The 231,859-nt window shown below is 47.4% G+C and overlaps 8 protein-coding genes and 1 long non-coding RNA gene across 11 annotated transcripts in view; 3 read left to right on the forward strand and 6 right to left on the reverse strand.

Moving 5' to 3' along the window:
- Positions 1-34,553: 34,553 nt before the first annotated feature.
- Positions 34,554-38,136, reverse strand: LOC149335165 (uncharacterized). Its single transcript, XM_089553758.1, has 3 exons — positions 37,600-38,136; positions 36,822-36,932; positions 34,554-34,796 (listed from the first exon to the last, which is right to left on the reverse strand). Exons 1-3 carry the CDS (start codon positions 37,756-37,758, stop codon positions 34,554-34,556), a joined length of 513 nt encoding a protein of 170 aa, XP_089409884.1. The 5' UTR covers positions 37,759-38,136.
- A 6,994-nt stretch (positions 38,137-45,130) lies between these two features.
- LOC149335166 (ubiquitin carboxyl-terminal hydrolase 19-like) lies at positions 45,131-93,398 on the reverse strand. Of its 2 annotated transcripts, none has more exons than XM_089551832.1 (25): positions 91,856-93,398; positions 91,355-91,483; positions 90,861-90,991; positions 89,551-89,655; positions 88,416-88,522; positions 87,073-87,147; positions 86,272-86,396; positions 85,211-85,380; positions 84,508-84,664; positions 83,289-83,515; positions 81,504-81,569; positions 80,215-80,325; positions 78,290-78,400; positions 76,203-76,286; positions 75,503-75,597; positions 73,935-73,995; positions 67,168-67,283; positions 64,785-64,928; positions 62,591-62,714; positions 60,989-61,100; positions 60,357-60,457; positions 59,648-59,690; positions 55,844-56,072; positions 53,828-53,994; positions 45,131-51,320 (listed from the first exon to the last, which is right to left on the reverse strand). In XM_089551832.1, the coding sequence occupies exons 1-25, from the start codon at positions 91,938-91,940 to the stop codon at positions 51,007-51,009; spliced, it is 3,189 nt and encodes a 1,062-aa protein (XP_089407958.1). In that variant the 5' UTR covers positions 91,941-93,398; the 3' UTR covers positions 45,131-51,006. The 2 variants fall into 2 exon arrangements, with proteins under 2 accessions (XP_089407958.1, XP_089407956.1); XM_089551830.1 differs by having other exon boundaries at positions 85,211-85,383.
- On the forward strand, positions 93,268-101,805 carry LOC149335167 (uncharacterized). 2 transcript variants are annotated; one of them, XM_089551833.1, is made up of 7 exons: positions 93,268-93,417; positions 93,825-93,992; positions 94,671-94,801; positions 95,526-95,612; positions 97,902-97,963; positions 100,035-100,161; positions 100,783-101,805. In XM_089551833.1, the coding sequence occupies exons 1-7, from the start codon at positions 93,405-93,407 to the stop codon at positions 101,767-101,769; spliced, it is 1,575 nt and encodes a 524-aa protein (XP_089407959.1). In that variant the 5' UTR covers positions 93,268-93,404; the 3' UTR covers positions 101,770-101,805. The 2 variants fall into 2 exon arrangements, with proteins under 2 accessions (XP_089407959.1, XP_089407960.1); XM_089551834.1 differs by lacking the exons at positions 93,268-93,417; positions 93,825-93,992 and adding an exon at positions 94,229-94,413.
- Positions 101,806-109,646: 7,841 nt separating this feature from the next.
- Slob (Slowpoke binding protein) lies at positions 109,647-139,135 on the reverse strand. The gene is made up of 14 exons (XM_089551835.1): positions 138,781-139,135; positions 137,464-137,534; positions 135,454-135,551; positions 133,960-134,037; positions 130,921-131,114; positions 130,724-130,801; positions 129,832-130,013; positions 127,829-127,935; positions 123,927-124,027; positions 122,867-122,920; positions 121,432-121,494; positions 120,498-120,574; positions 119,070-119,141; positions 109,647-118,453 (listed from the first exon to the last, which is right to left on the reverse strand). Exons 1-14 carry the CDS (start codon positions 138,820-138,822, stop codon positions 117,925-117,927), a joined length of 1,746 nt encoding a protein of 581 aa, XP_089407961.1. The 5' UTR covers positions 138,823-139,135; the 3' UTR covers positions 109,647-117,924.
- A 1,342-nt stretch (positions 139,136-140,477) lies between these two features.
- On the forward strand, positions 140,478-143,728 carry LOC149335169 (uncharacterized). Its single transcript, XM_089553759.1, has 2 exons — positions 140,478-142,437; positions 143,461-143,728. Exons 1-2 carry the CDS (start codon positions 140,496-140,498, stop codon positions 143,634-143,636), a joined length of 2,118 nt encoding a protein of 705 aa, XP_089409885.1. The 5' UTR covers positions 140,478-140,495; the 3' UTR covers positions 143,637-143,728.
- Positions 143,729-144,400: 672 nt separating this feature from the next.
- On the reverse strand, positions 144,401-157,202 carry LOC149335170 (serine/threonine-protein kinase haspin-like). The gene is made up of 9 exons (XM_089553892.1): positions 157,071-157,202; positions 153,026-153,192; positions 152,272-152,424; positions 150,765-150,830; positions 149,824-149,930; positions 148,763-148,836; positions 147,219-147,450; positions 146,700-146,799; positions 144,401-145,263 (listed from the first exon to the last, which is right to left on the reverse strand). The coding sequence occupies exons 1-9, from the start codon at positions 157,200-157,202 to the stop codon at positions 144,957-144,959; spliced, it is 1,338 nt and encodes a 445-aa protein (XP_089410018.1). The 3' UTR covers positions 144,401-144,956.
- Positions 157,203-172,988: 15,786 nt separating this feature from the next.
- LOC149335171 (uncharacterized) lies at positions 172,989-176,714 on the forward strand. Its single transcript, XR_016284016.1, has 3 exons — positions 172,989-173,139; positions 175,344-175,447; positions 175,803-176,714. It is a non-coding gene; the product is annotated as an uncharacterized LOC149335171 (long non-coding RNA).
- A 21,215-nt stretch (positions 176,715-197,929) lies between these two features.
- LOC149335172 (uncharacterized) lies at positions 197,930-214,076 on the reverse strand. Its single transcript, XM_089551836.1, has 4 exons — positions 213,771-214,076; positions 212,618-213,027; positions 201,008-201,149; positions 197,930-198,620 (listed from the first exon to the last, which is right to left on the reverse strand). Exons 2-4 carry the CDS (start codon positions 212,726-212,728, stop codon positions 198,220-198,222), a joined length of 654 nt encoding a protein of 217 aa, XP_089407962.1. The 5' UTR covers positions 212,729-213,027; positions 213,771-214,076; the 3' UTR covers positions 197,930-198,219.
- Positions 214,077-227,313: 13,237 nt separating this feature from the next.
- The window catches only part of LOC149335173 (actin nucleation-promoting factor WASL-like), a 58,999-nt gene continuing 54,453 nt past the window's right edge, over positions 227,314-231,859 (reverse strand). Inside the window, exons 9-11 of the mRNA XM_089551857.1 lie at positions 229,494-229,889; positions 227,973-228,074; positions 227,314-227,357 (exon numbers count right to left, since the gene is read on the reverse strand). Coding sequence (XP_089407983.1) covers positions 228,067-228,074; positions 229,494-229,889 — 404 coding nt within the window. The 3' untranslated portion in view covers positions 227,314-227,357; positions 227,973-228,066. The remainder of the gene's footprint in view (positions 227,358-227,972; positions 228,075-229,493; positions 229,890-231,859) is intronic.

The following is a 231,859-nucleotide window of genomic DNA, read 5'->3' on the forward strand; positions in this document are numbered from 1 at the left end:
CAATCTTGGGTATGCCGTCGCCGTAGCTCAACGGCAGAGCACTGGACGCGTAATTCGGAGGTCGTGGGTTCGGATCCCACCGGCGGTATGTGGTTGTTTTTTCTTCTGCTTTTCTAATCAATTAGCTTTAAGCGATAACATATTCAGTAATATTCTAAATCGAACAACAGCACAAAATAAATAAATTAATTAGTTAAAAATCCCCTGCGTCCCTTGGTTTCTGTGGCTGTTGGCTTCTCTCATCGGGTATGCTAACGCATTTAAACGATCCATCCAGGATCTCCGCCGCGGATCACGCACGAGTATTATTTATTTGCCTCCAAGGCGTAATGCTCGAGATATAATGACGTGTCCTCGAGATTTATACACTACGGCACCCTCACAATCGCAATTCGGCTGCATATATATATATATATATATATATATATATATATATATATATATATATATATATATATATATATATATATATATTCTAGGATGCATGAAAAGAAGGGGATGAAATGATTATTATTATTATGCTTGCTAATATATTTTTCTCTGCATGAGTATGTATACGGCATGGAACATACGTATCATGAATTCCAATCGCAGAATCGGAGCACTTTTCCATCAACTTTTTCTGGTATTTTCACAGCAAAGCTTTTTCCAAAGGCAGCTCGAGATGGGGGTCATTTCCTCGAATGGCAGATTAGAAGCGGTCGCCGAGCCAAGATGGCTCCGTGGAGCAGTTGAAGTGCACGTCGAAATCGGCGGATTCGACCGGAAGTCCGCGCAGGCGCTCCGCAAGTGCTCCAAAAGTTTTGGAACACTGCCGGATTCAGGCGCTCTGGAGCTGAGCGTGCGAACTGATCCGGATGTGCGATTGTAACTCAGTATGAGACATCTGCCATGCTATATATAACAATTATCGACGATGCGAAGTTCTTACCCATCCAGAACGCTCCTGTAATCATGGCTGAATAGAGCGCGGCCGAAAGTGGCGTCCGTTCAGCTGCCACGATTGTCAAAAGCGCCTGCCCCATCGCCGCCAACCAGTAACTTTGCTTCGTTGTGGTCACGCGTTCACCAAATAAACAGAGCGTCACCGAATGCTTTGGTTGTCATGCCTGCATATATACCTGTGGTGTGAGCAATGAGCCAATGATCACTAAGTAATGAGTGATAAGCACATTTTGTCCTTTCTTTTAACTAGTTTTCCGCTCTAGATGTAATAACTATAAGTCACTTTCAATTTCATCACACAAACACAGAATTCGTTCTTACGTGGAAACTAGTTGTTATCTTGCATATTGGAGCTGTAAACTAGGTACAGTCCTCTGGCGAAAAGTCTCAGGGCCACAGGGCTCCGTTGTGAGTCGCGCGGTCGGAAGCTTATGGCACCCCTAAAGCCTTAAATTGGACGGAAAGGTATATATATATATACAAGTCACTTGCTTCCTTCCTTTCGAGCGCAAATTTCTGCATGGTGAGGGCCAGAAAATAGCTTTATATATGTTAATTTAATTTCGCACATGCCTCGCGAAGGTCCGGGACCCGGGCGTGTATATAACTCGTGACGTCATCATCACCATCACCCCAACTATGTGCAGCGCGCGTTAACGACCTGCCCCATTTGTCTCCAATTAGCCCTTTGCTAGCCGTGTCAGATGCAGCCGTCATATATCCCAGAGAATAACTCCATGTGACCCTTTGTTTCTCTTCTACGTATATTCATTTCTTCTCTTGGAATCCGTGCACTGTGTTGCCTTTAACATACCATCGCTTATCTGGTCTTCTCTCGGCTACAACTCGGGCAGGGAGGAGCAAAAGACGGCGGTGTATCGCCGGCTATTCTCCCACAGCTAGCTATATCAACACCCTCAATTGCACACCCACTTGAACATCAACTACAACCTAATCCCACGATCGGGTGAAAGACATGCAGGTGTTTAGGTAAACAGTAAAGTGCTCGGAGCCTGTATACATGAAATGAACTGCGAAACCTCGACGTTTCGATCCGTCCCTTCTTTTAAAGCGCACGCGTTCGCGCAAACCTCGCGCCGTCTGGTGACTCGAGCGAGGACCGCCGATGAGTCGACTTAGAGCGAACTGCACCCCCCCCCCCCCCCTTCCCTTCATCCCAGCAGCGCCGCCGCCGGCTCCGGACCTCCGTCATCTGCCCGCGCTCTTCCTTCGTGAATAATAAATTTCGATCCCGGGTCCCCGCCTTTCTTGGGACGTAGAGCGCTCGAGCCCACGGCTACAGCCGGGGAGGAGACCCGACCCCTCGCGTCGCCTTTTTTTTTATTCGTTCTTTATTTATCAGCTTGTCCCCGTCGCAGGACTCCATTGGACACCCCCGACGGGGCAGTTCCCCGGCACCATTGTCATGTCGTCACCCATCCAGAAGAGAGCGCTGCCGCGGCAACGCCTGCTATGGGCTCCCTTAACATCATTTCTTTCGCTGTCGCTGTAACCGCGACAGCACTATTTAATAGGCTTTCCGAAGTTAGCCATCGTCGTCATGTGTAGTATAGCGGTTGTGTTATAGTCTGATGCTACTAAAGAACGAAGCCGCACATGCCCGTCAAGAAAGGTCTTCTGGTCAATGGTATCTGGTATCGACCGATTGTCATGACACCGCGGTTAATTCGATTAAGCTGTGGTCCACACCCTTTCATTCGCTATCCCCTGCGATATGTATTAAAATATAGCGACTCCATTGACTGGAGCGCCTCTTGTGAAGGGCATTTTGCCGCTTCGTTCTTGAGTTCTATCCGACTGTAGCTGTAACAATTGTTTATATAGATTTAACGGTTTTCTTCACCAATGGGAAAAACATCAGCCATGCTCACATGCAGTTCTGTAAGCCGAAGTGAAAGAGTAGGGAATAGAGGTGTTGTAAACGTTTAGGGCCCGTTTTGGGAAGAATGGAGCACCTGGCGATGTTTGTCCCAAATCTCCGTAGAAGCCAGATCAAACAGCATACAGGCGGTGCAGCTTTTTATTTACTTATTTCAGAACACCCGAAGGGCCCAGCTGGACATCGCACAGGTGGGACCGATAAAAAAAAATAATCATTTGAGATTTCGCTCTCATCGAGCGGTTAAGACTGTCAAAGAAAACCGCGGAAAAGCTCTATACGAGACCGCCTAAACAATGCTTGCTCCTTTCGCATAGGCTGCGTGTTAACGGCGCTAAGACTGATACGACAAACTTCATCGCAGGCTGCCTGTTGGAGAGCGACTGCGTCTTTTGTTTTTATTTTTAACACAGCATCTTTTACTGCCGGTTCTGCACTTCAAAGCGCATGAGTAGACGATGGACAACACACTGTAAACATAAACGAGTAAAAAGGGAATAAGCTCTCCTCGAACGCCACCCTTCTTTTATATAGAGAGTGTGCTAGAGGACAAGTTACTTCCTTTTACTCCCATACAGGCGTACTGCAGCTGTGGGTTTATTCGGAAGCGTCTGTTCGTAAACAACAGCACCTGTGTACTCGCAGTAGCATCAACTCGAGCCTAACATGCACAGTCGCGAAAATAACAAAGTACAAGAATACAAAAGCATGAAACTCTGTGTATTCATGGTCGTGGATATACATGCACTGAAAGGGTATGCCAGATAAGCCACTCTGTGCATAATGAATACACTGTAGCGTTTTTTTTCTTTCCGGCACAGGTGCTGCTCTGACGCACTTGTATACCTGAAAAATGATATGGCTTTAGAGGTTTAACGTCCCAATGATGTACTACACGGGCTGTGAGAGACGCCACAGTGTTGTGCTCCGGGTATAGTTTCGACCACACTCTAAGCCCGAGTACTCCAGTGAATAGAGAGTAAGATATCCACTAGCGCATTCTCTTTTATAAAACGCAGTGCACTAGAGGATATCCTAATCCTTTTTCACTCCTTTATGTTTAGAGTGCAGCTGATGGGGTTCTTCAACGCGCACTGACACGGTGTACAACACACGGGCGTCTTTTGCACCTCGACTCCACCGAAATGCGCGACCGCCGATGTCGGGATTGGATCGCCCTTCCTTGTGCTATACGATCGGACGCCGCGACCGGAACCTGATAAATGCAATTGTGACGTGCAATGTCCTCATTTCCCACAAGCGCACTAGCATTCTCGACTTTCCAATTACGACATATGACAACGAAGCCGAAGCCGGTTACCCCTACGGAACGCTATAGTTATAAAAGGCCCCCAAGGGTGTTCTCCTGATGGACACCGGGCACTCCACATTACATGTCATGCCGCCGCGGTGGCTCAGCGGTTATGGTGCTCGGCTGCTGACCCGAAAGACGCGGGTTAGATGCCGGCCGCGGCGGCTGAATTTCTATGGAGGCGAAATTCTAGTGGCCCGCGTACTGTGCGATGTCAGAGCGCGTTAAAGAACCCCAGGTGGTCGAAATTTCCAGAGCTCTTCACTACAGCGTCGCTCATAGCCTGAGCTGCTTTGGGACGTTAAACCCCATAAACCAAACTAAACCATAAACCAATATATAATATAAGCAACGTGCCTATACAAAGATACAACGAAACAGTCAATCTTGATTTTCCTCCTTTGGTCAATGGAAATTTTCCCAGCTAACAAGGCCTGTATGCTATGCAGAAAGCAATAAAGGCTTATAGACGTACAGAGATGAACGTTTTCGGGACTACAGCTGCGTTTCCGCATCCCTTGGTCAGAGAGGTATACCATTACTCCTTTGGATACCACACTGCAAAGGACGTTAGCCACACTAGCTTTTCACAGACTTAAATATCTTTGTGATCAGCAAGTTCTGCAGTTCGTCCCAATTCAACCATTTTGGCTTAGAGTGTATGCCAGAACCATTTCCGCAACTTTACGTGACACTATACGGTTTCACGAGGAACACACACATGTACGACACCGCTGAGCGCCCACAGCGCAGCGGTCGTATGGGTTACCCGCTAGAGCGCCGCAGTTTTTCTGACTGGCGGAAGCCCCCTCCAAGCGGAATTAATCTGCGCGCACACAAACGACAGCAGCGAAACCCAGGCTGGATGGCATGCCGAGTTGTCCCGACTGAATGAAGCCCGTGCTCGGACGGGGCACGTATATGCGGCACGACATTGCCTTTGCTGCGGAAGACGTGGCTCTGTGCAGGTCGTGTGCAGCCATACGCAGGACGCCGAATGTCTTTGCCGCCACCATTTGTAAAGCGATAACGTTAGGGACAGAATTCCAAGAGAAGGCAATCATGCCGCCGCGGTGGCTCAGTGGTTATGGTGCTCGGCTGCTGACCCAAAAGACGCGGGTTCGATCCCGGCCGCGGCGGCTGGAATTTCTTTGGAGAAGAAATTCTAGAGGTCCGTGTACTGTGCGATGTCAGTGCACGTTAAAGAACCCCAGGTGGTCGAAATTTCCGGAGCCCTCCACTACGGCGTCTCTCATAGCCTTAGTCGCTTTGAGACGATAAACCCCATAAACTAACTAAACTAAACTAGGATGGCTGCAGCTGACAGAGGACAGGGCTAATTGGACAGATGTGGCAGAGGCATGTGCCCTGCAGTGGGTGGAGTAAGGCTGATGATGATGATAATGAGCGTTAAGAAGCTCGTGTCACAGAAAAGCCGGCGTAGTTGACCGCGAGCCGCCTAAAAATCAGCGGAGAAGCAACCTAGGCGGCAAGTGGGCCACCTGGGTCACGTGACCTTGTGGCGTCATCACAACCTGCCCACCGTGGCAGGTGGAAGTTAATGATTGTACTCGAGAGGCTGCTCGGGAAGAGCAACCTGGTTCGGACAATCCCCAGCGCTGGGAGCACCTGCCATCGCAGGGCAGTGGCGCATCGCTTGACCGCTGCACCACTGCGCCAGGAGGGGTAAGAGGATATATCCAGCGACCTATGAATATAAAGTACAGAATGACCAAATCCGCATATATGGGCATCAGCCCATTATCGCTAACCGAACAACTTCCATCTGTGAACAAGGATCCGAACAACGGAACCGAAGTGAAAACCGAAGGCCTATAGCGCACCTAATTCGCATTTGGCCTGACTACACAAATCGACCGTCATTTTTTTTTTTTTTTCGCCAGTAGCTGAGTTGAAGTGTTCCAGCCATTTCCGGTTACTGCTGTGGTGCGCCGGGCACAGTTCCAGTTACTCGGCCTCAAGAGGCAGCGGAGCTATACGAATAAGGGAGATGCATTTGTTCGCCGCCTTGAAAAAACTACAGAGAATGTTTACTACATTCGAATTGGAGCGAAAGCCCGGATTTGTGCTGCGTAGAAGACGGCGGTGAGCAGGCAGTGCCGCGGGAGGGAGCAGATGGAAGTTGATGAAGACGACGCTCTCCAATGCACAGGGCGAGAGTCTGGTGCAGTTTAACACGAGGCGTGTTGGCTGGTGATCTCGCTGAGCGGCTCTCAAAGAAGGTCTGTTCGCGCAGCCGCGGGGAAGACTCCTATAGTCATGGATATTGAATTACTTTCTTTTTCTCTTTCTCATCGTTTGACCTCTAACTCAACTGAAGGTCAAAACTAGGCACCCGGCGATCGAAGCAGTAAGTCCATCAGTGAAACTTTTGCTTCAAAAATGAAAGGGTGCTATCCCCCCCCCCCTCCCCCGCACCCCGCCTCCCCTCGGCAGACTTGAAACTTAGCGCCTATGAGTCGAAGCATCGAATCCAGCCCATGTTATGGGTGTTTGATGTTATGTGAGCACCACGTGATCGGAATTCCGGAGGCGTCGACTACGGTGCTCTCCATTCCCTAACTTCAGGCATCAAACTGCTTCAGTTCCATTCTAACTTAGCCAAGCGCTTTTCTTGAACGGGCAGTGCGAGTGGATGCAACCACCCAATCCAAGTGCTTTCAATAGCAAGGAAGACCTTCTGTCGACCTTTCGGAATAATTGCTACATAGGCTTAAGAATCCTCGGCATTCGAGTAAAATGCGAAGTCCCCCCCCCCCCCCCCCCCCAACAAAAAAAAACTACTGAAAAATTAAGTTCCCAGACTTTAGTATGTCTTAAAGCGAGGAGCCAGTTCTGAAGTCCCCCATTTGGTCTTCGTATGTGCGCGCGTCAATAGATGGAACACTTCGACCTCATGGTTACCGTACTCCCATCACAGAAAACTTAAAAGTCGGTAATAATAACGGAGGGAGATCGCCGACACGGCGTTGATTTCACTGTAGCGTGCGGTACAGCGGCGTCATTTATTCATTCCTCCAGCACGCCAACACCCGCCTCCGCTCCCCACATCCTCTCCTCCCAGTGGAGACACCCTCCGTTAATCCCTCTTTCCGGCACTACCCCCCTCCCCCATACTCTCTACCCTGATGCACATCGTTGTTCTTCACCCTTCCGTCTCCCCCGCCATATATATGAGCGGGAGGACGGCCGAGCGTAAATTACTGCGTTCCTGCTTGCCAGCTGTGCCCTGTACGAAGCGTGTGGGATGTGGCGCCGGCCCTTCCGAACCCCACCGCCCGTATTGCGCCACAGCGCTAGACCCTCACTGGCGACCAATCGATGCCTACGGGAGGGGACCCGACGCATCGCGGGTCGGGAGAGCCGGCTCGAAATGAAAGATGGATCGCCGGTAGGGGGAGCCAGCGACGCCAGAAAGGCAGCAGGGGCGCCACCACGCGCCTTTCGACGCAGTACAAGGCGAAACAGAGAGTAGCTGATTGATTCACTGACTGATTTGATAGCTGCACCACTTTTTTTTGTGTTTATTAGGAGAGGTGGCGCCGCAGGCGCCAGGCAGGTACAGGCAGGCGCTGAACGAGATCAGGAGCGGTAACAGGAGTTATGGTCTGCGATAAGGATGTGTCTCAGATCTCAACGATTCTTGATAAGGGCGTCAGTGGGAGTGAGTGGTATTTCCCCGGCCTGCACCACCGATGAAAGGGGGTTGGGAAAGAAATCGAGAACGCACTCGCGCGTTGCACTGAAAGTACGCGTTACTTTCGATCGGTTGACGCCATAAGATAGCTCAGACGTGGTCGATGTGGTAAAATGGATTAAATGGATCGCCGGCTCGGGAGAGAAAGCGGGAATCAAAATGGAGAAGAGGGACCGGATGTTTGTGAACGAAAGAGCAAATGAAGAAAACAAAAAGAAATAAGTACACCCAGGCGTCTATATGCGTGCACTTCGATTACTCATTGATTTCCTTGGTACGATCAGATAGCTGCGCCGTGGTGCCCCGGGAAAATATATATAAGCGGCACCGCAGTTGGACGCGCAGGTCGAGGATCGGTTGAATGGAATAACACGAGATTCAGTGAGGGATAAGCATAAGCCCCTGACATCAAACGTTTAGATTATGCCAGAGGAGTCCGCGATAAGAGCCGACTTTACAAAGGCGTGAACACCATCATATGAAATCAAATTTATTGAACACGCATAAAGAGAAACATACACAGTGATGTAAAGAATAGGGTCCCATAGTCTGTAGACTGCACCGCGGCATCACAAACGAGTAATTTACACGAAATACAGCAAAACGTTCACTAATGGTGCAAGGAATATCAAGATAGCTAAATCGTAAAGAATAAACGAAAGAATGCAAAAAAAAAAGACAAAGGCTGCAAAAACTGTTACATTTCAAAAATAAAACATTATAGTAAGTGTTTTAATTTAAGAAAGGACGGACATAATTGCATTTATAGTGACAAGGTATTTCAAAATTCAGTGGCGCAAAATAAAACGTCATTTGTCCGCAATTGCTATATGAACCTTGAGTAGTTTAATATGGCTATTTGTCGCAAGCACAGTGGCATTATGAGCCTTTAGTAGGTTGTGATCACAATACGAAAGGTAATTGATCGCTTGACGATATGAAAAGCATAACACCAAGAAGCTGAAGAAATAAATGATGAATATATAATACGTTATTTTCACGAAGAAGAAAACTGATTCTATAGAGTTCAAATGGGCGTTTTTTCATGATACCGCGATAGCTTGTTTTTGTTTGTGCTGGATAGAAGATATGTGGCAATGATAAGTATTACCCCAGGCAAGAATACCATATATGTGAGATGACTATGGTCTAAGGCGAGGTAGAGAGATAGAAATGGGGAGATTTTTCCGAAATTGTACCAGTGAGTGAAAGATCAATAAAAGAAGAGAGATGTGTATTTGGTTAGCTTGAATAGAGTTGCATGGTTAGCTTCGTTTCATATTTTCTTTTTGTGAGGGGAGCCGGGTAGGGGAAGACTTTCAGTTGAGAGTTTTTGGTCAGCGCTTTTCGCGCTTTTTAACCATACTCCCTTAAAGGTGCCCTAAAGAGGAAGCTGAACTCGTCTTTTTACCGCGGGAACTCCATCTACACGTCCCGAGCATTCTTAAAAACGTCGAATTATTGTTCTGAGCGGCCGATTTCCCCAATTTAAACAGGATTAGACGCCTCGGCTCCCGCCTTCTGAACTCACCGCTGACGGTAGGAGTAGTCAACTAACCTTACAGCCAGTCTCGTGGCGGCTTGCCGCTCTGCCATCGGCGGAGTGATACGTAGTGACCGGCGAAACCAAAGAGTTCACGCGTATTTTTATTTCCGTCGGCCTAACTTGCAGCTATGTAGCCTCTGAATGGCCCTATTTATTCAAGGAAACCTAAAAAAAAAAAAGATGCCCAGACTTAGCTTGGTTAAACCAAGAATGCGTTGCATATTGCGCGGTCTTTTTGCGCGAGGTATTGCTTGGCGGCACTCGATTTTCTCAGCAGCTTTTCCTCCGTGACGTATGGATGGATGGATGGATGGATGGATGGATAGGAGCGCCCCCTTTGAAACGGGGCGGTGGCAACCGCCACCATGCTCAGCCGTTCTTTTTATTATTTTTCTTTCCTGTTTTTTTTTTTACTTTTTTCACGTGGTTTGAAGACGTCACGTCACCAAACCACGTGACGTCGCGTCACGTGGTTTGGTGGCTGCCCGGTCGCGCCCAAGGGCTGAACTGAATGATTGCAATATGCTACGCATAAAACAAAATAAAAGCGAAACCGAAGCCGCCACGCGACTGTCTGAAAGGCACTAGTTGGCTCCTGCTACCTTCAGCGGTGAGTTTAAAAAAAGGCGGAAGTCGTGACGTTTAATCCTATTTAAATTAGGGAAATCGGCCGCACAGGAGAATAATTCAAAGTTGGTAAGAATGCTCGGAACGTGTAGATCGATTTCCCACGGTGAAAAGACGAGTTCAGATTATTCTTTAGTGCACCTTTAATGCACCAACGCTAGATCTATAATGTGTACACACCGATCGATTAATGGCACAGGCCAGACATCGGACAGCGAAATGGGATGAAATGACTCGTGAATCGCCCTGTAGAGGGCCAAAGCAAACATAATGCGCCGGCGAACTGGAGTGCGCACATTACTGGCGCGGAAACACGGGGAGCAGATTCTCAGCAAAGGCCCCCGCGTGCGTTTCGCTATTTCTTGCAGTGAAGTAGAAGTTACGAGCACAAGGCGCTGGCTCGGAGGGGCATTGAAGACAAAAATGAAGTCGGCCGGTATAAAAACGACGCTCTAATGACACAGACGCCCCGTTCACTGTAAATGGAGCTTTCCTAAGCTTAAAAAATGGTACAAAAAACGAAGTACAGGTGTCGCCACTACCGGTCGTATTCAAAAGCAAACTGCATCAGGAGTTTGAATGGAATAGCGGAAACATGCTTAAACGTAGTTTACGCGGCGAAAAATGCGTCTTTGACTGCCGGACAAAAATGACACTTCTAGGAAAATCCACGGAATCAATTGTTACAAAGAAACAAAGAATAAAAGGTGGATGAAGTTCTCCTCAGCAGTGCCCCCTTATATGTTGTCTCATGAGTGCATGCGAACAGAAGACTTGTAGAACATGTCGCGATCGTTTATAATATAGCTTCCAACAAATTTCAAGAAGCTTCGAGATGGAGGTCTCGCAGTGGACTGGAATCGATTCGAGCGATCCCCAAATGGCTTTCACTCAACTTTCACACGCAGTATTTGAACAGTATACTAGTCTTGAACTTATTCTCACTTTTGTCGTCGAAAAGAAAAAAAGAGGCGGGGGAGGGGGGGGGGGGGAGGGAAGCCGGTAAAAAGGCGGCCGTAATATATTCTCCTTTTGTGTTTTGCAGTAGCAATCAACGCCCCTTCACGTGTCAAGCAGAACACATAACAAGGCCACGACTCCATCTACAAGCGGCTTTGAAACCAAAGAAAAAGACAAACACAGACGACCCGCAAAAAAGAGCAGGTGATATCGCGCACACACCTCAGCAGCAGTGCGGCTCTCTCGCGACGTATGACCGTGCAGGAGGGATGCGCCGGGAATCCACGCGACTAGGCGAGAGCCAAACTTCGAAAAACAAAAAGGGCATCGCCAAAAGAAAAAAAAAATGGCGTCGGCGTATAGGCCGAAAGCAGATGGTCGTCTGCCTTTTTGGCCGCAGTCTGCCCCACGCCGCCTGCATGCATGCAGGCAACTCTGTAGCAGACGACCCGCGTGGTAAAAAAGCAGGCGGCTGCGGGCGAACGTCGTCTGCTGCGCATCGAATTAGCCGCTTGGGGCTTTGTTTCTGTTCCGTTTTTGTCTCTACTTCCTCCAAACTCCACTCTGCACGCGATGTTGCGTTGATACGGCAGCATTAAACTGGAAGACCGCACACGCGTGTGGTATGTGGAGGCAGCTGGGAGCTGCGTTACATACAGGCAGCAGCACGGACGGGGAAAAACGCAACATCTGCGCCGGCGACGAAAACCATTCGTCGCGGCACATAGCATTCCGGTTGTATGGGTGCTTGACTGTATACGCACGGGACAGCGGTTCGACTACCTGGCTCTCTGCCCTTATAAAAATGGTCTATAGACAGTCTATAGACTTCTTATAGACACTATTGCCTTCCTATAACTATTTCCTGTTGTCTATACATAGTCTATAGACAGTCTATAGATAAAAGTCTACTGAAAGTGTATGGTCATAAATCTATATAGACTGTCTATAGACTGTCTATAGCATTTGTATTGCGTATAGACTGTTCTCTAGGATTTTTCTATAGAGAGTCTATAGACTTTATAGACAGAAGTCTGTGGACAGTCTATAGACTGTCTAAAAAAATTTTATAAGGATGTGTACACATGCATGTGCGCCCAAAAATCACCATGCGTCTATCATCTTCTTCGTGCACTTACAGTCTGCTACAATATAAAAGGGAACGCCCATGGCGTCCAATAAAAGCATCTTGAAGTTAACAGGGCAGTCTGGACAAAGAACTGTCCACTCTGGGGGAAGCATAGTCATTGTGTTGCTTTGTCCTGAGCATTTGGTTTTGTTGTTGCAGTTTCTTTTCTTGACATGGGCGCTCTGAGTCATTTTCCCGTCATCTGCGTATTTATACCCGATGTCGTGGAAATAAATCGGAAATAAATAAGTCGGTGCACGTCCTCATTCTTCATCCTCTCTGTGTGTGTTTCAATAAAAGGTACATAAATGTCCTATCACAACGTCGGTCTCTGATAAGCTCTGTTGTTCTTCAAAATCTGCGCTCCGGACCACGCACTACGGTTTGAGAACCACCCGAAACCAGCGTGCATCGCTATTAATGGCTCATTTAACCGAGAAGCTTCTGTCTCTGTCTAATATAGCAAAACGAGTATAAGAACTAGAACAGCTCAATAGTTATCTCGTCTGTTGAACGTCAATTACGCGTAACTAGTCGCACTTCATGCACGTAGAGCCCTGGTGTACAGCGGCGCGAAACTAAACGGTGATCTTCGAAACAGCCCCCATAAGCCATGAGCTCCAATTTCGGCCCCGCGGGCCGCGCTAATTAGTATGCGACCGAAGCGAAGCCAAAACCGCGCGTGGCTCGTATACCAAGAGCCTCGGGGTAACCATTCCGAACGCACCACGAGAGCAATACAGATCTCCGTATACGGAGTTGTACTGTTCACGCGGTCAGTCAGGCCACCGCAAGGGGGCGTTGGACGCGCGCGCACCACGATGAGTGGCGGCGACCATGCGATGAGAGTTGAGAAGCGCGCGCGCGCGCGCATATACATGGGAGCTGGCGCTCGCGAGAGAGACCGCGATTGCGGCCAATTACGCTGATCGAGCTCATTAGGAAGGAGGAGTGGCTCCACGCGCGAAGCCCTGTTCGTACAAGGACGCCGCTGTGAGCTGCTGCTGCTGTTTGCCGGTGGCGCAGCGGTGCTCGGCGGTTGGTCGCTTGTCGAGTGCGATAACACCGTGCGTCGGGGTAAAATTGAAAAACGAGACACGCAGCGATTCGGATTCGGAGTAAGTTCGGTGAAGGAATAAGAAGGCGTACGAGCGTACACTTTAAACACGAATAGGCCTATACGGGAGTTAAAAGGGAGTAAGCTTTGCACAACTTTGTTTGTTTAATAAACTATACTATCATTTTCCTCATCGACCAAACTCTCTCTTACCGCCGTCACTACGAACTTCTCGACGCCATTTTAATTCAATGAATGTTCAGCGTCTGCATGGTCACACTGATGCTTTCAACAGCTCCTTTTTTCCCGGATATTCAAAATTCCGCAAGTGAGCTTTCACACATAACTATGTTGCCAAAAACAAGATGGCCGACTTTGCTATAAAGCAACAACGTGGGCTACAGGACAGGCGCTAAAGGTGTGGATAGAATGTAAGAAACGTATTTTGGAAGAATCGAATAAAAACTAGTCTTTCTTGCTTTGTTTCAGCTGCAAACGCATGGTGAGCCATCTTCTTTTGGGCAACATTGTTATGCGGGAAAGCGCACTTGCGGAATTTTGAATATCCCCTATTGCAGCATGGAATGAACTACCCGAATCAATAGCATCCGAGCACGACGCACTTAAATTTAGTACTAAATTTGCTGCCCATCTCAACAAATAACTACGTCTGTTTGATTTTTTGCGTGATTTTTATTGTTTCGAGTTCATGTGATTGTGGTCCGTGTTGCGTTTTTTTTTATATAATATTGCACTTATACTGCTTATAGTCTGTTTTCGGAGTTTTTTAATTTTGCTTTGTTAAAATTTACGGTATCCTTGTATTGTTATTGTATTACTGTATTGTAGTGCCTGTTCTCGTTTTTCTATTGCTGACCATTGATACATACGTCATCGATCTCAGAAAGCAGGTAAAACTACAGGCGAACATGCATAATTTACGATGTTGTCAATGGTGAATGCAAAAAGTTAAGCCAAAAATTATTACCGGAAAATGAGAGAGTGAGTGACGAACTGAACGGAAAAAGCAACTGCTCTAATCGGTGGTCTTATACTTGGGCATCTTCAGTAGCAATCTTTCTCGAGCCGTCTCCTGCATTTGAGGATCCGAACTGCTCAAGGTCATCATCAATGACATGAGAGTCGTACAGCGTGCTTCAAATATATGCAAGTGAAAGGAAACAACTCGTCACGAACGAACCAAGCAAGAAGGTCTATCCAAGTGGTTTGGTTTGATTTACGGGGTTTAACGTCCCAAAGCGACTCAGGCTATATGAGAGACGCCGTAGTGAAGGGCTCCGGAAATTTCGACCACCTGAGGTTCTTTAACGTGCACTGACATCGCACAGCACACGGGCCTCTAGAATTTCGCCTCCATCGCAATTCGACCGCCGTGGCCCGAATCGAACCCGCGGCTTTCGGGTCAGCAGCCGAGCACCATAACCACTAAGCCACCGCCGCGGCCCCCAAGTGTTTATATTCACCTCAGTAATACGTTTCGAAAGCACTTACAGAGCGCACATTTCATTCAATTTTCCAATCGCTTAAGGCTTCTAAAAAAAAAAAAATTCAAGACAGCAAAGCGAAGTGCACATCATGTTAAACGGGAGACTTTTTTTTTTTCATTGAAGTACGTCATCGTGTATAGACCGGCGTAGATACCAATATATGGGCGAATGGAAGTGTTCTTAATTAAACACTCGGCCAAGCGCGAATCGAAATGAGCTGAAAGTGTTCATTAATCCCAAGAAAGAGCACGTATTGAACCGCTTTGACTGCGACAAGAGATAAAACAAAAACAAGAAAAAGCTAAGGACAGAAGAGGAAAAAGTCGTACAAGAGGTGCCCTGCGGTCGGGGAAACACTTCGCCTGGAAACCGAAAAAGAAGGGAAGACCGCGCGCGGAGGAGAGAGGGAGAGACCCTTTGAGGACGACTCGTTCCGCGGTGGCCACCCACTGCGCGCGCGGTAATTATCCCGACAAGCCACACCTGTGCGGCGCGTGGCGAAGCCACTCCTCTCCTATTCGGCGCTGCGTCTGGCTCCCGATCTCATCGCGCGTTTGTCAGCCCCGATCCTCTCTCCGTCGTCTCCGAACCCTTTATGACTCCGCTTTACAGCGCGACTGCTGTATATCACGGATGTTCTCCTATAGTTAGCAGCATTTAACAGTTAACAGTTGAAGTATTGCTCTGACATAGTAGTAGCAGCAGGAGTAGCACTATTCGTAGTAGTAGCAGCAATATTATTCATAATAGCTGTAGAAGCAACTGTACCAGACGCAGTGGGAGTACGTAGGAGCAGCAGTCGGCATTATCATCATCAGCAGCATGAGTATACGCCCACTGCTGAGCAAAGGCTTCTCCCATATCCTTCCAATTAAGTCTTGTCTGTGCCAGTTGCGGCCACCGTATCCCCGCAAACTTATACCTCCCCCACCCCCCCCACCCGAGAGGCATGGGAGACTGCCCTCCTCAACTGCTCCACACTGGAGTCCCAAAGGGCTCTAGTAAAGCGGGCGCGAGACGGGGCCTCGTCGTGCGGTGTCCCGGACTAAGGATACCGACCATGCAGCGGGGTTTTCTGACCCTCAAACTCTCTTTGAGTATTAAAAAAGTTTTTCACCACCACCGCAAACTTATTAACCTCATCCGCCCACCTAACTTTCTGCCGCCCCCTGCTACGCTTGCCTTCTCTTGGAATCCACTCCGTCACCCTTAAGGACCGGCGGTTATCTTGCCTTATTCGCAATGCATGCCCTGCCCCAGCACATTTGTTCCTGTTGATTTCGACCAGGATGTCATTAACCCGCGCTTGTTCCCTCACCCACTCCGCCCGCTTCCGATCTCTTAACGTTACACCTATCATTTTTCTTTACATAGCTCGCTGCGTTGTCCTTAACTTGAGCTGAACCCTCTTTGTTAGCCTCCACGTTTCTGCCCCATAGGTGAGTACCGATAAGAGCAGCAGCAGAAGACAAAATAGTGACAGTGTCATTATAGTGACAAATTTAATAACTGTAGCAGCAGCAGTAACATCAGCGGTAGTAGAAGCAGTAGGAGCCGTAAAGTGAAATGTTACCAGTAATATCAACCACTGCCGGGTTAACCAGCTGCCCAACAAAAAAGTGTCATCGAAGCCTGATATATGTGAGGCCGTTTCATGGGTAACGCTCCGAGGAGAAAGGTTGGGGTGGGCGGTAAGTTTGCACACTATGGACCTAACGTTCTTCGCAGAAACAAAAAGGGGAAAGGAGCAATGGCGTTTTCCTCACAAAAAAATGGCTCTCTCAGAGGTTGAAGTGCGGGCTTTTCAAAAGCCCCTTAAAATTCGCTCATGAGCAAATCTGCGGTCTTCAGGTGTTGGGGGTGCAGTACAACGCTGTTAGTTCTTCGCCACCGCCTAACTCCGGTGAAATCTAAGTTCTCTTCTTTCTCCTCTCTGAATCCCTCTCCACCTTCAATCGCGCCTAGAAACAGAACTGGCCGACCCTGTCGCCCTGCCCTTGGGTACAATAAGGTCTGCTGCAGTTGCGCTTTCCATCGGACGAAGTATCCAGAGCAAAATTGGCGACTTCTCTTATTCAATATCGAACTGCAGCGGTGGCCTAGTCGTTTGAGCATCCGCCCCGCAAGCGGGAGGTGCGGGGTTCGATCCCCAGTGCCGCCGACTACCCCCCGGTGATACAATGGGTACAACCTTTCCCCTGCCTGGCGCTCGGCTTCTCCTCTAGGATAAATCGGTCTCCGATCCCACTTTCAGTAGAAGAAAAAAAACCTTGTGCCATGTCGCTCTTTGGCCACGATGCCCTTGCGTCATTAAAATTAATCATAATCTCATTAAATATATCGTGAATCCCCGTTAAAGAACAGTAAATGCGGAGCGCGACCTTTACTACGAAGTGACCTGTATAACGAAGGATCTTGGAGGTCCCGAACGCTTCGTTCCAAAGGCGCTCGACTGTATACGGTAAGCCGAGGAACCATTGCACTTCTATTTCAGACTGAGCGCGGTTACACCGCTTCCTGTGCTTCAGCCAATGAGTGAGCACATCGAGCACCCCGAGGGGGTCGATGGTAGAACACTGGCTCGAGATGAAATTCTTTACGAAATTAACTTTACGAAATTAACTACTGTGGTGTCACAACAGCATTTGCACCTAAATGGAGAAAGCGGGATGTCACTGCATAAAAAGATGCTCGGAATTCCAACAGTCCTTCGCCCAATGAAGCTAGCTGCTGCCTGCCGATTGACCAACCCGCTACACGACGCGACAACATCACCTGCAACAACCTATAGTTCTGTGTCCTGCAGCAGCCCAGAACTCGTTCGGCAGTAGCGCCGTTCCCACCGACTCCCGTTTGCCGACCTCTGTTGATGCGTTCGCTATGACCAAGCCGCGTACGCACAGTTGCTGCACCGCAGCAGTCGTTCGCCTCTCCTTCCGCTCTCCCTTGCCGAAACGTCCGCTCTGTCGCACAGTGCTCGCTGGCGCAAGCGCGGCGGAGGAGAACGCTGCGGCCAGAATCACACGAGAAAAACCGGCCGACAAGGCGGCGTACAGCGCGTTCCCTTCGGATATGCCCGGTGCCAGGTCGGGACACGCGGCCGCCGAGAAACGGAAGCCGGTGCCGCGGGGCACCACGGACCGATAAGTCAGGCCCCGAGGAGAGGGAAAACACGCACGGCGCCGGGCAGCCCGCTTCGGAGCCAGGTGAAAAAGCCCACCGCGGGGGGAAACGCATGCACGACAAGAAAGAACGAAAAGAACGACGCCCTTTCGAAAGAAGGAAGTGCGGCAGAACCCTGACGTACGCCCGCGTACGCGCATAAACAACTAAGGCAAAAACAAGCGCCTGTATATGAGTGTGTGTACCGCCGTGAAACAGCGAGACCCCAGATGGGGGGAGGCCTCGAAAGAGCTGCTGCTGAACAGCATAGCAAGAAGGGGGGGGGGGGGGGGGGGGGGGGGGGGGGCAGATTCGACGCCAGTGCGGCAAAACAACAACGCGCAGGAGACGAAAGTAAGGAAGAAGCAACACGCAAGCAAACATTCAAAATTGCCGTACGAAACGTCAACCACGCCCTCCCGCCGAAAGGTGGCGGCAGCAGAGCTCATCGTGACGCAACTTCGTGACGTCACCGCTTGCTAAGGTTGCGTAGTGCCCTCTGTTGGAGAGATTGACAAGCTTGAGCCGCCTGCTCTTAGGACTCGGCAACGTGTCGTCTGCTTCTTTCGGGCACCGCTTGCGCGGTGCCGTCTGCGCAAATGTAGCAGACGAACTGACACTTGCCGCTTCTGCTCCTGTGAGGCTCGGCGCAGAAGGCGCTTGGCGACTCATGATGTCGCGACAATCGACGGGCGCGGGTTCACACATGCGTCTCGTCCATCGAGCCATTAGAGGTTGATGTTGTGTAGGAAACGTTGCCACCACTGGGAAACAAGCGCGTCGAGTGTAGGGACGAGGGTATGAGAAAACAAAGATAGCGTACAGGAATCAAACGAAGCACGTGTAGAAAAGAAGGAAAGTACACAATAAGAAAACAAAAAAAAAGCAAGCGGCCCGCAGGGAGCGGGCGTCAAGAGGGCGAGCGCGCGTTCCGTTCTGTTTGACTGGTTCGTCTGCTTTTGATGAGGGCCGCCATTGTTGTGGGGTTGCAGGAGAGCGTGCCGCTGCCGCGCTCTAGCGTTTCTTCTTTTTTTTTTTTTCGCGCACGCATGTGTGTGTGAATGTTTCTTATTTTTCCTGGTCGCCTGCCTGCCTGCCACGGGTACTTTCCCGTCGTTGCTCCAACAACCGGCCGCATAGCGAGAGGCGGCCTGCATAGCGCTTGCGCCCTCTCCGTAGGCGCGCACGGTTCCGCAGCCACGTCACGATACACACACACGCACGCACGCTCGATTGTTATTACGGCCTGCCGTACATACGCCTCGGCTCAGACTTCTCAACCGGATAGGGGGAAAATTACGCTTACGAAAAAGAAAAAAAAAACAGAAAGGAATAAGTGCCGAGAGGAGAAAGAAAAAAAGGAATCCCCGTCTAGGACGGCATTCTGCAGGATTCGAAATATCACGAGCATGCAGTCGCACGGCGGGTCGAGCAACTTTCGCGGATCGCGGACGTACGTATATAAAAAAAAAGAACAGAAAGTTGCCTAAAGCACCTAAATGGGGGCAGCCCGCAAGAATAAGAACAAGAAGGAGCAGCAGACGACAAGTCCTAAAAAGTGTACGCGCCTGTGCACGAAACAGACGACAATAAGCATAAGAAAACGGCGTCAGCACCACCACGCGGGCGCTCTCGGGAGCAGACGAAAAAGAAATGCCGCGCGCTTGGGAATCACACGGATATCCGCGGAGACGTGGAAAACACGAAAAAAAAATAGAAAGCGGGCTCAAAAAATGGCGGCCGCTGCAGCAGCCAAGGAGGACCGGCATAAAGAGAGAGAACGCCGAAGTACTCAGCCGCGAGTCAGTCTGCTGATGCGATTTTGATTGCAGACGGCCACCACGAGAAGAACGCCTTTCTTTCCTCCACGACTTGCCGCTTGCTGGCAGCGCTGGCACAATGAGCAAGTATACACAAACAAAAGGATAAAAAAAGAGAACGAGAACGGTGCGAGCGAGCTTCGGAGGGTGAAGGAAAGCGAGGGACGCAAGCTCTTGGGTTAGTATTATACGAGGCAAAGAAACGGAAAACGAAGAAAACCGGTTAATAAGGGTGTGCTGCGAGCAGGCAGTGGCTTTGAAAGCCACCCTCGAGGCGGCAGTCACACACACGGCCAGCGCGCGCGCTTATATTGTTGACTGAAGAGACGGGACTTATATCCGCTGCTCTATCTGCCTGATCGTGCCGAAAGCTCGAGAAAAGCGTTTTTCGCCCTTTCTCGGCTTACTTAACGTTGACTATTCGTTAGCAGGCCGTGCGTTTACAGCTGGAACGCCGCAACCTGCGCGAACCTTAGAGCGAATTCCATGCAGCTAAACATGCATGCTGACAAAGCTCGACTTAAAAAACTGAGTTCACTCCTTTCTAAATGAACAGGCCAATGGGCCTTTCTGATCGTAGATGCTTCCATAGCGTGGCTGAGTCGTTAAGATTTCGATAGAGGCGAAATTGAAAAACGCCTGTACGCTGTGCAATGTTAGTGCACATTAAAGAACCCCAGATGGTCTAAACTAATCCGGAGACCTCCACTACGGCGCCCTTCATTGCCTACGTACCGCTACCTGGCGTTAAACCCCGCATCACCAAATACTTCAAATTTGGATTTAAAATTTAGTACATTCCTCAAGTGTGTATATCAGTAAGGAAACGCTGCATTAAAAACAGCACTAGTGCCTCATATACGGGATATAACCGTGACATCACAGCAGTGGCTAACCGGCCCAGAGGTGGTTGTGACAGTGACCACATTTCGCGGAGTCGTGCGGGCAAGCGGGCTTTGGCGAACGATACGGCACGCAGAGGAAATAGAGTGTAGGAGAAAGGGGGAAAAGCATTACGATGGCCAATGTCGACGCGTTCCTGTAATGGCCGGCTATACACGAGGGGGGTCGCTGACACATCCATTACGCTTTCATGACTGCCGCCGCGGTCCGACCCCCCTTTCCCACCGAAAAAGACGGAGGGAAGGGGGAGGGCTGCAGCCGAGAAGTGTGTTACCTGCGCTGCCTTTGCATTTTTTGTTTGTTTGTTTGTTTGGTTTTTCGGCGTCGACACATTATCTTCAGGCCCGCGTCACGCTGCAGCGCTCGCGCAATCCGCTTTGTACACGCTTCCGCTACGCTCGCAACGACGTCGCCGCGTAAAAGCAGCGCTCTCGGGGACGAGAGAGAACGACACAAAAGGAAAAAAAATGGAGGAAGTAAATAAATAAAAGAAGGAAACGCGAAAAAAACAAAAGCGGGCGGCGCTCTCTCAACCGCCAAAGGCGTCACTGATGCGAAACGTCTGCAATGGCTGTCGTCTGCACCGCGCCGCGCCGTGTGCCACTGTCGCACAGCGGGCCGCGGCAACAGCAAGCGAGCAGACGACTAACTGCCCGCCGAACAACTCGGCGCTCCAAAAACCAGGTGGCGTGGAAAGAGGCGGCCGGCCGGACATCCGGGCAATTTTACTCGCTTTATCGGGCATTTTGCTTGCTTTATTACCCTCCCTCTGTTTCTTTAATTGAACGTCGCCCACTGCTTTCACTTCCCGCGATAGCCTCCTCAGTCGCATGCAGACGGCGCGCATAAAACATGAGCCAGCAGCTGACTTCGCGCGGTGGCGGCGACTCTATGCAACCGTCCCGCGACGACGGCTAATGAACGCGTAACACGATGTGTGCCGCATCGAAATTAAGAGGAACGAGAGGAGAAGGGGGCCCAGGTGCAAGGGCGCGCGGATACGAGCGAAGCGATCGACTACACCTATGGGCCACGATCTCTGAGTAGTTGTCTGCTACGGTCGGCTTACCTGAAAAGCGAAGTCAGGAGTGAAGTAGCCCCGTAAGTGTGCTCCTCTTGGCCGGTGAGTCACGATGGCTGCAAGCGCAACTTTTGCAGACGACAGCAGCGACGTCGAAGGGGCGGGGTGGGACACCGGCAAAGCGAAGTGCTAGCGAGAAAACTACCTGGCCGCCGCGCGCGCTTGGCGTCGAGCTAGCCTTCACCGTCCCGCCCACTCTAGACGATGTGCCGGCGGCGACGGGATTATTGCACAGATACCGGAAGACGGCCCGCGGAGAAACTCTCAAGTCCGGCGGCTTCCTGTAACACCATCACGTATACTGCGCATTCGAAACCAAAATCTCCAATGACTCGCGCGCGCGCCGCGCACCGGCGCCGCTCTGCGTGCCGCGCGCAATACAAGTACACCTACTTCCACGTGCAGCGCGCGGGACAGCAACTCTCACACGAGGTGCCGCGAAGCGGCGCTAGCATCGCGAGTCGCAATTGGTTCTCCTTTAGAGAGAGAAAGCCGTTGCGTCACGACGCCCGCGCAACGCGTCTCCCGGGGCGACCGGTTTCGCGGCCCCTCATTGGTCACAGTTTGAGGCGTCGTTGTCAAGTCAGAGCCGCTGGCAGGAAGGCAGGGCGGCAATTTTTGCTTCCGACAACGGGGGCGCGAACGGGCTAAGCAGTTAGCGATACCATAGTCCTTCAACGGTGAGACGAACGCGACGAGTTAACTGTGGTCCGGTGCTATGAAGTTGTGCGCCAATCTGGCAGGCGCGCGACTCCATAGCACCGCCGACGAGAGTGAAGCGATCGAATTAGGGCGCTGTGCCGGGCACAGAGAGAGAGTAGTAGAGTGATGGACGTGCCTTGATGGACGCAAGCGCGACGTGAATGCCAAGGCGGACAAAAAAAAAAAAAAAACACGACCAGTTCTCCCCTTTCAAGCCTTAGCATCCCTCCGAAGCGCGGAGAGGATGGGTTGCAGAAGCGGTCGGCCGAAGCGATCAATTTGACGCAGACGTGAGCTGGCGCCCGCGACAGCGCGTTGCCGCACATTTCGCGAGCGACATGGCCGCGAACACACAAACCTGGTCGCCTAGCAACCGTGCCCACTGTTTTGACTCATGGCGGGCCGTCGACCCGCTTTAGGGCAAGCGCGCTTCCAGAATTCGCGCCAGCCATGGTGGAAATAAAGAACTAAAAGAAGCGAAAAGTAATACGAGACTAGAAAGTGAAGAAGTGTTTCTGCCTGAATCGATGATGCCGGCCCTCGGGACGGTCGCATCGGTGTAACAGCATACAAATGCGATGGATATGGGCGCCCCGGGCAGAAGCGGCGAGGAATTACATTAGCCTCGCTGTGAGTGCCTATAAACAGCACTTGGGAGACAATGAGGTCTCGTAGCATACAGCATTCACTTAGAGGGCGCCAGCTTTCGTACCTGCTTGGCTGTGCACTGACATCAGCTGAATCAGAGACATTCGATGTACGTCGTAGTGCAAAGCCGAAGCAGAGGAAACTAGGGAGAGTCCTACAGGAAGCTAGCGTTAACTTAATTTCTCAGGTACATGAACGAAAGCGACCAGAGCGACGACGGAAGTTTTTCTACGTTTCAGCGAGTCGAGAGCCTATACATGCACACTGCTGCAAATCTTGAGACGCAGAATGTCAGGACAATCCCCACTCAAATCAGCTAAAAAAATGCCTCATTTGAGCACATTTCTGCGATAAAAATGGCAAAGGAGTGAAAAAGCCAGAGGACTGTATGCAGTGTGCAATGTGCATCATCCTAAAATATTATGGTTTTTTCTATGGCGGGGTTTAACGTCCCAAAGCGACTCAGGCTATGAGGGACGCCTTAGTGAAGGGCGCCGGAAATTTCGACCACCTGGTGTTCTTTAACCTGCACTGACATCGCACAGTACACGTGCCTGTAGAATTTCGCCTCCATCGAAATTCGACCGCCGCGGCCGAGATCGAACCCGCTTCTTTAGGGTCAGCAGCCGAGCACCATAACCAGAGCCACCGCGGCGGCTCATCCCCCCCAAAATTAGGTCAAACTGCTGTATGCCGGGGGATATTTAGGAGCCTCCCCAGAATTTTATTTTAAGAACACTGGGGGTCATGTCGGTGCGGTCTCCACATTTGGATTATACAGCGAGGACGACATCATGCACGGGTTAGAGATCAACTAAAAGACGAATGATTAACTAAAATATCTAATAAAACTATGTAATCAACATCTATCAATCAATATCTAGTCAATGTCAGAGGGGAGCCCAGATTTGAAATTTTCTGATTCGGCATGGTGGTTCAAAACATCGAAAGTGAAAACCGTCTTTGAAAGTTCGTTTAGTTGGCTTTGCCGCGTTGCACATTTTTAAAATGGCGCCGTTTGCATTTCTAATGCAGAAAATGCAGACAAATTTTGTGTATTTTGGAATGTAGAAGAAGAAAAACGTGACTTTGGCGACAATACTACGCGCAGCGACGCCTTTTGTAAATGTGCTATGCGGGAGTGTCAACTCAACGCGCTTACAAAAGCGTATTTTTGACGCTCAATATTTCGAATCTAAATTCCAATTTAGGAAAAAAAAAACTGTGCTCGCCTGCGAAGTTGACGACGTTCAATTGCGCGATACAAACTTGCGCCTTAAAGACAAAAATTAGAATGCTGATTAGTTAATTTTAACTAATTAATTGAATTTAGTTTAGCTTCATCACGTATACATAAAGTTCCCGCTTTGCTGTAAAATCCACCAGCAGAGACCGCACCGACGAACCTCTCACTATTTTTAAAATAAAAATCTGTAAACGTAAAAAAATATCACCCTGTATATGCAACGTATATCTAATGAACATATCCACGGAGTCCATAACGGCCTCTGGATTTCCAGCACAGAGGGTAGGTGTAGTTGGCAGCGAGCGGATGTGCAGGTACTCCTTGTTGGACGCAGTTGGTGAACGAGTAGAGGACACGGGGGCTAGTTTGACATGCAGTCCACCACACCCAGTAATGTGGTGTAATGAGCGTAAAAGATCGAAAAAAGTTCAGGGGCACTTTGACTGTCTAAAGTGCGTAGAGGCGAAAGCGCTTTCCGAACCACTTTCGCTGCTTCTGTGGCACTGGTGGCGTTACATATAATTGAGTACTAATTACTAAGTGATGACAAATCACTAATTAATCGTTAATTACTGATTAATGCCTGAATACTAATTAACTGCTAATTAATGACGCTTAGGCTTCGCCTTTAGGAGTGGAACGCGACAGCGTGTTGTAGCGCTGCCAGGGAGTCCATGGAACGCCACCACCCGTTCGGCGCGATGCCTTGCCCTTTGAACGCAACGCTTATTGAGGAAAGGAAATGGCGCAGTAATTCTCTGTCATCTCGGTGGACACCTGAACCGCACCGTAGAGGAAGGGAGGAGGTGGGAGTGAAAGAAGACAGAGAGGGCCCGTAATGAAGGAAATGAAAATTGTATTTGTGGAAAGGAAATTACGCAGTAACTGTCTCACATATCTCGGTGAACACCTGTCAAAATTCAGGGGGGCACTTGTTTTACCTAAAGTGTGGTCACTGATGTGTGGTTAAGATGTTAAGCTTCGCCTCTAAGAGTGGGACGCGACAGCATCTTGCAACGCTGCCAGGGAGTCCATAGAACGCCATTGCCCATCGGTTCTACGCCTCGCTCATCGGTAAATTGGTTTTTGAGGAAAGGAAATGTATCTGTCTCTCATATCTCGGTGGACACCTAAACCTCTCCGGAAGGGAAGGGAGGAGGATGAGAGTGAACGAAGACACCGTATTCACTACACGCGCCTTTGTTCATTCCAAACCATCGAGCTGGCATGGCGGACAATAAAGACAAAAAAAAAAGCTGGCATGGCGGAATGGATAGCATGCTCGTCTCGCACGCCGAAGACCGGGGTTCGATTCCCGAGCTCGACCAATTTCCTACTCGTTTTTATTTATTTATATGGCCTGAGTAGAGAAGTTAATTAGACTAATTCGGCAATTAAGCGATTAACTAAGCTCAGTCTCACTTACTTGGAGCATCACTATACGATCCCTTCAATTGGTTGCATGGTTACTAGGCAAAGTACAATTGGCCGGTTTGAAATTCGCGCACTGTGACGTCACGGCCGTTTCGACCAATTGAAAAGCGTGACATTTTCTGTCGACAACTGCTGCTTACAACGATGAGGCATTAAAGGCTTTCGCCTTAAAAGAAAAGTTAGATTAGAAGGTCGTCTGGAAAGAGATGGGATGGATGGATGGAAACAACTTTATTACACCAAAAAAAAAAAAATCTTCCAGGGTGGTCCCCTACTGGTCCAGGAGTCCACGGGCTTGCGCTTCACGTAAAGCCCGATCCACCAGCCATTTCTGGCCGGCGAGCTGTGCGGTCCGTAAAGCAGCCTCCCAGGAAGAATGAGTGGGATTGGGGATGGGGGGTACTGCCTTTGGGGAAGGACATTCCCAAAGGTAGTGGAAAAGTGTAGATCTAGGCACGCCACAGGTGGTACAATCAGGAGGAAAGGTGGGGTGAAAGCATGAGACACGGTGGGGGGAAATAAAACAGCCTGTCTGTAATTGTCGCCATGTGGCGCTGGATAAGGGCGACAAGGTACTGTGGGGTGGTGGCAGTGTCATGCGGCTGAGTTTGTAGAATGTTGTAATTTGATGATATGTATACAGGACCGATGTAGCCTCTTTCGCAGGGTTGGGTGCCTGATCATCCGGGGTCCGGGAGGAGAGTTCTCGGGCCAGCGCATGAACGCGCTCATTACCGGGGATCGAGGCATGCCCAGGGACCCACGACAGAGTAACCATTCGGTCGAGAGAGGTGACTGTGGCAAGAATACGATGTGTTGCCGGCGTCGCCATCCCTACCCCCTATCCCGAACCCCACCCGAGAGGACTGGGAGGCGACCCTGTCCGGTTGCTGCACCCTCGAGGCCTAAAGAGCCTTAACGCAGCGCGCACGGGCTGCGGCATACGCCAATGGTGTGCCTGACTAGGCATCCCACCTAGTGGTTGTAAGGGCGTGACCCTTCAGGTCACGACCCCCAACACCTCTCTCTATGATTAATAAATGTTTTCGCCACCACCACCCACGCCCTTTAGGTAGTGGCGGTACGCCGCCTGGGAATCTGTGCAAATTTCGGTTACGTTTTTGTCAATGGTGGAGTGGGCCAGAGCAAGTGCGATGGCGGCTCCTTCCGCTTCTGCAGGTGAATTAGTCCGGATAGTGGCGGCGGCCCCCACTGTGCCGTCTTCATAGGCTGCGACTGCCGTGAAATATCCTGGTTTCGAATTTTGTGCCGCGTCGACATAAAGGATATCGGAGCGGTTGCTGCATGTTTTCGTGTAATAGCTCGCTCGTGCCTGCCGCCTACCCTGATGGAGACTAGCGCTCATATTGCGCGATAAATTGGGGCAACGCTGGTCATTCAACAAGTGAGTAGCGTGTCTGCAATGCATACTCGCAGAGCATAGCCTAAAAATTTCCCCAACAGACATCGAGTGCTTTTTCTAAAATGCTTATTCCTTGGACCGTAGACAGACCAACGCTATCTCAACAGTATTAGTAAAGCCAACCTCTGCTTTTCGTATACCAGAGGCATTTCCTCGCCGCAATCGCTATAACGTTCAGGAGCAGAGGATACCGGGCGATTTTTTGTTTTAAACATACAGATTTCAGAGCGTTAGCTCTACTGGTCGCGTTTCGAGCGTCCGAGTTATGCTGATCCCACAGATACAGGCCAAGATGGCGGCCTCCAAAGCAACGGCATTCTATCCCAGTGGTTATCATGGTAACTGAGGTGGTTATGTAATAAAACAAAAGAGTGTTGTTGTTTTTTTATGGCGCAAGGCCATCTGCGACCAAAGAGCACCATATCACAAGGTATTTTCGTTTTCTCAAGACGGGGTCAGAGACCCATTTCCCAAGCATTTCACCCTGATTAAGCCGAATACCAGGTCAGGGGAAGCTTGTACCCGTTTTATCACCGGTGGGTACCAGCTGCGGCACTGGGGATCGAACCCGCACCTCCCGCAAATGGAATAAAATAAAAAACAGGCGGCAGCGTGATGCTCACGCACCACAACAAGCAACTAAACTATGCCGATCCGGTATATATACCCTTATCTGGCAGGCGTCGAAGTCGGGTCCTTTAGTCCCAACATTAGTGCAAAATTTGTAGGCCAACCGTTGGCCTCAGAATGTTCCGTGTCACACGATTCAGGGTTTCGTGCAGCATAGACTTGCTAGTTAAGTTAGAGCCTAGCCGGCGGCAGGGATTTGAACCGGTGTGTTAACGCTCGATATTCGATCGCCGCCTCAGCGTCCGCTCATTTTTTTTTTATTATTGTGAAACCTGCGCGAGATGCACTGGAACACTCTGTACAGAGAGAGAGACTAATGAATAATGGAGAGGCCTGACTCTGCACAGGTGGATTGTACAGCAAGGTGGACAATGTGTTCGTGACAGAGCTCAATAATTACACGATTAATTAACTAATAAACTTTTTCGTTTCCGATTTTAGGCAGTAAGGTTATATTGCAAAATTGAAGGCCGTCAGCATTGAAAGTGAGCCCAGTCTTTAAATATTCTTAATTGGAAATGTGGTTCCAAATATCAAACGTAAAAAATACCATTTGAAAGCTCGTTGAGTTAGCTTTCCCGCATTACATAGAGGAAATTTATTTCTGCAGCCAACCCCGGTCACAGGAGATATGGATAAGGATAAAACTGAACACTGAGAGTGGAAACTGTAGTGAATTAGAATTCAAAGAAACTTGACACAAATTTGAAAGGAACTCGATGTTAAGTGCTGCGCGGTGATTCACCCTATTGCATTTTGTTGTCCCCTTACGTCGTCGGCGATGCGAGGTATTTTTCAAATAAACTTCCAAAAACACTACAGACTGTCCCGTACATCCGGGGAAAGAACTACCAAGGGTACAAGGACAACTACGACACGGCAAGTGCGGGGACCGGATCACGTCCGATACCCGCATGCATCTTGCTTATGTCGGATGTTTATCATCAGGGTGGCGGACTAGACTGCAGTGCATATCTACGCAAATAAATCTGTTGTGAAAAAGAAAAGGGAGTAATGGCGTCACTTTTTAACTGAATACAGTATAAGCAAATTTATTTGCCACGTAGTACAGACAATACATGCATACATGGTAAAGTAAAACCCTACCTTGAATTGGAGACGTCCAAGCTTGATTCCGGCACCAGCATTGTTTTTCCTCTACTTTACTACCCAGTGAAGGACGACGTGCTGGGGCCGAAAGCACAAGACGATTCGGTTTGGAACCGGCCCGCGGAGAAGCCAGCCGATTTCAAGCCGAACCGCCTGGCCTGGTGTTTTCGGCCTTCGCTTGATGTCCTCAGCTGAAAGTTTCATTGAGCGAGAGCTTGGCTGGCTCCGCACATGATACTGTGCGCTTAATGTGCAACGTTGTCATGGACGATCACGTTGATTTCTTCAAGGTGTGTGTCCCGTATACCACGATGCCCAAATCCTTTTTTTTTTCTGGACCAGCCAGGTGTTGCGTATCTTTTGATAGAAATTTCCACCTTGTTCCCCGTTGTTGTTGTTGTTGTTAGTGGCTATTTATTAATAAAAATAAAAAAATGAAGGAACAGATGTTGCTAGCCGCGGCATCTGCCATCGAAACCTGAAGCGCCTGAGCTGCGGCTACCGGGAATAAAATGAGACGGAGAGGAGAGGAAGGAGGAAAGAAAGAGAGAAAGAGAGGAATGATAGGAAGAAAGGATAGGGGTAAGGCGACAATATATATACTATGTACAAACACAGGATCCCTTTTACATTTTCTTGCGCCTGCCTTCATGTTACCAAACCAAGTTAAGACCAATTTTCTTTCTTGCCCAATTGCTTTTCTTTCTTCAGAAGCAGTACATAATAGCAGTGGAATTACGTCACGACCTTGTAGACCAATGAGGAATTGTGCAGTGACGTCAATACTGTTGTAATGCGTGATCGTTGTGGGGTGTTTGAATTACCCGCGCGAGGTCATGCAGTTGTGACGTCACGACCTTTTCGACCAATCCGAATTTTCTTGACACGCCAACGTTAATTACGTTAAATTCTACAAGAGGGTACGGGTCCGGAAGTCAACTAGAAGTCAACGTAACCGACCGTATTCCACGAATACAGTCGACGCGCTGCGACAGTGAACATGCACATGGAATGAAAGACCCGGGAGAGAAGGCCAGAATGTTGTTTATCGATTCACTCTTTGCTTTCGAGCTCGGCCTCCGTGGCGTCTTTGGCTTTCGCTTTGCCCTTGTTTTTCCCCGACTTTTTACTTTTGGTTGCCGGCGACGAGCCATCTTGGCTGTCCGATTTCATCTGCGAATAGAAGAGATATGACGTTATCTTAGCGCAGACACTTGCGATCCAAGCAAGAAAGCCCTCACTGATTCCCTCCACCGACCACTACACATCCAGCACCAGTCGGAATCAATATTAAGGAGATCACATGGAAGTGCCCTCCGCAGTTCTTATTGCCAAGAAAACCGAACAAAAAAAAAAAACACACGGGCGATCGAAGCTATTGAGGCCGTATAGAGTATGCGTTAGCGCCAGTGTTCCTCCGGATGGAGCAGCCGCTGCGACTGACGGGTTCAGACCATGCGAGCGGGTGGTGTGATCCAGTCCGTCAATTACCACGCGACACCCTGTACACCCTCTCCACTTCCCGATCTGGTGTCGTCTGCGTAACGTTGTACTCAGCAGCGGCACACCACAGCATCTAAGTAACTGTGTCGGCGAGTAGCTGTGCCGCTGGATATCACCACTATACTATAGTCCATTGCACGACAAAACTCTCTCCCAATGGTCTTCAGTTACCACTGCCCTGCCCCATTGCGGCCATCCTGTCAAGCCCAGGTAATGTGGACAAGCGTTTCTAGTTCGCACGGCTGCCACCACGTGCCGAGCGGCGCTTAAGCATCAAAATCACCGCGGAAACTAAGTTCAGTATATCCCATTGATTTTCCATGACCGTCGGAAGTAGGTGGCGTGAACGCGAGGTCAAGATTTTCCAGCGATGAGGAAGTAGGCCATGACAGGCACCATGTTTGCGCAGAATCTCTCATGCGTCTAAGGTTTTCTCCGAGTTACAAATATAAAATGTCCTCATTGCGTTACGTGGTGTTCGCTACTGGAGGCCAACAGATGACGCTAGTTGCTAATGCCCAATAATGTCCAATAGGGTGCCTCTATGCGCGCGCCCTCTATGGAGCGGCGGGGGAACGGGCGCACTGAGGCACCCTAATGCGCATGAAAGCTTGGCATGAGCATAGTAATAAAATTTGTTCAGTTCTCAGATGGGCATACAGCTAAGCCCCTGGGTGCAGCTACAGTCCGGGCCCATTGGAGAGAGAGAGAGAGAGAAAGGAGAAACCCTTTAACGGAAAACAGAGAATTTAGCCGGCGTTTAAAAATCACTGACATGCTACACTGCATGGGGAAAGGAATTTGGGAAAAAAAGACGGAAGGAGAGCAGTGCAGAAAAGATAAAGTAAACAAAAAGGGGAGAAGATGAAATGCGACCATTAAATGCGTATTATGGTGCATCCCATCGGCGAGTGAAGATGTAATGTATGTAATGATGAAGTGCATAGTCCGAAAATTGGGCTAACAAAGTTCACTGCGTGAAGATTGAGTGAGGGTAACATGAGAGGTGAAATTAGAGCTTTTCTATATGTCCAATGTTATTTAGACATGCAAACAAAAAGTTCATTGCATGTCTTTGTTGCCTAAGACAGGCTTAGGGACCTAAGGCACTGTTCATTGTTAGAGGCACTGGGGAGAGCTCCTCCATGCAATGTTCATAGCGCGCACGCTCGTCCTATTCCCGAAATTTACCTCATCTCATCAATGACCGCTCTCCGCCATCTCTTGCTCCGGGTTCATTTCCGTGGAATTCACATCGCTGTCCTAATAGGTTCTCCACATTACGTGTCCCGCCCATGTCAATTTCCCCATCTGGATTTCCGCCACGATATCGATAGCTCGTGCTCATTCCCCCACGCCCTCTGCTTCTTCTTGACACTGAGTACATATCGAAGTTGACCTGTATCCATTCAAATCACCGCACTCTAGAGATAAATGATCCACTTTCATTGAAAACGCAGTGTATACAAGAGAGAAAAGGGGGGAAAATTGGACTGACGCGCAGGTGGCCAGATGCGATGCACTGGGAAAGCAGAATGCGCTTTTAGGATGAAGCTTTTACATTGCATTCTTTCCTAGTCGATGCTTTTTCCCTTTCGCCGCATCCCATTGCCTGAAAGTCGCGCCAAGTAATTGCCCCTTACTATGCCTTGCTTTTATGGATTGCTAATGTTTGTTGTTTACGTTTTTACATTTGTTATGTTATACACATTTCGGCTCGCTTGGCGCGCCGCGCTGTATCAACAGCTGATGGGCGCTCGCTTTCGGCGCCGCGCTTCATCATCATCATCTTCAAAACGTTTATTTCCACCGAAATGAGACTCCTTTTTGGACCCCCCGGCACGCAGGCCTAAGGGAGCCCTACTTAGGAGCCTCGCAAACTAAGGTCTGGTGAAGACACATTGTCTCGCTTTCCCTCTCTCCGCACTCGTCACTCGTCAAGGAGGAAGAGGCGGTTTTCGCGCTCGGCTCGCGGCAGGCGCCGAAGGCTCCAAAAAGATCACCATCATCATCATCAACATCAGCCTGACTACGCCCACTGCAGGGCACAGGCCCCTCCATGTCTCTCCAATTAACCCTGTCCTTTGCCAGCTGAGGCTACCGTATCCCCGCAAGCTTCTTAATCTCGTCCGCCCACCTAACTTTGTGCCGCCCCCTGCTACGTTTGCCTTCTCTTGGAATTCAGTCGACTATTCTTATGGACCAGCGGTTATCTTGCCTTCGCATTACATGACCTGCCCAAGCCCATTTCTTCCTCTTGATATCGACTAGCATGCGATTAGCCCGCGTTTGCTCCCTGACCCACTCTGCCCTCTCCCTGTCTCTTAAAGGGCCACTGGCCAGGGTCCGGACATTTTTGAAAAACAAGCCCACTGTATAGATGAGGCATCGAAGATAACCTCTGAAATATTAGAGCCACGCGCACCCCGAAAAGCTGCGAAAATTCAAATCAAAGCCCGCTCGTTCTTTCCTTCAACAAAAATGTCCCCGCCCCACTACTCTGAACCCTGTTGACGTCATGGGAGTTACTTTCGCTAAAGGCATTCCATTGGTGCATCGTTCTGACTGACGGGAGAAGGTTGGGCGTAGCCTTGGCGTCGCGTCGTCTGCACAACGCTTTCCGCAGCGCCTTCTGTCTTGGCACAAGCCTACAAACCCGCATGAAGGAACAACAGCAAAAAAACTGCGGAGGGAGCGTACGGTGACAGCCTTGAACCATAGCCATAAAAAGTAAAAAATAGTAAAACTGAGTGAGTCGGTTCTGCCCCATAGGTGAGTGCCGGCAAGATACAGCTGTCGTATAATTTTCTCTTGAGGGATATTGGTAAACTGCCATTAATGATCTGGGAGAACCTGCCAAATGCGCTTCACCCCATTCTTATTCTACTAGATGTTACAATATATCGTAAGCCGGATCTGCGGTCACTGCCTGCCCGAAGTAGACGTATTCCCTTACCTCTTCCTGCACCTCGCTACTAATTGTAAACTGCTCTTCTCTTCCGAGACTGTTGAGCATTACTTTGGTTTTCTGCATATTAATGTTTGGCCCCACGTTCTGCTCTGCCTAACTAATTAATCATTCTTTGTAGTTCATGTCCTGAGTGGCTTAGTAAGACAATGCCATCAGCGAATCGCAGATTACTTAGGTATTCTCCATTAACTAAATGCAATGTTCTCGGCAATGAATGCGTTTTTTCCTGCCCGATAAACACCCACTTAGCGAAGCCACAGAAAACCATAGAATCACTGTTTACAAAGAGCAGAAATTACATGCTATTGTAGGTGGTGTCGCTTTAAAGTTGCCCAATCAGTTTTCTTTTCAAACAGCTCACTGCGCTTTCATCAGTTTAATTTCAAGCCTTTTGAAGCGAAAGCTTCACTACGGGACCTCGTGCTTCGATTGCCGGGTGCCTATTTTTGACCTTCAGCTGAGTTAGAAATCAAACCATGAAAAAGAAAGAACGGAATTGAATCACTATTCATGACTGGTAGTCGAACCCACGGCTGTGCGAAGAGATCTCCTTTAAGGGTCACTCAGCGAGACCACTAGGCTATCGCCACAGCCAACACGCCTCGTGTTACTCTCGCGCTGTGCATTGGACAGCATCGTCTTCATCAACTTCCATCTGCTCCCTCCGGCGGCACTGCCTGCTCATCGTAGTCTTCTACGTAGCACAAATCCATGCCTTCACTCCGATTCGAATGTAGTAAACATTATCTGCAGTTTTTTTTGTTGCGAAAGCAACGCAACGCCAGCCAACTCGGCTCGTCGCGTGGTCGCGTGGTCGCAATTCAGCCGTATGCCGTGGCCCACGAACGACCTTGAGCCACCGTTGCCTAGCAACGCTGCAGCCGCGCTCCAACAGATGGCGCCGCCATCGACGCCGCTGCCGTCGCCGCTCGCTCCACCAGATGTGTTCCGCTGGGGTAGAGGGAGAGGAGGTGTCGCCTCGCGGGGGGTATATATATATGCGCTTTGTTTCAGCGGATTCTAGTCGTTTTTGAGAGCGCGAAAGAGAGGCAACAACGAAAGAACGAAGCGAGGAAGAGACAACGCGCTCAGTTGCTTTCGCAATTCAACTATGGTTAACCAGAGCTACACCACAGCCAATTTTTTTTAGCCCCCGCGGCTGGCACGGTTAAGCAACTATACCGGCCAACGCAACCTTCTGCCTGTATAGCGACGGTGTTACCTGATCAGATATCGTGCCGGTGCCAGGGAGGGGGGTCGCCTGTTCCACGGGGCCGTCAGCTGCGGCGCCCTGAGCGTCTCGCTCAGCCGCATCGTGTGCAGCAGCGGCACGAAGGACTGGCACACGCCGGCGTCCCGAGCGTACTCGCGGTAGTAGCAGCTAAGCAGCGGACCCCGGTACAGGCCACCGGCCGCTCCCTGGCCTCGACACTGGTGGCAGAGCAGGGCGCCCGGCACGGCCTGGGCAGACCCACGTCCCCACAGTGCCCTATAGAGCAAGTTTGCTTTTGGCACAATCTACATGATCCCTACGGGAAGTCCCGGCCGCTGTGGTCAAATTTCAATGGAGGCGAAATTCTAGAGGCTCGTGTACTGTGCGATGTCAATGCACGTTGAAGAACCTCAGGTGGTCGATATTTCCGGAGCCCTCGACTACGGCGTCTCTCATAGCCTTAGTCGCTTTGGGACGTTAAACCCCCATAAACCAAACCAAACCCTAAGGGAAGTCCATATAATGACTTAGAGGATACAGAAACCCATCAAAAACTCACGGAAGGTTTTTATGGTTTATGTCGGTTTAACGTCCCAAAGCGACTCAGGCTATGAGGGACGCCTTAGTGAAGGGATCCGGAAATTTCGACCACCTGGGGTTCTTTAACGTGCACTGGCATCGCACAGCACACGGGCCTCTAGAATTTCGCCTCCGTCGAAATTCGATTGCCGCGGTTGGGATCGAACCCGCGTCTTTCGGGTCAGCAGCCGAGCACCGTAATCACTAGGCCACCGCGGCGGACCGGAAGGTTTTTGCTTTGCGCTGTCTCAAGTCCAGGGATCTTGGATACAAATTTTAATAATGAGGCAGCTGTGGAATTTTGTAAGGTACTCTTATGGAAATATTAAAGGCAATGGTTCATTTTTCCAGCGCGTAGAAAAATCTGTCTTTTAAATTTTGTCCATCACTCGCATCGAGTCGTTAAGACTGCTATTGAAAATCAATGAACAATGTTTTTGACAATAGCAGAAACGTTAATAACAAAAGAATGGAAGCCTACCAAGGGAGATCTGCAAGTATATTGACTGTTGTTGTGGATACTTGCGATATACGATAAAACTGCGTTCATAAACAACTTTCCGTTGAAAATTTCCCTTGTCCAGAATTTCTGGGTATGGGTTTCTAAAATTCTGTCAGCGCAGGACACCCGGCACGGCCTGGGCAGGCGCCGACAATGCCCTCAAAGAAGTTTGCTTTTGACACATTGAACAGGCTTCGTTCAGAAAGTCCATAATGGGCACGGAGAGAATGCGACACCGTTTATTTGCTGCGGTGGCTTCTGGTCCGGACGCCAGAAGCTTCTCGGATCCGACAAGACAGCTTTAAACAGAGGCAGGTATGTGCCACCCGCGAGGTGTCCAGCCAGTCATGCACCTCATTGTATTGCGTCTAATTTCACTGAGGAGATATTCGTAAAAGCCCTCAAGTACACAAGAAAACCAACTACTTGTGAGCTTCATTTTCAATGACGGAAAGAAAACCGTCCTAGCGCAGCAGATAGCCCGTGATTGAAAGCAACGGAGAAGAGAGCCGACATGAGTGCTAGTGCCCTTTTCAAAAGGATCCCGGCCGCGGCGGCTAGAATTTCTTTGGAGGAGAAATTCTAGAGGCCCGTGTACTGTGCGATGTCAGTGCACGTTAAAGAACCCCAGGTGGTCGAAATTTCCGGAGCCCTCCACTACGGCGTCTCTCATAGCCTTTGTCGCTTTGGGACGTTAAACCCCATAAACCAACCAACCAACCTTTGCAAAAGAATGATTAAAGGAAACGGGAATAGTTCGTATGTACAGAGTTCTTTCGGTTTAATGCAATAAAACTGGACTGCAGTATAAGCGGTTTATGATAGCATGCAAAAGTTTTACGTAATACCTATAGAAATACAAACAAAAACGGACAGGGAATCGAGTCTCAGTGCGGGCTCCACTCCCGGTACCATTTCGAAGTGCGCATGCTCAGATGCTCCAAAGTGGCCTCTGCCTGCGTATATATGGCCCCGATACCGTACCGGGGTCCCGACTGAAACCATGTTCCCGGTCTTCGGCAGCTTTCTAATATATGACCGCTTCACATTCACGATAAAAGTAGCTATACAATAGTGCTCTCTAGTGCAGCGTTCGTGACAACCGGTTACTTCGGCTTAATTGTATGGTCGCATCATCAATCAACAAGTTATATTGACTTCCATTACAGAAAAGTCGTGGAGTTTCACATACGCTGCTCTTCGATTTCTCCTTGTGCGGCAAGCCCGATGGTCCGCTGCCGTCCTTGGCGTAACGGGCCCGGCCTCTCTTCAGTTTCTGGCATTTGTCAGCTTCCTCAGTGACCTGGGGATTCCATAAAAGAGAGCTTTAGCACAGCGTAGACGTACTAGCATAGATGTATACCGGATAACCGAACGCCTTCTGCGCATGCGCAGTGGCAGGGGCGACGCCAGGTGGAGCCACTGCGCGCGCATGCGCAGCCGACCGACGTTGAAGTCCATAATCTTTTGGCGGCGGGCGCGTGCTAAAACTTGACACGTACACAGGGAGACAGACATGTACGAGCCGCGTGGCACTGAACACGCAAAATAACAGCAGGAATTTCAAATTTTCAGTTATAATTTTCTAATTTTCGGTAATTTTTGACGGTCGAAAATAGTTCGTATGAGCGTAGGAAACATTTTATGGGTCAGATTTTGCAGCGAGTAGGGACAGTCGGTCATGATAGTTACCATGTTAGCGCAGGATATTTCGGAACTCTCCAGTTTTCTCAGAACCAGAATTTTAAAATATCCCTATTGAGTAACGCGGCGTTCGCTACCGGCAGCCGACAGATGGCTCTAGTTGCTGAATGTCCAGGAAAGGTGGACATGTTTACTGAGACAGCATCTGCCCTCCGATTGTTCAGCCACGCTGCTGTACAACACATCCATGGGGTCACGTGCTCACGCGTTTACTGCCATAGCAGACTGAACCCAAGCGTGTTCATAAAGTTGGCAACATGGCTCACCTTTTGAAACCAATCGGGCATCACTCGGTCCCTGTACTCCTTGACAGACTGCTTGATGCAGACGGGGCCCTCCGGCAGACTCGGAATATGCGGCACCTGTTCCGTATTCGGCTGCCGAATGTCGTTGTACGCGGTCTTCTCACGGCGTGGGAGCGGCATGTTGCTGGCTTTGTCCGACGCACCGCCGCGCAGCACTTTTGGCCAGTCCGATGGCGGGTTTCCCTCGCTGCGAGCTTGAAGAATGAAAGAAGCACTACCGAGCAGCGGTCTGTCCCGTAGGACGTCGAGTAGATGACACACGGTCGGATAATGCGATAGGCCGCGCCACTACGTTGAAGGGATCAGACGTTCGGCACAATTTTTACCCGCTAGGACGTCCTCACTACAGGAGCTTCACGGGCGAAGTCTCATTGTTGACGTGCCACGGAGGCCGGGCATGAATTTTGAGAACAAGGTGCGGCTGAAGCTCTGGAGGCTTCCTTAGCCTTTCTTCTTCGTCACTTCTGGCACTGGCACGAGCCAGTGGATGGACATGGGCATGGCTTCAGATTGTTGTTGTTGTTGTCCTCAAGGAGTTAATGGCGCGTACCCACTGACAGGGATTGGCCAAGACCTGTAGGCGGCGACTGACAGATGTTCATATTGCCTGTGGAGTAGTTGAAAGAGTGCAGGACCTCAATACGACATGGATTAAGGGATGACCGTGTTTATACCTAGGTTTTAAATTGCCTGCCGCTTTTTTTTTGCCCTAGTTCATTTATAAATGCGTTAATTAGCATTAAAGGTGCACTGAAGAGGAATCTGAACTTGTCTTTTTGCCGCGGGAACTCGATCTACACGTTCCGAGCTTTCTTAGAAACTGCGATTTACTGCCCTGTGTGGCCGATTTCCCCAATTAAATCGAATTAACGTCCGGCTCTCGCCTTTTTTGAATTCTGCCTCGTACGGTGGGCGGAGTCGACCAACGCGTGGAGCGCCTTTCACCCAGTCCCGTGGCGGCTTTCCGCTCTGCCATCGGCGGAGTAATACGTAGTAGTCCGTAGTAGCAAATAGTCCGGGCGTATTTTTATTTCTTCGGGCTTATTTTGCGGCTATATTATCTGCGAATGAAACTATTTATTCATGGAAACCTAAAAAACAAAATAAAGCGAAAGCAAAGCCTCCACGGGACTGGGTGAAAGGCGCTCCACGCGTTGGTCGACTCCGCCCACCGTACGAGGCAGAATTTAAAAAAAAGGCGGGAGCCGGACGTTAATTCGTTTTAATTGGGGAAATCGGCCACACAGGGCAATAAGTCACTGTTTCTAAGAATGTTAGGAACGTGTGGATCGAGTTCCCGCGGCAAAAAGACATGTTCAGAATCCTCTTCAGTGCACCTTTAAAGGGGTCAGCGCGAGCGGAAATTGGGACCAGCGTTTGTCAGTAGAAAGTGTCAACCTGCCCATCGGGCTATGAATGTAGTATTCTAGCTATACGAACTTAGATCTATACTACATCGGATGTAGCGAACCTTAGTACGTCGCCTAGGATATAACGAGCTTCAGATTGTTAACCTCGGATATATTGTGACGAAGACGAAGCTGGCAGTGGCGCGGGACGGAGCGCCCGCGCTAGGCCAGCGGCCATTAAATCATCTCATAGCCATAGTTCACCACGTCTCATTCTTCGGCTGGCCGCCGCGTAACATTTGGTGTGAGGTGCTGGGGTCCCTTCATCGCCATCCTGGTCACGGAGCTTCGGCAGCCTGGGCCTGCCGTGGACGTCGGCCGTGAGTATCTGGTCAGCGCCGCTCGGCCGTGCCCCAGCCCGCCCGACCTGAACCGACCTCGACGCTCACCCCAGCCCCGTCCCCCGCCCGAACCACGCTACACGACGACCCAAGACCCGACGGACCCAAGACCCCACCGACCCAAGGCCCCACTGACCCAGCCGTGAAGACACCGTCCCCCTGCCTCTGCCGTTCAGTGCGTCCAGAGACCTCGGCCGTCAGCTCCTGGCACCCTACGGCGCGGATGCTTCGTGGACCGGGACTCATTCTCTCATCTTTCTCATCGTGGCGGCCAGCACTGCACCATCTTCTACATATTGTTCGATCCTTCACTCAAGTCCATCGCCATTTCACCGTCTGTTCGTCACCGATCGGGACGATCGCTCGGAGGCCCCGGGTAGTGTGACGAAGACGAAGCTGGCAGTGGCGCGGGACGGAGCGCCCGCGCTAGGCCAGCGGCCATTAAATCATCTCATAGCCATAGTTCACCACGTCTCATTCTTCGGCTGGCCGCCGCGTAACATTATGTAACGAAAAGGCGCCCGAGTTCTGTGCGATGTCAAGTGCGCGTTAAAGATCTCCAGGTGGTCGCAATTATTCCGGAGCCCTCCACTACGGCACCTTTCATTCTCCTTTCCCTTTCACTCCCCTCCCTTCCCCACTCGGAGAAGTTGAGTCGTCCGCCTATGCTCCTTGGTTTCGGTGACTGTTGGCTTCCGTCATGTTTGTCATAACGAGCCCCTCTTTTCCCCTTCCCTTGTCTGCTCGAATGCGTAAAGCCTGTTTCACATGCAAGCGAAAATGCTAGCGAATCAGGTTGCCGCGGCGGAAAAACCTGTTTTGAGTCGTCGCTGCGATGAGCGGCGAGGTTTCAACAAGTTGGAAATTTTCGCTGCGACGCGCCGCTCAATCGCTGTCGCTTGCATGTGAACCGGCCTTAACGAGGGCCTCGAATCTGGCAGTCTTGATGCCATAGGTAGCATATAAGAGGGTTCTCGCACAGCTTCCGCACTCACGGTTCGATCACGTTCCTACGTGGCACAGGATTTACTACGTCCGCAGCTATGGATGAGGGTGGCGCTGGTGAACACTCTCATGTTCAGTTGATTGTACAGCCGCGTCGCCGTCGCTCAGTTGTTAGAGCGTCAGACGCGAAATTCAGAGGTCGTGGGTTCGGATTATACAGGCGACATGTGGTTGTTTTTCCTTCTGCTTCCTCATCAATTACTTTTAAGCCATGGAAAAATTGGCAGAGGCTCAGCTTGGTTAAACCCGGAAATCGCGAAAGCAACTTCATCCGTTTCTTCAGCCCGCATCCTCCGTGTCTACCGCCGCTCTGCGTAGACGGCTGTTGTTTTTGCACCTGAGAGAAGGATGAATAGCTCGCTGCTGCCTCTTACGCGCATTGCGACGAGCTTCCCTAGCGGTGGGCGGCATCTTCGCGAAGCAATGTTAAGCCGCTGGTGGTTGGCACAACTACTGCTTACTAGCGACGTGAGTTGAGCCTAATCTCTTCGGCGTAACGCCACAATTGCGCTCCTAGCGGAGAGCGCAGGAGTTAGGCGCCGGTGAAGCACCGCCGCTTCCTCCGACGGCACGAGATGGTCGCCCAGCTCTTCGGCGTGACGTCATAACACCTGTTGCGCTCCTAGCGGAGAGCGCAGGAGTTAGGCGCAGGTGAAGGCACCGCCGCTTCCTCCGACGGCGCGAGATGGTCGCCCAGCGTGACGTCACAACATCTGTTGCGCTCCTAGCGGAGAGCGCGGGAGTTAGGCGCCGGTGAAGGCACCGCCGCTTCCTCCGACGGCGCGAGATGGTCGCCCAGCTTAGAGTTACTGTATATGCTAGCCCAGCTCTTCGGCGTTACGTCACGCATGACGTCACACGGGGTTCATGGCACCGCCGCGTCACGGCAAAGGCTTGAAAGTGCAAGCAGTATTGCTTTCGCAATAAAAACGTTAGAGATCACTGCGGCGATCCGCATTGGGAGAATGCGAAAGCATTGATGACTGCTCGGCACTCGTCGCCTCTTATTGCTTCACTCTACATTGTGTTCTCTTTTTTGTGTTTGCTTCTCTTTTTTCTTCTTTTTCTCTCTTTTGACTGTATGCCTCTTTTTTACTTCTTCCAATTTTGACGTCTACCGCTATTTTCACGTATTCGCACTATATGCACATCCGGGGCTATTTTTACGTCTAGATGACTTTTTTGCCTCCAATTAATTTATTTCTCCAGATCAATCTAACTTGGCGTACAACGACATTTTTTCATCCTCTGTCACGTGGTTGCGTTTTTCTCCCGCAATATTGACGTCTAGAACTGTTTTCATGCCCTCGCACTATATCGGCGTCTGATACATTTGACGTCTAATTGGCATTTTTTGCTCTAAATAATTGACCAATTACTCCACATCGACCAAAATTTGACGTGCGTCATCCCCTATCACATACAATCATTCTTTTTCGCTTAGCTCTGACACGAACGGAGAAATCGCTACCGACACGTTTTGCGGACACGAAATCGTCGACATAGTAAAGTAATGCTTTCGCATTAATAATAGCACTTTATTGCCAAGTAATCAACACCACAAATGGAAAAAAAAAATGGAGGGGACATTTAAGTTTTGCCTTAATGACGCGAGAGTTAATGCCTATATATGCGGAATTGGTCATTCTCAACTTTACATTCTCGGTCCCTGGGAGTCCTCATAGCACTCCTTGCTCAAAGGTGCAGCAGTTAAGGGATGCACCACTGTTCTGCAATGGCAGGTGCTGCCACCGGTGGGGCTTGTGCGACCGAGGTCTCTCTCGCGACCAACCATTAAACTGCCACCTGCCACGGTGGTCAGTTTGCTCACAATCCGATGGGCAGGTTGCGATGACGCCACAAGGTCACGTGACATTGGCCGGATATTACGCTGATTATAGCAAAATCAGCAGCACACATTTGCGACAATTAAGAGGCCCACAATCTTTGCGCAAGGAATCACCTCTCTTGGGCAAGGCAGGGCGTCGTTTTTCATGAAAATTAACGGTGTTTTAGCTTTGTTTGAACCGAGTGAGACGCGGTAGCTTCACGATGGTTTAGCCTAGAAAATACCAAAGAAACGCTGGACTTCGTGCGTAGGCGCGCCGCCGCTCAGGCGCCTAGCACGTGAACACCACATGTGGAATTCGTGCGAAGGCGCGCCGCTGCTGCAGACTCTGACGGCGTACGGCCTAGCACATGAACTCGTGTGCACGTCGTGCCAAGCGCGCCGGTGCTACTTCCGTTATGTACTCAGTTTAGGAGGCTGTGACGGCACGGCCTGGCACGTACGTGGACACCGCAAGCCGACTTATTCCTGCCGGCGCTCCTTCCATCATGTACTCGGTTAAAGATGGCGTCACGTCACTCCCTATCACGATCACGTGGCAAAATTGTGGTTGACCTTGACATGACCTTGACGTCCCCGGCTTGACCTTGACTTGACCTGTCCATGCTGTTTGACCACTGGCCATCTACCGGTTCTCTAAACTTATAAACTGAAGGTGCGCTTAAATTTCATTTCAATATAAGCTATGCACCATCTAGCCCAAACAGAAGTTTTGTTAAAGAAGGTCCTTGGCTTAGCCTCCTGGTCATCGGCAACGCACGGCAACCTCAGCCCGATACCTCTTGTAGTGAAGCTATATACCGCTTCAAAACACTCCAATGTGTGCCGCCTGAAACGGCGGGGCTGCTGGGGTATCTGCCTGCTTCCGCAGTCCCTTTTTCGAAGATGGTCGCTGTGCACGTTCTACACATGACGGCTATCTGTTGCACAACAGCCGGCGCCAACTCGACGCAACCCCTCTCGCCTCCCCCGCCGTACTTTCCTCCTCCACTATCCACCTCACAACTTTCTTCCACCACTACACCGCTCTCCGCCTTTTCATTCTCGCTGTGCCTTCGTTACTTCGCCGTGCTCTTCGCTTTGCTACAGCCATGAAGGAAGAAAATGGCTACAGCTATGCCGGTTACGCCGACGACGACGCGAGAGCCATGGAGTGGAGAGCTGAACAGCCCGAGGACATCATCATCATCATCAACAGCTGCGCTCCATGTGCGCTCTAAACAGAAATGCAGGCGTCGCCATCCCCGGTCGCTTCAGCAAGTAAAAAGCATGCGTCGGCACCCCTCTCCAAGGTCGGCACCGTTTTTGGGGCGCAGATCCAAGAGGGGAGGGAATCGAGTAGCGCGAAAATGTTTAAATTTAATTTTCTCAGCCATAAGTGCATCTTTTGCTGATGGACAAACGTCGTCAGCATACCAAGAAAGAGCCAGAGAATCCACTTTTAACGAGCAGAAAAATTCAGCAGAGATACTTAAGACTACTTACATGTGGGAATGCGAAAGCGCATTCCCACATGGACACACAACGTAGACGTTTGGTTGTGATTTGCTGTGTTTATTTCAGGCTTTCAAAGTGCGACACCACCCACGCACACATGGGCATGTATGACACCACCTGACACGCTGTACGAAGAGAGGCTGTATCACAACTTTGATACGGAAGTCTCGGAAGGCACACAATTGAAGATGCATATGTTGTCAGTTTGAATTCCTGTTGCAAGCTAGCCTCCAACTTGACTAGCACATGTAAGCTACATGCAAAGAGAAACCATAGGACACCAACCGGAACGATGTACGACAAGCAGTTGCATCACAATTTTGGTACAAATGTTACCACATGATTGGCATTCTGAAGTGGCGGTGTTCGGCTTGCTCTGTGCGCCATACAGCCGCTTGATGATGTCATCCTTTTTGGTTGCCGTCGCTGGGTTCGCGCAGCGCCTAGGGGTTGTTTCGAGTTGACGTATGCCATGAATCGGCAGACGAACCATCAACTAGCACATACATGGGCGACTACGGGGCCATTTGTGGAGTCCACGTCATGGGAACAGGCACGCCCTGCACCAAATGTGACCCTCTCTAAACGAAGACGAGTCCTTTGTGGTTTTAGTGTTCCTTTGAACCAATGAGACACGAAAGTTGCCATGTGTTTTCGCAGAGAGCAACAAACACAAGACGCCACAGCCGGGCAATGGTTGCACCGCACCCCTCTACACCACTGAGGAGCATTCATTCAGTGCAATAGCTTAGAAGCTTTTTACTGCAAAGCGGCCATGCTTCGCATTGTACTGTAAAGGGTAGCTTAAGCGTCATCTAAGTTTTTGGCCTCAACACATAGCAAAATTGAGTTGGGCTCAAATTTCATATTAGGAAGTACCGTTATTGTCGGTCACACTTTTCATGTTTCGCACCCTCACGTTACAATCATGGTCGCGTTCCATTTGTGTAAAACACAGCACACAGTTTTCAAAATGCCTCTTGTGAACCTGTTTTGTGCACCAGAAGTAACCTAAATATTCGCTTCGAACCAAAAAGTATTTCCCCAACCCTATTCAGCTACCATTCACGCGCTATGAAGACTGCAACTCGTGGCAATGCTCGCCGCCAGATTTTAGTCTATTTTAAGCTTGATAATAGTCTACTTGAGGTTTCTGTTTTGAACCCAGATTGTCAAGGTGGGTGGTATATAAGTTCCACAAGTGCTAAGTTTGGCAATATTTTTTACTAAAACACTATTACCGTGCATGACAGTGCAAAGTGACTGATCTGAGTAATCTGACAACAGCCAGCTCTCTATCATAGAGACTACAATGATACAGTGATCAATTTCAGATAAGGCAGCACAGACAAAAAACGCCCACGATGAAAAAGGCACACAAGAAGTCAATCTAATGCTCATTTGCCAGGTTTTATTGATAAAACAACAAATCAGACCACTGAGGTAAAAATATATACAGCTTTGGTACAAGGCAGACATGCGCACACAACACGTACGTTGAGTTGAAGATTGAACACTCCACCCTACATCAACAACTAAACAAAATAAACAACACTGTTGTTGTAGAAAGACAACACTGTTGAACGAAAAACAAACACTGAGAAAAAAACAATACGTCAGCATCTGAGCCATCACGTCAGGTGAAAAGTACTGCCCACAGTCTGTGACTGCCCAGTTAACTACAGCCTAACATGTTATGTTGATGAAATCAAACCGCACAGAGATTAGGATATTCAGGATGTTGATTTGGGAAATGTCACAAAAAGGCCTACATGAAATTAAAAACACGCAAAGGGCGATGCAATCGGTGCACACTTGCAAATGTGTTATATGAATTGGCTAGCAATTCGAGTCACTATCCCCTAAGTGTGGATGGTTTAGGTCACAGGATGTCACAGCATTTAAATGTGCGTTAAAGTACAGGTGCCACTGAAAGTCACAACAGACTCTTATGTTCTTGGCACAAGTTTACATAAATAAAAGCTAGCTTTTTCAAACACTACGACGCCTTCCGATTTCTCTAAGCTTCACGAAAATCTCAGAGCATACCCTGGCATCATGCATGCAGTGATGTGGACAGTGTCCGAGCATCAGTACACTGATGGGTAGTTAACTGGAAAACTCCTGTTTCAAGTAATAATTGTGCTCATGTAGCTGTGTTGCTATTTTTACCTAAAGTTTCAAACTGGCAATGACTTAAAATAATTTGTGCGTTTGAATCAAGCAACATGTGAATGACTCCACACCATCTTGGCACGCATGTGGAAAGATGGTGTGGTACATGTGGTTTGTGCACTGTTTTCTTTCATCAGAGTAAGACAGCGGCTACACTAGGCATGAAATGAAAACAATAAGGAAGCAATAAGTTAAGCTAGACATCTTCTAAGTTAACCTTACAAAACCCTAACAATTTTCTTGACAAGGAAAGATGACTGTTGCTGTGAATCACAAATGAAGTCCCCAATTCCGTTGAACATTTACTACTACCCCATGCAACCAATGGGATTGCATGAAAAATCCTGCGTGAACGCGGTGAATCAGAACAGCAGAGCTCCAAAGCAACTACAAAAGCAGAAAATCACTGGCGACTTTGATGCCAGGACTTTCCAGGCAAAATGGGCACTGTGAAACTAGGACACTACGAAACGAGCCAACGATGAAATTAGAGCGAAAACCAAGCTACACTTCAGCAATAAATTCTGTAGAGTGTGAAAGCTCGTGCCCCTGAGGTTGTTGCGTACGCCAGCTCCTCATTAGCGGGGAGAATGCAAAGCCAGCCAGCGAAGCCTCAAAATCGGCATAGCATGAAAACCGTGAGCTTAGCGGGAGTTGATGAAATCGGTGTAGAGCTGCAAATGCACCTCACAAGTAGAGAGCGGTACTTGCTACGTGTGAGGAGAAAAGAAAACATTAAAATGGAAACAACTACTGATTTGTGAGCACGTGTGGCCTGATGAAAGCGGACGGTTTATTGCGTTGAACAGAAATGAAACTGCTTGACTTGCCAACCAATGAGAACCCCACAGTTTAATGTCCCCCACCTCTCGAGATGCTTAATTCTTGAAGTCTCAGCATATGATCGGTTCCCGTGTGTCAGCTACCAAATACTGCATTACAGGCAAATTTGACTATCGAATCATGACCAGCAAACAACGTAGATGGCTAAGCATGGTCAAAATTCACTCAACAGCACTGCTACATGTCTCACTTTTGTGAGACATGTAGCATCACTTTTGTGTAATTTTCTAGCTAGTCAAAGCTCTTTTCTCGGTGAAAATAATACATATCCTGTTTCGAAACGTTGATCTATCACTCTCAGTTGACTTGGCCTTCCTCTGTAGTGTGCCTTTCATTCCATGATGAAAGCTACTCCCAACATTAAAATCTAATACTCGCAAAAAATATTCAGTACCAAGCACCTGTGGATTAACCTCTATGTTATAAAACTGTGCTGATAAGACAATGCATACATGATAAGCCATGGACTACAAATTGCTTAAGAGTCATGAGAACAGGCAAGAGGAGAGCTCGACCGAACTGCAATAAAATAATAAAATTTTTCCTACTCATTAAGGAAGATTGCAAGGCAAGGCTGAGGAGAGCTGCAAACCAGTTTACCTACTCACAGTACCATATTTTCCGGTGTATAAGACGCACCCGCCAAATATGAAGGCTCTCATTGAAAAAGTTGGTATATAAGACGCATCCGTGTATAAGACGCACCCCAATTTACCCACTTAGTCTAGTGAGGGTTAATTAAACACGCTTGCTCGACCATCGCGAAATGAACCATGGATGGACTCATCTGATCGCATAAAAGCTCCGTAGCTCCGTAGGCCCGCAGCCCGATTTCCGTTTTCGGTAGCACACTCGACCGCAGATAATGTGAACTTTGCGGTGTAGCTCTTGCGCAACTTCGGTGGCATACTGTAGTAAGACCGAGCATGACAGGTGTAGGTAGTGGAAAACACACGCCGAAGTCACCAACACAGACATAATACATACACGGTTGCGAAGTTGCAAAGAATGACTAAAAAAGAACGCCGGCTTGGCTTGTTTTGACAATGGCGAGAAGCGCGACTGTCGCCATCTTTTGGAATTTCACATTACTTTTGCTTGCGCCTCCGAAACGATCGCGTGTTTGCGATTCTGGAAGTCGTCATCCCCGCCGTTTCATGATAAAGTTCACCTAAAAAAAGTTGCGCACGGCGGTCCCCGTATTGAAGTATTAACCGTGTTACTACCGCATCATTGGTAGTGATATTTTTTCGGTGAAAAAAGCTTGAGCATGAACCTGAGTAATTTCTGAACTCGCAAAAAAAAACGAAAAATTCGCATATAAGACGCACCCTTGTATAGGACGCACCAGCAAGATTTTTGACAAAAAACCGCGTCTTATACACCGGAAAATACGGTAAATGACTGGTAGCCCTCTAAGCTTTCGTAAGGAAGACAAATGCTCTTGCTGCTGACACGCCACGTAAGTACCTTAGTGTGTTGGAGAATTTCACTTGAAATATGTTTCGTGCATGCTATACCGCTAGCCATTAGGTCACATTCAAAGCTCAGCGCAAAGCATGGGCAGATAAACAGAACGAGAGCACCTAACATTTTTGTGTGCTGCTGGATTAAGCGGCTCTGCCACAGACTGCATTCCATGCTCTAGACTAGCAACCAAGCCACAAAGGCATTGCTGCTTGTTAACATGTATGGAATTAGCAGCCTAGCAACAGCAGAGCAGCATTGCTAAAATAAGAATCATTTACATCACTCAGTTTCTGCCTGCCTTAAGATACTTACACGGGCCACTTATGAACCAGTAACATGTACAGACATCTCGCAAATTTTCACCCCTTGGTAGGCAGTTGTTTGATGAGTACAACTAAAAAGGTATTGAACATGAGTTGCAATGTGGGCTTGTGTTTGGAAGGCCTAAGCAAAATCACAAAAGGTGGGCACATGAGTCAGTTCAGCCGTTCAATATGAAACTGCAACGACAAAAGAAGCTACAGTCGCTTGAGATGAATAATGAAACGAACAGTGGCAGCTTTGCTAATGCAGCCACGACACAGCCCACAGATGAACACAACATGTGCACGGCCAATATGCTGCCGGGATTTTCAACGCATTCGACATTAGGATGCACAAATTAGAGACTGCTGTAGTTGCACTCACATGCAGCAGAGACTGGACAGAGATAAATTAACCCGCATGGCTACAGCAAGCACAGGCTTAGCACGAACGGTAACCCTGATTTCGTTCCTCTACTCTAAGCAACATAAACAACTTAAAGTGCAAGAGCAGGTCAACGAGATTTCTCCCGAAGTGAGCAACGGTTGAAATGGCTGCCTTTTATCACATGACCGAGGGTGACTTCACCGATCAAATTCTTCAGACAAATTGGAGTCGGGTTCATAACTAGAGCAGAAAATCTGGAGCATAAATTGAGCTATGTCCAATCCTATGTCACAGGAGCTGTTTGTTTTCGATAATGCACCTAAACAAGCAAATGCACCGCAGGTGTCTTTCTTGGGGATAACCTAGACTTGCCGTTTACTTTTGCGTCTAAATTACGCAAGACGAATGAGAACCGCAGTTTTTAAACCATTGCTAGCATAATGTTCACTGAAGAGGCAGACATTAAACTCTTGTAGCTAATGGACAAATCACGGCAAAACTGCTCAGTTGCCGTTTTCAAACCATTGTTAGCATAATGTGAAGAGGCAGACATTAAACTCTTGTAGCTAATGGACAAATCACGGCAAAACTGCTCAGTTGCCGTTTTTAAACCATTGCTAGCATAATGTGAAGAGGCAGACATTAAACTCTTGTAGCTAATGGACAAATCACGGCAAAACTGCTCAGTTGCAGTTTTCAAACCATTGTTAGCATAATGTGAAGAGGCAGACATTAAACTCTTGTAGCTAATGGACAAATCACGGCAAAACTGCTCAGTTGCCGTTTTCAAACCATTGTTAGCATAATGTGAAGAGGCAGACATTAAACTCTTGTAGCTAATGGACAAATCACGGCAAAACTGCTCAGTTGCCGTTTTCAAACCATTGTTAGCATAATGTGAAGAGGCAGACATTAAACTCTTGTAGCTAATGGACAAATCACGGCAAAACTGCTCAGTTGCCCATATACCTTAAAACAGTGAACATGGCAAGAAAATGAAATCGTGAAAGTCATTTGTGCCGACTTGATGCAATGACTTCTCACAAGTATGAGTGCACCTAAGAGGTTCTCCCACCTGCCTTCCAGAACCCAAAAACAATTCGCATGCATTTAAGGCTGTTCTCTGCACGACCCAAGTGACCCTTTTTGTCCAGCCATTGCTTTTAGCAACCACGAGCAAACATAAGACTTCTTTTAGGGGTGAGACTGCCTAACGACACTGATTAGACGGCAATCTGAGTGTTGCAGAACACTGACTATACTTCCAACCACCTCTCGATAAATGTGCATTGTGCTACCTACAACCTCAACAGGATATAGCAAGGCTGTCCGTTTGTTCTGAACATCCCTTGTCCGAAATAAGAGCCACAAGTATTGTCTAGGCTTTCAGACATAAAATTAAGGTACTATGCAGATAGGGAAGCAGACATTGCTCAGATAAAAAAAAAAAAAAGCAAAACACACAGGTGATTTTTTTCAGAAATTTAAAGTGTCAACCAGCTGCTCTTTCATTTAAGCTAAACAGCAAAAACTGACAATTTCAAAGATGCACAGCAGTGTGTAATGCTTTGAAAAAGACAGATACAGTTGTGCGATCTCTCTGAAGTGCCTGGTAGTCACCAATGACCTTCAGGGCCTGAAATTGGATGCAGTAGTGTGCGCCTGAATAAATATACTAGAGCTACGTCGATCCTGATCGTCGAGGTTTGTGCAATGAGCAAACAGCCATTCTCAGAAATGGAAACAGCTGCTCACAGAACCACAGATGCCTTACAAAGAAACAAATGTTAAGAAGAAAGTAATTTAAACACCACACAGGACACAGACTCCCAAGCCTTAGAGTCAGTCATGGACAATTTACACCATCTTGCATGTGGATGAACGTTCCAGGACCAGAGCTGCCCTAACCCGACTGTCCGCACGTCTGCAGCAGGCAACAAGCAAAAGGTTGCTCGCCAAAACCACAATGCAAAGGACGACGTTTAAAAAACAAAAACAAGAGCTCCGCACGCAAAACGGAAAAGTAACAATTTCAAAACCACCGAGGCTGTTGCCGTTGCAGATTGTTAATCCTCCAGTCCCACTGTTGTCAGTCAGGGCCGTTCATGTCGTCCTCATCATCTTCCATCGTCGAACCGTCGGAACTGTCGCAGGTGGCATGCCGGTTGTTGTTGCTGTCGTTCAGGCATGCCAGCTCCTGGTCAAGCAGGTTCTCCTGGTCCTTGACGAGCTTCTGCGATTGCACGGGCACGAGTCTCGCGGCAGACGGAGCGGGGCGCGGCACCAAGGCAGGAAGCTCGAAGGGGGTGCCTCGGCGCCGGTAGAACAGCATGTAAGCCGACGACGTCACGACCTGAGTGTCTGAGACGTCGATGACGCGGCTGTCGTCGAACAGCCGCCAGCCTGCCCGAGAAAAAGGGCAGAACATAAAACAATTTTCGTACACTGCTCCTAATCTTGTCCGTCGTTTCAGTCTCCTTAGCCTGTTTCTCTACTGTGTGCTTTGGACAACCTCGCTTGTACGAACTTTGCGACAACATAAAACAACTGTGCCGACTTTGAGCAGGAAACAAAGTATGCACAAGCAAACACTGAAAGAAAAGAAGACAGGATGAGTGGGCACTAGCAAATGGAAGTTCAATAAGAAGAACACACAGAAATGCGGACAAGGAAAAATTTCAGAACACACCACGCCAGAGAGAGAGAGAGAGAAAACAGGACATAAATGCATGCCCATCCACAAATGAGCATTTGAATTTATGTGCCCTGGTGAGCCAAGTACTGTGTTGGAGCAGAGGGGGGGGGGGGGGGGGGGGGGGGGGCAGTTCAGGTGTCCACCAAGATGAGAGACAGATACTGTGCCATTTCCTTTCCTCAAAAACCAATTTTTTTTGCACCAAAAGTTTAGTATAGGTCACATGAGGCATAAGTAAACTGCAACTGCTGCTTCAGCAATTGTGTCATACAGGCTGGCTTAAGCATTTTAGTCAATGGAAACAATGAAGCAGTGATTATATCCCAGTTTTGTCATGTACCACGTGATCTAGAACCCCCTGTTACATACTGCGGAAAAAAAACTTACCAGCCAGGAAATGTAGTAGCCAGGAAGTGAGTGAAAAAAAAAATATGCATACAGTTGTCTGCCGCTTCTTTTTAAAGCTCAGCTCTTAAGCACCCATTCGTGGGCTGAGACGCATTGCCGCCACCAGCAAACCCAGCGAACAAGAGTGCCGCCACTCGCTCATAGATGGCGCCAGAGTGGTGCGTGCTGTAGTCCATCACCACTGCATGAGTGGAGGTAGGGTGGCTAGGGGAGGGGAGGTCGGTCTGTCTGTGGCTGCACGCCCCCACGCGCTGCCTCCTTGCAGTCGCGCTCCGTTGGCAGGCAGTGCTGTGAAATGCGCTGCACGCGATAAGATTGTCTGCGTCGGCTATGCCACTCACAGCGTTGTATTCCTAGTGTAAACCGTCTGCTTATATAATACAATACAAAATAATCTCAGCCAGTTCTTCATGAAACATGAGCAACGCAACCGGTGGAAATGCTTCATCTGCCGCTGCTGCTAAACGAGCTGCTTGAGCAGCGACTCAGCGCCATCGAAGCCAGAATCCAGAGGTGCGCTCTGCTGGAATGGCAGCTCAGCACCGCCAGAGAGAATGCTGCTCCCCTGCCATTTGCATCGCTGCAGCAGACAAAGCTGCACTCAAGCTTTGCATTGAGGAGTATTGAAATCCTTTTTAGAATTTTTTCCTCTGGAATCCTCTGGAATTTTCGAGGCTTTGCAGCTCTTGCGATCGTTTGCATGCGCAGAAAATCACAAACACCCTGCAACAGCTCTCCATCTGCCTGAGCAGCTGTTGATGGCTGGGAGGAAGCAGCGAAGACGGCAGGCGCACAGAGTGGGCAGAGTTTGGGTACGCGTGCATGCCGCTGTGCAATTTTCACGGCAGCTGCTTTAATTGTACACAATTCTCGTGTGCTCCAATCAAGAAATTGCATTTTTAAGCTGCAGGCGATGAGGAAAATGCAAATGAAAAAAAACATGCATCAAAGCCAACCCGCACATCAGTTTCATGCAGCACTGCCCGCGTGGAGTTTGATGTAAGCAGCATAGTTTCGTTTTCGCGCCCTCTGTCTCATTCACACTCGCGCCGCAGCAGCAATAGCCACAACAAAGTTCACACCACCCTCAGGTGTGTTCTGCGTCGATGTGGGTGTAACATGCCGAAAGCCGCTGATCAATGTAGTGGCCTGGCGCCGACAGAATATATTTCCCCTTCGGCCAGTATAGCATCGCTGCTCCACGTGCGCTAAATGTTGGCCATCAAAATTCCGGAACAGGGTAAACCACTACCGCAAAGTGACACTCGCGACAAAGCATGGGGGTATGCTGCCACAATTGCGATGTAATAACCAAGTTTGTATTGCACGTGTTTCTGCGGGAGCCTGGTCAGGAATGGGCCACAAAAACTTTACAACCGAGAAAATGCAGCACCCAGGAGCGTAATAGGGGGATTCTACTGTATTTACTGGTCATGGGCAAATATCGCATGGTGATCCATGTGATATTTGGAGTGAACAAGCAAGCGCATGGCCGCGCTCTTCAGAGGGCAACTGTGTCCGAAAAGCGGCACATCGAAGCGAAGTGACACATGATGCTAAGCACCACTTTCAGGTTTATCTTCACCGGCATTTCAATACATGGACAGATTGGACGCAGTTGTCCAGTGAAGAGCATGGCCATCTACTCGCGTGTTCACTGCAGGTAAACCCTGTACACTAATGTGTTATGCACTGTTACAAAGAAAAAGAACAAAAATTTGGTGTCTATACTTTTTAACAATCCTGCAATGAATATGCACGACAAGCAGTGCACTGACTGAAGCCCCATTCCAGTTTCGTAGCTCACCAATTTCACTCAGGCGCGAGTCCACAGGATCGACGCAGCGTCCAAATGCAGTGTAGTGGCCGCCCAGCATGCCGCCATGGTGGTTGGTGACGGCGAACAGGTCGTAGATGGGAGGAGGTCCTTCGCCGCTCTCGGGGCCAGAGTAGTAGGGGCTCATGTCGAGGCCACTGCAGACAGACAGCGAAGGCGGGTTGCAAAGCACGGCCTGTTTGCAAAAAAGCAGATAAACTAGACATTTGCACAGATGACAGTCGGATGCCAGAAAACATACCAATACATCCAGAAAACAGACAAATTTCCACAAACACTATACTATAGTTGGATACAGCTCAAAGATGAAGAAGCAAATGTCCCTCACAGGAGACCTTACAGCCAAAGGCGCGGCCCAATTTTCCAACACTTTATCCACCCACACACGATTCTCCACCATCCCCTGCTCATTTATGCTTTTTTGATCCCTAGTGTCCCATGTTAAGGGGGGATGTGGGGATCAGATCGCAAAAATCGTGAAAAAAGTCGATTTTTGAAAAGTACACTTTTTGACATCTCCAACACTGTTTCTACATTGTACTGAAATATTTCACCTAAGATTAAACTTTAAGCGCACCAAATAAATATACTTGTTGGCATTTACATATAGACAGTGTGTGCTAGCTCAAAACTTTCAGGCTTGCTTTCTGGAAAGTTTGTTTTCAGCTTAATACCTTGCTCCTGGGAAGTGTAGCACAGCAATGGGTGCATGGATTTTTACCCCATTTATTTTGTTGTGATCAGTGAAATGTGGTCTGCGCCGAGACAGTCTCAGATTTACCATTTAGGCTCACATGTTTTTATTACATGGTAATTAGAGCATGATACGTTCTAGACATAAAAAAAAAAAGGTACATATTGTGTCCTTTCAAAAAAGAGCAGAGAAATTAAAAAAAAAAAATCAGGAGAGAGTTGATTTACACCACACTTCTCAGTAAATATTAAAAGCGTTTACAGACCTGCAGCCTGTTTCTTTTCCATGCTAGGCTTTCCACAGGCAAGCAACATGGGGACAACATATAAACAATGATAAAAGAGAACCTACTGAAGCTGTCATTGTGACACTTTATATCTGATTGTTTGATGCTGTTTTAAGCCAGTCTGCCAAATTTCATCACTCTCAAGTTGAAAAATAGAAAAGTTGCTTTCGATCCCCTCATCCTCCTTTAAGTAAACAAAAATTGCGCCTCTCCCGTAACCGAGAGTAGAGTAAGCATGAAATGTTTACGGGCATAACACAGGCTCCATTGCTCGGCTTAAGCAGCTGTGACGGTGGCGGCATTGAAATCCAGGACGATGCAGAAGCGCACGCGGACACGACGAGACGCAGGCCTGACAAGAATGTATATGCAGCGCATTCGAATACTCTGCGAGCGTGTATACATCTGCCTGCCAGAGGGGGAAAGGGCTTGAAGGGGCCAAGTGGCCAGTCTTTTACATGCGTGAGTGTGGGACCGCAGCGCCATCCTTGGGGAGGGAGCGAAAGTTTTCCGCCGAAAGCCTTTCTCGCCCTCTTTCTCTAAGCGGCCTTCTCTCAAAGCCCCTAAGAGATCACGTATGACAACAAAGTGTATTGTGGCATGTATGTGCTTTTTCCACGCGTTATTAGAAATCCGAAATTATAATTCCGTGCATTATCAAATGCACAGCTCGACTGATATCTTGATGAACATTGAGAAGACACTGGCAGCAGTTATTTTTTGTGACCCGTTTGGAGAGCAACCAGCGCTTGTATGCCGGTCCCGTAGGAGGGCTTAGTCTCCTTGAATCTCGTTATGTCTCGTACGGTGCCCGGATGTTCTCGCTTCAGAGCCCGGATGAGTGGAATTCAGTGCCCGGATGAGTGGATTTCAGTGCCCGGATGAGTGGATTTCAGTGCCCGGATGGTGGCTCTCGGTCTCGGCGTGACGTCACCACAATGCCGACAACGGGAGCTAAAAGCATTTCATGCTTAAAACCGTCGCAGTCCCCCTTCCCAACACTCACTAGACGGGGAAGTCGACCATCTTGTCGATCTTATCGCGGAAGATGGAGCGGGTGAAGGAGAAGCGCTTCAGCTGGATGACCAGCACGACGGGCAGGCGCCACAGGGAGAACTCCTTGGTGGCCTGGCGGTGCTCGCGGCAGCCGGGACAGTACCAGGCCTCCTGCGGGTCCAGCACCTCGGGCTCCGTGAACAGCCGCAGGCACTGGTCCAGCGTGATGCCGTCCTCCTCTGCGAGAACCCCCACAGGAGGGCATTCTCCCAGGTCCATCTATGGCAGTAGCATACACACTGCCTAAAGAAACACTAAACTGACGCCCTCATAAGCTGACTCTGTGTCTGATTTAAAGCGAGTGGTGCCCATTCAAAGCATTTCTTTGGTTTGCCGACAGATGGCAGCACGGATAATAAATGATGATTATAGTACCATTAAAAAAATAACGACAATTAGTGGGTTAAGGAGGTTACGAGGTACTAAAAGAAATGTTTTTTAATGAAGTCACAGCCATGAAATTGCCAGGGAACATGCGTTTTTGTGCGTCAATTCAAAATATATCCTTTAACTGTATGTAAAACAATTCCTAGCGTACTTATGTAATATGTTATGGAAGTTTTTTTTGCCAAGGGCTTTACAGAAACTTCATTAACTCTTTCGCTACCGCAGAAAAATGGACGATTTGGAGTGTACGGAAAGAAAAATTTTTTTCACAAGAACTAATACACCCAGCACATATTGCAATGCATGAAATTGTAGCTTATTAGTTACACTTCTGAATGACACAAACAGAAGAGTTGTGTGTGCGAAAGTAAATGAACATTTATTAGTGAAATTTGCTAAAAACACAAAAAAAGTATATAGCAAAAACAAAAATTACCGGCTGCACTAAGCCAGAACTTGATTAGAGGAAAACTGGAATATACAAACTGTTGCACATGTTTATAGCTGTCATTATGCACAGTTTCAGCTATGAGAAAAATTTACTGCACTTTCCATGGCCTGTCAAGTCAGGGGTCATGACTGTGGTGCCACTGTGAAGAGCAATCAGGGGTGAAGATGTGAAGCAGAGGTAGACTGACAGGTGCTTCACATAAGGTTTTATCTCTGTTCCTCCCTTGTTCTCTGATAGCCGAGCTTGCAGTTTCTTCTTTTTTTAATTTTTTTCGGTTGGTGTTGAATGGATTCTATGGGAGGATTGGGGGCGTGGACTTCATTTCCCTCATCATACCCGAAGATTTCTTGAATGAGCTGCTCCCTGAAAGCCAGCTGATAAAATTTGGCATTTTAGGCAAGCTCTAAAACACCACAATCAATGAAATAAGTTTTAGCGATGTGGTTCGAAAGCCAGGACACTTTCAAAGTCTTGCCAATAGATGCTGCTGCCACTGAATCATCCGGGTCCGTTACGTGCAAAAAAAAACAACAAAAAAAGCGAAAAACCAATTTTTAGAAATGATTTTTGATGGCAGAGGGCCAGAATAGACTATTCTGGTATTTCAGTAGAAATAAAGTCGCGGCAGGTCAACAATTCCAATGTATATGATGATTCCAATGAACATCAGCATCTCCAACAGATTTACATCTTCCCATGAGCCGTCACACCGAACTTGCTGAAAATCTTCATCCATGCATACTTATTAGTGTTTCCGCACACGGTCTTCATCATTTCCGCCGTGAAGAGCATCAAAAAAAAGTCAAGAAGTCGGGCTAATCTCCGCGCGCCGCTCCGCAGCGATGTGCCGATATGGACACCTAGCTGTCGTCTTGGTTGAAAAACGCGACGCGACCTTGAGCATTTGGCAAACTGCCTTCGCCATACGTTGTCAAGACCCTGAAGCACAAAAATAAACCACTCTCATCAATTACAAACCGTATGAACCGCAGAAAACCCACAGCGAACGAAAACAAAACTTGTATGTAAGTACGCGCTGACGTACCAGGCTCCCGAGGCGAAGTCTGGCTGTCGAAACCGAAATCCAACGTTTGTACATTGTTGCCCAACTAATAACCACTGCTTTCGTCGCAAAAAACAAAACCGAAACCGGCCGACGTACTCGGTGTCAGCTTTCGTTTTCGAGGAGCGCGCGGCGACGCGGACGCCATTTTCTCCGGCGGACGCTGCTGCGGCCGTTCAAAGTTTTATTTTTCACGGCGCCCCCTCATGTCAAAACACTGAAACCAAGGCTGCAATCGAAAGAGCAGTTGTTGAGCTCGCTAGCTAGATGGCGGAGCACGTACACGACTCTCCAAAATGAGCTTTTTTGCGCGGGCGATTTGAATCGATCATATGCGATCGGTGGCCTATGGCGCGGTAGCGAAAGAGTTAAATTGCGTCCCGTTACTTTCTCTTCACATCAAGGAATGCAATAACGGCAAAATTACTGTAGCTTGCCTATCACAAAACTTCAAAGTTGCTACTTCAACAATGAGAAGAAAAGTTGTTACAGTAAAAAGCTCATTAATTCGTATTTCAAAGAACCGAAAAAAATGTTTGAATTAACCTCAGTTCGAATTCTCAATGGCTGAAAAAAAAAAAAAAAATTGACAACAGCCACTTGCACCGCGACAAAATTTGATGACAGATTGGGCAAGGTAGCCTAATTTCATGATGGGAACAGTGTGACAACCACTAATTTTTTTGCAGTTCCATCAATGCGCATGCACACTGTCAAGCATTGAAGCAGAAATTCTCTAAATGGTAAGGACCTTCCCGGTGTGCTTTATAGAGTGACACCGCAGCGGCAGACCCTGCTCAGAGGCGGCCACATTGTGGGTGAAGAGACTTCATCGTGCAAACAGCAAGCGGCACGTGTCAAGCGTGCAGCTTTGATACAATGGAAGAACCACACAGATGGAAGCGAGGAAAATGCACAGCAGTGCCAATCAGTGTCTGAAATAGCGCACAGCTGGGCTCAGTTGCCTGGCTGACATTCGGCTGATAGCCGTCATCACCGCGTGCTGATGCAAAGCTCAGAAAACCGAAACTATGCATTCGGGCTACTCTCGGGCACAGATCCATCCATTTGTCCTCATGCCTGCTATTGCGTGAACGTCAAGAGGTGCGCGGGCAACTCTACAACACATGATTCAGGTTTGAGCAGCGCTATTTTGACGACTGCTTGCCAAGACGAGGCCGCCCTTCAGAGGCGCATTCAAATAAGCAGTGCAAGACATGCTGCGTTTGAATTAGCGTTTTACACCATAGACTGACATGAGCATGGGCTGAGACCACGCCTGCAGTTCGCATTATCTGGATTTCCGAATTATTAATGGAGGTCGAATTAACGAGTTTTTACTGTATTCCCATTTCTGAAGTGGTAATTTCAAAGCCCTGCAACTCATGTTCTATGATAGGCGGGATAGTAATTTGACCCTTAATGCATTCCTTCATGTCACACGAAACCAATACGATGCAATTTAGCAAGTTTCGTGCAACAAGGTTTGTTAAAAGCTCTTGGCAAAAAACCAGTATAACACATGACACAGGTGTGCAAGGTTTTGTTTCACATAAAGTTGAAGGACATATTTGGAATCAGCACACAAAAACACGCTTCCTGAAAATTTCATAGCTGCGGCTTAATAAACTCCACTGCCCCTCCCTCCCCCTCTATTTCACACGGTGACCGGAAGAGCTACTTCCCGGAATGGGGTTCTTGGTGATGATGGGTGGAAAGGGGAACGCTAATAAACTTTTTTCTTTTCAGGACCCTCTTCCCCCCTAAGAACATGAAGGGGGGCAATCAACAACACCCGTCAGCTACTCCTCCGCCCAGGGGCAATCTGCACAGCAACCAAGTGAAAAACTCACCGTAAATGGACATGTTGCGGTCATCATCGGACATTGCATATTCCTGAAAAAAAAAAAAAAAAAGAATGAAAGTTATGAAGAATGCCACTGAGGCCACCTTTTGAAAACAATTGGCTCCAGGAACAGCCTGCTTGCAATTCACCAGCCACTATATGCAGCTGTGCGGCTCTTAAAAATTTTGCAAAAGAATCCTGCAGAGACCGCTTTAGAAGCAATGCAAACGGTCTCAGCTGCTTACAGAGACATAATTTAGAGACCAGCAATTGCAATCTGAACATCCTCAATTTTATCACTCTAATTTACTCCGTAAAAATATCACCAACACATGAGACATTAATGGGGGCAAGTATAATACATTTTTCCTAGATCAGTACATAATAATTTCATTCAAAGCAAGGGCGACAATTCATAGGGGGTCTCTGGCCAATGCCGAGATAGATGATGGTAGCTGTTTGGGTCGCTTACAATAAGTCGAAATATGCTGTTCTCTGCAAGCAGGAGACTGCGTGGCCAAATGTGGCAGCGCGAAATTTCACCATTAAATGCCCCATCTGTATGAAATTTGAGTCAAAGGAAAGATACACCTAAGGCTGTCTCTGTTACGTTTGTAACTATCAGCACAAGCTGCATGGGGCCAGTGGTTCTCAAAGAACACTGGTTAGAACCAGGCGCAGAACAGAGAGAGAGAGACCCATCATGTGCCACCTACCACTTCCTTGGACTCGACAAGCACGTAGTTCTCCTGGCGCTGGTCATTCTTCCAGTCCATCGCCAAGCGGACCACTCCGTTCAAGTTCAAGGGTTCGTTCCCTGACCACACACACACAAAAGAAAAACAGTGAACACATTGGTACCATGTCTCAGCTGTCAAGTTCACCACAGCATCGCAGGTTCTTACTGGCACAATAGTGTGTGTAATGACGCAATTCCCCAACAGGATTGTTTTTTTGTACCGTGAACCTTCTTCAGAAGCCACCACCTAGCAAAACCCTATGCTAGCCAATTTGACCAAGAAGCTAATGCATATACAAAATCAACCCAAAGCAAGTTGAAATTTCAACTTTGTAGACTTTCATACTTCACTTTCACGTCTTTTCTTCTTACCTCATTTATTTTTTCTTGTCTGAAAATGGCACACCTCACAGAAAAGTGTCTCAAGTGGTAAACGTTTTCACAGGCTGGTTAAAGGCAATGTCCTGAACCCATATATGCTTAACATCTTACGTGTAGGGCACTTTCTTTTTTTGCGCAGCAACTCTAAAAGCTTACTACGTGACAAAAGCAACCAACCTCCGTTCATTTTGCAGGCAGTAATGACATGAGAAATGTTGCGACCCTCACCTTCATCTTCAAGAACAAAGTCAGACTTGCAGGTTGCGGTCTCCGTACTTATGCTTGTAACCATGAACATGGCTCCATTGCCATCTCCACTGCCTTGGTTCGTACAGTCACCCTGGGTCAGTGCATACACATTACCACTGTCAGCCACCCACGTGAGCACACTACACAAACGTATCTCCTAACTCCATCGCTTTGCTGTCTTGACTACATTTTGCTTCCAATGCTAGCTGCTTTCCACTCTAGACCGATTAGTTCTGCCACTTATCACCACATGCAGGCCAATTGTACCTCTTCCTTTTAATTTCGATCAATATGAAGTCTATTTGTTGGACTTCCGCTGTACTGTGTTTATGCACACAATGGGGAGCCACACAGAGGTGATCACAGTCCCGACCATAGAAACCGTGCACCAAGAACCACAGGAAGCAAACCACTGCTAGTCTGATGTAGTTTCTCGCAGAGATTTCAAATTTGTGATCGCATTTACAAAAGGTAACTGCAGTTATTTTCATTCATGACAACTATAGAAGAACTACGCCATAAAAAAGTCGTTGATGGCACACAAAATCTAACTCCTATAAAGAGAGAGAGAGAGAGGGAAAGGCAGGGATGTTAACCAGAAAGGCCTATAAAGAGTTTAAAAAAGAATGCAATGCTAGATGGAATTGCTTAAGGGGGGACACTGGTCTTGAAAAAAAAAATTTTATTAATGAAGTCACAGTTAAGAAATCTTCACGGAATATGTATTTTTGTGTGCTGATTCTAAATATGTTATTTAATTTCATGTAAAACAATTTCCTGAGCACTTATGCACTTTTTATGCTAGTATTTTGCGGAGAGTTTTGAAGAAAATTTGCTGCGGGAAACTCGCTGAAATGTAGGCCATTGGGTTCTCTTCATACCAAGGAATACAATAAGGGTGAAATTGTCTTCCTGCCTATCACAGAACTTAAGTTATAGAGTTTTGAAGTTGTCGCTTCAGAAATGAGAAGGAAAGTGTGTATTCCTGTTTCTGAAGTGGCAGCTTCAGTACCCTATTACTCAAGTTCTATGAGAGCCAGGATGATAATTTTACCCTTATTGTATTCCTTGGTGTCAAGAGAACCCAATGGCATACATTTCATCGAGTTTCCTGCAGCAAATTTTTTTCAAAACTCTCCACAAAATACTTGCATAAAAAGTGCATAAGTGCTCAAGAAATTGTTTGACATGAAATTAAATGGCATATCTAGAATCAGCGCACAAAAATACATGTGCCCTGAAAATTTCATAACTATGACTAAATTAATAACATTTTCTTTTCAAGACCAGTGTCCCCCCTTAATAAGACAATCTATCCACGACTTAACAAAGCAAAGCAGCTATCCTGTGGCCTAATCAAGGCAAGTTTTTTTGTTTTTAAATTCGAGTGTCATTACTGTACTGTCACGGAGGTGAAATGCACAGATGCTCATGCAAACGAGGTCAGAGTGAAGATCAAAGAACAACAAGTGGCAAGAATTCACAGTGCTTCATTACAGCAGGCCTCACGGCCAGAATAACGATCCAGGAGGTTAAAAGCATACACGAAATGAACAAAAAGCAACTCAAGCTAACACTGACATGAATCTCCACGTCCTGCTGGTTGGCATCAGCCACTTCATTGTTGCAAGTGGTAGTAGCCCCTGGAGCTGCATCCAGAGATCGCTTAGACTCCACAGGTGGCTGGAAGACATTCACAGAATGCCTGAAACGATATTACACAAACGCACTATAAGCATCTGAAAACAGTGTCCAAAGTGGATGCCAAAGCACAGTTCTATCCACACAGCTATCTCATCAAAACTCACAGATTTAAAAAGACTAATACAATTGGTTTGGTTTGGTTTATGGGGTTTAACGTCCCAAAGCGACTGAGGCTATGAGAGATGCCGTAGTGGAGGGCTCCGGAAATCTCGACCACCTGGGGTTCTTTAACGTGCATTGACATCGCACAGTACACGGGCCTCTAGAATTTCTCCTCCAAAGAAATTCTAGCCTCCGCGGCCGGGATCGAACCCGCGTCTTTTGGGTCAGCAGCCGAGCACCATAACCGCTGAGCCACCGCGGCGGCACTAATACAATTGCATTTCATAAGATCTCATATATGAAAAGTTAATTTGCAAACAGTTTCACTGCATTAGCAGTACATTCCACTTTCAGCAAAAGCGCCATGGTTTGTCTATCTCTGTGTACTGTACCACGCTCCCTCGCCCTGCCAGCGGTGAGTGTGCACCCCCCCCCCGCTCCCTAGACAATGCCACGATGATGCAGCACTACACCGACCACTTAAGGAAGGGTAGATTCCAAAGTTTGTGAGTAACCAATTGCTCCTCAATGGGCAATACAGTAGCTGACCGATTTTTATATCTCTAGTAATTTGGACTTGTGCGATATTTTGGACTTCACTGAGGAACCGTTGCGCACCTCATAGGAACGTGTACATTTTCATGATATTTCAGGCTTTGTGGAGTCTAAAAGATCGAACTAAAATAGATGCCAACAATACTGTGGAGACTGTTTTTCAATCAAATGTTTATTATTTCGGCCTAATATAGACGTGAACAGGCATCGTTGTCACATCCAACCCATCCTCCGCCGCCGTGAAAGGCACCATCTTGGCCTTAAACAGAACCGGAAATGAACCCGAATCGGAACCATGAACGGACCCGTTTTTCAGAGAATTTCCAGCCTAAAACTCGGCCCAAAGGGATCTTCATGACTATTCAGGTAATCTCGAGACTCGAATTAGCAGAAAAATGCCGAAATTTTTCTTTGTGCACATTTCTTTCGCACTTTGGTGTTTGTTAATCCCGACGAACAGCAAGGATTAATAAAAATGCTACAAAATTAGGGAGGAAAAAATTCAGCAATTTTTTTTAAACTGCTGCAGGAAAAACAATCCCCACAACAAGGACTTTCTCGGCCTAATAGGGAAATGTTTGGTTACCACACGGAACATCTCTGCTTGCAGCAGTATTCACTTGTTGAACTTAGCAAAGCGCAATTAAAAGACAGGGACCTAGAAGAAGAACAAGCACACAGGACAAACGCTTGACATCAACTAGTTCTTTACTCTGGAAAAAACACATATATACAGATACATAGAGGGCGGAAACAGATTATAAACCAAGCAATGAATCGGCTTTATCACAAGTGTGTCAAGCGTGAACAGGCATCAAGGTAAGCAATTTCCTTGCGTGATAAGGTCAGGGAAGGAGTGCTGGTACATTTTTCAGCTTTCTTTCCAATGCAATAAGCCTCTATAATTTCTTTGTCAAGCCTCTTTTTTCCTTTACCGCACGTGCGTGTGGCATTGAACTGCGGCTCATTTGCTTTACATTTTTGACATGACTTGCAGTGTTCCGCTAGGTGCCCATCCATTGCTACAGCTTGCACAGCATGACGGTGTTCCCTCAACCTAGCGTTCAGGCACCTGCCTGTCTGGTCAATGTACGACTTCTTACCTTGATGCCTGTTCACGCTTAACACACTTGTGATAAAGCCGATTCATTGCTTGGTTTATAATCTTTTTCCGCCCTCTATGTATCTGTATATATGTGTTTTTTCCCGAGTAAAGAACTAGTTGATGTCAAGCGTTTGTCCTGTGTGCTTCTTCTTTTAGGTCCCTGTCTTTTAATTGCGCTTTGCTAAGTTCAACATGTATTACCAACTCGCCCAACTTTCTGCATTGCTTGAAGTAATCACTTGCATGGCTTTTCAAAGGGGGGGGGGGGGGGGGGGTGTCGCTGAAGGGCGAGGCATCATGGGACATTACCTGGAGTGGGCCTCCATGAGGCGGCAGAGATTCTGGTAGGTTGCCTGGGACGCAGGCAAGCTCAGCACGAATGGCAGGCCCACCAACTCCGGGGAGAACCTGCAGGCACTCTTGTGCTGCTGCCAGTGGTTGCTCTGGCAGGTGCTGAAAAAACAGCGCACAGTGCACGCTGACCAAACATGACAGCTGGAGAACGGGGGGGGGGGAAGGCCCAACAATACGAAAAGTGAGGCACATCCTCCAAGTGGCAAGATCACCCAAGGACGACACATTTTATCTCACATCGTACAGAACAGTTAGTTAGTTAGTTAGTTATATGGGGTTTTATGGTGCATAAGCAACTAGGGCTATCATGCGCCAAACACAAGGTTAGATGATATGTCGAGTGTACAGAGGTTACATTATAATAGATTTAAAACATTGGCTTTCTTTAGAAACTTACAAACAAGTGGAAACTCGACAAGTGTTTGCTCGCCTAAAAGCAATGCGGGATGAAATGGAATGTGTTCATTGTAAAATACCGCAAAAAATTTTTTTCTAAGTTCTTCGAGATGCGAACAAGAAATTAAAATGTGATTTACTGTGAGCTCCTCACCACACATTTCACACAGAGGTTTGTCTTTTTTTGTTAATAAGAAGTTATGGGTGATGTGTGTGTGACCTATGCGTAAACGACATAAAATTACTTCGAATAAACGCTCTTTATGGCGGCATGATTTCCATTCTTTTAAAATCGTACAGAACAGTTCAGTAGAACCTAGCTGTTACGCTATTCATGGAGGTAACACGAACATGCCAGGGAACGTAGTAACAAACACAGCGTATGAAAACAAAATGTCCATTGCTGTCTGCCACTGTTTGTTTCTTGTGAGCAGAGCATGCTTCTCTGGAATGTCCGCACGCACAGAATGTCCAAAGTGCCCTGCGATGGCTCTCCATCTGCCTGAGCAGCTGTTGGTAGGAGGAGGGCAGCAGCGAAAAGGGACTGCACACGAAGTGGGTGTACTTGCAGTATGCATGCGCTGCGGCCGCTTGAATCCTACACGATCGCCTACTTAAATCTTAGAAATTTCACCTTTTAAGCTGCATGTGACAAGAAAAAGCGGAAGAAAACAAAAGCCTCACAGCCGCTGTAAGGTGCGCACTGTCTGCCACGGCATAGTTCTTATGAGGGGGCGCTTCAAAACTGGGTTCACGACCAAAGAAGTAGGAGCCTTAGTGTTTGCTACGAAGACATTGAAGCGAAGGCAGGCACTGTCGTAGAATGAGGCAGTGTTGACGTATATTCAAAGTCAAACCCCCCCCCCCCTTGAGGTGGTGGTGGTAAAGACTCTTGGTAAAGGGTGAGGCCCTGAAGGGTCTCACTACACAGAGTGGCGTCCTTAGTCCAGGAAGGACCTCACTGGTTGAGGCTACTACCCAGGCCCGCCTGACTAAAGCTCTCTGTTGCTCCAGTCCAGAGCTGCTAAGTAGGGTTGCCTCCCAGTCCTCCTGAAAGCGCTTAGGAATGGGTCCTAACGTCGAATTCTATTGATATGATAAATGTTGATGTGATAAATTCTGTTGATGTGATAAATGACTGCCACCTCATCACAGCGTTTGCACCGTCCACTCAATTTAGGGTCGAAATGCTTGGCTACCACTGGGCAGAGCAGCGTGTTAGTTTGAAGGCAGCAGAGAGTGTGCTCTTCCACTGTAGATAATCAGCTGCGTCAACAGCCTCGTTCCCCCTCAAGCCCTGATGGCCTGGGGCCCATATGATTCGTTTTGGGGTCGCCGCGCTGAACCAGGGGGGGGGGGGGGAGGGGGGGGGGGGGGGGCAGCTGGAGGGTCGATTATAATCTGCAATATAAGGTAAGGGGGTTCAGTTATATTAAAGTACTTGCTATATCGAACAAAAATCTAGTTAATCATGCTGTTCATCATAACTAGGTTTGACTGTACAGTGGTGAGCAGCCTTGTCTAGAGCGCTTGAGTAGTGCGCACTTGGTAACAAAAACCGAGATTAGAGAGCAGCCCCTCATTACAGGGCAAAGTTTTCGTGCCTGCTTTGTTTACGAGGCTATCTGGCGCTACTTCCGTGCAAGCGTTGCAGCTGGACCCTAGAGGCTGCCACAAAATCTGGATTTGTTTGCAAGGAAGTGCACCGCCCGAGCGCTCTAGACAAGGCTGTTCACCACTGTACCTGCCTGTGGTGTCCAGCTCCACTGCAACACTAAAGACGCACGAAATACTCATCTATTCGCATTTATTTCAGTGGCTTATGCTGTGACAGCACAATGGGCAGGGCACTGCGATTTTTCATTCTTCTAACCCCAGCCCAGCCTAACAAATGAGAGTGCAGACCAAACCCCACACGTGGGGACCAAGGGGGGGACCTCACCGGTTGCAGTATCCCACGCGGAGGCAGCGGGTGCAGCGCTTGAGCTTGTCGTGCTCCGCCACACACTCCTTGCCGCACGAGGAGCACGTGTTCGCCAGGCCAGGCATCAAGGCCCGCTAAGAGAGAGGGGGGGGGGGGCAGCCTTGTTACTGCATGGCTGGAGCATGAACAAGCTGTGGGAATCCTGGCTTTGCGCCGTCGCCTTTGCGCGGCTGTGCCGGCCGCCCGCGTTGTTTCTCCTCTTTCCCTTGCTCCCGCCTCAGGCGGTGGAGAGGCGGCTGGGTGACTAATCACTGTCATTTAGCCACAGCTCCGCCCCGGCTCCCCAAGGGCCCTTGCCATTGGAGCCTTTTGGCGGGAATTCGGGGCCCCGCTTTGGGCGGCCGCGCGCCGCGCGACCGTCCGGGCGGGGCCCAGAGAGAGAGATCCCTTCGAGACAGCGTAAGGTGCGTACGTTACTGTTTTGTCCGTGCCGGCCTTTGCCGCTCGGACCAGTGCATATACTCGAGCTCGCCCGCACGTGTCCTCTGACCTGCAGCGGCTCGAGCCTGTCCAGCGGGGTCCAGCGACCTCCGACAGGCGTACCTTGCGTTGAATGCCCACTCCCTCTCGCAACCGGCCCAACGGTCGACACGAGAGAGAGATCACAGCACTGCCGCGGGGACATTCTCCTGCAGCGGCGTGCTAGCGGTGCGCATTACTCGAGTCGCTTCGTGCGCGCAGCGGAGCCTTGCTCCTCGCGCGCCCCCGGGACGGGGTGACTATTGAGTGTGTGTGTATCAGCTGGAGGACGATGTGAATAAACGTCTCCTTTGTGAACTTGGAGGCCTATTTCTTTGCGGCGAATCGCTCTCCTCCCAGCGGAGGTTGAGTGCGCTGCAGCGGTGTCCCAGTGTGTGTGTGGTGACGGCTGATCGGGGCCCTTGGCTCGCGCGAAGCTCGAACCCGCGGTGGGTGGTGGCCTGTGTCCACGTAGGAACCCATAACTGGCGCCCAACGTGCTAAGTCATTGGCGCTTACGCCTTTGATGGCACTTTAGCCGAGCAGGTCGCCTTGACGATCACGCTTGCGCACCGTGTCTACCACCCCCAGCTCGGCACTCGGCAGCTACATGTCGGCTCCCTACGGAGTTGTAGCGTCGTTTGATCCGCTGGCTGCTGTTCCTTCGAATAGCTAGACACCGTGGTTGGCCGCGGCCCCCATTGGGGTTTACGGTGACACAACCCAAAATGTTGACCACGTGGCTCCCATTGGAGCTGTATCGGAAGCACCCTGCGGTGCATCCGCTGGTCACATGCCTCAGCTGTGCACGCTTTCCGCCCAGTGCGAAAGCAGTTCGTGTCACGCTGCCGCAACCGGCAGTTTCGAACAGCAGCAGCCGTGCCCCGCGAGCAGTCATTTCTGCTCTGGGAACGGCGAGGCGCTGGCCCGGTTCCCTGCGGAAACCGCGCCGCTCATCGAACTAGGAGCCTTGCCTCCCTCGTTCGTGCAGCCCGCCCAAGCCTCCACTGAGGCAGGGGTGCAGTGCGCTCAGTTGGCTGATGCGGCTCCGCGAGCCTGCGGGTCGGCTGGCGCGCTGGGCTCTCCTGATACAGCATTACGACTTTTCCGTGCAGTATCGAAAGGGGAGCACAAACGTGGTAGCTGACGCGCTATCCCGTGCCCCACTCGCCAGCGGCGCCTTGACGCCTGTAGGCGGAGGGGGCGAAACAGCGGACGAGCCGCCGGGCGGCAAGGAGGGGGAACCCGCTAACGGGTTAACCCATTCCGCTAACCAGGCGAGCAGCGCTTCGCAAAGCGGACGAGAGGCAAAGCTCTTCGTGAGCGCCTCGGAGGTGCCGACGCGAACGGAAATTTTGGCTGCAAACCTGAGTGGGGACGAGACCATGCTCCCCTCTGGGATGACTGGAATCTTTTTCAGCCGTAAGAGCTACTGAAAGCCCAGCAAAATGACCCCTTTTGTCGCGAGGTGAGCGACAGTCTCAGGGAGACGGAGCGCCGTGACGCTACTTGTATTGTAGCGGGCGCAGGGGGGCAGAAGCCAGCGTGTGTCGCGGCGAACCCCGGGGAGTCGTATTTGCTGGACCATGACGGGCTCGTGCTGAAGTACATAGCCACCGATGACGAGTCCATCGACCCGTTCTAGGTGGTTATCCCCAAAAGTCTGAGAGGCGCACTTTTGCGATTCTCTCATGACGAACCACTGGCCGGTCATCTGAGTGGCTCCAAAGTTTTTGCAAAACTGAGTCATTCGGTGACGTGGCCTGGCATGAAGCGTGACATTTTCCGCTATTGCCGTTCCTGCCATGTCTGTCAAGCGGTGAAGTCACGGGGCGGCAAGCCGCCTGGAATGATGAAACCGTTTGACAGTGTGCGTCCGTGGCAGATGGCCACCTGCGATTTGATGGGGCCTTTCCCCAGGAGCAAGCAGGGGTTCAATGACCTGAAGGCCTAAGCGTCACGGTCTGACGAGCTTGCGCCGGTACCCATTGGTATCAAAGGCAAGCGCAAAGGCACAACTGGTGCTGCGGAACGCAAGCGTACGGAGCACCGGTACAATCTGAGGCGACGGTCACCGGTGTGATTGATGCCGGACGGCGGACTTTTCCGCAACCGAAGGCACGCAGCCTCAGCTAGCTGGCGAGCTTTCTCGTCAGGCCCTACCTAGGCGAAGCACGGTGTGTTATTTTTTTTTTGTTGTTGTTTTTGCAGCATGCTCAGTTCCAGCCTTGTGTGTTTTTCAGTTTATTTATTTGTTTGCTTGAGTCAGTTTCTAGCCACTTTCGTTTCCTGCTTGCTCGTCTGTTTTTGTTCTAACGTACCCAGATGTACATAGGCAAACTTCAGCCCGCTCGTGCTTGCTCTTATCTTCTAGAAGGAATAGATTGGATTAGGTGTCGTTTGTACAGCGCGCCTTTTCTCATTTCCGGCCCGACTGTGGGTGGTTGGCTCGTTAAGGAGCCGTGTGTTGCGGTGCGAGTTTTGTGCGGCCCGCATGGAGGGGAAGTTGGCGGGGCGTTTGGGGCGATGGGGGGGCGGAAAGTGCACCCTTTGACCCTCGCCGCGGCGCCTCTGGACGCTTCTGATGGGGGGGTCGTTGTCGCCGACCAACGTCCGCGCACTTGCCGGTGTATGCGTGGCTGTGGCTGTGACTGTGTGCGCGCGTAACCATGAGCCAAGGCGACGCCTGTGAGTTGTGCTGTTGTGTGCTTCTGCGTGAGCGCGAGGATGAGAAAGACCCCTCGCTGTGGCCAAGGTTACACATCAGGACCCCGCCGAACGTCCTCGCCCGTTTCAGCCGGCGTGAAAGGGGTGCACTAACTTTCTTGTGCCCGAACGTGATGTCGTGTCCAAGGGCGCGAGGTCAGTGCTCTGCCGCGGCCCCGTCGTCATCAACGCACCCTACATCAACGGAAAGAAGACCGCCATCAGTCGTCGGCCCTCCCAACCTGTTCAACTTGAAGTCTGCGAGCGGTGAGTCGCCGACAGGCCCACTGGGCCGCGCCACCGAACTTTGAGGCTGGCATCCACCTGTAACATAGTTGTACAGTTGTATTCACATCTTCTTGTGTACCGTGTATATAATCTGCAAGCTGTTTTGATTTACTGAAGCGTATGCAAGTGTTGTTTGCCTTGTTTTTCCTTTGTTTTTTTTACATTGTTCTGGCTGGAACTGAAGTGTAGCTAGTTTTTTTTTTGTGTATTCATTTCTTTATTTTGGAACTGAAGTGTAGTTTTTTTGTGTATTGATTTCTTTATTTTTGGCCGCGTGCTTTGCCGATGGGTAGGAGGGCATTTAAGGAGAGGGGGATGTGGGAATCCTGGCTTTGCGCCGTCGCCTTTGCGCGGCTGTGCCGGCCGCCCGCGTTGTTTCTCCTCTTTCCCTTGCTCCCGCCTCAGGCGGTGGAGAGGCGGCTGGGTGACTAATCACTGTCATTTAGCCACAGCTCCGCCCCGGCTCCCCAAGGGCCTTTGCCATTGGCGCCTTTTGGCGGGAATTCGGGACCCCGCTTTGGGCGGCCGCGCGCCGCGCGACCGTCCGGGCGGGGCCCAGAGAGAGAGATCCCTTCGAGACAGCGTAAGGTGCGTACGTTACTGTTTTGTCCGTGCCGGCCTTTGCCGCTCGGACCAGTGCATATACTCGAGCTCGCCCGCACGTGTCCTCTGACCTGCAGCGGCTCGAGCCTGTCCAGCGGGGTCCAGCGACCTCCGACAGGCGTACCTTGCGTTGAATGCCCACTCCCTCTCGCAACCGGCCCAACGGTCGACACGAGAGAGAGATCACAGCACTGCCGCGGGGACATTCTCCTGCAGCGGCGTGCTAGCGGTGCGCATTACTCGAGTCGCTTCGTGCGCGCAGCGGAGCCTTGCTCCTCGCGCGCCCCCGGGACGGGGTGACTATTGAGTGTGTGTGTATCAGCTGGAGGACGATGTGAATAAACGTCTCCTTTGTGAACTTGGAGGCCTATTTCTTTGCGGCGAATCGCTCTCCTCCCAGCGGAGGTTGAGTGCGCTGCAGCGGTGTCCCAGTGTGTGTGTGGTGACGGCTGATCAGGGCCCTTGGCTCGCGCGAAGCTCGAACCCGCGGTGGGTGGTGGCCTGTGTCCACTTAGAAACCCACAAAGCAAAGCTCAACTTCGTGAACGCAGTCGGTCGGCGCTGTACACTATTAAGGGGGGATGTTGGCAAGAATAAAAGCGCAACAAGACGACACAAAGAAGGAGGAAAAACGACAGGACAGGCGCTAACTTGCAACACTTCACTGTCTTCATAAACCACCGCACATATATCAACCACAAGGGGGGGGGGGGGGGGGGGGGGTAAAGACAGATAGGGGGGAACACAGTTGAAGGCAGGTGCAAAGAGACTCGAATATGACAAAACAAGAACAGGTGAATCCGCAGAACTATGGCATATCTGCGGATTCACCTGTTCTTGTTTTGTCATATTCGAGTCTCTTCGCACCTGCCTTCAACTGTGTTCCCCCCTATCTGTCTTTACCCCCCCCCTTGTGGTTGATATATGTGCGGTGGTTTATGAAGACAGTAGTGTTGCAAGTTAGCGCCTGTCCTGTCGTTTTTCCTCCTCCTTTGTGTCGTCTTGTTGCGCTTTTATTCTTGCCAGCTATGTGCCAACATGCCCCGGAGAGTGTTTTACTGAAGGGGGGATGTGGGGATCAGATCACAAAAATCGCGAAAAAAGTAGATTTTTGAAAAGTACACATTTTGGGACCTCCTACACTCTTTCTATGTTGTACTGGAATATTGCACCCAAAAATAAACTTTAAGCGCTCCAAATAAATATACTTGTCGGCATCTACACATAGACAGTGTGTGCTAGCTTACAACTTTCAGGCTTGTTTTCTCGAAAGTTTGTTTTGAGCTTAATAGTACCTTGCTCGTGGAAAGCATAGCACAGCAATGGTTGCATGAATTTTACCCCGTTTGTTTTGTTGTGATTACTGAAGTGTGATCTGCGTCAAGACAGTCTCAGATTTACCATTTAGGCTCATTTGTTTTTATTACATGGTAATTAGAGCATGATACATTCTAAACACAAAAGAAGGTGCATATAGTGTCCTCTAAAAAAAAAAAAGAGCAGAGAAACTTAAAAAGAAAATTAAGATAATCTTGATTTACATCACACATCTTAGTAAATATAAAAGCATTTACAGACCTGTAGCCTGTTTTTCTGTCACGCTAGGCTTTCCACAAGCAAGCAACATGAGGACAACATATAAACAATGATAAAAAAGAACCTACTGAAGCTGTCATTGTGAAACTTTATATCTGATTGTTTGATGCTGTTTTAAGCCAGTCTGCCAAATTTCATCACTCTAAGTCGAAAAATAGAGAAGTTGCCTTCGATCCCCTCATCCCCCCTTAAAAGCACCAAAAAGCTACAATTTTCCACTACATTTTGTTTTTCACCAAGGCAGAGAAGTTTCAAATAAGATCACACATCATACACCAAAACTATCTCGAAAAAATTACACTCACAAGAAACAGTGCACAAGGGCACGATTTCAATCGTGCAGCATCTGCGAAGCTAGGAAACAGGCAGAGCGACAAAGCTCGTCAAAAGCTGAGGAGGCCCAGTGACTACAGGCAAACAGAGGAAGGGCGATCAGTTGAACTCTTAAAGGTGCACTGAAGAGGAATCTGAACTTGTCTTTTTGCCGCGGGAACTCAATCTACACGTTCCTAGCATTCTTAGAAACTGCGACTTATTGCCCGGTGTGGCCGATTTCCCTAATTAAATCTAATTAACGTCCGGCTCCCGCCTTTATTTTTTTAATTCTGCCTCGTACGATGGGCGGAGTCAACCGACGCGGGGAGTGCCTTTCACCCAGTCCCGTGGCGGCTTGCCGCCCTGCCATCGGCGGAGTAATACGTAGTAGTCCGTAGAAGCAAATAGTCCGCACGTATTTTTATTTCTGCGGGCTTATTTTGCGGTTATATTATCTGCAAATGAAACTATTTATTCACGGAAACCTAAAAAACAAAATGAAGCGAAAGCAAAGCCTCCACGGAGCTGGCTGAAAGGCACTCCCTGCGTCGGTCGACTCCGCCCACCGTACGAGGCAGAATGAAAAAAAAAAGGCGGGAGCCAGACGTTAATTCCATTTAATTAGGGAAATCGGCCACACAGGGCAATAAGTCGCAGTTTCTAAGAATGCTCAGAACGTGTAGATCGAGTTCCCGCGGCAAAAAGACGAGTTCAGATTCCTCTTCAGTGCACCTTTAAGCCACAAGAGAAACACTTGCCTGGACAACAGCCACTTCCACCACCTTTTCCCTTACAGAGTCTTTGTCTAGAACCTCAAACCTGCAAGGAGGAAACCACACCACACGTCAGGGAAATGCACACGCCCTGCAAACACTGCATTGCACCGGCATTTTTGCCGACAACACAAACACCAAACTCTCCCCGAACTGCATACAGGCGAAATCTCTTTCTCTCTTTCTTTCTTTTCGGGTCACATCCACAGGCGAACTGTCAATGTGAGTAGCTGGTCATACATCTTTCCAGCCGTGCCAATCCAGCAAACCTTCATTCGAGTATGGACTCAGGTAGCACGTGTAAACCGTTCGTTTTTGTTGTGCCAAACGACTTTCACTTTTGGATGACTGCTTTTTGTTTTTATGCTCACTTAAAAAAGCCTTCTTTACCCCCTAATGACCACCATGGCAAGAAGAATACCTGTATAGATAATTTATTTCCAGTTTCTACTTTCAAGATGCGCAAAGTTCAAAAGAACCTTCCTCAGAAAAATGTCATAACCACCACTCTATACACCTATGTATACATCTAGCTAGGCATGACTGGTTTGGTTTGGTTTGTGGGGTCTAACGTCCCAAAGCGACTAAGGCTATGAGAGACGCCGTAGTGGAGGGCTCCGGAAATTTCGACCACCTGGGGTTCTTTAACGTGCACTGACATCGCACAGTACACGGGCCTCTAGAATTTCTCCTCCAAAGAAATTCTAGCCACCGCGGCCGGGATCGAACCCGCGTCTTTTGTTTCAGCAGCCGAGCACCATAACCGCTGAGCCACCGCGGCGGCTGCTAGGCATGACTGGTAAGAGTCATAAGCGTGGATGTTTCACTGCACACGTCATTCCGAATAGCGATAACACTTGCATGAAAATCACCATGAAAACAACCAACGTCCTGTACAGCAGTGTGGAAAAGACCCAACCAGCATTCCAAGAAAAGATGAAGGATCATGATTCCTGAGGGTTATCGCTCACTCCCTCATTCAAAAAAGATTTTTTTTCTTCTCATATCTAAGACGAAAATGAGGGTCCCGAACCAGAAAATGCAGAAAAAATTTTTCCGGTACCATTTGTTTGAAGCAAAGTCACAAGAACCTAGTAAGAACCTTCATAAGAACCTTCGAGGTCAATTTCTTCCAAATCTCATGCACCCTGTTCCAAGCTGAACCACCAAAAACATTTTAAAAATGGCCCAAGGTTGCAACTAAACAGCAAAAAAAAATTGCCATCTCTCACAGTAACTAAAGTAATTATGGTAGTTTCAGTAAAGTCTAGAACTGCAATGGGTGCACACATTTCTATTCCAATGGGCTAGGCCAGGTGTTCTCAGTTTTTATATAGCCTGGAGGAGCCTCGAACAGTTTCTTTATAGGTTTATAGGTTTTTATAGGCTTTTTATAGAAAACCCACGTCTCAACTTCTTCCTCTTCCTGCTTAAGATGCATGTAAATAAGCACGTTTAGGTGCTTGAGGAACCCAGAACGCCCTCTAAGGAACCCAAGGGTTATACAGAACCCAGTACGATAACCCCTGAGCCACACTACAGGCTACACTCACGCAAAGAGCTGGTCCTTGGGAGTCACTCCAACAAGGCTCTCCTCCTTGCCGTACACCTTGTAAATCCTCCGGTTGTAGACCTCAAGCACATGCAGCTGAAAGCAACAATCGGAGGACATAGTAAACCTGTGCTCAAGTACGCACACATTGAAAGTTGAGATTCAAACATGCATATACTACATTGTACTTCAGGCTGGCTACACTTTTAGATAAAAGTGTTGACAGCTCTAAACCAACTCGCTCTATCCATTCCTAACAGAATCCTCCAAGACGGCTAAATTACTTGCAACTTAACTGAATGAGCTTGGTTAATGAGGTTTTTATTACTCTGCTGACCAAATGACGTGATGTCACAGTGCGTAGGCAGTATAAATTCCCAGAGGCAAACTAGAACCATTTTTGATTAAAAAGAAAAAGGTTTGGTTTGGTTTATGGGGTTTAACGTCCCAAAGCGACTCAGGCTATGAGAGACGCCGTAGTGAAGGGCTGCGGAAATTTCGACCACCTGGGGTTCTTTAATGTGCACTGACACCGCACAGTACACGGGCCTCTAGAATTTCCCCTTCATAGAAATTCAACCACCACGGCCGGGATCGATTAAAAAGAAAAAGGGACAAGGATTTGTCAGCTTTGTGGTCATACATGTCATCAACAAGCAGTGGAAAAACAGCCGTAAGTGTTGATGCGAAAAAGAACATACATTCTTGGGAGAGACGTTCGTCTTCTTGAAGATTTCTTCTTTGAGGTCCTGGACTTTAGCATCGTGGTTGAGCCTGACCCGTAGCTGGAAAGGGATAAACAAGGAACATGAAGCAAATAAGGAATAAAAATGCTTGTGAACAACCCATAGCACAATTTCAATGGCTTCAAATGCAGACAGGTTTCTGAGCTCCATATAGACATTTGCTTTAAGAAGTCACCGAGGGGAAACTGAAGTATGCCCGCTTTGATAGATTACCATGTTCTAATGATAAAGAGGCTAATTTACTGAGAACAGAGCTTATATAAGCTTAAAAAAGGCGTAAAATTGGAATACAGTCTTCTCCACGATCAGCTGCTTTCACAAGCAAACTGAGGTAACAATACAGATTTTTAATGCACAATCTCCGAAGTTAGGCCACATCACTGTACACTTCCAAACAGTGATTGCGGAGTTCTGTTATACTGCAGTCACAAGCTTAACCCTTTGAAGGTTTTTGCCGTATATGTACGGCGGCGGTTTTCTGTCCCGCAAGGTCTTTGCCGTACGGGTACGGTTTCGATCTTCCGTTTGAAATTTTGCGCCAAAAGAACAATGCGTGCTCACTGGGGGTGCTGCCACCTATTAGGACTTACAAGAAGTGTTTGAATTTTGTGCTGCCTTCTTACGGAGATAAGCAGAACTTATGTCTAGCTTTAGCGCGGCGGCACAGACTGCGGCAACATCCCTTTTGTAGTTTTGGTTTCGCCGCGTGATCGCAACGGAGTCGCGCGAAATTTGAGTTTTCTTTTTGTCAGCACTATCTTGCAGGGGCTGCCGAAGTTGATTTCTATCTTTATTGGCGCTGCTCTTAGCTTGCTTATCACCGTTGCTCGCGAGGTATTCTCGCCCTCTGTGGCAACGTGCCTACGCGGTTTTGATTCCGCCGCGGGATCGCAACGGAGTCGCGCGAAACGTGTTTTCTCTTTGTGGGCACTGTTTTGCAGAGGCGGCGAAAGTTGATTTCTATCTTTATTGGTGCTGCTCTTGGCTTGCTTATCACCGTTGCTATTCTATTCTATTGAACATTTTCCAGTTGTGAGTGATGCTGTCACCAAAGTACTGTTCCTATTTTTTTTTACTATTTATTCTCGATTATATACATTTTGTAGATTCAAGATCCGCAATAAAGTAATTTGACCACCTGGGAAAGTTTTCTTCAAAATAATTCGACCCTCAAAGGGTTAAATGCTTAAATCGAGAGGCAGTAAAAAAGAAAGTCTCATGTTTTTCCCCCAGTGTCCCCCTTAAAGGTGCACTGAAGAGGAATCTGAGCTCGTCTTTTTGCCGCGGGAACTCAATCTACACGTTCCGAGCATTCTTAGAAACTTCGATTTATTGCCCTGTGTGGCTCATTTTCGTAATTAAATCGAATTAACGTCCGGCTCCCGCCTTTCTTTTTAATTCTCCTTCGTACGGTGGGCGGAGTCGACCAACGTATGGAGCGCCTTGCAGACAGCTCCGTGGAGGCTTTGCTTTAGCTTTATTTTGTTTTTTAGGTTTCTGTGAATAAACAGTTTCATTCGCAGATAATATAGCCGCAAAATAAGCCCGCAGAAATAAAAATACGCGCGGACTATTTGCTTCTACGGACTACTGCGTATTACTCCGCCGATGGCAGAGCGGCAAGCCGCCGCGGGACTGGCTGAAAGGCGCTCCACGCGTTGGTCGACTCCGCCCACCGTACGAGGGAGAATTAAAAAGAAAAGGTGGGAGCCGGACGTTAATTCGATTTAATTAGGAAAATTAGGGGGACGAGGGGCACGTCAAGCCAACTTTCTGGCTTTTTTCCCTCGGCCCTCACCATGTGTACATGGGAAAATAAATTGAAATTGAAATTGAAAATCGGCCACGCAGGGCAATAAATCGAAGTTTCTAAGAATGTTCGGAACGTGTAGAACGAGTTCCCGCGGCAAAAAGACGAGTTCAGATTCCTCTTCAGTGCACCTTTAAGAGTTCTTGAAGACTGGAGGAACACTGCCTTGGTGGTCAAAAGTGCGGCCCCAATTCCCGAACTGAGGTCGGTCTTCAAGGGCTGGCACACAGACCTTGACGGGCATGGACTGTGGGTCGAGGGAGAAGAAGCGCACCACAAACACCCTCTGTCTCTTTGGCAGGGGCACCGTCAGGTACAGGAAGGGGTCGAAGCTGATGGAGACCTGCGGGGAAGATGGACCATTCAACAGCGAGCGTCGCCACACGAGGTTGGTGAAACATGGCTCAGAAAGCCACTTAGCCAGGCAGTTACCGGGAAAGTACATTGCTGCTTTCATGGACCACGACAGCACAGTTTGTAAAGAAGGGCACTTGCGTGAACAAAATAAGAGGAGAAAAGAGCGGTTATTTAGAACATCACGCCTTCCTTGCCAAAAAAAAGTAAACTCTAACACATGCAGCCTGCTTTGTTAAAAAGATAGTAAAACTTCTGCCACAATCTTCTCCAATATTTTGTAATCAGAACCAAATTCAACGCAAACAAGACAATTCAAATGTAGACAGTAAAGCAACATCTCAGTTGAGGGACACTGGATAATAGGGCAGTTAATATTCACGATTAGAAGGTGCAAAGACTACTCTTTGGATTAATGGAGCCAGCCTGTGTTCTCTCCCCCAGAAGCTAATTACAGTAAAAGCTCGTTAATTCGAACTTCACGGGACCGGGAAAAACATTCGAATTATCCGATGTTCGAATTATCGAATGGCCGTGAAAAAACCGACAAGAACCATTTGCATTACGGTGTATGTAGGATATTTACTCGCGTAACGAACCCACTCACATAATGAACCCGCCCACCCCCGATTTTTGCCTAAGAATCTGAAAAAAAAAAAAAAAAAAAGCGTCAGTCGTTAACGCTTCCCTCCGTTTGGCACCGTCACGGCCCATAACGCATTTCTTGGCGGCGCACCAAGATGCTGCGCAGCGATAACATCACTTTTGACGTTAGCTCCAGCAAGGGGGAAGTGAACTTTGGCAGAGTGCCAGCGCTTGTTCGGTTGTGCAAGCCTCGTTTTCAGTATGTTCGCCTTATGTGCCATGGGCGATTGGGGCGGATGCCGTCTACTGCCACTCAAAAGCCGGCGTCTTGTTCGCGGCTGAGCGCGTGCTTCCGTTGGCGACCGACCGATGGGTGGAAGCATGGACGACACTCGCAAAGAAAAAAAGTTTTTCGCTCGTAATTTGTAGCGCCCGTCTGAAGTCATAGCCTTCATGGGCATTGGCTGGGACCGCGCTGACAGTGCTTATCCGTATTTTCGAATTAACAGGGCTCGAATTAACGAGTATTTAGTTGCGAGTTCCGGAGGTTGCGCGGAAAAGAGGGTAGGCAGCCGCCAGCGCGGTCGCCAACCCCTACCCTCCGGTGCCGCTGGCCACCGTGCCAGTGATGGTGCCATTTAAGCTTAACCCACTCTTCCAAGGTTTTATCTAGTTCCATCTTCTGTCCCCGTTTAGGACCTACGCAGCCTCTAACTATGAGGAGGAGGTGCTTTTTTTTTTGGCCACATGCTGCGTGCCAAGCCGCATAGATGCGGTGGCGCGTAGTTCGAATTATCCGTAACGGAACCGACTCGCTTTCTAATTAACGGGCTTTTTTATACACAGATCTCTATGAAGCTTGGCCGGACCAAGTAGTGTAGTTCGAATTATCCGAAAATTCGAATTATCGAGTTTTGAATTAACGAGCTTTCACTATTGCCTTCGTGACTGTGTTTGCATTCCAGTTGTGATGCTCATGTTTCATTCAGAGCCGATTTGTTGACATGCACTGCACTTTTTTCACTCGTAAATTTCCAAAGTAACATCGCAGATGGAGTACCCTGTCACTTGCCAGATGGAGTACCCCACCACTTCAGCATTTGCAGAGGTCTGCATGTCTTTCTTCAGTGGAAGACAGTTGTTCATTCAAACTGACACAGTAGCGGCCTACAAAGGCCGCTGCAATCATGCGATGCAATCATAGAGCAGAACACCCACCTTGTGGCATTTTGGGCAGATGACGGTGGACTTGTACTGGCCCTGAAAAAGGTCCACCACGATGGAGTCATTGCGAAGCTTGTAGTTGCTCCAGGATTCATCAGCGACAACCTGGAAGACAGCACTCAGGTGAGAAACAGGGGACGAAGCAACACCTCAGTTTTGCCAGTAGACAAGTGACTGGAACTCATCTTAGGATCCGTCAAAAAACTCCAAGCCTAACAAACAACGACATCAATTTTAAGCTGTACTGATAGACCAAATGCTGCTAATGAACACGTGAGCTATGCACACAGATAGACCGAAAGTTTATTTGATGACAAGTGGCTAACCAAAAAACTAGCGCTGTCAAAGGCAGCAGTAGTTGTTGGTCAACCACGGGTGTTCAGCCTTAAAGGGACCATGCAAAGAATTAAAAGCCGCTTGTAAAAGTTAGAAGTGATGCTCAGAAGCACTGACACCAAGCATGAGTCTTCGGAACTGAGCCCGCAATTTATTATGGATTTTTAAAAGTCGTGTTTTTTAAAATTCACGGGCCGTTCGGTGTCTTCGCAGGGAGCCATTTTGGAACCAAAATCGGGAAAACAGACGTCACTAGTCCCCATGACGTCGGCAGGCCACCACACGCTGTCATTCGCTCGAGCCGCGGCAGCTACAACGTCACGGGCACACTTCCGGTAGCGGTGAAAATCGTCTGCTCGAGCCGCCGCGCAACCCCCTCGGGCAAACGCGAGCCAGGGCGTTGCCTTCGCGCATATGTTTTCAATTTACCTCTGCCGCCTCTTTCTGTCGCGAGTTCGGGAGCCAAGAAAGCGCAGAGACCGGAGAGATGCTGCCGACGCACGCTGCTCCTCGGGAGTGCGACAACCGGAAGTCGTAAACCGAATGTCAGCGAATGACGTATTCATGGGCGGAGCCCAGTCCCGGAGCTGTTTTCTTTATTTTTTTATGGTGCCCCGTGCGTACGAGTTGAGGGGGGAGAGGAGGAGCGTGATTTTTAATCGTCTATAACTTCATTGTTATTGATGTTAGCTCAAAAATTCTTGCGCTGGGGTGACGAGTAATGGATTGCCTATCTTTATGTAATCTCAATAAATTTATTTCATAGTCCCTTTAATTAATTTCACCTTCCCTTTGGCCATCCTTTGAAGTCACTTTGAAATTATGTGCATGGCACAGCACTCAGCATTTTGGAGGAGAAACTTTCATAGCAAAAGGAGCCACAAAAAATTATATGCATGACAGCCTGGAAAGCTGATATGCCTTCAAGAGTGCTAAAATTTACTCACGCTGTCCGGACGGCCGGCAGACTCCACCCTCTCCACATAGGGCTTGTTGTGGATGCGGTTGAGATCCTAGAAACAATGAAGAGAGACTCTGTTCTCAATTTCTCAAAAAAAATTAAAAATTCGCACTAGGACAGGAAAATAACGAATACACAATATGACGAACAATGTCACCTCCATCAACAATGTAACATTTAGATGTTGGCAAGTTTCTCATTCCAGCTCACGCTGCCTCTTTTTTAACAACCAAGCTTGTATGCAGTCAGCAACCATAAGCAAACTCATCTCAAAACAGCCCACGAAACTCTGGCAGAACTTTAACCCACTTGCAGTGAAAAAGCGACCCCGCCAATATGAACTTAGTGTCGTAGAGGCTCGTAAAAATGTAGCCAATGACTTGACTCGGTCATTTGTCTGTCTGGGCAGTCTTTTTGACGAACCGTATTTGGGAAACAGTACTAACTACAGTAAAAAACCAACTGTTACAAAGCTATGGCAGCCACAAATTACCACGGAAAAGTTCAGAAAAATCTGCAGAGACTGAAAACAATGTGCCACTAACAGGAAATCAAAGCCGCCATCGAATAAGAAAACTGCGTTCCCCAAAACCTGTTTTTACCTGGTTGCTCATGCGTGAAGTGACCATTAGCCCTCTGCTCCAAGTGCCGCATTTCCAAAGAATGCCACTTGCATTGTGTTCATTGGTCCTTCCTGCTGTTGTGCACATGCAGTGTTATTGTACTTTTATGCACATTATCAGACTGTTCATTTGCCACGATTATGGGCATAATCATCATCATTAGCCGTTTGACGACAGCCACAGGATAAATTGGTGAGACTGGATGGTGACACATATTAGGAGAGCCAGAAAAGGAAAAATAACTAATAACAACAACACCCTGCCCATACCACATGTGCATCACCTGTTGGCACAACAGGCTACTGGACAGTATATGCTGAGGGGAAAAAAAAAAAATAAGCGGTTAGCGTTTGCTAAACAACTGCAATGAATGCCATACTGACACAAATCTACAATGGCACCTTACAAATACTACAGGGTTGATGTCAGGAGCGGCACTCCTTTGCGAACTGTAACACTGTAGCCAAAAGGGCGAGTTGGTGGTACATATTGAATGCCAACAGCGCAAACGACGCAGACAAAGTAGAAGAAAACACAGGACAAGCGCTGACTCACAACTGAAATTTTATTCAAGGAAAGTAGTACATTTTATAGAAAAAGTGGCCAACTTATCAGCTAGTAAACACAACCCAGTAGTGAGTCAGCGCTTGTCCTGTGTTTTCTTCTACTTTGTCTGCGTCGTTTGCGCTGTTGGCATTCAATGTGAACTGTAAGTTGTGCACATCAATGTCCCTACTATATCAGCTAACTTTCTTTGGTGGAGATGAGCTTCTCATCTCCATCTCATCAACTGAGGAACAATGCAGTCGCAACAATCTTAAAACCCCTCAAACTGCTCCCCTTGTTCAACCAGGGCTCAGGCCAACTGCCTCATGAAATTTCACTCCCTGATTCACCCTCCCGCTAATTCATTCCTCCCGACCCCCATTCATCCTCCGATTCACTCACTCACCTACATTAATTATTTCATTCGTTTTCTATGGCGGGTACATGCTTTCGCAATGAACGGCTTGCTTCCAGACGCTTCGATCACGCCACTCGTACGAGTGCAGATAATGCATCATGAAAGCACCCTGTGTGACACCTCACGAGCCAAACTGTGAGCTCTGCACGAGTCCGTCCAGCCCAGATGTGCCGCAGCCACCCACCTCGTGCAGCCCATCCAGCAGAAATGCCATGAACTCCTGGGCGTCGTGCTGGGCGAAGCCCGTGAACTGGGGCGCCTTGATGCTGATGAGGCTCTTGAGGCGGGCGGGTGCAAACGACCGCTGCTTGCCCGACCAGAGCCACGAGGCGAGCACGGCAAACGCCACCGCCAGCTCACCATGCATGCCCAGTGGGTTCTCGCGGTTCAGCTCCCCTTGGAAGGTGGCACCTGAGGACGAGAAAATTCACGCATGAAATCTACCAAGAATCAATTCCCGACGCTGAGATTAGAACGACTGATTTCACCTTAATTTTCATGGGGCCATTGCTGACACAGAGGCAGGCAACCGCGTTTCAAACTAGAAAACGCTTGATTTAGAAACAGAAAGATTCCCCAATGCGGTCTCTTTAGCACAATCATTAGCACCAACAAAACAAGAGTGGCTTCTCCAAAGCAACATGCAATAAGAAAAGCAGCAATAGGCAACCTTTTAAAGAACTGTGCATTCTCTCCTATGACTACTTTCTGGCGCCTTTGATGAAGTGCAAAATTTGCCTCCACCTGCCCTTAGCTCGCCTTCAAGAAATACAGAACCTCTGAAACACCTCTGATATGACTGATTTCCCCTTCGTGCCTCTTACAACGTTCTAACCCAGCTTTCCTTTCGCTCAACACTCAATTTGGGGGACCATTCAATTCAGCACAACCCGAGTCCATTATCCTATCTATGGAGAGCCTGGTCTCCCCACCCATGCTCGTGGCAGCTAAGCTCGAGCCAATCTGAAAACACCTGCAACAGCTGCAGCTGCATTACAAATGCTTCTTCATCTGCTAGAGAGCTGCTCTGCCCTGAGTGGTACAGTCAAAAAGTACCAGACTGACATCACCCCTATCCAACTTACTGATTGTATAAAGCAATAAACCAGGAGGTTTTCGTATTTCTGTAGACTATACTGCGGCAGAAAAGGAAGGCAGTTTGCCGACCCAGCTGAAATCGCGAAAAATAAAGATAAATGACCTTTCAGCTTTTACACGGGAGCCTCGTTCCCAATCAAGTGGCTTTGTGGACAGGGCTTCTCTGCGGGAGTTACAATGGTTCTCAATTTCAGCTAAGCAATTTCAATGTCGCCAACACACTGTGGCCCGGGAAAGCAGCATTCTGTCATAACCTCGACTTCATATCCTCAACCGCGCCAGCTGGGAATGGTGGCAGCACTCACTGAGGAAGTAGTCGCGGAACTCGCGCGTGTTAGCCAGGCACTGCAGCACCGCATTCATGAAGCAGGTGTTGCCCAGGTTGTCCAGGCCGGTGTAGCCACGCGCCACCACGGCCGGCGGAGCAGGGGGCGGTCGCGGCTGGACAGCTGGCAACGCCTTCTGCATAGTGCAGGCAGGGCACAGAATGAAACAAAACGAAGAAAAATTCAAGCAGTACTAAGCTTCGCTGCTCAGCGCAGAAATTTACGACGAAAGCCGGTCTACTGCACACCACGCTGTTTTGCTTTCTTTGTTTACATGGCACAGAGCAGTTACAGTATAAACAGGTTTGCTATGCTACGCCACGTACGTAGAGTAAAGCCAGGGGATATTTTGCAGTTACTTTCTTTACCTTACTGCTTCCACGCACAACAGGGTCCTCTCTACAGTGATGATGACTTTCAGGTTGTTGAGCGCTGTGGCGAGGGCTTCCTTCTGGACCATCGCACTAGCTGAACTATAGCTGGTATGCATGCACGGCTCAACCAACTGCCCATCTTAGCTCTAAACGACCATATCTTAGGCCGGGCAATGGCTAAGCCTAAAGCCTAAGCCTAAAGCCTAAGCCTAAAGCCTTGGCATCACACTAAGTCTGGCTCCCACCACCTGCCTCCTATCAGTTCTACCCCGATGAGAAACAAGCTTTCTCTTTTCCCCACTCCTCACCTTGGGTAGTGGGCTGTCGGGTACAGCTACGGTGTCTCCAGCACACGGGTCTGGGATGGGTGGTTGGACAGCAGCCATCTGGTGCACGGGCGCCACGTTGCTCAGCGGCGTCCTCCCCGGCACGCTCCTCTGCACAGGCACCCACGTGTTGCTGGGTGCCGGCACAGGCTCTGCTGGTAAAACGACACAGAAACACAGTCGGCACGTGCATCAAAAATGGGGCAGGAGGAAAAGAAGAGTATCTTAACAGGTCTAAAGCAGGTAATCGGCCCAATACTGGAAATGTATTGCAAAATTTGAGCCCAGCTCTGTAGGTGTTTTATGCATGTACGGTTACAAAGCACTCTTATTGCCCACGAACGCTCTTCAAGTAACGCTCCTCTCCCAGCCTCTGATTGTCATGAAGGTGGTTTTGCGGTAGAAGAAATGGATGACGATATGTTACACCTGCTGCACCAAGGCCTGGTTCATAAGCAGAAAGTTTATCCTAGAAAGACAACCCTGCGAGTGGCGTGGCCGACGTGAACAATCTATAGCGTGCAGAACATTTCACAGCACCGCCCGCCAATGAAGCAAAGCACGGCGTTACTGTGAGGAGGTGATGCGTGGGTGCTCGTGTCGCTGCAGACAAACCTTTCCTCCACTAGGCACCCTACCTCTGCACATGTAGTAGTAATGGACAACGTTCGTTCACTCAGCACAACTGGTCTCAAGGGGAGCGTGCTCATGCTCCCCTCACTGTCCTCTCCTCTCCTCACTACCCTCGTGCTCGGTTACACCGACGGCAACAGCGACGGCCAGTCTGGTGAAGCCTAGCCCAGACTGCCCACTGATGTCACTGGGTGAGGGGACGCACAGTGAGGTGTCACCCTGATTGGTTGCGAGCTACTGTGGACAGTGATTTTTAAAAATTATTTCTAAATTATAGGGTCCACGCAGAGCTTTCAGATTTGACTCCAATACCCATAAAGACCACCCCTAGAGATGTGTTGCACTAGAATATACCCATCGAAATCAATTCAGGGTCCCTTTAATTTCATTATACAAACTAATGCTCTCACCAATCTTCTTGGGCTCGGGGGCAAGCTCGAGCGAGGACCACCGTGAGGCCACTTGCTTCTTGAGAATCAGCTCCAGCTTGCACGGGCTGAGCCGGTACCGGCAATCCTCCGGTCGGATGGCTTCCCTGCAGTGCACCCCCACAAATGTTCAGGACCATGCAACTACGATAAAAAGTACAGGGATCCCCTACCAGAGCGCTTTCAAAGTGATTTGATTACAACAATAAAATCCTTCGAACTGAAGGGTGATTGGAAACGAACCAGCACTAAGAGGCTGGAGAAGGCTATTCCACAGGAGGGGACAAAGGCCTCAACAGAGGTGAGGATGCATGCATGAGCAATGTTCTGTGCGTAGCAGCTCAGGAAAACAAACCACACTGCCACTACACGCTACGTACACTCTCAGTGCTACATCGTTTTACTTCAACCCCACATTTATGCAAAGTACCTGAACTAGACAGAACTACTACACCCAAACACTCAGGTACAGCAACCGCCTATGTTCAATGACGTCCTCAGCAATCACTAGGACAATGTGGTAAGGATTCCACTAGGGCAAAAAATTTCCTAGGGGCATGCGCCTCTCAAAATGAAATGCAAACAGGTGTTTCTGGCAATCACCCAGAGCACTTGCATCACAGCAGGCAATGCATGTAAAACACTACATTGCCCCAAAATGCAGACAAAACACTACATTCATTAATAACAGCTTGCGTATCCAGTGAACCGAAAACAAGTGCAAGTCATGTGGGCGACGCTCAGCATAAAGGTGTTCACAGAAGGAAGCGCATGCGAGCTTACTTGACGTTGACATGCCATGTAAACGTTGTTTCTTCTGAGGCACTGTGCTGCTCCAGAAACTCAGAGTTCGTGTTCCTGGGACAAAGAAACAGGCACACTTTGTAGTCAAAGTGTGTGAATATTCGAAACTTCAAATAGTTTGCAAACTGTGTTTACTATTCGATTTGATTCCTGCCTGTGCTGCCTGCGTGCCACACATTTTTTGGTTTTTGATAGTGAGAAGCACAGCAAGCAGGCAACGAATGATCGCCGCAACCTGCCTGTCGTCCCAAATGTTCACAAGCTCGCTCACAGCCTGAATAACATGGGATCAAGAATTGCCACAAAAGCTGTTTTCTCTGTGTTTGCCAAGCTGGGTGAAATTTGAGCCATGGGCTGGGAGAAAGGCAGAAATGGGCACCAAAGGGACCAATAAAGGTGCTCAAAAAGCAAGCACTGTGAAGCGTGAACATCCAGTGTGCATTGGGAGTAGTTTACTGCATTCCATTATCCTGCAACATCTGTTATATCAACCCGACAAGGAGATGACTCAATACGCAATTAAGGCAGCGCTGGCGGTCTTTTGATAGGAAGCCGTTCGTGCACTTAGTAGTGCACTAAGTCTCATGTGATGAATGTTATCCCAATTTTAAGAATACTACTACCCCGGCCCACTAACAGCATCAGTAGACCTGTGAAGTAGCGGAGGCACATCATGTTGAAAAATGTAAAGACGTGTGTGTTAGCAAGTCATCTTAGTCAATGGACATAAAAGAGCATGGTTTCATTGATCGCTTTGTGCATTACATCTTACCTCTCCTGTATTTCCTGTTACTGTTGCGGTTTCTAGTGGCGTGAATGATCAACTGTGCTTATTCCATTTCTCTTTCCATTAAAGTTCTAGTTCAGTGCAGTGCTATGTCATCTATTTTGCGTTCTTTCATCTTTATTCTTTGAGCAATGTTTATCCACCAGAAGGTAATGCTAGGCCTTGGGTGAAATCAATATGCTGACGGTCATCGAGAGCACTATGGCCGCTGTGAACTCACAGGTCAGAAAATGAGTGCCACGCCACGTGGAATGTCACTACGATGTGCCACGATGCAGTCTACAATTGGCTGTGAAGCAGACATGCAATCTACAGGGTAAGCAACCAGAGGTTACTTGGCTCATTACCCACAATGAAACCAAAAGCCAATTGGGAACGCTACTAATTATACAGCGATCATTTATAGCAGACCACCTGATCCTTGTCGAATGCTCCACAGGACGCTCCTTGTGTGTATCAATTAAAAATTGATCACTCTGATAAACGCAGATAAGGCACAAGCAAATGCTATGTAAAAAAAGCATGTGACCCATACTTAGTACGAAACTTCACCAAGAAGCTCCTCTCATCAAAGTCCACAACCAAGGCCTCCTTGGAGATACTTTTGACAAACAAAGTGACCGTGACCGTGTCCCCGTTCACCTGTAAAGGAGTCAATCGTGCGAGTCAACTATGAGTGTTCAAGAGATACCAGTTCTACGCCATGTGTATGTTAGAACATAAGACTCGCCGTTAATGTATCCAATCTTCTGTTCAAAGCATCCATCTAAAAAACATCGACCGTTATGAACACCTATCAAGCTCTGCTATAATGAAGCCTCCTAGCGGCCCTCTTTGTAGAATGAGCAATGGATTTAAACAACTCGCATTACCCAAGCATAGATTTATTCCAATGGCAAATTACTGAAACGATTCAATACCTGTACCATGACAGCAGTAACCAAAAAATTTTCATAAATTATTAGAAATATTTACAGAACTGCATCACCCAAGATGCATCTTGTGCGGTGATGCTGTTTTTGCACTTGCCCCAGTGAAAACACATTGCTAAAAGACCTATGAATAGAACATACAAAATTGGTTAACTGGCATTTTAGGAAGCAAACAAGCATTTGTTACAACAAACATGTTGAAGGCAAACTTTTAATGCATAATGTAAAAGCAAGTAAAAATAGCATCGCCACACAGTTCTATTCCTTCAAAAAAAAAATTGATACCAGCTCATTTCAAATTCCCACGGCGCACTAGAAAATCCCATAAGGCAGAGACTGTATTTGTAAAACTGAAAACGGAGATAAAAAGACGAATTCTGGATGTACCTATTAAGAGTATAGAAGCCTATTTTTGGTGGCATGTTTCCTCCTGTACAAAGATGTGAAAGACACTACTATGTCACGTAACCTGATGATGTCATAACTGTCTCGGCCATTCAGAGAATTTTATGACAGACTGCAACGCCGTGTATTTGTCCCAAATTTCCATTCCGAGGCTTCTTCCAAATTTCCGTCACAAGGCAGCAGGTGGCACATCATGTGACCTATGATGTCACAACTGTCTTTGCCAATCAATAAATTCTATGACAAACCACAACGACGGATTTTTTCCGTGATAAGGCTTTTTAATGCTAACACATTAATTCCTGCACGTCAGGTAGAGAAACTCAAACGTACCCCACTCTCGTAGTAGTCGTATTTCGGGTTGACGAGTTCCACAGTGGGATGTTCTTCCTTGGGCTCTTCATCCGACACAGGTAGAGATTGTGTCTCCTCAAGTTTCTGCCAAACAATCAAAGAAGTGACTGAAGTCAACCATGTGCTTGAAAAAAAAACCTACACTGCCGTCAGCACATTGCTCAGTTAAAGCAGTAGGGTGCTATTCTGCAAGTACAAGTGAATACGTGCTGCTAGCGCTTTGCACTAGAGGTTGCTTGCCTACCAAAGTGTAAAAGAGTTAAAGGTGCACTGAAGAGGAATTTTAACTTGTCTTTTTGCCGCGGGAACTCGATCTACACGTTTTGAGCTTTCTTAGAAACTGCGATTTACTGCCCTGTGTGGCCAATTTCCCCAATTAAATCGAATTAACGTCCGGCTCCCGCCTTTTTTTTAAAATTCTGCCTCGTACGGTGGGCGGAGTCGACCAACGCGTGGAGCGCCTTTCACCCAGTCCCGTGGCGGCTTTCCGCTCTGCCATCGGCGGAGTAATACGTAGTAGTCCGTAGTAGCAAATAGTCCGCGCGCATTTTTATTTCTTCGGGCTTATTTTGTGGCTATATTATCTGCGAATGAAACTATTTATTCATGGAAACCTAAAAAACAAAATAAAGCAAAAGCAAAGCCTCCACGGGACTGGGTGAAAGGCGCTCCACGCGTTGGTCGACTCCACCCACCGTACGAGGCAGAATTAAAAAAAAAGGCGGGAGCCGGATGTTAATTTGTTTTAATTGGGGAAATCGGCCACACAGGGCAATAAGTCACTGTTTCTAAGAATGCTAGGAACGTGTGGATCGAGTTCCCGCGGCAAAAAGACATGTTCAGAATCCTCTTCAGTGCACCTTTAACTGATCCTTACTGAAGAGCTTGTCGGGGACATTTTCACTTGCTATAACCACAACTGGAACACACTTTCTTGCGCCATTGACTGAAGTAAACAATACAAGTGTTTTCCACCAGCACAGTTGTCATGTGCTGGTTGCCATTCTTTTTCTAAGGCAACCAGTGATATCACGGTGGCCGAACACTCCTCACAGCAAAACGAAAGACTCCTCAGCAACAAAAAATTTATTTGGCACATGCTCGGACAATAAGAGTTTTATATCATGGCTACCAGACCTACAACTGTTCAGTGAGCCAAAAAATTAAAGAATTTCATGCTGCTATCCCATACGATTGTCTTTCTGCAAATGTCCATGCTCCACACATGTCCCCGGTCTCACTATCAGACACGCGCAAATGAGAAACATGCTAGCAAGCTAATATCTTACCTCAAGTTGTTGCCAGTCAATGCTGGGGTCCTGCTTGACCATCTTGACGACAACCTTTTTGGACTTGTGCACTAGGCTGGTGCATTCGGCCACCACAGGAGCATACAGTTCACACTGCCACTGGCGACCATCTGCACGAGATTTCACCGTGAAAATTTAGCAAGCAACTTGATCAATACATTGAAGTTTTCACTTCTTTCTGATCTGTCCCCAGACCTGACGGAATTTTGTTGAACCCTTGACTAGTCATCTTTTCCATTGGACCAATTATGACCAACTTAGACTCCACACTTGCTATGATATTCATAACCAAAAGCTTTGAATGATCAGCATTGCTTCAACAGTCCTTCAGCAGTTTACGGACGCCTTAGAGTTAAAAGCAGTGGCTGCTCCTAAATACTGTTTAATACTGCACCAGCACCAGCACCGTACTAAACGGTACCCACCGTACCATTTCGTACCCCGCGCTTTACAGAGCCAAAGTGCTGACTCACCTGGCAGCGTGACGGAGCACTGGCAGTCGGTGCATTCGAGAGTAACCTGGTTGGAATCGACGGGGAAGCCAACATCGAGCGTAGCACTCACTTCAGAATGCGTCTGGCTCCAGTCGTGTTTCAGGATCCCTTGAACGAGTAACGCACAAACGCATTTTAGAGCAAGCCGTTCCTCTGCTCACCATTTTCCGCGAGAACCGCAGCTACACTAACGCAGACACACGGGAAGTCTGTTATCGACAAAGAGTTGTAATCATTCATTCATTGAGCACAGCTGGCTGGGAAAAAATATGAACGCAGTTCCAACAATGACAGGTGCGTCTTCTAAAGCGACACTGCTAGTGCGCAAGTGAGGTTGCATAGTAGTACGGAAGCAGCCAAAAACGTGTGTCAACACAGGCCGCACGCCGTCCGCGTTGCGAGAGCTACGCACAAAGAAAGGAAGGCCACCGTCGCGCTCGCACCTAGTTTCTGGTAGCAGCAACACGATTGAAAACTCACGCTTCTTTTCGGCTCGGCTGTCGGCTTCCTTGCTGGAGTTTTCTTTCTCCTTGCGCCGCTTGTTCTCATGTCGTTTCTCTTCCATGTTGCATCGGGTCCTCTTGAAACGCCTCTGCAACGTTTTCCTATCGCTTGCACTGCAGTGGTCCGCAACGACCGAGACTGCAAGAGGAAGACCTAAACGCGCGAATAAAGTCACCTGTGCGAATCGACGAGCCGAGCGATGGCTCGTTCCCTCGTCAGCCCGATGCCTGGCGGTGTACGACCGTGCAGCGCTCGCGGGCAAAACACAACAAGCAATTTTTTTCTTTTCTTTTGCAGTCCGAACTTCGAGGCGAGCACACAACGCCGCCGCACCTGGCCGCGCCGCCGCACAACCGACCAGATGATTCTACGATTGATTAGTGTAGCGGTAATCCACTTGTACCTGACAGCGCGAGTGAGGGAAGCGCGAGCTCGAAATTGGTGATGATGATACTGAAAGAACAGGATTAATGAGGTCTCCGAGCTTCGCAACCGCTAGCGCCGGTGCTTAAAAAAAAATCAAATATTAGTAAATATGAGCTTTGAAGTCCAGCGTGTTCAGAAAGCCATTACATATCGAATAATTTCTCAAGTATCATTCAACGTCAGAGGCAAAGAGAAAAAAATGCGAAAAACAAACTGAAAGCAACAGAGAACCTAAGCCACCTAAGCTCTGCTCTCTTTGATACAATGTTATGCCGAGAACTAAGCATTGAAATCAAATTAATTACAGTAAAGTAAACCAAATGTAAACAACGAGGGTATATAATCTCGATTAGCCGGTGGTAACTCACTACTACAGTGTCCTAGAAGGCATGGCCTTCTAGAACACTGTACCACAACACTGTACTCACTAGGGCCATTTTTTTTAGCAAATGTATCAGAAATTAGGTTACACTGGCTACACTAGTGTAGGTAAAAATAATGGCACTTACTACCTTGGCATGAGGATATTAACTTTTGTTTGTTTGTTTATGGGGTTTAACGTCCCAAAGCGGCTATGAGAGACGCCGTAGTGGAGGGCTCCGGAAATTTCGACTGTATGGAATGAGGGTAATGATAGTAAATATAGGACCCTTTACTAGTGCAACGGTTTGTGCTCTTCAAAAGTCGCCAACTTCGTTATCTTGACTCCCCCAAAACCGCACGGAATTGTTGTTGAAAAGCAGGGATGGTGAAAGTCATTGCGTCTACAAATACACCAATGGGCCGCGGCGAAACCTACGCGCTGCTGCGTTCTGTGCAAGGAGTGAACATCACAAACACAGAGGGGATATGTCCAAGCACAGCGCATCCTGCTTCTGTAACATTAACATTCTGCAGCTCTGTGATTGCAAATCTGCGGCTCAAAATGTGTAGCTAAATAATTGGACTGGCCACGAAAAACAAATGTAAAAAAAACGCTTAAAACATAAAAACAATTAACTCATGTGACCATTATTAGCCAATGAAAACGGCGGTTTTAACTACGTTTACTATGGTCCAATGAAATCGTCGCTCTCACAGCGTCTGTGACCGGGACAAGATGGCGGACACAGGTACACAAACAGCCAACATGTGCCGAAATTGCTTGTTTCTTTGCTGTTTTTGCATCATCTATTTACAGACGACGGTATTATAGGACGTTCCAAGCAGTCTGTGGCCTTGCCTGCTTTTTATGCGTAATATTTCTCAACGACTAACTGGGATACCACTTTTGGACGTACTCACAGTGCCTACCGGATAACTGCGACTTCATATTTCCACAGACCATTGCGAACTTACTGCTCTCTTACGTGAACAGCAGCTGTCAAAACAAAGCGCTTTCTTTCCCAAGTCTCCGCCCCGAGTGTTGCGTTTTGTCCTGGGGACGTAGCCGCTGGCAACACCTGCGAGAGAGTCGATCGGCCGCCGTGCGCCTTGTAACCGACCGGCGCTCTTTCTGCCGCGGTTTGGTCGATTTCAGCCACGACGGCCAAGAAGGCGGGCAAAGCCAAGGGCCGCGGGCGCGGTCGCAAGAGCGCGCGAGGCCGCAAGGCAGCCACCGCGGGCAAGAAGACCACCGCCGCCATCGAAGAAGAGGAAGAAGAGCATCTGTCGGCCGCCGAGGATGACGCCGAGGCCAATGCAAAAGGCAAGCACGTTCCCTGCCTGCCGACCGAGCTGCTACTGCTTTGAACCTGCCCCGATTGTTAGTACGCACGCGTTACGTGAGCGCGTTTGTCTGGCGCCCGACTTCCCGCCGAGTTCCCGAACGCCTGCGTTCCGAGCATCGGCCCGCGTTCGTGCCCGATCTGCGCGTGCCGCGTGGTGCGTTTCCAGTGCATCCGTATTGGCATCACACTCGTGAGCGTGCTGTTTTATTCATCACGTTTTCTTTGTTTTTCTCTGATGATGCCTCGCGTCGACTTTCGAACGCTTCGTCGAGCGATCTGGTATCCGTAGAGCTCCGTTTCTGGCCGGGAATGTTGGGCGCATTGGGTACAGAGCGAAAATGAATTATATGTATCGTATCCCGCCGCCTCGTCGGTTCTTTAACCGGCCTTACCTGCGAGGTCAGTTTCTGTTTGTGTGCGCGTATGTGCGACGTTAATCAGTTGGCTGACTTGCACAGTCTCGCAAATGGCGATGCGCACCCATTTGCCCCTTTACGTGTTCAGCATGATCTTGCGGTTACTTCAACTGTTTCGGAACGCCCTTTTGTGCGAGTCTGGGGAAAACGCCTTGGTAGCGCGGTAGTTAACGCAGCGTTCCCATCGTCTAAACGCAATCGGTGTTGAAAGTAGTGTTTTCAGTGCAACTATTTCTGCAGAGTTCGAGGACGAAGATGAGGAACGGACCTTGCTGACCGACACTTTAGAGCCGCCGACCTTCTCGCCACTGGGTCGGACAGGTCCTCCGGAGCCACTGCATCAGAACAAGAAGCTGAGATGGGACCACAAGGTTCGTTCGTTCTGTTCGTTAATAAGTCACAGCCACAAGTCATGTTTTTGAGTCAAAGCAGCCCTTAGTTATAAAAGCCTACGGCACTTTTTCTCTCCTCATTCCATTGCTTGAGCATGGGAAGTTACTGTCGAAAGCCTAACGCAATGCCTTACGGCCCTCCTAATACTTGGCCATCTATATGTCATCTAAGCACTTTTGCAGCGACAGCTGTTACAAGCACATTTCATGGTTCTGCAGCATTGGTGTAACATCATGCCTTGCTAATTGGCCGGCCTGCAGTGGTGTCACTCATGATGTCACTGCAATGTGCCACGCTGAGTGGTTCATGCAGAGTGACATCATATGCGCCTTACCAAAGAAGGCAAATAATAACAAATAAGCAATAGCATATTCACCGCTGCAAACAACTATCGCTGCGCCTTGTGTTATATAGGGCTAACCATGCTGAATTTTTCTTTTCTTAATCTTAATTTCTGGTGACGTGCTCGTGCTCTTGTGCTGTTCTGTCTCGTGGAAAGCGGTCACTAGCAGCATTTTTTTTTTTTTTTTTTGGGAAGTAGAAGACACCTGATAACAGAGCCCACGTGGGAGTGAGAGATTGAAAAAAAAAAGACTGGGAAAGAAGATTGTGGATGTGTGTTTTTAGGCTTCTTGGATTGTGCCTTAATATCTCCTGGAGGTAGTGCTGCATCTCGTGTGTGTGACTTTGGCTCCCTTGCAGGTGAACCTGATTGGGGAGAAGCTGATCAATCCCATGATCCACTGCTGCGACAAGTGCAGCCTGCCCATCTTGACTTATGGCAGAATGGTGAGTGCGTCTCTGACGATTTCCTGCGAGCATGTACAGTACGGTCCACTGTTAAAGGGAACACACGATCGCGTGGCCTCCATGCTTTGCGGAGCGCTGCCGCCGAGAACTTGAGGGAATTGTCGGCACAAGACGCATGCGCAGTAAGCATAACAGCTAGTCATTCCGCGCATGCACTTGATGCCGCCTATTCTCGCCACATCTAGGTAGCAGGGCTTCGTGAAGCGCGTAGGGCACGCGATCGCATGTTCCCTTTAACAATGGACCGTACTGTACAACACGTTGCCTGTTGCCTGTATGTCTGTGCTTGCTTGTAGAAAAGGTTTTATTGTTGTGTCTGTGGGGAAAGCTTCTTGTGCTGGCGAGAAAACAAAGCCCAGGGCGGGGAAAGCTGAGAAACGCAAGTGTGGGTATTAAAACATAATTGATACAGATTATGACCAGGCGGTACTTGTACACATCAGGGATACATGTTAGGGGTTGTTCTCACAGTAGTGATGATGCTGCTTATGTTGCAGTTTATAATTGTTTGACCCCACCGCGGTGGCTCAGTGGTTATGGCGCTCAGCTGCTGACCCGAAAGACACAGGTTCGATCCCAGCCGCAGCGGTCGAATTCCGATGGAGGCGAAATTCTAGAGGTCCGTGTGCTGTGCGTTGTCAGTGCACGTTAAAGAACCCCAGGTGGTTGAAATTACTGGAGCCCTTCACTACGGCGCCTCTCGTAGCCTGAGTCGCTTTGGGACGTTAAACCCCCAAAAACCATAAACCTATAGTTGTCACAAGTTACGTCAAGACCATCTTTGAAACAAAGTGTTTATGGGGCAAGTTTCTTGTGCTGGCAAGAAAACAGAGCCCAAGGCGGGGAAAGCTGAGAAACATAAGTGGGGGTATTAAAACATAATTGATACAGATTATGACCAGGTGGTACTCGTACACATCAGGGATACATGTTAGTTAAGGTTTTCACAGTGGTGATGATGCTTTATGTTACAGTACAAAAATGGTTGCGACCATGTTCATGCCAGGATAGACAATTCATATATAGCTGAACAAAAGGGCCGAACAAACAAAATATAGATAGCAGTTTTGGCACAGACCACTGAGGGGCTAAAAGTTCCGCTGGGTTTGTTCGTTTTGCATACTTTTCTATAAAATTGCAGGGGACCTGAGTGCCACCATTTCTATGTTTATCTCCCCATGAGCTTTCTGTGGCTGCATAGTGGCAGAAAATTTCTTGCTTCTTAACCTGAAACAAGTTGAACTTGCTTTAAAAGTTATAGCTTGTCTTGTGTTCCTGTATTATGACTCTTCTCAGTGCAAATTTTCTTCGTAAGCTGTGATCAGGCTTTCGATGCACTTGTTTTGGGGAAATTCCTCAAATAGAAATGATGTCAGGGCAGGTGACATTGTGTTTTTTTTTATTGTGTTTTTTTAATGTGGTGCTGGGCAGGTGAGACTGTATATCTTAAGAACAGGGCTCTGTGTGACGTTTTATGCCCTGCAAGCATCATAACTCTGGCTACTGGTGGAGTTCCATTTTTTTTTTCGTCTATACGCACCTGGCATAAAGGGGTTTTCACTTACGGTTCACTAGTGCTCTTTTTTTCTTTCTGTTCTTTTGAAGCTGTGCAAGTCAAACATGGGCACAAATGGTAGCGTTCAAAGAGTACTCACTTTTGATTGACCCTGGCCATTTGTTCATTTGTTTGTGCTTGAACAGTTCAAGGCTATGTGCACTGCTGATATTTCAGCATGACCGTACTCTTACCATTTGGTAACTTTTTTTTTAGAATGCCAGTGTTTTCACAGTTATGTTTCATGGCAGTCAAAACACTGAATTTAGGCATAGTTCAGCTGGATGTTTGAAATGCAGGCTTCAGGGTTGCAGCGTGTCCGTTTGCTGGGCAACAAGTTTGCAACAATTTGCTAATGTTTGCGTTCTTATCCCTTCGAGCGTACTTTTTTTCTGCTATAGCGTTTTAATCTCGGCAAAGTGAGAGTTTTTTTATGCTAGGCATTGCCGTGTGTTCTAGCCCAGTCTTGTCCCGTTTTGCTTTCCATTCGCTGTGTGGTGGCACCATGCACCAGTCAGCCCAGCTATCCACACTTCTCAAGTTTTTCGGAACGCTGTTGTTGAGCGATACCTCAACAGTAGTGTTGTTGCTCATACAAGGCAAAAACAATGATGCCTGGCTTATTCGCGCTACCTTGAGGTGCACCGCGTATGCAGCGAGTGGCTGCAGCCTTGGAGCGATCTGTGGTGGATTTTGTATCTTCACTGTTTCAGATCCCATGCAAACATGTGTTCTGCTACGACTGTGCCAAAAAGGCTGACAAGACATGCTACAGGTAGGGCATTGTTATTGTCAAGTGCGTCCGTCTGCAGTTAACAAACAGCTAGCCAGGTAGAACACTCAGTTTAGCTATGGAATTGAGTGTGAGCATTTGCTTCTAGCTTGTAGTACCTAGCATGACTGACAAAGAGACTATTTTTGCACTATATGTCCAGCAATTTTATGCTTTTTTTGCATTGTTTTCTTCCAACACACATTTTGTTTTTGTTTTTTAGCTTCTAGGCAGCATACTTGCTTTGCGCACATGTGGAACCAGGGGTCTATCTATTGATGTGCACCTGACATGGTGCCTGCTTAGTGACATGCAGACTTGTGAAGGGATAGGTTATGCAGTTATTTCATGGCCTATCTTCTGCTTGCTGAGTGCTTAGGCATAGATGCATCACAAATAACCTGCATAATATTGCCAGGCCACATCAAGTCTGGTCTGAAAAATTTTGAAAGTTTTGTAGTGCCAAGTTTTGTAGTGCCAGGTTATGAGTGTCTCGAATTGGTATATCCTGGTGGTGGAAGTAACGCAAGTAGTTGTAAAGGTCAAGCGCCATGCACCACGTTTATTTTCATCTCTCACCTGGTCCTTCGTCTGTGGTGGTGCCTGTGCCTTAAAGGGACACTGAGGAGATCACTATTAATATTTTTTTTATAGTAAAATCCGATAGTTCGGCATGTCATGGCTTTGTTGCCACTTGGCCGGCAGCGAAAGATGCATTTATTTCTAAGAAATTTGGATTCGAAGTTGAAGAAGTTTTTCCCGCCGCTCTGATTCAAACTTGGGATTCTCCTATGACGACATAGGACTAAGTGACGTAAAACATGACGTGCACATGACGTTACACAGACTCCGTGATTTCTGGCACCAGCAGTGCGGCCTAGCAGCAGCCAAAAAGAAAGCTACTGCCAGCCGCACGTTGAAGGCATCTATTGGCTATTGCGGCCGTCGCTACAGTCGCTTCGATTACGTTTGCACTGGCGTTTTGCCAGCGTTACGATGGATCTCGTTCTCGAAGTCGTCAACGAAGTTCTCGCAAAGAGACACCTTTAGCATACCGTGTACCTTGTTACCGCTAGCGGAATACCGGGAGCCCGCCTACCGCCGGAAAACAGGCGCTGATTGGTCCCAATGCTTCAGGAGCGTGCGTAGCTGCCGGCACGTGGCGCCATCTGGCGACATCAAGGAGATTTGCGCATGCATTGGCTGCGCCTCAGGGATTTGTGGCGCCTCGGGTCCTAGAGTTGCAAGAACCATTGGTTCTAGCAACACTGCTTTGTCCTGTGATGTCATCACTCTTGTACTTGCGAGTTTGGCCTGTGGCGGCGGTACCTGTATTTTGGTTCTTGCTCTTTTCTACGCTACAAGAGTTTTGTTGTCAGTATGAGTGGCGTTTTTGTAATCAGGAGCTGGTATTCTGTCGATACAAGCCAACTTCATTTTCTCCTCAGTGTCCCTTTGTGTTCACCGCTGTTCGTTCATGGGCTGGCTGGTGTGTGCTGTTTTGAAATGAATTACGCGAAAGCATCAGGAACAGGGAAATAAATGTGCGCAATAAACTTGCAGTACTTTTATTGCTGGAAAAGTAGATTTCGTGGGTGGCTGCATAATTTCTTGGTTGCTTTTGTTTCTCGTTGTTTCATTTGCCAGTGATTTCTGTGTATGCTAGGCCGTTTCACAACAGCTCGACAGACAACACCGTGTTTTACCCTAGGCTATGGAAAGTATGCAGCCTTTGAATGCTGCAAACCTGGAGCATTATATTCCCAAATGCAGTTGCCACAGCCCTAAAACCACGTGTCACGAGAGTGGTGAAAGGTTCTAGAGTTGGGTTGTGTTGGGTTTTATGGCACATAGGCAGCTAAGGCCATCATGCGCCAAGCACAGAAAGGTTCTAGAAATTTCAGCCTGGCTGTTTTGGAGAATTAAGTTGGGAAGCTTCGTTTTGCTGTGCATGTCTGTTGTGCGCTTCCATCTTTGTCCCCATTGCTTTCGTGTAGTGCATGCGCTGTTACGGCTACCAGAACATAGGGAAGCTTTCATTGCGGTGTAACCACCGAAAGTGACGTCTTCGCAGGTGCAACGATAAGGTGCAGCGCCTGGAGCAGAGCAACCTGGGGACGGTGTTCATGTGCACCTTTGGTGGGAGTCGCCAGGGCAAGGATTCCTGTCGACGGACGTACCTGAGCCAGCGGGACCTGCAGGTAATTCTCTGCTTACTCAACAGCAGCACGTTATTGTCTGCTGCTGCAGTCTCTCTTGTGAATGGGGAAAGAAAGCAGCCAATGGAAGGGGGGGGGGGGAGCAGTAAAGAACGTAGCTGTACAAGTGCTGACAAAAACTTTCACGTCAATTGCTTTGTTATTCACTTGCTATTTTCTTAGATTACTCTGCCTATTTCTGTCAGAGCACATAAATGCCTGGAAGTTGACCTGTGTCATGCTTCCTGCTGACTGCTGCACTGTAATTGAGTGGACGAATGCGACACCACTGTGAAAGTATTGGATTGGGGTCTGGGTGGATCGCACTTTAAGGTGAACAGTGCAGTGAAAGATGAGCCAAAGAGGTGGACTAGCAAATCACGTGGCCTATCGCTGTAGTGTGGTGTTCATTTTTTAAATGCGACTTTGTAAGTTTCAAAACCGTTCATCGAATCCCTTGCTGTTGCAGTTACCATATTGTGGTAACATGAAAAAGATGCTTGGGTGCAGATATCTGCTCATGCTGGTGAAAACCTCTAGCATTGCCTAGGTGTTTCATGTGTCTGTGTGAAAAACTTGTGCTTTGGCTGAATGGAACCCAGAGTCTGGTGCTTGTGGTTGCAGGCCCACATCACGCACCGCCACCTCAAAGGGGCGGCAGCCTCGGTGGCAGCCTCGCAGTCCTCCGGAGTGGTGTCTCACGGCCAGCCCTCGCAGCCGATGGGGGTGGTGACTGGCCACCCGCCACCGCCACACCACCTGATGGTCCGCGACCCCCGGCAGCACCCACCACCGGTGTCACAGCACCCATCACCCCTCGAGGTGTCTCGCCCCTTGCAGCAGCCGCAGCAACAGCAGCCACAGCAGACACAGCAAGCCCCTCCGCCGCCCCCTCAGAAGACTCTGCCACCGGAGTACCGGGACCTGCCACCACCCGTGATGCCAAGCCAGCAGCCACCCCAGCAGATGGTAGCCCCGCCCCGTGCGTACCAGAACCAGGCGAACCCGGCCGTCAGCCGACCCAACCTCATCACTGTCCAGATCCAGGACGACAGCCACAAGAGAGCGGCCGTGGCAGTGGCAGCGGTGAGCGCCACCGCAGCCACGACGACCATGCCACCACCGCAGATGCCCCCGCCGCCACCCCAGTATGCCCCGCAGCCACCGCACATGAGCCAACCGCCCCCTCCCCAGCAGTCATACCCGCCCCCGCAGGCCCCGCCCAATGCCCCGCCCCTGGCCTACAACCCGTCCCAGCCGCCCTACACCCAGGGTTTGCCCCCACCCGCCACATACAATGCGTCGGCCCCACCCCCTCCTCCGCCTCCGGCCCGCCCTCTCCCGCCGCAGTTCGTGCACCAGCCTCCACCCCAGTTTGCGCACCCGCCACCTCCGCAGCCGCCGCCGCCACGGTTCGCGACCGCCATCCCCTACGAGGAGCCCAGCCACCCACCCACGTTCCACTGGAGTGGCACGACCAGCATGCCACCTCCGAGGACGGCAGTCATGCCCCCGAGGCCCATCACTGGCCCACCCCCGACGACACCCCCTGGCGCCATGATGCAGCAGCGGACATGTGGAGACCCACAGTTTCCCTACTACAGCCAGTGACCGCATTAAAATCTGTGTGTATTGTTGTGTGCCGAATCTCGTCACTGGTGGTGCGTTCTTGCCAAAGCAGTGTTCGCGGTTACTCGTGCGAGTGGGCTGTACAGTCTTAAACAACTTTAGCTGCAATCGCGAAGAGATGTCAGTGATAGTACCTTAATGCAAGAAACTGAACTTCCGGTGATGTAGTTGCTGTGACTTGACGCAGCCAGACTGTCTAGGTAAGAGAAGCATGGAAAAGGACATGTTTTGACTGGCCGCGGCTGCTCATTTGTGTCCGTGCTTTTTGTTTCATTGCTGGCTCGGACATTTTTACTATGTGTTGCCCAAGACCGTACCTAGTGTCATGTCATTTAAATAGTGCCCACTGTTTTTGCGCGCAAAAAGAAAGCAGTCATCATCAAGTGAACATTCATTCAACTTTCAAGCAACTTCCATGTATGTGGAGGTCAGTTTTGCTTTTAAATTGCTTTTTGAATGAGCTTGTGAGGGACTCTTTTGGCCCGTCCATTTTGTAATGTAATGTAATTTTGCATGCTACTGAATGGTGAGGGTCACATCTGAAGCATTAGATGGAGCTAAGACATGCACAGAACCCCAGGTGGTCGAAATTTCCGGAGCCCTTCACTACGGCTTCCCTCATAGCCTTAGTCGCTTTGGGACGTTAAACCCCAATAAACTAAACCGAACAGAGTTCGTTATAGAGCAAATGTGTTTGCAAAGGTCTGTGCTCATTGTGATTCTTGTATTCATAATGGGATTTGAACAGCTTCTGTCTGCAAAATATATTTTATTAAATGCTACACATTTATGAGCAGATACTGCAGTGAACATTGGCTTGCAAAATTGGTGGTAGAGGTGGTTGATTTTATGTTGTATCAGTGGCCTTGTGAAGCCCGTGGCATACCAGCCAGATTCTCAAGCAGCGCATGTTTGACATGATCTGCACTTGACAAGATTTTAAAGAGTCTGGAAATGATGCAGGATAACTGAGAGTGAATTCATGTGTTTTAAATAGCACAAATTGCAATGATTAACTGATTTAAGCTTTTACTTTGCTGCACAGGTACATTGGCCTAAATGCAGTAGGGAACAGATCATTCCTTCAAAATGATTTCTGTTAAGCTGAAATCTTAAGGATTCTTTAGCTTTTCATGTACAGAATTCTGAGAAAGCCCTTAGCGACAACCGTTTACTTATTGCATGCAGTTAACATAGACTCAGCACCATAGAAGATAATCAAATTGTTTTTTGTTTATGGCAGTCCTTTTCCATCCTGGAAAACAAATAAATTATAGGTGGCCTTGTTGGTTGTAGTTTGGCACATTGTTTTTAAGCTCGGTAAGATGTTTGTTTAGCATTGTGAAGGTGTGGAAGAGTCTTGAGTAAACATTGGCTACTTGTTAAAGTTCCTGCAAGCACTTAAGGGAGTAACTTAACATCCACCTTTCAAACACTTTTATTCTGGTGGGCTACCAAGATCTTTTGATAGCTTTGAATGGTTATAAAACTTCCCCCAAAGTTAGGTATTAGGACAGAACCAGCCATTGCAAAAGGGGCCTGTGTCGATCATATGTTGGCTACCTGACTTTCTGTCATACGAAGGGTACTTTCACATTAAGAGAAATGTCTGGGCTAGAATTGTCATAAGTAAGTCATTATATTAATAGGTTTAAGCATAAAGTGGAATGTAATTTGACTGCTGAGTAACATTTTTTGCATGTGTGAGGTGTAATTCACGCACAAGTTTTGCATTTTGTCATTATTCTGTGCGCATCCTGGATGACTGTGATCTCCAAGGCTTTGTGTATAATCTGCTTCTGATAGACACATCGAATCTTCCTCGTAGCGTTGCACAGAAATGTCACGACCATTAGGAAATTTTATTACGAAAGGACCTTGCAGCTACTAGTTTATATATCAAGCACTTTCTTGTACTTTTGGCCGCATTTAAAGGGGCTCTGAAACACCTTCCGAGGAGAGCTCATGAACTGTTGCAATCACTGCATTGTGTTGTCATGAAAAGCTGAGCCAAATAATACACTTCTACACACAGCACAGGACTTATAGTCACGCGCGAAAGTTGGTGAGCCCTTCCCGAAGACTTTTTCATGCTCGCACCCTCCTCCGACGCTCGCACCTAAGTATACAAGACAAGAGGTAGCTATTGGTCAGATTCTTTGAGACGTCGGGCAGCTACCACGGCCGCGGCCAATAAGTCACATAGCTCCGGCGGGTCACGAAGCTCCGCCCCCAGAGGTGGAGCCGGCGAAGGAGCGCCGACCTTCCAGCATGCAAAAAGTGACGAGAGAAGAGGGAAATGCGCACACATGTTTAAATTCAAATTTCACTACAGATAACTCAGCTTCTACAAAGCGCATTAAAAAATTTCTTGCTGGACAATATTCGTCAAACGGTGTGCTTTAACATCCCAGGCATACCATAACTTTATTAGAGCCGCTTTCAGAGCCCCTTTAACCTAGACTTCGATAAACTAAACAGATTCATGAGATCTCGTAATTCCGCCTTGAAGAAAATCTGCTGCATTAATGAGGACTCAAGTGGGCCATTTTTGTGTGGTGCATTAAAAGCATGTCTTGTCAACCGTGAACAATCTAATGGTCGGTGATTTCACTCTTCTCCCTCAGTTGGAAAAATGTAAAAGTCTCGAAGCTGCTCAAGTCTGCAGCCTTATTATGCCACTCACAATATCTCCTCTTACCCAGTCTTGCCTTAAGAGCCATCCCCTTCAATAAATGTTTGCTCATCATTGTCATCTTTCTTAAATTAGACTCACTTAATTAAAATTTTTGCCCAAATGTGTTTTTCCTTTTTTTTTAATATTTGCTGGTTACGAAATGAGGGCTGGACTTGGGTGCGAAGACATGCTTCTGGGGATGTGCAGTTATAATCAAAACAAAATCCCCTAACTCCTATTCTTGCATCATGGCATGATGCTTGGGCAACATATGTCCTTAGCAGCCTGTTGGAAGCTGTATAAGTAAATTCACGCATGAGGCACCATTTTGCCTTGCATTTGCATCAGGTGAGCTGAGCTTAAGACTACATATGCAAATGAAGTTTCTTTCCTTCAAGCACTGTGCCTAAAGGAGTGAATGGGCTTGGCTTGTAACATTACCGTCAGTAATGTTGCATTACTGCGGCATTACATTGTAACTGCAACACTTTTCTACACAGCTCATGGCTTTCTATATTTTCTGTACGTCCTTGTGATAAACACTGCCTTTGCTTGTGAATGAAGGGAATGCACTCTGACAACCAGGTTTAGCTTATCATCTGCACATGCATTTATAGTACTTACTGGATGGTGTGAACTTTTCATAGCAATTATTCAGCATGTGAGCTCCATGCAAGTGTTGTTATTAACATTCCTCCAGTCTGTGCGCTTGCACTTCCTCAGTAAAATGGTGACAACTGAATCGCACGTTATGCTTTGCATCAGTGTAATGCGCTGCCATAAACAGGATTAAGCTTGGAGAAGCGCATTAAAGCCTCTTTATGATCTTTTCACCACAACATGCAGCTTTTCTGGGATAACTGAGTGCGTATGTCTAGTTAGTTGCAGCTAATGCTGAGCATGACTGCACAACCTTTTGGGAAGGGGTTAGAATTCTTTCCACAGGGGCTGTACATCTTGAGTGGAGCGGCTTCTTTTCTTCTTGGGCAAGATTTTACCATCTGCTAAATACGGCATGGTAACTTAACCAAAAGTCTTTGGACAATGACTAAGCTAAGGATCGGCATTCATGGTGGAATGCACTTGGTATAGCTTTCATAGCATCCCCTACACATTGGCATGTATGGAGTGCTTGAGCCATCATACAAATTTAATGTGCAGTGATGTGCGTCGTGTCTAACTTAAGTCCAATTAAGCATCGTGTTCTTAAAGAGGAAATTGAAGGCTCCTTTCCCAAGATGTGCTGGTGTTCTATAATACATGGGGTGATCAAGTTAGTTCTCTGTAGCATTTTAATTTTGTACAGACATTTGGGCGTAGCACTTAACTTCTTAGTGCATCAGCTAAAATGGTACAGCATTGGCACATTGTTGCTTCATTGCAGCATTCAATTTTCTACCTTATCAGCAGAGTGCAAAGCTGTACCTCAGAACACTGAACAGAAACTCAAAATATTGGATGTGAAAACCCACCCTCTAATGAATCTTGTTGCTGAAATTTTACTCCAGCTTTGCATGGCAGTGAAGTTACAATGGGCTGAGGGTTACCTTTCACCACTTTCAAGGCTTTCTCACCCCCTTCATCGATTGTAGCTCACTGGAAACTGTGACTGTTTACCAGCGACAGGTCACCGTGCAGCCCAGCGCACTGCTCGATCACTCAGACTCCTTCACCGTTGTGGTAACTACGCTGCAGTGGTTCTTTGCTTACCGTACCCTTTGTGCCTGCACATGCCGTAGTGGCTTATTGGCTGAGGTACTCTTCTGCTGAGCACAAGGTTACGGGACTGAATCTCGGCGGCAGCTGCTGCATTTTCACCGAAATGAAATGCAAACATGCTGGTTTGCTGAGAATTGAGTGCATTTTTAAAGAACTGGAGCTTGGTTGTTGAACGGCTTTGATCCTTAGCCCTCCATTTTGCCATCTCTCGTAGCCCTTATGCAGGTTCAGGGTTTTGCCCTTTGCGAGGCTGCTCCCGATGCTTCAGAGAAAACCAGCCAATTGCCACAGAACCAGTGATGCCTTGGGCAGTCAGGTAGCGCCAATACTAAATGGTTGAAGAAAAAGACACACAGCCTTTCCAAATTGGCTGTACGCTCACTGCTGTGTAGAGAGGTACGGTATTTGACTTAGGTCTGTTCTTGGTGACATAGTTCAGTAACTGGGAAGGCTGATTGGCTACTTATAAGTCTGGCAGGGCCTCTTCAAGTGTTGTAGCAGTATTTTCTCTTCAGGTGTCTTCAGGTGTTTTACACTGACAGTGGTGGACCTTCCCACTACTGTGGGAAGTATGGAAGTATATGTGACCACTGACCAGAAGACTTATTAAAGGTGCAGTGAAGAGGAATCTGAACTTGTCTTTTTGCCACGGGAACTCAATCTGCACGTTCCGAGCATTCTTAGAAACTTCGATTTATTGCCCTGTGTGGCCGGTTTCCCTAATTAAATCGAATTAACGTCCGGCTCCCGCCTTTTTTTTTTTTAATTCTCCCCCGTACGGTGGGCGGAGTCAACCAACGCGTGGAGTGCCTTTCACCCAGTCCTGTGGCGGCTTGCCACTCTGCCATCGGCGGAGTAATATGTAGTAGTCCGTAGAAGCAAATAGTCCGCGCGTATTTTTATTTCTGCTGGCTTATTTTGCGGCTATATTACTGCGAATGAAACTATTTATTCACGGAAACCTAAAAAACAAAATAAAGCGAAAACAAAGCCTCCACGGAGCTGGCTGAAAGGCACTCCACGCGTTGGTCGACTCCGCCCACCATACGGGGGAGAATTCGAAAAAAAAATGCGGGAGCCGGACATTAATTCGATTTAATTAGGGAAATCGGCAACAAAGGGCCATAAATCGGAGTTTCTAAGAATGCTCAGAAGGTGTAGATTGAGTTCCAGCGGCAAAAAGACGAGTTCAGATTCCTCTTCAGTGCACCTTTAACCTTGTGTTCTAAAAAAGAAACCTTATACAGAACATTTCACATCTCGGCATGCATTTTACCAACAACAGAGCGATAGTTGTGACATTAAATAATTGGTGGTTGCTTGTGGGCATACAATAGGCTGCAGCTCACTGTGTGCTTAGCCACAACCACCTCTAAAAGCTGTCACTGAAATTCACTTTACGGAGTGGTAACCAGCGCATGGCAATTTTTTCTGTTCTTAATGTGCAGGCCGAATAAATTTTTTTCCTCACCTCACAAGACAATAATTGAACAGAGGATTCCACTACCCTCTGCTTTGTGGGAGTTGCAATTTAGAACCACGATAAAAGACTTGTGCAATTTAAAGATATCATCCCGGCTATTCATGCATGCCAGTGTTCTCATAAACATATCACAAACATTGAGACAGAATTCACGGAGTTTGTGTCCTTCTGCATGGTCACAGAAAAGTGCGGACGTTGCAGGACTTGACTCCAGCCGAGCAATTAATGCTAAGAAGCCAGTCGGTAAAAAGGACAGACGTTGAGCAGCGTTGACCTTCCAACAAAATTGATTTGGAACCATGTTAAATAGAATTCATGACCGCAGCTCTCCAGACTAAAACTGACTAGTGCAGGAAGAGAAATTATTGGCATGTGTATTCAAGGTCAGAGATTTTTCGGCAGTGGTGCTCGACAATGTGGCGACACATGCATCACTGGTGCAGGCTGTTTTGCCCCCATTATTTCATGTGTAAGGCTTTCCTTTTCTGTCCAAAATAGTACTGTCTTTCAACAAGCGAGACCAACTCCAACTGCATGTGTTGCAATAAGCCAACAGTCAACCCTCGTGCCCTCACGTAACACTCCTCCCCACCCCTTGTGACTGCATCCAATATGTCCAGTGAGCCCATTAGCCCCTTATGTTGTTTATCACAGATAAAGGTATACGGCGCACAACATTTTCTGTGCACTCATCAAACCTGTTCGTCTGTACAGCGACAGCTGTTAAGGCCACGTTTCCTGGTTATGCGTTGTCGTCGGTGGCGTAACACATAGCAGTGCAAAAGAGAAAAAGCAGGTGCTGCGTTCCAGGCTGACTGGTTGAAATAGTCTCGCCTACTGTTAGATAAGGCAGCCATCTGGAATGGCAAGTGTAGCAAGCCATGACTGTGTGACACCCATGACAACCTTACCCCATGATTACTTACTGCACCTGGCAACTAACATTCTCATCAAAAGACATTCGCTCGAGCTTACCCATGGTGACGTAAATGCAACTGACATCCTACACTCCTAGCAAGAGTTTCTGAACACTCTTACTAGAATTGCCATTTTTTAGTGGCGCAGATGTCGCTGAAATTCTCATTACCATAAAGGCAAACGTCTGGCAATTTTTGTTGCAATGTAAGAATTGCTTTGTCACATTGAAGACTGAACTGTGGGAACACAGATGCAGTGTCACATGGAGGCATGAGCAATACCCTCCAGCCCACTGCAACACATGTAGATACTACCGTTTCTTAAAAAGATTGCATCATTCTGCGCAGATCAAAGGACCATCTTAGGCCTATTTTACTGTCAATACAAGCGCCATTAGGCCAAAATGCCGGCGTGTGTCTCTGCCTGGCCGCCACCTGAAGCCTACAGTAGCAGTGAGCTGGCCGTGCCTATAGTGAGCCAATCTGCATCAGCAGAGAGGGACAGCAGCTTCAAAAGTGAGCGCGCGTCATCCGCTGATTCAACGTGGCGTGCCAAGGCAAAATGTGTATAATGAATAAATGTAAAAGCATAAAATAATCATTACCAAGCAAAGGAACTACCCAGAGTGAAATTAATTGGTGTAACTTTCAGGCAGTGAGATATGGCAAAAGGGAAAAGCATCACATGGAAAACCATCATCCTAAAAGGGCATTCTGCTTACACAGCTCATAGCATTAGACGATCTGGATATCTTTTTTCTTCTGTCCAGACTTTCTGCACTGGTTGCTTGCTACCATATTGTACCAGCAAGGCCAAACATCTGCAGTTGGATGTATGCTTGACAACCCATGCCACTGATAAAAGTAGTGTAATGCAATAGTCCCCTAAAACATTTGACCAATGCAATAGTCGTGTATTAACAGATAGCTTGAATTTGCCGGACAGCTTAGTCTTGAGTGTGAGAAGGAAATTTCTGAGTGTTTATTCTGGATTAGTTGCTGCAAGTGCATGGGGTATTAGAAATGATATTGATTTCTGAATTGATATACAGCGAAGCAGAGAAACATTCGTTGCATTTTTTATTACCAAAAACAAGGAAAGAACTTGTACAAGAGGTGGAAAAACATGACTAGCACGACTTGGGCAAAAGTGAGCCTCTAAAGCGAAGAAAAGTATGGTCGTACAATTCAAAAAGGCTGCAGAGAGAACACACTAGTAAGGTGTTGTAAGTAGTGTTGTACTGCTGTTCCAAGTGACGGGAAACAACTCGATAAAATGCAAGTTACATCAGTTCATGGACGGGCAATCTCCCTTGAAAGCACTGCACGTATGGATGCTATGAGGAGACAGAGGCAAGCACAGCAACCTATATTCTGCGGGATTTTACACCAAAATGGGTGGATTTTGGCTGCAAGGTGCATGGTGCCATTTTTGGGTGCTTTTTCTTTCAACAGTGCACCATATGTGCTCACATTTCAGTAGTGCTGCATCTTCTCAGCACTTCAGGAACAAAAGGGACTTGCATCACATAATGCAGAAACGAATCTCCACAGGTAACTTGTTTAATGATGATAACAGACCCATTTTGGTGTAACCTCGCATTTCTTTCTCGTTTCAAAAGTAATTGACAGCAGTCGGTACAGGCAAGTTGGGAATTGCAAACTTCAGAGAAGAAAAGAGCTGTGCTTTATGTGATGAGCGGACTTAACTAGCTTTGGCCTCGAGCATTTCTAATCTTCGTGCACATGTGCTAACATTGTGACAACCTGAAAATGGTAGGTAACTCAAAGACAGGATTCACATCAGGAGAATTAACTTTGGGCAGGTTTTTCTTTATCTGTCTACACTGGTGCATTTCCACAGCACGCTAATAAGCTCCATCATTCTTGGGTGAACTTCCCTCGAGTGGCCATTCATAACAAGCACGTTTCTTCTCCTACGCACTACATCTCTGCAGTGCCGTCAAAAGAATGTGAGCATGCTCAAAGTGCCGAAAGGAAATAAAGACTGGCACGAGATGTGGACTATTGTTGTTTAACAAAAGTCACGGTACAAGTTCTTAATGCAGAGGTGGGCACGATAATCACGCCCGAGGAAAGCCCCTGCTGACTTTGGTCGAGCACTGTAACACACAAGAACTTTCTGCATATCGTTTCAAAACCAGCGCAGCTTCTCAGTTAAGTGGTTAAAATATCACAGCCATACTGAGAGCCAAAGGAATGCAATAAAAGGTGCAAGGTAAAGTACCTGACATGAGGCACGGAATTCTACTGCAAGGCATAAAAAGCTCATTTGTGTAAAAGGCAAATGTGCTCCGCCATTGGCACAGAACAGGAACATACAGGATTGCACAACCCCCCAGTGACTAGAGTGCAAGCAGACGATCAGATAGCACTGCATGACCCAAAGTGCCAGTAGAGGCACATGCAGTGGTGACACCTGGAGGGACGGAATGCAAGCTTCCTGCTCTGCGTATTGCTAAGGGAGTAATGGCAAGACAGATCACTTGGTACTCTTTAAACCGTCTGATAGCAAATAAAAGCATTAGTTAACTGCCCCATGATAAAAATTAGCACCATAAAAAAAAACAAGAAAAAAACAGATGGTTGCCTATCCAACCACCAGATGTCGCCAGTGTGTAAGCGGCTTCGAGCCGTCTGTGACATTATCAAACCACTTCACAGCATGCAGTTCCTGCTCCTGTATATTCATGCTCTATGACCAACAGCTGTCTCCACCAACAGTTGCACCTTGGTGGTGAGTGACTATACACAGGATATCTTCAGCTCACTTACGGTTTAGCAAGCACAACAAAATCAGCACAGCCAACAACTGCTACATGGTTCTACACAAATCTGCACTAAAACTTGAAAAGTGATGCTGAAAACTAATACAAAAGCGCAAATAGTGTGCTAAGCCTCATTCACTGCACACATAAATGCCAGAGCCCACAGTACAGCGGCCATGATTACTAACATGTGATAGCGCTACACTATGGTGCTAGAATGAAATACAAATAAATGAAATAGTACAAACGCACTTTAAGCATCATTTAGTATATAATGCAACAACAATGCATAACCAGTTGATAAATGTCCATCAAGCATACCCTTCGCATAGAAATGCTAGTGACACCAGCTTGTAAAATTGGTCGGCATTATGAAAAAGACTGCGTTTTCCATCGTACACTCTGTTCAGGCATGCCACGCTATTCCAGCAGCAGATGAATCATTTTGTTGAGCCACACAAACAGCAGCTAAGGCTGCTGCAATCTGTCCAAAATGACAGCAATGTCAATTCTTAATCCAAAGAGTCATATGAACATTTCCAAGAACAGCATGACACTGATCTTTTTAGATCAACCAAAATTTCAAATCAACTGCTCCCAGCCGCAGTTAGCTTGCTGTTCTACCAAATGATATTCTAAAAACTTACATTTGCTTCTTATGTCAAAAGCAATGTTCTGGTCCTAGGGATGCCAAGTAAACTTGAGTCTTCAGGATACAAAAATGGCAACTGGGGGAGTGCACAAACTTTCTTGGCATTCTGCCGGGAAGTTTTAGGTGAAGTCGCGACTACAAAATATTTCCTGTGCTTATGGAGGAAGAAGACAGTGCTTTTTTTTTCCTTGGAGGTAAAACGGGCCTTCTGAAAAAAAAAAAAACGTAAATATCTGTGCTTAGAGAAGCGCAATAGGCCATTAGCACTTCCCAGTAACAAAAACACGGCCAGGGTAGTAGCTGGCTGGGCGAGATGGTTGCTTATGATGAAACATATCATCATCATCATCAACCTGACAATGCCCACTGCAGGGCAAAGGCCTCTCGCATGTCTCTCCAATTAACCCTGTCCTTTGCCAGCTGTGGCCACCGTATCCCCGCAAATTTCTTAATATCTCATCCACCCACCTAACTTTCTGCCGCCCTCTGCTTATGATGAAACTTATAGTGCTTCCGAAATAAAAGGATGGAACTAAGTGGACAACATCTATGAGCTCCATTCTGACCTTATGTTTCAAGCGCTACAAGTTTCATCATAAACCGGGTGATTACCAATGTTACACCTTTCTGGTGTAAAGACAATCTTGTTTTACCCAGCCCCGAAGCTCAACACACCTAAGGTGTTCCAAAATGATAAACTGTTTTGATACATTGAAGCTGAGTGACATCACTGCAGGTGTCGCTACTCATTTAATTCTCTTCCAGCTTATCCTGAAATACACCTTCAGGCACTGTAAGTTAGGAAGTTTCAGCATCCAAGCACAAAACCAAATCCTCTTAGGAAAAAAAAAAAATCACGTATATGTTTCCAAAAACCTTTAAGGAGTCATGACACAGTCTACCAACAAATCGTGCTTATACATTGCAGCTACTAGCCACGTCATAATTATGTGTACTTAAAAAAAGAAGTAGTTTTACGCGCGCATTTCAGCTAGAGTTTGTAATTTGAAGTTATCGCTTCTAAGCCCGTCCCCCTGGCAGCGATGGCCATATTGAAAGAGCTTGAGTGACGTCATAAACTGACAGCACCGTTGTGTGCTGAAAAACTACCACGTGTGCCTACCTGTGTGCGGCCGTGGCATATTGTGATGAAGTCACCAAGACCGGGCAGGAGCTAGACAGAACAGGGAAAGACATAGACCTTTGTTGTCTTTGTCCCCCTCTAACTTCCCCCATTCACCTCACGGCAACCCAAGCCTGAACAGCGAGCAACTCACTCCACAATGCTCACCACGTCACTACTCTACACATATATATGTGCAGCAGTACTACTACTTATGTTAACCAAGTGGTTCCACTCAAATTAATAAAGAATAAAAAAGTTATACCAGCTGCAGAAACTGCCACGCACTTGTAAGCATCCTTTCTATGAGTCAGCACTAGAGCTGGAGTCATTGCCTGTCCTTATCTGCATTTAATTCATCCCTCAACACTGCTTTTGTGCTGGCCTGATGTGCTTCGCATCTTCTGAAGATATACTTATCAGGCAAAAAAAACTTGGGTGCCTTCTTAACCACGTTCTTAAAGAAAATGCGATAGCATTTAGGTTGCCTGCTATGGTTTCTACAACGAATGTCTAATGTTCTTGCGACTTTCCCGCCAAAACTCCCATTGGAACTGGCTCCATTGCTGTTATATGGTATGCATGTGTCATCACCTTCTAGAATGTTCAAGTGCATTCAGGCAGGTTGCCACCTGCCATGGTGGGCAGGCTGTGATAATGCCACAAGGTCGCACTACCTCTCTCAACCAATCAGGGTGACCTATCAGGGCAGGTTGTAATGACATCACAAAATCAGGTGACCTCTATCAACCAATCAGAGAATTCTATGACAGAGAAGTCAAATGTTTGCAAGACAACAACCTAAAAGGCTTCTCTTGAACACTGCATAAATGGGGGCTTTCTAAGAAAGAAGAATTAATGTCTGGGAACTACTATCACTAGCCGTTCACTGCTTGGAAAGTTCCACAAAAATCCAGAGGGTTGGTATAGAACAAAAGCATCCAGCCTACAAGAAAGGAATGCTGAAGAAATCTGGTGGAGTTACAAAATTTCAATGTCGCTTATCACCATGCAACATAGCCAGAATAGCTCCAGAACAAAGAAATTAAATCAAAGCATGAATTGCAACGTATACCTGTCGTGCTGTAACCCCTGCTTAAGCTATGTGGGTATGCTTGCTCCTCGCTCCTTTTTTGGACTGCTACCCACTACCCTTCTCGAGATTTAAGTTAGTTTCGTTAGGGTCCAGAATGAAGTGCCATGCAACCTGCTACCTCAGCAATGTGTATAAACTGCAAGCAGGTGAAATCGCAACCATAAATGAACATGCTGTGTTCCAGAAGTAACACTCAGTAGCTAAAAGCTGAGTATTTAAACACACGCAGACAAGCTTCATGGTGGCATCAGGCTGTCGACCAGCAGTGGTAGGATTCGTTGATTACTGTGTGCCCGTTTCTTTTGCAATGCAAACAGTGTACACAAGCTCGCCCAACGTGTTCTTTGTTTTTGGCACGTAACTACGCAGTCCCCCTAGTGACAACCCAAGTAAGTGCATCAGCTTAAGAAGGCAGGATGGGTGCACAACTTGAAATTCTGCCAGATGGGTCCACACGTGTCAACCCCCCAAGCGAGGTTCAAGGACACGAGCTGTATCTGAGGAAAACTGTTCAAAGGGACACCGCGGACAATTCCATTCAATTTTTGTTCTTAGCAAAATTCCGACTGTTTGGACCTTTATGGCTATTTTGATGTTTGTTTGGCAGCACAAGAATTTATTGCTATGAAAACTGTAATTAGAAAGGGAACACTTTTTCCCCACAATTCAGTTTAAACTCATGACAGCAATACCAAGAAAGAACTCCGTGATGACTGGTGTAAAGTGCATGGTGGTGCAGCCTGGTATCAGATCTGAGTTTGGAATTGGCTCGATGTCACCGCAGCTTGCTTGTGGGAGTGGCCGATGGCAGCAACACCTGTATTTCATATTTTGGCCTTTTCTGGCTTGACTCCACTTTTAATGATGGTACCTCTTTGTGCTATTAGAATGTGTTAATCTATTCACACAGGAAACCTTCAATTTACCCTCAATGGTCCTATAGCACCTTCGATAAATGAGTGCACACCGGATCGCAATTTTATCTTCGATCAACTGCACCTGTGTAGATAGGGCTCCACTGCCATGGGTAGGGCAACTGTGCACTACATTGGTTTCGAGGCAACCGCAGTGCAAGTTGATCAAAGATGCCATTAAAGAGAAGGTAACACGAGGACAAGTACAAAGACTACAAATGAAGACGGGGACATTGATAGGCTGCCTTCATTTTACTTCATTTTACCTTGTGCTCAAGTAGTGTTCCTCAAATACAGTGCGCACCTTGAATCACGTACACTGCATTGCACCCAGGCAACAGTAACATATATGCTACATTCAAATGATTCCCAGTTTCAGTAGCAATCAATCATGTAGACCACAGTGCAGCAAGCAAGCGCAGAACGGACACGACACTTGTCCCGATGCTGCCAGGGACTCAGAGTAACCTCGACGTGCACCACTACGCCATTTTACGGGCCAGTTAGCTTCTACTTGCACGTGCCTAACAAGTATTTGTGTAGTTGAAAAGTACTAGATTATGCTCGGCCAGTTAACGATCATTCATGATGGGCATGCATTGATTGTGTGATTGCACATATTAAAGGGACACCAAGGGTAACTGCATCAAATTTTTGTTCTCAGTAAAACTCAACTGTTTGACTTTCCGTGGCTTCGTTAAAAATCGTTCAGTGGTGAAATGCACATTTATTGTCGAAAAGTTCAGAGTTTAAAAACGAAACGTTATTTTTCCTGTCACTCAGTTGACACTTGCAAAGTTGATGACAATGCCAAGATGGCAAGAGCATTATGGAAACCGTAATCGCTGAATGAAAGTGAAGGGCAGTGCGATCCAGTCTCAAAGATCCACAAACAAAAAAGTAAGCGTTTGACACCGCCACAGTCTGTTTGTGAAAACGGCCTGTGGCAGCAAAACTTATTTCTTTTCTTGGACTTTTCGAGCTTATAAACGTTCACTTTTCAATTACAGTGGTGTACTTGTCATTAGAACACAGTAAATACAATACATCCTCAGTGCGCCTTCAAGTGTACATTGTGCTTCGAAAAAATTTAGTTGCGTGTTGTGCATTGCCTTGCCTGTCTTAGCTGTATGTATTTTGTCCTGCCACCGTACACCCATCATGTCTCTATATCCCCTTCAGGCAGCTGTCCACAGCCAAGACTACACGAGTGTGCCGTGAAAAAGTTGGCAACCATCTCTATACTTAGAAAACCATTCTGCTTATCCTGTTGGCTCAGATGCTATGCAGCTGCTATGGCTGTGCTCTTGCAGCTGAGCAAGGTGTCGCTGGTTTTGACACCTACCACAGTTAGGCTTAGGAGAAATGCAAAAATGCCTATTACTGCGACTTTGGTACACGTCAAAAAACCTCCGCTCATCAAACCCGGACCTTCCCCTCTGGCTTCCTTCATATACGGATCCTATAGCTTTATAGATCCTATACATAGACAGACAGTTTCAGAAACAGGCTGTATTGATCCACTGGTGTTGAAGGAAATCATCCTGAGGCTGGCAGCTTGCAATTCTTTAAAATTATGCTCAGCCAAGAAAAATATGTTTAAGCCATTAGTGTAATCCACCCAGTTGCACGGGGACAATTCCTTCCACTCGAAGCATGCGTAAACAAATTAATGTTAATGAGTTGCAAGAAGCTATAAATGCGAACATCTACGCAACATCCATCGGTGTCAAAAAAGAGCCGAAATGCCTAAGCTTGCCGGTTACAATTATGACCTATCTGTATATATATATAAAAAGAAAGATCAATTGGCCATTCTTTGTGCGGGAGGCTCCCAGCAAAGTTACTTTGTAGCTGATCTACTTATTCGTATCGTGGCCCTTGAGGCTCCTTGACTTGCATACGAAACTAAAGGCAAAGCAATACGCCTAGGGCACCACAGCACGAACAGGCTGCTATATTAAGTATTGGCATTAACCGAAGAATTAATTCAAATTAAGTACAACTCCAGTGCAGTGCAAAGTGCGCACCTCATTCTTTCTTTTCAACCCAGTATTGCTGCTTTCCCCTTGGCTCAGGGCACTTTCTAATTCCCTAAGCAACTACACCAGTCCAGGGTGATGTTGCAAAACTACCTGTGAAAATCAGGCAGCGCAGATTCGTGGAAGGTTGTGTACGCCATTTCAGCTCTGACTGGAAGGAACTGCGTGGGCATGTGAGTTGCCGTCAGCCATCATGACTGATCTACTCCTAGGATGAACAAGTGTTACCCCCCAACCAAAGTCACGATCAGAACCATTCCTGAATTCTACTGGATGTATTACTACCCCAGTGATCTTTGATCACGCCAGTTGCAAAACTCCCTACAGAACCCATGTATCAAAACCTGGCGCCCTGACTGGCTGGCTGGACCAAAATTTTGCAGCTAGCATTCTGTCACACTACCTGTGGCTTTCAGACTAACTGCTCACTGCTGCTGAAAACACGAATGTAGTGGAGACACAAAAGGATTCTGGGCAGTACCAATAGTTGGCTGCCCAGCTCCTAGGTGGCGCCACCATGTGTTAGCCACCACGAAGTTGCCATGGCTAACAGTCGCTTTCAAAGCAGAGTTTCGCAACAGGTACGATCAAAGAGCTACAGACTACAGTAAAGTCCGCAGACTCCCTCAGTCTTACGAGCTGTTGTTTGTAGACAAGGCCTCAACGTGCAAAGAAATTCCAGGCCCTGCCTTGCAGTAACTGCTACATAACCACGGCACAACGGATCACGTGACGCAGTCCGAGCTGCACAATTCAGCGTCGTCTACGCGCGGACTGGACGGCGGCGTGCAAAATTCGACCGAGCCGCAGGTGCTCACGCTGGACTGCGACTGGACCCACACGGGTGGGCGGGGCGGAACCCTCGGGGGCGGGGTCTCGATGAGTGGCGTCACAAAGGTGGCTGCCGCTGCGACGCCATTGGTTGCATCGCTCGAACTGGGCGTGGCCGCCAGGGGCTCGAGAGGGAGAGTGGTGGCCGCAGTGTCAAGTGAGGGCGCGGCCTCAGGGTCGGTGGGAGATGTATCGGAGGCCTTTGAGGGCGCGCAGGTTGACGTGCCCTCGGGAGCCGGGCTCTCTGCTTGCGGGGGAGAGGAGGAAAACTCGGGGGGTGGGGAGGAGGAGGAGCCGGCAGGTGGGGTCAGCAGCTCGGAGGAGCATGGTGGTGGTGGGCAAGGCTTCTTGAGTGTCAACGGCGCCTTGCTGGGACTCAGAGTTGGCCGCCGCTTGGTGCGGATGCCACGGGGCAGCAAGCCTCTGCAAAAGATGCATTTAGATGTATGCAGGGTTGGCAAAAAAAAAAAAAATGCAAGTCAGAGCGGCACTCTGTTGTTAAGTGCGCAAATTCTATCACATTATTGCAAAAACTGTCAATGACGGACGCAGATTGCTCTTTACGAGACTCCAGGGCTCTTCACAAGTGAATTTCGCAGCAGGTGCGGACGACATGGCTATGTATCAGACTATTACAAAACTGTGCCAGAGTTTTTATTTTTTTTTGCTAGGAATGGTACCACATAATGCACTTAAATGTGCGACGACAGTAATAATGAATTCCAAAGGTAGATTCAGAGCACTCTTTAAGCAACTTTGTGGCTCCTCTCTGGAGCAAGGCTATTCTAAAGGCACATTAGAAACACAGACCCTGTGTTACAATGACAGATGAAGCATGATTGCCAAAGCACAGACTACTCTATGATACCGGCACTGTCAACCGAAAGTATCTGACGTATTTCATTTAGCAGTGCTCTAATTGGTCAAAAGTCAACAAAGATAAATCAAAGATAACTTATTCAAAGTTCAATGACTAATCAGTTTCTTTGTTTTTGTAGTGTGAAAATGAAAAATAGAAGACATAACAATGTGCACCTACGCTTTCTCGCTGTCAGAAGACTCCCCACCATCACACGAAGATTCAGATATAGACCGTGATGTCTTGAGTTTTCTGAGTGGAGAAGAGGAGCGCGAGGGAGGAGACAAAAATTAAAAAAAAAGAATGTGGCAATGAAAGGGCATCGGGAATCTTATGCACTACCGGGAACAAAAATCTTCAGGACACATGAGCAACAACCGAAGCCAACAGCTCTGTTCATAGCCGGTTGCTCGAGACCTCAATAGTAGGGGTGAAAATGTGGCTCGCATGCTCTAATGTGTGGTAGCCAAATGAGGTGACGGTGGAAACACTTGGCACCTATGTGTCCTGACTGCTTTTCGCACGTCTTGGAGACTTTTGTCCCTACATCGACAAGAAGTGAAATTCTTTAAAGTTTCTAGACTATTCCATACTTCATTTTTTGTTTTGTTTACTGTGTCACACAAACATTTGGAGGCCAAATCTGTGCAATAACAAAAAGCTAAATCACAGAAATGGAAACAAAATACCATTTTATAAACTTTCGTTACTAAGCCTACAGCAAGTTCACACCACATAGATATTTCCTCCGTCATCAATGAAAAGTTATGCAACCTATAAACTTCCAATCAACAGTCAGCCAAACCAAAAAAGTTGGTCATTGCCTGCACTTGAGGAGACCTTCATGAATAAGGCCACTCACAATTATAACATTTCCGCCTGTTTCGTTGCAACAGACAGAGCACTTTGAAGAAAGGAAATGAAAGGGTTCTATTTGTTGTACAGCTGTAATTGTAACTGCAGCATAGTAACTTGGTGAAGTCAGTTTAAAAATTAAGAATAATGAACGCAACCTTCCAGACAGGGGCGGATATATAGGTAACTCTTGAAGGGGGCGGTCGGGGAGGGTCCGATTTGAGCCATGTATTTATTTGACTTTTTTCGTCAAAAAAAATGGGGTTCGGCATGGTTTTACTAATGTAAAATTTCTCACTTGGGGAAGGAGACTGTCCCCTTTTCACCTCCCCCCTCCATAAATCTGGCAGTTTCCAGACCCACATTTCAGTTCTCCGTACAGGCTACCGCTGTTTATATATATATAAAAAAAAAACAAGTCATCCCTCCAAAAAGCAAACTTAGGCACCAGCCGGTATAATTACATACAAGAAACTAACTCACATTTCTAAAAACAAACCTGCCCAGTCAATTCGTACTGTAAAGCCATAGGACAGCAGCCAATAATAAGACTAATTCATGGCCTCAAGCAATGGTGCGTTCAGATAACGTTCTTTAACCTCTCAAGTCATGCAAGGTTTTGTGAAGAGAGTTGCAGAGAGAGTTTCTACTGGCTTGCCACTACAAGCCTTCCATTCCACATGCATTCCTTTTCACAGCAATATTCCGTGATTGAAATCACGGAACCGGAGAGTGTAACAGTTATGCACTTACCCCTTATTGCGGTAGAACCTCTGAACATCCCGAAGAAGGTGTTTGGCAGTTGAGCTCAGGTTGGTTTTCAGGATGGGCTGAAATGCAGTTGTCAGCAACATTACTGCACCAAGATTAGTGGAGAAGTGCAAACATCAACATCTGTATATCCTCTCCAGACCTGAGCAAAAGTTCGTTTGTCAGCATTAATAAAAACATATTTGTTATGTCTTAGTGTTTCCCAGAACGCACACAGAAGCAATCATAGACCACGACAGCTCTTCACTATGGTTTTTCTCTATACTCTATGCTTCGGAAACATGCCACAGTGTCTAATGACGCGTATATTTAGTTAAACACATGCGCAGCAGAATAAATATACTTATCGAAATTGCAATTAATCACATGGTGAAGCATGAGAAACCGGGGAGTAACTTATTAAGCTATTAAAGGAGCACTGCGACGTTTTTTTCATTGCCAAATATTCTGGCTAAACAGAATCCTCATCCTCAAAGTCCTCAGGATTCCCAAGTAAAACCTGCTATCTTTTTTCATTCTCAGTTTCATTCAACTAAGTGCCACCGCTTAACTATTATCACTTTCATGCTTCCACTAGAACTGGCACGTGTGCCTTTGTAAGGCTCGGAATGCCTTTTGCACCCCAATGAATGCCAATTTCCCTTCAAAATGAGATTAACCCTGACAAGCTAAGTCTGTTTCACATGGCGCAGAACCAGCTCTTGTGCAGAAAAAGGCATGCCATATTTCAAGTCCATCAAGCCTGTTATACATGCAAGCTTTGAAATGCATCCAAACTTTCACAAACTCCAACAGCTAAAAACAGACTTCAGTAAACACTTCTATGGGCTTCGCTTCATCACACAAATAACTAAACAGGAAGGCACATACAGCCCAGTTGAAGATGAAAGATAGTTAAAGATAACCAACCACTTACAGGCACAGTGTGCGTGGTGAGCTCACGCAAATCGATATTGCGGAAGAAATCCAGCATGGCAACCTGCAGAAGCAAAAAAGAAACAAAAGCCATTGAACAAACACACTGATGCAAAATAAAACTGAATTCAGATTTGCTTCAACACCAAGCGTGTAAATCACAGAAGGGCACAATGCTGACCCATATCTCTTGCAGAACATTTTACGAATGAGCATAATTCTTTGTCCTTGATTTCTTGGCCATATATAAACTAATCAATGGCTGCTAGGCCATTGTGCAACACGATTTTTCACCACACACAGATAGAGTCGTGCACAAGTGGAAATGCTGCATTGGCTTTTAAATTTTCATGTATTAAAGGGACAGTGAGGAGAGCTCTATCAACATTTTTTTTACAGCAAAATCCGATAGTTTGGCATTTCATGGCTTTGTTGCCACTTGGCCGGCAGCGAAAGATGCATTTATTTCTAAGAAATTTGGATTCGAAGTTGAAAAAGTTTTTCCCGCCGCTCTGTTTCAAACTTGGGATTCTCCTATGACGACACAGGACTAAGTGACGTAAAACATGACGTGCGCATGATGTTACGCAGACTCCGCGATTTCTGACGGCCAGCAGTGCGGCCTGGCAGCAGCCGAAGACAAAGCTACCGCCGGCCGCACGTTGAAGGCATCTATCGGCTATTGCGGTCGTCGCTACCGTCGCTTCGTTTACGTTTGCACCGGCGTTTCGCCAGCGTTACGATGGATCCCGTTATCGCAGTCGTCAACGAAGTTCTCGCAAATAGACACCTTTAGCGTACCGTGTACCTTGTTACCGCTAGCGGAATACCGGGAGCCCGCCTACTGCCGGAGAGCAGGCGCTGATTGGTCCCGATGCTGCAGGCGCGCGCGTAGCTGCCGGATACGTGGCGCCATCTGGCGACGTCAAGGAGATTTGAGCATGCATTGGCTGCGCCTCAGTGATTCGTGGCTTCTCGTGTTCTAGGTTTCTAGAACCATTGGTTCTAGCAACACTGTTTTGTCTTATGATGTCATCACGCTTGTACTTGCAAGTTTGGCCTGTGGCGGCGATACCTGTACTGTATTTTGGTTCTTGCTCTTTTCTACGTTATAAGAGCTTTGTTGTCAGTATGAGTGGCGTTTTTGTAATCAGGAGCTGGTATTCTGTCGATGCAAGCCAGCTTCAATTTCTCCACAGTGTCCCTTTAAGGTGGAAAGTTGGGTGAGTTGAATCTTATCCATGTATTCTTCCTTTTATGGAAAAGGCTGTGGTCATTATGCAAGTAATGTTCGCTGGGTAGGGCAACAGTAGTTCAGTAAAAACTTATAGTTTAACAAACTAAATAGCTGGTGCATTCCATCATGCAAGTAAATACTATAATAAAGAAGTATATATTCAATGCTTTTCTCAATGAAAAGCAAACAGAAAACTCACCTCTTCTAAAGTTGGATAATGGTGGTTCTCATTCTCAAAGATGAATCTCAGAACCTACATTTCGATAAAGATGCAACAAGAGGCATTGTAAGAAAGCCAGAGAAAACATGTATTTTTAAAACATCAATGTGACACTGATAGTAAAGAGATAAACACGCTGCACACAAGAGCAAGAACATACACGAACTTACTGATCTACAGCGTGAAAACATGTTTCTTGCAATTAACACTTTGATAAAAGTTAAGCATGCTTTCTTATTGAATGAGTTCATTCAATTCTAAATAAGCAAACGGGTCACATCAAAATAAATTTTACATGAAGCAACCTTCACAACAAAAATAAAAAAAAAGCATGTAGTGCTTTCAGAGCCATGTAATAGCTATGAATCGAGTCACTAATGCAGTCAGTCCTTTCCGGAGCGCTAAAGGAAATCCACGTCATAAGGATAATATGGCCCACTACGCTGGATGAGTGTGTCTTACAATGGACTCCCACATCCGTCAGTGATGCTCCATGCCAAGTCCAAAAACTCCAACAATTAGGCCCAAGTATTTTTATTTCTGCTTATTCTTCCCAGCAGCAGCTTAAACTATTCAGCATTTTGGAAAAAAAGGAGAAATTCTTGGCTCCTAAAATTCCCTGAGCTGTAAAATTTCTATTTTGTGCAAATTTTACTCCTCAGATTCCCTGAGAAGAGTAAAATCCCCCAAATGCAGCATTGCTGAGATTTATAGAATTTTGTATGCTACAATCTCTTTCCTTAATGCCATTTCCTCGTGTATGAAGTTAGATAAGATAAGGCAAAAAGAAAGACTAACTAGATCAGTGCTTCAATGATCGACATCAGCAGGAAGTTACAAATAAGAATTCTAAAGAATGCTTTGTTCTCTTAATATGCACTGCACAAACTCGTCACTATGAGAATGATGATTGCCTTTCTTTTGTGATCAGGTTACTCCTGCATAAAAGCTCAAAATGTCATCGCATATGTGTCATCTTGAAGCCTAACGGTGTCAGAACAGAAAGCAGTTCAAAAAATGAAATAACTACCACACAGACCTGGTACACTTCAGGGCAGTGCTCAACATCGGCATAATTTTTGTCCGTTGGCTTGGTCGTGGACATTTCGTACCCAGCAGCCATTTCAAACAGAGTATGACCTGTTAGAAAACAGCAGAGGCTTAGAAACAGCAAGCGATTTTTTTTTCAAGTATGAACATGTTTTTTCAAGTATGAGAAGAATATACTGCAGCCTCATGGATTTAACACCATTGATCGCCAGCACCATCATGAAAGCAGTCAAGAAAAGAGGTGCAACTTCATTAGGCAGCTTTATTCTAACCGAAAGGATTCAGGCTGAAAAAAAAAAATGTGCAAACAAAGAACACTTTATAGGAGAAACCAGTTCCAGCGAAAATGTGAGCAGGAGATTAAAAACACAGCCTTTCATGGAGTATGTGGCACGATTAAGGCGCTAAATTTTTTTGCTATGGAAAATTTAAAATTCCATGAATTCACAGAAAAAAAAAAGAATCTGCAATACTCCATGGGAAGCCCGACACACATTAAATGAAATATACAACTTCATTTGGGAAAAATGCCTCGCATACTCCAGATGTACACTCAATAAAATCAAATGTGCTATTGCAATTCGACAACTGATCCCGATGCACAATGCCCCGCTTGCTGTTGTGAACATGCCTGGTGTTCACTTCTGTTTTTGGACGCCCTGGTAATACAACGAGAGAAAGCCACCAGAATATTTAGGGGTTCATATATAAATATTTAGGGGTTCATATAACTGCTAACCTTTCATGGCAGGCACATGCTAACCGCATGCTTGGCTACTTGCGTCGTAATTTTTCCATGGCTCCATCTTCTTTAAAACTGCTACTCTATAAAACCTTAGTTAGATCGAAATTAGAATATGCGTGCTCTGTGTGGGACCCGGGACTTGAAGCTCTTACTAATCAGTTAGAGTCAGTACAGAATAGTAGCGCCCGATTTATTTTGTCTAACTTTTCCCGCACTGTGTAACTACAATGAAAAATACTTTGAACCTTCCTAGCCTTTCCCTTCGTAGAAAACTCGCGCGAATACTAACTTTTCACAAGATTTACTACCACAATCATCAGCTAAAACGGGATCTTCTATCTGAACCATCGTTCATATCACCTCGCACGGATCATCGCCACAAGGTACGCATTCCATACTGCCGAAGCAATGCATATTTTAACTCGTTTATACCCAAGACGGCGAGCGATTGGAACCACCTGCCCACCTTGGTTGCCGACATTTCTGACACCTGTTTATTTAAAAATGCCGCGGAAAACTATGTGTTTGACTAGGCTGTTTTCTTACGTAATCTGATTTGTATTTTGTTCAAGCTTACGTTTTTTCATTCCTTGCTGTATTACATTACATTTTCCATTTACTTTTTGTTTTCATTTTGCTGAATTGTTTTTACTTTTTTTATCCACTCCCTTCTGTAACGCCCCACTGGGGCCCTGAAGGTATTGTAATAAATAAATAAATAAATAAATAAATGAATGAATGCTGAGCAATATTTGAACTAAAAACAAACGTTTTTGCCAGTATTCCTTTCTAAAGATGCCAGTATCATGACTCCTCCCATAGAAGAGTGTGAGCACGTCGCTGGTAGAAACACTGCGCTTGATGCATTAGCTTGCTCGAGCGGACAGGAGAGCAAGGACGTCAAGGCATCAGCAGAACTTCATTTGTTACCAGATCCTTGCTTTCATGAAAGTTCTAATCATTAAACTGCTCACATTCCCATCGTTCTGTAACTCCTGCTGATGTCTGCAACAACAATAAGATCAAGAAAAGAGAATGTGGCTTCTAACACACAATTCCATGAAAAATGCTGAAATCCGAGATTTTTCTCACAATCGCAGGACTGTGGGAAACTAAGGGCCTTCGACATAATGTATTGTGCGAAAAGGAACTAAATTTTAGATTCATAGTCAGTCAGCCAACTTTTCCCAATTTTCCAATGTTGGCTTTCGCTTCATGTTCATCACACATTGCACGCCAGTGAGCTGTCTTGTTCTGCAAGGATTCGGTTCAATCACCTGCTAGTGAAGGCCACCTGCTAGAAGCAGTTAAGCAGCACATAAAGCACTAATATGACTAGTGACTTAATGACCATTTCCGTTTATATTAACACTATGCTGTTTCAAGAAACGGCAGTTTTAAACGGTAAAGTACATCTAGTTGCACTATAGAACCTCATTAGTTCAAACTCACTTAATTCATATTTCTGTTTTATTCAGTCTGATGATTTGGACCTGTGAGCACCAAGTGTATTAGAAAGGCTTCCCTTAATTCCAACTCCACATAATTCAAACAAATTTTCTAGGGGTGTGCAAATAGTACTTTTTCAAAATCAAATCAAGTATGAATATTGTGGCTAGAAGCCAAATCAGATATGAACTGAATAATGATAGCAACAAATCGAATACGAATCAAATATTCGTGCAAATGTTCACTACCTGTGGTAATGCTTGTACAAAACGTATATTCGTGCAAAACAGCAAAGCACTACCAGTCGTGCTGTGGGCTGACGCTATACTCCACAGAGTTATACCAGTCCAAAGATACAAAACTGATTCTGACTAGATGATAAGCAACCTGAACTAGGTGCATTAACTCTATGATGGTAATTAAACTGATAACGGCAGCGCATACATTCTCAGCAGAAGAGACGTGCGAGAGCTATGAGCCATGGCCTCCGAGATGGGGTGTCAAGGCAGGGTTTGGTAAACCTGCCTGAATCCTGCCGCATCACCTGATCTCGGAGGCCATGTATGGGCATAACACCGCAACAAAAATGAACCACACTGCGGTGCTAAACCCTCCATCCCAAGCAGACTGAGCGCAGCAGCATACTGTGCAGCATCGGGGTGAGCATTGTTACTTAAACAGTCATCGATGAAAAAACTACAGCACGCCTTAATTGAAATCTGTGCCAATCATTTGAGAACTTCTGGACATATTCAATTAGTAATGAATAATATTGAACATCTACAATATGACTCGGTCAGCGAATCGAATAGGAGCATAACTGATTCTTAAGTATTTGGAAAATTCAAATATGCGCACACGCCTAAAATTCTTGATCGCATCTGAGTTCGAATTACCGCAAGTTAACTGTATTTATCACTTATTAAAAGGAGGAAATGACAGTTAGCCGGCCAGAAAAACTAAAATTTAAAACTTCACGCTTCAAGTTAATTCAGAGCACCTAGTGTGAACAAAGTAAGATGTCCAAATCTTATTACACAAGTGTTCTTTGCTTTCTGTGTCATCAAAATGTAGCCAAATTTGCTGGAAACAAAGTGTGATCTCACGCTCAGTAGCAAAGCGGAACAGTGCTGGAAATTAAAGCTTGTACATCAATTATACACCAGTACCCCTAAACATCTGACCATACACTACTACAATTCAAGCACTCCATAAGTATAATGCAAATGCCATCCTTGTTTCAAATAACGAAGAAGGAACACACACACAAAAGAAAAGGAGTCCCACCAATCAAGCAGGGTACGGCATATTGAATAATGCAGCAAATATTATTATGGGACACGCACACAGAACTAACATGATAAAGAGCAAAAAACTTGCAACAATTTTACTCTATGGACATTGTTTTTTCACAAAATAAGAAATCACTCCGACCATACCTTGCAGTGCATCTTACATTTTTATTTCTTGTCATTAACACACACATGCTGTGAAGAATTCTAGTTCCTGCAACGACCTCTGTGTTGCGGCGCCCGTGTTTCGTCCTGTGTGTCCCTTTCTTTTGTCTGGTGTGCATTTTGGGCTAAATGAGAAGAACATAATGGCTGAAAACCAACTAGCCCATTGGTTAACTCTTCTGAAGCACCTTTATGTTGCTACATCTCATTTCAAGGGGGCTTAACTCAAGTAGTGCTTACCAAAGCAGACGGCGTCGACGACCTCCTTGTCTTCGCAAATGCGCTTGCGGATGAATGCCGAGACCCTGGGCACATAGCCCAGCAGGACATTTTCCAAGCCTGTTAGCCTGCGGCACACATAATACCATCATCATCACCATTTTCATCAGCCTGACTACGCCCACTGCAGGGCAAAGGCCTCTCCCACGTCTCTCCAATTAACCCTGTCCTTTGCCAGCTGCCCTATCCTACCCCTATCCTCACCCTATCCTCTCAAACTTCTTAATCTCAACCGCCCAACTAACTTTCTGCCACCACCTGCTACGCTTGCCTTCTCTTGGAATCCACTCCGTTACCCCTTAAAGACCAGCAGTTATCTTGCCTTCGCATTACACGCCCTGCCCAAGCCCATTTCTTCTTCTTGATTTTGACTAGGATGTCATTAACCCGCGTTTGTCCTCTCACCCACTCCCCCCACTTCTGATCTCTTCACGTTACACCTATCATTTTTCTTTCCATACCTCGCTGCGTTGTCCTTAACTTAAGCTGAACCCCCTTTGTTATCCTCCACGTTTCTGACCCACAGGTGAGTACCGGTAAGATACAGCTGCTGTATAGTTTCCTCTTGAGGGATATTGGTAAATTGCCATTCATGACCAGCCATCAAAACACCCATTGCAACAGGGTTTGTGAGGAGAAATTCAACAGAATCGATCTACGCAAAATGCCTTATCAGAAACTGCATGTTTCTAGGACAGACAAAGATCCATACGCAGCAGCTTGTATATTTCCCCATTGTGGTTGTTGAAATAAGGGGGCAGCTAGTATAAAACCGTGCAGAAAGCTTTGTGACATGTTATGTGGTATGGTGCGAGCGTGCGGTTTAATGTCTAAAAGCTGCACATGGGCTATAAGAGATGCCAAGAGATGTCAGAGCACTGAAGTGCACTGACATCACGCAGAAGATGGAATTTTTTGCATTTCACCTGCATCAAAATGCAGCCGCCCCAATTGGGATCCAATTCAAAACGTAAAGTGAAGACATATTAAATAAAACTACAAAATGCAAGCTACCAAGAATTATTCATCACAAGCACCCTAAGGCCTCAGCAAGACGCAGGTGGTGTATTTTTGACTGAATACATCACCAGAGGAATTGCTTCACAGAATATGAGAAAGCATACACAAAATCGCACAAGCTATTGATCTGCAGTCCTGCATGTCAGCTTGCCCACTTAACAAAAAGAGAGCAAAAATTTATGAACTCATAAAATCAAAATTTATGAAATTGGTGGCTTCAGCTTTCTCTGGTTTTACTTTGACTTAAACATCTGCCCCCAATCAATGCCATGTGAGCAGACCGAAAAACCTTCAGCTGACTGTTGCACAAATACTGAGATCTGTAGTATTTAAAGAAAAAAAAAAAGCTGAAAACCACTGACCAATGAAAGTAGAAGTTTGACTAAAGGCTTCACTTGGAGTTCAGTTACATCAGTTGCAGTTTACACTACTTCAAACAATTTTGACAATTTGAAATTCTGTAATTTTTAACAACTTCATGACTTAAAAAAAAAGACAACCTTTGTCTGTAACGGATTATTAATTTGCACCTTTAATGTTCTTTGAATTTGTTTCCATACTGAGTAAGTCTGCCACTACTCCTGTGACAACGTGAAACAGGCTGCAGCCCAGTCAAACTTCTAAGCAGCTTAACCTGAAGGTACTCTAGCTTTAATGACAAAATGAAATAAGACATTTAATCTGATCTAACTTAAACCAGAACTGTGGTTCCCCCAGTCACTAGGTTGTAGCTTTTTTCTTCAGATGAAACAAACATCATCCAAATCTGCACGGTACTCGAAGAGAAAAATAAGTGCGCCTGAGCTACCCCTTTCCTCTTAGAAGATGAATTCATAGGCACTTGTGTAGCTTACTCACTGCACACAATGCTTTAATCAGCCTTGCCACTGTGCTTTTTGCCTGAAACCTGCTGCAAATACTCTCCGACAGATGGCGGCACATACCTGGCAACGCCGTTCTGGAGGATGACGTTGCCCAGGTGGAGGTTGTAGAAGGCAGGGAAGTCCTTCTCGTGCAGGAAGAGCAGGCCCTCGACAATCTGCTTGGCCAGCCGCTGCACCTGATCCTGGGGCAGTCCCACACCCTGCGGCCGGTACTTCTCCTGCCAGTCCTCGTTGTACTTGCTCTGCACGCACGCAGGGGGCAGCACTGGTCAGGGTGAAGTGCATTATAGTACATACCCCAGATGGCACTACTTCACCACAAATGCATACCTAGGCTAGGAACACATCCACATTGTTCACTCACAACACATCACAATGCTATGTCAGCAACAACTCCGTGAGTCAGCAAAACTAAGGAATGCAAAACAATAGCTCCATAGCTTTCTCCTACAATTATTAGGCTTACAATCTCACACTGCTGCTTTTCTCTTGCCTTTAAGTGGCATTACGTGGATTACATAAGCAAGGCATATTTTAGCACTCAAAACCAGATTTTTCAACCGGCAAACAAGCTGACTGGGACCTCGACACTGTTTCAGTTCAGTCATATGCAGCTTTGCATTCACCACCTCAAGAATGCCTATGTCATTGTGCTACCATGACAAGGTAACGATATCCCCTATAGCCTGTGATGTCCCAAGTCATAACTGAAAATTCCTTAATTCCTTCAATTCCCTTTTTCCCTGCAGCAGTTTTGAAAATCCACCAGTCTGGAAAAAGTGTGAAAATGCCGGTTCTTAAAATTTTCTGGAAACCCATAAAGATTCCCTTTCGGCAAATTTTTTCTTCAAGAATTCCCTAAAAAAGGGAAAAATTCCCCAAATGAAACATCACTGCCTTATCCATTTCCTCAAGTTTTCTCAAAACTAACATTGTCCAAGATTGGACTCACATGGTAGATGAGATCTTTGAGTGATCCGACGTCATTGAGGGGAGACACCACCACTACGTGCGGCCGCTCAGCCAACACCTGCAAGCAGAGCTCCGAGTCATGCAAAGACTCAAACGACACACCCGCTAAGCATGCATGCTTCTGCGAGAAGCATAGGGATGCGAGGCCGGGAATGGTCGCACACGGACGATGCGTACCTTGATGTCGATGTCGAGCACCGGGTGGACGTACGGGTGCTGGAGGTCGAGGAAAATCTCCTGCAGGCCGGGTCGCACCTGGCAGGGAGAGTGGCGTAGGGGACAGGCATCTGGCAGGGCCGTCACTGTCAGGAGTCGCTCGGTGCGCGTCGCACTGTCCCGCACCACGAACCAGTGCCGGTCCATGCGACTGCCTATAGTCAAGAACACACATGCAATCAATGTAGCAAAAGCACTCTCACTACTTCAAACTCACTTTACTTGAACTACTGAATTATTATATATATTATATATTCATATTTTTTCTAAGCATCAAAAGCAGGAACAAATTTTCCTCTTCGACGATACAAATGATTTCATTTCATTTATTTCATTTTTCACTTATTTACCCTAAGGGCCCTTTCGGGCATTACATAGGGGGGGGAATACAATTCAAAACTGGTTATATATGCACACAAGTAAAAATGCTTGGTTTGGTTTAGTTTATGGGGTTTAACGTCCCAAAGCGACTAAGGCTATGAGAGACGCCGTAGTGGAGGGCTCCGCAAATTTCGACCACCTGGGGTTCTTTAACGTGCACTGACATCGCACAGTACACGGGCCTCTAGAATTTCTCCTCCAAAGAAATTCTAGCCGCCGCGGCCGGGATCGAACCCGCGTCTTTTGGGTCAGCAGCCAAGCACCATAACCGCTGAGCCACTGCGGCGGCTCAAGTAAAAATGCACTTATAAGATAACCATAGAAGTACAGAAAAGAAAAAATGTAGGGAGAAATAAAATAATTTTGAACCTGTGTGTCTATACAATAGGTATATATTTTTGAGTGATTACACAAGGCTATAACAGAATTACCTATAAGCACGCGCAATACCGGGCAGGGAGCTCAATACAGCAATGAATACAGCCCAGTACATGAAGGGAAAAAAAAAACGAGATAAGTAATCTAAAACCATCAATAACAAGAAAGCAATCAAAACAGCCTAACATAAGATATCTTCTAAAGCCTTGAGGAAAGATGCATGATTAGATATGGAGGCGACATCTGCAGGCAAACTGTTCCATTGTGAGATGCCAAGTAAAAGAGGTGAATATTTGAACAAATTTGTGCGCGCGAATATGGGGCTGACTTTAAATGGGTGGTCTAAACGAGAAGATAAAAGTGTGAAGAAAGAAAAAAAGGCTAAACATGTTCTATAGTATTATGAAAAACGAAACACTTGTAGACAGACACAGACATACTGATGAAACTGTGTCACGTGTGGCATGAAATAAGCATCCTAGAACTATCAAAAAGCAAAAAAAACTTTGAAGGTTTGTTTAATGTGTTCAGTTTTCCTGTAAACACCATGAGACTGGAACAAACTGCAAGAACAAATAGTAAGGGCTGAAAGTTGTGAAGTTCTTCTGTCAATGATAATGGATGTTTTCATTAAGCAATCTAAATTTGTCTGGTCTCAAAGTTTTTGTTGCACTTCGCTGTTTCATCTTCTCCATTTTCATATTCGGTTGTATGACATCACCCTTATCTAGGTCCTATTTGGGCTGACTGTATCTCTAAACAAATAAATAATAAAACAAATATGCTGGTCTCATTGGCACTTAGTGTATTAAAAAGACTCCGCTTAATTTGAACAAATTTTCAGCCACCTGTGAGCTCAGAGTATTGCGAGCCAAATGTCTTTAATCGAACTAAGGATTAGAAAAAGTGACATACTAGAATGCAGCTAGGAAACTGGAGCAGTTTTGTTGCAGAAAGCCAGAAGTAAGAACAATCATTTATAACCTCATAAATTAGTCAAAATTAACATTTTTTTTGTTGCCACGGATCCACAAAAAATTTCCTTAATAATGAAGTAGCAGTGTTCCAAAGAAAGCAAAGACTGTCCAGTTTTTGCTACAGTACTGGCATACCAAGAGTGATTCTGGCATCCAGAACACTCACAAAAGCCAAAACGTATACAGTTGGTTGACATGCTATGAACTACTCCTAAAAAAACGAAAAAAACATAGGCATCGGCAGGCCATGCTTGGTTGGTTTGGTTTGGTTTATTGGCGTTTAACGTCCCAAAGCAACTGAGGCTATGAGAGACGCCGTAGTGAAGGGCTCCGGAAATTTCGACCACCTGAGGTTCTTTAACGTGCACTGACATCGCACAGTACACGGGCCTCTAGAATTTCGCCTTCATCGAAATTCAACCGCCGCGGCCGGGATCGAACCCGCGTCTTCCGGGACAGCAGCCGAGCGCCGTAACCACTGAGCCATCGCGGCGGGTGGCAGGCCATGCAATGCGGCCCTTTGTCCTCCAAAGGGCATAGTCAGGCTGATGACGATGATGACCTGGCAGCATTTCCCTACTAGCCGCTGACCTGATTGGTGTGCCTTTGCAGCCATTGCCACTACAAACCTCAGAAATTTGTACTATTCCATGAGAGTGTGAATAAGGCTACTTTTCCACAAACTGCACTAGCTGCAGTTTTCATTTTTCTTTTATAAGCCAAAATGTCTAATTGAAAGACTGTGCATTTCCGTTGATACAGAAGTTGATCCAGTAAGTTAGGCTGGTCAAATATTTAGGGGAATCCCCCAAGGTGGAGTAGATTTGTAATAAGGGAGTAATTACTCATTGGCATCCACCCGAGCGCAGCCATACGGCTACAAAGGAAAGCTATACAGCTTTCTCAGAAACTTCGTAGTTAAAGAAAAATTTGTCCTGGTCCGGGGATTGAACCCGGGACCACCGCTTCACCGGAGCAGTCGCTCTACCAATTGAGCTAACCGGGACGGCAAGCTTATGGTAGGGCGAGAGCGAATTGATCAATAACTCGAAGTGGAAACAGTGTTGGTCAAGTTAGGCTATGTAATAAAATTGCTTCGAGGTAAACTATAGTCCTCTTTGCTCTACGGCAGTGTCAGCAAACCCACTTCAGCCATCAACCTGTATTGGTCCTTTTAAAGCCGTGGTTCAGGCAGTAAGGGAGCACTTTGCATACGCACATCTGTGCTGCCCGGTACCGCACTCTTGAAGCGCTGCCAACTCACCTATGTTGCAAAGCTGGTAACGAAGGAAGTATCTCGTTGAGCCCCGCAGGTAGTATTGGCAGTTGATTAAAGCTTCATCTGCAAAATGGGGAAAGTTCTGTGTAGATATTCAGATACTCAACAAAGCGTCTGAAGTACAGACGATGTGTCGTTCAGGGATGGCTAGGTTACCTTTGGAAAGCAGTCAAGTCACACTACAAAATCACTGCACAAGAAAAGTAATGACCTTACACTGCAGTTGCTCTTAATTCAAACGAACGACTCTAAGCTTCAGAGTAACTACAATTGGGCAAGTTGCTACGGTTGTTGTTGTTACTGTTATTTTGTTGCAAAAATAAAGCAGATGCAGTTAGCTTACCAGTATAGCCTGGCAGCATTGGTGCACCTTAAAGAAAAACAAAAGGTACAACAAACAAAAAAGGATGCATACTCACAAACAGCTCGATGATAAAGAAAACTTCAAAAAAGAAGAAAAAGTTCTACTACGGGATGTTAGTGACAAATGGATGATTGTGGTAGGAATAGAATTCCGGTACACTCTACTAAGGATTCATACTTGAATTCTGCACAGCAACAATATGAAAGAGACTGAGGATGATGAACATGTGTTACTGTCATGCTTCAGAATCCAGGTACAGGTCACTTCAGCAAGAATTCATGTACAGTGGTGAGCAGCCTTGTCTAGAGCGCTCGGGCGGTGCACTTCCTTGCAAACAAATCCAGATTTTGTGGCAGCCTCTAGGGTCCAGCTGCAACGCTTGCACGGAAGTAACGCCAGATAGCCTCGTAAACAAAGCAGGCACGAAAACTTTGCCCTGTAATGGGGGGCTGCTCTCTAATTTCGGTTTTTGTTACCAAGTGCGCACTGCTCAAGCGCTCTAGACAAGGCTGCTCACCGCTGTACACTTTCCTTTCATAAAATATGCTTATGCCTGCACTTCACCATTTTGGAGCTTCAAGAAGTGTCTTTGCATTAAGGCTGCTCACTGGTGTTTTTTTTTTTTTGTTTTGTGAAAGCCTACTGAAGAAATGCGCGTTTTTGCCATATGCAATTTCCTGAAAAAGCAAATCTCCAACGAAAAAAGGACCGCCGTGCACAACTTCTTCACAACACAAATGTAGTCCGTTTTTAAAACTTTTGTTGTTACCTAAACAAGAAGCCAATCACAAGAACAAAAAATTAGAAGGTCTATATATTTAATACCTGGCTTGTTAATATAGTCAAACATTAAGAAGCTGGTTCGATTTACTTTAGTGATTGGCCAGCAGAGTAATACAGGACGCCACGAACTGTGGCTCAAAGTTAACAACTGCTGTTTTTTTTTAAGTCGTATCCTACTATTGTCTATTACATTATCGTGCTGCTGCCCAAGACAACATTTCATTAAGCCATTTATTCTACCGAGAAATGACTGAATTCAACTCCACTGCAAAAAAAAAAAAAAAAAAAAAAACCATTACAGCCATTCATGGCTTTATGTGATGAAGACTCACTGCGATCGATGTCACCACGTAGCTTCCGGCTTAATTCAAGCCTATCCGAGATGAAGCTGCTTTCGTTGTCGAGTGCCAGGTATTCGTGTCGGGGATACCTGCCAACCACAGTGCCAAACAACTCGTCAGCCGGAAATGCTACTTTAGTTAAACTGTAATGATGAAGGAAGACTAGAGAGCCAAGCTAAAAAGCTAAAACAAGAAGGCGGTAGAGTGCTTCAGAGTATAGCACCACAAGAGTTCCACCATATGAAAGCAGTATTGAAAGCAAGCAATGCCAAAGTACCTGAGAAGGTTTCTATAAATGCGTTTCCTTTTTGCTGCTTTTTTAGAAAAAAAAAGACGAAAACACAGAAATAGGCACCACAACTACAGAAGTTAGTGTTCTTTTCGTCTAGCATATGCATCTATTCCTATATTGATTGAAGAGAAAGTATGCTAATGAGATATACAGCCCATAAGCAAGGCTTAGTGAATGATGCAATCTTTTCTGGCTTAAGAAGGCTAAATTTATTGGCAAAAAGTTAGCCACTTGAATACACTCAAAGTTGTTATTAGCAAAAGCACTGCCCTTAGTTTAGTGCCCTTTCATCTGCCCTCAGTATATAAATACACAACAGATGCTGAAATTCTGTCCGCGCATGAATGCTGCTCAACAAAGCCTATGCTTATGAGATGCAGCCATCCTATTCATTTATCAGTCCAGGCCTTCTTAGTAACTTTTTTTATTTATTTATTAAATTTATTCATCATGGCATTTATCATGACAAAAACCACCTTTAACCACTTTTAAATTATTCACTCTGCATTTGCAACTTAATAAATTTCCAAAAATCCCTGCTCTAAAATGGTTTCCGTTAACCTTTACGGACACAACATTTCTGGTCACTGCAGATGTGCAGCTTTTTTCCACAAAAGTGCACCAAATAGTAGTGATTTCTTTGTTTGTGATGAGTTCCGCACTCTTCATATCGCAACTGGGATGCTTCTTCCTGTGTTTGCTAACAAACACAATAACACATGCAACAGTGAGCCTGGTAGCATATTTTTCAACGTTCTTGTGTACACAGGTTTGTCACCTGCAATAATATTTTATTATTGTGTTTCTAGTGTCATGTCCACTTTTGAAACAAAAATGTGATCAACCGATCCTCAAGCACTCATTTGTGGAATCCTGGTGTTTCAATGTTGCATTGATTTCCAACTTCTGTGGCACTCTGTACATAATTTTGCACAAGCTTGTAATGATATGTGTGTCGATGTTTGGCGTCACAAACCAAATGGATTTCTTTAGGCCTGCATTAACTATGTTGGCGGAAGAAAAACTAATTGAGAAACTGTGAGTTGTGCCTAAAAGTATTCAGGGCCGCCAATTTTAGTAAGTGCAGCCTCACACCTCTTAATATTAGAGGAAACTGGTCAATTGTGGGAACACAAGTTCGAAACATCTTTCCAAAAACACCATCATTTCAACAGCAATAGCTATTATTTCATGCTAATCATTTTCAAAAGTAAAGTGTCACAGGCCTAACTGGCTTTAATAAGTGTGGCAAGCTTACAAACAGTAAAAGCAGCTTAAGTTCTGTTGAAACGCACAAGGAGGCATTGAAGTTCTGCATCTTTATACAGGCTCCTTATACAGACAAATTAAAGAAACAATGTACTCTGGCAACACTGTAAATGCAATGTGCACAAGTAACAACCAACGGGCTTCAAAACAAGTGCTGCAGCTAGTACAGAGCACAAAATGGCTGTCTAGGATGCCTGAGCTACATGCTCTGGATGTGTTTCCCATACCACGTGCGACATATAACGATAAGACCTCGTTCGAAACTGGCCGGAAATAATCATGCGCAGTTATATGGTTTTCTCTTGGGTTTTCATAGTCTTTTCTTGCCTTGTGAACCCTGCACCTTTGGCAGGCACTTTCGCAGTTGAGAGCATGTAGTTCGAGCATTCCAGAAAAGTTGTGCCCTCTGTACAAGGATATTGATGCAGTAGTTGACCTACCTGCATCGCAGAATTGCCCAAATTGCTATGGCAGCGAGTGCCATCACAGCAAATATTGCAAGCAGAATGACCTGTTCCAGGGGGGGGAAACAAATGACTGCGCTATGCATTTACACTCACGGAAACAGGTAGGGAAAACAAATTTGACTAAAATGAAAACTATTAATCAAAAGGTTATTCAAATGCATGGAGGTGATTTCGAAAACATGCAACAGGTTACATGCAAGGGGTGCATCTACAGTCGTGCCTTGTTAATATGGACTCTTTGGTTCGCAAGCAAAACTGTCAATAAAGCGAGTCTTCAGTAACGAATCGTACAAAAAAAACACACTTAACTGTAAAGCATGAAACCATTCAGGCGTTTACACTTTTGCACTGCTTTTTGCTGATGGCCTACTACTCGAAATACACGAAAGGAAAGATTTAGTCGCTGCCCGTATTAAAGCGACAAAAATACATATATCGGCCCCAATGGGCTCAGTGCATTTTCACCCTGTCCATCATCCGGACTGTGGGTTTCCATTTTAACGAGGCATATGTGCATTGAATATTCAAGTTTGGTCCCTAGAAAAGTTGTCCATGTTTCGAATCGTCCATATTAACAGGGGTTGTATTAGTGGGGCAGGACTGTAAATGTGTGCAACCCTTTCGCAGTAAGTTTGATTACAGATTTCACAGCCAGAAAAAATGTACTGGAAATTTCAGCACAACCCTAGAGTCAAAAGTGAGAAAAACTACAACTGTCTTTCAGGTTGGCTTTAAACGTGTGCTCAAAACCGTTTTGTTGTAATTTTTAATGTAAGGCAAACATGCAAATGTCTTTCATACAACAACGCGTTACGTCGCGAGAAATGTATACAGTGCGCCCAACTTGTTGTGACAACATGCACTGCTTTGTAAGTACACGTGCAATTCTGAGCACAAAAGGCCGTTAAGGAATGCGGACGAAGAGTGGCGACCTTTAAGATTTGCGCGCTTTGTGGCTGTCGGCTAAAATCCCATTAGATTTTAGTGGGTTACCTAAACATGTGCTTCACGGTTGTGGCAGTGAGACCATGATACGCCTTAGCTCTAATCAATCCTGTCCGTCTTACTTTTACCCCCAAATCTGCCACGGACGTACGGTTTGGTCACACGGGGTGAAGACGCAACTATGTAGCCGGTTTAAAGCGTTGTGCGTTGTGCAACGATCTCAATTCTGTATTGCTTTAAAGCATGGTCAGCGTGAAGCAACGAGTTAAGCACGGCCGTGTTTGTGCAGTGCAGTGGCAGCATTCGGGGAATATGCAATATTTGTTCCGGAAACGGACAGCTTACCCAGTAGTATTCCCTGGCGAAGTCGTCCCACCTAAACGCCATGCCGCAAATTTAAGAGCTCACAAACACGCTAAAAGTAAGCGTCACGAGAATGCCTACAGCCTCACATCGAGCGATGTTCGGTACGGGCCACGCAAAAACGAAACTCAAGCGGCTATCCGGAAGCGAGGGAGAGCTGCCGCCCTAGCCGTCCTCCATAACTACCGGGCGCCGGGGCGGGGCAACTTGTGCTCTACATAACATAACGGGAGTCTAGAAACGATTGCGCAAGTCATCTTCATCTAGAACTTAGGCATTGAGGAGAAAAGCGCCTCATCGCGCAAGCACCGCTCGCTGGCGCACACTTGTTTTCAAAGCGGCGTCTCCGTCTCCATGACGTCGACTCCATCCCTCTAACGGGCTTTACTAGAACCAAGCTGAAATGTTTTAGTTTTAGAACATTTAAGTGTACTCAACGTGTAATATTCAGCTAAAAAAATCAATGAACTTTATATAAATACAATTCACAGATTATTTGAATTTAAGTTTTGGGATAAATATATCCGCAAGATTTGCGCAAACTACGGCGCGCGCAGTACTTTCGGCGTTAACGGCGCGTATTTTTGACGTCGCACTATTTGCCAATGAACAAAAGGGCCACTTTTCGCGACTCTGCTCCGTCCGTGTTGCTTTTTTCGTGCTGCATGCCCTTTCATTTGTTACGCCATATTCAAAACATTGCTTATTATTTGCGTTTGTGATGGAGGCGAAATTCTAGAGGCCCGTGTACTGTGCGATGTCTGTGCACGTTAAAGAACAGCAGGTGGTCGAAATTTACGGAGCCCTTCACTACGGCGCCTCTCATAGCCTGAGTCGCTTTGGGACGTTAAACCCCATAAACCAAACCAAACATTTTTTACCATTCGCCCTGTACCCGTGTAATAAGGGTAGGGAGAGAAATAAACGATGAGGCTTCATTTTCATGCCAGCTTGGAACAATTAATGTCATGTTTTGTTCGCCTCTATTTGTATCCCTCAAATCGCATTAGGTTACAGGCTACGTAAGAAGAGCTTCCGACTTACCGGCTGGGGTAGGGGCGCAACTTCGGTGATATCGCCGGCGAACGTTTGTATGCGCCGACAGTGGCGGCCGGGTTTTCCCGTACGCGCCGCATTCTTCGGGCAAAGCCATCCCCGAGCATTTGCTGCGCTCGTTTCGCTGCCTGGAGCCAGAAATCCAGGGGCAAGGCACAACAGATATCCGTGCGCCTGCCGCGGAATTTGACGAGAGCGGGCGGCTGCAACCGCTCGTGACGCTGGGCAGATCCCGAAGAGACTCGCAGCGGCTCCGCGGAGCTCCGCGTAGCCTTCGAGGTGGCGCTCCCGTGGCTGCTTCTGCTTAGCCCATGAGGGAAACTTCTCTCCTCGCCCAGCCGCTACTGTCTTGACGCACGGTGGTGATGGTCGGCCGCGTCGAAACGAAGGGGGGGGGGGGGGGGGGGGGGAGAGACAGGTTTTCTACAAATGGATTAACAGAATGATCGGGCACACCAGGCCACACAGCACTTACACAAACGTCATGCGCACAAGCCAGCGAAAAGAGCAGAGCGCAGTGGGGCGGCTTCAGCCTTTCCTCCTCGCCTTCAGGACCCTTTATATGCTCGCTGCGAAGACGAAACGCCGCTCACTGCACGTAGAAGTAACTGTGTCGACGGTCGGCGGCTGTGGGAGTAACGATGGGTGGGTCGTTTTTATCTGCCGTTTTAGTGGTGCTTCTATCAGATTCTGTTATCAGCCACCGCGTTCGACGCACGGGAGCTGTGCCTGGAGAAGCCGAGGCAGTGCAAGTTCCGGCGAGCCACGGAAGCGTCGAAAAGTTCGACAGTTCCCCAGCACTGACGCACCTTCAGCATGGCGCACTATACGCGCCAGGAGATCACGGTGTTCCGGTCGGCCCTCAACAGCACTCGGGCTCCCACGCAGCGTACATGGCGCTCATGCACCAGGAGGGACATCCGCCCTTCCAGCAAGGGGCTGCGGCACGGCCAACAAAGTTGCCGTTTGGTGAGCCATCGAGTCAACTTACCAAGAACCCTAAACAGACAGGACACACCATCGACCCCTCACAGTTCCACCCCACCCACTCGTTCTTCGGGTGCCACTACTTCGGAGGTTGCCCGGGCGACGCTCACGGAAGTTCTCTTCCTCCCGCAGGCACAACGACCAAAGCTGCCACGTCTCTCGGCGACAGGCCTTCGGAGGGTAGCAACGTCTTGCTTGCTGACGAACTAAGGCTTCCGACATCTACTGGGCCAGCACTCGCGGACCACGGTAACACTACTGAAGGAGCGATGCAAGACGGCACCGAGTCGTCATCGGTAGTGACGGACACTGTATTACACCACAGCACTATGTCTACTCCCATCAGAAGCTTACCACCTGTTCGTGACCTCCAGTTGATTCAAGCTGCTGGCTTTGAAGGTCTACGTCAAAGAGCTGGCTCTCTTCGTCAGGCGACAACAGTCGCTGCAGAAGTCTCGGAAGGCACCTCAAAACCGCCCAGCCCGCTCGACTTGCAGCGAGGGACTGACGTCGCTCCTGGTATCGGTCATGCTTCGGAAGTGCCTGCTTCGATGACCGCCACTACTCTGGGTGAGGGTGTTTCCAAAAGCACGCAGCTCTTGTCCACAAGTACTCCTGCAACCACCAAATTGAACTCCACAGTAACTCGGAGTATGCCACTTAATGCGACCGTGGAAGTTCTGCCGCGCCAGAGTCTTGAAGGAAACTCAACTGCAGCACTTTCTTCCGGGCAGACCAGTGGCTTGACCACACAGCCATCGGCACATGCATTTAACGATTCTGACCACATCATCGAAACCACCACTCCCGGAGAAGCGTCCACAACCGTTCAACGTGAGGAAAGTCCTAATCCCCTTTCGCTGTCTACGCCTCCAAAGACAACGTCCGGAGCTGCGTCTTCGACCCTCACGACCGTGCCACCAACGCTGCTCTCGAAACGAGCAGAGATCACAAGGCCTAGCCCTACAATCTCAAGCAACGGCTCGGACCTCACGACTGCTCCGGCTATCCAGACTTCGGTAGGAGCGGCTCAAATGTCTCCCCTTAATGAGAACACCACCCAAACTTCGCAGGCGACTACCACTGCGGCTTTGCCACGCACCACGGTCGCCAGCCCTCCCACTTCCATTGCATCCGAAGGGAAAACTGAGGCTACCTCTGCCCATACGGCAGCTCATTCGACGCTTACAGAGCCGGTTCGACAGGCTACCACTGCAGGCACAACGCTGCCGCCGGACAACAAGCAACTCTCCGCCGGAACCTTGGAGCGAGTTGCCACGTCGGTTGACGGCGTTTCGACAAATAGCGTTTCCTTCCAGCAGACTCGCCCACCTCTGACTCCCGTCCCTCCCCCGATCCCTACAGCCAGGCCTACGGCTCGCCCTGACGCCTACGTCAGGCCGATAACTCAGCACAGCACGGATGAATTCGTGCCTCATCGCGACAGGGACATCGAGGACTACTACCCCGTGCACCTGCCCGGCCACATGGAGGACTTCGAGCGCCGGGGCCAGTGCGGCAAGTGCCAGCGCAGGCTCCACCAATGTGTCCAGAAGTGCTTCCTGCACCACAGCTGTGAGGCAGAATCGAACACGGGTAAGAGTCCTCTTTGGTATCTTGTCTCGCCTGTCTTGTTCACGTCCTCTTTTCAGTCGGTATGCCCATGCTGACTTAGTAGACTGGCGCATGTAACGATAGGCTAGCAGAAACTTGTGGGAAGTTTTAGATTGTTTACACGTGACGTCACGCACATGCTGGACTACAGCTTCCATAGTTCATGTCGCGGTGTGTCATCGTTAGAGTTAGACAACCGCGCAGCCTTTCACCGTTGTCCTGATAGTCGGCCTCAAATTGAAGGTCCTTGCTTGCGTGCCGTGCAAAGGAACAAATTTTTTTGCTCCAACCATCACTCCTTCTAACAAACAAGTGGCTGTGACTGCCACGAGGACGGAGGAAACTAATCTAGTGCATTTTCATCGGTATTCTTGCAAATCTAAACTGCGGTACGGCTATTAGGTTTGCCCTGCAGTGATCACCTTCATATTAATTTCGACTGCATCGCGTCTGCTATGACGTCGCAACGTGCATGACTATCGAATGCTCACTGGCAAGCGCCAGGTTTTAAAATATATATGTATACAGCCCGCGTTTTCTTTCTCCCACGGTAATTTTTTTTTCCACTGCGATATCGACATTCTGCGCACTGCATGAATGCATTCCTGCTGGCGTTTTGTTCTGCGTAGCATATGCCCCGCATACCGTAGCGTTATTGCTGTCGCGGTGAAATTTTCTTTCATGGCGTTGCGAACTCGTTACATTGCTTGCATTGCACTACGTGTCTGATAGTGCCGAGCAGAGGCTGTGTGAATCGCTAATGCACTGAAAGTCTACTGCACAGAAAACCACACCCTCGCGGCAGATGCCTTTTGGAACGCGGAAACGGAGTACATAAACTTTGTACTTGAGCTCGCTCCTGTTTCAAGGGCAACTGTCCGCGGGTTTCCCACTGTCTAATATGGCGTCGACCTTTGTTCTTGTACCCGTTCACCGTCGCAGTCTCGTCCCTGTACACTCGTGAGCATGTCTTTCATATCGCTGCCGCCACTCTTTTTCTCGCAGAGCTCTCTTGTCCCCGGATCAACGCTCCTTGCTTCCCGCCCTTCAAGCACGAGGTCGACCACTGTCGGAACAGTGCGGACTGCGAAGGCGCCAATCACCTCTGCTGTCTGGTCGGCTGTTCCCGTCGCTGCATCCTCGGTGTGCCTACGTCCCACCACTGGCAACCTCGGCCGTAGCCGACACGGCTCTTTTGAAACGCCTGCGATAGTTTACATGCACTCGTCTCATCTGAGCACTGATCTTAAATTAAGGCAGCTAACCGCGTTCGCGTGCCCTTCTTTCACAAACCCGCGCTTCTTCGCGGTCTTTTTACCGGTTTCGGGAAATAAAACATTTTAACTATGCTCCCTGCCTATTCTGATTTCATTTAGTTTTCCAGCAACCAGTCTAAAGCTGCTGATTTCAACCTCGACCAACACGGCGAACACTCGCTCTGTGTTAACTGTACCTTGACCGTCAGATGTGGCCAGATGTGAATCGACAAGTCGAAAGAACGAATCTGTTATCTAAAGCGCAGGGAAATATTTATTGCATTAAGGGGACACTCATTGGAGTTCATTAAGATTAGAATTACATGCCGGCTCTCTCAAAATAGGAAAGGCAACATTCAGCTGGTTCCCCACATGTGGCGTGCGGTGTTCTGCCAATGTGAGCGACGGCAACGGCTATCTCTCAAAACGTCGAAGATGCTTTCGAAGGGCGATTTCCACGAGCATGCTACAGGTTTCGGAGATATTAAGTCTTGTTGTGGCGATAATGCTAAAATGCCTACCCTTGTCGGCGGCAGCTCCGCCTGCGCTAATTGTCCACTGGTAACTTAGCAAACATGAACGCGTGCTTGAACGAGCTGTCGCACTTCAGCCACAGATACAAATCATGGACGGAGATGGCGGTCACAACTTTTATTGGCCTAACTGCACTTCCCAATTAAGGGCTGCGTTATTACCACCTTCGAATTCGCTAAACACATTTTTTTTTATTGAAAGTGAGGTGGAGCTGCACTAGCATATATACGTCCGCTACAAGGTTACAAGGTACACTGCACAGCCGCCACTTAGTGGCAGACGTCAGCGAAGGCACACCCGTCGGTGAGCGTTGGCATCTAAACACAAAGAAGCGAGTTCGCATTCGAGCCGTGGCAATAAAAAAAAAATGGAGCGCAAACTTCGCGACATTTCTAAATTGTTCTCAGGTGACCCTGAAGGACATACCGTCAAAACGTTTTGAAACTTTCAGCATCTTCAGCGGAGGAAATCGGATCTTCCTTTGCCGTAAGCACAAACTCCTACAGTGTTAAGCGCGCAGTGTAGTTTGGCAAAGCAATGAGAAGCAATTTGTGGAGCTATATAAAGCTATTGTCCTTCATTTGACCTTGATCGGCGCCGCATGCATCTCGTAGTTTTGATATATTCCCCCCTTGTGCCACGACTCAGAGACACCTACGCCCTAATCTTCCACCTCATTTGATTAGATGTGCGCCTAAGTCGAGCCGCAGTCTATCGTCCGTTATCGCCGCTCAAGAACGGAGACAGAGGTTTCGAAACGAGCTTCTCCAGCACCGCGACAGCCGAAGAGATCTTTCGCGACGCGCCACTGCTCTCCGTCTTGGCGAAGGCGCTGTGCGCGAACTCGGCGACGGTGGGGAACCAGGGAAGCTGGAACTTCCACGCCTGGAACGCGTCCCAGTCCCGTTCGTCACGTGGATCGTCCGGTAGGCAGAGGGCGCGGCGTTCGCCCAGCTCGCGGGATACGTGGTAGGCGAACAGCACGTTTGTTCTCGGACAGTAGGAGCCCCAGTCGTCGCTGCAACGACGGGAGGAAAGAGGTCAGTGAGATTCTTTGCGTGGTCGTCATCATTGTCATCATCATCAGCCTAACTGCGCCCACTGCAGGATAGAGGCCTCTCTCCCAGTGGTTTTCAGTGAACCCTGTCGAATTAAAATTTGCTCTTTCCCTTTCAGTTACTTATGTCACATGTGTGGGTAGATAATATTGTGGTTTATGGCTATGGTTTATGGGGTTTAACGTCCCAAAGCGACTAAGGCTATGAGAGACGCCGTAGTGGAGGGCTCCGGAAATTTCGACCACCTGGGGTTCTAAACTTCTGGAGCCCTCCACTACGGTGGACATTGAACACGTTATGATAGACTGTAAAGCTATTCATCTACATAACAGGAAGAACCTGGTGGCCTTCCAGTAGCTTTGGGTCTTAGGCATATTGAAAGCGAAACGACCACATCAGCAATAGTGACGTGCAAAAGAAGACTAGAGTAATAAAAATAGAATGTAAACAAAAATAGTGTAGCTTAGAACATGTAAAGAAAATGGCTTAGAACGGCAAAGAACAGGAATAAGAAATAACGTAGGAACTAAATCTATAGGCAGGGTGGCGCTACCCGCTGCCCCGATGCAATGGAGGTGTTAATAAAATTCATCCATACAGGCGCTTCCTGAGCGGGTTTGAAACTGAGCTGAGACTAAATAGCGCATACAGCAGCCTTGAATGATATGTAGGCTCAACCTAAATGACAGACGGCATAAAGCTGTTGGCGAAAAGCATCGTCACACTTGGATGCTTAGCCACTCACAGCAGCTGACAAGGTGCGATAAGAATTTCGGGTTATAATAAATAGATTATCAAATACCCTTGTGTACTATCGGGGACAAATGTAACTTCGCCGGTTTCGACCCCAGGAGTACGCCGTCAGATGGCGCCAGCATGCTGTGCGGCACGGTTCGGAACTCTGACAGAGAGGTTAGTTGCTTTTGCCCCCGATAGTACATACAGTGCTGTGCGCGAAGTAGTGACGAGCATATAGCCAGAAAACTGGGCAAGGCGTGGAATATGCCAAGGAATATTAAAAGGAAAACAGGCTCTTCCTGTCCGTGTTAAGCCAACGAAAATAAAAATCACAAGTGTCCTGGCAAAGGACATTTCGAGAGAGAGAAAAGACATATGAAAGAAATTTAAAATGAAGTATAAAAAAGCAATTTAATCCATGTGCCGTATATTATATTCGTCACGTGATTAGTTAATGTATGGTAATATTAGTGTGTCTTCTTGTAGCTCAGTTATTATGGCGCTGCTATATATGACAGCTCCAAAAGAGCGTACACAATGTGAGGGTTTAGTGAGGGCATTTACTATCACCTACGTTTCTGTATTATTTTACTGAAACAGGTCAGGGTGAAAAAACTTGGCAGTGACTTCCATAGTTGGCCCCTTTTTGTGCTCTTACTTGATCTCTTCTCTGATCCTCTTGTGAATGTCGTTCAGGGCGCAGTCCTTTTCGTAATCGTCCCAAAGCGGTTGGGGATCAGCAAACTGCGCATCCCCATCTGCGCAGAGAAAGCATGCGCGTTAAATGAACGTTCAGACACGATTGGTATTGGCATATAGCAATCTATGGAAAGGAAAAAAAATGTGTTTCGTTAAGAGACGGGAGCAGGGCAGAGTGGCTCAGGCAAAAAAAAAAAACGCAAGTTAATGGCATCCCAGTTGAAATCAGAAGAAAAAATAAGCATAACTTGAGTGTGTACCGTAATTTCCGGGTTCTTTAAAGTACACTGACATCGCACAGCACACGGATGTTTTTTTTTATTTCGCCTTCAGTGAAATGCAGCCACCACGGCCGGGGATTCCATCCCGCGACCTTCGGCACAGCAGCCGAACCCCAGAGCCATCGATCCACTGTGGCGAGTTCAGGAACGGATGAAACGAGCGGAAGAACTCGGAGGAATTAAGATGCCAGAATCACCTGCGTCGGCGCGAGAGGCGCCAAAGTTTCCAATGTACGCCATGACTCCCATGGTCTCTACGTTGAATGACTGTCCGGAGACTTTCCATTCGATGGCTTGCTCTTCCACTCGCTTGACGAACACGCTGTCGAGAGTGAGGTGCCGGTGTTCGAAGTTGAGGCCAGTCTCGGCCGCAGCCAGGGTCAGGATCACCTGCTTGAATACGCTCACTGTCTGCCTGGCGCTGAGTGCCTGCGGCAAGAGCGAACGGTGAGACTCATTAGAACATTCCTAGTTAAAATCGCAGAATAAACAACAACTAAGCTACATACGGCTTAGTTAGAACATTCAGAGAGAGCTGGGTGGCCCGTTGCGTGATCAATACTGCGCAGATTTAGTAAAACGAAAAGGCAACAAGTGTACAACACTAATGTCGGAACGTTAGCTGTAGTGCGAAAAGAACTTCTTAGAAATAGGCCGTGCTGCACTGGCCCTGGCAGCATCTTGGCATGCTGCCAAGTTCGCCAGACAAGCCATCGCCGCCTGTACTCCCGCCAAAACATAAACAGGTCGGGCTGCTACTGGCCCCGAAGCGTCTTGGCGCACTGCCAAGGTCTGTGCAGCGGACGGCGCCGACAACGAAGCAAAACTGAGGAACGAGCTAAGGAAGAGCTAACGCTCTAAAACAATTAAGCAGCCACAGCAAAATCGACCACACACCACAGCCTCAGCAGCATGACACTTTGTTCTCTCTCCTTCTCTCCTTCATTCTCTCTTGACCCCTTGCATTTGGAGCGGTGCCAAAAACTGAAACGGGCTGATATTTTACGGTTCTCGCCGTATAATATCAAGCAGAAGAATAGCGTCTTGGGCTGGTTGGATGCAGTTCATCTTAGGGGAAAAATTCCGCGCACAGAGACGAAGGACAAAGGAAGAGTACGCACTACGAGCGCTGGTGTGCTTTGAATTTTTGCTCTAAGTGGAAAATACCATAGGAATACGACGGCCTCTCGTGAACTATAATGCGTTTTTTTTTTTTAAACCAGACGGGCTACCGCAAGACAAAGAGAAAGACAGCCTTTCACGTGGTTGAGGCTGTTGTTGGCTGCAGGTGGTATTAGCCTTCCACTAAATCTTGCACTAAATTACGCCACCGTTGCGACGCATTAAAAATAATTAAAGGCAGTTTGTTGCCCAGTCTTGTGAACTAGCCAAGCACGCAAGCACCCAAAAGAGTCATACTACTGCAACTGTCACCATTTGATGCCCAGTTCATATCCAGAAGCATCCAGCCTTCCTCCTAATTATCCGCTTCCTATGTGGCAGTATGATGACGCCTAGCTACTGTCGCTCAGGCATCGTTACGAAAGCACTACGCGCCCTCACAGTTTTTAAGAGTTGAAGTGTAGGTGTAGTGGCAGGTGTTCAATGTACCTCTTTTAATAGTCAACATGCCACCTTTGCAAATTAATGCGCATATATGCCCAATTTCGGTCACCCTATACTGATCAGCCAGAAGACTAAGGCCGCCTAGAAAGCGCCGTTTTCAATCAGAATAACGTACCCGGATCGATGAGAGTGGAATACCGGCGTAGTCCATCTGCAACACCAGGTAAGGCTGCGGCACCTGACGATATACTGGAATGGAATTATATAAAAGGAAAAGTACTCGATTATTTAAACGTGAGCCCACTGTTGGAGCACTAAATTTGTGCGCAGTCAAAATTCACTGAATAATTAATCTCAAGTAATTTTCAGTGATTGTTGATTACTGACTGCTGGTCAGTACTCAGTAAACACTACTTCTTCATTCTGAGAAAGCACATATAGACAGCCTGCCACTGTGTCCGTTAATGTGCATTCCTCTATTTATTGACCCTCTGATGCTGTGACGCCCTCACTATATACAAGTAAAATTTTGACGACATAGATCATGTTTGCTATCCCTGCATGCAGAAAACGTAGATCTTGATAACTCTCTAGCAGAATTTTGCCTTAGGAAGATCGAATGGACACGATTTTACTAGATTACAGACGCTTCACTCCGAACAGGCGTGGAAATCACCGAGATCCATGGAAGCTTCGAGTCTTGAAAGCTGAGTGGAGCTGATTGGCAAAATTGCTAGTAGTAAGAGAAAGTTGGTGGCCATCGACTTCCACTCGCAGCAAAGCAATCTAAGACATACTTGCACAGTCGCTGCCCTGATGATTTATCTCCCACACCAAAACGATTTTGCGAGCGGTCTGAGTTGGGGTATCTGCCACGCTAGCAGATCTGCCGGAAAGGACCACAGATTAGACAAGATTACACGAAGTCGGCCACACGTATATCAGCCAAGGGATCTGGCCGATACCAGAGTGCGACTATACCACCATCATGGGACGTCCTATGAATGTCCCGCGCCTTTCCTTCAATTAATTCCATGCTTACACCTCTTCTCTACGATTAGACGACTACAATTTTTTTTATGCCGTCGATCATAAAGGCCCCCCGCTAGGCGGCGCGACGTAGCGGGCGAGCATCAAGAACCGGTTAAAGCTCTACGGTTTGCAACACGAATGGGCACCCTTGCCAACGCGCTGGCCAAAGCTTTTCCTATGGTGATTTTGGCGCTTCCAGCTCACCGCAGGCGAGGTCGACGCTTCTTCGGTCGGCTCCATGGCGGACGACGGCAAACGTGCAGCAGGCAGCGCTCAGCTCCGGCGGATAGCCGTCCCACACGCACATGGCCCTGTTCTCAGTAAGGGTAAACCCACAAAGAACGGAGAAACGAATGACCCAGCTGATGGACGAGTTTTCTGTCATTTGCTCACCGCAAGTGCGTTGCACCCTGTAGTGGAGTACGGGCTTTATCAAACGTACACAACCCAAAATGTTTGTTCCTGGCCATCGAGTTCTGAATTTACTTGGAGGGGAGAGGCACTCTGGTACTCACCCCTCGACACTTAATGATACAGCAGCCCCACTACCCGGCTTAAAAGCAAACTTCTAGGCTTCTTCACTTCCGGCAAAGGCTGTAGTCAGGGCGGAGCGAAACGCGAACACGACTATGGCGTACTTTTCTACTTTGAAGTGAGATATTCCTTTACAACCGGTTTGTAAATATGTGCCTCGGTGAACCCCTAACTCAAGAACATGAAGCAGGCTACTTGTAAACTACAGCTGAAAGTACGCAAGTAAAAGATTTTATTTTGTTTACAGGCCCTGCTCGTGTCTTATTACGACCTGACTTGAGCATTAAGCGTCAAGAGCGAGTATAATTATTATGTCCAGCAATTGTAATTGTAATGTCATCATTCCGGCTTGCTATTTCCACAAGTTTCTCAATGTGGTGGGTATTAGCGTTTCAAGTGAAAAAGTAGTATACTCAGTTTTTATTTGTGAAGTTAGGCCACCTGCCTAAACCTAGACTGTTGAGGTTGAATGAGGTGCTCAATGTTTTCTATTTTTTATTCAGGTTGAGGTTTTGAAGTTTCCAGAACTAGTTGCTCGATACTACCAAACATATTAAATTTGTGATTTTTTATTCATAGAGAGAAATAGGGAGAGAGAGAGAGTTCTGTACCTTCTGTTTAAAATAAATCCTGTAGTATAATTGGATGCCGTTTTGTCGGTGAGGCGTTCAAGAGTTCTGCGAGGAGAAAAAAGAAGCACAGTATCCCAATTCAATGGACAACGAGGACAAATTCAAGTTGACCTCCACTGATACACTACCTCGTTGTAATGGCGTACGGACTGTTTTCACCGATGACGAAGCTTTTATATAACAAGTCAGAAAATGAAAAAAAAAAAATGAAATACAGGTACCGCTGCCACCGGCCGTTTTCACAAGCAAGCAGCGGTGGCGTCGAGACAATTTTGAGTTCATGGGCTACTCATCCATCCACTTCCAAAGGGTGATCACCGAATCTCTTTCTTATTTACGTCATAAGTAGGGTTGGATTTTTCGGTTTTATTTGCTGTGAATTTGGCTGACTTTTCTGGAAGATGCCTATTTCAGAACGCAGTTTACGGTGTTTTTTGGCGAATGCATGCTAATTTCCACACATGAATTTTTTTTTTCGGGAATATAATATGATATTTCTGTGCGCTTGAAAGGAATTCTTTAGTTCATTATGCCCTTTATGCTAACTCGAGCGCTCGATTTACAAGTTAGTAACGCACAAATGGTTGCATTTTGAGCTGCACCTCTATAAGAAAATGCTATCTCCACGTAGGAAAGTAATGGAATTTAAATGATGGAACAGTCAAATTCAAGTGGTAGTTGACTGCCAAAAGGTGGGTTGTCGTGCCACAGCGCGCGACTCAGAATTGCGTTGCGCAACAGAAACGCGACAGAAATTTGTCGTGCGTTCTGATGCTTGTGTTTCGTGTCAGTGCAGGTAAATGCAGCGGAGAAACCTACTTAGCCAAGTAACTGCCCTATTGGCGGGTGACAGCAGTGAACAAACAACGATACGCTAGCCGTCGCCTTTTGGCACGGGGGGTGCATCCCGGTCTGCAGAGGTGTTCACTGCCGCGGATACCTCAGCAATACCTCAGAAATCACCTCAAATTCTCGAAGGTTAGCAATACCTCAAAAATCAAGACTGCGCCATTTAATCCAACGGTAACACCGTCTCACCACGCCCCTGTCTTGCGTATTTCGTTGTTTTCCTCCTTTCACGTGGCATAACTCGTGCTCGATAGCCAGCTATGGCTAGCTGTGCTTTGTATGTAAAAAAAATGCTCATCTGAATTCAGCATACTTTGAAACTGAATTCGGCTCACTTTTATAGCTTTTTTTCTTGTTTGTTTCACACCGAAAGTCCAACCCCTGTCGTATACGTCTGACTCGAGCGGTGGGATATAGCTCCATATTTTCTCACCGGTTAACGAACGCGTCTTCACTGCTGAAAGAACGTCAACACAGGAAAAAAAAAAGCCACATATAAAATCACGTTTCGTTAAGAACAAGAATTCGATGTAGCCGTCCTCAGTGTGCTTTTAACGCCGCCTAGCTGTAGTTATAAGTTGACACAAGAGCGGTACAGCAGGCGTCCAAACGCTATACTTCTGTATTATAGTCCTACCTGGCAATGAGCAGGTGGTTCCAGAGCTGCCTCGTGTAACGGGCGATGTACTCGACAGGGACCACCTTGAGCACGCCGGTGCCGCTAGGAGTGCTAGCTCGAAACACGTCCGAGTGCTTCCCCTCGTCCGTCTTCACGAAGGCGCTGGCACCCCTGCACCGATTTGCACCAGAGCCGCTGCTTTGACAGATAGCGCGTTGTCTTGCAAAACAATGCACCACGCCTCCTCCTCCCGTCTGGACCGCTTTATACCACCCGCCAGCCACGCGTTCTCGGTCTGACCGTCTGCGCACATGGTCTGCACAGCTGTTTTGAGTTTTGGCATGGCCTCCGAGATCACCTGCATAGATAATCTCGGAGGTCATGGTTTTGTCTGCCGAAAGAAGGCAGACGCCGCAAGGAGCGCCAGTTTAAGCTATAGATTAGGTTAGGCTAGGTTAGGTTAGGTTAGGTTAGGTTAGGTTAGGTTAGGTTAGGTTAGGTTAGGTTAGGTTAGGTTAGGTTAGGTTAGGTTAGGTTAGGTACGGCGTTGCGCGAGTTGTCGTCGAAGATTGCGAGCGAATTTTGTGCAGCGCGCCTCAGAGAATGCGCGGAAACGGTAAGTTCGAACGACAGATGGCGACGGTTGGCATTGCCAATTTTTCATCGGTGGGCTCAGAAAAGAGCGTGTTTTCGGACACGACATACTACGACACGAGCGACGTTTACCACTAACAAAGTCGCTATCACTGTGGCTGCTCTCATCGTCACTTACATGCATGCGAGGGCTTCGGAGAATGTGGCCGCCGACCTCTGATCGCAGGCGTCCAGCAGCTGGCCGAACAGCTCCGACGTCCCCCGCATGTCGAGTGTCTCGTCGGACGCCTGCAGGTTCTCGGCGAAGGTGTCCAGAACGTCCCGCACGAGGCTCGACAAAGCGTCCTCGAGAAACGCGCAGGCGTCCACAAATTAGAACGTCGCAAGTGGCTCAGTGTGCTTCGTGATACACGGCGCAATGATCTATAAGGGCCGGTGATGCAGAGTTATGAGCACGCGCATCTAGATTGCTGGAGCGGTGTGCTGTGGAACAAATGGAGTGGAGTCTTAGCTCAGCTGCTTTATCAATGGTACAATGCAACTGCGAGAGGGAATTTGTGTGCCTACGCACCTTCGCTCCAGCGCAAGCATTGTGTCTATTGAACTGGGTACCTGCTTAAAAATTACACTTTTCTTTTGCTACGGCGCAGGGTTCGAGGGCTCTATATCAGCGTGCTCATGGCTGTACTGGCCACAGTGGTTATTGTTATTGTTTATATCTAAAGAAAACGCAACGAAATTTTAGCAGGGTGGTATCTCCTTTCTCATTCATTTTTTTTTCGCCTGTTTGCCTTCGTCGTCACCGCTGTTGATACCAGAGTAGTATAGAAACCGCAGAAACATGGGACCGGTTGCAGGGTAGAGAGGTATAGCGCATTTTTCGAACTGTGAAGTTGAGCCCGGATATGTCGCATCCGGATATTTCGAATTATTAGCTATATCGAACACATATATATTATCCGCCTGAAAAATCAAGAAGGAAAGTTGCGCAGTATATCGAACTTAAATTTCGCCGGTCGTTTAGTATATCGACTGCGAGCCGTGCCCCTGCAATTGGCGTTTATCCTGTTCTGGCTCTCTTCGATTACTTTCCGCGTGCGCAGATGGGTGGGCTGCACGGCCTTGGGCACCTGCTGGCAGTGGGCGCATTTGTTTTTCAGTCCCGGACTGTCCGGGACTACTTGCGGACTCGAGTCCGGTATTTGTTTTTCTCGGGCAGCCCGAAAGCTCCGCCCACCTGCTTGCATCGCCATAGCAACGCGTTCGTTTTTAGCCTATGGCAGTCCGCGGGCTGCTTGGGCTGCTGAGAAGGCAGCAGACGATAGCTGCGCGCCGCGCTGGCAGCCATATTAAGTTAGACTCCGTGTGCATTTTGAGTGCTTTTCGTGTTCCTGGAGGTCGATATCATGCGTTGAACCTTCACATGAGCTCCGTAGCTCCTCTCTGAGCCATCGCAAGACTTTTTGTTCTTGCATCTTCGTTTATTTTCTTGAAATCCACCGCACACTGACGCGCGTTCGGAGCTGCGAGCGCGTATTGTTCGCTCGTGTCGTCAAGAGGCTCTTGGTCGCTTGTTTTGCCACATGCCGTCTGTACGCTTACCTGAAAGCATCGCAGGTGAACCACTCGTATACTGGAGCAGCTATAGAGCTTGTTGTCAACATTTTTGCGGAGGGTTTCGTCTATCTGCCTTTCCGCAACGAGTTGGGCTACTTTGTGCGAACTTCGCCGCAAGCAGTAGCGGCGAGCATACCTCCGAAGCTGAGTTCTGTAATGCACCTACGCTAAGCTGACAGTACAGTCTTTAAATCGACTCAGTATCATGATCAAGCGCACGGCGTTGCTTCGGCGTCGTAGTGGCCGTGGCTTGCATCGTCTGCTAGCAGATGACAGCGTCCTTGTACGGTAACCGAGGGGGAGCCCGGCTCTGGCGCCGAGTTCGAAAGCAGCCTATGGCAAGTAGGTCATGTGACCATGACGCTTTTCCTGTCCGAGCGGAAGCCGAGACCTGCCAGCAAGTAGTCCGGGACTGGAAAAACAAATGCGGCCAGTGTGAGCGCTGTGAAACCACGCGACTAGTTTCATGAACGCGTGGTGTGTTCGGGGTTTTTGCACTCATTTACCACGCCACTTATGGCTGTCATGCGATGACTCCAATCTAACTAAAGCCTAGCTGCGGCCCTCGCGTGACGTTCTTCGCTCTTTTCGGTGCCGACGCCATTGCGGAAACCAACAGTATCTTAATTTTAACGAGCGATTATTCTGTTTGTAGCGTACAGGTGACAGGATTAGCCATATTATGCCAGACAGTGGATGTAGTTCCAAAGCATCGCCCGCAGCGGCTTCGATGCGAAGCAGGTTAGGCCTAGCGTGGCCTAATGAGCGGCGCGGTCTCCCGGCATTCCGCTAGGCGGCCCGTCATTGCAAGAAGAACGTCACTAGAGATACTGCAATTTATCCTAGCTTCCCAGTTGCAGATAACCTCGGTTACAGATATACAGACGCCCGCAACACACACACAAGCAATAAGAAACGCTAGCCAGTTTGCACTCGGCCTACAGAGTGGCACTTCAGCCTACTCACATACGACAGTTGCAGCCAGGGTCCCCTACAGTTCTAACGAATCAACGGCTATAACGAAGAAATTACGGGGGCCCTTCAACTTCGTTATAACGAGGTTTAACTGTACAGGTATCGCCGCCGGGCCCTTTTCAAAATAAAATTACGGGGATGTCGACAGAGCCCTTTTTTTTTCCCGCGAATCCCTGCACGCTAGGATACGCCGTCATACACTTCTAAACGGTGATCATGGAGTCCTTTTCAGCCTTGACGTCACGAGTTTGAATGAGTTGTAGGAAAATATTTTAATATAATTTTCTCAATAATAAGTGCTGCCAAAAAAACATCAGCATGCCAGAAATAATCAAAGAATGTATTTTTATTAAAAACAAGCTGGCTGGAATTTTCCATTTAAGTATAACGATTCTGATTAAAAAAGATGCCCAGGCTTAGCTTGGTTAAGCCAAGAATGCGTTGCATATTGCGCGGTCTTTTTGCGCGAGGTATTGCACGGCGGCAACCGCCACCAAGCTCAGGCGTCTTTTTTTTTTTCTTTTTTTTTCACGTGGTTTGTTGACGTCACGTCACGTGGTTTGGTGGCTGCCCGGCCGCGCCCAAGGGCTGAACTGAGTGATTGCAATATGCTACGCATAAAATAGTTCGCATTAAAGGGACACTGAGGAGAAATTGAAGTTGGCTTGTATCGACAGAATACCAGCTCCTGATTACAAAAACGCCACTCATACTGACAACAAAGCTCTTGTAACGTAGAAAAGAGCAAGAACCAAAATACAGGTATCGCCGCCACAGGCCAAACTCGCAAGTACAAGCGTCATGACGTCATATAACAAAACAGTGTTGCAATGGTTCTAGCAACGCTAGGACACGAGAAGCACAAATCACTGAGGCGCAGCCAATGCATGCGCAAATCTCCTTGACGTCGCCAGATGGCGCCACGTGCCGGGCAGCTACGCGCTCGCCTGAAGCATCGGGACCAATCAGCGCCTGCTCGCCGGCGTTAGGCGGGCTCCCGGTATTCCGCTAGCGGTATCAAGGTACACGGTATGCTAAAGTTGTCTATTTGCGAGAACTTCGTTGACGACTTCGAGAACGAGATCCATCGTAACGCTCGCAAAACGCCGGTGCAAACGTAAGCGAAGCGACTGTAGCGACGGCCGCAATAGCCGATAGATGCCTTCAATGTGCGGCCGGCGGTAGCTTTCTTTTCGGCTGCTGCTAGGCCGCAGTGCTGGCGGCCAGAAATCACGGAGTCTGCATCACGTCATGGCACGTCATGTTTCACGTCACTTAGTCCTCTGTCGTCATAGCCGAATCCCAAGTTTGAATCACAGCGGCGGGAAGAACCTTTTCAACTTCGAATCCAAATTTCTTAGAAATAAATGCATTTTTCGCTGCCGGCCAAGTGGCAACAAAGCCATGACATGCCGAACTATCAGATTTTGCTATAAAAAATATATTAATAGTGCTCTCCTCAGTGTCCCTTTAAGCTGCTCTAACTGGGTGCTTTATAGTTCCAGTTAAGCATTTTCGCCTGAGTTACTAGACGGCGTCTCTCATAGCCTTAGTCGCTTTGGGACGCTAGACCCCATAAACCAAACCAACCATAAACCAAACTAGACAGAGCAATGCGTGCAAGCACTCACTAACACAGTCCCTTCGCCATCACTCTCCACGCTTTCTTCGGAGCTTTCTTCGCTGTTGTCATCCATGCGTACCGGCCTGCTTAGTGAGCCTTGTCTCTGGCCCGACTTCGTCGTGCCGTTGCGGTTCTTCATGCCTGCGACGAAGCTATCATTATAGCTTCGTCGAAGCTATCATGTCATGATCATGCGGATCCTGCCTGCCTGCCTGCCTGCCTGCCTGCCTGCCTGCCTGCCTGCCTGCCTGCCTGCCTGCCTGCCTGCCTGCCTGCCTGCCTGCCTGCCTGCCTGCCTGCCTGCCTGCCTGCCTGCCTGCCTGCCTGCCTGCCTGCCTGCCTGCCTGCCTGCCTGCCTGCCTGCCTGCCTGCCTGCCTGCCTGCCTGCCTGCCTGCCTGCCTGCCTGCCTGCCTGCCTGCCTGCCTGCCTGCCTGCCTGCCTGCCTGCCTGCCTGCCTGCCTGCCTGCCTGCCTGCCTGCCTGCCTGCCTGCCTGCCTGCCTGCCTGCCTGCCTGCCTGCCTGCCTGCCTGCCTGCCTGCCTGCCTGCCTGCCTGCCTGCCTGCCTGCCTGCCTGCCTGCCTGCCTGCCTGCCTGCCTGCCTGCCTGCCTGCCTGCCTGCCTGCCTGCCTGCCTGCCTGCCTGCCTGCCTGCCTGCCTGCCTGCCTGCCTGCCTGCCTGCCTGCCTGCCTGCCTGCCTGCCTGCCTGCCTGCCTGCCTGCCTGCCTGCCTGCCTGCCTGCCTGCCTGCCTGCCTGCCTGCCTGCCTGCCTGCCTGCCTGCCTGCCTGCCTGCCTGCCTGCCTGCCTGCCTGCCTGCCTGCCTGCCTGCCTGCCTGCCTGCCTGCCTGCCTGCCTGCCTGCCTGCCTGCCTGCCTGCCTGCCTGCCTGCCTGCCTGCCTGCCTGCCTGCCTGCCTGCCTGCCTGCCTGCCTGCCTGCCTGCCTGCCTGCCTGCCTGCCTGCCTGCCTGCCTGCCTGCCTGCCTGCCTGCCTGCCTGCCTGCCTGCCTGCCTGCCTGCCTGCCTGCCTGCCTGCCTGCCTGCCTGCCTGCCTGCCTGCCTGCCTGCCTGCCTGCCTGCCTGCCTGCCTGCCTGCCTGCCTGCCTGCCTGCCTGCCTGCCTGCCTGCCTGCCTGCCTGCCTGCCTGCCTGCCTGCCTGCCTGCCTGCCTGCCTGCCTGCCTGCCTGCCTGCCTGCCTGCCTGCCTGCCTGCCTGCCTGCCTGCCTGCCTGCCTGCCTGCCTGCCTGCCTGCCTGCCTGCCTGCCTGCCTGCCTGCCTGCCTGCCTGCCTGCCTGCCTGCCTGCCTGCCTGCCTGCCTGCCTGCCTGCCTGCCTGCCTGCCTGCCTGCCTGCCTGCCTGCCTGCCTGCCTGCCTGCCTGCCTGCCTGCCTGCCTGCCTGCCTGCCTGCCTGCCTGCCTGCCTGCCTGCCTGCCTGCCTGCCTGCCTGCCTGCCTGCCTGCCTGCCTGCCTGCCTGCCTGCCTGCCTGCCTGCCTGCCTGCCTGCCTGCCTGCCTGCCTGCCTGCCTGCCTGCCTGCCTGCCTGCCTGCCTGCCTGCCTGCCTGCCTGCCTGCCTGCCTGCCTGCCTGCCTGCCTGCCTGCCTGCCTGCCTGCCTGCCTGCCTGCCTGCCTGCCTGCCTGCCTGCCTGCCTGCCTGCCTGCCTGCCTGCCTGCCTGCCTGCCTGCCTGCCTGCCTGCCTGCCTGCCTGCCTGCCTGCCTGCCTGCCTGCCTGCCTGCCTGCCTGCCTGCCTGCCTGGAGATGGCCCGTAACCACGCTGAGTGCTTTTAGGACTATTTCCACCCACCTTCACCGTAGCAGTCATTCTCGTAATCGTCGTTGTCCTCGTCCCAGACGTCCTTTTTCCCCAGGTGACTAGCAGGCCGCTTAAAGTTCATTGCAAACGGTCCCTTGGCGGTCCTGGCATGCAGCGCTAGCAACGAGCTCACAAGAACTTGCAGAGATGTTTTGGCGTAGGACACAATGACGAATAGCAGTTTGCACAACAGCCACGCCACCAAGCAGCCACACAGGAGGACACCGATACCGACGCTGTCGTCTGCATCGAGCCACTCTGCAAGCGGCATGGCAGTCTGTAACAGAGTGTCGCACAGCATCATGGAATGCGTTGAACTTGGCGGTCAATGCGGGTAACGGCTACAATGGGTGAGGGGCGCTTCCAGCATGCACGGTTTCCAGCATGTTTCTAGAGTCAACGCAAAGAATCATGGGAAAGTCGCCTGGTACCGCTACTTCCAACTCCAGTTTTCTTATCCTGCTCTCTTGGTTCATGGAAGTCATTGTGGTAATATCACTCTGTACTAATTTATCTATACTACAACATCGCCGACTGCACTGTATCAATGCAAGACCACTGCGACGTCTGCTCTTCTTTGCTTCAAGGTGTGTTTTCGCACGAAATGCAATTCAAATAACTAAAATGGTACGAGGCTCTCTTTGTGCACAGTAGCATGTATGGGTCGTTTGCTAGCCCACTGACAGCATATAGTATACACGCTGCGAGGAAAATACATATATCGTCTGCTCAACTGTACAGGTTTCAGTACTTCGCAGTGCGGTGAAAATACAAATATATATAATGACCGCTACGTTAAACTAGATAAAACGCACGTGAAACCGACTGCAGCACATACAAATATCAGCGAGATTACGCCGTCATTATATACGACAGAACACACTTACCTTTGAGGCTTGTCGATTTCTGCACTGAGGACACGCACGTACGCAGCACGCGCTGATCTAACGATGATGCCGTACAGTGAGTTATGTCATATATAGCAAATAAATTAGTGAATAAAAAATGCCGGCATGCACGACGACTACCATACCACAGGCAAAGAGTGGGAGAAAATTGGAACCGGAAGTATCTGGCAGACGATTTTTCCATGATTCTTTGCGTTGACTTCGCAAACGCACCTCACTCATTACGCATCAGCTACGGCATCAATACTAAATGAGTTATACCGCTATATCACTGGCCTTCAAGTGTGCTCGGCTACTGACGTTTCCAATAAGGTCGCCCTATTGATCGCTGGACTGATGTAAGCATCTGGCGCTAACAAAGAGGTAGAGCAAGTTCGTTGAACCGGTTTGGAGCAGTCTGAGCGTCACTGTTTAAAAAAATTGGTGTGGTTTAGCTCTGGTTAAACCTGGTTGGTTGCAAAAGCAACAGAAGCAGTAGAGCAACTAGATTCAGATATAGACTCTTCGACGGTGACTTCCATGGCGAGACTCCTCGAGGAGCGCGGCACGACCGGCTCCTCGTGGCTGCGGTGGAGAGAGAGCAAGCTGACGTCACGTGTCGCCATAGCAACGGAGAGGCTGACGTCACACCATCTGTTAGGCGCGGCGGCGGCTCCTCGAGAAGCGGGGGGTGTCCACGGACCACGCGACGAGCGGTTAGACCTGGCGTAGTATTGCTTTCGCAATAAAATCGAGAAAAAAACTCTACGTTTAACCTCTCCCTTGTTCGCGCTCAAATTTCGGATCTAGGTGGCATTTAGCGGTAGTTTTAAAGCGATAGCATTAAAGGCCCCGTTACCCAGAAAATCCGGCGTCGGCGTTGTCGGCATTGTGAGCGATAAATCACCGGTATAACTATGGCAGGTGGTGCCCAGAGAGCAAACTAGGAGGCAGATGGGCCACCTGGGTCACGTGACCTAGCGGCGTCATCACAACCTGCATGCCGGATAGTGAGCAAACTGCCAACCTTGGCAGTTGGCAGTTAAATTAATGATTAGTCGTTGGGAAGGGCAACCTGGGCGCACAAGGCCCACCGCTGGGAGCACCTGCCATCGCAGGGCAGTGGCGCATCGCTTAACAGCTGGGCAACTGCCCAGGAGGGGTAGGAGGACTCCCACGTATCTATAAAGGTAGAGCAGAGAATGACCTTCTGCATATATGGTAATTAACTCATTACGCTATCGCGCCATACATTTAAGGCGGAGCTTAAGTGGTCCCTCCTTTTTTTTTCTCCGATTTTCTCTGAGCAACGCAACGCGAGGTATATAGAGTTGACCTCAGCTTTTTACCGAATCAGGCTGATGGCACGCACACGGCGGCAACGAGAAGAAGCGAACGATAAACAACGACAATGCGGACACGAATGCAGCAGCTATATAATGCCACAGGAACACGTCCTTTCGTATATGTGTTCCCTGTCGTAGTTTTATGTTAGAACTCACTAATAGATTGAGACGCTTACTCTCCAAAAACTACTACTACCCGCTTGCCAGTAATCAAATGTTCAATACCGCGCTATGGAACATAAGCGTCTGGATGAACTCTTCTGCCAAGTACAGCCGCCTCACTACCACCCCCGACCCTTCTTGAGTACACCTCACCTCATCCATGACCGACAGAAAGGGATTGTGCTGGTGGCTGCAGGGTTGAGGCGTTTCTCGTTGAGTTATTTCGGCCGTTGAATTGTCTTTTGGAGATAATTGCTATTAACCTCCGTGGGGAGCAAATTCTTGTTGTTCTTCAGCAAAAGCTGGTTGCTTCTTCTTCTTCTTCTTCTTCGCCTCTTTATAATGGCACATACCCACGTGGGGGGATTGGCCAAGGTATAGTGGTATACATAAGGAAATTTTCATAGGATTACGACAAAATATCGGAGCCAAACGTGAATTTTGAAAAATGTATCCATGAAAAACGTCAGAAGAATATTTGAAGTTGCTCTCCTTCGACTTCGTCTTCGGGTTGATAGCACATAGGATATGATGCATGTCAGCTAGGTGTTTCAACTTAATCGTTTAACAGAGACGCATAGCACACCCTGTGTAGATATCTTTATGTGTGAAAATATTAGATCGGAAATAAATCCGCTCCCAATAGAAGCAGTTTGGTGCAGTTTGGTGTATCGTGCCCTATTGCATGCTGTTCAGACGATGTGGCTATGATGACTGCTGATAGCATATTTTCTCGAGAGCCCACTTTTCGCTTCACATGGAGTTTATAGCACAAACCTGCCCGGAAGTTTTTTGTCTTGTTTTGTGTTGTTTTACAGCAAAATTAAAAAAAGGGCTTTCAACTACTGTAGCGGTGTTGACGCTGTCTGTTTCATGTACAGCCTGGCTCAAAATTCTTCAGGTCACATGTCAGTGGCGGATCTAAGAGAGGGGTACAGTCACCCCCACCACAAGCGAGAAATTTTTCATAGGAAAACCGTGCTTAAAGCCCATTTCTTGAACCAAAAAAGTCGAAGAAAAAAAAAAGAGCACGCCCCGATTGACGGCGAAACTTCGGACGTATTGGTGCGCCGCCTCGTTCTCAGGTTGGTCCGACTGAGCGGGGACCCAGAATAGTTTGATCTGGCGGGTATTCGACTGATGTCAGAATTTACTTAGGATTTTAAAGCCTGTGGCGAAATTTCGAATTGCTGTTTTAGAATGGCTGATTATGCATTTGGCAGTGGCGGAGACGATGACCAGGGCTATGGTAATCTCTTCGCCCTAGAGGTTGCACGTATTTGTACAGTAGTAGCAAAATAGTAGTAGTAAAATAGTACTGGACGTATTTGTAAAGATGAAATAAAGACGTCTAAGGATTCACTCTTCATACTGCATTGCCAGGAATTCTAAAAACTAATCCCACAATGCCAAACTCTACTGTAAAATGGTCTGCCCCAGCAAGAGACTAACCCTAATCTACAGGACGGAGACCACCTGCTCGCCCCATTCGAGACTGCAATCCATTCACCATGACATTTGCCACTGTATTCGCTACTGAAAGGAACATACTCCTGTCGTGTATCTCACCTCATTCTCGGTGTGTCAGAATGCCGGATCTGGCTGTGTCTCCAGAGCGAGTTTTGAAAGCCAGTCACCGTCTTCCTAACAAATCGAGCCCTGGTCCCGATGGTATATCTACCAAATTACTAAAAATTACTGCTCCACATTCACCCGCTTTTTATTGCAACTACTTCAGAAATCTATAGTTGACAATACCTTACCCTATGTTTGGAAATTCGTGCACGTTACCCCCATTTGCAAATCCGGCAAAAGCGGCGACTGCAGTATTTACAGACCAGTGCCATTAACGTCAGTACCATGTAAAATCGTTGAGCACATTCTGTACAGTAATATCATGCGGCACTTAATAAATAACGATCCATTTTTTCTATTTTCAGCGTGGGAAATCTCGTGAAACACACCTTTTCGAACTCATCACTATAGCTAATATTCACTCGGTTATTCACTCATTAGGTCAGATTGATGACTTCATTGATTTTTCGAAAGCTCTCTACCCCGTTCCTCATTAGCGCCTGATTGTAAAACGTTGAACTTTTAATCCTGATGAAAATATTTTAAATTGGATTCAGAATCTTTGAAAAGACAGATCGCAAGCTGTCCTACCAAACAACGTTGTTTCATCCCCCAATGCTGTTAAATCTGGAGTCCCTCGGGGATACGTCTTAGGAGTACTATTATTCCGGTTGTACATAAATAATATCCCCAATAATACCTCCTCACACATTTGTCTTTATGCAGATGACTGTATAGTTTATCGTCAGATTAATGAACCTAACGATTCTCGTCTTCTACGGGGGATCTGAATTTATTATCATCATGGTGTGACGTGTGGTTAATGCAAATTAACGATAAAAAAACCATGGTAATGACATTTACTACATGCCGCTCTAATGTATCATTTTCTTCCATATTCCATGACTACAGCGCGACGAACGGGACAGGAAGAAGGACACAGGCAGGGACCCAACACAGCGCCGTGCTGTGTCCTTCTTGCCCCGTTCGTCGCGCTGTAGTCATGGAATATCGGAACCAACTCGCCCAACAACTTACCTTGTCAAATATTATTTTCTTATAATATCAACAATGCTTTCTTTGAGCGGGTAAATGAGTTAAAATACCTTGTTGTCATCATGTCAATTAACTTGGCATGGAATCAGCACTTAGAATACACATTAGTAAGGTGAGTGAAACACAAGGACTAATTCGAAAAACAGTCTACATGGCCACACCAGACACTACGCTTCTGGTGTACAACACTCTAGTCAGACCGCAGCTGAAATATGTCTCTAATATTTGGAATTCGCATCAGGGTTATTTAACACATTCTCTAGAATTATTACAGAACCGTGCAATTCGCTTTATAGCAAGTAACTCAGCAAGCAACAATTATAGAAACTAAACTGATTTAGTTCCCCGTTGATGACAGTACACTGTTATCGTTTATGTAACTTCGTTTATTGCAAGAAACAAGAAACAATCAAACTGTTCGTTAGGAGGGGAGCAAGAGCTCGAGAAATTACATGCTCATCGTTGGGGCTCCCCGATCGTTCTGCCCTTTTCCAATGCCCCCTAGACGGAACAGCTCTCCGCCCGTCTCAACCTTTGGCCCCTCTCCCCTCGGGTTCCCAGAGTCCCGTCACCCGAGGGGAGCCGCCGCCGGCCATAAACAAGCGAGAGGTGTCTGGTTTTCGTCTCGGAAGGCGGGCTTAAGAGAATGACATACAAAGGACACACAGGGTAAACATGAAAATAAAACGTAGTTTCAACAACAATAGTGCTCCGCTCCGAAACTTGTTGAATCTTCAGACACTCCAGCAATAAAGACTAATTTCTTCGCTCACTTCTTTTTCCAACTCTACCACAGACTTCAACACTTTTTCAAACTCTACCACAGCACTACCACTTTCTGACTCGAAAAGATTCGCTCTCCTTCGAGGTGCGTTCTCCTCAACGCACCGACCACCCATTCAGAATATATCTACCGCATTCCAGGACTAACTTATTCAAATTCTCACCTTTGCTTTTAGCCATTAAACTTTGGAACGCCAAGCTGCCAAGAGACGTTGCGTATATTGATACTATTGCGACTATTGCCAGAGCAAACGCGTCCCTGTCCGCGTGCTCCGCATCGTCCACGTGCATTGCGTGTTTGTCGATGGATATCGTTTCTTGAATCGCTTTAGATCGTGCCTTCCGTCTACCCTCGTGTGGTTCTGCATGAACGTTCATGGGCAGATGAGGGATTGTTAGAGTTTTGTGGATTTGCCTAGGAACCAGTCGAATGGCGGTATGCCCCTCATGACATGCGAGCTAACTAGGGTGAGTCGGTGAGTTCAAACAGCCCGCTCATGAAGGATAGGGGCACGTGACTGCGCCTTGCTATCATGCTTGCTACCATGCTCGCTACAAAGCTAATCTACCATGAAAAAAGAATTCATAGACTTTAGAAGCGCCCTAATTGAGCTTAATTATTTCAAGCTGAAAATGTTTTCCAGATATTAACTCTATGTATGTGAAGCCACAAATTCACTCAAGTCAACGCAATCCATCTTGCCAGCCGTCGTGTTTTTGACTTGGATCGGATTGCATTGATTTTGATATGATGTTAATGATAATGATGCCACTTCTTGAAACCAGCTGCTTTCGTCCACCGGCGCCGTGTATGTTTCTTGTCGCGTCTCGGAGAGATAAACATGTAGCTACAGCTGCTGGCCCCTCGTCCGTCACGGCCGGGCATTCGTCGTGCGAGGAAGACGTCAGGTGGTGGCTCAGACGAAAATGCCACCGCGCGTCAGCCGAGAAAACCGCCTCCGAATCGTCGCGCTGTCCAAGAGTGGCAAGTCCGTGCGTGCCATCGCCGCCGAAGTCGGCTGCGCCGTCACCACTGTTCTGCGGGTCATCCACGCGTACCGCGACGAGGGCCGCATCAGCGACGCTGCGCGTTCCGCCAGGCCCCGTGCCACCAACGAGTTCGAAGACCTGATGATCATAGCGGCCGTTGTCGACGAGCCCTTTCTCAGCGCGGGCGAAATCAAACGCGAGCTGGGTATACCGGCCAGCGAGCACACCATTCGCCTGAGGCAAGCTAGGTTCAGTTTAGCATGAGCGAGCCAAGGGTCGTTTTGCCTCGGACACTCCCGACCGGATGTTCTTCAACTGTGTCGCGCTGTGCACTGCCGTTACCGTCTGGCACTTACGAAAATCTCGGGCTAGACATTTAAGCCTGGTTCTGTTAGCTTAAAATTAGCAGCGGTACTCGCGTTTAGAAACACTTGTCATCGTCATTTGGTGCCAAACAAAACCTGCACCGCGCCCTGTGCTCTTGAAAGTATTAGATGGGAATGAGAAAATGATATCTCTACTATCATTTTTCCATGTCCTATATCATTTTGTATCCTATGAAAGATTGTGGATGACCCCCCCCCCCCCCTTTTTTTTTTTGGCTTGCCATGAGGTGCCAGTTTCATATGTCACACTGTGCTGCATATTTCACGATAGCACAAGGATGTCACTGATAGTTGTTGCCACTTGAACACACAGATTTTATCTTTAGTACCATGGTGGCATATCTGAGACAAGCTCTTTCTCAGTTTTCTGAGCATGTACTGCACTAGGGGCGTATATTTGTTGGTGGTTTTACGTGTGTGTAACCTCTCCGATATTGCAGTCTTTTTCTTTTTCTTTCTCTTGCAACATTGGTCAAAGCTGATTGTTAAAGACATAAGTGAGTCACTGTCAGCATAGTGAAGCTCTGTAGGGTGATATAGTCCTTGCATCCAGTCTGGCAGCCAGTTAAGATACAAAGTCTGCATGGCATAGATACTGTGAACTGCTGTGTTCACTTCACAGATGTGACTTACTGTAGTGCTTTGCACTTGTGTGGTTTGTATTTCAGGCTACGTGAAGCAGGCCTGAGCTGCATTAACAGCAACACGAGGCGATCGCTGACAAAAGAGATTCGCGATGTCCGGCTGAATTTCGCCAGCGAGTACAGCAGCTGGACTGCTGGCCAGTGGCAGGGAGTGGTGTTCACCAATGAATCCACAATATGCTGCAAGTGGGACAAAAGCAAGCACTCATGGAGACCACTTCAGAACTGGCAAGGATTACCATTTTCATCTTCGCTAGTGATCAAATATACTTACTTTTTCATGAGTACGTTACAGCTGCTATGTCATTGTGTCCTGTGGCACTCAATGTTTACGATGACTTTTACTGAGCAGTAATGACACCCCCCAGACAAGACCATACTGCTAAGCCCAAGTGTTATATGTTTGCCTGAGTGAAGATGAGGTGTAATACAGAGCTGAAACAGCCATGGCAGGATAACAAGAGGTGCGACAGAATGTAAAATAGGAGCCGGCTTGAGAAATTTCTCAAAAATGAAGCGCATGCGTCGATTCTTTTTCTTTTGGGTTTGACATGCGTTGTACTCATAGCTCGGCAAAATCATGAGCGCTCACTTGGGCTCACTCACAAAAGCTTGTCGACCTATGGGCTCACTTAACCTCAGACTCACATACTCCCGGGCTCACTGAAACTCATGAGCTGAAACTCATTTAGGATCACAACTCATTTGGTCTCACTCCGACTCACAATTCATCTGGGGTCAGCCACACGTTACAACTCACGACTCACTTTGACTCACGACCCATCCAGGCTCACTCACTCAACTCACGACTTATTAGGACTCGCTACTCATTTTGACTCATGACTCACCTGGTCTGACTCACTCATGCATTTCGACTCATGACTAATTTGGGCTCACTCACTCATTTCGACTCAAGACACACATGGGCTCACTGAAGCGCTGAAGTGGCGCACCCCTGAGTCGGCCGAGACGCAACAAGGGACCCCTGCCCCTCCCCCCGCAGTGACGATGGTGGAACTCGGTCAAAGCTTTCGGACAAATCCCTACGCGGCTCATTACCGCAGCTGAAACTGGGACAAAAGTCGTCTTCCTCACTTACACAGATCCCCTTCTTCGGTCTCCCACAGACGTAGCTAAGTTGCCTCGCCCTCAAGCATCCTTGGTCATGGCAGTAAATCTTTCCTTTGCTCAGATGTCCGCAAACGAGCAGAAAAACAAAACTAAGCTAACTCAGTCGTTGTGAAAACACAACTCCTGATCTGAGCCTGAGCTTGAAATAAGGACAAGATTGTGATTTGAATGTGTGTCCAGGATCACTCATGACTCAGATCATGATCTCAGTGTGAGTGTGGACCCATTCGCAACTCAGATCATAATCTCAATGCGAGTCCGAACTCACCCACGACTCAAATCATGATCTGAATGTTAGTCCGGACTCACTATCCACTCAGATCATGATCTGAATGTGAGCCTGAGTGTACTCGAGTGAGTCAACCCATGAGTGAGTCTGCCAACCTATAGTTGCACTAAGCCAGCCCAGTCCAGCTTATAGCAGTTTAGGCTGCCACACGTTAGTGTAATCACACCAGATTTGTACAGATGCCTGTGTCTGGCATCTCAACATACTGTTCTCAAATTTCTGCCCAGGAATGACCCAATATATGTGCGGCAGCTTGGTGCCAGCAGCCATCCGTTCATCAATGTGTGGACTGCTGTCACGTACCAGGGCCTTGGTCCAATCTACAGGGTCGAGCAGGGCTCACTCTCGCCCGACGACTACATCGACATTGTGGATGGTGTCCTCATGCCGTTCCTTCTCAACGGCCCATTTCGCGATGGCAGCTTCTTGCTGCAGCAGGACGCGACGCCCACATACTCTTCAGCTCGTGTCCGCAAGCACCTCGAGACCCACGGCATCGTCCAGATGCCCTGGCCTCCCAAGTTTGAAGACCTCAACCCTATCCGGAACGCCTGGGCACTACTCAAAGAGCGGCTGTGGCGTCGGAGGCTCTCTGATCCATCCCCCGACAACCTGTGGGCCCTCATAAAGAAAGAGTGGGACAAATTGAGGGACATGCCAAACCTCGTGTGCACATTCTATGCATCACTCCCCGACAAGATGAGAGAGGTGGTTGCCAACAAGGGAAGCCTTCTCACTGTGAGTGAACCCTTTGCCAACGGCCAGCCACGGAAGTCACGCCGCCGCCAAAGAAGCAAGGAGCAGAAGAAGCTCCTGCTGGAGGATGCTGAACTGGAAAACGCTAGTAGTGACAGTGATAATGCGGTCGATGAGTGCAGTGCAAGCATGAGTGAATCACAGCTAACTGTTTCCTAGAAACTTGCTCTCTGTTGACTTGGTTTTCTATGTGTGCTGAAAAACTGCAAGGCAGATTCCTTTTTTTTTTTTTTAGAGCAGTCAGCAAGTTACTGTGTACCGCTGTCACTCATCATCTGGTAGGTATGTTGAGTTCTCACTCTTTTGTTTGAGTGAAAGTCTTGCCACTGTAAGATTGCAGTTTGGTAGGCTCACTCGCATTGCTGAAGATGCAGTGGCTGTTGGCATTATGATCACCTCCTAAGAAGTAAACAGGTCAGAACTGCCATGTGATTCTGTAGCAGTGTGTGCAGGATTCGTTTTGTTAAGGTTGTCTTGCCTTTGTAAGTTGTGCAAAAGAGTGTTGAAAATAAAATTACATCTTTTGTTAAAGCTTATGCACGAGCAACATCACCTACCACTCTCATTTCTCCGAAATGTCAGATTTACGGGGCTCCAAAATGCAATGCACTTTTTCTTTGCTGAGCTTCCACAGTTGGCCTAACATTGTTTTTGTAAATTTGTGCCTTGCATAATTCGCCAGCCTAATGAGGCTGAAGCTGTTTAGCTTAGCTCTGACATTGCTTGTATATGTAAAGCACTCCATGTGCTGCTAAAAGCAGTGTGTAAGCTATGTAAGCGGTGAAACTTGTTGGCAGTGGTCTGTGCTGCAGTCAGGTGCTGACAGCAGCAACAAGCTTTGAGTTTTCACTGTTCAGCTATGGTGGGACATTTGGCTTTCAACTAGATCAAAGCCTCCTCATTCTTCACTGTGATAAGCAGCAAAGCTTATCAGTGTTGGATAAAATATATTCTCTCCTCTGCTGGGACTGACAACATGCAGAGTAGAGAGAGTAGACGCAGTATACGTAGAGCAAGTGGAGACCATGTACACAACGATACTTTGTTGTGTGCAATATGCCTGCATATCTGCTGACACAGTAAACTAGCTAGCCGTGACAATGTTTCACCTAGTGACATTTCCAGCTCTCACAAACCAATGTGCAAGAGTGTTAAAGTCTTACATCAAAAGACAAGGAGTTCTTTGCCTTGTTTTTAGTTGAGGCACTAAGAAAGGAGAGTCTTTGTTCTGGTTAATGCAAAAATGTCTCGTCAAAGCTTGTTGCTAATTCCAGCATTTCATTGTAGCACAGACCAGTGCTTACATGCTTTATTTTTCACTCTAGTGTAGCACTCCAACACTAATCTGGAATTCTTCACTACAGCATCACTCATAGCCCAAGTGTCACTTTGAGACATTAAACCCCATATAACATGCCATGTTGAGCTATGATGAGACATGCTTTTGTTACTGAAAACTAAACTGCAGCTTTCACGTCTCACCTCAAAGCAAGGCAGATGGTTTCTTGTCATCTCAGGTAAGACTTCGCATATTCATTTAGTTGTGACAGTCGAATAATGCAACTTTGTGAAAAATTTTTGTGGCTAGCTGGTTTACTCTGTCAGTAGATATGCTGGCATAATGTGCATAACAAAGTTTTAATCTTTGTGCACGAGCCTCTATACTTGCACTATGTAAGTTGTGTCTACTGTGTCTACTCTGCATGTTGTCAGCCCCCAAATGGGAAGAGAGAAATGTGTGTTGTCTAACGCTGGTATGCTGCTTATAAATTATGGGCGCATACTCAGGAAAAGGGCTCTACGAGAGTGGAATGTTCAGATGGCATATTCTCAGTGTGCAGTTTAGTTAGTGAATTTGAGTTGGCTCCATGCCAAACAGTATTCTTAAGTAAGGCCAGAGGAAAAACTCGTGTTCTTTTCTTTAGCATAGTGGATATATTAAAGGTGATTTTTTTTTTTTTCAATTATATTTCAGGAGTGACCATGGTAATTAAGTGAGCCAAAATCAAGTGCCAACGAACAGCTGGGTTGTATATTGTCCTACGCACGTGTAACAGAAGCTCGCCCCAAAAGTAGTTTTTGATACCCATCTATTTTTTTTTCTCGCTTTGATATGATGTCATTTTCGCTGGCCATGGCAAAGGGATATTTGGCGGATATACATTAGCTGGATCCCTGAGCGTCACGACAGGCAGATGCCAATGAGCAACAGATAGCAAACCCAGCAAGTCTTGTATGCCGCACGTCTTAGCAATAGTCAGAATATGCGTGTTAGAAAAGAACACACCATATCAATGCGAATTTAACCCGACTTTTGGCGAACTTGTTTCAAGAAAGGGAATCGAGTGTTGAGTGAAAATGCGCTTCATTTCTGAGCACCCTCTCCTATTTCAAGGATGTGTCATTTGGATAAAAAACAAAAAGGTTGGTGGTTAAATTCGCGTCCACGATTAGCTCGCTTGGCCTAATACAGCGCGGTAGGGACAATGAGAAGAAAGGAAACACCTTGGAAGCATTGAGTGGTAATTTTAGATTGCCGATTGGTACAGATTTTGTTCGAAAAGCCCTTGAGGTAAGCAATTCCATTTAGCTTTGATATAATGTTTAATGTTTAAGTTAGGTGGGTGGATGAGATTAAGAAGTTTGCGGGGATACAGTGGCGGCAACTGACAAAGGACAGGGTTAATTGGAGAGACATGGGAGAGGCCTTTGCCGTGCAGTGGGTGTAGTCAGGCTGATGATGATGATAATTTTTAATGTTTACCCCGCTGCGGTGGCTCAATGGTTACGGCGCTCGGCTGCTGGCCCGAAAGACGGGGGTTCGATCCCGGCCGCGGCGGCTGAATATCGACGGAGGCGCGAAATTCTAGAGGCCCGTGTACTGTGCGGTGTCGGTGCACGTTAAAGAACCCCAGGTGGTCGAAATTTCCGGAGCCCTTCACTACGGCGTCCCTCATAGCCTGAGTCGCTTTGGAACGTTAAACGCCAATAAACCGAATGAATGATGAATGAATGAACTTTATTTCCGTCATCATGGGGCCTCACAGTCTGGGCGCAGCAATTAGGAGGGGGCGCCTCCCAGCCGGCTCTCAGCACCGGAGACCGCGGAGAGAGTCTTGTGGTAAGCTGTCTCCGCCTGACGGATGATGAGTCTCTGCTGATCCGGGCCGTGGCTTCGGATCAGCGCTTCCCAGGTGGCAAGGTCTGGGATGATTTGTGTTTTAGCCCCAGGAGAATCCTGACATTCCCAAATTAAGTGATTTTGCGAAGTGATTCTGTGACAGCTACTGCAGAGCTCAGGCTCCCCAGTGTCTTCGTCGTGCAGTATAAAATAGGGAAAGAATCTGTTGACCTGAAGCCTCCTCCAGGCCCTGCACTCCTTTGGAGTGAGTGACCTATCCGGAAGTGAGAATGTTCTCCTATCTAGTCTTGGTGTCTCAGTAATTTCTTTATACGTTATGAGAGGGTCTTTATTCCCACTCCGGGGCACTTCCAGAGCTGCTCGGATGTATAATTCTCGAGCGAGGCTGTGAGCAGCCTCATTCCCCGGAATGCCCTCATGAGCAGGAACCCATATGAGGGAGACCTCTCTGCTTGAGGGGTATCTTCTTAGTAATTTAGTGGCTTGACTGGAGACCACCCCCTTACAAAAGTTGTGGACAGCTGCCTTACTGTCAGACAAGATTATCTTGGCTTTTGTACTGACGCACGCAAGAGCAATAGCAGCTTCCTCTGCCACTAATGCACTCCTAGTATTAATCGATGCTGCTGTCACTTTCTGCCCATTCCCATCAATGACTGCAATGACAGAGGCGCCATCGGACCCACAGGCTGCGTCGCAGAAGGCTATGCTACCCGGCGGGTCCCGGGCAAGATTGTTCATTACTGTTCGAGCTCTGTGTCTTCTCCTTTCTTTATCATGCTCCGGGTGCATGTTCTTAGGTATACTGGCCATTTTGAGATGCTTCCGTATGTCTAAGGGGATTAGCTCTGCAGTATACGGGGGCTTCCTCTCGCTCTCCCCTGCCAATAAACCGAACTAAACCAATGTTTACAAGTTCAAAGTTCGCGCCGTTCATCGTCAACGCGTGCTGTCCTGCAGCGGCGTGAACGCGCAACACGCCAGTGCTGAAACCCTCCGACAACCAAGCGTCTGAACGCGCGCTGCTGATTGCAAGTTGCAAAAAGTTCCGTTTCTCCGGTGTTCCGTCCTATTCTGAGGCGCTTACCGTGTCTGAAGTTCAAGGTTGAATCCTTCACGGGTATGACATCAGGAAAACTCTCGGAAGCTCTTATTTTGAACGCTAAAGCGCGCCACGCAGTTTGAGTCGGAGCAAAAGAAAATGCTTCCCGCACTATCTTCGCGATTTTCAATCTGGCTTCTTCCATTGTAGCGTGCGCTTATGCGAGTGGTTTATCTTGGCATCTCCCTATGTTAACCAGATGAACGCTCTCTTTTGAGAGCGTTGCATTCATAACGCGAGTCTTCTCGTATATCTCGGCAGTTTACAACGCCGGCGCAGGATAGATGCTACTTTTTTTTTTTGTTCACATTGGTTTCTTGAGGTTGTTTGTCCTGCTATCTGTCAGTGTGCGAAGAAGAGGCCCCTTGGTATGGCTGGCACAAGCTAACCTGAGCGGACCATGCGTTTCAAAGCTCATACGCAAGTGCAGAGCCGGACTCGCATGCGTTGGGCTCATGAAAAAGTAGTGTTGCGCAATGGCACCATTCTTAGTTCCACCCCATGATAGAGTTGCATGTTTACGCGAGCTTTCAGCCTGGTCATAATGCTCTTTGGTCATGCATATATATCTCTGTCACAGGTGGGGATCATGGTTTTTGGGGGTTTAACGTTCCAAAGCGACTGATGCTACGAGGGTCATCAGCTCGCCTTTGTCACTCTTCACTGTGTGCCATTAATTCTCTAGCCCACGGAGAACATGGGAGTCTCTCTCTGTGCCAGACCATCAAGGAGGTTTACCTCCAGCTTCATCTAGACAAGCACCTCGACCTTCCCCTTCACTCTTCATTTGCTGTCCCAGATTCTAGCCTTCTCTGGCACATCCAAATGAATGCACTCGTCACCCCTGCTTGCCTCTTTATCGCTATCAGTCTGACCCCTGCTATCCCAACTGCCCGGCTGCTCAGTAATCTGGTCCCTATCCTCCCCCATCCCATTCTTTCCATCACCACCTTGCTCGACTGCCTTGGCACTGTAGGGGCAGATTAGCGTCAGTTGGCCACGCAGGCAGTCGACTTGCTAGGCTTGTCATCCTTAGTTGAATAAAAAGCTCTTTACTACTACTACTTCTACTACTTGCCTCACTCTGGGAGACAGGTATAAATGCTCCCCTCTGCTTCCAGCAGGATGTGTGCAATTAGATTGTTGCACAAGTAGCAGTCTCGCTCAAAGAGCTCGTGTCAACTGCCAGGTGGTGTCCCCGGGTGCTGATATTATAAGAGGTGTATGGTTAATATAGTTTGAGGCTGATGCTCATGTTATAAGAGGTGTATGGTTAATATAGTTTATCGTTGTTTGGTGTTATTTGTTTGTCGAAACTGTGAGCTTGACAAGCAAACACTTTATTTTGTTGTCACTTCATCTGCATCGTATCATTCATCATCATATCATCGTATTACCTCTGACATGATATCTTGAGCAGCATCTCTGATTTATTGTTCCTGTGTGCAGATGGTAACGCTGATTATGTTAGCATGTGATGACCAAGGTATAAGATATAATTCTTAGTATAGGTACATTGTTCCCTGATTCATGTGTAATTTATGGCTTATGCTCATGTCTATAGTAGTCTTTTTGACTGGTGGTAGAAAATTACAGGCAGATTTCCAGCCACTAAATTTCACTGACCAAAACTGTTGCACAAATTTCCACGGACAATGAATGTTTCAGTTCAGCTGCTAATGGCATACCTGTATTAAAATACAGAACATTCTAAACTTCATTGAATTGCATGTTGCATGATAGAGATTAACGACCTGAAAAGAACAGTGAATGGTTGCTGTGTAATGGTAATCTATAATATCAGTTTTGTAACTGCAAGAGGGAGTTCAAAAGACATGGCACTGGTTATGTTGCTTCCAAGCTTTTTAATAGAGGTTTGCTGGTTTTTTAGAGCCTATTGCAGAGCATCTAAAGGTCATAGTATGTCTGAAACTGGCAAACTTAAAAGGCTCATAAGCATGTCCCGTACTTTAGGGCTCCTAGAAAAATGAGTACATGGAAAATATTTTATGTTTATGTCAGTGCCTTAAACTTGGAAAAGTAACAGGTTTTACTTGGCAGTGTTTATTATTCTGGAATTTTACTTTTTGTTGTGTCTGTCATACCCCCGCTCTGATGTCAGAGCTTCTTCATTTGTATTAACCTGTGTGGAGGTTTGTACAGAAGTTTTCATTTTTTCAAGTGTGTACATTTTTTTAACGGTGAAACAATCTTCTTTTCAGCGGCGTACTTGGCTCCAACAAGCATATCTGTAAAATAAATGCCCATTCCACATTGAACCACTATGAATGGCCCAGACCAAGCAAGAACTGTAATAAAAGTAGAAGTGAGTAACAACACTGAATATTTATGGGTTTGCTGCATTTCAGTGATGATGCCTGACACAATTAATTCATAAGAATTCTATTTATTGCACGAGATGGACACAGCACATAAAAGATAGGAGTAACGTAAGGGGTGATATAGGACAATAAAGTTCATTCAGGGACCATGAGGTGTGTACCTGAAAGTGGTTATCAAATCAGCTGTGAAGAGAAGAAAAAGAAAGCATATTAATTTGCATCTTTTCTTCCAGGCAGGCTTTCTATAAAAACTTCATATGTAATAGGCTACTCGCTAGTACTGCACTTACATATAATGAGTAAATGACTGCAGCTTTAGGTTTCTGCATTTTTTTTCAGGACTCTGACCTCAACCAGGGTTCTAACCGTGAAAAAAAGCGTAGGAAAAGCTCGAAGAAGCCACGCCTCTCGCCTGACATAAAACAAGAAATCATCGATTTGCACAAACAGGGCCACTCCAATTCACTCATTACGGAATACATCGGTTGCTCTAAGCCTACTGTGATTCGCATTATCCGGGAGCATGCAGCAAAGGAACACTCCAATACAGCTTGCAGTCCACCCAAGAAAGGCTCCAAGGAAGACAGCAATCCTGGAACAGCATCACGCAGGAAAGAAAATTCAACTTGAAGGGCGTTGGTGTTTCCGTGCTGCTACTTTTGACTCTTGTGAAGTGGCACAGTGGCAGAGGAGACGGTGACGTGTTTGAAATTTGTGATCTGAAGAGCCTGACAGTCTACATTTTGACCACCAGCCCAGCTGCTCCATTAAGTTCATCACCACGGTTCCAAGAAGTAACCAGTAGCAATTTTACTGAAGTCCGCCATAGAGAGCATTCAAAAAAGTTACTCCACAGTGGGCATATGCAAATATCCTGACTTCTCTTCAGCACATGACTACAGGCCATAAGTAAAGTCAAGGCTTTGTGTTTTTAGTGTCTGTGTCTAGCACTGTGCCTAGCACTGTGCCTGTGCTCTTCAAATACTTCCTTACAACAGATGAGCCATATTCAATGCCTGTGTTGCTGTAATGTCTGATCACTTTTCATGAACAAGTGAACCTGTTTTGTTCCACAGAAACACATAAAGATGTGTGCTAGTCTCGTGAAACTGGTGTGCTTATTTTTTCTTGTTGGTGAAAGTGAACACCGTCTCTAAAAATGTGCTTGAGTGCTCGAAAACTGGCATGCATTTGTTTTTGTTGTAGCTCTTGAATAAAAGAAGATAAAATGAAACCTGCTTGTGACTTTAATGAGCATGGCCCCTGCATTCATCAGCTCATTTTGTATGAACAATGCGTGGGCCCTGTTTCATTCATGCAGAAATGTCTCGACTTGAAGTCAAGAGGACATCTCTTTCACCTCGTCAGCCAGTGGCGAGCAATTTTTTGGTTGTGCTTAGCTATACGGTCATGCACTAGAGTTCTGAAATAAATTGGTCACAAATTGAAGGGCCGCTAGAAACAAAACAAAGGGCCATTTTGTGTTGATTAGATGGCGATCTCTTTTTTCTAGCTGTGTAGCTTATACTGCAGATGCTTTGGCTGCCTCTGTTAATAACTGAAAAGACCTATCTGTTCTTTATAGGGGTTTATGCGGATTAACTGTATGTAACTCTTAATCCGAATCACTCGTGTGTGAGTGCATGCACAGCTCTGACTATGGCGGTAATCTACTGCTGCATGTGTGTCATTCTTTTTGGAGATCTCCCTTGCACACCCATGTCAGTTTTGTTCGGCCATACGGTGTCAAGGCCACCTAATCGAGAGATGCTTCGAGACTTGTGCCAATTCCAGAGCAATGATGCTTGAAGTGTATCATCATCTGAATATGTTAGCACCGCGCACGATGACAGCCGACCGCATTGGGGTTCACAATGCATTGCAAGTACAGTTCCTTGAGATTGACGCACTAAACCAAGTGCACTAGTGTAGTGGCTTCAATGTGTGGCGTCATCAGAACGCTTGTCAGACATTTGACCACAGTTCAGTTTCATTTCATTTATTTTTCAGAACTAACTTGGTGGTCTCCTCGCTAATATAAGCTGCTTGTGCAGCCTGACTGGGCCCTGGAAATCCGCACAGGAAATCCGCAGCTTTGTGCATGCCTGTGAAACTAGCTTCTATTTCGAAAAAAAAATTCCGACAATGCAGCATGCGCGTAGCTTGCTTTGTGCATCATGGGCCCACATTAATGAAATGTCTTCTCCTCCCTCACCAAGTACACTACGCGACTCATGTTTAAAGCAAAGATTCACATTTCTGGTGCCGTCGAATTCGAATGCGCGCGCTGTTGCTTCGTTCGGTGTACTACGTGAGGCAGAATGGCGCAGGCAAAAGGCGAAAGTGTTGCGCACAATGCCTTTTAAAAGTTGAGTTCTTCTCGGCGTACAATAAATTTGAGGCGCCAGAGATAGTGCTGTTGAGCAAGCTTCGATTGATTGTAAAACATTTTATTCGCCGGGAAGAGCTTGGCAAGAGGTCGCGTTAAGTGGTCGAGAGTACATAGCCCTCGACGACTTTGTCAGCCCACTCCACCGCCAAAACTTGCGTTCTGGGGTCAGAGCTCGCCAGCACGGTCTCCCACCGCTCGAGAGAAGGAGCTGTAACTAGATCACCCGGAGGTGGCTTTATTTTGCAGTCCCACAGGATGTGATCGTAGGTAGCACGTTGGCCACAGTGTTTGTAGTTTGGGTTGTAAAGATCTGACGTCAGCACAGCTCCGTCCTCTCCTGATAATTCGATTGATTGTAAAACATTTTATTCGCCGGGAAGAGCTTGGCAAGAGGTCGCGTTAAGTGGTCGAGAGTACATAGCCCTCGACGACTTTGTCAGCCCACTCCACCGCCAAAACTTGCGTTCTGGGGTCAGAGCTAGCCAGCACGGTCTCCCACCGCTCGAGAGAAGGAGCTGTAACTAGATCACCCGGAGGTGGCTCTATTTTGCAGTCCCACAGGATGTGATCGTAGGTAGCACGGTGGCCACAGTGTTTGCAGTTTGGGTTGTAAAGATCTGGATAAATGTGCGCGAGGAGTGATGGGGTGCGTATCGATCTCGTCTGTAGACGACGCCACGTAACCTCTTGTTCTTTAGTAAGTCTTTTGTCTGGAGGGGGGAAAATTCTCCTCTCTAGTTTAAAATGATTGGTGAGATCATGATATGTGATCATGGAGTCCTTCGTGAAATTCAGGGAGCCAGACTCATCCACTGCCCGGTCGACGAAACCTCGGGCTTTATTGTGGGCTGCCTCGTTCCCCGGATTCCCCGAATGGGCTGGGACCCATATCAATTCGGAATAATTTGGTGAGAATTTGGTTGCGTTAAGGATTCTAAGGGAGGTGTTTGTAATTCGCCCTTTAGCGAAATTATTGATACCCATTTTGGAATCGCTGAAGATGATGCTCCCTTGGGTATGCGCTAAGGCGAGGGCTATAGCCGCCTCTTCTGCCGTTTCAGAGGATTTCGTTTTGATTGTCGCCGAGACGATGTGGTCACCATTCTCGTTCACAACCACAATTGCAAAGGCATTGGTATTTTTGTATTCTGCCGCATCTACATAAAGTGTTCCAGCGCACTGTCTGTATTTGTTATGTAAGGCTTTGGCTCTTGCTTGTCTTCTACCCTCATGGTGTAAGGGGTGCATGTTTTTGGGGAGTGGTTTGATTAGTAGGGCCGTCCTATAGTCGCGGGGTAAATCTACTTTAGCATCGTTATTCGTAGGTTGAAAGTTAATTCCGAGTCTGGTAAGAATACTCCTGCCAGTTCTGGAATTGGCTAATCGCGCTGTTTGAGCCATTAAATGGGCTTCTTTCAGTTCATTGTAGGTGTTATGTATTCCTAACCTCATAAGCCTTTCAGTTGAGGCATTTAGTGGGAGTCCTAACGCAGCCTTATAGGCCTGCCGTATCATACTATCCAATTTGTCCTTTTCTGCTTTCGAAAATTTGAGATAAGGGGTGGCATAGAGTATCCTGCTTAGCGCAAAGGCCTGATACGCCCACAATAAAATTAGAACGAAAATCCCGCCAAAGAAACCGGAAACGAAGCTTCTTACGGTTCGGTTCACATGACCGGATGTTGCTAATGCCAGGCGGCGGCCGAGCAGCCTCTCGTCGGTCTCGTTATCAGCTGCTGTTTCTCTAGATTTGCGGCTATAGTACATATCTCTCTTTTTGTGCTAATTTCAGGCTTTTTGTTGATTCAGGTGCCACGACTTCCCCGTATGTCGGTAAGATTCAGCAGTTCTGGTGCAGTTCGTTCCTGTTTCGGCTGCAGTCTTTTGTTTCGGACTGTGTAAACCTGCGCTGCGAAAGCCTACTCGCAGCGGCGTCTAATTTAACACATTGAATTTTGCACATTTGGGTTGTTTCTGATGGCGAGTTCACTCGAATTACCTTGACTGGCCGTAGACTGTGTTCATAATATGTGGCGAAGCGCACGAATGCTTACTGAGGACGGACACTGCATGCGTTTTCTTTTCAATATGTACGCAAACTCGACGCTTCACGAGTTTGATATTTAAACCGGATGTCTATTGGTTTGAGTGCTTGATATTGTAATTCGCTGAGCGTTTTTCTTGCGAACGCTGCTGACGCGTCTTCAAAACGCGCGCAAGGCTCCGTGCAAAAGGCTGCAGACTCTCGACGTGCTGTGTAGCAATGATAATTATCGTTATACCGCCAATCAACTGACCCTCTAGCGTGCTCTATGCCGCCTGCGAACTTCTAGCTGAGCTGGCAATGCAGTCATTCTTGGCATTGGTTTTGGCATTGAATTCCATTTGCTGTACGTTACAGCACACAGACAGATAAGAGGCCTTAACGACGGCAAAAAGCTGCGACGAAAGGAACGTACGATAAAGTGAGCGTCAGCAGAAAGTTTGCAGTGTTAGCGACATGGAGTCCATCGTCAACTCACACAACGGGATCTCATATGCTGGAACGCATTTTCTTGCTATTCCTTTTAGTGATTGCTGATGGTAAAGTAAGTGTTAAATTGCGCCAAACAATTGTGAATTCTTGGCGGTGGGCCGCTGCATCTTTGGAGTCTGTACATGGTTGGAAACCAAACTGAAAGGTATCATGATGTTTCCTGTGAAGTGCCCTGTTCTTTAAACCATTTTTTTCTGGTACAGTGTCTGATGTGGGCATTGATTTTCTTCCAGGCAGGTTCCCACGTCAAAGCTCTGCTCTGACTACCCAAGTTGCTGGTTGACTGCGCGATGACCAGTGTGCTGCACCAAGTAAGAAATGCGAACAGAACTCTGAGAAGCCTTGCAACTCTCATTCGACCAGCCGATCCTCCTGTGAGACTTGTGTTATCCATATCAATGGACTGTCATCAGCCATCATCCCGTTATGCTCTTCTTCATAGTTGGGTGTAAAGGCAACATTGAGCATTTGCAGTCTACCCCACACTGTACCGCCCAAGGTCTTGTGCGCTGAAGAGATTGCTCATAGCTTTATATTCCGTGGCACCAGAAGTCGGCGACAGCCATGCCGCGCATTAGCGAAGAAAGGAGACGCCAGATCGTCAGTCTTCACTTGCAAGGCTATTCTCACCGCGCCATTTCCACCATAGTCGGTTGCACCCGGTCCTCAACCCTGCGTATTGTGCATGCCTACCGTGAAGAAGGCCGCATTGGCGACGCATTTCGTTCGGGCCGGGCACGAGTGACCACGGACTTCGAAGACCTCATGATTGTGGCCGCACTGGTTGACGAACCATTCCTCAGCACTGCCGACATCAAGCGAGAGCTGAACCTGAGAGCGAGCGAGAATGTCATACGACTCAGACTTCAAGAGGCTGGCTTGGCGTGCTGGAATGGCAACACCAGGCTGAGTCTCACTCCAGCCTACAAGGCTATGCGTCTTAAGTTTGCTACAAAGCACAGCAGTTGGAGTGCTGAGCAGTGGCAAAGAGTTGTGTTCACAAATGAGTCGACTATTTGCTGCAAGTGGGACAAAAGCAAGCACTCCTGGAGGGTTCTTCAGAACTGGTAATACTAACAGCCATTAAACCTCTACGTACTGCTACGTACTGGGTTGACCCATTAAATCAAAAGGCTTATTAAGTAAGCACAGAGCATTGTAGGTGCCATTATAGGATGCTAATTAACTGAAAACCTGTAAGGTGAAATATGAAAGTGCTTTTGCCGGAACTCTTTTAATACCGTGACTAATTATGGAGGTGGAGGAATAAACAAGTTTATCACACAAACACTGACAGCCTGCTAGAAGTGCTGAGATTTGCTGGTATATTTTGGAATCGATAATAGGACGATAAGCGACAGTATGAGATGGTTCCCTTTGGTGTGGGTTTGTGCCGTTCACAGAATTCATGTCGTTTGGTAGAATGCCATGGTGGACATTATTAAAGTACCATAAGTAGTGGCCTTATTGTAACTGCTCTTCAAGAAGGTGGTGCCATGAGCACTTATCCTTTCTGCTGTACTGTAGTTGTAAGCGGCACAAATCTTTTAGATGAAAAGCAGGTTTTGAAAAGCAAGAACTGTCTGCCACAGGTGTCCTACAGATATTGATGCTTATGAGTGTGTGGCATCTAGAAGGGCACACAACACAGGTGGCGGGACAATGCATCGCAAACCACTAATTTTGTTGAGGCCTCTCACAATTTGATATACATGCAATCACCCAGTCTGTGCATGTGGAGCTGTATTTATTGAGGTTTACTAAAGAATACTTTTTGAACGAAACAGCTGCCATGAATTGTGACATTAAGAGGTGGGGCATTTAAGGGTTTTTCACTGACACTGGGTTTGGACAAGGTTGATGCGCGAGTGGGTTTAAGAAGCTTCAAAACTTCAGTTTTGATACTCGGTTAATGTGAGGATGCCGACAGTGATAACTGAAGGTGTTCCTTGCTCGAAAACTGTAGAAAAGTGAACAAAAAAAATGATGTGCTCTCATTAGTGTTTTTCCTTCAGTTGCCCCTGTTGTGGTACCAGTATCAGTGCTCCAACTTATTAGGAAATACATGCCCCATTTTTTTTACCGTCCATTAGTTGGGAGGGGACTGAGTACACTGCAATGTGTGTGATTTTGTTGAGAAACCTGTGATGCATTTGTTATTGTCTTTGGGCTAAGCCAAAGGGTGTTCTGTTTTACAGTTCTTTCAGATTTCTTTAAGTGTCCAGTAATGTGCAAATAAAAGGTGTTTTTTTTTTTTGCTGCACAAAATGAAAGTAATGCTCTCGTAAGAGATGATTATCTGTACCAACTAAACACTAACCAGTAAACCAGCTAAATACTTGAGGCTGCAACATTGTGTGCAACTTGCAAGACAGTGGCATTTCAGACCTGTGGCACTGTGCCTTTTTACTTTTCAAATTTGTCGTTGTTCTTATAAGTTTTAGCCTTATCACGTAAAGCCATGTTTTTGAAACTGGCCTGCCGCTAGTTTTTTTTTTTTGACCTCTGAACACATTTTCTACCTTGCCTCCCATTTGTGACAGCAGAACTGAAAGATCACAGCCAGGTTAGTGAGGAATGTAAAACAGAAGGGTAACTGGAGGAAATAGGAAAACTAGCTCTGCATGTGATAAACTGTGTGTCTAATGGAGCTAATTAACAGCACTCTGAAGCATTCCAGCTGTTTCAATTTTATCTGATAAGTGAAGCTGTTTCACTTATTTTTTGTGCTTTTCCTGTTTTTTGTTTTTTTCTGAGAATCTGTGGCTTATTTGGCTTCTGCTCTGCAGTTGATAGGTATCAAATGCTTGGTATATAGTAACGAGCCAGCAGCTTCAGCGCGCTGCTGAACTATGCAAACTTTTTTTTTTTTTTCAGGAATGATCCAGTCTTTGTGCGCCAGTTGACTGCAAGCAATTACCCATTCATCAATGTCTGGACCATGGTTACGTACCAAGGGCTAGGCCCCATTGTTCGTATTGAGAATGGGTCACTCACTCCAGAAGACTATATAAAACTAATTGACAATGTCATGCTTCCTTTCCTGCTTGACGGACCGTTCCGTGATGGTGGTTTCATCCTCCAGCAGGATGCAACATCCACATATACCTGTGAAGAAGTCCGCAGCCACTTACAGGCACATGACATTGAACAGCTCCGCTGGCCCCCCAAGTGTGAAGACCTGAGTGCCATCAGGAGTGCGTGGGGCGTGGTAAAAGAGCGCCTGTGGCGAAGGCGCCTGAAGGAGGTAACACCTGACAACATGTGGGCCCTCATTGAGAAAGAATGGAACAAGCTTAAAGGCATGCCGAACTTAGTGCGCAGCTTCTACGCAACAATCCCTGATAAAATACAAGAAGTCATTGAGCTTAAAGGTGGTGCCATTTCACAAAAGGAACCTACCAGCACTGAAACGCCTGACGTGGTTTCAACGAGTGTGGATAATTGGAAAGATTCTGTGGAAGCTGTAGGAGACGAAGATGGTGATCCATAGTACTCGGATTGTATGGCTTGATCTCTTGAATCCAGCTGAGAAACTGTTACTCTGGCCTGCTTTCAAGGCACCTTGTGTCTGCTACGTTGCCCTGTGAACCGCAGTTAATTAAGGAGTCAAGTATTGGAAACTGAAAGTGAACAGTACAGCAGACAGACGTGCAGTAGCATCTGTTTTTTTTTTTTAGGGAAGGGGGGAATGGTATGAACATTTGTGTAACTGTGCAAATACTGAACTCGTTATGTTCTGTCAGAACAAGGGGTAAATTTGCTTTGACATCTCGTTTAAAACTCCGAAGATTGCTGCAAGATTCATTTCATCATCGTGCAGTGTGTTGTATATACTTCCTCAATGTGATTTGTTTGCTTTTCTGGCCCCAAGATCAGGCAGTTTGCATGTAAAAGCGTAATTTTTTCATTTGAATGTAGCTCGGTGAGTTTTGGTTTTTGAGCAGTGTGTAATCGTTGCATATGACATCCATTTATCATTGTATTGAAGGCTCAAGAAGATGCCCATTTTGATTCTGCGGTCAGTGGAAGTAAAATGAATTCGCTCATGACATCATAAATCTTTCTTTTCTTTTTTTTTTTTGCCTGTTCGCTTTGAATGTGACAGGCAGACTACGCTGCCGCGGTGGCATTAATTATATTTTTCAGCCCCACTGTACGGTAAACACTATGCAACTACGGCAACTGCTCCCGTTCGACAAATGTGGCTAGGCAAGCCTGGCAACGGTAGCAACAGCAATGCTTTGCCGCATTTACCCGATGGCTGTGCGGCTATGGTAAAATTGCCATTTCTGAAGTTTATTTAGCGAGCGTTTTGCATCCACGGAATAACTTGCTTTGCCATTTGCTGTTGAGTCGAGCGCCGTGAGACTTTCATTTTAAGTCAAGCGTTTAGATAAAGGAGTTGAAAGCCGCCGCGGTGGCTCAGTGGTTATGGCACTCGGCTGCTGACCCGAAAGACGCGGGTTCGATTTCGGTCGCGGCGGTCCAATTTCGATGGGCGCGAAATTTATACGCCCGTGTACTGTGCGATGTCAGTGCACGATAAAGAACCACAGGTGGTCGAAATTTCCGGAGCCCTTCGCTAAGGCGTCGCACATAGCCCGAGTCGCTTTGGGAACTATAAAGGAGCTAAAACTAGAGTCGCAGACTCCAGCTAAAGCTGCTCAACTTGGTCGGGTGACACTTAAACTGGTCCGCAGAAGTACCGCTAACTTCAGCGAGTTTGCTGACGGCAGAGAGAAGACAATGTGCGGCGGCCGGTCGGCAACTGAAAATAGCCAAGTCAAGCCAATGCAAGTCTATGAAAGTGGCGTCTGGCTAGTCTGGCACAGGCGAAAGTGTATTTCATTTCAGTCTTGTGCGCTGCACCGATTGTAACGTCTGTGTTCTATGTAGATTCTTTCGTAAGCTCTAGTCTAATGGTGTTTCTGTGCATCGCGTGAGTAGAGGCGCGAACGATGGCTCGCGTGAGCAAAGAGGTGCGGCTGCTAGTTGTGCACCTTTCCATGTCCGGTATGTCCCAGCGAGACATTCAGAAACTGGTCGGTTGCTCGCTTAAGACGGTGAACCTGATTGTACAGCGTTTCCGCGACGACGGCACCGTGGCTGACAGACCGCGGCGCAGACGTCGAGTGACCAGCGAGGAAGAGGACCGCCTTATCGTCGCGGCAGTGGTGGACGAACCGTTTCTGACAGCAGACGAAATTCGCCGAGAACTAGGTGGGTAGCTTTCGTTTTTGCTGTTCATATGTGCCGCGGTACGGTGAGACACAGACGCTCAGGCGTCGCCGCTAGCGAAACTCTGCGCGAAAATGTCGACGTATCTTATTTCTGACGTCCTGTTCTCTAATAGCGTTTCACTGTGCGAGCTGACGTCTTCACAACCTCGGCATGGTTCGTGCAATAAAATGTGCCGCTCGCAGTTTCGACCGTTAACCGCCACGCTCATTGGCTTGCTTACTCACGTTCACTGACTCATGCTCATTCAATCACACTCACTCTTGTTGCGTATTTGTACTCTATTGAAATGGCGCGTACTCATGGTGGGGGACTGTTCAGGAAAAGCAAGCAACACATTACCGCTCACTTACCCTCTCACTTACCCTCTCACTCAGTCAGTCAATTGATAAAGCACTGACTGACAAGTTCACTCTATCTCTTCGTGTTTAGGCAAGTGCACTGGTGCTAAAGCTTTCCCTCACGCACGCACAGTGGACTTCTCAAAAATTTTCAGTGCATAAAGTTTTCTACCTCAGTCAAAACGTGTCTCTCCAAGGCTCATAGTTCTCATCTCTGCTCTTGAATTGCACAGCTTCAAAGCTTGAATTAAAATGTACCAAGTAGCCTCTTATCTACCAAGACTTATGCCACTTTCTGATAGCTGTGCCTTTCTCTAATGACTACCAGATTTGCCATTTACTCTCAAAAGCTTGGCCTGGACTAGTTGGTGCATATAGACATCTGAAAACAGCGGAAAAAACAAGGATGAGGACACAGAAGTGGATGGGATGAGTGATAATTTTTAGCTTTAAAGGTAGCAACCATCCTGTCCATGTTCTTTCGTGCTGCTTTTAGACGTTGCTGGAGTTAAAAACCTCAGGTGGCCTAAATTAATCTGGCGCCCTCAACAATGGCACCTCTCACTGCCCATGTGTCACTTTGAGATGTTCAACCTCACATTTGCAATTTTTTTTATTACCATCGTTTGCATTTTGCATATGCTAATGCTACGTCTCTGGATAGTTTGACTTTGGTTAGTTTGATTTGTATTTTTCGTAGCTTGATCATTCCCTGCTGCATATTTTCTTCTATGAGCATCATAAAAACCGTTAGAGATCACTGAGACGCCCGCATTGGAGAAATGTGTAAGCATGAGTTTTCAAACTTTGCACCACGCTTCGTTTTCAAATTTGGCACCACTTTTGCTCCGGCCCCGCCCACTTTTGGGGCATTTTTGGCTGTAATTCGTTAACTAATTAACCCACCTAACCCCCCCCCCCCCCCCGATTTCCCATACGAACATTTCTGATGCTCTATTCGATGGTACCATTCTCTTTCGCATAAACCCATTAATTCGGACGTAACTGTGTGGACAAGCTCATGATGACATGAAACTGCCCACTTTTCGGACATTTTTGGCTCTAATTAATGAACTAATTAACCCACCTCAACCCCCCGATTTCTCGTTCGGGATTTTTCGATGCTCTGCCTGGTGGTACCATTCTTTTTCGCATAAACCCAGTCGTTCAGATGTAATCATGCGGACAAGTTCTGCAAAAATAGCCGTACAATGCTTACGCATTAATAATGTGGCTCTTTTTTGTATCTTCGTGCTGCAGGACTTGCCGCAAGTGGACACACCATTCGTCTGCGGCTGCACGAAGCGGGGCTGACATGCTTCAACGGCCAGATGCGGCGCTCTCTCACAGCTGAGCATAAGGAAATCCGTCTGGAGTTTGCCACAGAACATGCTCACTGGGATGTGGGCCAATGGCTCAGTGTTGTCTTCACAAACGAGTCCACCATGAGTCTCAAGTGGGATCCCAACCGTGGAGCATGGAGGGCTCTCCACAGCTGGTACGCCTCTGAACTTGTTTTTTTCAGCAGTACTCTTCTTATCTCTTATATTTAACCCTGCAATGCCTAGTTTGTCGTATGCAATACTGGCTGTATAAATGCCACTAGCTTCCGCGTGTGCTCTCAAAAGCACTTCAAATCCTCATACTATTGAAGAAAGTGCCGTTAATAATATTTGTGCAGATAATATTTGTGTAAAGTGTCATCTCGTAGAGATGCAGAAGGCCCTCTGAGAGATTCCTCTCCAGAGACACTGATTGCCTCAACAGAACAGCCTAAAATTTAAATGAGCTGTAGGCAATAGAATAGTTATGAATCATGCTCCTGATTTATTGTATGTGCCTCAGTATGCATTCACAGTTTTGTCATTCTTGGAAGTTCAGAAATTAGTCTGATTTCGTCACTTTAATTGCATTGAAATCTTAATTTTTCTTAAAAAGCAGCCAGTTTTTGTGTCTTTGTAGCATAGGGGCCAGTACGAATGCTATACTGGAAGCTTATAATGTTTATCTGGCATTTTCACTGACTGTTCATTGCAGGGTCAATTAAAAAATCTTCAGTGTAGCAGAACTTGTTTTTAATATCATTCTGCCGAAAGGATTACTAGCCTTTATTGCTTACTTGTAGGGTCCTGCCTCACTGCAGGAAAGTTTGTGATGGTCATATGTCACGTAGTACCAAAAAAGGATGCTCGCAACAGTTCATATGGCCATTCTCTGAGAGTCAGTGGTTATCTCAGTGGGTGTTGAAATTTGCAACAACCACCAAGTGGATAGTGCTTTGTGATCACGAAGGGTTTGTTGTCTGGCTGCAGCGGAACTATTTGAATGAGGGCGAAATGCAAAAACACATGTTTATTGAGCTTTCAGAGCTTGCCACTTCAATGTTTTTCATATGCCAGATGCAGCCTAAAAAGTCTATTGGCTAGAAATATGCCATTAACCCTTTCAGGTGCCGTTTATCATTTCAATTCAGAACAAATTTTTTTTTTTCATCTAAATAGTATATCCAGGCTTCAAGAAAGCCAGATCATTAGTTTTCTAACAGAGCACACCAATGAGTAATATTTTACACGCATGGGCATAATTTCTTAGACTGTGAAAGTTAGTGGGAACTATAATATTAAAATACGGGTATTTGTGAAACCCTTGGGATAGCGAACCATTTTCTTTCTCGAAGTTGCACATGACACTAGAAATTTAGAAAAAAAAAATTTACATTAGTACTGGTGGCAAAATCCGTTTGCAAGAAAATTGTGGGGGAAGTGCTATCTATCACGCTCACTGTTTTGAGAACTACTATCCACAGCATTAGCTAGTTTGCATAAAGCACCCTATTTTCAATATGCCAAATGCTAAATTTGCTTGAAACAAAGAAATTAAAGCTACATAAAGCACACCCTCAGAAAAGGCTGGGAGTTTGCAATGTACACAATTGTGTACGAAGGTCCTTGAATGGTTAAGGTTTGAGTGTTCACAGTGGTAATATGTGAGCAGGTCGTTTTATGCACTAAAGTTATTCAGAACTACAGGGCACAGATAAACAAGCGCATTTAGTTGAGTAAATAGCTAGTACCCACGCATTTGTGTACGCAGGGCTGGGAAGGTTTATGCCTCTACACTTACATTAGTAGCAACATGGGTAAACTCTAGTAAATGCCTCATTATGTTGTGAGTGACATCATTCTTCTTGGACCAATCAGCGAGGCATGTTTTCATTACGTTATGCATGACGTTAATCTATTGTGACCAATCGCTGGCACGTTGATCCTGGTGTGTTACAGCAATGACACCACCACATAAAAAAAGAAATGTGGCCTTAGCAGCTGTTGCTGTAGTACACATTACATGTTTTGCTATAGTTATATTACATGCAGAAGATTAAAGAGGCGACATGCTGGGAACAAAACAAGCAAGTTGCGAAAAATGTGTAGTGTGTCATCATATTGATGTGCACAGTTGAGTATAAGTTCAACTTTCTACGGGTTATATGTCCAACTGTGTTGCAGGAATGATCCTCTGTCCATTCGGCAACTGGCTGTAAGCGGCCACATCTCCATCAACCTCTTTGCTATAATGACCTATGAAGGGCTTGGACCCCTGGTTCGGATCACAGGCAGTGCTACTCCAGACAAGTGCATTGACATAATCAGTAATGTCCTTGTGCCGTACCTCTTGGACGGACCTTTCAAGGAAGGTGACTATGTCCTTCAGCTGGATGCGACGCCAGCGTACACCTCGGAGGAAGTGGAGGACCACATTGAACAGCTGGGAATCTCCGTGATAAACTGGCCACCCAAGAGTGAAGACTTGAACCCTATTAGGAGTGCGTGGGAAATCGTAAAGAAACGAATCTGCCGCAAGCGTGTTTCACAGCCCTCGCCTGATAAACTGTGGGCCCTTATTGAAAAAGAGTGGAACGTCTTGAGAAGGACGCCAGATTTTGTGCGAGGGTTTTACACATCACTGCCACAGCGAATTGCTGATGTGGTCAGGCTGAAAGGTGCGGCAGTCTGAATGCCATGGATTGTCCTTGAGAAGGCATCGGATGACCTCTGAATCGTGGCATGCCCTGTGCAAGGGTTTTACGTGTCACTGCTAAAAAAACCGTAACTGACGTTGTGACAGTGAAAACTGCAGTTATGTGGATAGCAATGCAAAACAGTGGTGTTTTAAAATGATTCAAATAATTGTGCTGCACTTGAGTGAAGGTGTCTGCCAAGAAGCGCCACTTCAGTAATTTAAAATGCTAATAACTTATCACTGACCTTAGATAGACCATTGTTCAGAGGAAAGCAGCCTTGAAAACCCATGGGCTGTCTTGGCTTTTAAGTTTTAGAGGGTTGAGTCATGGATTTTGTCTAGATCTTGCACCGCAGTTCAAATCTGAGCTAGCTAGTGCTCCCCTTTTGTTGGTGATCTCCAGGGCTAATGCTTGTCGTGGAAATGTGTTTCTTACCACAAAAGGAAATGGCAGGTATTTTTCATGCCTTTATTTCTAAAATGGAGTTATGAAAAAAGCATGGCCAACTGTGTCGCTTTTGGTGGCTAGTACAGTTTGTTGTAGCTTGTATAGTTCCGGTGTGAAGAATTAAGTGAGAGCTGTATTGATGAAACTAGTCATGTGAAGTGTCCGCAAAGAGGTTTGGTATCAGTAAAGCATGCTCCTGGGTGAGTTAGTTTTTCATGTTTAAAACAACTTAGCGCAATAAGAAGGACAAAAACAGATAGACATAAAATATTTGCAGGCGCCCGTGATTGTTCTGTGTCTGTCTGCCTTCACCCTGTATTTTTTATTGCTCTAAGTTGTTTTGAAACGTTTCATGCCCTGTGTTTGGAGCATAAATGCCAGCTGCAAAACATTTATTTAAGCATAGTATTGCTACGTGTTGCCAGTGCGTAGTCATGGACAGTTAGAACATAACTGCAAGTGGCAACACAGAAGTAAGAATTTGAGAGAGGTTAAGTTGCATGGCTAGATGACGAGCTGCCATGACATGTGGAGGCATTGGACTGTGCACTATTTAAACTCTTTCGTTCAAAACTTGCCTGTCCTTGCATTCTTATTTGCATTGTTTAGCACCTGTGTCATCTGTGTATGATGCTACATGCCAGGGGACCAACCCTGCTTCTCAACAATGCGTCATTGTGCATTAAAAGCAAGACACCGCCAATACTTCTGAATATATTGATGCCAAAGCACGTTGTTGAGGCCTTGAAGTGGCATATACAGCAAATTTCGGTTGCGTGTTTTCGTTCTTCTAACGATGCGCAAGGCATTACTGTACATGGGCCACCATGTGGTATTCGCCCATGACTGCTAAATAATTTAAAATTGTATTTCTTCTGTCACCTGTTTTGGTTTCAACAGCCAAGTGATGGTTATGATGTCAAAGGTAAGTACAGGCAGGTATAGATCGCGTGAGGCATGACAAAAATTGCAATGTAATCGATGCTTCTTCACTCGTGTTTCAGTTCTTGATGCAAGCTGGCTTTAGCATTGTAGGAAATTAAAACGAAGAAGCAGCAATTATATTACAGTTTTTATCACAGTTTTTCTCATGCCTCATGTGTTCTATACAAGCCTTTGACGTCTTAGCCATCGCTTGGCTGTTGAAGCTGAAATGGATGAGAGCAGTTTGATTATAAATTATTTACCACCCGTAGGCGAATGCCACATGATGATCTATGTATAGTAATATCTTCCGTGTCGTTACGAAGAAAACACCGTACGGAAAATTGTTTCTGTGTACTCCTTCGATTCACATTATGACAAACCAGTAGAGAAAATTATATTCTGGTTTGCCCTGAAGTGTGCTCTGGGCTTTGGGTTTGTCTGCAGTGGATGGCAAAGTTATATCGTCGAAATTTATCCCTGAAGAGGAGGAGGAATGGGCTTACCTCTTTGGCTGGTGTTGCCTGTGTTCAACCATTGCAGGAGGGTCATGAGCGAGGAATAAACTTGGTGGGAGGTGAAGAGCTCCACCTTTACAATATCCCCTCTGGAAGCGCTAAACTCCTTGGAAGTGTTAACCATAAGATGCAGCATATATCTGTGGATATATGCATATATGCATATATATGCTGGAACAACCACTGCTGGTTCCAGAATATATGCTGGAACAACCACTGCTAATGAAAGGTAGCGTGAACTCTGAACTAGAGCTACACATGGCCGCAACTGTCCCTCCGTCTTCCCCGGCCGCCCACATTGGTGGCCGAGTCGCTGTGGTGTCCAGCTGCTGTGCTCGGCGGGCTGCAATCCGTTCACCCCGGCAGCCATATTTCGATGGAGGTAAAATGCAGAAAAGTCTCTGTTGTGCAGTGACTCAGAATTAAGCCGAGCACTCCACTACTCGTCGAGCTTTTCTCCTTTCTCCTCCTGCTTCATCCAATCCCTGAGGGTGCAGAGCGCGTATGAAAGTTACTGCACTTTTCTTTCTCCCTGTACCCTTCCCCCTTCCCTGTTTACATTTTTGTTGTCTGGAGCTACTCGCCTACCTCTGCTATAGTTACTGCAGCTGCTATTTCTCTCTCCTGGTCGCCCAAGCTTAGCCTACCAATGAAGTCCGCGGCAGATTTAAGTGTACTCGTAATCATTTGAGTTGCGCTTGGTGCCAGGGCGCTCCTCCGTCGGTCCCACCCACTCGCCCCGGGGGCTCTTAACCGACACATGCTGGAGTGCGACACAGTCTTCTATAGCAGGATACAACAACAGCAAAAAACAACTTGGTAACAATGTGTCATGATGCGTGGTGTGCTGTGTTACTCCGTTGATCAATCACAGCGGCAAACGAAATCAGCTTTTTAACGTTTCACTGTGTTAAACATGCCAGAGACATAAAAATTCTTGAGCCAATTTCATCTGGTGGTTAGCTTCTTGTTTAGGTAACAAGAAAAGTTTTAACAGACTACTTTTGTTTTACATGGAGGGATTCTTTGCGGTGGTCCTGAAAGTAGGAGGAGCTTCACTATGTTTCCACTGGGTAAGAGAGATGCTGAAACACCTCCTCTTTGGGCTGTTGCAAACCAGTTCCGTTGCCACTGTGCTGACGTCACAGCACACAACAGTCCAGTGAGCAATATGGCAACATGCACATAGCGCTTATTGGAAAGGTCTATAGCTTCGCTGCAGTCTGAAGTTTGATCCGGCTATAGGATGTACTCGGCTTTTCTTCACGTAGAGATGACCTCATGAGTACACTGTGAAATCGTAAAACTGATTTGAAAACTTTTTTTTTTTTTTTGCATGTATACTCCTACGGGGCGCGGGGTGCAAAACAAGCCACTGGTGGCGCTGCGTTCGCCGACGATGGAGGCACCTGGCGGGTGCACGGTGCCTATTGCGGTGGCGTGGAGAGAGGCTTTCTAGTGGGGAATGTGGGAAATTAGCTGCGTCAGTTGCTTCCACCTCGCCTAAAACGCTTGTAGAGGTGGATTGTGGAGGGTAGGAAAGAAGTGGGTGTAAATGTACGGTAAAAGAGTGAGAACTTACCGAGACAAGATGGCGCCGCACGCTCGCTCTAGCGAGAGAGCGTGCGCGTCGATACCGGCCATGCTCCAGCTTTGAAAACGGTGACGTCACGGCCTTTGCCGCTGTTTTTCTAGCGCAAGCTGCATAGCTTATACGAGCCATTTAGGAGATACAACGGCAGACGAGTCGTGGATGCTGGGAATGAGCGCTGCGTATTGCTATGGCACTGGCCGAGTGGAGGGTAGGATAAGGAGGGCAGGGAGGAAAGGAAAGACTGAAAAAAATAAGGCAGTATAGCTTAGCTCTGGTTAAGCCTAGATATACAAGCGAAAAGCTTCAGTTTTGCTTGTTTGACGACCGTCCATACACTGCCTGTACGGAGGCGGAGGAGGAGTCGGAAATCGGCGCGCTTAAAACTGCCCGCAGGAATGCGGAGAGGAGGGTTGCCGGCTGCAACGAAAGGTCAAACGGTGGGCGAGGAGGCGAATCGCGCAGTTGTAGCGACCGCGAGAAGGCGACGCACATGCGCAGTAGCGCGCGGCTGCGCCGGAAGGTCAGGCGCCTTCCTTCCTCCATGGGCGACGGCAGCGGCGAGGACCGACCACCTGCGCGGCGCGTGACGTCACTCGGTTTCGCGCATGCGCATAACTCACCAGTTCGGCTCACGCGAAGCTCGGCTCTGACCCGCGTAGTGCAGCTTTTCGCTTCAAAACGCTGCCGTGGGGCTAGGCAGGAAGGTCGGAGTGAAAGAAGAGTGAAAGCGATGCTGCGGCTTGCCGAGGCTGCGACGACTTACTCGTCGCGGAGGCAGGGGAGATGGAGAGGCTAGCGCGGTAGGTAAAGAGGAGGATCGCCAGACACGGCAGTGGAGCGTATTACGTAACAGTAGCCGTACAGCAGCCGCATGAGTATTGCCAACGTCGCAAGGAGTCAGCTGTGGAGTTGAATGCTGCGTTGACGAGGTGCGAAGAAGAGGAGACCGCGACGGATGTTCACGAAAAGTATATCTGTTGTGGGATGCTGGTAGATTGGCCATGCCGGCCGATGTGGATGTCCTCCGTTCCAACGGGAAAGTCGAAAGTGTGTTGATGTCCGAGCTGAACGTGCTAGCTCATAAAGCGGCGAACCCTTGTGGCCGAACGCGCTCGAAACAAGCAGGCCAAAGTAGCTAAACGTGCGTGTAACAGAAAAACAAAGCCAAGTAGCTATTTGCGTGTCAGGTTGGATCGTCGCGAGCATAAAATGTCTGTAAATGTGCTTATGCCAGCGCTACCGTCTTCGTTGCATGCATGCTCCAGCCCGACCTTACCTGCCGGAAACGCCGCTTATTCCAACCAGCTTTCGCTGATTAATGTGCTAAGCCGGTTCCAAGTGTAGAAAATCATTTTACAGTTTCTTCTCTAGAGAAATCTAAGTTCTTTCATTTAAGAGGGCTGGGAGGGATTACGTTAGCCAATCACGAAGGGGGACGAGGCGAAGAAAGTAACGAGAAAAAATACTCCCAGACATCCTTCGACCTGTTCCCCCTGCCTGCACCTCAACCCTTGTGATACCCTCACGCAATCCACTCGCATTTCTTACTCCGTTGCGGGATGGGTGAGGGGAACAAGGCTTGCAGGTATTTCACACATTGCGACAATACAGACCCGAACATGCGCGACGAGCATGCAGTTCACGTGACGTCACGGACGCCATTTTGTTGGCGTTCAGCGCCCAGCTTTAGCGGTGAATGCCGGAGGAGGTGGTGATAAGCCTTTAACACACGCGCCATAGCCATTTGCCTTGCTGCATGGACGCCAAAAAGGCGATGACTGTGGCTTGAGCGTAAAGAATTTTGGAAAATTCTCGTTTCCTGCTCGATATCGTTGGTTTTAGCTACGCAAGGTTCTAAATTAGCTAAAATAACGACGTTGCGAGGGATAATACAGTGACACCATAAAGGCGATTGTTGCTCTGGAAACACTAGGGAGTGGCTGTCATATACCTTCCAAATCCGGAGTCATGGAAATGAGGAATGCCGTACTGTGGCAAAGCTAGGGGGGGGGGGGGGGGGGGGGGAGGCGGTGGTAGGAGGTTCTTGTGTTCGCGATAACTGGGAGCTAAGGATCTTCTACGCGGTACCAAGGCGTGATGTTCCGGAGGAATTTTAAGGCTTTCCAGATGAATCGTTCCAAGGTGTACAAGCTTCTGGCTCGGATATTATTCGTACCAAGAGCCGCTTTGGCTTAAGTTCGTCCTCATGCTTTCTGGGCTCGAGGCTTCGTTTGCCGTCCTAGCGTCATTTCCAATGCCGCGTGCGCTTGTCACTACGGCACTGTTGGATGGAAGCTGAGGCAGAAGCATTTCGCCAGGCGAAAGATCTGCTGCAGTCATCACATGTTCTGGTGCACTATGATGTCAACAAACCCCTAGTGCTGGCCTGTGACGCATCCCCGTACGGACTGGGTGCTGTGTTGAGTCATGTGTGCGAAGATGGCAGCGAGAGACCGGTTGCATATGCGTCGAGAACTATGAGTGCGGCAGAACGGAATTATGCCCAGACAGACCGAGAAGCGCTCGCCATCGGCTTTGGCATAAAGAAGTATCATCAGTTTCTATATGGGAGACATTTCAAAATTGTGACAGACCACAAACCCCTCTTAGGACTGTTGCACCATGCCAAGCCCATTCCCCAGGTGCTATCACCACGGATGCTGCGTTGGACCCTCATGTTATCGGCTTATGACTATGAAATTGAGTATCGACCAGCGGAGAAGCTTTCCAATGCTGATGCATTCAGTCGTTTACCACTGAGAGCCAGTAGGGCAGAGGAAGAGGAGCAGCGTCTTGGGGAAGTAGGGATGCTGGAAATGGCGCCGGAAGTAGCATGGAACTCTAGGAAGGTGGCAAGATTCACGGCAAGGGATAAGCTGTTGGCTAGAGTCTGCAATTGGGTGCAGCATGGGTGGCCAGAGGGTAAGCTGCCAGAAGAGTTTGCAGCGTTTGTGAGCCGCAAGCATGAACTGTCGGTGTACCAAGGTTGTTTGCTGTGGGGCAGTCGTGTGGTCATTCCAGAGCCAGCTCGACCGTATGTCATGGACATTCTTCACACAGCTCATCCAGGAATTGTCAAGATGAAGGGGCTTGCCAGAGGAGCCGTGTGGTGGCCAGGAATCGACAGAGATGTTGAGCAGAAGGTGAGAGACTGTGCACGTTGTCAGGAATCCAGGTCTGCGCCAGCAGCTGCAAAGATTCACCCTTGGGAATTCACCAAGCGTCCTTGGACAAGACTACACATCGATTTTGCTGGGCCCTTCCAAGGCAAAGTTTTCCTCATTGTGGTGGACTCTCACTCAAAGTGGTTGGAAGTGTGCCGGATGAATTCCATGTCGACAGCTACAGTTTGTGCGAAGCTTCGTTTCCTTTTTGCTACCCATGGCATTCCAGAAACTGTTGTTTCTGATAATGGCACTGCCTTTTGTTCGGAGGAGTTCAGAGACTTCATGTGCCGGAATCAAATCCGACATGTGACCGTTGCCCCATATCACCCTTCTTCGAATGGTCAAGCAGAACGCATGGTGCGCGAAACCAAGGGGGTACTCAAGCGAATGGTTGGAGGCGATCTCGACACACGTCTGGCTAGGTTTTTAATGACCCAGCATATCCTGCCTCATGCTACAACAGGCAAGAGCCCGGCCGAATTGCTAATGGGCAGGAAACTTTCAACTGTGTTAGAGCGTCTGCATCCTGACCTGCAGTCCAGTGTGCAGCAGAAACAAGAGCAGGTGATGCAGCGCCGTAGCCAGGCAGTGCGACTGTTTGATGTGGGGGATCGAGTGTTTGTGCGCAACTATCTCTATGGGCCCAAGTGGTTGCCGGGCATTGTGGATGCTGTCACAGGACCAGTGTCGTACTTGGTCGTCACCAAGGACGGTCGTCGATGGAGACGTCATGTTGACCAACTCAGAAGTCGTTCTGCCAGCTACGCATTGGACAGTTTCGCTTCTGGGATGTGTGAAGAGGAGGAACCGCTGGTTGCTTCCCCGGCAGGGTGTTCCGGGCTTGGCATTCCTTCAAGCCTAGAGGACCCTGGAAGACGGGACCAAGGAGAAAGACTGGAGGAGGCTGCAGCGCCCAGTACCGAATCTGCTTCCTGTGGTGAGGACCGTGAAGCGAGTGCTTCCCTTCAAGTCCAGCGACCACAGCGCCAACGCAGCCGCCCTGCGTATCTGAAGGACTTCGTGACGTAGGGGGGAGGAGTGTTATAGCGGGACAATCTTTAGGGCCAAGCAACCCTGAGCTACCATGTGTCACGTGTTGGCGGCTTTCCCGCCAGTCTGTACCCTGCCACCAGCAATAAAGGACGTAACAGGCACTTTATACAGTGAAAGCAGTTTTGAAAGCGCGAGCCTTTTAGCAATGTTGCAGGCTCTCTTGTGCACGAGAAACCAGAGATATATATCTACAGCTCTGTGATAGCTTTCGTTTCCAACAGCAAACAAACTCTGTTGTCTTGCAGTCCCATTGTGTAAGGCTGAGGTCTAGTAGCCAGTCAGGCTTTATACACAGTTGACACTCGAGTGATGAGGAAGGTCTCTGACACGTGGCGTTGACATATTTCACACTGATTGCAGCGACATCACACCGGGTCTTCCAGGATATAACCGAAGGACACACGCGCATACGTATCACACTAGCCCTGTCGCGAACCGGTGTGTGATAAAGGAAACTAATGGGCTCAAGCAGCTATATGTATGTACACGAAGACACGCACTCTACTGTCGGGATCGAGCCGATCATCTCTGATCCACGGACGTCGGCGCAATGCTGGTGAAGGAACCGCTGCGTTTCGTCGTGAACGGGAGTCTGCTAAACGCAGCGAACACGAAAGAGTTTCTGGCACCGGCCTTCTGTTCGGGTCGGCTGCTGTTGTTTCTGAGCTCTGGGCCGGAGGACGTGGCTTGCGCGGGTGGTCCGTCCACTAGGTCCGACATGGACTTCGCTTTGGCCTTTGCTGCTGCCGCTCCATTGGAGGCGAATGTCACTTTCTTCTTGGCCTTGGAGGAAACTGGCGGCGGGGACTGCACAGTAAGCTCTGTCCTTCGCGGAGGCGTCCTGGCCAGGAAGTGGCGTCGCTGAGGGACGTCGTCTGGGCTGCCCACGTCGTTGACGAGGCACTCCATGAAGGTCGCGTCATCTGCGAAGGAGACAGCGGTGTTGCTGGAGGAGCGAACGGAAAATGAGAGACGTACTGTGGTACTATCAAGTTTACGGAACATTCGGCGTGTGATATTTAAGAAGTTGCCTAGATGGTCAAATGTTTAGGGGAATCCCTCAGGTGGAGTAGATTTGTAATAAGGGAGTAATTACTCATTGACGTCCACCCAGGCGCAGCCGTACGGCTACAAAGGAAAGCTGTACAGCTTTCTCAGAAACTTCGCAGTTAAAGAAAAATTCGTCCTGGTCCGGAGTTCAAACCCGGGACCACCGCTTCACCGGAGCAGTCGCTCTACCAATTGAGCTAACCGGGACGGCAAGCTTATGGTAGGGCGAGAGCGAATTGATCAATAACTCGAAGTGGGAACAGTGTTGGTCAGATGTTTAGGGGAATGCCCCAGGTGGAGTAGATTTGTAATAAGGGAGTAATTACTCATTGACGTCCACCCAAGCGCAGCCAGATGTTTTGGTTCTTTTCGGGAGTGGGAGAGGGGGGGAAGCGGGACGTTAGGGGGCCGATGCCGTTTCCTTCCCTCTCTCTCCGGGCATGCCAAAGTCGGCCCCACGTGACTGGCGGGACTTGGACCTTAACTAATAAAACTTACCACAAGCCGTCATGTGTTGAAATCTGTTTTTAAGCACTGAATGTTTGGAAACAAGGCGCGACGACACAGGGGAGAGGGCAAAGCGGGGCAGGTCAAGGGCGCGGGCTGTTGTCTGTCAGGCACGTCGCGTGGCATATGCGATTCAATGTAGCATTGTCCTCGAGATACTGTGGCCATAAGGGAGACGGCGCATGCGCCAGATAGGACGACGTGTAAACATTAGTTTGCATGGACCTAGGAGCTTGTACTGGGAAGAAATGGCCCTGCGCTTACTTATCGGCCAACTGTCGGATGTGTGACTGCGCGCCATTGTTCGGAAACGCCCGTGTCTTGTCCAAATACACAGATTAGCGCAGTCGATGAAGCCTATCGGTAGCAGTGATGTGTGTCAGGCTTCGGTCGTTCTATGTATGAAATGGTAATTCTGGGCGAGAAATCACAGAAGAGAAATCACAGAGTCACAGGCTTTCACTTTTGTCTTTCCCTCAGCAGACGGGTCTGAAGCGATGAGAGAACGGCCACTTTTGGCTGAAAGTGGTGACTGCATTTAATTTGTGCGTCGCCGCTCGCAATTCAGATACGCTTTATTAAGGAACAAAAAAGGTTACAGAGAAAGATACTTTAATTAAAAGCGCAAACTATAAGCGTGTAGCATACCCTGCGCCTGGTTGACCAAGAAAAGCTGCTCTTTCAGCTGCGCCGACGACAAGCACTTTAGGCGCGGTGTTAAGGGAAGGGGATAGACGGATAAAGCTCCACAGTCTGCAGTGAAGCCCACATCCAATACCGCCTAACTTAATTCCTCCTTGACAAGTAGACCGTTGGTAAAACTTATTTGTTACCTAAACAAGAAGCTATAGTGACGATACGAAATTATAATCTCAAGAATTCTGATGTCTCGGCTTGTTTGATGCAGTCAAACATTAAGAAACTGATTTTGTTCACTATGATTGATCTGCGGAGTAATACAGGACGCCGCGGACCGTGCCCCACTTTTATCAACTGCTGTTTTTTTCTTCTTTAAGTTGTATTTTGCTATAGGCAGGGCGAGAGGACGGGAGAAGAGTGCTCTAGACTGGTGTAGAACTGTACAGTTGGAAAAGGGGGGTCAGGGCGAATACAGAAATAAAGTAGTCAGAAGGTGTAATGAGAGTGCTTGAATTGATGCGGATGGGGCGAGGTACGTGTCGGTATGAAATGTGGTGAGCGTCTCACTAAGAAATACCTCGGATTTCCTATAGGTCTGGTTCAGTCAACACGCAGCCGTTCACTAATTCATGTCGCTTCACTAGGTACCCAGATTCCGACTGGGTCTAAGCGTGCTTGCGCTCTAAACACGAAATACGCCTACATGGGGGTAAAAAGGGAGTAAGATGTCTTCTTGCGCACTTCCTTTTATAAGACGAGGACAACTTTACTTCCTTTTTACTTTTTTTCTGTTTAGAGTGCATGCACACATGTTCTCCATAACTACAGCGCGACGAACGGGACGCAGAAGAACACGCAACGTAACAACGCAGCGCTGGTGTTGTTTCCCTGCGTGTTCCTTTCTTCCGCGTCCCGTTCGTTGCTCTGTACACTCTGAGCAGAAAGGAGTAAAAAGGAGTAAAGGTGTTCTCTAGCGCTCACTCCCTTTAAAAAGGGGAGTGAGCTGGAGGACAGCTTACTCCCTTTTTTACTCCCATGTAGGTGTATTCGTGTTCAGATGTCCCCAGCACGCCCAACAACTCACTTTGTCGAAATGCATGTTGCAGTGCCTCACCTATCTCGAACGAGAGCGGCTTGTCGGGCGAGTAGCCGTCCCCGTTGACGAACCACGTGCTGTAGCGGCTGTTCCTCCAGCTCATGTAACTGGGCGGCGTGATGTCGCATGCCGCGGACGCCGCCGGTCTCGTTCGTCTCGTCTGCAAGCAGAAGGGGCTGCGTTAAAGGGGCTCTGAAACATCCTCCGAGGAGAGCACACGAACTCGCTTTGTAACTTTTTGTTACCTGGACAAGAAGGTAATCGCAAGAAAAAAAAATACAAGCTGACTTGTTTAAGATAGTCAAAGATTAAAAGGCTGATTTCATTGACTATTGTAATTGGCCAGCGGAGTAACACAGTACGCCGAGGACCGTGACCCAGTGTTAGCAACTGCTGTTTTGGCGAGCCCTTTCCGGCGACTTTTTCATGCTCGCACCCTCCTCCGTCGCTCGCATCTGCGTATACAAGATGGGAGAAGGCTATTGGGTAGGTTCTTCAGACGTCAGGCAGCTACCATGACCACAGCGTGTAGCTCCGGGGGTCAGGAAGCTCCGCCCACAGGAGGTGGGGCCGGCGGAGGAGCGCTGACCTTCCAGCGTGCAAAAAGCGATGAGAGGAGAGGAAAAGGCGCGAAGGCGCTGAAATTCAAAATTTGACTACAGATAACTCAGCTTGTACAAAGCGCATTAAAAAAAAGTTCTTCCTGGACAATATTCATGAAGCGATGTGCTGTAACATCTCAGGCATACCGCAACTTTATTACCCTTTCAGAGCACCAAGTTTAGAAAGGACACCACAGTGGGAGTGGTTATAGCTTTAAGTTATCTTTACTCATTGTATTTCAAGAATGGTTAGATTACAAGTGGTGTCCCACCCAGCTTCTGCAGAGCTGCTTGAGACAAGCGTATTCAAATTATGGATGGTTGTGGTCCACGAATATGGCGACCATAGGGTGGTCCTCGTTAATGAGCTTTTCTTTTTCTGCCGATCGATACCACTCTTTTAAAACATAAAACTGCGCAGGGGAACAAGACACAGGAGAGAAGCACACAGGCGAGCGCAGAACTGCGCAGAGGAGGAGCAGTGCAAGGAGGGCCCATTTAACGAGATTGAATCCGCACAGCGTCCACCTAGTTTTTTAAACTTGCGTCTTCAGTGTCTATTCCGCATGCGCTGAATTTATTTCCCGTTTTGACCTAATTGTTCGCGATAAAAACACCTTCTCAGTGATCTGTTTTCACCTCCCACGCTCTAGACTCAGCTTGTGACGTCACTGCGGACGTTATTAGAGAGATTTAGCGCAGAGGAGACCTGTGCCGGATGTGCACGTGACCACTGCGCGAGGCGCAGTAGGCATAAGGTTAGCAGTTATATATCTCGGCTAGTACGCCTCCGCTGTGCTAAATCTCACTGTTGTGAGGGTCGTGATGACAGAGGTTGTGATGGTACTTATTTCTGTAAGCCGTTCGTTCGGCTTGACCATTTTATAGCGTACCTAAAGGCACGAATCGTTATTCGGCGCATTTGATGGGATGGGACATTATGGTCATTAACACATAGCCGATATTCAGTTAATAATGAGGCAGGCGCATAGGCAGGCATTTTTTTTCTAGAGGGGCCCAAGGTAATTTCTTCCAGCTGGCGGGGGGGAGGGGGGAGGAGGTGCTTGCTGGCAGTTGTCTGAGCACTGCAAAGTGAAAAAATGGGGGTGGGTGAACATGATTTTCGGGGGGGGGGGGGGGGGGGGGGGCTCCGCGGTCCCCCCCCCCCCCCCTCTCCTAATATGTGCCTGTAGTGAGGTCAATATACTAAAGTCAACGTGATGAAACTGACGCGCCATCGTTCATTACGTCACACCATCACAGGTGCAGTTGATGGGCGCCGATGGCATCGCTGACATGTTCGTGTGATTACTTCTTATCTGTTTATTGCTTCGCCATTATTATGTTCGCAGCTTTTGTGCGTAACCGTTGTGTCAGAACCCAGACGTGTGACATCACTGAAATGCGCACAGGCGGAGAAACCAAATGGTTTGAGCTTCATATCAATACGGTAAGATTAGGTGATGCGCGAGCGACCTGTATGGAAATCACATTAGGCGCGATATATCAACGGAGTTGACTGGTGCCCTATACACCGCCAGCGCTGCAACAAATGGTGCACTCCACGGATGGCGGGAAAAACAGATCGTATGGCGCGTAGACACACTCGTTTGGCAATCTGTCCTGCCGCAGTTTTGCTCAGTGTTCGCTCAGTGCACTAATCGAAACCCGCCCCGGTGGCTCAGTGGTTAAGGCGCCCGTCTGCTGAGCCTCAGTAACCAGGTTCGAACCCGACCGCGGCGGCGGCGTTTCGATGGAGGCGAAACGCAACAGGCGCCCGTGTGCTGTGCGATGTCGGTGCACGTTCAAGATCCCCAGGTGGTCGAAATTATTCCGGAGACCTCCACTACGGCACCTCTTTCTCTCTTTGTTCTTTCGCTCCTACCTTCCTCCCTTCCCTTACGGCGCGGTTCAGGTGTCCGCCGAGATATGCGAGACAGATACTGCGCCATTTATTTTCCTCAAAAACCTTTTTAATTTTAAATTTACTCATCGAAGCAAATTTTTTTCGATAATTTTGAGTTTCATAAACAAACAGAGGTCTTGCCCGGCAAAGTGGTCCGTATTTTATAACTTCGCCTTAATGTTCTTATAACCCTCTGTATACGAAGTTAACGCATTCCAAATACATATTCTTCACTGTTCCGCAGAGTGTAAAAAAAAAAAACCCGAAATATAGTGTTATATAGCGCGTATGATTTTACTGTGGCGTCCTCTAGGGGCCCGTGTACTGTGCGATGTCAGTGCACGTACGTTAAAGATCCCCAGGTGGTCGAAATTTCCGGAGCCCTTCACTACGACGTCCCTCACAGCCTGAGTTGCTTCAGGACGTTGAACCCCCATAAACCAAACCAATCACTAGTAGTAGTTTTGGCGTGTGCAGAAATAAATTTAATGCCTTCTCACCTAGCGGCGGTTTATCTTTTCCTAATTACCTCAGTATCAGAAACAAGCGCACCAGATAATCCACGAAGGGCCAGTCTACGCAATAACGTAATAGCTTCGCCGAGCGTGGCTGTTTCAATTATCCCACAAATGCCAAGGTCACAGACGTCCCGGTGAGCAAAAACAGAGCAGTCTGAAAAACGTCTTATCTCCAGTGCACTCCCGTCACGCATAGCCTGCACAATCGAGCGACCTCTGCGCATAATCGACATCAGAGTACTTTCGGCGATAGAACGAGCATTTCCAACCGCAACTGCGACACCCAAACAGACTGGGCTCTAAAATGCGTCAGCAGTGGCGCAGTAAGCTGATAACGAGTCGCAGACATCAGTGGGGACATTCTCCATACGGCTGCGGATCCGACGAGTTCTAAGAAACGTGCTGCTTATCGCCGGATATTTAAAGCACTCACGAAATACCCTTCATCGAAAAAAAAAAAATGGTTGAGTCATTGGCATAATCCAAAAGGAGCTGTGTCTGCGTTAAAGTTTTAGGGCTTTCGGGAGCTGAGCCTGTACGGCAAACTGTAGTGCGGACATTAACGTATGCGGGAGTATTATGATTGGTTTATTTGGGCCTAACATCCCGAAGCGCCTCTGGTGGACGCCGTAGTGAAGGGCTCCGGAAATTTCGACCACCTGGGGTACTTTAACGTGCACTGACATCGCATAGCACACGGGCCTCTAGAATTTCGCCTCCATCGAAATTCGGCCGCCACGGCCGGGGTCGAACCCGCGTCTTTCGGGTCAGCAGCCGAGTGCCGTATCCACTGAGCCACCGCGGCGGGGCGGGAGTATTATGAGTATATCCTTGTCAGACATGAGCAAAAGTTGCGTTTGCCAGACTTAATCAAAAAAATTTCTGGCGACAGTTAGTCACCTTACGCGATATCGTTGCTATACGGTCGCATAAATTGGTTTATTGGGGTTTAACGTCCCAAAGCGACTCAGGCTATGAGGGACGCCGTAGTGAAGGGCTCCGGAAATTTCGACCACCTGGGGTTCTTTAAAGTGCACTGACATCGCACAGCACACGGGCCTCTATAATTTCGCCTCCATCGAAATTCGGCCGCCGCGACCGGGATCGAACCCGCGTCTTTCGGGCCAGCAGCCGAGCGCCGTAACCACTGAGCCTCTAAACTATCGCAGTGACCGAACGCTTCTCAGTGGTCGAGGGGTATGGCGATTCGAGTCCCGCCTGGACCATTTTTCTTACCAGCGCAGTTGCTTTTCTTTCTTCAGAGGCACTACGTAATGGTGGTGGGATGACGTCACAATCATGTTGACCAATGCGGAATTGTGTGGTTATACGTCGCCACTGTTATATACTGTGTGATTGTTGTGGGGTGTTTGAATTACCCGCGCGAGGGCATGTGGTCGTGACGTCACGACCTGTCGACCAATGGGAATTTCGTGACACCACCGGATTTTTCTTCGGGCGGGACCTAGCTCTAACGCTATATCACGGCTTTGCTGTTCCCGTGAACGTGCACTAAGAAACCCGCAGCTGTAGGCGTAACAGTTCTTCTCTATGACGTTTTACCCTGATCGGATTAGAGTCCCTATACCGTCAAAAACACGAAACATCATAGTATGGCCCGTATTTAGTTAGAAGCATACGTAGCAGAACACATATCTCAATCAAAATTACGATTTTTGCACAGCAGCTGATTTGAGTGACTGCTCAGAGCGACCTCCATTGCTAAACGATTCTTGAATAGGTTCTTCGTCGGAGCCCAGAGAGTATACTGTACGCTGCGGAACCGATACATTAAAAAAGATACCGTAAAAAAAAGGCAGATGGCCATTATAATATGCACGCGGGGTCAGGCGAGGTAAGTATAGGACGTATGTATGCTTCTTAGAACGGGAACTCCCATACATGCCTGTGCATTCTAGCGATGCAATCTTCTTCTTCCAAGTGCCCGTAGATAACATTGTCTTCCGTGCAGCACACACGGGGAATCAGAAAGGTGCTAAGGGTTGCCGCATAAATGCTGCGCGCTTAAAATTGCAAACTCTGTTGACCACAGAATCACGAGGTTGTCCTTCAGCGGCTCAGACGTTTTCCCTTTCCCTCTGTGAGTCTCGTTTCGCGAATCTGCTTGCCTTGGGCGGCACCGCGAGATGCTCATCGTGCTCCGCCCAGCGACTGCGCCTTATCTCTTCCTATATAGGTATGCACTTCAAGATCAGCGTACGCTCATGAATCTTGGCTATTGCTTGGCGGGCTTTACTGCCGCTCTGGGCCGTTTTTCCGTTAGAGCGCAAAGTTAGCAGCCCGCGAGCTGCGCCATGTCAGCGCGCGTTGAACTCGAGGTGGCAGAAATTATTCCGGAGCCCTCCACTACGGCGCCTCACGTGGTTCGATCCCGGCCGCGCGCGGTTGAATTTCGATGGAGGTGAAATTCTAGAGGCCCGTGTACCGTGCGATCTCAGTGCACGTTAAAGAACCCCAGGGGGTCGAAATTTCCGGAGCCCTCCACTATGACGTCTCTCATAGACCGAGTCGCTGGGACGTTAAGCCCCCGTAAACCACAATCGATTCACTCAGGATCGCAACTTTTTTTTTTTTTTTGATGCGCAGTGCTTTGACAAATTCTTGGTCCTCGTGCCACTCTTTGATATGTAAACGCCGGTTGTCTTGGATCATGGCTTCCACAGCTTCAGTAACGTCGGGCGTAGTCGCATTGCACAGGCTTCCGGAGCCTGTTCTGTCATCCTGAGCTCCGCTTCTCAAGTTTTCATGCCACTCCTAAACCTGCTGAAGAGACAGGTAGCCCATTGTTGTGAGTTCATTATTATATGAACACCAACTGGTTTTTCGGCCTCACTTGTCAAATAAATTATTGCATGAGCGTGCTTCGAAGGAGGCAACCACCTTCAGTATGCTGGGATAGAGCCATCCTTCCCGTCAAACTAATGCAACGTAAACTACATCAACTACATCATCTGGAGGTGAGAAACAACATATTTGGAATAGAACGCTGTACTACATGACTGCGATTTTGTATTGCCATTTTTAAGGTTACTTTTTGACTGGTCCTACTCAGCCCGAGTCCTTTTCATCTTGGTAGATAAAAGGGGCTACTGCGCACAGAAAGACACGGACAAGAAGGTATCACAACAAGCGCAGAGGGGTAAATATTGTGTAATTGACCATTTGATCCAACTTTATCAGAATGAAGACAGGCTTTTGGTTTTGCGCATGTGTGTGATGTGACAGTTTGAAGATATAAAAGGAGTGTCTTTTTTCAAATAAAGTTAGTCGCGAGTCTGCGCTTGTTGTGTTACCTTCTTGTCCGTGTCTTTTGTGCGCAGTAGCCCCTTTTATTTACCATGATTTACCGACTAGCCCAACAGCGTACGCTCTTAAACCTTTTCGTCATCTTGGTTTCAGCTTCAGAATGTCATAAACTCCCGTCTGTTCCCTAACCAATTCTGCTCTCTTCTTTAGCAGTTACCCATTTCCTTTCCACTGCTTGTTGCGTTGTCCGAAATTTAATTTCAATGTTTTTTTTTCTTTGGCTCCGAGTTTGTGCCTATAGTTTCATCGTCATTATCATGATCACCAGCTTGACTACGCCCACTCCAGGACAAAGACCTCTGTTATATCTCTCCAGTTAACCCTGTCCTGTCTTATACCCTCAAATCCGCCCACCTAGCTTTCTGCAGCACACTGTTATACGCATGCTTTTTCTTGGAATCCAGCCCGTTACTCTTAACAACTATCTTGCCTTTGCATTACATGCCGTCTTGGTTTCACCAAGGCTACCCCTGGCAAAATACTTTCGAGGGATACTTCTAAACTCTTATTAGTGACCTGAGAGTACATAGCTGTCATCAATTTGCTAAGTCCCATAATTTTTTGAGCTATTTTGCTCTCACGATACAGGTATTCGGTCTTGTCTTAGGCAAATGTATTCCAGTTAATGGATCTCGCTGCCTATCGTAAACCGCAGTCATTTTCCCCGACTGTTGAAGAATTATTTAGTTTTATTCATGCTCGTACGTCCCACCGTTCTGCATTCAGTATTTATGACATCAATCACTCAATTATGCCCTGCAATTTCTCCTCCGCGTTCTTAGCATCGCAGTTTCATCAGGATAATGAGCCTTAATGAAGTCCTTTTCCATTATCTTTTATAGCCAGCCTGTCTCTGAATACCCCTTTCAAACACGCGGTGAATAGCAGATCAGAAAGATTGCGTCACCTTGGCTGCATGATGTCCTGATTGGCAAGCTTCTATCACTTTTCCGGTGGATGGATATCATCGCTTTGCACTCCATATAGATATTTCCTACCACTTTTACATAACACTCTTCCATACCTTGGTTATGCAATGACTACGTGACCGCTGCTGGTTCGACCGAACCAAATGCATTTTATAAGGAGCTCATATATTGGGGGTCATTTGTATTCAGTGCATTTTTCTATAATCTCATTGACTGTGTGAATTAGAGGGGCACTTAGGGCGACTGCACTCAATTACTGTTCTGAGTAAAAAAATGGACTCCCTGGCTCTTTCAGGCTACGTTGACGTTTGTCTGGCAGCAAAAGACGCAGTGCTGTGACTATGACGTCACAAGGTAACGTGACCCTGCACGTCATAACCCTCTCGACCAATTAGCGACTTTTGTGACTAACGCTGAGCGTGAAATCGCGTGATGGGAGGTCTAATGCTATAATGCCTAGAATATACTACTAATGCTCTCGCACTGAAATGTTTAGTGTGCCTGTACAAGGTGAGTTGCCGAGTAGTCTCTGTGAAAACCAGCGCTAGAAAACCTTTTATCGCCGTTGATTCAACGCTTCCTATTGTGACTTGCAAACCACCAAACATATCTCTTAACGTTACCGTATGTGTATGCAAACTACACGCCATTCGGCTGATATGCTAGCGTACTTTCCAGTGATATCCGTCATACGTTGGTGACGCATAGAAACTATACGGGCACAATTTTAGCGAGATGCCTGAAAAAAATAATCACAAATTCAGCCTTTTTAAGAGGCACTGAGGACAACTCCATCCAATTATTGCTCTAAAAAAACTGATTATTTGTCTCTTCCTTGCTATGTTGATATTTGTCCGGCAGCAAAACACGCACTTATCGGCTTGAAAATTGCCTTTTAAAGTCTCCCCGCCAGCCGCTTAAAACTCGTGGCGTCCTTACCGAAGAGGACGGGTTGCCACTGTCTTGATGTGAATGGTGGTGTATCGTAGCCTCCGGCATCCGCACAATCAAAATCAATGTCAACGTATGTATCTTACTTGCGAAACCGGCCGATGGTGGCGACACCTGTATTTTGTTTTTTGACCTTTTGTAGCTTATAACAGCTCCGTTTTAGGCGAGAGTGATGTCTTTGTGATTAGAACGCGGTATACCCTATCGATACAGGCCAGCTTACATTTGTCCCCAGTGTCCCTTTAAGACAGCTATGCTTAAAGGGGTTGCGTCTACTGTAAACACGAATACGCCTTTATGGGAGTGAAAAGGGGGTAGGCTGTCCTTTATCTGCACCCTCTTTTATAAAAGGGAGTGCGGTAGAGGACCTTTTTTAATTCTTTCTGTTTAGAGTGACGTTCGTCTTATCAGGCGCCCCGGCGATTCTGCTCAGTGACTGTGCCCATCTGTTGCTAAGCGTGAGGCCGAGAGTTCGAAACCCCGCTGCGGAGGCCGCGTTTCGATGGAGGCGAAATGTATAAACGCCGTTGTACGGAGATTTTGGTGGACATTGAATGACCAAACCATAGTTCGCAACGTTGCAGCACTGACTGCTTCATAGCGTGCGTTCCAGTTGCAGGGGAGGAACAAATGAAAAGAGAAGAAAATAGAAGGAAAGAAAGAAAGTATCGAAGGACAAATGGGAAGGAAGAGAATAAGAGACAGGATTTAACCTTCAATATAACAATCGCGCGCTTTTATCAGCCGGTAGGGCAGCGATAAGTGCCAGGACAATGAGAAATCGCCGGGTAGAAACTAGGATTGAAGCGCCTGTCGAGATAACTCGTGCAAAACGAAATACGTAGCCTGATATGTACTCGGGGCCAGGACATATGATATGGAGATTTCTATTTTCGCAACGGCGCTTTTATGCGTGCGATACTGCGCGCATACTTGCGTTGTCGATTAGTTTGCCTAGCTGACACGTGACCTCCAGACTCTGATATTCTTTTATCTTTATTCGCGACTAAGTTTATTAAACAGGTGTGCTCTTGGAGTACTGCTTGAGCGCGACAAACTGAATCGCCATTGTGTTCGAGTCATCCCCTTTCATCGCGGTACGTGTGGAGTGTAGTTATCTCTATAGCAAATGGCTAATCAAAGGTGCACAGATTTGCTCCCCCCCCCCCCCTCCCCTATGTTAATCACGACGCAACCGATTAGGCGTTCAGTCGATTAAGTGCTAGCGGTTTCTCGGAGCACAGTTTTAACTGGCAGAATTTGCACGAACATTTTTGTGCAGTGCACTTTTCACGGTGCCGCGGTTTTGCTTAATTTTGCGCCTTCGCTGTGCTACAATCATGCACACCCTTGCTTTCCGGAGCCCTTCACTACGGCGTCTCTCATAACCTGAGTCGCTTCGGGACGTAAACCCCACAAACGAACCCAACAATTTCCTAGCTGTTACCAGCGAATGTATACTCAGCATAAAAACAAACGTTTAAGTTGTAAACAGCAACTGCCGAGTGTTTTCGTATCGCCCCCTCACCTTTCTATTACTTTATTTTATTTTTGTTTTGTTTTCGACGTGCCCATGCGCCTGGCTCACTTACAGTACTTGATCTAACGGTCAAAGGCTCGAAAAACCAAAGCAAACATTTTCAGTAATAAAAAAGGAATGAAGGTTTTTAGTGTCTTCCGTATTTAGAGAACTTGGGCGCCTATAAATATATGCATGCATTATGGAAGCCTTGTGCGGGCATCTCACTGTTCAACCTGGCTTTGGCCTTCGTCCTATTTCCAGCCGAGATAAAGACGCCTTCGAGGTATGAAAGGGCACACTTGTGATCTAAACATGCTCAGATCAAAGAGTAATTAGGGAGTAATTACTCACTGGCGTCCACCCAAGCGCAGCCATACGGCTACAAAGGAAAGCTGGGCAGCTTTATCAAACTTCATAGTTAAAGAAAAACGCGTCCTGGTCCGGTGTTCGAACCCGGGACCACCGCTACACCGGAGCAGTCGCTCTACCAACTGAGCTAACCAGGACGGCAAGCTTGTGGTAGGACCAGAGCGAAGTGACCAATAGCTCGAAGCGGGAACAGTGTTTGTCAAACTTGACCTTATTACAAATCTCCACCTTGGGGGATTCCCCTAAACATTTGACCATTAGATTAAAGGCCCACTTTATTTATTTTAGTGAAGCGCGGCCTTCAAGGTGCACTATATAATATATAAATTCTGTTTATAGTACAACGGGCACCCACAAAAGCCACAAACATGGGCCGTATATTCCCCGACTCAATTATAGCGTTCAGCGATAGGCCGCGTCAGCTATAATCTGCAGCTGCAGATACATGCCGCTGCTCTCAGGAGTCAGGTGAAAGCATGCGATTGGTTCGCGGCCCCTATGCCGACCAATGACAGCAGTCAACAACTATATGAAGCTGAAGAAGGGCCAGTCACATTCTACTCTCACGCACACACATCGACTGCTTCGCGAATTAGTTCCCCGACTTTAGCTAACGCGTATACCGTATTTACTAGAGTGTGACGCAAGATGTTATGAGTCACCCCTCGTGTAATAATTTTATCAATGTTGTTGACTAGCTGAGCATTTTTTTTTTCTGCTATTGGGAGCCGGCAAAATCGACATTCGCGTTACATTCGCTGTCGCGCTAGCGGTGGGTGTATGGACATCCATGTTTCAGCGAAACAAAGCCGTGGGTACCGGAGCGGTAACAGTCCATTATTAGTTATAAGGAAATTACGAACTATTACAAGACGGAGAGGCGACGTTACCCCGATCCTCACAAATCGCTTACCAGAGAACAGCAAGCGATCTACAGGCAGATACAGGCAGGATCCTTCCCGCACCCTTACCTTCAACACAATATGTACCCGGAAAGGTACCAGAAGGAATGTGATTTCTGCAAGACTGAGTTAGGCACGCTCCGACATGTCATTGGAATATGCAACTTCATCAAGGAAATCCCCCCACCTCTTACTGCCCCACTACCCCACCCCATCCCTCATCCTCCCTTACCGAGCGATGGGAGGCCTTGATAACCAGCCCCGCCGCGGAAGACCAGCTCGTCCTGATCTCCAGGGGCCAGGCGGCCAGGGATGCATATGGGTCCCGTGAAGAGGGAACCACTCCCATCGACGGCGTCTAAGCAGACGTCGTATTTAGCTCGAGCAAATAAAGTTGTTTCTCTCTCTCTCTCTCTCTCTCTCTCTCGCGGCTTGCAACCAGATCCTGCTAAATATAATTTGAGACCGGACTTAACCATACTCCGTGTACCCCGTGCCGAATCTGCATTTGATGCATACATATACAAAGAAGAAAAAGCGAGCGTCATAGCATGCTATACGCGCGCGCAGCGAGAGAGCATGGATGGTTGCCGTATACGTGCCTTGGCCGCGGACATGTCTTCCTCTCGGTGCAGGCCGAGGCGAAGCGTTGGGCGTTGAAGCAGTCGCTTTCTTCTGACGCTGCTGGTAGGGTGAACCGATTCGGACGGCATATCGATAAGGGCTATCGGCTCCTGTCTCCTCCTCCCCCTTACGCCCGGTGTGGCCGACGGCTGCAGCAGCAGATCGCCTCCCGTGTGCGCGGTAGAGAGAGTCACGTGCTGGCGCCGATTGTCCCGCTCATCGGCAGCGCTCGTATGATTCAACCGTTGAGCCCCTGGCGACTGCTGATCGGACGGCAAACGAGCCGAGACCGCCTGGGAAAGCACGCGAGGTGTGTATTCGATCCCTCGGCGAAGACTGGACACGTACAGCCTGGAGCTATTCGAAGGCGATCGCTTTAGGATTCACCCTGCGTTTGAAGATGGGAGGAGAGAAAAGAAAAGCGAAGAAAGAGGAAGGAAGTGAATAAAGAAAGAAGGTATTTCAAAGTAAATTAACAGTGCAAGTGAAAGACAGACACGAAGATAGGCAACACGTAAGAGAGAAGGTTATTTTATCTTCGAATGACATTTGAATAAATTGGCTTAACAACTTGTTTTATTTGATTGCAACAAAGAAAGAAACAAAGAGAAAAAGGGAGAAAAAAGAGGGGAAGAATGAAAGCACTAAAGAAAGGAACAAGAAAGAAGGAAAGCAAGAAAGAGGAAGGAAAGAAAACAAGCAAGAAAAAGAAAGAAGGAAAGTAAGACAGAAAGAAGGAAAGCTAGCAAGAAAGAAAGAAGGAAGGAAGTGGAAGGAAAGAAAGCAAGCAAGAAAGATAAAAAGAATGAAGGAAGGAAGGAATGCAAGAAAGAAAGGAAAGCAAGCAAAAAGAAAGAAAAAGGAAAATAAGCAAAAAGAAAGAAAACGGAAAAGAAGCAAAAAGAAAGGAAGAAAGAGAGAAAGAAGGAAAGAAAGCAAGCAAAAGGAAGGAAAGCAAGCAAGAAAGAAAGGAAGAAAGAAAGAAAGAAAGAAAGAAAGAAAGAAAGAAAGAAAGAAAGAAAGAAAGAAAGAAAGAAAGAAAGAAAGAAAGATGTTATTACAGGACATTCTTTACGTTCCTTCAAACTGCGTGGTTACTTCTACGGGGCAGCAAGTTATAGCGATTCCTACCCGAATTGACGAGAGGGTCCTTTGTTCGTAGCAGACACAGCGCGTCGGAAGTTAGAGGGCAATTGGTGGTTCCAAGCTTCAGAGAGTCGTTGATGGTGGAGGTTCGCCTGGGGTCCCCAGTTTCTGCATCCCTTCCACCAGCTGCAGTTTGGTAGCCTGCTCGTGCACCCACCGCGGACGACCAGTACAGCGTGACACTGTTGCTTTCGAAGTTCAGGCTTCTACACGACGCCATCCCTTCACTTATAGTTTCGCAATATTCCGGAACGCGCAGGAGGTCACCTGAGCGGCGACGCACAGTCGAGATGTATGGTGCAGCGAATCAAGAAATACGCGTGAGAGGGTGCGCGCTCAAACTAGACGTATTTTTAGACACGCTGGCACGTCACTCTTGGGTCGGAGGGTGGGAGGTGGAATTCGAGGAGGACGGAGAGGGAAGATCAAGGGGAGGCCCCGGCCGCGAATGACATTTCGATTTGGCCCGTTCTGTTTCACTTGCTCCGCTCTGTCAGGCATTTACTTATGTGTATTCTTTTATCTCACCACATAGATAGGTGCAGCGTTGCGAAAGCTACGAGCGGGCGTCACCCAATCGGATACCCGCACTAATAAAACTCCGACATTTTGTACAGCAAAAGCTGTATTGATCATAGCTATTGTAATGGACTCAGGGTAGTGCAGGAGTAGTATACGTAGTGTGCTATCAGCAACGAATGAAACGCGAACAAGAAACCTGAGGTTGCAGCACAAAACACCAACACAATAGCTCCTGGAGAGAAAATACACGAGAGGTTGATTAACACTTCTTACGAAGAGTCTTCGCGCCTTCGAGTTTGTTGTAACTTGAGCTAATATTGAGCTTACCTAGGTTAGGAACTTCTCATTTTCCTGTTCGTTTCTAAACTGTCTTGTTCGCGTTTCGTTTCTTGCTGATAGTACATAGTAGTAACTCTAGAGATAGTAGTAACTATGGCTGTAGTAATGTGCGCAGTAGTAGAGCAGAAGTAGTATGCATTGTCTAGTAGCGCTACAGGTAGTAGTATGTAGTAGCAGAAGTATTAGTAGTGGTATATGCATTTCATATATAAATCAGTGACGTCATCTGTCCTGGATCACTTGATCACCTGACCACGAGAACGAACAACTGCTGGTTTTAGCTACTGGCATGTGAGAACGTCACACGACCACAGATCACGTGGTCTGAGTTCGTGGTCTGTTTAGTTTGAGGGTGCCCCCCGTGCGTTTGGGTTTGAGGCCGCAAGAAGAAATAATGCGGTGTAACGGGGACAAACATAAACGGCACAACACGCGATATGTAGGCCGAAAAAGTGGAGGGACCAAGGAAGCGCATTTAAAGCTTCATTTCTGAAAGCCGGCATCGCAGTTAAGGTTGGTTCGTTCAGTCGGAAGTTGCTTATCATGGCAGAACACTTTTACTAACCTTTTACTAACCATCGCCGAATGCGAGGCGGATGCTCTACCACAAGAACATCGCTTCTGTCAAGGGCCACAAGTGGGCATAACCGCACGAAGCTGATTTACGGTTGCTTGAAGGCGGAACGAATCACTGGCCCGTCAACGCAACGGTTTGGTCCAGCCCTTATAAAAATGGTCTATAGACAGTCTATAGACTTGTTATTGACTCTTTTGACTTCCTATAGATATTGCTTTTTGTCTATTCATAGTCTATAGACAAAAGTCTACTGAAAGTGTATGGCCATAAATCTATAGATTATCTATAGACTTTCTATGACATTTGTATCGCCTATAGACTTTTGTCTATAGACAGTCTATAGACTTTATAGACAGAAGTATATAGGCACTCTATAGACTGTCTTAAAGTTTTTTTGTAAGGGAGGACCCTTTTCCCAAGCATCTCGCTCCAGAAAAGCCGAGCAACAGGCTGGGGGAAATCTTGTACCCATTAGAAAACGGGCGGGTACCCGGCGGTCTTGGGGATCGAACCCAGCACCTCCCGTATGCGAGGCGGATGCTCTACCATAAGACCTCCACTTTTCTGCATAGTGCAGCGCCAACCTGCAATACGGTTCACATGGACACCCAATTACATTATGTGTTGGCTATGCGATAGCAAGCTGTTTATTACGCCTTTGCACCGAGTGCTGCGCCATTCTTTCATGATGGTGTTTGCGTACACCTATACGTTTGTCTGTACACAACCGGACGTCGCTTTTGAGCCAACTAGCTGGTGGTTAGGTGTTTCTCCGAAGGTGTCTAAAAGTGGAGGCACGGACGCAACGAATACGCATTGAAACGTATCATTGTCCCTTCCGGTCTAGTGACGTCATTTTCTGTCCTGGTAACTATATGCGACCGACAACGCGGTTCTAATGCTATCGCATCGAAAACAGCAAAGTCCCTAATTGTGTGGTCCATTGCTTCTGCTGCCGATAGCACGTGCACACACCACCGTCCGTGTTATTTCGCTCGTGTTTGGTCGTTCCGGTTTCGCCGTGTAATGGACAAACACTTTGTTTGGAAGTGAGCAGCAATCACTCACGGCGTAGTGAGAGTATTGTGCGGATTTCTCGCTTCGCTTTGTTTGTGCTGATAGTCAAAACACATTGCGATTCGAAATCAGCCGAAAAGCAAGACGGGTCAATGCCTGATTCCAGTCTTCGCATGCTCTTTTTTTATTTTGTTGTCTCGGTCCGCGCTGTGTTTTGCTAATCTTCTCCAAGCTGTTCGCACGTCGGTGCTCTTGCGCTATCCAGGCCATTTAAAGAGGTGTTGCAGCTGCAAGCTATTCGCACGTCGGTGCTCCTGCACTATCCAGGCCGTTTAAACAGGTGTTGCTGCTGTAGTGTGCCGACTTTTTGTTGGCACAATGTTGGTACAATTGTTGGTATATTGGTACAAATTATTTGAGAATACTGCAGACTTGCCTGACCCCAAGCACGAGTGAACTCAAAGGAAAAGGATGAACAGGCATCAGAAGAACACATTAACGGCAGCAGCATCTGAACAAAAAACATCAAAACAGTTTAAATGCCATCTAAATTCTTATGATCAATTTGAAGTTTGTAATAAGGGAGTAATTACTCATTGGCATCCACCCAAGCGCAGCCATACGGCTACAAAGGAAAGCTAATAGCTTTCCAGAAACTTCGTAGTTAAAGAAAAATTCGTCCTGGTCCGGGGTTTGAACCCGGGACCACCGCTACACCGGAGCAGTCGCTCTACCAACTGAGCTAACCGGGACGGCAAGTTTATGGTAGGGCGAGAGCGAATTGATCAATAACTCGAAGTGGGAACAGTGTTGGTCAAATGTTTAGGGGAATCCCCCAAGGTGGAGTAAATTTGTAATAAGGGAGTAATTACTCATTGGCATCCACCCAAGCGCAGCCATACGGCTACAAAGGAAAGCCAATGAGTAATTACTCCCTTATTACAAATTTACTCCACCTTGGGGGATTCCCCTAATCATTTGACCAATTTGAAGTCTGATTTAACGTCATTGGTAATTTGGAGGCAAGTTTTTCTTTATCAATTATTCTTTTCTGTAACAATTTTCTTCTAGCGCGGTTTCTTTATCGACAAGTTCTTGTTTTACCAATTTTCTGTGAGTGCTATGCCTTCATCAATACGTTTTTGTTCGGACTCATCATCATCAGCCTGACTACGCCCACTGCAGGGCAGAGGCCTCTCCAATGTCTCTCCAAATAACCCTGTCCTTTGCCAGCTGCGGCCACGGTAGCCCCGCAAACTTCTTCACCTCATCCGCCCACCTAACTTTCTGCCACCCCCTGCTACGCTTGCCTTCTCTCGGAATCCACTCCGTCACCATTAAGGACCAGCTTTTTTCTTCCCTTTAAGCCCATTTTATCTTCCCTTTTAAGCCCATTTCTTCCTTTTGATTTCGACTAGGATGTCTTGCAACAATGTCAAGCTGTCGGTCTGGCACCGTTTTTCTGCAGGCCTCCGACGTCATGCTTTCGTCTTCATGTTGCATTGAAGCAATCATCATCATCGTCATCATCATCACCACCACCACCACCACCATCATCATCACAATTCGTTTCATGTATATAAGTGAACAGCTTTGGTAACTCGGCCCTAGCTGCGTCGCTATAGCGCCGCTACACTGCACGGTTTCTTCAGAGACTGAACTGCCCGCCTGTTGTTGCACCTGCGCATCCCTGTGTGCGTTGCGGGCAGCAGCCCAAGACCGCAGTTGCGTAAGGGTGCCCTCGGTTGTGCCTTTCCCACTTGTGCCGTGCGTATATACCTTTGACGTCGCCAGTGTCATAACGTCGACTGACGTTAGGTGTTTATCGCGAAGGGTCCCCGCTCTTGCCGCACGACTTGTTTTGCTATGCAGCGTTGGCTTATTGCTGGAATTTAAGGTGATAACTGTGATGAATTAAGCCTGTCACCGCGGCGCGCGCACTGCCTAGATTTTCCCGCTTGCGCCTCCTGCGCGTTCACGCCTCTCCACGTTTAGGTGAAATAGTTTTGCTCATTGAACTTTACAGCTGCTTTGCCCCGTCGAAAAAGATACAGAACCATGCCAAATATACAACAAAATTTTGTATAGTGTAGTCGTAACGACAAAGTTTTCTGTTGTTTTGTAGTATCTTTCTGTAGCGCTGTGGTTTTTATCTTTACTACTTTTCTGCAGTCTGTGAAGTATACGACAAAATTTTGTGGTTTTGTAGTAACGACAGAATTTTCTGTTGTTTTGTAGTATCTTTCTGTAGTGCTGTGGTTTTTTTCTGTAGTCTGTAGTACTTTTCCGTGCTAACTGCACAAAATTCTTTTGTCACTACAAAGTTTTTGTTGTTGTTACATGTTCTTGGTCACGAACATTACAGAAAATTTGTTGTGACGACAAAAACTTTTCTGTTCTGTTTTTGTACTGCGTGCAGTCTCGTCCACCAAAGAAGGAACACACTGTATGCGTACTGTATGCATTTAATGGCCAATATTTCCCTTTAGATTTGCGTCGATCTTCAACACTCTCACGATGCTTATTTTTCCGCGTGAAAGGTGTTTTACAGGCGTTGAGGAGCCATATTAAAATTTATGATTAGAGGGTGACCTTTGGTTGAATGCTGTTCAGTTTGATACGCATACGCTGCTGTGTAAAATACACAACACAGCACAATAGAATGCGATACAGTTCATTACAGTGCAACTTCATTCTGCGAGAGGCGAAGGTATTATATGAGCCTGCGGAAGCGTCGAGCACTCGTGGGCGGGGACGTAGTTGTTCGGTGCCGTTGTTGGCACCGGAGGTCGAGGTGGAGAACGACTACTAACAGTGACGCGTTCTTTGTAACTGCAGAGGAGGAGGAGGAGGAGAAGGAAAGTCGGGGAGGTTAACCGGAAGACGAAACCGGTTTGCTGTACTGGGGGAAAGGGATGAGGGGATTTAAAGATCAACGAGAAAACATGCAGAAAGATACCGTTAAGAACAATAAGTTAGGAAGGATGCACGATAGGAAACCATTTGTATCTCCAACCGATAACGTCCAGGTCAACAAGAAACAGGCACACTGAATTGTTAAAACCTTACTTTGCCAGAACTAACATACTCAAATTTTCTTTTTTTCCCCGCACCATTACCGAGTGGAATCAGCTACCACCATCATCAATAGTTGACATTGATGCCGTTGAACAGGCCGTTCATTGAATTGTTTTTGTTTCATGACTTGCCTTGTACTTTTGTTTTGTGCTTTTTGTATTGTGCTTATTGTGCCCCTCCTGCCAGGGCCCTTCACTCCTGCAGTATGCTCTGAATAAATAAATAAATAAACAAACATTCGCGAGTGTGGTATATAAAGCAGCCACAAGAAAAGAGAATACGGAGGCTGGATACAACGCAAACTCGTAGGAACACAGACGCGGAAATCGCTGATGTATAAAATCAGGAGAAAGTGCAGGAGATATAAAGGCGAAGCACACCACAAACGACCAGTAGCGGTAAGGGAAATAGTTGACGTACTTTATTGGTTTGGAAATAAAAGGTAACGACATGATAAGTGCCGAATATGGAACATAGAAACTCCTAATCGATTAAGAAATAGCTTTCCTTTTTTTTTCAGGCTGTCCTATTTGACTTCGTCCGGACATGGGATGTTTATGTCTATTGTTTATTTGTTTATTGGGGTTTAACGTCCCGAAGCAACTCATGCTATGAGGGACACCGTAGTAAAGGGCTCCGGAGATTTCGACCGCCTGAGGTTCTTTATAGAACGCTGTACACGAGTGTCTTGAATTTCGCCTCCATCGAAATTCGACCACCGCGGCCGGGAACGAATCCGCGTCTTTCGGGTCAGCTGAGCGCCGTATACCCACTGGACCACCGCGGCGGCCTCCCATCAGTCTGTAATAAATATTAGAGAAAGTAACCCTACACTCTTAGAAAAAAGGTAGTAGTGCTCACTAACTTTTGGGGTAGTAACTGGTTGCCACATATGTTACTGCCCTGTTAGTAACTGCAGTTAGCAACGGGAAGGTTAGTAACAGCTATACTACCCCATTGAGTTAGTAACGGCTGCTACCTGCAGTTAATAACGGGAAGCTAGTAGTATTTGCTAAAAAAATGAATATAAACTCGCATATGTTGCTAGATTCATCGTACGGTGTGCTGGCGTGGCTTGTCAAATTTATGCGTACTTGAAAAATAAAAAAGGTTCACAGTGAATTTGACTAATTCCGGAATCCAGACAGAGCTATCAGAGCCTGCTGGCCGTAAATCACACACTTGTGTTTAAGCTTATCGCGCATTACATGTAGAAATTATGCGAGGTGGTGGCATCAACAACCTTACCGTGCGCACACAAAGGTGCAGAATGCAGGAACAGGACAAATCAGAAAGAGTCACACTCGCGCACTGCGCGTGCACATGTAAGGAAATATTTCTCAGTCTTATATGTTCCGTAAATCAGACTCATTTACGGGCTAGTGGCTCTTACCGGGTGAGCTAAGATATCAGCGTTAATTATGAAGTTGCGATTGTAGAAACAGGTTAGTCTACCTAATCATATGCCCCTGCAGAAATGTGTAATTACAAAACCAATTTATTAGCACGAGAATCTGTGTCAGTTTATATTTTTTTACTTCATTTCAGGGTTAAAGGAACGGAATTACTAAGTAACTAGCGACCACAGTAAAAAGGTAGCAAGGGCTACTTTTACTAACTATACGTTGAAGAGAGTAGAAATAGCTGATAAAAAGTAGTAAAACGAAGTCAGAGTTAGTAACTTCTGCACTTACTACCTTTTTACGAACTTTTTTTTAAAGAGTGTATAGCACAGTGCTTTCTCTGCAATAGCAGCACCAGTTCACGTCACGGAGAGAGGGCTTTCCCATTAGATAGGACAGGGGGTGCCACTCCATTTTTGTGCCGAAACGGAGACCGAGACCCGTCCCGTCGCTGACAGCTGAAATTTAAAATGTGATTAACTGCGCCATGTATTATTTTCGATTCCTGCCTGGCTGAATAAGAAACGTCCCGCATACTGCATACGTGCCTCGAACTCACAAGAGGCAACACCCTGTACGATGATTCGCAGTCACGAGCTTTCCTTACAACGAGTGTTTGCCCCTATACTTTTCTTTTCCGTCGAAACGGCGGGGAAAACAAGTGGGATGATGACTCATGGGGGCTTTTGTGAAGGCTGCTATCAGCGCACAGTTCGCCGCGCCACATGCGCGACGCAACCGATATCGCGCGAGCCATATGCGCACTGGTGGTATAAACGCTTTGGAAGATGGTGGACGCGCGAGAACGCATCAGCGTCTGACAACAACCGGCATCGCTTCAGATGGATATCAACGACGCTGCTGTCAAAGATAACGCGGCGAGCGGAAACGTTTTTATGTAGTATTTTTTCACATGCGACAGTCAGTTTAAGCTGCGGCCTTATATGGTGGAGATCTGTGCACAGTAGTAATTGCTGTACCCTGGGGCACTGTATTTACAGCGAGAAGCTGTTTCACGGACATCATCCGGAAAAAACCGTCAGTGTAATTAAAGTCACCGTGAATAACGGCGCAGAGACAAGGGACAGAGGAAGCAGACAGGACTATTTTTTCAGTTTTCTTTTGCATTCTTAACAGAAGAGTGAAGCGTTTCTAGATTCAGTTCCCCCAGAACAGCAAGGCTTCACGCTTTTCCCTATTAACATTGGTAGGTAGCGGTTTGAAGTTTTTTTGTGATGGCTTCATTGGGGCCTACGGGGGCAGGGACCTGCGTGCCCAAACTCCCTGTGTACAATAATTGTTTTCACCACCACCACCCTTACGGTGCGGTTGAGGTGTCCACCTAGATGTGGGACAGCTACTGCACCATTTTCTTTACCCAAAAAGCAATCCCCCCCCCCCCCCCCCCCCCCCCCCCCCCCCCCCCCCCCCGTGTTTTGCGGGATATCCGTGTACGCTAAAGATCCCAAGTGCTCGAAATTTTAATGCGGTAGCATTCAGGTTGTCGTGACCCGAAAAGAACTTCCAAGTACTATATACTGCATTTCAAGATTGCAAGGTTGAGGCGCCCCGAGTTTTTTTTGAAGCTCTCCACTATGGCGCCTCTCACTCCCTCCCTTTCTGCAAATCGTTGCTGAGATGTCCGAGAGGCGAGACCATATTTCATCAGAAGTAAGCCTGAGCCGCTTTGGGACTTTAAATCCCAATAAACCAAACCAGTAATTTCTAATGCGTTAGCATTATAACCCCAGAAAAAAATCTGTCCGTCCATCTGTCTGAAGCCTCGGTTGGGACTAGCAAAGTGGAGGGACATCAGAGGAGAGGGGGAGAAAAGACAAAGAGAGTGTGGGAGCTGGGAAGAGACGGGTGGAAAAGTGCAGAGAAATCTAGGACAAGTGGGAGAGGGAAAAGGAGCCCTTGCTCCCTCTTCACCGCCGCGGCAGCGTTTGGCCATTGGGGGGGGGGGGGGGGACATAGTCTGCGTAGCCAGGTCAAATGCGCGCACTTAAGCCAGCGTGGCGGGGATCCAGTCAACCCCGTTACCATCAGGCATACCCAGGGTCACCAAAAGTTCGCACGCCGTCTGAGGACCGGCAATAGCAGTGCGAAGCGACGAAAAAGAGAGCTGCATTGCTGCAGAGGCACGAGACTTCAAAACCATGTTGAGCACCGGCCAGCAACATATCTTAGGCCACAATTACTGCCGTCGTTCGCGGGCACATTTTGGCCGATCGCGTGAAATTGTACAGCGAAAGCTGTATATTCAAACTGATCAATTCGCGCTAAAAGGCACAGACACACGAAAACACAAACGGACGAAGCGCGTAAACGCGTCTTCAAGTGTAGCCGTTTCGATGAAAGCGAGATGCAAGACTACTGTGTGCTGCGAGATGTCAGTGCGCTTTAAAACCGCAGTAAGTGGTTTATCCGGAAACCCCGACTACGGCGCCTCTTCCCGTCCCTCACGACGCGTTTGAGGTGTCCATCAAGTAAGACAGTTATTGCGCCCTCTCCTCAGAACCGATTTCTGCGCCTGCTGCGCCAGACAACCGCCTTTATTCACTGGTGAGCAACCTACACAATTATGAAGGTTTGGTTTATGGGGTTTAACGTCCCAAAGCAACTCAGGCTATGAGAGACGCAGTAGTGAAGGGCTCCGAAAATTTCGACCACCTGGGGCTCTTTAACATGCAGACATCGCACAGTACACGGGCCTCTAGAATTTGGCCTCCATAGAAATTCGACCGCCGCGGCCGGGATCGAACCCGCGCCTTTCGGGTCAGCAGACGAGCACCATAACCACTGAGCCACCGCGGCGGCACAATTAAGATTTCGGAGAACCACTCCTGGTTGCCTTGCCGATTCCACGAGATGCGTGGCTTTGAACATTAAAAAATAGTGCACTGACATCACCGGTCACATAAAAAAAATTAATGATCCAGCGACTTTCCATTGACTTCCCAGCTGTTGCCGACATTCGCATTACCACAGAGCTAGCGTCCGATGAATTGTTTACAACGGCAGCTGTATAGGCCACATTCCTCTGAATGTCGTAGTCCATGCAGGCGCCTTCAAAAGATACTTTCAGTGAAGCGCAGTTATGAGTACTGTTGCCAGCCAGGATCTTTTCCAGGAAGTGGGCGCCACTATGGGCTTGGAGTCACCAGCATAAAGACACAAAAATAAAACAGAGGGTGGCCAAGGAAGATGGTGCAGTTTAGAGGCATCGTGACTCTTACTGTGTTAGCAGTATGGCCCATGTTTCCACCACTGTTGTGACAAGCGTTATGTGGGCGGAGTGGAGCAGAGGCGGCCCTATAGCAGGGCGTCAAATTGGAAAGACGCAATTAAAAGTGAATAGGAAATGCCGCATCACATTGTATGATCATCTGTCTTTCTTTTTCTGCATGTACACGCGTCACTATCTTCGTCCCTTCAGGGCGAAACTCCCATCAATACAGGGACTGTGGAAGCCACGTACGTGTCTGTGACTGGCCACATGCATAACTTTCACTTTAAATACAAGTCGAGGGATATTGACATACCAACAAATGTCAGTAACCATGCCTTACCAGCCAGTTGCGCGACGGCCAAGGCACAGTGAAGGTACGACAGGAAAAAAATGAAATCACGGTAACGAGATTTGCGTTCCACATGACGTTAGGGTCAGCTATTTTGAAATAAAAGATACTGTAAGTCTGCAACTGTAAGTAGTCCACAAAGCACAAATTTGACTTTTGAACATGTATAGTCTGGGGATTGTACAGTAAGAATGACTGTGCACTTTAATCATAACACCACCAAAACTTAATGCCTGCCCTTCCATTGTGGTCTTTTAATGACACCATTTTCGCCCAGCTCAATATGCAGATGGCAAAGCCAAATAGCATTTTGTCTGCTTTCGGCGTTAGCAAACTCCGTTAATATGAACAGTTAATTTAATTGAACTGCTGCTTTTTGTCCTGTCAACATCAAGGGTATTCACATACTTTGTAAAATCTTCCTGTACCTTTCAAGCTCAAATGATTGAAGGGTGACTGTCAATTGTAGCCTCAATAGAGGCAAAGTTAATCACTGCAGTGGCTCATGAAGTCTACCCGCTCAGCACGGCTTCAATGAGGCGACATGCAAATGTCCATGTAATGAACTTTTAGTGCATGTTGAAGAACTTCAGATGGCATTAAAAAATCGGGAGCCCGCCTCTCAGTGGCGGAAATGAGAACATTTGGTTTCAGCTGCTGCCTGTCAGCAGACAATCTTTTGCGAATTGGCTGCATCAGAATAGTACTGTACACCACCGCAGTCTTTGAGAAAGCTCTTTCCTGACAGCACATATCGACTACACAAATTCAGTTGAGGAAGCAATTTTTCTGTGCACAGTTTTCTTAATGCAGAACAGGAAACTACTGATCATTGCAATAAGAAAGTCACAGTAGTTTCCTTTCAATTTTTGTGAATGTTGCTTCAGATTAGACGTACACATGACGAAAAAGTAACTTGTGTAAGCTTAAAAAAAACACCTATATCAGCAGTCTCTAAATATGAGGCACGTGTCACTTTGCATATCGATATAGTGCATGTAAAAAAATAAAAACTGGCCATGCTGATGGTATCTCCAAAAGGTGCTAAATGTTAAGTACTAAGAGGGTATTCTAAGTTCCTAGAAAAAAAAAAAAGCACCATCATGCAGTGTACTGACAAAGAACACACAAACAGGACGCACATGAAAAGAGAATGCATTTGAATAATTTGTAATGACGAAGCTTTTTATATGAAAGAAAACGATTTTAATTTATTATACGCGGCAATTATGTACAACCACCATAATTGATGTCTCTGGTCAACAAAGTACCCTTCTTTGACCCAAGTTCCAGGCTTTCTCAAGAATAAATGAAACAGAAAAAAAAAAGAAAGGAAAACAACAGGAGGCATAAAAACATCCAAGATTATCAATAATCATTCATCATGTCTACACTTTTGTGTGTGATCTGCTTTAACAGTCTCCCTGAACTTGCCACAGAAAGAAGTAGTAGATCAGTTCTTGCGAAAAACAACTTTCTGAACAGAACATAAGTTAGAAGAACGAAACACGTAAATCTGATCAATGAAGCCAGTTGGGTTACGCAGCGGAACAAACAACAGTGGAGCACGAATTGTCCTCCACGCAACAACAACAGCAGCAGTGGCAGCGACAGCAGCAGAGGCAACAACATCTTCTCCCATTCGCAGTGGTATTAGATTACATCCGCAGCAAAGGCCACTAAGTTTCGCTGCACTTTCTTTGTGTTGGAACCGGTTCTTTGCACAAGTGCACTTGCTAAAACCAGGTGCACGCTCTGTATACGTCACGCCCACTTTCACGGAAATGATAGTCCTGCAGTAGTCGACGGTTGTTGGTCGGCGTGTCTTGCAGCCCGTCTTCTCCTTCAACACGCTGCGGTGAGCAACAGGTCGTCTCGTCTCGCTGCTGTTTCCCGGTTCGAGGCACGGTTGTCTTTACTTTCGACAAACGTAAGACGGTGCTAGTGCTCTTGAATATGGTGCTCACGTGTGACGCACTGTAGTAGTATCCACAACAGTTCCTGCCCATCATCATCCTGTCGATTTGTATCCTCTGGATCTAGGTGGAAGTCTTCACCCTCTGTGTCCGCATGTCGGATCCGTGCCGATGTGTGGGTCCAGAGAGTCTGGCACTTCTATTTGTGTCAAAGGCAGCAGCAGGCAAAGAGATGTGGCAGAAGGTCCGGGTACATCCCGTCTCAAAAGCTGTGGCCAAACTTGATCCTGACGACGGTGCTGGCAACAACAGGTCTCCAACCACCGCACAATCGATGCAACCATGAGGTGCCGTCACTCTTCTCTGGAGCTTTCTCAAAAATGCAACAGTGAAGTGGTAGCTCATCAGTCATCCCATTCTTCATCCGACTCCGAGCTGTCACTGGAATCACTGTCGTCGGCTGCACATTGAAGAAAGAAGCAAGGGCGTTGTAAGTTGAAACAACATCTGGTGTGTGACGTGGCCATTATTTATAGAAAGAAGGATTACTGCTAAACTGAACTACAGCTCCATCCTACAATGCACATTCAAAACAATGTGCATCTTGTACACACATAGTCCGAGCAGACCTCATTTAGAACGGAGGTTCACAGAGAAAAGATGATTACAAAAGCATGGCAACAGGTCACAACTGCAGCACAAAGACTTCTAACGAAGCAGATGCTTTCTTTGCGGAAGTGCTGATGTCAAAATGCCTAACGTTGTTTTAGGATTAGAAGCTCCAAAACTTGGCTTCATATTTCAGAAACTCTCGGAATAATTGGCAGAGTAGCTATGCATGCAACTTAAGACGAAAAGATGATGACTGTCAGCTAGGAATGATCTGCTGCTACATATGAGCAGTAGAGATATGACGCACTGCTAAGCATTGAAACTTTCATTCCGAAGCGCACAAGTCATGTAAATTTTTGTACTTGACAACTACACTTGGTAGAAAGGCCTTTCAATGGCAAGAGAGGAGGCCAAAGGGTTTGCTTACGCATGCAGGCCCTTGCTCGCTCTTGTAGTGCCCTGGCCAGAGCTCCAGCCAGGCCTTCCAACTTGGTTTCGGACTGAGAAGTTCTGGCAGAGTCCGGTACCTGGTGTGGAATGATGGGCAAAAATAAAATGTTGGAGGCCCAAAAACACCACTCTACAACGTCAACAGCTGGCTGACAAAGAACCACAATTCTTCATTTGCAAGGCACCCTACTGCCTGGCTTTCTTGTCATAAGTAGAGGCTCACAGTCAGCATTGCATTTAGCACGCAAGCATTAAAAGGGCTCTTGAACATCTTTGGCTGAAGATGCTCTTTGTCTGTGAGACCTTCCCAAGTTTCTTAGCACTAACAGTGAGCCAAAGGCTACACCGTGGTGCCATGGGTACGGCAGGTGCAATGATTTCAAAGCTTGAACAATTAGGCATTGCGCCTTGTCTGTTGACATGCTCCTGAACATGCCCTCCACTCTTTTGCGCAAGAAGCCCTGCCGATGGCGCCATTTTACTTTCAGTGATCCTACAAATCGCATGCAAATGTAATAAAAGATAGCAAGAGCTAAAAAATCTCCCAGCCCTTTTGACCTGCTCTTGCTGAAAGCAGTCACATCAATAACCTGCTCATTTTGGTTGCACACCCGTTTCAACCATTTCACTCCTTGAAATCAGCATAAAGCAGACCCCAAGCAGATCACTGCTTTGCAATATGTCATACTCACAGATTTAAGTGTGACACCCTCGCGGATTTGGTCCAGCAGTGCGTCGCGACCATCAGGGTTGCTGTGCGTGCTGTGCGTGGACTCTGTCTCTGGGTCAACGTGCTACAAAGAGAGAAGGCGAAGCCTTTTTGAAGACACTGCTGAAGCGAGAAAACGCTTACAGTAACAAGTGAAGCGAAACCCCGATTAAATAACAACCGAATTTTGTAACAAATTAGTGCAGGCCAGGCGAACCGCCGATAGAGACTATGTAGCAAATGTTTCGGTTATAAAACGCGAAGTTCCTTTATATTCTGCCCAGTACCACAAATCTGGTGGCGCACTTTACTAGCAGACCCCATGACACTACAACACCACGACACCTTAGTGTGCTTGGAATATGATTTAAAGCAGAGACGTGCACGTAATGTTGCAATCCGGCACATGACTGCCTGCAATGGCAGTTCTATGGACGGCTCAGAACAAATCTCCATGCATTCGACGTACGACGGTTGGTGTGAGGTGCAGAAATCAGTTGTACATTTATTTCATGCTGAGGTCAGTCCTGTTGGTAAACTGGCAACAAGATTAGACGTTTCGTGATAAGCAACAACTAGCTGCAAAGCGCTTACCACTGAGGCTTTGGTGCAAAGCACATTAGGTCTAGTGACACTGAGACAGCCTATCACCAGCTAAAGGCAGTTGCTTGGTTAAGCACATTTTTCCCCTGCATGCAAGGACATTCATTATAAGAGGAGCCCAAAGATAAACTTAAACTGCCCTGCCTGCACTGCCTAAGGCACAATGAGCAGCACAATGACACCTTTTGGAACCGAACAAGTGACAATCAACGCCTGTGGGGACTTTCCCTGCCCCATCCTTTGGGTTTGTTTTCCTGCAACGTCGCATCCTTCTGAGTTACCTTAGGGAGGGCAGGACACCTGCTTGCAGCAGCATTAGTGTCACAGACGGTGTGACTGTCACGGGGACTGGGGGACCAACTCTCTCTCTCTCTTCAGCCCTGGGGGAAGTCAATGCGCACGAACGTTTCGATGCAGCTGCTCTCTCCACCAGCGTGCCGAAGCCTCATGGGAACATATCCCATGAGCTTGTCCTGGCTGACTTCAGAGCATTTCCCAGCCCTAGCGTGGGCAAACACTCGCTCGTAACCCTATTGGTGAGTCGGGACGACTTCAGTTCCTTCGTGGATTGTTGCCAGCAGGTGTTACTGTTGCAGCAGCAATAACTGCCTTCATGTGTCAGCAAGTGTCGTCTTTCCTTCGTTCCTAAAGAACTGCCTGTCGAGGTTGCATGTGCACAGTAGCTCTTGCGATCATGGAGTGGTGGGGGTCGAGGGTTTTACAAAAAATGAAAACTGAAAAGTCCAACACCTAACTATAGAACAGATCTGTATGGTCCATTGAGGGTCGTAAATGAGGGCTCTACTGTGCTGTTCAACTAAGCATGAACTGTGGTCAAGTTTACAAATAAGGTGACAGCACAGAGTTGGCATAAAACACAAAGCATGCATGTGCCACTCACATTGAGCGCTTTGCCCTTGCGGATCTGCTCCAGCAGCGCTCCTCGAGCGTCCTGGCCACCTCTGCCTGGTGCCCCCCCTCCTCCAATTCCATTGGCCGCCAGTGCGGGAGCTGGTGGTGGAGGGGGCGGAGCCCCTCCTCCCCCCATGCTTGGAGGAGGGGGGTGGCGGTGGCGGAGGGGGCGGGGCCGCCTGAGGGGAGGCTGCGGAGCGGGCCCGGCCATTGCTCAGCGGCGTTGGCGGTGCACGTGTCTGCCCCGTTCGCACGGGGGGTGGCGGTGGGACAGACCTCGGCACTGCCCCATTTGGCGGGGGCGGAGCGTGAGGATGCGGTGGAGGTCTGCTCGGTGGCCCCCCGGTGTGCTCCCTGGATGGCACGGCAGGTGGCGCAACAGGTGCTGGGGAAGCAAGGAGCAGGGGGAAATCAGCCCATCTCACAGCTAACTGGTAACAAGAAAGTGAATGGTTATAACAGAGAAAGTTTGCCGTGATGCCAAAGCATAAAAAAGAGGGAACCCATCAGCCAGCTGTCTGGCATACAAAAGAAGTTACAAAAGTAGCTATGGACCAAACCATGGCAGCACTAAAGTTCAACTAAACTGGAGAAAATGTGGTCTTTTGAGATAACAATGTCTTATTAGTCATGACATCATTAGTTTACTGTACAGAAAAAGTAGTGATTATGCCACCTACACAGATTTCTTCAGGAAATTCAGTTTAGAGTCTTTAATTCACCTCTAATAAGGTATGCTTTTCAAGGAATCTCCCGGTTTCTTGACCAAACCCTACTGAAAATTTAACCTGTCCACAGTGCCAGGATAATTCATATCAATGCAATAGACAACTTTCCCAGTCTTACGACATTTACTGAATCCGCGTGACGACTTTTTAATGACCGCTCTCGCTACATACCATTTGCACGCTGTGTACTCATTAATTACCAAATGAAGCTTGCATTCAAACTTTTATGTTAACATCTTTTCAGTAGTCAACACTTTCTGGTCAAAATGGCAGGCATCACTGTCAGCAACTTTGTGAGAAAAAAAAAGGGGGGGGGGGGGGGGGGGGGGTGGGGGTGAATGTGTGGCTTCCAGCCGGCATTTCCTTGTCTCTCATTTTCTGACAACTTGACAACGCTTTTGCAAGTGAAATGGGAAGACATTTGTTGGATAAAAACTGATCTACTCTCTTTAGGGCTTTGAGTTTGTTTTGAGGCCTATGATTTGATCTTTCGCAGAAACTCGGGCTAGTTACTAACTCGTGACTTACCAATTTCTGTAATTTTAGCGGAGCAAACAAAATTTTGAAATTGGCTTCCGAATGAGGGTATGTCAGCTAGCACAATGTGGACATAATGATTTCCTTCTTTGATTTGTTCAATATTTCGGCATTAATGGGTTAAGATTATTTGACTTGCACTTCCCGTTTGCAGTGAAGGCAAATTAGCCAAGTCTATCAGTACAAATGATTCTTTTGTTATTATTTCACAGTATGAGCTAGGTGTACTACTTCACTTGTTTTATAACTCATCTTCAAATGCTTTTCCGATTAACAAACGCAATGTCAAGTGGAAAAAAAAAGTAGGAAATGGCACAAATTTCCACACAACCCACAGACCAAAAGAAAAATTTGGAATGTCTGAAATCTGACTGGGCAGTGAAACGAGTCCTTGACAGCATTGTATTATAGCGCACCATGCCAGCTTTTTTAATTTTTCCCCGGTTTTGACTGCAGAATTAGCGGAGACATTTGGGCATGTTGGTATTCTTAAGGATTCCATACCGATAATCATTCGAAACAAATACTTGCCCGTCTCCTACATACTGTATCCAGGCCTCACACAAAACACACTTTCTTATATGCATGCACAAAATTTCATATTCCACAAGACCTAAACACGTCATCGTTGGCTCGATGAAATCGAAACGCTATGGGAGCGTAAATTCAATTACAAATTATTTAGCAGTTGTAGGCGAATACCATGTGGCGATACAAGGCATTTCGATGTCTTACGCATCATTACTGAGAAGAAAGCATGCATATAAAATGAGGTGTCTGTAGTCCTTCATAAGGAAGACAGGAACACGTCTGATGTGACAAGAGGCTGGGTCTTGGAGTCATACCAGTAGGGTTCAGAAGCAAGCTCACTACAGCAAGGACTTTTGAGACCATCTTGGAGGTGCTGTGTATTTAGGCCTAAGAGCATCTGTGTTTGTACTAGGCGGTAAATGGAAGTATCCTAGAGTGACCTAATGAACTAGAGGTGCATTAAGTCACGCAAGTGTGCACAGCAGTTGCTTGAGAAGCAACAGAAACCTACCTTTGTGATATTCTTACCAAAGCACATCTGTAGAATAATAAGAAACAA

The sequence above is a fragment of the Amblyomma mixtum genome, chromosome 7 (assembly GCF_055824585.1).
Source record: "Amblyomma mixtum isolate Tamu chromosome 7, ASM5582458v1, whole genome shotgun sequence".
NCBI lineage: Eukaryota > Metazoa > Arthropoda > Arachnida > Ixodida > Ixodidae > Amblyomma > Amblyomma mixtum.

What these genes read in the sequence shown, in the direction of transcription:
- LOC149335167 (XM_089551833.1), top strand. An exon ending in CGCCGAGGCCAATGCAAAAG is followed by an intron (nt 93,993 to 94,670) that starts GCAAGCACGTTC and finishes CTATTTCTGCAG; the next exon opens with AGTTCGAGGACGAAGATGAG. An exon ending in TGAGCCAGCGGGACCTGCAG is followed by an intron (nt 100,162 to 100,782) that starts GTAATTCTCTGC and finishes TTGTGGTTGCAG; the next exon opens with GCCCACATCACGCACCGCCA.
- LOC149335170 (XM_089553892.1), bottom strand. Translation starts at nt 157,202, where the DNA reads ATGAAGAACCGCAACGGCACGACGAAGTCGGGCCAGAGACAAGGCTCA. An exon ending in ATGGCGAAGGGACTGTGTTA is followed by an intron (nt 153,193 to 157,070) that starts GTGAGTGCTTGC and finishes GCGTTTCTCGAG; the next exon opens with GACGCTTTGTCGAGCCTCGT. An exon ending in TTCCACTCTCATCGATCCGG is followed by an intron (nt 147,451 to 148,762) that starts GTACGTTATTCT and finishes CTCTTGCCGCAG; the next exon opens with GCACTCAGCGCCAGGCAGAC.
- LOC149335166 (XM_089551830.1), bottom strand. Translation starts at nt 91,940, where the DNA reads ATGGAAGAGAAACGACATGAGAACAAGCGGCGCAAGGAGAAAGAAAAC. An exon ending in CCCCGAGCCCAAGAAGATTG is followed by an intron (nt 85,384 to 86,271) that starts GTGAGAGCATTA and finishes TCGTTTTACCAG; the next exon opens with CAGAGCCTGTGCCGGCACCC. An exon ending in CCGCAACATGTCCATTTACG is followed by an intron (nt 56,073 to 59,647) that starts GTGAGTTTTTCA and finishes GGGTTCTCGCAG; the next exon opens with AGGAGGACGGCATCACGCTG.
- LOC149335165 (XM_089553758.1), bottom strand. Translation starts at nt 37,758, where the DNA reads ATGCCGCTCCCACGCCGTGAGAAGACCGCGTACAACGACATTCGGCAG. An exon ending in TGCCCGATTGGTTTCAAAAG is followed by an intron (nt 36,933 to 37,599) that starts GTGAGCCATGTT and finishes TGGAATCCCCAG; the next exon opens with GTCACTGAGGAAGCTGACAA. An exon ending in AGGAGAAATCGAAGAGCAGC is followed by an intron (nt 34,797 to 36,821) that starts GTATGTGAAACT and finishes GGGTCTGCCCAG; the next exon opens with GCCGTGCCGGGCGCCCTGCT.
- LOC149335169 (XM_089553759.1), top strand. Translation starts at nt 140,496, where the DNA reads ATGGGTGGGTCGTTTTTATCTGCCGTTTTAGTGGTGCTTCTATCAGAT. An exon ending in TGAGGCAGAATCGAACACGG is followed by an intron (nt 142,438 to 143,460) that starts GTAAGAGTCCTC and finishes TTTTTCTCGCAG; the next exon opens with AGCTCTCTTGTCCCCGGATC.
- Slob (XM_089551835.1), bottom strand. Translation starts at nt 138,822, where the DNA reads ATGGCGTTTAGGTGGGACGACTTCGCCAGGGAATACTACTGG. An exon ending in ATTATCCAACTTTAGAAGAG is followed by an intron (nt 121,495 to 122,866) that starts GTGAGTTTTCTG and finishes TTGCTTCTGCAG; the next exon opens with GTTGCCATGCTGGATTTCTT. An exon ending in AGGTTCTACCGCAATAAGGG is followed by an intron (nt 119,142 to 120,497) that starts GTAAGTGCATAA and finishes TTCTCCACTCAG; the next exon opens with AAAACTCAAGACATCACGGT.
- LOC149335172 (XM_089551836.1), bottom strand. Translation starts at nt 212,728, where the DNA reads ATGCCGTCCGAATCGGTTCACCCTACCAGCAGCGTCAGAAGAAAGCGA. An exon ending in AAGACATGTCCGCGGCCAAG is followed by an intron (nt 201,150 to 212,617) that starts GCACGTATACGG and finishes TTCTGCTTGCAG; the next exon opens with ACGAGACGAACGAGACCGGC. An exon ending in GCCGCTCTCGTTCGAGATAG is followed by an intron (nt 198,621 to 201,007) that starts GTGAGGCACTGC and finishes TCTCCTTCGCAG; the next exon opens with ATGACGCGACCTTCATGGAG.